General features: G+C 36.7%; 8 protein-coding genes across 11 annotated transcripts; 1 reads left to right on the top strand and 7 right to left on the bottom strand.

Annotated features, from left to right (window-relative positions):
- Window positions 1–20,343: 20,343 nt before the first annotated feature.
- LOC115920655 (leucine-rich repeat extensin-like protein 5) lies at window positions 20,344–21,123 on the bottom strand. Its single transcript, XM_030976980.1, has one exon. The coding sequence runs from the start codon at window positions 21,121–21,123 to the stop codon at window positions 20,344–20,346; it is 780 nt and encodes a 259-aa protein (XP_030832840.1).
- A 17,131-nt stretch (window positions 21,124–38,254) lies between these two features.
- On the bottom strand, window positions 38,255–50,674 carry LOC754239 (UTP15, U3 small nucleolar ribonucleoprotein, homolog (S. cerevisiae)-like). 2 transcript variants are annotated; one of them, NM_001242694.1, is given in 11 exon segments: window positions 38,945–39,189; window positions 39,793–39,985; window positions 40,697–40,798; window positions 41,483–41,644; window positions 42,327–42,411; window positions 43,373–43,508; window positions 44,091–44,216; window positions 45,177–45,352; window positions 48,284–48,468; window positions 48,721–48,813; window positions 50,543–50,629. In NM_001242694.1, coding segments are annotated over 11 exon segments (1,590 nt in total).
- A 3,322-nt stretch (window positions 50,675–53,996) lies between these two features.
- Window positions 53,997–97,866, top strand: LOC574878 (furin). The gene is made up of 13 exons (XM_775280.5): window positions 53,997–54,776; window positions 56,071–56,172; window positions 59,026–59,142; window positions 59,710–59,838; window positions 60,830–60,906; window positions 76,933–77,021; window positions 83,306–83,478; window positions 88,802–89,014; window positions 90,359–90,459; window positions 91,735–91,838; window positions 92,557–92,677; window positions 93,237–93,550; window positions 93,963–97,866. Exons 1-13 carry the CDS (start codon window positions 54,600–54,602, stop codon window positions 94,484–94,486), a joined length of 2,241 nt encoding a protein of 746 aa, XP_780373.2. The 5' UTR covers window positions 53,997–54,599; the 3' UTR covers window positions 94,487–97,866.
- Window positions 97,867–98,025: 159 nt separating this feature from the next.
- LOC574811 (ras-specific guanine nucleotide-releasing factor 2) lies at window positions 98,026–175,524 on the bottom strand. 2 transcript variants are annotated; one of them, XM_011681667.2, is made up of 27 exons: window positions 174,948–175,524; window positions 173,985–174,287; window positions 149,773–149,882; window positions 147,807–147,954; window positions 146,319–146,414; window positions 145,648–145,901; window positions 142,293–142,372; window positions 138,793–138,986; window positions 119,162–119,272; window positions 118,806–118,923; window positions 118,038–118,207; window positions 117,620–117,686; window positions 116,984–117,132; window positions 116,635–116,720; window positions 113,984–114,235; window positions 113,493–113,785; window positions 112,067–112,282; window positions 110,294–110,611; window positions 108,531–108,631; window positions 108,056–108,168; window positions 107,111–107,281; window positions 106,709–106,793; window positions 106,014–106,211; window positions 105,463–105,542; window positions 104,781–104,898; window positions 104,332–104,400; window positions 98,026–103,336 (listed from the first exon to the last, which is right to left on the bottom strand). In XM_011681667.2, exons 2-27 carry the CDS (start codon window positions 174,246–174,248, stop codon window positions 103,226–103,228), a joined length of 3,972 nt encoding a protein of 1,323 aa, XP_011679969.2. In that variant the 5' UTR covers window positions 174,249–174,287; window positions 174,948–175,524; the 3' UTR covers window positions 98,026–103,225. The 2 variants fall into 2 exon arrangements, with proteins under 2 accessions (XP_011679969.2, XP_030832435.1); XM_030976575.1 differs by having other exon boundaries at window positions 110,354–110,611.
- Window positions 175,525–178,426: 2,902 nt separating this feature from the next.
- On the bottom strand, window positions 178,427–183,991 carry LOC574750 (dehydrogenase/reductase SDR family member 11). Its single transcript, XM_775134.5, has 8 exons — window positions 183,872–183,991; window positions 183,291–183,445; window positions 182,458–182,664; window positions 181,969–182,063; window positions 181,356–181,488; window positions 180,450–180,542; window positions 179,977–180,042; window positions 178,427–179,210 (listed from the first exon to the last, which is right to left on the bottom strand). Exons 2-8 carry the CDS (start codon window positions 183,420–183,422, stop codon window positions 179,169–179,171), a joined length of 768 nt encoding a protein of 255 aa, XP_780227.1. The 5' UTR covers window positions 183,423–183,445; window positions 183,872–183,991; the 3' UTR covers window positions 178,427–179,168.
- A 3,719-nt stretch (window positions 183,992–187,710) lies between these two features.
- On the bottom strand, window positions 187,711–194,116 carry LOC574686. The gene is made up of 5 exons (XM_011681665.2): window positions 193,771–194,116; window positions 192,745–193,056; window positions 190,931–190,976; window positions 189,521–189,731; window positions 187,711–189,030 (listed from the first exon to the last, which is right to left on the bottom strand). Exons 1-4 carry the CDS (start codon window positions 193,916–193,918, stop codon window positions 189,521–189,523), a joined length of 717 nt encoding a protein of 238 aa, XP_011679967.1. The 5' UTR covers window positions 193,919–194,116; the 3' UTR covers window positions 187,711–189,030.
- Window positions 194,117–196,332: 2,216 nt separating this feature from the next.
- On the bottom strand, window positions 196,333–204,378 carry LOC574625 (dehydrogenase/reductase SDR family member 11). 2 transcript variants are annotated; one of them, XM_774975.5, is made up of 8 exons: window positions 204,291–204,378; window positions 202,368–202,511; window positions 201,458–201,667; window positions 201,001–201,095; window positions 200,486–200,606; window positions 199,676–199,765; window positions 199,161–199,226; window positions 196,333–197,583 (listed from the first exon to the last, which is right to left on the bottom strand). In XM_774975.5, exons 2-8 carry the CDS (start codon window positions 202,497–202,499, stop codon window positions 197,542–197,544), a joined length of 756 nt encoding a protein of 251 aa, XP_780068.3. In that variant the 5' UTR covers window positions 202,500–202,511; window positions 204,291–204,378; the 3' UTR covers window positions 196,333–197,541. The 2 variants fall into 2 exon arrangements, with proteins under 2 accessions (XP_780068.3, XP_011679965.1); XM_011681663.2 differs by having other exon boundaries at window positions 202,368–202,503.
- Window positions 204,379–215,318: 10,940 nt separating this feature from the next.
- On the bottom strand, window positions 215,319–238,879 carry LOC574825 (dehydrogenase/reductase SDR family member 11). The gene is made up of 8 exons (XM_775221.5): window positions 238,817–238,879; window positions 228,332–228,473; window positions 224,296–224,505; window positions 223,579–223,673; window positions 221,893–222,013; window positions 221,334–221,423; window positions 218,631–218,696; window positions 215,319–217,095 (listed from the first exon to the last, which is right to left on the bottom strand). Exons 2-8 carry the CDS (start codon window positions 228,461–228,463, stop codon window positions 217,054–217,056), a joined length of 756 nt encoding a protein of 251 aa, XP_780314.3. The 5' UTR covers window positions 228,464–228,473; window positions 238,817–238,879; the 3' UTR covers window positions 215,319–217,053.
- Between the last annotated feature and the right edge of the window lie 4,689 nt (window positions 238,880–243,568).

Below are 243,568 nucleotides of genomic sequence, written 5' to 3'. Positions count from 1 at the left end.
TATGTGGGCATGCCTTGACCCATAATGCATTGCCCTACATAAGAATTTGTAATGTTGGGGACCGGGGGAAAATGAAATGAATTATTGATAATTTATTGCATTTTCTTAGTTTTTTTGTATTTGTGGGGGCGGCGACGTACCCTAGCCCCCGATGCGCACTGTCATGACTCAGTGGCTAAGCAATGGCCTCGTTACTGTGAGCCCCCAGGATCTAAACCGTGTCGATATGCTTTATTATTGCCCTTTTGTGAGGCATTATTCCTCATTACTGTTAAGACGTAGGTCCCCTAGTAGATTAGCATAGTAGCACATGCTTTAGCAGTCAAGCAGAACACACACTCACAAATTATTATTCAATAAAATCTGACAATGTATACTATTATCTAGATCTAGTAGGAATAAATCATTGTTGAAATCTTTCCATAAATCGGGGTAAAAAAATTATTCCACCATTATGACCAACAGTGTATATCATCTGACCTTCGCTTTCACTGGCTGTTACATCATTGGAGGATTGTTATGCAGCACATCATAGCAGTACAACAAGCAGAGAATGGTTTTCTTCTCGTCTCCGCTTATTATTCCTAGCGCACTCATTTTCTATTTCATCTTCGGTGAGGCGTGATCGAGCTTCTTCAGATTATAGCTCATTTACATCATTTGCATTCTTTTAAAGGGAAAATTGCCATCACGTCATTGTCAACGACCACTTCTGTATAAGCTGTAGTTAAAATCGTTGGTTTGTTTTCGAAATGTTAGATTTAGAAATATCTGCACGATTATATTAATGATTGTTGTTGGATTGTTACTGACTCGTAATTCCCGTTTGGAAGGCAAGGAACCAACTTCCTACAACACTCATAGCCACTAGGATTGAATCACAGTCAATTGATGATCATGGAGTTGAACACTATCATATCATTTGTCATCGAGTTCATCATTACATTCATCAGTATCCCAGGCAACATCCTGATCATCGTCGTGTATAGTCGTAAGAAGAAACGGACATCGTACTCAGTCTTAGCAATAGGACTCGGCATCACCGACCTCCTCATTTCATTTACGAGCCCAGTACGCTTATACAATTATCTCCACTTCGGGAAACATACCAGCAGTGCATTCTGTATAGCATGTGGTGGTATATTTTATCTTGGCCTAAATTCTTCTATTTTCATGGCGGCTCTTATATCATTTAATCGCTATTTGGCGATTTGTAAGCCGTATAATTATAGGTTATCTCCTCGAGCTTCTGCATTATCGGTCCTTGTGTGCTCTGGACTGTCCGGTTTGGCCAGTGCACCACTGAGCTTAATGTTCGGTCTTATTTCCTACCCTAATGGCTACTTCAATTGCTCCATACCTCCTAGGCATCGTCTCAAAGCTTCGCTTTATGTTTACATTCTAACAGCCATACATTTCCTGACGATAATCGTTACACTTACCATGTATGCCTTTGTTTTAAGGCGAGTTCGAGAGTTAGGAAAAGTTGGTTCAAATGTATCTACCGTGAGTGCTACTAGATCTTTAAAACGGTGCGGGGAGATTGAATCTGTGTTACATGATGGCCAACCAAGGCCAACCGAGGGAAAACTAGACCTCCCCAATATCCCATGTTCGTCTGTTGCAGACACCACATCTATTGCAGTTACCAATCTTGACAAAAGCTACCCGAGTAGACATACGTCCAACGCGACCATCGTGTCCATTGTTCATGTGCCCAATCTCGACAACAGTCAGCAAGCTGGCCCATCTACGTCTGATGGTGCTGTCATCGCTCCTAGTCCTCGATTAACAACCGAAGAAGCCCGAAAGACTTTTCAACCAGGAGACGGCCGTCCTGGACCCAACGGACATTCCCCGACAGGAGAAGCTACCAGAAGACATCTAACCATCATCATGCTGCTGTATCTTACAATGTGGCTACCTAATCTATTTGTTCTGATTTTTGGCTACAAACCAGAACTCCGAGACACAAATTATACCGCATACACAGTTCTCATGATCGTTTCCAGGTTTCCCGGTCTTAACAGAATTTACCATTTTGTCATATCCTTTATCTCTTGTAAATTGTTCAGACGAGATTGTCTAAAGTTGCTAATCGACATGAAGAACACGTTGTTTCGAAACTTTTGATTAAACTTATCCGTCGCTGTCTTGAGAGATCCCTGATCGAGGTAATGACAATTCATTTAGTTCTGAAGGAAAACCACATTTGTTTGGGTCATGCCTACATTATTATAAACTCGGCACCATCAATTGGAAAGTTGTAATATGAAAGTAGATTGACCGATATAGCTGAAACTGTTGCAATATACAGATGACACTTTATTTCATGTAGGCTATCTGATATAAATTCTTTTGAAAATATTTTAAAAGAATTAGAGTTGTTTGAGGAAGTTGCAAGACCGAAGTTAAATAAAGGATTGGATTGAAAAGTCCTGTCAACGATGGTCATTATCTTATATAGATTTAGATTGGACAGATGAGCCCGTAAAATATATCATATCGCACCTGATCTGCAGTGTGCTTTAAAGACCGATTAGAAAAATATATCAGAGAAAATGCAAAAACTGCTGGATAACTGGAAAAAAGAAACCTGATTTTGTTTGGTAGATTGACTATTATTAAATCACTTGCAATAAGCCAAGTTATACATTTAATGATTGTTGATACAATAACGTCTACTTTTTGATAAAACTTAATAGCTTGATATTTAAATTTCTTTGGATTAAATGTAAACTATAAAAGGTTAAACGATATATTTTCACTCACGATTATTGTAAAGGAGGAATAAGAATGATCGATGTTAAAAGGCAAATGTTCAGTTTTAGGCTGAAGTGGCTTGGAATGATTTTAAACAATACAAACGGAATTTGGAAAGATATGAGCCAACATTGGTTTGACTGTTTTGGAGGCCTGCATCTACTGATGAATTGCATTTATACTAATGATGCCTTATATCTCTTAAAACTTAGAAATGTGCCACATTTTTACATTAAAATATTACGTGCATGGTACCTCATAAAAAATACACATCAGTTGAATGTCAGGCACGGAACAGTGTTGACGAAAATATATTATGGTATAATCAAAATATTGTTTTGAAAAGAAAATGTTATTTTGTGTAGACTGGTATAAAAGTGGTAAAAGGATTATATCTTTGAAAATATAACTGTTTTTTAATCAAATGAATTATATATCCGACTAAAAACTAGACGAAGTAAACAACTTTAAATTTTTGACTATACAAAGCTATAAAAAGCAATTCCAAAAATTTTGGTGAATGATAAGCATAGAATACATTTAGGATTCAAAGATCATAACATCATTATCCCCCACGTTGTATTTGGGAAAGCATGTAAGCCTGTTAGCCTTTTGACTAGTAAACTGTGAATGTGATAAGTTTTAAACAAATTAAAAATAAATACATGTTGTTTGTATTGGGAAAATGTCTTGCAGAAGGACGTTAACTGATCCCCTGTTTTTAACAGAAATTTGATTGGGATTAAAGAATTTCGTCTACGTGAATTTAATTTCAAGCTTTTATATGATATTCTAACAGTTCGGAAAAATCTGTTCAAGTGGGGTCTTCTAAACGATGACCTCTGTTTAAAGTGCAAAGAAACTGAAGATGTTGTTCATGCTTTTATTTCATGTAACGCAAACAAACTTATTTTGAGTATTTTACATGTTTTTTTAATCTTGAAATAGAGATAGATATTATTTTCTTACTCAAAATGAATTCACAAACCGAAATCGATTTGATTATAACGATTACATTTTGGTCTAGTAATAAAACAATTATTTTTCGCAATAAGTATGTGGGTATGATAATAGGGATTCGAATTTGATATATTATTTTATTTAAGAGAAAAATGACTCACAGACTAAAAATGAATGAACATTTGAAAGTACAAAATATGAACTTTCCTGCAAATTTGCTTAGTTATATTTGAAAAGAATATGTGTATTATTGATGTTCCATTGTTTTTGCTAAAGGGTTTGTGGAATTATGTTATTGTTGAATATTTAATAAACACCTCATTAGAGGCAAAGAGGAAAAAAATCGTTAATTTGCAACAATCATAATTAAGTATTACGCGCATGGTGTCTTACCACTCTCGCAGTGTTTTTCTGTTCTTAATAACTCTATCCTCTTTTCTGTCACAATCTCCCCCTTGCTCGCGTCACTCTCTTTACTTGTTTGATCATCTATAGTAATTATCCTCCCTGAAATAATGGTGGTATCTAACCCAGAACATCAACTGAGCGCAGGATGTGAAGGGGGTCATGTTCGACATCTTCCTTCACATTGCCCCCTCTCCCTTTATTAAATCCTCATCTTTCTCTCTCTCTCTCTCTCTCTCTCTCTCTCTCTCACATACAGCCCCCCCCCGTATCTCCCTTTGAACACACCCTCGTGCCCACATTCCTTGACCTCTATATAGCTACAACAATGAAGACACTGTTTATAGCTTCTCGCGGGACGCTATAGTATCATCATCGCTGGGCTCTCATGATGCCTGATAAAATATGAAATATTCATGGTCGAGAGCGTTATGAGGAAAAATATTTTCTCTATGGTTTACTTGGTTTATTCTTAAGATGGTGTAAAAGACAGTATTCATAGTCGACTTGGACATTAACAGGAATTAATCATTCGTTATTAGTGATTCCGTACTCATTACAATTTCCAGTCAAACACGTTACTGAAATAGCCACAACAGTAAACACACCCACCGCCTCATAGGAAGCGAAGTAAGTTTTAAAAAAAAAATCAACTAAAGTATACAAACGACGGAAGTATTGGAAGCACGGCAGTTTGACGTTTTTTGGGAGTGTTTTTTTTTGTTGCATGCTAATGATTTGACATTTAATGAACCAAGAAATTTTACAATTATGCAAATTACCCTCAGTCGCTTTCTCGGCAACAAAGCTGAATTTGTTTGCGGTGACAACAAAGGATCTCTAATCCAAGAAAAAAAAGACTGCAACGGAAAGAATTATTCCAGGTTCACTATTCGCTAAATAAACAGGCCTGTAAATTGACTATAGTGTATATATCTATAGAAAATGATGGAAAATAGAGAGGAGGCGGGGGGGGGGGGGCAGGTGGAGCCCACTGCCCCCACATTTTCAAGTACCCTAAACATCCCCCTTTGAACATTTATTAGAATTGAAAAGAGGCACATCTCTGATGAGTGCCCCTTTTCACCTCTAATAACTGCCCCTTTTATTTTTTACCCGTGCCTCTTTTCATTTCTAATAAATGTTCACTTTCGTTCTTATAAGTACCCCTTCCACTTTTCATAATTACCCCCTTTCATCCCCGATTATAGTGTCCCATTTATTTTAACATGTGTTGATAAGAGCCACATACCCCTTTTCATAAAAGCCACTTTCACCTCCGATAAATGCCCCTATTAAAATATGATCACTCCACGTTTTCAGTCTTTTAACGAATGCCCATCATCTTTTACCTCTTTCACCTCTGATAATTTCCCTTTAAACAATGATACGTGCCCCTTTTCATTTCTAATAAGGAACCTATCCCCTTTTCATAAATGCAACTTTTCACCTCTTATAAATACCCCTATCAAAATCTGAAAAAAAAATGAAAAGGTTAAATTCCAACGGCATTTGAAAGATAATACTAATTTAGAACTTCCCTCAAAACTGGGGGCTTGAAAATGTCTTTGAGTGGGAAAATAAAGACTATTAGTTGTCAAATCGACTTAGGAGCTTTAGAGCCAATAAGTAATAGTCTTGATTTTCAGACCATTGTTACCGAATGGTCATACGTTTTATGCTGCGCAAAGATTCAATCAGTTTATTTTTGGCCATTACAAGATGTGGGTTATTGTTGTAGACAAATGCTCATGTACCATTTACAGCTCATTAATGTATGTTATTACCAACAACAAAAAAGCCAGTCAGTCACTCAATAGTGTCTGACAGTGAAGTTTAGCAAGTAAACTAGTTTCCTTGCATAATTTGAATATTAGGACACTGCTAACGTTTAATTTTCACAGATAGGACATACATGACATCAGGCGCGTACGCAGGGGGTGGTTTTGGGGTTACCCCCCCCCCCTCGAGTTTTTTTAATGTGTATGTTTTATGTATGTTTTTTAGGAAAACCCTCCTTTTGATTTTAACCCCCCCCCCCCTTGAAAAAAATCCTGCGTACGCCACTGCATGACATATATTCATAATTCCTGCAAAGTTCTACATAATTTAAAGTTGGCTGCAAAAGGGACATAAAGTATCTTTAAGTTTTTATTTAAAAGTAGTTCAGTAACGATTGTAATTTCCTAATTGGTACCGTTATGTTTTTGGCCCGTGCGCATCATCATGCAAAATAATGCCCGATATTATTGTGTTTAATATGTGATGGGGTTTGCAATAATATCTACGAAGCTACGCAGCTTGTGTTTTATCATTAAATAAGTTTTCTACACTAGAACTATAGGGGCTTGACCGATAAGCCCTTTATAGCTAGACAAGCAACAACATCTTGAATGATATTCTTTGGCGCATTAGTAGCTAGTGCAGATCTCTCGAAAGATCCGTGAGTATTTGGAGCAACCGCATTTCAGTCTTGCACAAGTGTTTAGGGCCCGCTGCAGTCGTTCTTTGGGAGTCACGGAGTTCATACACATCAACCTTTTTTTCAAATTGCGAAAGAGTAAAATAATAAAGCATACTTACATGAAAAACGGGGACCCTAGATCCAAAGTATTGCCTAAAGCGAACATTTTCCTTGGAGTTATACAGGGGTCATAGTTTGCAATCTATAACCACTCTGTACACAAAGATAATCGGTAAACTTTGATCTTCATTATCTAAGGCATATTTGTCACTTTTATTATTACACAGCTAGTAGTATATAAGAGGCTTGGGAGTAGTTTTTTGTATTTCTCTCTCTCTGAAGTACAAAAAGACTCTAGACTTTTGTCAATTTCTTTTCTCTCTCCTAATTTCCCCAAAGCGTTTACTTTTTTTTGTTATGGGGGGGGGGGGGTGGTTAAGTTCGACAACTATACCAAAATGTCTCATAAATCTTATTGAAAAACCACCCAAATAACTTAAATCCTATGCAACTAAAACATGAATAATGTTTTGACTATATTATATCTCCAACAAAAGAACCTATACACTCTTATTTCCACGGCGTCAAATTTCACTCTAAATGGCGTCAGCTGAGAGTCAACTCTATTCCTAGTTAAAGTGACACGGATTCCGAATCAATTTGACTCGGATTGTGTGGCATCAGCTGAGAATTGACTCAATTCAGAGTCAAGATGACTTCTTTTCCGTGTCACTTTAACTAGGAATAGAGGTGACTCCCAGCTGACGCCATTTAGAGTGAAATTTGACGCTGTGGAAAAAAGAGTGTAACTTGAATATTATGGCGCCTTAATGCTGTATACGCGATACAGTGCGATGTACACGTACATGTAGTTCGCACAGTAAGATCAGATCGTATTATATATGCGTCTATTCGTATCATCAATAAGGCTGCTGTATTAACCAACGCCATGGGATAGTGAAATAACAATTTAATAGCCTTATCTAGGCCCACGGGGCCATGCACGCTTACGCCTTGCCATTGGGAACTATGAATAAACTGATTGTCAGGCCATTCATTATGTTATTTTTTAGTTTTAGAATGAAATTGCATCCACTGATAATCCTGCACATCAGGATATAAATGCCAATATCATAAAAATAAAAAAAGTTTCATTTGGTGAGAACAGCAATTAGGTAAATTACAAATACATCCCTAGGCTCCCCCGGCCGCTATCCTTGTTTGTCTCGGATTTTCAAACATTGTTTAGTAATTTTCCCAGACCTGCTTAATCCCACCGTAAAAAAAACTCTAGATCTCATTCATTTTGTGACATCATCTGTCATTAGTGAGCTTATACAAGAGACAGTAGCTCCACCAGAGCTGACCAATTGTTTACAATAGACCATACAAAACCAGATTATGTCAGTTGCAATGTCAGTCGTGCTGTAGCATCACCAGGAAAGAAAGGTAATGTGGAGGTATTGTATGGAAATGGCATGAAAGAATGTAATTCTTTTGTGAGCATGTGCTGAGCTGATGGGAAATTGCATAGCACTGTCTCTTGATAGCTCACTAAGTAGGTCTTAGAAAATTACTTTAACAAATATTTAAAAGTCTATAAAATAATTATATTTTGATGTTTGAACAACAAAATACGAGTTGTATGCAGCCCTGCATATCAGCAGGAATCTATTTGGATGTGCCCCGACCTTTAATGCATATTTATTTTCATTCTTAATGACAATCAACATGCAATATAGGCCCCGAGGAAAAGAAGGACTCCAAATGAATCACACTTTTTTAATACAACTGATTAATTTTACTGTTACGAAAGCATGATGATCTAGGTAAAATTGATTGGAACAATGTAAGTGGTTGTACAAAATTAAATGAGTCGTACTCTGTATTTTACGACTTGTTTACGCAAGTCTGTGACAAGCATGCACCAATTATATCATCAACTTCGAAGAACCTAAAAAAAGGGGAAAATGCTGGGAGAAAACCATGGATGACTAATGCTATTTTAAAATCAGTCAAGAAGAAGCACAAGTTGTATTCTAAACTAAAGGCATCAAATTTCCAACAGAAAGACGAGGAAGAATACAAGAGGTATAGAAATGTTCTAACTACAGTTCTACGAAATGCAAAGAGACAATATTATAGTAACCTCTTCTTCATTAATAAGAATGATAGTCGTAAAACGTGGAGAACAATTAACGAGTTGTAGAGTGGTGAAAATGTCAAAAATAAAGTGACCAATGTAGAGAAATTATTAAGCTCAGGTGGTGGAGAAAATAGAGTGATAACTTCTGACAATGAAATAGCTAACGAATTTAACAATTTTTTTGTAAACATAGGTCCAAAGCTGGCAAAGGAAATACCACCAGTGAATTCTGACTTTACAGAATATTTAGGATATAGAACAGAAAAATCACTATTTTTAAAACCAATAACAGAGAATGAATTGAAATGCCACTTACAGACTTTAGATACAAAAAAAAGCATGTGGCTATGATAATTTGCCGGCAAGATTGTTGAGGGATGCTGCCCTATACATTTCAAGCTCATTAACATATATTTTCAATCTTTCCATAGAAAGAGGTAAATTTCCAGACGCACTGAAAGTAGCAAAAGTGACACCTATTTATAAAAAGGGGCGAAAAGATCTAGCTGGTAATTACAGACCTATTTCAGTTTTATCTATACTGGGTAAAATCTTTGAGAAAATAATAAATAATCGTGTAATTGACTATTTGGAAGCAAACAATATCTTGTTTCAACACCAGTATGGTTTCCGTAAGAAACATAGCACTAAGTTATCTTTGATTAATCTTGCAAATACACTATTGAAATACTTTGATGAGGGTAGAACAACAGTTGGCATCTTTATTGACTTTCAAAAGGCATTTGATACTATAAACCACAGCATTCTCCTCAAAAAATGTCACACTATGGAATAAGTGGGTTAGCCTTGCAATGGTTTGAAGATTATTTGTGTAAACGATCAGAGTTTATACAATATAAAGACAAAATGTCTTTAAAATTGAATATAACATGTGGTGTCCCTCAAGGCTCCGTTCTTGGACCAACATTATTTTTACTATATATAAATGACTTACCTAACTCCACAAACTTTTACAATTTCAGATTATTTGCTGATGACTCAAATCTTTTTCATACTTTTAATCCTAGACAAAAAGAAATTGATTTAGAAATTGTAAGTGAAAATTTAATGAAGGTGCAGGAATGGTGTAATGCAAATGAAGTCACAATTAACCTACAGAAAACAAACTGTATGATTATGAAATCCAAAGGTAGATCAATAGACAAAAAGGGATCTGTGAGAATATCAAGATCAGATATTAAAGAGGTATCTGTTGCATCATTTGTAGGAATTGAAATTGATTGTCACCTTTCATGGAAAGAACATATTCAGACAATAAACAAATGCATAAGAAAGAAAGTAGGTATTCTGTTTAAACTGAGACATTTTGTTCCCAAGAATATACTTGTGTTATTATATAAGGCTTTTATACAGCCTCACCTCTCTTATGGAGTAGAAGTATGGGGGAGCACTAACAAAAGTAATCTAAATTGTATATATTTAAGTCAAAAAATGGCAATGAGAGCAATTACATTCAGTCCACTTAGAACAGACTCCAAAGCTCTTTTTCAAAGTCTAAACATTTTAAATATTTTTCAACTTCATGAACTTCTTGTATCAACATTTATGTATGATTTGGTAAAAGGTTTTTTACCACACTCTTTAGTGGATTATTGTCAGATGATACAGCACAGATATGCAACTAGGAGAAAAGAAAGTGGCTTACTTTATCAACCAAAATGTAAGACAACACAAGGGCAATTTTGTATTTCGTTTGTAGGAACAAAGCTGTGGAATGATCTGCCAGATGAAATTAGATTAAAAACATCAAGGCTATCTTTTCGGAGACATCTTTCCACCTACCTTCTATGTAAATGACGTGGGTCCAATCCCATCCCCTTCGTTTTTCCTTTTATATTACTTGTCTTCCTTTTATATAAGTATACACTTCCTTGTTAACGATTATAGCGGCCTTAAGCTTTTACAGGATTTGTGCATGTACAAACATGTGTATGATTATTTTTATTAATACATCCTTTTCATTTTTATGAACACATTGATGATTGTATTCTTTCAAAGATTTGTCTTCTTTCATTTTAATGCTTTAACGCTTAAGCTTTTTTATTTATATTTTTTCATTTTAGTAAAGAAAAAAGTTACATGATATTGTATTATTTTGTTGTATATATGTAAAAACAAAACAAACAAGTTTTACATTCATATGTAAAAACAAATTAACAGAAAAAAATCTTGCCAAAGAATGGAACTAGGCTCGACTAGCACTTGTGCTAACTTCTAGTTTCCATTAACAACTTCACCTAAACATAGTAATATACATATTTACGTATATATCTTTTGTACATTTAATAGTATGCAGATGTATGTCTAAAAAATATCGTTTTAAAACCATTACTGTTCAATCGACATTACTCTTGTGTTATGTATACATGTATCAGTATTATTCTTTGCATTGTATGATTGTTCATATGTACTGTCATTATTGTGATGTGTTGTTGTTAATAAATTCAAATTCAAATTCAAATGTATTTGAGCAAATCTATGCAATATCCCTTACGAAAACAAGTCTTCTACACTGTTGGTCTTAATGGTGGAATAATTATTTTTACCCCAGTTTAGGGAAGGATTTTAAAAAATTATTTATTTCTAATAGATCTAGATAAAGGCATACATTCTCAGATTTTATTGAATATTGATTTGCGAGTGTTTCTTTTGCGTGACTGCTAAATCATATGTGTGCTAATATGCTAATCAGCTAGGGAACCTACGTCCTTAAATCATAATTGACAGTAATGAGGATTAATGCCTCACAAAAGGGCACTTATATAGCTGATCGACACGATTTTTATCCTGGGGCCTCACAGTAACGAGGCCATTGCTTAGCCCCTGAATCATGACTGTACGCAGTGCTTGCTAGGGTACGCGGCCGCCCCCACAAATCCCCCAAAATGAAGAAAATGCAATAAATTGTCAAAAATTCCTTGCAATTTCCCCCCGCCCCCAACAGGAAAAATTTCTCTGTGTGGCCATGCCTTGAACCATAATGCATGCCCCTTGACCCCCGCCGGGTCTTTGCCCCTAGATCACCACGCCAATTTATGCTACGCTCTACCCGATCGTTAATACTTTAGCCTCCCCCCGCCCACTTTGAAAAATGTTCAGCGGGGCCTACATGTAAGAGTGGTGGTGATGCGGATTTTGTTTTCTGCCCCACCCCCCCCCCTCCCCCAACGTTTTTGCTCATTATTTGGCTCGCATGACCTCAAATTTGCCCCCCCCCTAAGAATTCTGGATCTGCGCCTGTTTCATCTTGTCATTAATATATTTATTTACATGGTCCCTGCAGGGGTATTAGGGAAGGTGATGTTTAGTACCTTCTCATGCATTAGTTTGTGGCTTCAACCTGACAGCTTGAAATGACACGTATTTCCTTCAGAGTTAGCATTCACATGCAGCAGTGAAAAGGACGCTGCTCTCCTGTTAAACCACGATTATTTCTGTCTGCATAATTAATTATTAGCAACGATTATGTGCAATCACCTGCAACTCTTCTCACTTCAACCCCCTTTCTCTCTCTCTCTCTCTCTCTCTCCCAGTCACTTTTCAGTCTCTACCTATCACTCTTCTCTTCTCTTTGCTGTACTTTTGCATCACCAGGAACCCCATGTATTTTGATTGTAATTTATTGGCAGGGCTAACAAGGCATCAAGCTTCGCTTATGTTGGAGCCCTTACCATAGTTCTGTTTTAAAATAAGTTTATATTTCTCCACGTTTTAATGTATACTGATTTTATTACGTATTCAGAACTGAAATTTAAATGAAGTGATATAAACGTATCCTTCATCGATTGGTATAAAAGCAACGAACAACGGCATTCCAATAGTCGTAGCCAGTTAATTGCTTTGAAGGAAAACAGACACAAAGTCATGATAATCTGTTGAAAGTTTGAGTAAAATAGAAAAAACAACATTTTAACGCTAAGAAAGTTGTGACCTTTGGACACGTATTTATGCACATCTATTAAAGACTAAAAAGCAAAACAAAATAATAGAAGCTAAGCAGAACAAATGATATTCTAAGATAATCTAAATTGTATGCACATCTATTAAAGATTTAAAAGCAAAAGCAAAACAAAATCAAGACAAATTGGTGATAAATGAATGACAAACGTCATGGCAATGTAGTTCAAATGAGAACGAAAATACCAATTATTATCAAAAGACTAAAAATTCAACATTGCGACAAAGAAGACAATAATTACTATTCATTCGTATCCGGACAACTACCCTCGAAAAACTACCCCCCCCCCCCCCCAAGACAACTACCCATAGGATATATAGTTTTCCTGGGGGTAGTTGATAAAAAGTGATATGTTTGTAATTGCAATATGTACAGCGCCATGAGCGTCAGAGCCTGGCGGATACCGGCGCTATATAAATATTCATAATATTAGAGGATGGATGTCGTAGGGGGTAGTTGTCGTAGGGGGCAGTTGTCGGGGGTAGTTATCCTAGGGGGTAGTTGTTCTAGAGGTGGTTATCCGGGGGTGGTTATCTGGAGGTGGTTATCTGGAGGTGGTTATCTGGAGGTGGTTATCTGGAGGTGGTTATCCGGGGGTGGTTATCTGGAGGTGGTTATCTGGAGGTGGTTATCTGGAGGTGGTTATCCGGGGGTGGTTATCTGGGGGTGGTTATCTGGAGGTGGTTATCTGGAGGTGGTAATCTGGAGGTGGTTATCTGGAGGTGGTTATCTGGAAGTGGTTATCTGGAGGTGGTTATCTGGAGGTGGTTATCTGGAGGTGGTTATCTGGAGGTTTTTATCTGGAGGTTTTTATCTGGAGGTGGTTATCTGGAGGTGGTTATCTGGAGGTGGTTATCTGGAGGTGGTTATCTGGAGGTGGTTATCTGGAGATGGTTATCTGGAGGTGGTTATCTGGAGGTGGTTATCTGGAGGTGGTTATCTGGAGGTGGTTATCCGGGGGTGGTTATCTGGAGGTGGTTATCTGGAGGTGGTTATCTGGAGGTGGTTATCTGGAGATGGTTATCTAGAGGTGGTTATCTGGAGGTGGTTATCTGGAGGTGGTTATCTGGAGGTGGTTATCTGGAGGTGGTTATCTGGAGGTGGTTATCCGGAGGTGGTTATCTGGAGATGGTTATCTGGAGGTGGTTATCTGGAGGTGGTTATCTGGAGGTGGTTATCTGGAGGTGGTTATCTGGAGGTGGTTATCTGGAGGTGGTTATCCGGAGGTGGTTATACGGAGGTGGTTATCCAGGGGTGGTTACCTGGAGGTGGTTATCTGGAGGTGGTTATCTGGGGGTGGTTATCCGGAGGTGGTTATCCGGAGGTGGTTATCCGGAGGTGGTTATCCGGAGATGGTTATCCGGAGATGGTTATCCGGAGGTGGTTATCTGGAGGTGGTTATCTGGAGGTGGTTATCTGGAGGTGGTTATCTGGAGGTGGTTATCTGGAGGTGGTTATCTGGGGGTGGTTATCCGGGGGTGGTTATCCGGAGGTGGTTATCCGGAGGTGGTTATCCGGAGGTGGTTATCCGGGGTGGTTATCCGGGGGTGGTTATCCGGGGTGGTTATCCGGGGGTGGTTATCCGGGGGTGGTTATCCGGGGGTGGTTATCTGGAGGTGGTTATCTGGAGGTGGTTATCCGGAGGTGGTTATCCGGGGGTGGTTATCTGGAGGTGGTTATCCGGGGGTGGTTATACGGGGGTGGTTATCTGGAGGTGGTTATCTGGAGGTGGTTATCTGGATGTGGTTATCTGGAGGTGGTTATCCGGGGGCTAGGTGCCCTAGAACCCTATTCCGGACTTAGAATCAGGGCCGTCGGTATGATGTTTAGATATCAAATTATATCAGTTAATAATGATGAAATAGTTATAACTATAATAATTCACAATTTTTTTGTACAACGTCGCTGACGCCCGACAAATAAACGAGTTTGCATGCCACACAAAAATATTTATCAAAATTGACAATAATGCATTATATAGTCTTTACCCCCCCCCCCTCCCCCTCTCTCTCTCTCTATAATAGAGAGGAAAAGAGAGAGATAGAGAGAGAGAGTATAAATATAAATTTGTAAATATACATCGCATTTTAAACAAAAAATTGTACCCAACTTTCGTAGCTTTTTAGTAAGATATTACATTCTTGGTGACCATGACATAATATCCATGATAAAGAGTAACTCATATCTTATCCAATGATACCCTATTCATGTAATTCCTAACACGGATACAATAATAGAGCACTGGTGTTTTTGAGGGAAAAAAATCACCTTGTATCAAGTTTGTACTGAGAGAGGGGTGGGGGTAGAGAAGGAGAGAGAGAGAGAGAGAGAGAGTGAGGGAGAGAAAGAGAGAGAGAGATATCAGTGCGGCATGCATGCTGATATGATGAATGGGTCATTGAAAACAAAATAACTAAAATATTTTGAATGATTCATAGGTTCAAGTAAACGAATGCATCATTACTATAGCCCAAATCAAATGCATCAGCCAAAACTTTGTACAAGGTGATTATGACAAATCTTTTTGAATACCCTGGTGCTCAGTCAACAGTGGCATAAAATAAAGTTTCATTGGATAGGATACTCTTTATTATATTATTTCATGACCACAAATTTTAACTTTTGTATGCTTTTGTAACTTTTTATATGGAGCTACCAAAGTTGGGTACACTTTTTTGTTTTTAATACGCCCTGTATAGAGGGAGGGTCCTCTCTCTCTCTCTCTCTCTCTCTCCCTCTCTCTAAAAGACGGAATACAAATAATAATAATATATATATATATATATATATATAAGCAAGTTTAGTGACCAAGAAGATTCCGCACTCCAGCAGCGCAGAGGTATTCAACGAAGCGATATCGAAACCGGAGTATGAAAAAGCACTCCGTGATGCCGGCCACAACACCAACTTAACCTACACACCCAAGACCAGTGACATCAACAACAAAGAGCACCACAAACGAAAACGCAATATAACCTGGTTCAACCCCCCATATAGCAAGCACGCGAAGACGAATATTGGCAGAAGGTTCCTCGCTCTCGTAGACCAGCACTTCCCAAAGGAACACCAACTACACAAAATCTGCAATAGGAACACACTGAAGATCAGCTACAGCTGCATGGATAACATAGCAACCATAACCAAGGCCCACAACAATAGAATCATCAACCACAACCCCAACCGAGACCCAGAAACCTGCAACTGCAGAAAGAAAGACGACTGCCCCCTCCCAGGAAAATGCACAACCAAAAATATCGTCTATGAAGCCAAGGTTGTGACCCCCAACGATGAGAAACTCTACATTGGACTCACATCCACAGTGGCGGATCCAGGGGGGGGGGGGGGGGGGCCGGGGGGCCCGGCCCCCCCCCCTTGAGAAAAAAATCATGTAAAATCACATGATTTTTACCTTTTTTGGGTGTTGGGCCCCCCACCCCCTGGCGCTCAAGGGGGGGGGGGGGGCGGTGTAAATTGAAATTTTTTTGAGGATCAAAAAAAAAAATGTGCTCACTAATTCCACTATTGTATTATTGCGTTCGCCCTTACTTGGGTATTATTTGTGTCTCTTTTGTATTCTTGCCTGACTGCACATGAGTGTTTTTAACTTTGCCATGATTGTATTATGTATTTAGTTACTGATGAGCCTTCTGGCGAAACAGTCTGTATAACTCGTACCAATAAAGTGTAACCTTCCAACTCCTATATCTATATATATATATATATATATATATATATATATAAGCAAGTTTAGTGAAACTGCAATTTATATATATATTATTATTTTATTTATTTGGATATATATATATATATATATATATATATATATATATATATATATTTAAAACTGGTTCTAATTCCCACAAGCAAAAAAAAAGGGGGGGGGGATCATACATTGAGTCTATCCTAAATCATGCAGCATGGATATATGGCACGCCACTGGAATTTGTAATTTGTAAAGTCGCGCGAAGGTATCGGAATGAACGAAATCTCTTCAGCCTCCGCGTCTATTCTTACCAGATGTAATTTATTGTATTGTATTTGTATTGTATTTATTTTCCGTCATTTAAAAAATACATCAACATACATATATATATATATATATATATATTTACAATCATAAAGACACAGTTATAAAAAAGAAGGACGGAGGGATGGCCCTACTCAGCGTTGTTAGCATAACAATGCTGGTTTACAGAGGGGTCCCTATAGACATAAATTGTATTGTATTGTATTGTATTTATTCAGACAAGCATGTCTAGGGATGCAGAAAAGGGTTTGAAAAACCCGTACAAGTCTGCATCCCTGATAAAAAGCAAAGTTCACAAATATTATTATTGCATAACATAGTTACAACAAAAAAATGATATCAAACACGATAATACATCAAATAATTATATACACAATGTAGTTTAGAGCGAAAATAAATACATAAAATATTATTGATTGCAAAACAGCATTATTGAATATACAAATGATTGGGTATTTCAGGGATCAAAATGCTATATAAAATTTTTTGCAGCATGATCTAAGGTAAAAATTAAAATATAGTTGATATTGCGCGAATTTGGATGTAATTGTATAAAAATGTAAAGACAAATTGTTATTGCGGAGTTTAAAAAGTTAAATATGTAAGCAACTTTTTAATGATATTTTGAAAGTTGAAAGAGATGGACTATTAATAACATTACTTGGGAGCATGTTCCACTCATTGGCAGTTCTTATATAAAAAGAGTTTTTGAAATAATCTGTTTTTGCAAATGGTACGTACATTTTCATATTATGATCATTACGCCCAATTCTGTGAGCACGTATAATTTTTTCAATCGGACCAACATTTACCATATTATTTATTATTTTATAAAACATGACTAATCTGTGGTACTTGCGTCTTTCTTCTAATTTTGCAAAACTTGATTTTTCTAATAGTTCATGGTAACTTGTTTCCCAGTCTCTAAATATCATTCTTAAATATCGTTTTTGGACACGTTCAATAATATTTATATGTGAAACTCTATAGGGGTCCCATGCAATACAACAATATTCTAGACATGGACGTATAAGAGAGTCATATAAGGTTTTAAACACAGAACGTGGGCAATTAATAAAATTTCTTTTGATTATAGCTACAATCTTACTACACTTTGCGTATGTTTCGTTACAATGATAATTAAAATTAAGGGTATCATTTATAGTAATGCCCAAATACTTTTCTGACTTAGTGTTAATTAATTTATGTCCACCCAATTTATATTCATACTGTGGTTTAGAGGACTTTCTTGACATTTGCATTATCTTACATTTGTTTACATTGAAATCAAGTAGCCATGAATTTGCCCACTTATCTAAATTTTCTAAATCCTTTTGTAAAAGTTTGCAATCTTCAATAGAGTGGATAGGCCTATATAAAATACAATCATCTGCGTAAAGTCTTATAGTTGAATCAATATTATAGGAAATGTCGTTTATGAAACATAAAAATATGATTGGACCTAAAATTGTCCCTTGTGGTACACCTGATTTTACGTCTACCCAATTAGAGTATTCACCATTGAGGACGACTCGTTGTGAACGATTTTTCAAAAAATTCATGATCCATTTTAAATTTGAATTTTGAATACCATACATTTTTAACTTTCGTTCTAATAAATTGTGCGACACGCTATCGAACGCTTTAGCGAAGTCTAAATATGCTATGTCAACACTATAGCCGGAGTTCATCCAACTACTCCAGTCGTGAATAGCTTCAATCAATTGAGTCTCGCATGACCGCTTTTCGCGAAAACCATGCTGGTTATCACATAAGACATTGTGTAGATTAAAATGATCAACAAGATGTTTACAAACAAGTTTTTCGAGTAGTTTACAAGTAATTGAAGTAAGTGATATTGGGCGATAATTACCCGGGTCTTCTTTGTTACCTTTCTTAAGAAGGGGAGACACGTTTGCTCTTCGCCAGTCAATTGGTAACTCTCCTTTAGAAAGTGACATATTGAACAATTGACAAAGCGAGGGTGCAAGCTGCTCCGCCCCTTCTTTCAATACACGGGGAGATAATCCATCAGGACCTTGAGCCTTATTAACGTCAATGCTTTTGAGCAACTTACATACGTCAGCGACACAACAATGAATATCACTCATGGCAGGAACATCATTTCTTTCTTCACATGGTGGAAAAGGACCATCATTAGTGTCTTTAAATACAGACTCAAATTGTTTGTTTAGAGTATCTACTTTTTCTTTATCGTCAGTAAAAGTAATTCCATTTACCTTCAGGCACGGAATCGGGTTTTGCACTTTTTTCTTTGATTTAACAAAATTCCAAAATCTTTTGGGGTTACTTTTGATGTCCTCACAGAGGTTGTTTTGCAAATAATCTTTATATTTTAGCTTAATAAGTCTTTTGGTGTCTCGTCTTATTTTACGAAATTTATTCCAGTCGGATTGTAAATTCGATTTTTTAGCTTTTTCGAAAAATTTCCTTCGTTTCCGAAACAGTCTCTTAACGTCTTTATCTATCCACGGAACGTGATATTTTCTTGTTACTTTTCTATGAGGTACGTTCTTATCTACAACATTAAGTATAATATTTTTCCAAGATTGCCATGATGATTCTAAGTCCTCTTTTACAAGTGATTCCGTTAATGGTGCGTTTTCTAAATCATTTCTAAATTTGTTAAAATCTGCTTTTGAATAAGAATAAGTCATTCTGGGTTTGCAACCTTTTCCCTTTAATGTACAATTAATAATAAAAACAATAGCCTCATGGTCGCTTATACCGGGAATAATATTCACATTACTAACAATGGATGGATCAGATGTAAATAAAAGATCTAATATGCTACTGGTGGTATCAGTGATCCTTGTAGTTTGCGATATGTGTTGATATAAAAAATTGTTCGTAAGTATATTTTGTGTTAAATCAGTATTATCTATTTCTACAATATGTCCGTCTTGCCACTTTAATTTAGGAAGATTGAAATCACCGGTTAGAATAACATTTCTAGCCTTCTTACCATGATTTGATAATATCGACATAGATTTATTAAGCTCTTTAATCACATCTAAACTACTGCTCGGTGGTCTATAAAACACACCTACAAACAAAGATTTATTATCGTGACATATTACTTCACACCAAAGGATCCCACAATCTGTTTCCAGGTCTGGTCTAGGTGTCACAGACAAATGGGTTTTGTAGGCAATAAGAAGGCCACCGCCATGCCGATTTCTATCTTTTCTTATAACGATATACGTTTGTGGAAATATTTCATTAGATAAAATATCCTTACTTAAATGCGTCTCCGTACATACAAAAATATCAGGATTTTCGATTTTGATAATTGTTTGAATTTCTTCAATCTTATTAACAACACTTCTTGCATTTAAGGAGATACATTTCAAACTTTTCAAACTTTTAGGTGTGTGAGAACTGTTTTGCGTGTGATATATTACGTCACTTTCATTCAATTTAGGTTTACGTAATATATCCCCTTTGTTTTGATTCACAGTACATGAAACAGTGTATGAATTTATGAGTTTACAATTGTCTACATAAGGCAGTTCTTCAATAGGTGAGTGACATGCTCCAGTACAATCTATCTGGGCACTCTCTTCTTGGCCTGTGTGCTAATAGTAGAACGGACATATTTTTGCCTTGTGACCGTATTGCATGCAGTAACGGCATTGGAGTTGCATTCCGTGTCGACATGCTCGGGCTCTGTGGTTCTCTTCTCCACAATTTTCACATCCTAACATGTATAAATCGTCGTATAGAGAGGATGTGGGAGGGTTCACTAGAGCAGATGCGTAGGAGGCTCTTTGGCGCGAATTGAATAGAGCACGTTGTTGGTCATAAATGTAGTCTCTTGGAGGTTCCTGGTTCAACATACTGTGTGATAGTTGCTGTGAATTGATGGGAGGGTACTGGTTTCGGTATTGTTGGTTGAAAGGAGTGGATGGGGGCTGGGAATGGGCATTTCGGTAGAAAGGGAAGTTGGGGAAGTTGCGGCGGTGCTGATCGGGTGGTGGGGCAGTTGTCTGCTGGTAACGTTGCTGAGTGAGTGGTGGGCCTGACGGGTTCGGTAGCGAGGCCGGATGTTGACGGTTTCGTGCTTGCATGGGTTGGAAGTTCTGGTAGGGGGCTGGAGGAGGTTGTCGAGGTGCTCGAGTGGTATCTGATGCTACCGGTGTTGGGAGTGAGGGATGCTGACGGCTGCGTGGTTGGGGGTTCTGGTCGACTGGCCGTGTTCGGGTGGTTCCAGGTGGTGTGGGTTGGTCAGATCGGCTGCTTGACGAGGTTGATTGAGATGTTTTCAATGTAGCTGTGTTCTTCTGCTGAGGTGATGGGTGTGACGGCGGAGTGTCTAACAAAGCATCGATCACATGCTGCACTTTCTTTAACTCCATGGATAATTGGTCTAATCTAAGTGGCATGCACTTACATTTCATGCAGATTGTCTCGCTGTCGTGACATTTTAAATCACATATTTGACATTGGCTTGCATCTCTATTGTCATTATGTGGAGCCCCACAGAATGCCCCCCCCTATTTTTTTGTATATCTTTGACTATATGTATGACACAAGTATATTTCTAGCCCCCATATAGTCCCTCCTCTTAGTTAATTAGGTACCCCCTCCTGCGAGAGTGGCCTCACCCACAACCAATCTAAACACACCAGCTGGGATACCAGGAGTGGCTTCTCACTTTGTTTTGCCATGCATCCTAGTCAACACTTTTCTTATTTTGTCTTCCTTTAATAGGTAAGAAAGAATCTTATATTATTCAATTGTGTTATATTCTTGTTCCTCATAATATGTGTATTTCTAAACTATTATAACTTCACTATTCATGTAATCTTGTATTACTGTATAAAAAGAGATATTAATGGTCTTTGGCTATATGAGATGTTGGATTATATGACATGTGGACTATGGGTGGAAATATAAGAGATGCCATGTGGGAAGAGATAATGTCATTGATGTACATAGTAATTACTTGTAGTAATGATAGGAAACTATTACTGTGTGTATGTGAGATTGATGATTATGTTGTTTGACTTAGACAACATTCTAAGTAAGTTTTGAGAAGAGAATATACTTTATTACGCTCAGTATATTTGTCTTTTGCTTACATATTCATGTGTATATATTATATTCTTAGCCAAGGACATGTACCATTTACTATGCATTATGCCAAAGCACATTGTTATATATTCTAGTTTGGTTAGATACAGTTTTAATAGCGAAATGGGTTGTTCAAGTCCAGATTATCTTTAACTTTCAGTATTATGGTATGAGTGAGTGTGGACGCACCATGTGTACAATACGAGTGTGTTATTGGGAAATGGCAGTGCAGGCAGTGTAAACACAACTTCTTATCAAAGTTCTTAATCCCCTCCCCCAAGCTTTGTTTGCTTTTTGACCCATGCTTGAAAATGGTATCGGCGGGAATGAAAGTTTGGTAGAGTCAGCAAGATTGCTAAATGAGAAGACAAAGGATTTATGTTGGGGAATACACTTGTTGAGAAACACATGGTCACACTGTTTAATAGTTAGCTAGAGTTGGATTGTTTGATGGAATATTGTAGCTGAAGACTTGCATAATCACAGTGTTAAATTCATTGTAATATATTGTTAGGAATGATAATTCAGGTTAAATGTTATTGGGAATTACTCTCTCTCTCTCTCTCTCCCCCCTTCTCTCTCTCTCTCTCTCCCCTTCTCTCTCTCTCTCTCTCTCTATTGTTTATCCTTTCTCTTTCACTCCCACATTACTTTTTATGTATTGCCATGAAATGAATATGTATTCAGTAAACTATTGTTTGATGATTAGAATTAGAATATGAACTGTATGTGAAGATGAGATTATACAGTAAGAGGAAATCGTAATATGGGTTGTAAGTTTGCTAGAGCTATATAATTAGTGCAGACTGCAGACTAAGACTATTTGCCAGTTCTGTGAATATTGTAAGGAGTTTAGGATATAAGTTGTTGAAGATGTATCTTTTCAAGTTCAGTAATCTCGCTGAAAAAGATAGTATTAGATCAAAGTGATGCAGATGACTATTGGAAAATACATGAGCTATAGTTAAGGAAGAGTTATAAGTTTATTCAGTATTAATGTGAAGTCCTGAGACAAGAAGTAACTTGTGAATTTAGGGATTAGTGAAGGCTGAGAGTAGAATTACATTCTAAGGGTCTATGTGCACAAGGGATCCTCAGTCTTGGAGCGTAAAGAGTAGGAAGCTTATTAGACAGTACTATAGGGATGATTATGCCAACATTCTTGTATTAGGTCTATATATGTGATTTCTTGAAAGAGACGCTAAGTGAAGAGTTATATGATTAGAAGCTAAAGTAGATTGACTGATACCGCAATGTTATAGACATTTGATAAGGGTTAAGTTATTTATTAGTAGCCGAGTTATGATTATGAGATCGATGAAGAGTTGCACTTTTAAATAAAGCATGGAAGTAAGGATAGTTTCGTTTAGAGATAGTAAAGTAATGAAACTTTCCCAGATGATGTTCCTAGTGATATAGTAAGAGAACACTGAGAGCTAATGAATTCAATGTATGCGAACAGGTAGATTTATTTGTGTTTAATACTTGAAGAGTATTGTTATGTCATTTGATCGTATATATGTTATTGTAAGAAAAGACTGTTATTGTAGAAGATTAAGTAATAAAGACTTTGTTTTGCCATGCATCCTAGTCAACATCTATTCTATTTTGTCTTCCTTTCAAAGGTATGCCCCCCTCCTCGGGACGGGCGCTACAATTAGATGAGGGCACTTGACTGACAATAGATTCGTCCTCTTTGTCTGTCTCACTCGGTACTTCTACGTTCCGGGTCAGAACAAAATGGCTGCATATGAACGGGTTTAGGAGCGGATATATGCGGATGAGATTGTCTTTTATATGTTCATTATCTAAGTCTACGTCTGAATGAAGGAGATGAGATGAACATATTATCTGTACAGCGTGACGGATGCTGCTAACGGTTATCCCTTTCGGTAATTTATAGGAAAAATTGTCCATTCCAGGGGTTCCCTTGTATCTGTTTGTTCTCACCGACGACATTCTGAGTTAAAATTTGTTCAAAGATCATGCAACACTCAACGGTCAGTAACTCTGTATAATGTTCAAATATGAAGCATACAATAAATCACCATGTGTATACAACACAAATCACGTATGACGAAAGTTATATAACTGCAAATGTCAAGTTAACGAATGACGAAAGTTGTGATAGTGTATAATGCGTAATAATAAGTTACCGTATAAGTTCACGTATATATAAAAAGCAGCATCGATGAAATGAGTAATAAACGTCCAAAAGTTCGCAGATCACGTTAAAAACATAAACGAGTATCCAATATGATCATTCAATGATATAATTATAATGTTCTCAGGTGATGATGCACAACAGAAAAGGTGATTTTCGACGATTTTCTGGTGGGATATATCCTGGTATTTAAAATGAGTCTGCACCGCAATAGCGCCCTCTATCTGAAATATCTATAAATATGAAAATAGATATTACAAAAGTAAGGAAAACCAGTATAGCAAAATAAGAACTTACAGTAATGATACGAGCAAATTCGAGTAAAACAAGGAACAGGAGAGAAATATTTACGATATATATACAAGAGAGAAAGCTAGACAAGTAAATTATTTATTTAAAAAAAAAAAAAAAAAAAAAAAAAAAAAAAGAGATACAGCTACAAGAAGTCTGGAATAGTATTGTTTAAATGCTTTTTAAATGTGTAAACAGTTTGAAGTAATTTAGTGGTAGGAGGAAGAGTATTATATTGAATTGAGCTTCTGTATTGGGTAGTTCTGCGACAATATTCAGTTCTAGGTTTAGGGAGAACAAAGTTACCGGAATTGCGGAGGGAATAAATATGAGAAGGGGGTTGAAACATTTCATTCATACTGGGAGATAACATATTATGGACTGATTTATAGACAAATACATTTACATTTTTCTTACGTCTGGATTCGAGAGATGACCATTTTAAAAGTGAATGAATTTGTGCGTTAGAGATGTGTTCATATGGATTAACTTTCATTATTATTCTGCCCGCGCGATTTTGGAGAGTTTGTAATTTATTTGTTATCACATGAATCGATTAAAATGTCTGCATAGTCAAAAGGGGTAAAATAATTGCTTTATAGATCAAGTTCAAATTCGTCTCATTAATAAAATAACGTAGTCTAGCCAAATATTTTACTAGGTTCCCAACCCTCTTACATAATTTATCTATATGGACATCCCACTTAAGTTTGCTGTCGATAATGAACCCGAGATATTTTACACTGTCAGTCTGTTGTATTGCAATATTATTTATATATACATTTACTTTATTACATTTACTTAACATATGTCTAGAGCCTATGAGTAAGGATACAGTCTTATCAAAATTCAGTGTTAAATTATTATTGCACATCCATTTATAAATATATGACAAGTCATGATTTAGTTTATTTTGAACACTTTCCACATTAAAATCTGAAAAATAAAGAACAGTATCGTCAGCGTAAAGTTGAATGGAACAATAATGTGTATATTGAGTTAAATCGTTAACGAAAATAATGAAAAGCAAAGGCCCCAAAATGGAACCCTGCGGTACACCAAAAGAAATGGGCAAATGAGATGAAAGAGTTGAACCAAAATAAGTGGAAATAAACCTGTTATGTAAATAATCATTAGACCATGGCAAACATTCTTCAGCTATACCAATATTACGTAGCTTTTCGAGGAGCAAGTCAGGATCAACGCAATCGAAAGCTTTTTTTAGATCAATAAATACTGCTCCTGTATATTTTCCCTGATCAACAGCGTTCATCCATCTATCTGTAATTTTAACCAAAGACGTTATTGTTGAGTGTTTACTTCTAAAGCCAAATTGTTCTGCTGATAAAAGTTTGTTTTCTTCTAAAAAAGATACTAATTGCCGCTGAACAAATCTTTCCAGCAATTTTGATACCGTAGGTAGAATTGAGATAGGACGAAAGTTATTTGGGGAATTTTTGTTGCCAGATTTATGAATGGGAATGACTTTTGACCTCTTCCATTGATTTGGAAACTTATACTCGAGGAATGATCTATTAATTATGTGAGTAAGATATGGAACAATAACAGGAGCACACATTTTCAAATTTGGGAAGAAATCCCATCTAAACCCACAGAAGTATTTTTCTTTCAATTTCATTAGTTCTTTTCGAACATCATTTTCAGTGACTAAATGAAACGTAAACTTAGCATCATTCTTAACACGAACTTCATCATCATTTATTGAATGTGGAGGATCATGAAAATTAGAGGCTAACTCTGCACCGATAGAAGAAAAAAATAGATTAAACTCATTATCTCTACCAAACGAACACGAAATCGGCGCCATATTATCACGGCACTGATTTTTTTGTGCGATGGCGCTGATTAGGATGATGTTAATCGATGCTGGTGCCGATTTTAATTATGTAGGTTAACATTACTCAAGGAAATGTGCACGTTTTCCTTCATGAATTGTCATTACCTCGATCAGCGATCTCACAAGGTTAGTGACGGATAATTAATATTATCAAGAGTTTCGAAACAGCGTGTTCTTCATGTCGATTAGTAATTTTAGACAATCTCTTCTGAACGATTTACGAGAGATGAAGGATATAACAAAATGGTAAATTCTGTTAATAGCGGGAAACCTGCAAACGACCATGAGAACTGAGTATGCGGCATAATTTTTGTCTCGGAGTTCTGGTTTGTAGCCATATATCAAAACAACTAGATTAGGTAGCCACATTGTTAGATAGAGCAGAATGATGATTAGGTGTCTTCTGGTAGCTTCTCCTGTCAGGGAATGTTCGTTGCGTCCAGGAGGGTCTCCAGGGTGAGAAGTCTTTCGGGCTTCAACATCAGATGTTGATCGAGGACTATGAGCGATGACAGCACCACCAGCTTTTCTGTTTGACCATGCAGCTTTCTGGTATGACCTACCTTTTGGCATACCAGACGTAGATGGGCCAGCTTGCTGACAGTCACGGTCGATTCTAGGCACATGAATAATAGACATGATGGTAGCGTTGGACGTAGGTCTACTCGAGCTAGGGTACCTGTGAACTGCAATAAATGTGGTGTCTGCAACAGGCGAATATGGGATATTGGGGAGGTCTTCTTTTCCCTCTGTTGGCCTTGGTGTGCCATCATGTAACACAGATTCGTTCATTTCAATCTCACCGCGCTGTTTTAAAGATCTAGTAGCACTCGCGGTAGATCCATTGACTGAAGCAACTTTTCCTAACTCTCGAACTCGCCTTAAAACAAAGGCATACATGGTTAGTGTTATGGTTATCGTCAAGAATGTATGGCTGTTAGAATGTAAACATAATACGCAGCTTTAAGATGATGCCTAGGAGGTATGGAGCAATCAAAGTAGTTATTAGGATAGGAAACCAGACTGAACATTAAGCTCAGTGGTACAGTGGCCAAAATGGAGAGTCCAGAGCAAACAGCCACCGACAATGCAGAAGCTCGAGGAGATAACCTGTAATTATACGGCTTACAAATCGCGATATAGCGATTAAACGATATAGGAGCCGCCATGAAAATAGACGAATTTAGGCCATGATAAAATATACCTCCAACAGCTTTACAGAACGCACTGCTGGTATGCTTCCCGAAGTGGACAAAGTTGTACAATCGTACTGGGCTCGTAAAGGAAATAAGGAGGTCAGTGATTCCGAGTCCTATTGCTAAGACTGAGTACGATGTCCGTTTTCTTACGACTGTACACGAGGATGATCAGGATGTTGCCTGGGATACTGATGAATGTAATGATGAACTCAATGACAAACGATATGATAGTGTTCAACTCCATGATCATCAATTGACTGTGATTCAATCCTAGTGGCTATGAGTGCTGTAGGAAGTTGGTTCCTTGCCTTCAAAACGGGAATTACGAGTCAGTATAACAATCCAACAACAATCATTAATGTATATGAGACAAATCGTGTAGATCTTTCTAAATCTAACATTTCGAAAACAAACCAACGATTCTAACTACAGCTAATAACAGCCATTAATAGGTGGTCGTTGAAAATGGCGTGATGACAATTTTACCATTACAGTAATACAAATGCAAATGATATAAATGAGCTATAATCTGAAGAAGCTCGATCATGCCTCACCGAAGACGAAATAGAAAATGAGAACGCTCAGATAAGCGGAGACGAGAAGACAAGACCTCTGCTTCTTGCGCTGCATATTAACAATCCACCAATGACATAACAACCGGTGAAGGCAGAAGTTAGATGACATACAAGTAGGTGTTTTCATGTATAGGCTATACTCATCACAATCTTCTTCCTAATTCCCTTTCTAAATTGCTTATATTAAACTGTAATATTATAGTGGCGTACGCAGGATTTTTTTCAAGGGGGGGGGGGTTAACATTTTGAAATCGGGCAAAACATTTCGCAACGACTTAGCCAGCCGCTGAATTAGCGGGGGGGGGGGGGGGGGGGCGGAGGCGGGCGGGGGAAGAGGAAATTTTGTTTTGGTCCCAAAAATTCGCAAACATACACATACAAAAAACTATATGGGGGGGGGGGGTTAACTTTAACGCAAATTTCACCTTAAAAAAAAAAAAAAAAAAAGCGGGCCCCCTGACCCCCCCCCCAAAAAAAATATATATATTTTCAAAATTTTGCCCCCCTCCCCCATTTTTTTTTATTCGTCCTCCTCTCCAGGATCCCCCGCCCCCCCCCCCCCCCCCGCTTATTCACCGGCCGGCTGAGTCGGCGCAAAAATCTCCTCAATAATCTGGACCCCCCCCCCCCCCCCCCAAAAAAAAAAAAAAAAAAAAAAAAAAAAAAAAAATATATATATATATATATATATATGTGCTCTTACCCCCTATGTGAATTTCCAAATTAGCAGTTTGGTCCCTGGATTGTGACATAGTCGCAAAGAACTCTCCCATTTGTCGTGTAAAATAAAATAAAATAAATTTCTCGTTTCATTATTAAGTGCCCGCTTCCTTGGGGCACTACTCAAAATATATTGTAAGACCCAATATTACAATCCCTTCATTCCCTTAATAACACAACACCCTTTAAACAGTATTCTTAGAAGTGTAAATAAATGCAAGATAAGCACATTCCATTAGAGTATGTCATCCCACTTTCTACTTAGAAATAACCACTGACCACTTATAAATCAATTGTTCTTAAAAGTTTTAATTTTTTTTTTTGAAATTTGGGGACGGTTTAGATTTAGCTCCTTTCTCTGCTTCTCTCGATTCGGTCTCGCGACCCGTCGTCAAGGTTTCGGGACGCGGCAGACTTTTCATTCCTCTCCAAGTCGTCTAGGGCTTCCGCGGAGGTGTGTGCTCGTCTCGGTCCTCGTCACGACGTATAGTACGTAATCAGCGATTTTCTTCTCAATTAAGAATCAATTAATCACCCGTCTCCTTCGTCCAGCACTTTTCGAGGACGAAGCTTTAATAACAAAAGCTGAGGGCTCTCCAAACGTCCATGGTGACGAGAATAAGATTAGAGAAGAGGCAGAGGGGATGGCAAATGCTTGGGTGTCAGGGATGTAAGTGCTAAAGGGCAGGGAGAATTGGGTCTTTTTATACTAAATTAGCAAACCGTCCAGCTGCCTAGCTCGCACCTCGGACCAACAAATTTCTTACTATTTTCCCTTATTTTTCCATCGCATAATAATTCGTCCTTGTTTTCACGAAGTGACGGTAGTGAGGAAAATCGTAACGCAAAGTGAATGCAATTTTTTTTCACTACCGTCACTTCGTGAAAACAGCGACGAATTGTTGTCACCTGATCCACACCCACTGTCGACTTCATGATGGACAGGGCAAAAACTGTTTTCATTGGTCAAACATGTCTAGTCCAAAACCCTAAACATCTCATTGATTATTTTTACTTTCTGATTGGTCAGATAAAGGGGCTGTCCTTATACCATTCAGCGTGGGTATGCTGGATTCACTCGTTGGGATATTCTCGAGAAACCAGTGACAGTTCAGGCTCTAGAGTATCAATTAACCAGGTATACAACGACACTTGCTATTATTCACCATTTTAACAAATAAAAACTAAATTCTGTCAAAAATAAATACGTTGTCCAGGGTATTTTTTTTACCATTCTTAACCCCGCTCGACCGATCACTCTACTCTTTTTTCCCCTGGTCCCTCCAACTACACAGCCTATCTCAAAGCCATTTGTTTATCTGGGCGCGTTCATGCTTGATTTTGAAGGCAGAATGAGCGATTTGTAACGCTCATCGTAAACGCTCATCGTAATCGCAGTTCCACGGTGCACTGTTCATGCTCACTTCTCCAGGCAATTCTCCTTGGGTGGCCTTCAGCTGGATTCGCAAACCTGTGTGTGCATGCTACGTAGACCCACTAGAGGTCAGTGCGTTGACCCCATTTAAACGCGTTTACAAATTGTAAACGCATCTTTTTGTGAGTTTACGATCGGCGATCGTGATCGCCGTTTTTCGGTGATTCTACAAAAGTGAGCACGAACGCAATCGTGTTTTAAACTAAACGCGTAACAGATGCCTGATTCTGGCCGTCAAAATCAAGCATGAACGCGCCCTCAGTCAACTATCGCTTATATGACTCTTTCAAATTGGCTAATTTTAAATTCAAGCACTACTCTCGTGTTCACACTCGTCTTTAATCCCCATTAATCCACTATGCTACATAATGACTGTGTTCCCAGTTGCGGTGTTCACACTCGTCTTTAATCCCACCATGCTACAATGACTGTGTTCCCCGGTTGCGGTGTTCACACCCGTCTTTAATCCCACCATGCTGCATAATGACTGTGTTCCCAGTTGCGGTGTTCACACTCGTCTTTAATCCCACCATGCTACAATGACCGTGTTCCCCGGTTGCGGTGTTCACACTCGTCTTTAATCCCACCATGCTACACAATGACTGTGTTCTCGATTGCGGTGTTCATATGCAGCAACACATGGGTGGCAAATGCAGATCAATAGGGACTTTTAAATTGAGTGGACGAGAACACGACGAACGCCGACTGATCATGCGTGTCACGTACTTAAGACTACAATTAGAAATCTGTTAGATTGCACTCGACGATATACATGCATGCAGGAAGTAACACTATGATATCACGGACAAAGAAAGAGGACAAAATATACAGTTCCTCATTCTACCCTCAACAAAGATCCCTTCACTGCTATTATGTAAAAATGTGTAGAACAGGTGAATATGCATGTGACACCTGTTCTACACATGTTTACATAATAGCAGGGAAGGAATGTTCCTTTTTGCTACCTGAGGAACTGTATATTTTATGCGCACGCGGCATACTAGTACCTTGAGCATGTAAAGGCGCTATATAAATATGTATGTATGTACTAGATTTAGGAAAATCAAGGTTGACGCATTCTCGATCGCCGACTGAGACGACGTAACGCATGCGCAGTGCCTTAAAATGATGTCACACGTTGCAGTCAAAGCTGTCGACGTGCAAATCTGAAAGTCCCCAATGTCTTGTCAAAGAGCACTACTGTCGCACCGAGGTTCGATCGAACCATAATTTCGTATGTCCAGTCCAGTCAACTACGATACCTATATATACTTATATTTTTCATTCCAGATCAAGAATATCACATTGTACATAAAGCGCATACACTATGCAAAGAATTATATGCCACTGCGCTGCAAGAGCTCCTGATTTGCTTAAAGTACACTATAACATAAAGTTAAATGAAAGATGTGCTTTAATTTTTTATTTAAAAGTACTTAAACGATGGAGCTTTCCAAATTTCTAACATTATGTTTTTGGCCTGCGCATGCAAAATAGTGCTCGATATCCTTATTCTGCAATATGTGATAGTATAAAGAAATAATCTTGGAAGCTACACAATTTGTGTTATATCATTAAATTTTCTACACTAGAACTAGGGGCTTGACCGATTAGCGCTTTATAGACATCAACAGCATCTTGATTGAATGATATTCTTTGTCGCACTGGTAGCCATTATGTGCAGACCTCTCAAACTTGAAAGAGGGGTGATCCGTGAGCATTCGGAACAACCTGTCTTGCACTGCTGCGGTCGTTCTATTTAGGAATCAGCCGCGGAGTCCATACACAACAACCTTTTTCCAAATTGCGAAAGAGTAAAACAATAATCATGTAAGGCATACTTACATAAAAAACAGGGACAATAGATCCAAAGTTTTGCCTATACTTTGAAGTTATGCAGTGGTTATAGTTTTCAAACTATAACCATTCTGTACAAAAAGAGATAAACGAGTCGGTAAACTTTGATCTCCATTATCTAAAGCGTAGATAAGTGAGATGGGCCATTCCATGAGAAGAAGGACATGACATCAAAAAAAGAAATGTACCTCTTATGTTAATTCTTTGATTTATCACTAACCTTATGCCATGGATGTTCATAAAACATTAGGGCCTTTCAAATTCAGTACAATTTTTTTCTTCATTTTTGTTGATTTCCTAAGATCTCAAACTATCATCAAAAACGTACATGTGGGACTGTAGCTGAAAAAAAACAATTTATTGCAGATTACACAGGATTCTTGTAATTTTTTTTCCTGAAAATTTCGCTAAATGGAAAAAGATGAATATATTTCCATATTCTAAGGGGTCCTGTGATATTCAATCTATTACAAAGGGGTGAAAATGGCCTCCGGACAAAATGTAACGCGAGTTACCGTAACGTGAGTTACCGACATATTTGCTTCCTGCATTTTACTAGTCCATTGTTTCTTATCTTTAATATTGTGATCTTATACTAGTAAGTCACAAGCTACTATCAAATTAAAATAGGAAAGATTTTGTCAAGATTGTCTAGTTTGAGGAGAAAAGAGGGTCTCGTAGAATTGACCATGTCCTTTTTTTGTAACGCGAGTTACCGAAATTCAATATATAATCCAAGAATCTAAAAATGTTTGTTCTACAATTTTCTTTTTTGTTTCATTCAGTTGTTCTATATCTACCCTGTCCATGTTTGAAAAAAGTATCTTGTAGATCCTAGCAGTTCTAAAGATATAGGCACATTATCGTGTCAATGTACCCATTAAGTGTAACGCGAGTTACCATGGAATGGCCCAGATACAGAACCTTATACACTGTATATAAAGGCAGCATTATATTTGTCACTACACAGCCTTATAAGAGGCTTGGGAGTAGTTTTATTTTATTTTATTTCTCTCTCTCTCTCTCTCTTTCTCTCAAGTAAAAAAAAAAGACCCTAGACTTTTGTCAATTTCTTTTCTCTCTCCTCAGTTCCCTAACATGTTTACTTTTTTATGGGGGGGGGGGGGTTAAAATACCCAATTCTTCGACAACTATAGTATACAAAAATGTCTCATAAATCTTATTGACAAACGACCCAAATAACTTAAATCAAGCCTATATGCAAATAACACATAAGTAATGTTTTGACTTTACCACCCACAAAATAATCAAAATATTATGGCGCCTGAATGTATGCGATACAGTGCGATATATTCGCACTGTATCAGATCGTACTACTCTCAATTAGTTACACTTGTATATATAGTGAGACAATAATTATGCGTCTATTCGTATCATCAATAAGGCTGCTGTATTAACCAATGCCATGGGGATGTGAAATAACAAATAGTCTTATCCAGGCCTAGTACGCCTAGTCGTCGTCTTTGTCATTGGGAACTATGAATAAGCTGAATGTCAGGCAATTCATTATGTATTTTTTGTTTAAAAAATAAAAATCATTTGGTGAGAATAGCAATCAGTTAATTATGTCCCTATATAGGCTCCCCGGCCGCTCTCCTTGTTTGTCTTTGTTTCATCCATTGCATTAATAATAATATCAATAATTTTATGTGCGGGGATGCGGGTGCAAGTTCTGATTCCAACCTTCAATTCTCTATTTTTAGAGGATGATACCAGTCACTGATTTGAATCCATGCCTATTATTATCTTACACTCAGCTGGTCAATCAATCTATTATACAAACTAAATAATTGGGGTCAACATTTTGAGGCGAGGGGGGGGGGGGGGGGGGGGGGGGGGGGGGGGGGGGGGGGGGGGGGGGGGGGGTGGGGGGGGGGGGGGAGGCTGGGGGGGGTGGGGGGGGGGGGGGAGGGTGGGAGGGGGGGGGGGGGTAGGGGGGATGGTGGGGGGGGGGGTTGTAGAAAGACATTGAAAACATTTTCCATGCAATTTTTACCATTAGATTTTTAATGTATTGTGAAATATTGTAAAATACTGGACCAATTTGTTTGATTGCAATGTACTTTATGAATATTGCTTTGCACAAATTGCTCTTATTTTTTGTTCTAGGAGACGGGGGAGGGGGCTCAAGTATTAACCCTACCTCCATTATCTTCATGCTTCAGACTGAAAATCATGACTATCACCTGGATCCAGAACTCATTTTATGTATCACTATCTTGTCCGATAGCCTGCATCATTTCTGAACACACATCATGTCCTATACAACAACATGCCCCCATCTCTAAATCTTCTCTTGATTTTAAATGAGACCCGGGGGGGGGGGCATATAAAAGGAGGGAGGGGTAGGGTAAAGTTCTGAACCACACCATGCACTTTGAACATGCTTCTGACTGCAAATCATGTCCGTCACTTAAATTCAGGATTTGTTTTTATGTACTATTCGACCGATGTATAGGCTAATTTGGTTTCTGGAAACACATTATTTTGGTTGATAGGCATATTATTACCATACAACGGGAACTAATATATATATATCATTAACATATAATGAAACTGCATCATCTGACATCGCTTCCTATTAAAGTAGTCGTCTGCTTGGCGACAGCATCTACTCGCGATATATTCTATTTTTCACGTCACTATACTACCATTGATAAGGAAAAGACAGCCCTTAGCAAACAAAATTGCTTTTTTTTTGGCTCATATGAAGTGTCAACTTTAAAGCGCTATAACTTTTTTGTTAGAAAAGCAATGAACTTTGAATTTGAATATGATATTGACAATGTTCCTGGACAATTTTTCAAAATGTTCCAAGTTAGTAGTCATACAAATTATATAAAATATGGAGAAATAGGTATTTTAGCGGAATTCATGTTTTGGGGTAAAATGGTAAAAAATAACAGTTTTGGCTCAAATTGTCATGCAATGACTCTCGAATCTATAATATGTGGTATAAATTATAGGGAATTTAATTTTCTTTCATGAAACCTCATACATGCAGGGACGTCGCTAGACCTTTTTCAGTGGGTGGGGGGGGGTGGTGTAGGGGGCCAAATCACCGAAAAACTAGCCACCATTTACCGACAATTATTACAGAAAACAGATGATTCGTTGAACTATTCACAACTCTTAATCTTTGTCTAAAGTCAGTTTTTCCCACTCCAACGCGAAGCGCAGAAGCTTTGAAGTTTCATTAAATTAAAGAAAAATAAGACGATTAGTTGTACCGTTTTCGTCTCTTAATCCTTGTCTGAATGCAGTTTCTCACCTCCCGCGCGAAGCACGGAAGTTTTGACGTTTTCCTAAATTATTAGATAAAGAAGACGATTCGTTGTACGTTCTCGACTCTTAACCCTTGTCTGAATTCGGTTTCCCCCGAAGAATTTTAAACCATTGATTTCTTATGCTGATAATTTTAGGAAGATGAAACAGCGGATAACAAGCCCAGTTCGTATGGAGAAAAAAAAATTGCCGGCCGACCGACATTATAAATCTCACCGACTTCAAACATCTGCATTGATATAGTACACGAGGATCGAGCACGAATACCGACACAGCAACCTATCTATGCGTATCTTTCTTGCTCCTCGATGAGACGACTCCACCCAACAACCCCCCCCCCTCTCTCTTTTAATCCCACCCTCCTCTTTCAGGCTCTTACCCCTTCTCTCTCTCTATTTTCATCCCCCAATTATTTTGTTTCCCTTTCTCTTTTTCGTGATTTCCTTTCTCCCTTTCTTTCTTTTTTTTCTTTTTCTTCCTGTCCTTCCTCTTTTTCTTTTTTCTCTTCCTCCTTCTCTTTTTTCTTTTTTTCCTTTCTTTTCTTTCTTTCTTTTCCTTCTCTCCTTTCTTTTTCTTTCTTTCCTTTCTTTCCTGTACCTTTTTTCTTGTTTCCCTTTCCCTCTCATTTTTCCCGACGGCAGCGCAATTTTACCGACAAGATCCTGACAGGTGGGGAGGGGGTGTCGCACCTCCACACCCCTTTAGCGACGCCCCCAACATACATGGTGAAATGATGCGTTGTTAAAAAGAAATCTCCAAAATGTTCAACAGTAGTTATACACGGCGGCCATTTTGAAACTATATATTGCCAAGGTAGTCCACCTAGAAATTGTGCGGGGAGGTTCGATCCCTGAACACGTTGATACGTACCAAACTACCTTTACAACATTACTGGGTATCTAGCGTTTTTAGAGAGGAAATTAAACTTTTGAAATTTCGCATTACTTAATTCAGAAACTTTCAACGGTTGGGGGTAATCACAACGAGAAGCTTGAGGCTTCTACAAAGCTTACAATTTAGTACTTAAATGTTTCTGAAACCACAATTTAAATGCATATTTTATTTTATTCTTAATGACAATCAACGTACAAGAAGCACTACAAAAACGTCCACGATTTAGTTATACAACTGATTAATTTTACTGTTACGAAAGCATGCATGTGAGCAAACTATGAACTATCTCTTACAGAACAATTCATCTATCCATTATGTTACTTAATCAGCAATGAAAACAATTCATGATAGAACCATATCATTTCGATATTTGTACTATGTAAATGAAATAAATAAATAAACACTCATGCTGTTCATGACACATTTACAGAATTACAAATGCTGGTGAGTAGTAACCAAGTGATCTACAGCTAATTGAGTCATATCAGAGGGACTGGTGATCGAGGATTGATAAGTTATCATTCCTCAGAAAAGTTATCATTCCTGAATTTCCATTACCTACACATCAGATCTAAAAAATAAAAATTATGATATTGAGGATTGAGGATTTATATTTGTAGGTGATTGGTGGCTATAGTTTTGTCGGTAATCGGTGGCCTCTACACCCCCCCCCCCCCCCCCCACTGAAAAGGTCTAGCGACATTCCTGCTTATCTTCTCTTTCCCTTTATACACTACGCCTCTCTTCTTCATATCATCTACATCTTCTCTTTCCCCTTTATACACTAGGTTCCTCTTCTTCATATCACCTACATCTTCTCTTTCCCCTTTATACACTACGCCCCTCTTCTTCATATCACCTACATCTTCTCTTTCCCCTTTATACACTACGCCCCTCTTCTTCATATCACCTACATCTTCTCTTTCTCTGTATACACTACGCCCCTCTTCTTCATATCACCTACATCTTCTCTTTCTCTTTATACACTATGTCTCTCTTCTTCATATCACCTACATCTTCTCTTTCCCCTTTATACACTATGTCTCTCTTCATATCACCTACATCTTCTCTTTCCCCTTTATACACTACGCCCCTCTTCTTCATGTCACCTACATCTTCTCTTTCTCTTTATACACTACGTCTCTCTTCTTCATATCACCTACATCTTCTCTTTCCCTTTATACACTACGCCCCTCTTCTTCATATCATCTACATCTTCTCTTTCCCTTTATACACTACGTCTCTCTTCTTCATATCACCTACATCTTCTCTTTCCCCTTTATACACTACGTCTCTCTTCTTCATATCACCTACATCTTCTCTTTCTCTTTATACACTACGTCTCTCTTCTTCATATCACCTACATCTTCTCTTTCTCTTTATACACTACGTCTCTCTTCTTCATATCACCTACATCTTCTCTTTCTCTTTATACACTACGTCTCTCTTCTTCATATCACCTACATCTTCTCTTTCCCCTTTATACACTACGCCCCTCTTCTTCATATCACCTACATCTTCTCTTTCCCCTTTATACACTACGTCTCTCTTCTTCATATCACCTACATCTTCTCTTTCTCTTTATACACTACGTCCCTCTTCTTCATATCACCTACATCTTCTCTTTCTCTTTATACACTACGCCCCTCTTCTTCATGTCACCTACATCTTCTCTCTTCCCCTTTATACACTACGTCTCTCTTCTTCATATCACCTACATCTTCTCTCTCCCTTTATACACTACGTCTCTCTTCTTCATATCACCTACATCTTCTCTTGTGTCCAATCAAATTTACAAAAATGATAGAACAATGATGATAGTAGTAATAATATATTTAAAATTAGCGATGATAATGATAATAATAATAACAACAATAATTATAATAATAACAATAATATAATTATAATTATCATTTTTCTTATTACTATAATTACTTTTTTTGTCATTATCATTATCATTAGTAGTGGTAGTAGTCGCAGTAGTATAATTAATATTATTTATTATGATTATCATCATGAACATCACAGATAAATCTTGTGTTTGATAGGTTTTCATGCTATCTTTGGTGCAAGTAAAGGGTAAGGGCTTCAACGCAAGGCGGTGATTCTCAAGGATATTTTATAAGTGAGGATGCCTCTTAAATCTAATAATATAATCAGACTCAATTTCCCCTCAGACCAACATATTTCAATTCTTCTAATTTCATGATTTAAAAATATGTAAAAGAAAAAAAAAAAAAAAAAAAATGTCCTTGATCTGCATTTTCTTCCCATCCATTTTAAGGAACACAAACAATAAGAAAGAATCCTTTTCATATTTTTGTAACTCCTTTGAGCCCAAAGTTCCTTGCTCAATACAGTGTATAGTTAACAGATGAGCAGGAACACTTGAAACAAATGTATCTGGAAAAGAATAATCATCATTGAACCTGTTCTTTGGCCCTTCTAGTCCATCATGTAGTCTATGCCCTACATATAAGGAGTTGGCACAATTTTTTTTAATGAAAAAAAAAAAAAAATCAATTTCAAAGTATGAAGGCCTTACTGAAACTCGTGAAGCAGATTGGATATTTCCATATCATAAAATGTAGATTCTAACAGATCATAAGGTTGGAAATGCATACAGAAGAGAGGTCTGCTAGTCCCATTCCGTCCGTCCTCTTGAAAACTCTTTCAAGATCTTCTTCACCATCATCAAGTCATTCAGAATTTTAGAAATAGACAATTCGATGAGGCTTTCACATGAGGTTTAATGTTCATCTAGAGTCCCAATTGAATAGTGAGGTGAAATGTCTTCAACACTGTCATGTTGCCCCCACCTCAAAACCATTAGAGTCTATCCTGTCATCACTTCTTATCTCTGTATCATCTGAGATGATGTTGATGGTATCCTTGGTAATGGTATGTGATGCAGCTAGGATGGTATCCAGCATCCCTCGGATCTCCTCTAGAGTGGTATGGTAACGAAGCTCCTGCTGGAGACCAACCTGTAAGGCCTGGAACCGCTTCAAAACATCCTCACTCTCACCCATCACAGGACCATAGATATCTGCAATACGCAACAATAGTAATAACACCTACATTTACTATGAGCTCCAATCCATCCAACACCATGCTATAAGTACCTACAAACTACTATTATGGTTTTAGTATAGCTGCCCTAGAGCAGTGCAAAATGAGTGAAGAGTTCTTCATGATTTAATACCAAGATGTAGTTAATAATCCCTGTATCCCCCCCCCCCCCCCCAGCTACTGATCACATGTCTTGTCAATCTATTCAACATATCAAGAGTTTAATTTCAAAAGGAGCTAAATCCATTTCTGTAACTTCAGAGAAAAAAGAAATTGTTTACCAGACTTTGTACAGGCGTCTATGGAAAAGTGATATTAGAAGGTGCATTTTGTCATAATTGCTCCCAAAATTTAGGTAAATCATTTTGTTGAAAGACGGGTTGTTCACTCTTCAGTGAACAAATGTTCTGATATCATTAACCAAATTTTCATTAAAAGTGGATTTAGCTCCTTCGGGAATTAAGCTCTTCAATTATATCAACTATGCAGGATCTAATAAATGACCTCAAGTTGTGATTGGGTACAAGTTCACAATCCAGAACTCTGTTACTATTTTCATCACATTATATACTAGCCATACCTAAGATAATGTTGGAGATATCCACTGCAATAGGAGTGAAGTTTGTGTCTGATATATGCTTCTTCAAGAAGGTTAAGATGATGCAGAGCCAACGATCATCCCTGCCAGAGAGAGCACTCTTCACCACACCACGTCTGATCAACTCTTGAAGCAAGCTGAACGTCACGTGAGGCGTTCTCAATCTTACGTTTGGCTAGAGGCAGAGGAGAAAATGAGTGGAGATTCATTATATCCAAGAATTATCAGTTTGATTTATCCTTTCTTATGCTTACATCCCTCACTATTGTCAGCCCAAAGATAAGCGATAATACGTAAAGAATTTAAGAGACTTCGAGTCATTCACTTTGAATCAATATTCCCCTATTGCTCAAATAAACATTACAAAATGAGAACTCAGTACTTAATAAGCGAGTTCGTAAATAGCTCTGGACTGCTTTACCCCAAAATATCCACAGATCTTTTACACGATGGATACTTCCCACGTGTGCATTTTAGAATGATCACTGCCGAGGTGATGGAGGTGCTTCATGAATACCTTTTGTTTGCCTCTTGAGAAGAATACTTCCACCTGTGTACCAGATAAATGTACTGTTGGTGCATAAATGAATACTGATTACATAACTTTTATGAGCACGATCCGAGTATTCGTCTCAATGGTTTTACAATTTGGGTCCGAATGACCTTGATCTGCCCATGCGCAAATCCTAATTACTAACTCGCTTATTCAAATACCATAAATATATTTGTTGCATCATTCATACTGATTCAGTTGGTATACATCACATATTTCTGAATAATGAAAGAATAAAGGAAAAATACAGCTGGTGCAAATTTGAGGAGGTAAAGCCAATTAATTGATTTTTGGTAAAATGTTGTACATCTGTAGTTTAATATAAATCCTCACATGTAGGGCTGCATCTAAGGCCTTGGAATGTTCAAACTTTTTCAGCATCCTATCATACTTCTCGAGATGATCTTTGTTGATATGGGTTACAACCATGTCATCCTGGATAGAAAGAAATGAAGATGAGTTGGATTAACAAAAAATACATTTCACGTAGAGGTGTCGTGGTTGAGTGGATACGTCACCGGACTGTGGATCACAAGGTTTGTGGTTTGAGTCCCGACGCGGCACTAATGTCCTTTGGCAAGACATTGATCTACATTTGCCACACTCAACCCAGTTGATGTAAATGGGTACCTGGTAGGAATTAATTCCTTGAAATGCTAGAGTGCCGTAATGGCAGCCATGGTAATAATCAGGAGTGTCAAGTCTGAAAGATATGATCGCTATACGAGAACCCAATATTATTATGTAATGTAATAACCACAAAAGTGTTACATCTACACAATCAATTTAGTCCTTAGATTCAATACTTGCTCCAGGATTTGTTTTTAGGTAGAGTATGAAATTGAATTGTGATTATTTTCATATAGGGTAAGGATATTACAGAGTTGGATTAACATTTGGGTGCAGTGTTGAATCAATAGTTAAAGTTTACAATTTTCATTGTCAGAAGCTGCCCATGGAGCGATTGTCAACAAAGTATCGATTGTTCTACTCCCTCATCAAGATCCTCTCTATGTTTGGACATGAGCATATCATATGGAGTATATTGCGCCTTTTTAAATGCTGTGAATCATCATCATCATCATCATCGTATCACCCCCAATGAGCTTAGTATCTCACCTCCTTTGGTGTGAAGACCTTTCCATGGACGTAGTATCTACTGTTAGCTCCTGCACTGCGCTGTCTATGAGGCTTGGATGTCTCTAGCTCATCAGCTGCTTTGGGATGTTTGATGGATAAGAGTCCTGATGTTGCACCAACCACCACTGTCTTATCATCAGGCTGATATTACGATGAGAGAGAGAGAAAGAGGGAGAGAGGGAGAGAGATAAAAACTTGTGGTTTACCATTCTGTATAGAAGCCTACAATAGGCCTGTTCAAATGAAATGGTGCAAACCAGCTTTCACAGAATGACTTGCATTTAACAATTGATAAATGCAAGATTTGTTAACATGTACATGGCTCAAGACAGTAAGTCCTATCGAGACTTAAAATTCTACTGACGACTCTTCACACAATTGAATGGATTTAACCAGTTAGCTACTGAATTCTCTATTTCCGATAGGCTTAAACACTGAATTAGCAGGTTCACATAGGTAATGGGTTAACATGCGATATCTCTGATCAAAACTAAAATTTGATTTATCAAAAACTGCACGGTTGAAGGAGAATTGAAAGGTATAAATATTGTAAATCAGGTTATACACATTTGGCATCCAATGCTTTTATTCTTGGACCTTTCATTTTAAGTATCTGAAGATAAAACGAGGGTGAAAGGGGGGGGGGGCGGATTTGGTCCAATGGCACTTAGTCCACTACCCAGCTTGTTCAACTTTATCAACTGATTATCGGATGCCTTGTTGATATGGATGAACTGATGTTAAACATATTAAATATGCCATATGGCCATTAAATATGGTTAATGTAATTATATTACATCATTACATAGGTAGAGAAACTTACTGAGATTCCAAGAGAGAGAATGGGTGCAGGGTAATCCATGCTAGCGACCAGTTGATATGTGCTCACATCATACACCTTCACATGTCTGTAAACAAGAATTTTAAAATCAATTCATTTTAAGATTGTATATATATGTTTCAATCAAAACATATAGGCCCGAATTCACAAAGGAGGTTTGTCGACAAACCTAGGTTTCGCGTCTTGACGCGCTTAAACCTAGGTTTGTCAACAAACCCCCTTTGTGAATTTGGGCCATTGTGGCTCATTCCTGATTTAATTTTGCAACAACATACTGCCCTGGAAAATCATGTCAGCGATTAGCTAGATTTCCTCAACTTTGTTTCATCATTTCTCCCCTATAATATATTCTTTATTATATCCCGCATACTAAGAATCTTGCAATCTGATTGGTCTAAACGAGGTCACATGATCAATGATAGATAAGTACTATCTCCCTTCGATAGGACTTTTGTACCCTAATTTTTGCCGATGTGGGATATAAAACAAATATTGACCTTCTTTACTCGTGCAATGTATACAAACTATCATTGCCTCTGTGATCTCGGGGCTACCATCATGATAGTAGCTCCGAGATCACCTCGGCGATGATAGTTTGTACCATTACCCTCATAGTGGATTAATATTTGCTTACTATCTCCATTAGCCAGACACCACTTACTTATATTTCTAAATATTCAGGGGGTAATTGACATTGAATTGAATTTTGTAAATCCCAGTGAAGCAAGGTCAACTAAAATCACTTCAGAATTGCCTTCCAGAGGCAGACATTACAGGGAATGCTCTAAAATGACTTACTTAGATCAAACAGAGAAACACTCTGATTTAGGATCACAGAAGCTTTCTTTGATCATGAGAGAGTGGATTCAAGTACAAGTACCATTCAACCTTAAAGTCGCAATACCAATCATGAGTGGATTCAAGTACAAGTACCATTCAACCTTAAAGTCGCAATACCAACACTCAAGTTAAATTCAAATTCTTTTGTCCAGTACCAACAGGCAAGAGAGGTTGATAGATGAACAAACCTGTCTAAAGATGCCGTAAGAAGTCTGGAGTTATTTCCGTTGAAGCACATAGCTGTTATGGTCTTGTGATGATTGCTGACTGTTGCTAGGAGACGACCCCCAGCGAGGGCATCCCATACCTTCACATAGTTTCCACCTGAAAAGCAGATGAGGATCAAAATATCATACAAATACTTTTAACCCAGGCACGTTTTTATTAGATTTGTGTCTCAGGCAGACTCTTAACCCATTGCTTACTGAAACCTGGTGGTCCCTGTGTTAAGTCTATGGGAATTAGATAATTCAGTAGTCAACAGGTTAAAATATGACCAAAGGATTTATGTTTTAATCATAAGAGGGTAATGGTGCAGGTTGGTACACCATAAATTTCTCAAAACAGTCACTCTAGAAAACTCATTTCATCTAGAAAATCCATGGAGACATTGTTTAAATGTGCTACGTGATATAATAACAGCAACAATAAATATTTTAAAAAGCAGTGGGCCCTATTTAACAAAGAATAGTATTTCTACGGCAAAATTGCTTCAATTTGTACACTTACTTTGACATAAGTAAAAATTACTTTGATAGAGTTTGTTTATATATTAATGCACTACTGCATTTTCTTGCTCCCTGAAGTAACAATGATTTATTATTACTAACCATGATTTTGACAGTCTAAAATCTCTCTTTTCTTTTGTACGAATGCTATGACATGATGTCCCTACATTCTTCATACCTGCAGATAAGAAGACTCCTCCAGCAGGAAACATGAGAACCCTTTCTACTGGTTGACCATGGTCTACACTCATGATACTCGTCCCTGTCCGCAAATCATACATCTTTACAGAATGGTCGTACGATCCTGTATCATATCATAAAAATGTCAAAATAAAATGTAAACATTTTCAGCTACCACTTTACCTCGCAATGCGACCAAACAAGGTAAAACAGCAAAGCGAGAGTCCTTTGTTAAAGTCAATTTAGAATGCTTGTGCCCTTGGATTGGCATTAATCTTTATCAACCCAGTCATTTGGATAGGGCTGGGCACTGCAGGTCTCTTTGTTGCCCAACTATAAATGCATACCCCTGGTATGCTCATCTTCAATCTAAATTCATTCTGCACTGTTTTACAGTGTGTCAAAGGAATTTCAATAGAAATCAAATACAGTCAAACCTGTCTATTAACTCATAGCATGCCATGAGGCTGCATGCCATGAGGCTGCATGCACGCTACTGTTATAGTGCTTTGTACATGCAAGCTAACCATTCATTCACTGCCATGTGAGTGCAAGGGCGCATTCGTAATAGCAGTTAGTGTTCATGCTTATTGGACTGTGTTGTGTGTTTTGCACTCGCTATTCATAAATCCATCGCATACTCAGATTATCACCAAAACAACCTGGCACGGGGGGATTTGGGGCTTGGATTAGCCCTGTGGCATGATAAGAGTTAAGGCCACCATTGGAAACACAAAAATTGGTCACTGCAGACAGGTTGGCCTCTATAAAGAGGTTCTTCAACACGTTCCCTTCCAAAGAGAGGTGGTACAGGTGCCCACTATAGACAGGTGGCCTTTATATAGAGGTGGTTGAAAAGACAGGTTTGACTGTATAAGGGAAATAAGATGTACATCTTTCATACATTAACAAAAAACTAGTTGTTCTTTGGCAATTCAGTAACGATGCAATTGATATGAAATATACAGTCACCAGTTATGAAATTTCATTAACACACTAAATTCACAATAAAAGATGGTATGGATGTTACAATAAAAAAATAGATGAAAATGGTAATAAAATGGAGCTCTATGATGCCACTCACCAGTCAGCCAGATGTCTTTACTACTAGGACTAATGACCCCTGACCTGATGTAATCACTATGATCTGAGAAACGGATGACTTCATCCTCACTGGGTATGTCCCAACAACGCACAGTCTTATCATCTGAGCAGGACATCACCTGATTGTTAGCTGCAAACTTGGCAACATGGACAGGCCTGGTATGAAATGACAAATTGAAAGAATAATAGAAGCCTTTCAAATTGTATGCAAGGTAGAAGTAGTCGATTCATTTCATATCAAGAGGAATATATGAAAAGTGAGAATCGTTCAGTTAAAGATAAAGGTGAGTTCTGGTAATGCGATTGCATTGTGAAAGAAAAGGTGTGGAATGGATCAGAAACTGTTGATCATGTAGCATGTAAGTATTGGTGTGCACTGCAAGGTTCTGGAGTCATCAAATTAAATAAAAATTAAATATTATTATTATTATTATCAAAATCATAATAAATTTGGCCGAGTTTTGGTAAAGTAACAAGCACTGTACACAGAAAGCTATGTATGGGACAACCAGGCAAAAAATTAAGTTTTTCATTTCGGGGGCTCCATTTCAAATTTTGGGGAAATTTTCTGGGGCTACTTTTTCAACTATCGGGGGGCTCTTTTTTCCATTTCGGGGGCTCTTTTTTCTGGGGCTACTTTTTCATTAATTCATAAAAGGATAGGCTTACAGTTTGTTGAGATTTGTTTAGTAGGCTAAGGTTTCGGGCTTCCTGCTTCATAATTGCCTATTAAAAAAGAAACCCCTTTTTCTAGTTCAATAACTAAGTTTTCATGCATTGATTTGATGCAAGAACTGTAACATAATAGACCCTAGATTGTGATTATTGCTGGCCATGAATTTCGATAATCTTTTTTCAAAGTAAAATTTTCACAAGAAAATCAGACAGTCGTTTAAAAACGTAGACATTTGTAATACTTTTACTAATTCTAAGCTCAGGTTTCGTACATCTATTCACGAAACTATATTGAAATCGCGGCAATAATGATGAAAACCAACATATGACAATTTCAAAGTGTCAAATCTCTTTGACTCGAGCTCAGCTAGCTCAGCTCAGCTCAACTCACACACACTGCAGCATAACTCCAGAAAGCTCCAACACTGGCGCCGGACAACTGCGGTGTCGGTGTTGGAGCTTCCTGGAGTTAACTGCAGCGCAGCATTACTGCACTGTATTGTATGCGTGTCAGTCACGGTGATTTTGTCTGATTTTCTTTACTTTGAAGAAATGATTATCAAAATTACGTAAACATGGCGAGAATAATCACATAATAGGCTTTAATTTCATACCTCTACTTATGGAATTTTTATAAAATTGCGGCAATCGTGAATTCGTGATGGAAATTGATAGCAGTTTCGCAATGTTTAGGTCTAGGTTCAGCTAATATGATCTACCAAAACAAAATTGACCGCTAAAAACTCGACCCCTACGCTCTGTCTCGATCTCGCAACTGCAAAAATGTACGTGTTTTGGCGTACTTGCGTGCGACATGGTAAGCCAGGTAAGGTATGGAATATGGTTAGAGTTTTTTTAGGACCAATTTTAGTGTATACAATTTTACAGAGAGATTCAGCGCGCGGACCAAGAAATGCACACAATGAATACGAAGCTAGTGGTGAGCGCGTGGCCGCTCGTAATCGTTACGGAGGCGATTTGAGATCATTTCACTTTAAGATGTCGCCCCCGAAATCGGATTTCGGGGGCTGTTTATGGTGTTTCCGGGGCAAATCCGCCCTCCGCCCCCGTGTATTTTTTTGGCTGGGGATAACACACATGGTGTCGGGGCTAATACTACCTTGATTTCCTTGTCTTTCTATGCTCATTACTCAGCCAGTATACATTTTTTTCCAAAATTGTTTGGCACATGTCATTTATTTGTAATCTTGAACATTCAGTGTAAGTTTCGTTTGATTCTGTGAGAATTAATTTTCTTTTTTTTTTACCAGAACTGGAGTTTATCTTTAAAATGTTAATACTTGGTATGAAGGTGTGCAAATGTTATTAAAGGCATCGTTTAGCAATGTTAAATCTAAAATGCACGGCCCTAAGAGTTATCAGTGTCTATTATATGGTGAAATATCGAAGCCCTAAGAAAAAATTGTGCTTAAAAATGATCAAGAAGTGCCTCAAAAAAGTAAAAATCTTTGAGTGACCGATTTTACCATATTCGTTTTCCCCAATAGACTGTAGAGTTAAGATAACTGTTAGGAAAACCCAAAATTTGGTTTTGATTACCAATCATAACTATATTGATAATCAGACAGGCGATCAGCTTGTAAAATTCATGGGGTTCCTGACTGACCTAAAGGTTTATAATTATCATTGCAGCATGAGCTAAATCCAGGATTTTGTTTCAGAATCTGAGACAAAGTTACCGGATCCCTATAAACCATTTCAAACATACACCTGACATAGATTCAATACTTCTTCATTCTGTAATGAGATTAATAATTTGTGAATATTTTCACTTTTTTTAACTGCATAAGTTGAATGAATCAAGAAAGAGTAGTGATAGAATATTATTATTCTAGCTGGTTTTCATAGAATTTTCAGATCAAGTTCGATGCACACGACCCAATTGCACAAATAATTGTATGTATACCAAACACCTCATTGTAGTTGCATGGTGCAAGCCTTTCAATAGAGATCTAGAGCATTAGGTAGATTGCATGGTGCAAGCATACCTGCCAACATTTGAAAATGAGAATTAAGAATATTTAGCACGGCATGTCTTCGAAAATAAGAAATCTGTACCCTTAACAGGCGTTCGCACATGCAGCGGCAGTGTAACTGGCAATACGCGGTAAATCAAAAAAGTGAATACAAATTCACTGCTCAATCACGCGGCATATGATAAAACAAGCTTATAAGCAACACAAAAAAAAAAAAAAAAAAAAAACTAAATTTTGAAAATCCGGGATATCCCGCATTTTGGGGTCATAAAAATCCAGAAAAATGGGATATTCTGGATTATTCGGGAGGGTCGGCAGGTATGTGCAAGCCTTTCAATAGAGATAAAGAGCATTAGATAGATTGCATGGTGCAAGCCTTTCAATAGAGATTTAGAGCATTAGATAGAGGTCTTACCCTTGATGTCCTTTGAAGATTCTGAGGACAGCGCGACCCGAGAGGTCAAAGAGACGAACGAAGGCTTCATCACCTCCTGCCACCATGAGTTTACCATCTTGACGGTAGCTAGCCCCATAAGCAACACCCTTAAACCGGGATAAAGATCTCTCTATCTGGTTTGTTAAGGGATTGTAGATTTGTACCTGTCATATGAAAATAACATATGAAAACAATTATTAAACTCCAAAAAATCTTCTGTAAGAAATATTTGTTTTGTTTGTCAATGACAAATCTGTACAAAAATAGGTTTGCATTCCTCAATAAAGATTGTTTCATCATCATCATAATTTCTTAAAGTCAACATTTTCCGTCTTACGAGGGGTCACTGGCTTTCACGCAATGATGACAATCCCTCCCTCTACTTCTTGTCTCAAGCATCCTCTAATTTTACTCACCCTTGTAGAGCTGGAGACAGCAAAGTTATATGGTTCAAGAGGGGAAAAGTCAATGTCAGTAACTGCACCATATTCCTTGACTGTAACTGGAAACTGAAATAGAAAACAGAAAAAAGTTATTGAATTCTATATGCAACAATATTTGTTTTTCTAAAGTTTTGCTTGAATGTTCAGATATTCCAACTAAGCGATTTCTAGCAGGAAGAAGCAAAAGCTTGTTATCCTCAGAGGAGCAATACTATACATTCCTATCCATATTTTATTTAGAAAAAGTTTGCTGGATTAGTTAGCGACTGTAATTTCAGATCCTCATTAAATTCAGGCAGACGCATGCGCCTGCCCAAAACCCACCGTCGGTATGCACTTGTACTTGTATTGTGCAGCGGTTTGCTGTGAAACCTGTGAGAAAGTGTTTACTTTATGTCTTCCTTTATAGGAAATAAATACTACCAAAAAGATAAGAAAACTAACACGAAACAGGCAAGAAAGAAAACAACTTTAAAATCAAGACCGTTATTTTAACAATTGTGGAAGATACATATGATTTTTGGTGTGTTATAGTAATGCCGGGGTTACAGGTCCAAAGTATGGTCACAGTTGTGAACAAGCGCCGCCCTCACTTTCTTTTAAATTCTTCACTGTTTTTCTTTTTTAATTTCACAATTCTATTTCTTCTTGGTCCTTTTAGGATTTAGGAAAGTATTGCCAGGCCTGCTATCATCTATGCCTGGAGGGTAGCCATAAACAAGAATACATGTGCATAATCAAAACAAGTTCAGCTCAAACCCATTCAACAACAAAAAAAATATTTAATTGTAACAATATCGGACAAATTTTACAATGAAAATAATGAAATAAATAATATAGTATGGTATTTATTTATTGAGGAAAAATAGGGATTTTATGTTTTTCCTATTGAACATAAAAACTTATAAAAAACAGTAATCGACGAGCCTGAGTCGCTATTTAAGATGGCAGCTTTCATGACTCTAACATTAGACAACAACCGTCTCAGAAAAACTTTAAAATATTATTTATTGACAAATTGAAAACATGATTCTTTTAAAATTGCAAATAAAACACGATTCAAGACGGAAAATATGAATGTAAGTAGTAATTTTCTTCACGTATAATTACGTTTAGAGCAGTTTTTTAATGTGAAATTCGTGCTGGTCAGAAGCAGCTAGCAGTGTTTTTCATCGGGAGTGAGCAGAAGTCTTGGTGCTGGTCGGGACTGACTGTCCGCCCAGTGCCGACCGCCGTGGCTATAACGCTGCTTGCTATTATATTACCGAACCAAGTTCAGGTGAAAAATTGCTGAACTCTGCCGAACCGAACGGAACACGAACATAGCGTCTGACTTACACGTTACAGCACCACTCTCTTCTCTTCCCCCGGCCCCGACCCCCGACTCTCTCTCTCTCTCTCTATCTATCAAGTATTTTGACTCAACTTTGTTTGAGCTATCATCACCATTATAGACCCTAAAATATAAATATAATAATAAATAAATAAAGAATAAATAAATGGATAACATCTATGACTAAAATTTTAGTTCAATCATAAAAAAGGTATATTATAACCAAATAAAATGAATGAGCAGGTTACAATGCCGACAACATTCGCGCACTCTAACGGTATCGGCATTGCTATTTCTTTGTACACTGTTACTTGCACCATCCATACATAGTCTACTAACACTTGATATTAGATCTTTGCATTTGTGGACATCGAGGAGAATGTTGTCCTTTCTAGATTTTTCCCCTTAAAGTCGCATTCAGATAAAAAATAAAAAATAAAAAGTCTTCAAATATATACTCACTTCAAAATTTTTCCAGAATAGCGCTTCTTTGCTTGGTTGCCCCTTGGCACGTGGAAGTCTTTTCACGGCAGTCGCTTTATACGACATTTTTACTTCTATAGCTAGCGCTAGTCTCCTTACAAGCAACATTTATGCTGCATAAATTAAGATCTTTATTCCGAAGAAACTGGGAAAGGGGGTGGGGGGGGGGGGGGGGGGTAGTGAGCATGGATATTGTTAATAAAACACTGACATTAATTTTATATTCCAATGCCGTCGGGAAAAAGGAGAAAAGGGGGAGGGAAAAAAGAGAGGGAAAGGGAAAGAAAAGAAAAAAAGATAAGGAAAAGAGAGGAAAGAAAGGAAAGAAAAAAAAGAAAGGAAAAGAAAGGAAAAAAGGGAAAAGAAAGGAAAGAGAAGAGAAAAAGGGGAAGGAGAGGAAAGAAAGGAAAAGAAAGGAAAAAAAAAAGAAAAGGAGAAAAGGAAGGAAAACATAGAGAAAAGGAAACAAGGGGAGATAAGAGCCTATATAAGAGCCTGAGTGGAGGGGTGGGATATCATAGGGTCGTTGACGGTGGAGTCGTCTCGTCGAATGAGCAAGAAAGACACGCATAAATATGTTGCTGTGTCGGTATTTTTGCTCGATCCTCGTGTACTATATAAATGCAGAAGTTTGAAGTCGGTGAGATGTATAATGTCTGTTGGCCGACAAGTTTTTTCCCCCTACGAACTGTGACTTTTAATCCGCTGTGACCCCCCCCCCCCCCCCCCCCACTCTGGGGTCGGAATGACCGCATGCGTGTTACCAAAATCAAATGTGGTGACACGACATTTGCTCCTGCGACAATTGCTCCGGGCTTTATTTCGTCTAAGATGTAGGGTTAGGGTTAGGGTTTCAATAGAGTTTTATGTTAGGTTTAGGGTTAGGTTTAGGGTAGGGTATAGTGTTGAATCCAGGGTTGAAGTTAGCCATTCGATTAGTGTATGAAATTTACAGCGGAGCAATTGTCGCCGGAGCAAATGTCATGGAATTAATCAAAATGTCCGGTAATGGGGTATTTTTCACGCACCAAAGTCTGGTTCGTACAAACACAAAATTGACTTTACACACCGGACTTAGGGGGTGTTTTCAAAAGGAGGGAACACGCGTACCCTAAATAACACTGAGTGGGGGGGGGGGGGGCGGCGGGCGCTGTGACAACTTTGAGAGAGACTACAACTAGTTTCACTTTCCAATAATATCAGCTAAAGAAATCAGAGGTTTAAGGTTTTCGGGTAAACTAAATTCAAACAAGGATTAAGAGTTAAGAACGGTATACAAGGGGGAAACTGAATTAAGACAATTAGGGTTAAGAGTCAATTAAGAACGGTACAACGAATCCTCTTCTTTTCCCTAATATTTTAATGAAACGTCTAAGCTTCGCGCGGGAGGCCATTAACCCACCCCCTAGGGAGCACGCTTCGCGCGCTCTTGAAGTGATTTGCTTCTCACTATACCGCGCCTCCCTAAAATATTGATCCTAGCTACGCGCCTGCATTTATAGATATGATATTGACCAAGTTGACGAAATAATTCGTATGTTTATGTCGTCGAGAAAATGACCATTTGCGCATACGCAATTAGTACTATAGATAGTTCATAGTAAAAAACAATTTAGCCTTCGGCCCCGGGTTTATAGGGTTAAATTTGTAGACATTGGGACATTAAATTTTGTCTGTAATTGGTAGCTAGTTTTGTCGGTAATCGGTGGCCTCTACACCCCCCACTGAAAAAGGTCTAGCGACGCCCCTGCCCCCACCCTGAAAATTATTCCCGTGGACAATTACCTCCACCCCCAAGGACACGAGGGCAACCACAGTCGAGGACAATTACCCCCCCCCCCCGGAAATTACCCCCCCCCGTTCATTGAAGGGATATAGTCCGCCCCGATAATTTTTTTTTTTTTTTTTTTTTTTTTTTTTTTTTTTGGGGGGGGGGGTATTGTTGGGGGAGGGGAGGGAGGGAGGGTAATTGTCCAAGGTAAGATTGTTTTAAAAGTCAGCAATGAACGAAAGGTTATCATACATGTTTTGAAAGATTGTTATATCCCGAATCGTTTGGTATTATTTTTGTGTGGTATATGTTCACGCTTGGATGAAAAGGAGTGCAAACATCGATTTCCGAATTGAATGTATAGGGTTATATCGAATGAGATGCATTGTTTATGCTTTTTGCAGAATCAAAGGCACACACTTTTTGTTTATAGTAATTTTGTTTCATTCCTCCAAATGTATAATACAAAAAAAAACATACAATTGAATAAAATAGATTAAAATAAAAATAAAACATACACACACACACGCACGCACACACGCACACCCATACATTCACAAACACACAATATAAATATATATATTAACGCTTTTAAAATTACATCTAATATGCTGCTTTTGATGAAATATATCTGTTATTTTGTATTTCTACTGCACAATCTTCATCATCTTAATCCATGACAAGAAATCAAAGGTATTGTTTATAGATGTTGGACAAAGATAACCAAAATTAACTTAAAGAATTTCGATCCCGATCCGTGCCACCTTTTCTCAGTCAAATGCAACATGAAACATAAAACATTTAATGGGTCACGTGGTCTTAATGATTGAACAATAAATTGTTATCAAGATGAACCGAACATGATAGATTGATATTTATTCGACAAGCTTCCAACATACAATAATGTACAATAATAACAGATCAAAAATAAGTCAGCTTGAACAGGATAACCCACGAAAGCTCGAGAGCATAATGAAAGAGTAGACGGCTCTTCCTTCCAGGGGGCGTTTCACAAAGCCTTTTTTCAATGACAAATAATAATAATAATAATAGAGTGCTCAAGGCGCGTGTAAACAGGAAAAACGATCAAGACTTGAAAAGGAATGTTTTGAGATGAGTTTTGAAAGAATCAGAAGATAAACATTTTTTGATGTCTTCAGGAAGGCCATTCCATAATTTAGGACTAGAGTATGCAAATGACAAAAATCAGTGACAAATCTGCTGATAACCAATCAGAAGCAAGGATTTCACTAGCTTATATATATATATATATATAATAACGTTTTATTTACCCAGGGTAGCCACTTTAGTTATGAAACTGTGGAATAACCATAGTCTTATTAAGTATAGACTGTCAGTCTCTTTCAAAGAAATTATATTAAGTCCCTAAATAATTATTGTCACAAATGATCTAACCTACTAGACCTATATGCCCTACACAGTATAGTGCCGCCCTGTTCCATCAAAAGTAAAAGTTTTTGTCAAAGAGAGGGGGAGAGAGAGAGAGAGAGAGAGAGACTACGAGAGGGAGAGATATGAAAGGGGGTGTCTATTTTGGGATTGGGGTAGTAATTTAAGCAATTCAGTTATTTCCCCTCTCACTTTTCTTCTTGAACACTTTCTTTCTTTATTTCTATAGTCATTCCATCATTGCATGTAACGTAAATAATCATTTTTCCATATTTTTCCCAATCATTTCCAAGTAAAGAGAGAGGGCAGCCGGAATTATGAGGTCACTAGTAGTAGTGACGTCATAATGCAACAACAAGTTCTCGGTGCGGTACGTATCGTACGCGCAAGCTGTAATACAGCTACAGTGCGGAAGTTATCGTGATTTCGTTCGCTAGAGCCGCATTTAGAGGAGTCAATTTTTGTTATTTACACTAAATAATTTGACAATATTTATTGACTGTGATAGCAAGAAGCCATCAATTATTATTTTGTGTCTATCAATACCAATGACCAAGATTATTGAACAATTATAAATCAGGAACAAGCAGCTACACATTTGATGTGGTCAGTTGTTGTACCCGACCTCTTCTTTCGTCGTGAAGCGGACACGAGCCAGCGAGTACACCGGTTGTGCCCCGGTCGATTCATCTTTCGAGTACCCTGCTTCACTTCAGCTCCCTTACACAAGCGGCATGCAAATCTTGTTTAGTTCCTGCGGTTTGAGGAAATTACTTTGATTTTGAACTGGATTTAAACTCTGGCCTGTCATTTTTAAGATAAAATACATTCCCTTTAATCACTTGTGTCGCCATAATGGAGTTTGGAACAATCTTCTCAGTCTTATTTTGTCTTGTTTTGTGTGAACGTTGTCGTCTGTCTTCATCAGAAAATGGAGGTGTTTACACCAACACTTATGCAGTTCACATTGAAGGGGGACCCGCAGAAGCAGCAATAGTAGCAAAAGCTCATAACTTTGTATATTTAGGAGAAGTAAGTGCACTGCTATGTAATATACTTTGGGGTAATAGCTAGAACTATTCCTCTTTTTCACAAGAACGAAGAATTAAGCTCTAGTCTAGATGTTGCATGATGAACTGATGAGTGATGTGAATAACATGATTAACATAACAAATTAACAATAACAGGCAATGATTTGAAAGAAGACAATTTGATTTGTCACATCACTTGATTGGAGTGGATGGCAAGTATGTGATCCCTAGTCTCTCTTGTATCCTTCCTCCGCTCAGGTCGGAGATCGTCGGCACTGTGAGTCTGCCGAAGTTACATAAATGGCTTTCTATAGGTCGTTAAGTAGATTTTGACGGGTTGTGTGAAGGTTGCGTATAAAATAAAGGATAAGGGTATGCAGCTGTGTTTTGGCACTACTGCTGATGTGCCCAGCAGGGAGAAATAGCACTGACTCCAAGAACAGCGCAGGCGCAGACTCGAAATATTGAGCAAACTGCTTTGTGTTGAGGTTATCCTTAATACGATTAATAAGGTCTTGACGCACAGATGATAGGGCTGGGCAAGTTGCAACAAGGTGCTCAACATCCTCTCGCTCTAGTAGTAGTAGTAGTAAGTAGTAGGGCCCTAGGCCTACAATGTACATGTATATATGACAATCCTACAATCATTAGGCCTAGATCATTTAAATGTACATGTACATGCTGTAGGATGTTCAGTCAGCTCATTTGTTATCTCTCTCTGTTGTTGTCCCTCCGCTTTTCGGAGATCAGCGAGTATATCGCATTCGAAGTAGTAGGCTGCTGTAAATATGTTATAAAATCCTTAGTTGGAGGGTATGGAGTGCAGGCGATGGGCATGAATTTTGTAAAGATAGTGAAGTGTCATCTTTAAAATAGAATCATTGACAGTGGAGGGAAGGTATGGATCATATGGCAAGAGAATAGCGCAAGTCACTTTAGTCGGTTGCATGCTGGAATTTGAGCATTTACTAAAAATAGGAAGATAATATATTTGCTTTTTTGTATTCTTTATTTGTTTTCTGGACTCTCACTCTGTCTCTTCAGAGATGATTTTTAATGCGCTATGAAATAAAAAGAGAATTTCTTGTTTTAGGCTAAAGAACTCGACATGGCTCTACGTTTTAAACTTTTATAGAGCCTCAAGGCTCAACTCAAATTAAATTGTTTTTCCCACCGTCGGTTTCAGAAAATCGTAGACAAGATCCACAAACATATTTTGTACATACTAAGAATTCATGTTAAAATTTACTTTCTCCCCTCCTTTACTCACGCCCTCTCTCTCCGATTTCTCCTAGATTCTTCAAGATCATTACCACCTCTTAGATGAGCATCACACTGTGAAACGCTCAACATCTCACAGTCAAGTCAGACATGGACATTTATCAGAGGAACCAAAGGTCAGTAACATATCTTGTCACATAATATAGCATAGTCTGTATCTGTAATATCTAGAAACTCAATAATCATTTAATATTGATCACTGCATGGAATTTGCCAATTTTGACGACTTGCAAAATTTACTACAAGTTTCGCAATCAAAAGTTCTGGTTTTACAGTTGCATAATTGCAATTGAGATGAGTTTGGATGGTGTATCCAGAAAGTGTTGAAGGGAAATAGGGTGTAATATAAAGTTAAATTATTTGGGTCAGATCATTTAGATGGTCGTACTATACTTTTTTTTAAATCTGATGATGTTACTGTTAGTAGGTCTAAGCCTGTTCATCGATCTAGGATTCTTCCATGTTTTAATACTGTAGAGCATAAGCCATCCTTTTTCATTCAAACTTGAAAAGGATCTCTTTATGATACCCAACTTGATGTTGGCTCTTCTTGCTACATCTGCCACATGATCTGAGAATGATAGTGCAGAGTCAAAAGTTACTCCAAGGTCCTTCTCACAGTCGGATATAGGTATGTTGCTAACTTCTCCAGCATTTGCTATGGTGTAGTTTCATTTCGGGTTACGCCTCCCATAATGAATGACCTTGCATTTCGAGACATTGAATTTCTTGGCCCATCTAGAAACAGCTTGAATATCCGTCTCTCTGGAACTTTCGTCATGGCAAAAACTCTGCTGCAAAGACTCACCAGGATTCGCATGTTTGTTTACCTTCTCTGCTCTGACTTTGTTGGTTTCAAGATTTGCATCACCATTGCCTGTTGTAGTACTTTTTACCTGCACTATCCGCCCATTACGAATAACCAAGTTCTGCTCCCCATTCTCGCTTCTGGCCTTCAGATCACTCCTAAGCTTCTTGTAGGCATCACATTCCGATCTTGTACAGTCCTTAGTCACAACTATCAGTCTATCACCTTCCCCCACCTTCGATTTGAACTTCCGAAGGACTTCATTTCTTGATGACCCTGACTCTAAGACAACCTTAAGCGGCCGACAGGCATCAGTATTTTTCCCCAAACGATATAATGCCCTAAGCTCTGCAGGTCGCGATGATCCAAGAGAGTTATGGACTAGTGATTTGACTTTTTGGAAGTCATCTTCCTTCCTGTCTTCAGGGTTACTACTTTTTGGCTCTGGAATGCCGAAAAATATCAAGTTAGGCTTCCTTCTTTCCTTCTCATCCATCTCTACAAACTTGTCAGATATAAGTTTTTCAACTTTGTCAACTGTGTCTTGTTCAAACCCAGATGCAACTCCTTTTCCCACATCGTTAATATCCGCCAACTTTCTGTTCACTGTCTTCTAGGTTTCTCTACACTCCTCTCTATATCCATTGACATCTCTCTTCAACTCTTTAAACTCCTGCCGGAGGTTGTCGTGTTGGTTCTGAAGTTGGGTCATAGTTTGGAGCATACTCCTTGCATGGCCATTGCAAATATTACAGTACCAGTGAATAGTGTCAGGCTCCTCACCCAGTAATTCGTAAAGTTTAGTTGAAACTTGCTGGCAATAACAATGGAACCAGATCTGGCCCAACTCACACTCAATGGCAGGATCATTCTCATGAACAGATTTGTGACAATAGCCGCAACTACTTGCGAAGTCACTTGAAGAAATTGGATCTCTAGTACTCCTTACTTGCCTCGGTGATCCATGTCGACGTTTAGAATCCTCATTTACACTAGTAACACTTCCTCTGGTAGGTCTTTTGTTAAAAGTACCCTTTTCTACACCACTACCTCTGCGACTTGCCATTATGATCAGATAAACTAGTAGCTTAGTCACAACTTACAGCAATCAAAGTATTCAAATCAAGTACACAGATCATGCACACTCAGGCAGTAAGTGTATGAATTGGATCTGATAAATTTGGTTCAAAAATTTGCAAGTGAACTCAGAACCAAACGTACTCCAAAATGTAGCAAAATCTGCTCCAAAGTAGAGAATCAAGCTATAATAAGTGTAGCTAAGACAATATAATCAGGCATCAATGAAAAAGTGTACTTATCAATCTCCAATGCTTAGCTAGAATGGTGACCACTTGGCTGGACTCATATGCTCTGCACACAAAAGTTGATACACATGGGACTGAGTGAATGCACATAACAGTCAAGTGTGTTGACCTAAAAACAAGTCCAAAATACTGGTTCCAAAATACTACCAAATGCAAAAATATTCCTTTAAGTCATCAGAAGACACCTCCAGAAGTAAGATTCAGCAGACTAAAACCTCTAAAATAGTAATTTTAGTAATGGATTGAATGGATTTCTCCCGAGATATCACAGCACAACTACCCCCCTACAGTACAGTAATATTACAGTTTACGGTACCACTAAATACAAAATCCAGAATTTAAAATGCCTGAAGTTAACATCCTTTGGCCAGTCTAAGATTCTCAAAACCCTTTACCAGGCATGTTGAGTTGATAGGGGCTAGGGGTGTTGTAGTATAATAGATGAGGGCACCATAAAGGCACCGTATCCAAAGCAGGTGTGAAGATGTAGGGCTTGTAGGCAAAGAATATAGCAATTATCTGCCAGATACAATATTAGATAATGGCATTTTCTTTATATCTGATCTTGTATTAAAGGATGCACATGCATGTGTTAAACATACACATGTTGTTGTTGTCTAAGTAATTCTTTTTTTTTCATTGAGATCTGTTGGTTTGATAGCTAGATCATTATGTATCAAAAGTTTATTCAATCCATTTACTGAAATTTAATGGGCTCTTGTATTTTCAGTACATGTTCAGTTGATTTTGTAATGTGTGATTTTATATTTAGGTAAAGTTGCAAATTCAAAATGTGAATGATACTGACATGTCATCCATTTTTTTTCTCTCTTTAGGTACTATGGTTTGAGCAACAGATAGCTAGAAGCAGACAAAAGAGAGATTTAGTAGATTTAGGAACAAAGCCTTTTAATCCTCATCTTAATGATCCAAAATGGCCTATTTGGTATCTGGTAAGTTTAAGGTATATTTAATTTTACAAAAAAAGGTGATATTTATCCTGTCAGTGTGCCTCCTCTAGGTGAAAAGTATTAGGGGGATTTAATTTGTATTTCAAGTTTTGTAACGTTGAGATTTTGGGTGGACTGGGTAAACAAATTAAGAAGGTGAAAAGGTTTACACCATGTACATGTATGTAGGTGAACAAAAAGTGATTTGTTTTCACTAGTTCTTGTTACTTAAGAATCAATCTGAATACATGATAAAACAATATGTACAAGTTAATGAAATACTTTTGTACACAGATTCTTTTTGATTAGTCAGGTATAATACATGTACATGTAGGTACATGTAGATGAGTCTTGGTTTAAAGTAAATTGAGCCTCTGCGACTTGTTTTGGATGAATTCAGTGTAATATTCCTTGAAGCAATGGCAATGTGCATAAGTTGCCTTCAAATATACATCAGGCCAACAATGCTTTGTAAAAAATGAGTGTGGTGTCTTGCAAAACCTGAATTTAAAAGTTAAACTGACTTTTATCTATCTTCCCAATTTTTTTTTTAATCACATTTTTTAACAGGCTAGAGGGCCAGGTATAGACATGAATATACTACCTGCATGGGAGGCAGGCTATACAGGAAAGGGTGTCGTGGTCTCTATACTGGATGATGGAATCGAGAGAGATCATCCAGATCTTATGAAAAACTATGTGAGTATCTGCAATTATCAATTTATATTGGTTTCATCAAATGCATGTTTTTTCGTGTTTGTTACATTGTTTGTGTATAGTTAAGTGTACAATATTTCTGTTACTTTTGCGATTTCTATTTTAATGAGTTTGTTTTTCTATCACATGTTGAGAGGCAGGAGAGCCTTTACACTCTTGTGTTAAAACTCTTCTGGCTCTCTGCATATAATAGTCTGATTTATAAATAGTACATTACATACATGTACAACCTGTACTACAATTGTGTACAATAAAATGCATGCTTTTCTTTGCCACAAGTGTGCTTTTACAGGGAATAATTTTCCTGGTATCGCATCGCAATTTGCTATGCATTTTTGCATGACTGCTATACAAAATATCTTTTGTGTAGCAGTTTTCTTCCATAGAAATGTACAGAATTTCATTTTAAATATTCATCCATCGGCTGAAATTGCTAATCAAAAAATTTGAGGAAAATTATTCCCTGTTTTAATATTAGATGTTGCCAATGAGTATATTGTATGTTGTAAGCTGTAACTTTAATTTTCTTGTGTATTTCTTGAGGATAGCAGACATTTTACAAAGTGTTTTATGTCATATTAGTAACAGACTTTTGAAATACTCAGTAGTCAAAATTGGATTTATTTGGAGGCATAAGAAACTACTTTTATCTTCATGTTTTTTTTACCAGTGAATAAAATCAAGTACGAGCATGGAAACAAGTTTATATTCCTGTTTCCTACCTATGTTCTAGGTGTCTTGATTAAAAAAAAAAAACAATCACTTGATTATGACCACTCAAGACCACAAAATAGTTACCGGTAAATGGAAAAGAAAAAATATTTTAAATGTTGACATGAAACTTTTTAGAGTAAATCTCACCTGTCGGCTTGCATGTCCTTGGTAATGTTATTTTATTTTCCTTTACTTGACATTAGTATTTGAATGTTCTTTGTCTATATGTGTGCTTTGTGTATATATTTGCTATGTGCAGAGGAAGAATGCAAGTTATGATGTCAATGGTAAAGATGATGACCCTGAACCAAGATACAACTTCAGCAACGAAAACAGGTGCTTATCTTTCTTCTTTATTATTTTTCTCCAAAAAGTCTATTTCTTTTTTATACTTAACTCTCACATATTTTAAACTTCTTTAGAGTGAGAGAAAGAGATAGAAAAAGATAGAGAGAGAGAGAGAGAGAGAGGGGGGGGGGGTTGATTTGAAGAAATTAGAAAAAACATTGACAACATTGAATAAAGGTAGGCCATAATAGAAAAAACAAAACAAATAATTAATATGAAGCAGGAATGATAAGATTCTACTTTATCTATCGTTATTTCACTAACTCATTGAACATACATGCTTACTCATCATATCACCACTGACTTTTAACATCATGAAGTGTATGGGCTTGTTCTTGCACATGTTGTTGCATGTTTTTTTAATTTTTTATAGAAAACACACTTTCTCTGTGTACTAACATGTAAACAGTATGTAATGTTTAATTTCTTTGGTTATGCTGAAATGTGCTGTTATTTACTGTGTTACATTAATGTCTGTAACAGTACAGCATCTGCTGCATGTATTGGCATGTCGAACTGGGATGTCTTGAAAATGGGCCAGAAAGTATAATATTGGACTCTTGCACTGGTTTTTAAGGTTTCATTTGAACAAGGGGTAAGATACTAATATTACAAGCCATTCATGTGAACTAAATCTCAAGTTTGGTTGTGATTTTTCTATGTTTTAAATTAGTGCTAGGGTGTCACAGATTGATTATACTTTCACAATGTCGGATGATTTACATGATTTAATATGAGAAGACATCTTGGCATATTTTGTCATGCCTAAATAGCAATCTTTTAGAAAAAAGTTTCAAAAAAGAAAAGAAAAGGTTGTTATTGTCCAGCATGAGGATACATGTTTTTCACTAACTTTGCGACAATAATTAGCCATACTCTGTAGTTGTTAAAAATATTACTGAAGGAAATCATAACCTTCTATAAGTTGGTGAGACACATCTTATACATGTATGTAATTTCCCTCATGTTGGGCTTTCTTATTGCACAATTAAAATAGTTTGTAACAGTGAAGAGTTTGTACAGAATTAATTTATTACCAGTTGAAGAGACATTTTATTTCAGGATTCTACAATATACCAGGATATGATTCATTATTGTGCTGTTGACATAGAAAATAGATGTATTTAGATAGTTTGATGAAACTCAGATTAACTAATTAATCAAGTTTCATTTTAATTGTCAATGCATCTAAGTATAACTACAAATCCCCTTTTATTTTTATTAAACAAAACATTTCCTTCCTTAATTGTTTGTACATGATGCATCTCTGTGTATATTATCATGTCTCATTATACATGTATGGTACATAGAAATTGAATGTAAATCATATTGTCTATGAAAAAATGGCTATCGCTTTGTTATCCTAATTTTAGTAATTAAGAAGTAATGATACATATATGATCAAGAGAAAATGGATTTATATTTATGTGACATAGTTTTCATTAACTTCCATGCACCCACTCTGCATACTAACCTTCTTCCTCTCTCTTTGACTCACACCTGCAATCTAATGGAACATTTCATTGGTTAGAGGGGAGGAGCTAGTGTTGATTTGAATGACCATGACTCCACCCAATCTGCATACTAACCCTCTCTCTTTGACTCACACCTGCAATCTAATGGAACATTTCATTGGTTAGAGGGGAGGAGCTAGTGTTGATTTGAATGACCATGACTCCACCCAATCTGCATACTAACCCTCTCTCTTTGACTCACACCTGCAATCTAATGGAACATTTCATTGGTTAGAGGGGTGGAGCTAGTGTTGATTTGAATGACCATGACTCCACCCACTCTGCATACTAACCCTCTCTCTCTCTTTGACTCACACCTGCAATCTAATGGAACATTTCATTGGTTAGAGGGGAGGAGCTAGTGTTGATTTGAATGACCATGACTCCACCCACTCTGCATACTAACCCTCTCTCTCTCTCTCTCTTTGACTCACACCTGCAATCTAATGGAACATTTCATTGGTTAGAGGGGAGGAGCTAGTGTTGATTTGAATGACCATGACTCCACCCACTCTGCATACTAAACCCTCTCTCTCTCTCTTTGACTCACACCTGCAATCTAATGGAACAATTCATTGGTTAGAGGGGAGGAGCTAGTGTTGATTTGAATGACCATGACTCCACCCACTCTGCATACTAACCCTCTCTCTCTCTTTGACTCACACCTGCAATCTAATGGAACATTTCATTGGTTAGAGGGGAGGAGCTAGTGTTGATTTGAATGACCATGACTCAGATCCAATGCCTCGATACGACAAAAAGAGCATTAACAGGTTGGATGTCAATATCAATGTTGTGAAATGTGAACAGCATGTACTAAATATGCACCCTGATACTGCCTGCGTGTATCATACTTTTGTGTAGATGTTCGCTTTTAAATCTTTGTATTCATCATTTTGTAACAACTAATACAGAATCGATGGCTTTTATTACATGCATCTTTTTTGTTGTGTTGCTTCCAGTTGTATTTTTAGAAAAAGTGCTAATAGTTATACAGTGTAGGTCATATTATCCTGTTGCCTTTTACTTTCATGCAAATTATATTCAGACATTTAAAATTAGTATTTTTTGCATTTTTATATACAGTTTTATTTATATATTAGAATTGTCATATAAATTACGGTGATAAACTTTTTGTCAACAAGCTGTTTATTGCACATTATACATGTATGTACACAAAAGCAATCCAAAATAAGCAATATGTACTCCATGGTGAAATACTTTCTGTACAAAAATATATGTGTTGACATAAACAAAAAATACAGAGAAAAACAAAGCAATCAATCTTGCCTTATAAATTGCTTTTAAAATGCACAGTTCAACAATCGTCATTTTAACCCTAGAATACTATTATTGAAAATGCAATGAATCATTTAATATTTTAATTAAAAAAAAATATTCCCAAACCATTTATTGAGCTATAGCTGTTGTAAAGCATGCTGTTTTGCTGTTGCCAACTTTTATTATTGTGTCTCATATACATGTACAGTACAGTACCAGGTAAAATCAGTTCTCATTTTTTATGGCAAACTATATTCATGATTATTTGTAGAATGATTATGAATCATATCCCCCCCCCCAGAAAATTGAAGGCTGTATATTTCAGTGTCCATGATTCCATGAAGTTGAATATTGGATATATATACAAGCAGATATTGCCTTTTAATCCGTCTGGTTATTTGTTATTTTATACTCCCCCTCTCTCTTTTGGCTAGCACTTTAATTACATGTACTTGAAAACTAGTAACAGTTGGAACAAAGCCATACACATTGTACTGATATACTAGGATATTGTAGCTTCTGTTTACATGTTCATGTATTTCGTGACTGCTACATACACATACATGTATATATATATTTTTTGTTGTTGAATTTTTGTTTATTTAAATGAAATATACAGTCACTATAAACATGACATACAAAGAAAGCAGACAAAATATACAGTTCCTCAGGTAGACAAAGGAACATCCCTTCACTGCTATTCTGTAAATAGGTGAATATGCATGTGACACCTGTTCTACACATGTTTACATAATAGCAGTGAAGGAATGTTACTTTATCTACCTGAGGAACTGTATATTTTGTCCGCTTTCTTTGTCAGTCATGTTCATAGTGAGTGCAGTAGTCTAAAGATTAATAATGCAAAATATTTACAACAAAATGGACATCAGAAATATCATATTGATAAAAATTAGTAAAAAAATTACAAAAAATACAAAATTCAAAATAGATCTATTCATGTACATCTACATGTATTCTAAAAGAAGTATTGGTAATAACAAAGTGGGAAAACAGAAAAGCTTGGAATTCAAATGTTTTAATGCTCATGTTGTTGAAAGATCATGGTTTATAACTCCAAGGTTTTGCAAACTTATAGTTTAAAGGCAGGCTTTACTACTTCAGCCAGAAGGGATTAGACCACACAGCGAGCCAGCGAGGTCACTGTGACAGGTGGCTATCTCATTAACTCAGCTCTCATTTAACATAAGAAAAAGAAGATCATGGGGGACCAATAGGCACCGATTGGGGAAGTTTTCTATATAGAGGGAGCAAGTAGCTACAAGTAGGACAATGTGCCTTTAAAAGTCTGATGATCCTATGTGAACATACATGTGTAGCTGTAGTTTCAAATTTCAAAAGAGTTTACTGGTACATGTAGGTGGCATTACCAAACAAATACATACTTGATCTCCAGATAGTAATCATGACATTTTATTTGTCTTAGAAATATCTACTCTTCATAAATTTGTATAACGTGCTGGATTCATTTTGATACTGCAGAAACTTTCCAGTCCATTAAGATGTAAGAAAAAATCATACAGGAAATGAAAGTAGCTTATTAACCACTTTCTTTAAGTAGGACAATGCTTCCATATGAATTTGTCATTGTACATGTTTCCATATGAATTTGTAATTTGTCATTGTACATTTGCTACTGTATATTATCTATTCGCGTATATTATTTCTATTGTATATTGTTCATGTGCCTATGTAACGCCAACAAATGAATTTCCAAATGGACCAATAAAATTAATCTGAATCTGAATCTGAATCTGAATTTAAATCATAAGGATTTTACCTCCTAATTTCCCAGACATTGCACATGTTGCTATATTTAGGATGCCAATAAGGATTACTTTCATGTAACATGGGGAACAGGTTTCAACACCTGAGTCTGTTGTTATTCCATGAAGTAAATGTATGTACATGGATATGGTTTTAGGACCATGTAAACATGTTTCTAGCAAATTAGAAGATTTAAGGATTGAGAATGCAACCATTTTTAATCCTGTGTGTTGATAATTCCATCAAAGATCATACATGTAGCTACTGATGAATAAATAAATTGTGGGTTTTTTTAGAGAGTATATCTGTTCAATAATTTTCAGCTAATAACATCTGCTGTGTAGTTTTCTGAGCAAATACAAAACAGTATTAAATTGTCATCAGCTTCACCTCATGTTTGTTTTTCACCAATCGATGACCGAATACTGTAACTTGTCTTTGATTGCTTTATATTATGGAAGAAAGGAAAGGATGATTGGTTATTTTGTACATGGAATGTATCTTGACAAATTTGAAACAGGCTTTATCCCCACATTTCCAACTAAAAACTGATCCATGTCTTGAAGAATGTACAGCCATGTATGATTGATCACCCAAACATGTCCAGAATCCACTAAAGTTCACATTTTATCATAACCTCTTGAACTCCCCCCACTGTGTAAAGGGTGGTGGTGATATTTCCCATGCAAATACATAATATTGAAGTTGTAGATTAAGAAGTCTGGAAAATGTTTTTGCCAAAATTATTTCTAATCTCCATGGCACCATAAAGCAGGTGTCATCATTGATATGCCAAAAGGTTTGGCATCCAACATATAGACTAAGGGGTGTGGTAAAACCATGTAAACCATGCATGCAGAACTTCAGTTGAATAGACATACATGTATATTGCATGTTGTTGAGCCAGCCAGAAGGCTTAGAGTAATTAGCACCCTTCTGGCTCTCAGCAGATACATTGATGAGTTCACAATTTAGTTTAGACACGTAAGGCCTGTCTTCATCAACTCCAGTTTTCCAAAATAACCAACTATTGGATATTATCCTGAAGCTCAAAATTGCGTCTTCACCAGACCAATTTCGCGCAGACTCGCGCAAATTAGCCCGCTATTTCCCAAATAGAGGGATATTTTGGAATCAAGACCAAGATTTCTCTGGATATTTTCTCGACCAAATATCCCGCTGATTGCAACTGCGAGCCAATGAAGACGCAAATGAACTGGCTAATTTGAGATCGGGATAGTTAAAATAGCGGGTTACCGTATTTGGCAAACTTGAGCTGACGAAGACAGGCCTTTGGTGTATACTGTTTTTGTTTTTTTAATTATACCTTGACCACATAATATCATGTTTATATCTCATATTACATAACAATAGGATGTGCAAATTACATATCAAGTATATCATGACAGTTTACCACTTGTATCCTTTCTTTTCGTGATATATTTTTTGATTTGGATGGCCTTTTAATACCGAGTTGCCCTTACCTAAAAGAGAGAAGAAAAAAACAGAAATTTATCATCATTATAATCATTATTTTTATTTGGCAAAGAGAATATCAAGGAGCAGTGAGTACAAAAGGACACTAAGATTTTAAATGAGTCACATGGATGCCAGGGAAAATAAAAAGATTAACTAAATAACTATAACCGGAAGGTTTTCTTTTCCAATCCATGTGACTCTATTACATGAATACATGTAGCACAGAAACAATATAGATTTAAATTGATATCAAATATAATACACCTAAGAATCAACTCCTAAATAGAAATAAATGTTAAAAAACTAGTTTACTTAATGTAGATCATCATTCATGAGAGATTATGCATTCTTCCCACTATAAACAAAAATATGAAAGAATTGATGAAATCAGTCCTACCTGCAACATATAAAACTATACTGGTAGTCTGATTTGACCTGCAAATAATTTGCAGTGAGTGAAGTGCTATCTTGTATGAAACAAAACCACTAATTCCTTTCATATAAACCAAAATAAAGTGCTGATTTCAGTTCAGCAATGAGTGGGTATGGACATAAAGTAAACAATTAAATTTATTTCCTGTTTACTTGAGTTCAATGCACATGCTATGCTTTGTATTAATTGGGCCATCCACGTACACAAGTCATATTGCTTCTATACGATCTGTGTGTAAGTCACTGATTAAATCATTCAGGATATGGCTCCATTAAACACTGCCAAGTTTGATCATAAAGATATGCCATACAGTTCTGCTGAGTTTTGTAATGAAATTCAACATCCCAATTTTATAAGTTTCCATATTATCTCTCTCCTGTATTATTTTGATGATGAAGAACCAAAAGAAAAAATTGAAATAAAATGTTATCAAAGTAATTCCATATATACTAGAGACATGGACATGTTACAGTGGAAATGGAACTACATGCACATTTCAAACAGAAAAAAGAAAGATTTACTTTGGAGTGCAGTAATCATATTCTAAACATGTGTACAAAAAAAAGTTAATTGAGTGTTTCTATGGAACAGAACTTCAGAAGAAGTTATGAGGTTATGCGTCTCGTTAGTGGAAAAAGATTAAGAAATTAATATAGATTTAAAATAATACTCTCTTACATTATACAGTGCATCCCAGAAAAAACGAAACCGAGAAGTATCGATGTTTTATCATAACTTAATCACAACCATAATTAATGAATGATACATATTTGGAAAGCTTAGAGTCTCCTCTTTCAGTTGATGCTACTCACGTGATGCATATTTCACGCATGAGTGATTAAAAGCAATTTGAAGGAAGGGAACCAAAAAGTAATTTGGCGGGCGGTATCTGAATTTCAATCGCCCGCCAAATGTCTTTTTGGTTTCCTTCCTTCAAATTGCTTTTAATCACTCATGCGTGAAATATGCATTATCTGAGTAGCATCACATGAAAGAGGAGACTCTAAGCTTTCCAAATATGTATCATTCATTAATTATAGTTGTGATTAAGTTATGATAGAACATCGATACTTCTCGGTTTCGTTTTTTCTGGGACGCACTGTATAGCAGAGTTGTTATTGTGTGACTATACATTGTTTGGTAAGTTACTCGTTAATACACTTGCCGTAAAGTATATCACTCAATGTCAATTTGAGCAGTTATGGAGGAGGCATATTTCGTGCTCACAAGACAGGGGAAAATCGTTTAAAAATAAAGCAATAATAATATTGGGGTAGTTAGCCATAACCAGATTTATCCATTAATGATTACCACCATTTGCCTGCTCTCATTTATGAAATGTTTACAAACTTTTTTTTGTTCATACACTTCTAGCACTCAATCAAAAGTGCATTGAACTATTACATGAACCATATATTTTTTTAATAGATTCATTGTAAAAATTATGAATATTTTGTAGCTTTGATTTATGAGATACGTAGTGGATCATTGAAAATAGACAGCTTCATTAATTTTGCACATTAAATGTACGATGTATATTGTTGTGGCTTCTAAGTTAAATGCTGCTCTCTTTAGAAACAGTAAATTTGGCAATGACTTAATACTAGCTCTGCAGGAAGCATGTTCATTTCTCTTTAAAAAAAGAAAACTACAATTAAGTAAAGTAAAGGATTAGACCTCAGACAAAACCAGACCACATACTGCCCATTCTTAAGATTATGATTATTTTGTGATTATTATGAATTTGTTCCACATGGAAGTGAAGATTACAGTGCAGTGATCTCAGTGCTTTATTAATGAAATGAGATTGATTGATGAGTGTGGTTGATACAGTACATGTACTGTACAATGTACTAATGCAAGGATAAGAGCTGAAATAGGAGTTTAAAAAAATACTGCCCCGAGATTGGTAGCCTCTTCAGGATTACTACTTCTCTTCCTGAGGCCCCTGCAATTATCTTTATCCCTGCATTGCTAAGGACCTATTTAATGCACCTGGGCCGAGATTGAGGGGTAATGAGGGTGAAACGCCTCGTCCAAGGATGTTAGCTAGGATCAAACCTGAAACCTCTCATACATTTATGAGATGCAAGAACATTCACCAATAGTCAACCTGATAGTCAACCTGTTTGAAACATCGAGCCACTCATCCTCTCCAAGCGCTATAGTTCTCCGTAGAACTATATGCTAAGAAAGATAACAAACAGTCCTTTTCAGGACTACCACACCCCCAAGAAAGAATACTGAGTCAGAGTCCTTTTCAGGACTCCTCAATCCTCTCTCTCTCTCTCTCTCTCACATGGTGCACCCGCAAACCTACTGTATATCTACATCACCATGCAAGCCGACACTTACAAGCAGCATCTAATTCACCAATATGTATTTTTTTTTTTTTTTTAATCTGGTTACTGGTATTATTTCAACAGGGTAACCCCATCAGTAGTTGAAATATACATAATTGTATACCACTATACCACACAGCTTCTAGCCTACACTGAAACGAGGGCATCATGTACATGTAACCATCTCAATCAATGTTACATTGAAGAGAAATGAAAATGTTACCAAAGAAATAAGGCTAGAGTCTAGAGGTACATGTATAGTGGTAATCAAGAAGTGATATGAAAGTGTGCTTTAGAGCAGGTGCAATGGCTTAATTTGAAAATGCTCAATTAAAGTCTGTCCTTCATGATAGATACATTTCTCTTCATATACCTAGATTTCTAGCTCGAAGCCTGCTCTACAACATTGCCATTTAATAAGGGGCCCCATTTCATGCTCCAGTTTGTAGACAGCCCTTGCAAAGATGTAATTGTAAAATTCACACACATCCATGAATGGAGACTTGGAATACCTAGTTATGTTATGTAAGATGTGCCCCCTGGGGATTCTCTACGATTCTAGAAATGTGATTTCATTTTAATTGAAATCAAGAGAGATCAAAGGCATCTTCTGTGAATGGATGATAATTGGTATGTTTACATGTGCTTGGGTATACAGATGAGATATGAGGATATCAGTATATAGAGATGCTATGGATTTTGGCTCAGTGTTCATATAACCTTGGACTTGAAATTTGTTATATACCATTACCAAATCACACAAATAACATAAATGTTCCAATTATATCATAGCATTGCCGATTTAATGACAACGTTAATTTACCTGAAAAGTTGTTACCCATTTTTTATTCAATGTAGTTTTTTTTTTAAAAGACAAAAAATTACTTGTAGACATACACAGTGGCATATGTTAGATGTTGTCCAGTTTGTCAGAATGAATCCCTTTCAGTGTAATACAGTATATTCCATTAAAATAAGAGATTTAAAAAAATGATGTGACAATGATTTTATGGCTAAGACCCCTGTTACACATACGTCTGAAAGTGGACTGAGGCCGGCCCCGGAGTCGGCTCGACGTATGTGTAACACCAACTTTTTTCGAAAAGCCGGACTGAGGCCAGGTGGACTCAGTCCACCTCGGGATGTGGTTTGAGGCCGGCCTCAGTCCCGCAATCGGTATGTGTAACACCAAAAGTGGACTCGGGCCGGCTTATAAGCGGAAGTGACGTAACCTGTATTCTTTGTTTTTATCATTCTATCACTCTCTCTTTCTGTCTTTCCTTATGTTATTCTTTGTTTTTATCATTCTATCACTTTCTCTTTCTGTCTTTCCTTATGTGAAATGTTTTTATCATTCTATCCTTTTTTCTTTCTGTCTTTCCTTATGTTATTCTTTGTTTTTATCATTCTATCGCTTTCTCTTTCTGTCTTTCCTTATGTTATTCTTTGTTTCTTCCTTCTATAACCTTCTCTTTCTGTCTTTCCTTATGTTATTCTTTGTGTTTATCATTCTATCACTTTCTCTTTCTGTCTTTCCTTATTTTATTCTTTGTTTCTTCCTTCTTTCATCTTCTCTTATGTTATTCTTTGTTTTTATCATTCTATCATTCTCTTTTTCTGTCTTTCCTTATCTTATTCTTTGTTTTTATCATTCTATCACTTTCTCTTTCTGTCTTTCCTTATGTTATTCTTTGTTTCTCCCTTCTATTACCTTCTCTTATGTTATTCTTTGTTTTTATCATTCTATCACTTTCTCTTTCTGTCTTTCTGGAGTCCGCCCCAACATCAGCTCGTGAGGCCGGCCTATGTGTAGACGCAAAATTGCGGGCCCGAGATCATGTGTAACAGGGGTTTGATGATCTCGAGGCGGCTTCAAATTGCCGGTGTGAGGCCGCCTCCGGGGCCCGCTTTAAAAGCCGACGCATGTGTAACAGGGGTCTAAGAGGTGGGCATGGGAAGAAGATTAGTTGTGTACATGTACATGTACACTAAACTAGGAACCCCATCGACCTTCAGTACCATTCTGTACAGGTACTCATAGTATGTTGTACAATATTATTTACAATCCACTCTGTCAAGATAGGTGACATTCATTGTACCTTTTTCCATGAGCATTTAATATGCAAACAATACTTGTATACCAATGAAAGTCAATTATACATGCAACAATATAAAACACACACTAATATGGGTGTAATATTGATTTATTTTCACCAATGTAAATATTATTGCATCAGGCAGTGAGCTGTAAAAATGCTTTGCCGTCCATTCTGGTTAGTCACCAGATACATATCTGTATTGGCTTTGTCGACATGTGCAATTGTGTGTATTGATTTTAATTATTATCCAATAGACACACCAATTTATATGTGCAAAATCAAATAAAGGTGGATGAATTGACACAGACAAGTACATTAATACCAGGCTTATATCCAGGTACATGCATCCTCTCATTCTTCTGGTCAATTGCCAAAGGAAATATGAAAGGAAAAGGGAGGGGAGGAAGAGAGACATATAAAAACATACCATTATTGTTACAAGGTGTATTTAATTTATTTCACCTGTTTCAACAGAGCTTCTATTGTTTACGGTATGTGTATGATTAGAGAGAATTCTCCCTATCAGATAGCCACTTTCTACATCTGGATCAAGTCAAGAGAACAAGTTTATACAAACCTTACATGTAGTTCCTTGAGTTCCTTTTAGATATGCTATAGTTCACAATACAATTGTAAGAACTTATTATTTAAGTAATATTGACTGCCTTCTGGGCAATACGACATATATCGCCCGAACCGAAGGTGAGGGTGATATATGACAAGTCGTATTGCCCTGAATTAGGCAGTCAATATTACTATTATTAACCACATCAGACATCTAGAGCAAACAAGAAACTCTTACTATCTTATACTCTTAAATTATGTAGGCTACACAGGGTTTCCTAGCATTAGAAGTTGCAAAAACATTGTCAAACCAGCACTGTTCATCCAGTGTTTGATAGATTTTCGATACACTGCAAACAGTTTGCCTAGGGTGTGATTGTTACGTCACAATGAGAGTTCGCGCAAAGTGCGCATTTTCTTATACACGATGCGCGATGTAAATTACAATAGCTGATGCGCGATGTAAATTACAATAGCTGATGCGCGATGTAAATTACAACTGGCACTATATTATTGCTCACTAGTTTAACACGCATTTTGCCATTGACTTTTCAGAGCGGGCTAAAATATTTGTCCATTGACTTACTGTAGAACCTATATTGCCCGCCAAATTACACACAAATCCCATTGACTGTTCTGAGCGGGCTAAAATATTTGCGCATTGGTTTACTGTATAACCTATATTGCCCGCCAAATTACACACAAAATCCCATTGACTTTTCTGAGCGGACTAACTTATTGTAATTTTGTTGACTTATACATCAAACCTTGAGGGCAATAACATTTAAAAATTGCCCTGCTCAGATGTCTGATACGGTTAATAATCATAAATATCTGGTGAACAAATGAAGAGATTGATTAAGCTAAAAAATTTGTATTTCTCAAAACAGGTAGTCCTGATCCTAAAAATACATGTTTGAAGTAAGAAAACACAATTTCATTTTGGACCCTTTTGGGGACACATTTGGTATGTTTAAAAAAAACAGTGCCATGTATTGTCTTATCATATTGGCTAATGCCGCTAATATGCTGTGAGCAGGAATATTGATCTTACAGCTGTATATTAAAAAGTCTTTGACTTGGCGCAGTCCTTGGGAATACGTAAAGCAGTGAGAAAATCAATAAATGCAACATTTAGGACAGCTCTCATGATCATGATCATGTGCGCACATAAAGCTATAAAAGCACTTCCCTACAAAAATGCTGAAGGTACTGTTCAATGTCTGAAGTCTATCACGCAGTTAGAAAATCACTTGGTTAGCAGATCTATCTAAAATGACTTTGGAATGTACATGTCTCAAAGAATATAAATACTGGTACTAAATGTACACAGATACATTGTACACGTGTAGGTCATTTATTTATTAAATTTTCAAATGCCCTCCGGCTCTCAACAGATGAAATATTATATCAATTATTATATTAGTGAGGTTTTGATTTCACAGTTGTAATAAACCTATGTAATTTTATAGGAAAATAAGTTTAATTACCCCGGTACCTTCTTACAAAATAAAGTACTTGAAAGAAGATTAATGATAAAACCCTTAATATTGCATCATGAAAGGACTGCGTGTGCACGACAGCAGAGTGAAAATATTAATAGTACTTTTCAGAAAAGAACAGGTCTCTGCACTGAATGCACTCTCGGTTTAAATGTTGTATCAATGTAAGCATAAAATGAAAATGGGAAATTTTGAACTTGGCAATCATTTATTTTTCTGTCGTGTAGTGGGTTTTATTGCTGGAAAAATAATTAACAATCTAATGGATTCAAGGATTAACAATTTGATGAAAGATAAGCTGTGTAACCACAACAACCAGACCCATACGTCATGATTAATCTCTTATGTGGCTAATATGGTTTGAGATTCAACTTGATTGAAATCTGCTCAAATTTTTCATTTGAGATCGTGTTTCTTACATGTAGGATGGGAAGAGAGAGAGAGAGAGAGAGAGACAGGAAGGGGAAAAAAAGGGGGGGGGGGGTGAGGATTTATGCTAACTAGCAGTCATGATATTTTTCTCTTTGTGGTAAACCACTGAAAGTTTCATAAAATCCTTATGGCATTTATAAACAATGATTTTGTGTGTTATTTGCTTTGAATCTATGCCAAATTCCTGAACTTCAAGGTATATTTGTTATCTAGACCCCGTTCTCACTCACTTTGAAAGTGGTCTTAGTTAGACCGCTCCAGACCGCTCCAGAGGAACGGGTCTTGAGGAACGGTTTGCGAGCGTTCACACTCCGAGCAGTTTTTATGGCTCAAACCGCTCCACGAGTCAAAGTGGTCTTGTTGCTATGGCAGCTCAGGTAGGCGGGTCAATTTTTTCGCGCGCGGAATCCAAACCTTAGTCACCTGATGTCCCGTTCGCGACGCGTCCCGTATACATGTATATGTGTAGTGCCTGTCCGATCGCTCATCGCGCGGAACGTCACTTCCGTTCAAAGTACGCTTTCCGTTCACATTGCACGTTAGAGCGCTCTGGAGCGCTCTTAATAAGACCCGCTCCTCAAGACCACCTCGGAAGGTGGACTTCTGAGCTTATCTTTCATCAAATTGTTAATCCTTGAATCCATTAGATTGTTAATTATTTTTCCAGCAATAAAACCCACTGCACGACAGAAGGTGGACCACTTTGAGCGTTCTCACTCACCTACATGTAAGAACCGCTCCTGAGGAGCGGGTCTTAGTTAGAGCGCTCCAGAGCGCTCCAACGAAGTGAGTGAGAACAGGGTCCTAGACAAGGCTGGATGGTTTGAGCAGTAATTAAAGTGATTGATTGATCACATTGTTACAGACCTCAGGCTATATTAAAAATGCAATGCATAATTGTGAATTCTAGTATTAGTTTTCTTGAACCACAACAATGATCATGAACCCATCGGAGATGATTTGGTTTCTTTCAGCCTGAATTTCCAATTGATTTTATCTCAAGGCATCTCAGGCTTAGTATTAGAAGGGAAATTCAACCTTGATGGCAAACAAGTCTAAAAGTCTCTGCAGATAAATCGGAGAAACAGACTGGTGAAAGTTGGAATGAAATCAGATCAAAAAAAGAAGAAAGTTATGAATATTTAAAAGTTGTAATCACTATAATGTAAAGGAACTTTAAATTGACTGAATCAGTATTGTCACTGTGATTTAGTGCCGGACAACTTTGAACTTTCCATTTGTTCCAACACACAAAATGACTGGAAAGAAGTGTACTTCAATTGAAATTTAATGATGGCTGTAATTCTCTTTCTGGAAATCATGTAGTAGTATTACACACCATTATAATATTAGTCAATGCTATTTATGAGTATCCGGTATGTCATTATAATCTCTGATGATGTATGATAGAAATGATACCTTTCTTTGCAATTTGAAATATCAGAAGGTTTTGCCTTTATTCTCCTGTTTATATCTGAAAGTATGTAGTTAGCAAGTTCAGTATAAGTAGATTGCAGGATATTGCAGCAATCCATGTCAACTTGAGTTGAATTGATATATTGTTTGTTCACCTACATGTACTTTAGATATAGTGAGACTAGAAATCCTGAGCTCCCTGTAAATCAATACATATTTATTACTTCCGAGAGTAATTCCTTAGCATAGCTACAGTACAGGTTTAGATCTCTTTACCATTCATTACACACATGTACATTTGTAAACAAGTTATTCATTTTTTTTTTGGTGTTTCTAGGAAGTATTTCCGTAGTCAGTCTCGATCTCTCTGTATCTTTATGAAAATAAAAAAGCCCATGGAAAATGTTCAACTCTCATTCAGTAGATTCCCTTTCTTCTAATATATCCAGACTCTGTCTCTTTAAGTGCTTCTACATGTTTGTTGTAATTTTTTTTTTTTTTTTTTTTTAATTTATGGATCGTATTATTTTATTCCTTGTTAGGGAAAGTCATGCTATGATATTGATTTGTTTTCTATTTTCTTATCTATATTAAATACTAAAATGTTTTGTGAGGTGTTTTTGCAAGGAGTATGATATTCTATGATGTGTGAAGTATCCTAGATTCTAAATTGCATTAACAACTATGTGTGAGTGACTTTGATATTACTAAATTCACCCAACAACTAATCCTCTATATCTAATGTCTTTGCATTTGTCAAGTCTTGCATGTAAATGTCTGTGGAGCAAACAGCTTTCTTTATTTGTTAATAAATAGGCTATGTTAGGTTTACATTATATGAAAATTGATTTTGATATGTGTAATGAGTGTAGAGTGAAAGTCATGATATTGAAACGTGACTGATTGGTGATATATTGGTCTTCTTAAACCTTTTGATAGTGTATGCTCTCTTTGTGCTCTATATTTCTTTTATCCTAAATTATATGCTTTTCATTCTTCTTTCAGATAATGTATGATAATGCCCGAATATAATTGCACTAAGTCAGATCTGTTTGTCATGATTGTTTTGTTTTGTGTGGAACAGTTCAATATAAAGGTGCAAAGCATATGAATTTTAATGATTTTTTAGATGACATAACTGATAACATGACACTGTTCTGCCTACAGACACGGAACCAGGTGTGCAGGAGAAGTAGCAGCTCAAGCAAACAACAGCATCTGCAGTGTGGGGGTGGCATATAATGCTGGTATTGGAGGTAAGTCAATCAATGGTGGAGAACTACTTCACAGAGACCTCCATGGTTCTTTCTCTCCCTCATCATTCCTTTGAACCCAAAGCCCCCAAACAAGCTTAAGCCCCCCTCCCCCTTCCTATTGAGATTGGTTATTCGTTGATAATAGGAAGAGACCAGTGAAAGACCAGTGAAAGAAAAAAGTTGGTGTGAGCAATTCACCTCTGGAAAGCTTCAATGAATGAATTGGAAGACTGAATATGAGTTCTGTTAAAAAAGGTGCGATGTGTCATTCATGAAAGAAAATGAAACATTAGAATAAAGGTGGAAATAGAGAAGAACATGAAGTTAAACATTAAGCTTGATTAAGAAAACAAAAAAAAAAACGGTTGAAAAAGGAAGACAAATAAGAGGGAATAATAATAATAATAATAATAACAGTATTTATAAAGCGCAACAATAACAAATAATAATTATAATTTCATCAACAGGAAATACAAAGAGATGATTTCATTAGGTGGTGTCACACAGAAAAATCCCGACCCATCTTGAATAAACCAGATTTTAGATATCTAGTTTTTTCATTTGAGTCGGTGACAGACAGGCTACGAATAATCCGGATAACTAAAATCCGGATATTTGATGGGCCATTGCGCATGCGCCGTTTAGGTAGATACGCATTGTGACATTACACGTTCAATCGAAAGTATGCACCGTTTAGGTAGATAAGCATTGTGACATCACACGTTTAAATGCGCGCATTTAAACGTGTGATGTCACAATGCTTATTAAAAGGGATTATTTCAACATTGGTGTCAGACAAAAAAATCCCTTCAAAAAACCCTTGAAAAATTCTTTCAAGAGAGAATTATCTTGCTTCATATGAGGTTTTTAGAAGGGATTTTTGAAGGGATTTTTGAAGGGATAATTGATGTCAGACAGCCAAAAAGAGGATAATTAAAAACCGGATAACTAAAATCCGGATTTTTGGCCTCTGTGTGACACCGCCTATTGAGTCATACAATAACCATATCCTGCTCCAATTCTAAGAAAACTCACTGTATATACATGTCTGTATGTATATAATGTGGTCAGTTTATTTTTGTGGGAAGAAATTCCAAAGAAATATGTAGGGTTACAGATTAGAAGGAAGAAGACAAAGGAGATTTAGTATGGCTCTTGAGATAGGTGTCATGGTATTTCAGGATGTTAGAATATGTCTTACACATACATGTTTGTCTCTCGAGGAAGTCTGAGAACTACATTGGTCACACTAGAAATCGTGATAGATATGGTACATACATGTACACGTAGATTGTCGTTTTTATAGAGAAATGATTAAAAATGATGATCATAGATATTGTACTTGTACAATGAACAATGAGATATATGATTGAAAGCCAGCTGGCAGATATAAGGATATTTAATATTTACTGTTTGTCTCACCAATCCCAATCCACTAGCAGTAATATTGATTTGTCTGGTAATGATTTAGGACCATCTGAGGTTCTGACCACTCTACCTATCCATATTGTTTTGAGCAAGAACTGGCACAATTTTTGATACTTAATTACTTAATTATATTCAGATTGTGGAAATTCTGGAAACTTTGGATTTATAAGTTAGTTGACGGATTGCTGTCCTAACGATGTACCATTAAAACAAATTTGTAGCACATGTGACCGTGCACCACAAAACTACCATTAAGTTTAGTTAAGGGTTGATTACGAAAGTGAAGATTCTCAGCCTTAAACTGATTTATTTCTCATCACTATTGGAAGTCCCAAACTCAAATAAAACAAAGAGAAGAATGTCCAGTCACATGGAATGTTTTTGGAAAAAATGGTCTGTAGTCTAAGTACTCTGGCTCCTTGTGCAAGGTGAAAAAAGAAGGATTAAAACTCTATTGAAATTTCTGTGAAGTGATAATCAGATTCTCCTAAAACTTGGCACACTAATTCAGCACATCTTGTTCTCTATTTCTTCAAGGATCAAATGTAAAAGCTTATTCTGTTTTAAAGTAATTGGATATGTAAATAAATAAAATCTGCTACAAAAAAAGTCAAAATACTTTAAAAATACCACTTTTGAATTGTTTTGTGCTTCCAAATTTTGAAATTACTCTTTCAGGAAATGCTTAAGACTTAAATGTTACCATCCTGATCAAATACATGTATCGTTCCTTAGTTCTGTCAATTTTAGTAGATAATGTTATGTATCACTTCCTTACATTATATACTCCCTAAGGCTAGAAGTTAACACTTCTGAAGTCTTACGTCATCTAACAAAACTGACGTCTAACGTCTCCTAACGCCTACACACGTTAGATATATAAGTAACGTATTGCAAACGTTACAATCGTTAGGGGGTTAGTTTGTTTTGACTCGTACTGTACACTTTTATTGAGCTCAAATTGAGAACAACACTACAGGTATGCGACTTTTGGGTGTTTTTTTGTTGCGGGGTCACATGTATTGCCTGTTATGTTTTACCAGTAGGCCATGAATTTTTACTAATTACATTTAATGACTCTGGCTATCAGGAGGTGATTATAAATTCCCTTTATTTATAAAACACATGTCGAGTGAGAGTAACCTTCATTGTATTATAAAGGTATATTTCTCTGTAATGATGCATCATTGATTGTACAGTAATGATAACTAATAGTACCTACAGTACATGTATGGTATATGAGTTGGAGTGTTCTCTTTTTCAAACCATGACGTACATCTGTCTCAAGAACATTGAAAACATAGATCATGTGAACGAGAATGAATTTATGATGAACTACATGTAGGTAGAAGCATCAATCTGTAACCCCTACCCTAACCCATTTGTCAGATGTCAAACCCTGATAGCTCCTGATAGCTCGTGATAGCTCCTTAAAGAGATAATCAGGATGAGAAGACACAATGAATAATTCAGTCATTAAGAGTGAGTGGCCTTCTAGGGTCCCATAATAAATTGCCTATCTGCTGGGAGTGCTAGTGATCATTTAGGCCCACATCGTAGCTTAAACTACAAATCTATCACAAGCCAATTAATATACATGTTTAAAATGAAACAGGTTTCTTTTCCTGCATATTTGTCAATTTGCCTTGCCTTTTACCCTTTTCAGTACAACATGTGTGCTTAGTTAGTGGTAGGCCTTTTCATATACTCTGTTTGGGTATAGACAGTATATTTAATAAATTGCAGCCATGCTGTAGGCTAGTATTATCTTTCTCATACCATATCGTCCTTGTTTTCACGAAGTGACGGTAGTGAGGAAAATCGTAACGCAAAGTGAATGCAATTTTTTTTCACTACCGTCACTTCGTGAAAACAGCGACGATATGTCCCCCTTCTGATGTGAGTGTATACCTGTACATTTACATTTCTTATATATGTTGCTTCTGCATGTAGCCAATTGCCCTTCATAACTAGGGAAACCATGTTCCTGGAGTGCTTGAAAGCATCTTCAATTTCCTACACTTGACATTAGTCCATACTGTTTTATTTGCTTACTTTGTTTTTATTTCCTCACATAAAGACTTTAATACGCTCCTACATAAGACTAACGAAGAGTTAGGCAAAGTTGACTGGTTTGATTCCAATAAGTTAGTAATTAATCATGACAAAACATGTATTTTGTATTACTCTAAACCTAATATTAAGTTTCCTCCTCATACAATCAAAGTGAAAATTAATGATATATACTTGAATGTTTCTGACTCCGTGAAATTCCTTGGAGTTTTATTGGACAATCAACTTACTTTTCAAAACCATCGTATGTACATACTAAAAAAGATCTCTAAAAATATCGGAATTATCTGTAAATTGCGTTCTATTCTACCCAAAAAACATTTATTCATGCTATATAATTCACTTATACTTCCTTTTATACATTATTGTAACATTACCTGGGCCAACGTTGGGAAAAGCAAATTAGAACCATTTCATAAACTGCAGAAAAAAGCCTTACGCATTTGTACAAAGTCACCTTATTTAGCACCATCTCGCCCCCTCTTTTTTGAATTAAAAACACTTAACATTTATCATATATATGAATTTAAAGTCGCAGTACTGATGTATTATGTCAAACATAAAATGGCCCCAGCCAATATAATTAATTTGTTTAACTTTAATAATGATTTTCATCAGTATTACACATGTTCAGCTTCCCAATTTCACCTTCCATTAACTTCTAATAAGCAAATGTATTATTCTTTTAAACATGTAGGACCAAAGATTTTTAATAATTTAAATATAATCATTCGTCCATGTTCAACAGCCTCCTCCTTCAAACCCAAAAAACATTTATTCATGCTATATAATTCACTTATACTTCCTTTTATACATTATTGTAACATTACCTGGGCCAACGTTGGGAAAAGCAAAAGTCACTTTATTCGTAAATATACTTCTTGATTTCCATATATCTTTTTCATAAGTTTACCTCATATATGTACACTGTACATGTAATCCCTCTTTCTCCTTCCCTTCTCTTGGGTGAGTATGTGTGTGTGCGTGTGTGTGTGTGTGTGTGTTGGATGTGTCCGCTTTTTTTTATTTATTTATTTATTTGTTTTATTTAGACAGGGTAACTCTCTCAGTATAAATACTGTTTTTCTGAGAGGCCCTGTACACAAAAAATGGTTACAAATACATGAAATAACAAACAGTGTTAAAAGACGTCTACATGATTTTATATATATCAGGGTTATTTGTTTGTTTTGTTTATAAATATATAACCCGATAATATACAACAAAGCAATATTTGTCCAGCTGATACAATATGAGTTTATGCTTATCCTATCAAATAGATCAACAATAATATAAGCATATACACATCAGGAATAAACTTTTACATACAAGGGAAAGGACAAATTTTCATGAGAGTGGAATACATTAATAGGAGCCAGTCTCACTAATTTTTGACACTTAGTACCAAAAAATGAAATAAAAATAATCACAAACGCAATGTTCTCCAATATAGATTTGCAATTGAATGTTTTGATTGGGCCTGTCTAACACAAAAAGGGAGTTGGTTCCACAATGCTGCGCCTTCATGAGAAAAAGCTAGTTTACCCATCTTTGTTCGTGACAGAGGTAATGCTAGTCCAAAATTGGTTGCATTCCGGGTGTTGTGATTGTGGAGAGTCTGGGATCTTATAAGTATGTTCGACAGGTAAGAAGAGCCAAAGTTATTCAGTAGATGATACATCATTTTGCATTTATGAAACGTCCACCTCTTTTCTACCGATACCCAGTGAAGTCGACGGAAGACTTGAACAGTGGGTGTGAGTTGATGTGCCCCAAGAATAATTCTGGCCATCCTTTTGTGTTGGTTTATGAATATGACTTTTGTATTGTGTGGACAGTTTGACCAAGCAGTGGAGCAGTAATCAAACAGAGGCATTACCAATGAGTTTGCAAGTAGCTCCAAACTGTCTAGAGGCGATCTTTTAGCGCGACTTAGAAGTGCAATCCTTGATGCAATCTTCTTGCTTGTATGTCTTACATGTTCTTTCCAACTTAAAGTTGGGTCTAACCAGACACCCAAATATTTGTAGGTGTCTACTTGAGAAAGTAGTTCATTGTCTAAAAATAATTTGATTGGTTGTGAGAGAGTAGCTAGTTTATGTGATGATCCAAAGAGCATGAACTGTGTTTTAACCGGATTTATAGCTAAATTGTTTGTCTGCACTCAGGCTTGTATCTTCTTGAGTTCTGAGTTTAGGATACTCTCAATTTCTAGCGGGCTTCTGCTACTGTAGAAATAATTGCATCATCGGCATAAAGCATGATTTGAGATTTAGTCATAACATGTGGGAGATCGTTGACCATGATAGTAAAAAGAAGGGGGCCTAAGATAGATCCTTGAGGGACCCCTGATTTTACTTGGCCCCATTCAGATTTATTTTCCCCTATGACAGTTCTTTGCCTTTGATTCATCAGATAATCCTCAAATCAAGCCAGTTAAACATTTTTTACACCATAGTATTTTAATTTGCCAAGCAATATTTTATGATTTACAGAGTCAAACGCTTTGCGAAAATCTATAAAGATCACACCGGCAAGGCATCCTCCATGCCAAATAAAATTGATTCCCAGTCTTGTCTGGATCTTTTGAAAATAAGGAGGAGCTTATTTTTTAGTTGGTATCTGATATTTCTCCTTGCACATACTGAATTGATATTGTTCACTTATATAACAATATAAATCTATGATTTAATTGATCAGTGAATGAATGTAGATTTTTTTCAAAGTTACTGTCCAGATTAACATTCTCTTCTACTTTTTGTTTTTTGTTTCTATTCTGTCAGGTGTTCGTATGTTAGATGGTGATGTGACGGATGCTGTTGAAGCACAGTCTTTGAGTCTGAATCCTCAGATCATTGATATCTACAGTGCTTCTTGGGGTCCTGATGATGATGGGCAGACTGTCGATGGTCCGGGAAAACTGGCTAAGATTGCTTTCCTTAATGGAACAACACTGGTAGGTATACACGGGTTGATGTTTGGCTGCTCAAAGCCAGGAGAGCATGCACTTGTATCCTCTATTAACCCACTCAATACAATTTAATTTGGGTGCAATACACTCTTATTTAAACATTCTGTGGGTTGAAACAAACTTTGTGCTCTCAAAAGACTGTATATCCTTGATGCCAACAGCCAACTTACAATTTTTCTTGTTGCCCCTGTTGAAATGTCAAAAAATGATATTAACTTCTCTGAGAACTAAGTTTGGGAGTTTATTTTTGGGCCTGCAGGGTTTATTTTAGTTATTGTATGACCTGCAGCTTGAATTCCTACTTCAGAATTCATGAAATTGAAGCCAAACTTCTTGGCACTAGGATGCAGGCTTGCTCTCAAACCGGGACTTTCCCTTTCCAGGACCAATGCTTGATCTAATGACCTTCTGAGAAACCTTTTGATTTATGATTGCAGAGTTTCAAGGTTTGTTGATCTCTGCTTTGTTCCTGCTACAGGAACTTGGCTACGTAAATGTAGTTAAAAATGAACTTTGGATGTTTGAAGGAAGTCACTCCAGTTGGCCTCCTTTCCCTCCCTCTCATCCTGTAATCCAATGGATAGGTTAAATCTATTTGATCTTTAACCCTTTGAGAGCGAGCCCACGCACGGCAATTGCTTCCCCTGTGACGGAGCGATTTCGGTTACATTGCCAGTAATGGGAAATTTGGCGGTGCTTTCTACTTTCATTGCTCATTGCGCCTCATTCAGTCATTTTCGTGAGTTTTAGTGAATGTAAAAATGAAAGATCAGACTTTTTCCTTTCTAAAAATATAAGTTTTGTTTCTCAATACGAAAAATAAGGTCCGTTATTTTTTAAGGGAAATTGCCGTCTTATTTTGCTAAAGCTTCACGTCTTTCCTTTTCAATACACTCACAATACAAATTGCGTAAGCACCGCCGCACGCGCAGATCGGTCGATACCTCCATTCATTTCCCCATTGTCAATGATTGTCGTCTGCTAAAGCTCGGTCGATTATCAACCGAGCCGTTAGGCCTAAGCCTTCGTTTTACATGGGTTTTCGACACATTTTGTAACTATATTCTGACCAACATTATGCCATGATCAACACTGAATACCCTTTCCTTTAAATGTGCAAATAAAATATAGGACTATTTGGGAAATAGATTTTGAGTTGAACATTGTTTTATCCTCGAAAAAGAAAACAATATTTACTTTGAATGCTTTCGACTTCGTTTCTCATAATTTGAAATATTCATTTTGTTTTAGTTTTTGCCTCCCGCTTAATTTTGTTAATTTTTTCCAAATCTATACATCTCTTAGAACCCTATTTTGAGATGAGGTTGCTTTATCAATAAAATATTAATTTAATTTGTGTACGCATACTTGATTTTTTTTGTTTGTAATGGAAAGAGCTAAATCAATGACAGAGATTAGAACAAAATCATAATTCATCACAACCATATCTCTCTCTCTCTCTCTCTTTCTATCTATTTATCTATTTGTCTCTATAGAGACAAGACAAGAGTGATATTCCATGGGGAGAGAGAGGAAAAGTTAGGGGCCGTTTTTCAGAACATAACATTTGAACATTTCATATGCCCGCTCAAACCAAAACCGGCTTTAGGTTGATCAAGATATTTTACTCAAACCTGCTCTAAAATGGTTACATGCCCTCGTAAAGGTATAAAGTTAGAGTGGTTGTTTGTATTGTCATGTAGATTGACCTATTGACCTACGTTTAGGCCTACATCCTCTTCTTTCAAAACGGCAATCTTCCAGAGTAGTTACTTCTTTATATTCTTTTGTTCCTCTTAGAGAGAGGGATAAGCCTTTCATAAAAGAGGTCCATACATGAATGATTCGCTAAATTGGTCAAGTTTATGAAATGAAAAGCGTATTGTCATGTAAATACACTATATCGATAAGGCTTAGATTAGTATATGATGAAAAAATGCCACACCGGTAGGTAGATAAATATAAATAAGTAATCAGGGTTGAAATCGAACTGATAATACGACCCGTAATAAGAATATGGGTGCATGGAACTTGGAAGTAGCGTCAAGCAAGAATCCTGGCAAGAATATAGAACGGACGTGCGCGTACGTGTCCGTCTCCAGCTGTACGGGTATTTCGGGGCCTTTTTTCGATCCGAACACTAATTTAGAGTAAAGTTGAATTGATATCACTTTTTCTCGATTTTTTTCTACGTAACTATATTATTTTTTTAATAGATGAGATGAATGAAAATATATAGATAATACTTAAAAGAACTTTAGCACATAATAGCTAATAATAAGCTGGAAAACTTTGTCAACATAGTAGGGATATATCTCGGCTTCTGTAGAAGCCCGTCGTCTCCAAAGTGTTAAAAGGGATTATACTCTCCCTCTCCCTCTTCCTCAAATAATAAATCACTTACCGTATTTGCCGGCGATAAATCCGCAGTATTTTTGGAAGAAAAAATATCAAAAAGTCGGGGTGCGGCCTGTACGTTACAACAACAAAATTCAGCGGTCAAAACATCACGTCCATTTGCACATATGGGACTATGAACGGTAGGATGGCTAGACAACGGTACAGGACAATTCTAGAATAACTCCACACAACTTACTGACAATTTTATATTGCATAGTTGACATTTTTAAATAAAATCTGCCGATAGATCTAGATTTAAGTCCGTACCATTGCATCGCCAAAAAGTTTAAAAAAAGGACAGGCCGTTACTAACAGAGCTAGCTGCCGTGCAACGCAACTGCGCAGGTCGAAAAACGCTTTTCCGGATTACACCTCACATCGAGATAGGGGTATTGTAGGATACCAAATCTGTGTGCGATACTGTACTAGCTTAAAAGTCGATAAAGATCTGCTCTTTTTTTTCCCTTTTTTTCTTCATTTTTTTTTTTCCTCTATGAAATGTCAAAGTTGGGGGTGCGGCCTATGCGGCACTGCGGCCTTATTGCCGGCAAATACGGTATGTTTTGCATCCTTTTTAATTAGATTATGTACAATAATACAAAGCCTATGAAATAACCAACAATTTTGAATTTTTGTCCTCAGCATTAAATGTACTTCTTTATTTAACCAAAATACAATTTTAGTGTGGTAGTCAAGAAGGTAAAAAGGACCACTGATACTCAATAGAAATCCCCTTTGCCAGAAAGGATGTTTATAAATACTCATTTTCCCAGAGAACTGGACGAGCATGGAACGCCCTCGACCAGCAGTCTGTAATAGCCACATCTGTTGAGAACTTTAGAAACACACTTTAACATGCATCACCTGCCATACAAGTTAGGGACATGTGGAATACTGCCCTGCTGACTCCAAATTCAGAAGGTTCAGAAGGATCTTTTGTATGCAGCTATTTTTATTTTCAAATGGATGAATGGATTGCTTGTGGACCATGAAGATACATCTAGGAGAAAATAATTGACCAAACATAATAACTTGACTGCATTGTCTGTAAAAAGCTATGTTGAATACAGGTCTGGAATTAGTTGCCCAAATTTTCATGATTTCCTTTTTTCAAACTATGAAATGCATGTACATATGTGGAGTCTCTGCCTTGATTTGAATGCATTGTGTATTACTCTGTGCTTCAAAATGTAAAAAAGAGGTAAAAAACAAACAAAAAAACAAACACACATGAAAAATAAAATAATTAAAAGCTTCATATGTGTACATGTACATGTAGCCATTAAATAGAAGTCCAGATTTTGAGCACTCAATGTTTGAGCATACCAGCAGATTGGTCGTAAGGTTAACGTAATCATAATGTAAATCCATTTATCAAATCTACCACTATACATATGGATATATGCATTAATCAAAGCTAAAGGCTACCATCATTTTGAATTCATATTCTTATTTTCAGTTACGTGGGAATATTACTTTCAACTTGAAATGCATAATCAGAATTGCCTATAGTAAAACAAACTTCCCGTAGATTAGGTTATTTCTGTATACAATTATGTGTGCACATTTCTCATTGAGAGTATTGATGCATAATCAGTGAATAGAGCATTAGGTTTTGACAGATTGTGAACATTTATTCAATCTAAAATCATTGATTTCCCATTAGCTTACTTTTAATATTCATATAAGAATAAAAGTAAAGTCATTAATGGTAGAAGGTATAAATCACATTTTGCTTGAGCTGTGAAGGAAGGAATTATTTGAAATTATACTTTTTGAGGCGTTCTAGTTTTGAAATGGATTGAAATAGATTCTTTGCCTTATCAGCACTGCCATTACTCATGTATATGCATATATACATGTTCCTTTTTTGTTGAGATCTTCAAATTTGTGAAACTTCAACATAAAGGACAATGAGAGGCATAACATTTGTGTGACGGTGTGAACTTTTACTTGACTGTACAGCTGTATACAGTTTAGGCCAGTTAAAGTAATGTCCTTATCCATATAGACTGCAGTATATTACATAGTATACATACTAAGTTACTCAATTCATATCGGATGGGCAGGGTATATTGATTATCTAGGGTGTCACATACACATACATAAAGTAAACTTGCCAAATAAAGATGTGTTGCAATATTAGTACATTCTACAGTCATGGATGCCAATGCTGTGATAGTTAAAAACTCAATTTCTGTAGTACAAGTTATTGAAGTTAATGCTTAGTATTTCAGGTTAGGGCGGTGACTGTGATGCTCCATATTTTTGCTACCATGCACTTATACTAATCAAAAGATGAACTTGAAATTGAATTACACATGAAGTGATTACTTCCCTAACTGGGTCATTCTATAATGTTGGGGCAGAAAATATGACGGTGTCCATGTAACGTACATGTACATGTAAGTGAGATCTTCTATTACAAATGGAAGGTGACAGTATTTGTTGAAGATTTGTATGCAATGAATATATATGGTAGTAGTGCTCAGCCAGAATCGTTCCTGTTTCAGTTGCTTCTGTTGCTTTTCTTCAAAGTCTTTGGGTAATACACATTTCTCTTTTTACCATCGTTACATGGACACCATATTCATACAACATTACCTAAATAATATTGATTCACTATGAAGCTTGAGTACTTCTGAAGATAGTTGGGTATGCTTTTTATGCAAAACTCAATTTGAACAAAAATAGTTACAGTTGATAGGAGACATAGATTCTCACTTCTGATATGTCATAAAAATGGCCCCAACTTTCTGGACGGACCCAACTACAGTTTAGTATTAAATCAAATGTATACAACTGTTCCTGTTCAGCATAATTAAACATTATAATTGATTGTCTTTGTTGATTTTGGATTTAAAAGTTCCTTTTTCTTTTTCTCACCTTTTTGTGGTTTGTTTTGCAGGGTCGGGATGGTCTTGGCTCTATCTTTGTGTGGGCATCTGGAAATGGTGGTCGCTCTGACGACAGCTGTGGTTGTGATGGCTACACCAACTCCATCTTCACCATCTCAGTGAGCAGTGCTAGTGAGAATGGGGGTGTGCCTTGGTACTCAGAGAACTGTGCTTCTACCCTGGCTACCACCTATAGCAGCGGGAGTGGCACTGAGAAACAAGTGGTAAGTTACCCCCCCCCCTTCACCCTGGCTACCACCTATAGCAGGGGGAGTGGCACTGAGAAACAAGTGGTAAGTTACCCCTTTCCCCCCCCCCCCCTTCACCCTGGCTACCACCTATAGCAGGGGGAGTGGCACTGAGAAACAAGTGGTAAGTTACCCCCTTCCCCTCCCCTTCACCCTGGCTACCATCTATAGCAGGGGGAATGGCACTGAGAAACAAGTGGTAAGTTACCCCCTCCCTCCCCCCCCCCCTTCACCCTGGCTACCACCTATAGCAGCGGGAGTTGCACTGAGAAACAAGTGATAAGTTACCCACTTCCCCCCTCCCCCCTAGTTCTTATATTGTTACCTAGTTCTTATATTGTTACCTTACCTTGTTATCTTATGTTTCATAATTTCACTTCATATTTGTTTTCTTGTCATTACTCTGTTTAGTTTTAATTGTATCAATATTGTAAAGCGCTTTGATATAAATGTCTTATGAAAAGCGCTATATAAGTAAAAGTTATTATTATTATTATTATTAATGTATACTGGTTAGAGGTGGGGTTGTAACTCGGTTTATGGTTTGGGAATGGTAAGGGTTCGATGTAGTGTTGGTTCCAAGGTTGAGGTTAGGAACTCCAGTTAAGTATAACATTTATTCATCTGAACCTACAGTGTCATACATGTATATTCGCTGTTGTGTAGATGTGGGCTAGGGAGTAATGGAAAACAGTCTGCCCCTCAGATAGGATCATAGAGCTCCCATGTAAAGGAAACATGCTGCACTCATTGTTTATAAAGAACCCACTGTGTTCTTTGTAAAGAGTAGGGTTAACCCCAGGGTAGAGGTATACACCTGCACATCCAAATCAATTATACTGGCAGAAGAAATCTAAGGGCCATAAATATTCATTCACTTATATTCACTCTTTTCTGTGTAGGCACAGGTGATGCCAAACATTGTATGCAAAAAGCTTCCTATGTATGTACATGTAACATCAATAATTCATGAAATTCAGAATTCAGCAAATACAGGAGAGTATTGAAGAAAAACAAAGTTATTTGGGGAAAGTAGAGAAAAAATGTACCTGTGCAAAGTCCATCACATAATATATAAATGGATTGGCGGCACAACTGGCTTATACTTGTAGTGTGCTCCTTGTATAAAATCATTCTCAATGGAAAAAAAACAGTATGACAATAAGAATTTGAGGCTTACCGGTACATGTATTTCAACTGCTATAGAATTAGAAATAAAAAATGGTTGGCAGATTCACTTTGTTCTTTGCTGTGACACATCCTGAATGATACTTGCACATTGCACTACTAATAATGTCTCCCCATCTTCTCCTCTTATAGGTGACCACAGACTTGAGAAAGAAGTGCACAGACAGTCACAGTGGAACCTCTGCCTCAGCCCCTCTCGCTGCTGGTATATGTGCCTTAGCTCTTGAAGCAAAGTAAGATATTATATTCTAACTCTATCTTATAGAATTAATGATAAAGATGTTATACCAGACCTTATCCTACTTCCAGTCTTATATTATTGTAATAAGGTGATAACTTAATTAAATTTTCATTAAGAGTGAAAGTGATTTGATTGTGCCTTTACTAACTTTTAAAGGTGTAAAAAAGAATTTTGAAAAATCTTGATTGTTTTTGTGTTTAAAGAGCAATTTGCCTCATCTGTGTTTCTATGCAAAAAGCTTAACCCTATTTTAACTGGGCTATTTCAGACCAGGTTTTTACTGGGGGGGGGGGGGGGGGGGTCAATTTGACGCCCCTGTTACACCCACAAATGTAATAATGCCCACAAATGTAATAACGCCCACAAATGTAATAACACTTTACCCACAAATGTAATAACACCCACAAATGTAATAACACTTTGCCCACAAATGTAATAACACCCACAAATGTAATAACACTTTGCCCACAAATGTAATAACACCCACAAATGTAATAACACTTTGCCCACAAATGCAATAATTTCACCCACAAATGTAATAACACTTTGCCCACAAATGCAATAATTTCACCCACAAATGTAATAACCATTTTACCCACAAACGTAATAATTTTGAATCACCCATAAATGTAATAATGACTTTACCCACAAATGTAATAAATTTGGGGATATTTTGTCGAATTTGTTCAAAACTAAAACCCTGTAATATAGCATGGGTATAGCGCGCAGTCTTTACTCCAGACCCGGTTATTAGTGTCTTGGAGGTAGTGTTTTGGGGGGCAGGGTAGTCGTCATACATGAAATGACATGTAGAAGGCTGCTTACATGAATGTGCTATAGCATTATACCTGTTATAAGATCATGAAGTGGATCGTAATCAATTGATTGGTTGAAAGCGTACACGTGACTAGGCACTTATTTTGCCCGTCGCATAATTTGGATAATGACCGGTCATTAGTAAAATCATGTTATAAAACATCATTTTATAAACAAATAAAACATAATCTTATAAAACAAATAATACACATTATTTTGTTCGGGCATTAGTACCTCGGTACCTTCAAAACAGTCCAAACGCCCTCGGTTATCGTCTCAGGCGTGTAAGACTGTTTCAAAGGTACCTTGTGTGAGTAATTCTTACTAATGCCCTCACTGCTGTGTATTATTTGTATACCAATCACAAAATGAAATAATGTATCTCAAGTGTTGATGTAATGTGTTGATGTAATGTGGTGATGTAATGTAATGCTTCTGAATCTGCTTTCAGCCCTCAGTTGAATTGGCGTGACCTTCAGCATATCATAGTGATGACCTCGCGACCTGATAACATACACACATCTGATTGGACGGTCAATGGAGTGGGACGGAGTGGTAAGTTCAATTATCATTATGCAAGATTGAATGGGTATATCATAGACATGCTTTGAATTATGTATATGTACATTGCTGATATGAAATAGATGATTTTAGATTTATTTGTACTACAGTACATTTAGATATATTCTAACTGTTTTTCTTGGCCCCTATAGTTGTGACCAATCAGAGGCGTATAATCTTGATATACTTTAATTGTTCTGGAATATTATTTTCTTGGCAAGATACCATCACGAATTGTAAAACTTTAGTGATGTGTCAAATGTGATTCAATTATTTTTCGGCTTGAAATTTTCTGCAAACCTGAAACAAGCGCAACATTCGCAAGCACGTTATGCAAGTGAAAGATTGTTGGTTTACTGAACTGTATGTTATGTAATGACTGTCTGCCTTGGTCTGGCTTTCTATTCCCTTTCTAGTGAATCATGATTATCTTTCTATTCCCTTTCTAGCGAGTCATGATTATCTTTCTATTCCCTTTCTAGTGAGTCATGATTATCTTTCTATTCCCTTTCTAGTGAGTCATGATTATCTTTCTATTCCCTTTCTAGTGAGTCATGATTATCTTTCTATTCCTTTCTAGTGAGTCATGATTATCTTTCTATTCCCTTTCTAGTGAGTCATGATTATCTTTCTATTCCCTTTCTAGTGAGTCATGGTTATCTTTCTATTCCCTTTCTAGTGAGTTATGATTATCTTTCTATTCCCTTTCTAGTGAGTCATGATTATGGTTATGGCCTAATGGATGCAGGCGCTATGGTAATGCTAGCAAAGAATTGGACCCACGTTCCTGAGCAACGCCTTTGTACTATCAACTCCCTGAATGGAAATAGCCAGTAAGTACATGGATGGGCATAATAAGAGGGCTACATAGCGACTTAAGGGGTGATAATAATTCATGGGATTAAATCTGTATTCTTTATGATAAATTATCCCCACACCTGGTTACGATATGAGACACTGTATTGAAATAAAAACAGGTCTGATTGCCATTACCATTGGGATAAAGTTCACAAAATTTGCATTAACGAGTGAGAGGAAACAGAACCTCCTAATTAAACACTATTCGACTCATATCACCCTTACATAAAAGTGAGTGTAGCACTACTTCATGAGATGTAAACTACACCCCGGCCATGTGATTGATATGATTTGCACTCTTTATCGGAAGGAGAATTCTCCCAATCCATCTTATACGATTCTCACTCTTTGATGATCAATAATAAAACAATTTTCAAGTACTTTATTGTAATATCAGAAAAAGAGTGGTGAAAATAGCAGTAAAATATTTGAAGGAGAATTGAGAAGATTTAATCATCCATGTATATTTGCACTTTGCACGCAGGTTTTGTTTTCAATTGTTAGTATAATCACTGCTGTTTTTTAATTGAATAGGAAAATCAATGGACATAGTGGACTGGTCGTCCATGCTCAGACTACAGGCTGTCAGGAGACACCAGATACTCATGTGCGCTTCCTGGAGCATGCTGTCTCTCGTATCTCACTAGACTTCCCGATCCGAGGTGATTTGTCCATCGCCTTGATCTCACCTTCAGGTACCAGGTCCTCCTTGCTTCCTCGTAGACCCCATGATAGGAATAAGAAAGGATTCAAATCTTGGGAGTTTATGACGACTCATACATGGGGTGAGAATCCTCAAGGTGAATGGACACTGGAGATTCAAAATCATGGTGCTGCCGGTATGTCAGGTAAGAATCTAATAACTCAAGCTTGAATGTATCAACACCTAGTTAAGACTCCTGACTTACATATACCATCATTTTGAAGACACACTAATTTGTTTCATCACTTTGTGCCTTAGAATTTACAATTGCATTACAAGTGAAATCACATGAGACAGGCCTTTGCTTTTTTTATATTAGTTATTGATTATATCTTTGTTTGTTATCACCTGGACCCTTTTGATATGGCTTGATGAGAATTTCATGTCCATATGATTTTTATTTTTTCCTTGTCAAATTGGATGCATCTTCAAAGGAATGACTTGTAGACTTTGTTTTAGATGATTGTACATGTTGTATCTCATCGTATCATATCAGAAGTAATAAAACAGATGTCTGTGTTTGATTCCTGCAAACTCTTTTTGCACACCCTCTACAGGTGTTCTTCATGACTGGACGCTCCTTCTGTACGGTACCCAACCCCATCCAGTCAAGACCCATGAAGGTCCGATACACTGTGAAGAGGGTCAGTTCCTGGTCTCAAACATCACTGCAGATACGGTCATCCATGAATGCCAGACCTGTCATAATGCCTGTCTGACCTGCTATGGAGCTGACAACGGTCAGTGTGTCCATTGCTCACCAGACCTTGAGAAGGATGGCAGTTATTGCTTGAAAGCATCAGCCAGCTCCTCTCCTCACTTCCATACCAGCTCCTGGTTGGTCATTGGTGGTTGCATCATTATCCTCAGCCTTGCCTTCTTTCTTCTGTTCTGCATCATCTTTGGTTCGCTTCAGGCTGCTGAGCATGGTTACTGTGTGTGTAGTGGTAAAGACTGGATCAGTAGTAGTGACAGTGATGACTTCAACTATAGGCAGCTCATGAAGCTTGAAGATCAGGATGAAGAGGAAGAGGAGACACTACTGTCCGTTCAGAAGAACGCCAAACTGCCACCTTTATGAAGCAAGACATTTCTTTAACAATTTCTCTCCCCTTTGTATAATTTTCAATCCATTTCCATAAGTTACTATTATACTATTGAAATTGAAGATATATTTTCTTATAATGAGAATTACATGTAGTGACATCTGTGTGAATGTTAGTTATTTCATATGTATGGATAGATCTTTACTTTGATGAATACCCCAGCCACATCCCTGGACCAACTCCTAACCAACTGATAAACTATGAAATATCTGCCTTTTGGGGTAATAAGATTTAATGTAAATCTGTTGTCTGCATGGTGTTTGACTTGTTGATGTGATTGGGGTATAATGCTCAAGCATGAATCTTTTGTACTATTTGTGTATCTTTATAAACCTGAATGTATAATCCGCATATTGATTGGAGAGAAGATTTCCTCTAATTTTGTTCTTCTTTGTCACTTGTTCCTATCCTTTTTCTTGAATGCCAGTTGTACTGAGCTTGTAAACTGCAGTTGAAATGTATGTTTTACCAGGAGTGTCTTACTTTGTATTGGTATAACACATCATTAATGAATGTCTTTAATTAATCTTCGTAGTCAGACATAAGTTTTGTTCAGTTCTGTGGGAGATTTTATATCAACATTGTTGCTTCCTTCTGTAAATCTTTTATTAAACATGGAATGTGTTACAATTTGCTCATTCAAGCATCATTATACAACAACGAAACAAATTAGTTCTTAAAACGTGAAACAGCAAATAAACCTGCCGAGGTTCATCATCACCTCAAAACCACCGCAAAGTCATCCCAATTTAGTTTGTATTTTTGTGTATCTTCTGAAAGCAAAGATCTCAAGATGGCATAGATAGATTCACACTTGTATCACCCAACATAGATGGCATGCTACATGCATCCAATGATCTATCAATGATCAATCAATGAGAAAAGAGCTTCATTCTTCATTTGTTTCTTGTTAGAACTGTGACTAAATGGTAATTTGATGCTGTCGGGTCACTTTGTTGGAACACAAATGTAAGCTTGATGCAAAGCCGGGCATGATAGGAAAGTGGTCAGCTTCTGACAAAACCATCATAAGTCTAAGTTAGCCTTAGATATGTTTTCATATGATGTCACCATGTTTGGAGTCTCTTAATGATTTTAAGAGATGTTACCATGTTGCAAGCTCTCCTACAGCTTGTTTATGTCCAGGTATATATATATGTATATAGTAGTATGTTATGATGAAGAAACTGCCTGCCTCAAAACCAATGGATGCTCTCTAAAAAGAGATTTGCTCATGGTGACACCAAATCTGTTTTGCATTTCCATATCTTATTGAAATAAGTAGGAATGTAAAGATCTTGGTATGTTAACATCAAGAGACTGATGTGGAGAGGAATGAATTTATGCAAATTAATATGAAGTCAGAGAGGAATTGAATAGAAAGAATGTCTAATTTAGAAAAATCCTCTTTATGTACATGTTGTTAAAGCATTATAGAATGATTTACAATTTGCTTATTTTGATTGATTGATTGAAAAGTATTTTTCATGTTATATAGCTAGAGATATATTATTTATCCTTTCTGCCTGTGATTTGATATTTCTGAACTGCTATTAAAGAAGTGGTTGATGTAATGAGAGGAAGAGAAATCATGAGGCAAAGAAAAATGAGTAAATTCTTATCAATTCTACAAGTATGTCCTGTGAAACTAGATTTGGGACAAGAATTTGAAGGAAGAAAAAAGAAGATTTGAATATATAGAATGATTTTTAGATAAACGTTCTTATGTAAAGTATACTTCATCAAAAGAGTAGTGTTTGGAGAAAAAAAAGGGGGTTGGGGAGTTTCAAGAAGACACCATTTTTGGTTTGTAAATATTAGAGGTTTACGCAGATGAATAAATATCAAATTTATTTTAGTTACTTTCAATTTTACTTAAACCTCCTAGTGGAGCAGTTTAATTTACAAAAAATAAGTTGTTTATCATATTTTGCATGTACTTATGGAAACTGCTTCCCTCTCTAATTTATTGATGATAAATGAAAAGAAAACAAATAAACACATTCAACTGTAATTAATAAACATCTGTACAGCCATCAGGAAAGAAAGGAATACTTATTAGTAGAAATGGTTTGGCTTATTTTCATTTTAGCATGCTTGTATCAACATGTACCATGGAAACCAGTACTTATTATTAAAAGGATAGTTGGGTTCTTGTTTATAGCTGCAAATGCCTTCAAAGTGCATGTTTATTGCTCTTATACTTATTTATGACATTTCTAGTGCCCTTTTAGGACTTAAAACTGCTATGAAGGCAATTTTAGACCCCAACATGTGTGAAATTCAGATTGAATACATTCCAATTTACTGAGCTCCACTTTACAAATATACGGTGACAGTTAATTTATTCATTCATTCATTAACGATAACAATACATGGGGCCAGCTGCTTGTGCATATTATAACCAACATGAAAAGGCCAACATTGGCCATGGCTTGAATAAAACGTATTAGGTGCTTTCTCGTTTTTTCAAAGGCTAGCTCAAAATTATAGAAAATTTGTGGGGCTCCTCAAATATTAGAAATGGTTATATTTATGGATATTTCAGCCATCTCTGAACCAATTTTGATCAAAGAAAGATAATTTTGTCATTCAAATTGTATGTTCTTTCAAATTTGACACTCAGTTTTTCATTATCTCACCAAAAAAAAAAATGTCATGTAACGCCCTCTGCAGCAAAACTCAACTATCCCTTTAAGTTATTTTTCTACATGTGCGTGTTCTACACTAGATCATCTAAATACTGTATAATGAAACAATGTAAAGATATTCCTTGGTGGAAATGAAAGCATTTCTGTTTTTAAAAAAATCTAAAAACTATCAAGATATATATTTTTGTTTGTTGTTTAAATGGGGGCTGTGTTTGGGCAGTAATTTGAAATTTTTCCCTTGGATGCTATAGAGATTACAAAAGGGCTTCAGATCTCACAATTACTCAAACATAAGCAGTCACAGGCTTGATATATGTGGATCCTTTTATATTATCTATATCTAAGAAAGCATTTTTAGTTTTGGAATCATTTGTTGTTTTACTAATTACGCCTTAACCTGTATATCTCATATTATATGTGTCCATTGCATCCATGCATTGTACATGTAAAAAGAGCTTTTGACAAGGTGTCATGTTTTAGTATTGCTCTGCATATCTGATGTAGCAGTCCATTGATACAAACCTATGGTCAGTGTGACCAGTCAAAGGCCCATACATTAATGTGTGTTAATTGAAAGATACTGAAGAACAACTGTTGTGAAAGTACACATAGAGCAGAACATTTTGTTAGTAGATATTAAAGCCTACTTTGATTTATTAATTTTCATTTGATTTATCCAATTAAAGTATCAATGATTTTTAATATATTGGTGTATTTCAATTGTTTTCACTGTGGCATATGAAAAAAATTGAAGCATGTAGAATATGGCCTGTTTCATAGAGAAATTCAAAATCAAAGTCATAATGAAATTAAATAATTTTCTGAATAAAGCAAAGTCAAACAAAACACACAAACACCAATTATTGAAGAGCAACAAGATTTAAAGAAAGACCATGCCTCATTTATTTTGATACAATAGCAGTGCAGCGTCAATCAATTAAATATTTGTCAATCTTACTTTACCATAAATAAATACTAACCTTGACCAAGAACTAGATATAATCAGACCTTACACATCCATGTGATATCATAAAAACAATATATACAGAGATAGAGTTCTTGTTCATAATCTAAATTTTTCGTAAAAATTATCATAAACATGTTGAACAAAATGCATGCAATACACATTGGAATGGAATGAGAAAGGAATGTTCAAAAGTCCTTAATTTTCTTATGAATGACAAAACTTTGTTATCAACCTTTCACATGTTCCAGGTCTGTACATAAAAAATGATTATAACAAACACCACTCTCATTTACAAAACTGTGATTTGAAGTTCTGCCTGCCAAGCACTTTATCTATCAAGACTTTATACAAATGTTCGATGGCACATACAAGTCAACAGCACAATTGCCTTAACATTGTATTAATTTAAAAATTGAAACCCATGTATGCACAAAACAAAATTGAATCCACATTATGATTTTTCAGTTATTTTGATTATTTGATCAAATATTTGTTACATTTTTACTTTCTGTACATAAGGTAGGATTTGTAAATGTATCTTACGAAGCTTAGATGGAACATGCAAACGGTTCTAATTTCAGCCTCCTATGATAAAAAGCTAAATATAAGCACACAAATCTGAGTAAAAAAATGGCTACTTACATTTATTGTGTACATATATTGATTGCTACTCTACTATCCTGTACATGTAGCACTGAGACTTCAAACAATTTGTACATAATTGATTATAAACCTACAACATACAAATTAAATACATCATTATCTTTTATATTCTTCTTGAAATAGGTACAATATACACAAAGATTGCACTTGTAAATGAACTTAATTATAAATATTGTGAATTTCATCAAACATCTAACATAATATGAAATTCTTTAAAACATTCTTTCAAATATATAATGCATCACAATTAAGTGCAGCACACCTCGTAGTATAAGAAATGTCAAAGGTCGTTTTCAAATAACAGGTTTTGTATTTATATATTTGTATATATATAATTATATTCATATATATATTTCATTCAGTAGATTTCCTTTTCTTTTTGGTAGGCACACATTTGATGACCCTCATTGCAATAAAACATGTGTAAGTAAATTACAAATGTAAAGTAAAATCTTGGATAAAATAGTATCTTTACACAATATACATGAACACATGTAGGGATGTCTAATGCAATACACTGTGTTAGATTAAGACAAATTTCATGATACAATTAAATAAAAATGTACTCACAAGAATCATAACATGGATAAATGACTAATCAAATTTACGATGCTTATCCCCCTCTCCAGCAAGAAAAAAACAGACATGTAAAACAATAAGAAGTAAATTGCCTGAGAGGGTAGAACTATCTCACACATAGTGTAATGCTGTACAGAGAGGGTAGAACTATCTCACACATAGTGTAATGCTGTACAGAAAATTGCTATAAAAAGATGTAATTGGTGATGGAGTAATTCAGACCAATTTGAGAAAGAGGTATTGGGTTTCTAATTAAGAACTCTGAATTCAACATGATACAAAGTGATGAGAAACAGAAGATTTTTTTAATAATTACGAACTAGGTAAGATAAAATCATTAAATGGATGTTTACATGTAAAGCTGGATCAACTTTGAATGAAATTAAAAGTCACAAACACAAGTTATTTTTATCATGTTGGTAAGCTAGTGTTCACCTTTAAAGACAAACAAAAATAACAACAAATATAGATTAAAAATGTATTTAAGTCTTTAAATGCAGTGTAACTGTGATGGTCTTCTTCAATATAACACATGTATCTACATGTATCTACAAAAGATTATTATGAAACTTGCATATAGATTTATTTGATTAAATTATAAACCAATGAAATTAAACACATTTCAGCAATCTGCACTAAGTTTTCAATTATTCCATTACTCTGGCATGATGAACACCTCTATACATTATTTACATTATTTTGCTTGAGTGTTAATACAGATTGACAATTGATCTTTGCATTACCAACTTTGTAAGGTGAAGGCAAAATTTGATCAATAAACGAAAATAAAACTTAAAGAACATTGAACAGAAAACATAAAAAACATCTAAAGTGGAAGAAGAATGATAAACAAATAACTGAAATGTTTAGGAGACGTGGAGGTATAATTGAGCAATGGAAGGTGAATGGCAAAGGAACAAATATTCCGTAGATAATATTTCAATTCAACTCCTCTATATACAGAACCTATATCAACAAAGGTAGTTCAAAGCTACACCATGATCTAAACTAATAATTTACTATGGGACCTAGCTGTACAGGACCAAAAGAAAGAAAAAAAGGGGGATTTCTTCTTATATTTGGAAATGTACTTGCTAAGCAAACAAGAAAATACACAAAAAAGTGATGTCCTCTGTTTCAGCTCTATAGTGACAATTATTTAATTTTTAAAACCAATTTTCATCAATTTAGCTGCCCATATGTTCATTTGAATTGAATTGAATTGAATATAAATCAGTTGTTTAGAAAACAGTTTACATTTAAACCGTCTTTGTAATCTCAGGAAAGTTGGTATACATAATTTTTCATGTTCCAGGAAGAAAAGGAAATAAGTATCAAATGAATTATTCTCACAACTTATAAAAAAAAAAAAAAAAACAGACAGCATGAAAATGAGAGTAACTCTAATTACACATAATATCTAAAGGTATCAAAATCAAATACTGACAGAAGAATACTGACTGCAAATTATTTACCAGTAGATAAGTACTTTTTTTTGTTTTTTTAGAGAAGAGCTTTAAAAGATAGTTAGCACACAATGCTTGTACATTTCCTATCATACATGTATAACTTTTTGATGAGCTCCTACTTCACGTAATGGCAAATGAAATATGGACATTTCTTGCAGTATCATCTCTTAATTGGACTGAACATTTATAGGTTGATGAATGATAGTGGTGGTGGTTATTTTACCTGACAGCTAAGAAAGCAATAGATGCTTGTTAGTAAAGCAACCAGAAGACCGACGTCTTAAGGTCCTCTCCGAAGGACCTGGTAATGAGGATTAATGCCTTACCAAGGTTATCCTTTTAGATATATGTAAGCGGACCAAGCAAAACATTGGTAACCTCACATCTCATGATCCAACTATGACTATAGATTTTGAAAGAAATAACTGTAGATACTTGTACTGAGAAGTTGTGTTGTTGAGATTAGACAACACCATACAATAAGAGTTATATTAAACCAAAGCAGGTGTAACAATAGGCCTATTGTCTTTTTTACTCCTCCTACATTTCAGCCTGACATTCAAATAGAAGTCACTTGATTTTATTTCAGTTTATCATTATCATTATTATTAATACCACATGAAAAAAGCTGACATATAAATAAAGGCTTAATTGATCAAGTAATCATTTGTAAAACGGCTTTATGTTTTTGAAAGAATGAAATTTGTTTAATGTAATTTGTAATTCACATTTCTTGCATCTCATTAACAGCAGGGTATACAGACATGCAAATATAGCTTTCATAATTTTATCATATTACAAATATATATTTTTTCAAACATAATGTTAAGTGCTGAAACTTCTCTTTCATAATTGTTTTTAATGCATTGTTTGATCATCACTATATTTGAATAATGATCACATGATTTTGTGCAAAGAAGGCTGTAAACAATAATAATACAGTAGATATTTTCATTTAATTCATACAGCTTTTCTCATCTAAGTGGTATATTTAAGATAAATATAATTATCTTGCAATCATGATGCAATTATTTAATTTTTTGAAATATACTGTCCAAAGAGTTTGCAGTATTTATTGAACCATCATTTCGCTCTTGCATGATTTTCCAATTTTAGGTTTCATTACTATCTTAGTAATACGCCAATCAATCCATCCACTGGCTCCACATGGGAATCTAAAGCACTCGTTTGTAAAAATGGACCTAAACAATGACGAAACGTAATGTTACTCTTCAGCTTCCAAATTGATCCTTATTATCCTTGTTCTGCAAATCTTTTATTAGTTCAGGATTGGTTATTAGAATGTTTAATTAGTGAAATCACTACCCCCTTATCCTAATTGCTTAAGTCTGAATCCAACACTACACCTCTTTCCTCCCCCCAGACAGTTTGGGTGAATGTTTTAATGAAAATTCAACCATTGTTGCAACTCGATCTACCTCAGTATTTCTCACCCTTGCTAAACTGTACACAGAATTTTCTGCAAGCTAATTCCTCTTTAAATTCAGCGACTGTACACAAATCTATCTCAACATTTTCTTCCCTGCAGTCAAACCTCACAATATAACTGGTGTTAGCTAGTGAATTCCTCTGAGATTCCAAACTATTGTATACAATGCTGTTCCACCCTGTTCCACCCTACATGTAAACCTCTGACTTTATGCTCCTTTCTTTCTCTGCATGTACCATCAATGCAGCTAAATCCATTCTTCCACAGTCAATTGATTTGGATCTAAATCTATTCTCTCACAGCGTTCTGACACGATTGCAGTTCTAGTTTGGATGTAGATCTATTCTCTCACAGTCAATTGATTTGGATCAAGATCTATTCTCTCACAGTCAATTGATTTGGATCTAGATCTATTCTCTCACAGTCAATTGATTTGGATCTAAATCCATTCTCTCACAGTCAATTGATTTGGATCTAGATCTATTCTCCCACAGTCAATTGATTTGGATCTAGATCTATTCTCCCATAGTCAATTGATTTGGATCTAAATCTATTCTCTCACAATCAATTGACTTGGATCTAAATCTATTCTCTCACAGTGAAGTGATTTGGATCTAAATCTATTCTCTCACAGTCAATTGATTTGGATCTAAATCTATTCTCTCACAGTCAATTGATTTGGATCTAGATCTATTCTCTCACAGTCAATTGATTTGGATCTAGATCTATTCTCCCACAGTCAATTGATTTGGATATAAATCTATTCTCTCACATCGTTCTGACACGATCGCAGTTCTAGTTTGGATCTTGATCTATGCTCTCACAGTCAATTGATTTGGATCTAGATCTATTCTCTTGATCACAGTCAATTGATTTGGATGTTGTTGAAGGTGAGCTCTCATATGCTTTTAGCCATCGTTGTAGACTGTCGTGGTTCATATGCTTTTAGCCATCCTTGTAGACTGTCGTGGTTCAAGTTCCAGAGACAAGGCATACATCTCGTCATCATCCATGATCAAAGACGTGTCCAAGAGGTAGCTTATCACCTAGGAAACATGATGGAATCGTAATATAAATTTATCATCACTCTCTAACAGGATCAGGTTGGGCCAAGATTATGTGCAGTCAAACTTTACTTTAAAACTTAAATCTCTCTGAACTGATTTGCCAGCAACAGATGTTTCTAGGAGAAATTATAAGGAACTAAATAAGGCCGGGTGGAGGATTTTATAATATCTAGTTGCATCAAAGCTGCAATGAGAAAATCTTTGGGTCAAACATAACCATTATGGTATTAATAATCATCATATTAGATGTCACTGGACTCTTAAACAACTTATTATTAAAATATGAATAGGCATTTATACTGTAATGATCTGTTAGATAGTAATGTAAAGATTATCATAGATTATCATATATTGCTACTACCTAAGGCAATAACAGCAAATGAACTAAACCAAGAACAATATCTCAAGAGCAAATAAAATCAATATGACTACAAGAGACATAGACTAAGACAGAAGTTACATTACAATGGCCATTATTACCTTATAAAAGAAAAGTTGGAGCATCAGAAAAAACAAGATCAACAACACTTTCCAACCACGCAAAATATATATTAACAGTATTAACATCCTCACACCTGAACAACCACTTTAAAATAAAGAAGCAGCAATAACAACACAGTACGTGATTGATATCTAAGGTAGATAGAAACATATAACCTACCGCTATGAATTCAACAGTCAAAACAATCTAAATCAAAATAGTCATCTTTCCAACATTAGGAACATTATCAGAGGTAGAATGAACAGCCATAACATTCAAACAACCTAGCCTAATGGTCATGTATACTCCACTGATCACCTTGTTGTATGGACCTTCTGAGAAGCAACAAGACTACTTCTACCACTACTGAGCTAGGCCAATCATGACATGTTCATGAATCTCAACCATCATCAAAATCATAGTAATAGCATGCAGGAACATCCCAAGACCCTCATCCTTTCTGACTGTGTGCAGTGGAAGTTATATAACTTACCCTTTTGTCTGGTTCTATGTTGTAGTTGGTATGCTGGAAATGCCTGATTTCTCGAACCACATGAGCAATCTAAAAATAGAGAAGAACTAAGTGATCAATAATTGTATTCAATATTAATTTATTATGGGATGTAGCTAAACAATGCTATTGCAATGTTTGTTTTTAAGAGATTTTTTAATAAAAATTCTTCTGAATAAAGCTTCACTATCCAGTTATATGTACATTTATCTATAACTTTCTAATAATATATAGTAACTTTATAGCCCACCTTTACAAATATTGAGAAATATTTTTGACATCCACGTTGACCAGTATAAACAATGATTTTTACAGTGGATACACAAGTCATTTTGTGATACATGTATGATATCTACTGTCATAATATTATCTGTTTATAGCTTAAATTAAGGTAAGTGTTTAATAAGCCGAATGGCTCAAAGTTGACTAACCATTCTCATCTTGGAGAAGTTGATCAGTCTATCATCAGTGATGTTTGGAGTGCCATCCTCTATGAAGGCGAGGTCAGTCAGGTAGAAACCAAGGTAGGGCACACAAGGAGGATCAATTCTGAAAGAAACAATCACAAACATTGCATAATGAATAGCAATGTTGACACTTCTTTTGATGGATATCTATAAGAAAGTAAAAGATCAAGATGATTTAACCTTATTGTCTACCTCTAGTTTGAACTTGTATCTAAAAATGTAATAAAATCAACTCATATTTTCTTCATTTTGTTCCAGTTTCTAACCAACTGTTACTTCCAGGATTCTACCTGCCATCTTTCCTAACTGATTCTTTCCTAACTGATTCTTTATTCATAAGTATCTCTATACATGGAACAAATTATGAAGCCTAATACTGGGCTACATTTAACTTCAATCAGAGTACTGATTAATGTGCATTTGCCCTTACAAGTGTTAGTATGTGAAGACATATAGTATGCGCAACAATCCATTTCAACAACAGATTTATTATAAAGATGAATTCCTCTGTCCATTTATCATTTCTTTTTCATTTTTTAAGTATTCATCATTTTGGAACAAAGGTGAAATTCTTTCTCAGCAAACAAATTAATCAAATCCATTAACTTGAACCACATGTGGTAGAACACAGCATGCATGTATTTACCTATGTAAGGCATCTCTCATGTTCTTGAACCTGCCATCTGAAGATACTAACACCTGAAGTTTGTCTAGAAGAGTCTTCGTCTAATGGAAGAGAATAATATATACAATAAGAATGATTTAAATATAATCTAAATGATATTCCCTTTTGATCATTGTTATATTTTCATGGAACCTCTTTCAAATAATAAAAAGTAGGATGCAGCTTATGATTATAACATATTTACAATCAATTTGCATTTTTAGATAATTAAAACATTTTAAATCTAAACTTCTTCTGTTCTTATTCTATACCACGAATTGAGCTCTACATTGATCTAACTACAATTTAGAATAATCATCATCAACTGGCACTGACAATATTTCATAGAGAGAAAGAGAGGGTGAGAAGTGAGAGAAGATATAGAGAAAGAGAGTGATAGAGTTGTAAGGAAGAGGGGATAAAAACAGATAGAAAAAATAAAAAGGAAACACAGAGATCAGGGCAGGTTTATATTCATGTAAATGTATTATACTGACAGAACATCATGTAGTGATGTGATACAACAGACTTACTTGCTTAGGAACCTTTTCCCAGACTTTCTTGAGTCTGTAGACTGAGCTGTTCATGAGGGCTGAAGTGATCTCTAGTACACTGTTGAAGTTATGCATACACCTGCAGATATCAGCAACACCAGCCCATCTCTCTATGGCTAACGCTCTGGCTGCTACAGACTTCTGACGTAAGATTTCAGATGATACCAACTTGCTAACCTAAATAACAAAAGTAAGCACGGACATAATAAACACATTCTTTGACCATCCAGCAATGTACACTATATAGCAGAAATTAGATACAGAAAAGATATGGCCTTATGTCTTTATATTTTATATATAGAGAAAGTTGGTAAAAATTACATTGCATAGGCCTTTAAGCTGTACCTAATGTGCGTTACTGGATCCAATAAAAAGAAACATTACTCTAAAGGCTCTCGACGACTCCACCTAACAACCCCCCCCCCCTCCTCCCTCTCTCCTTCAGTCCCACCACTCCTCTCTCGTGCTCTTAGGGTTAAAAGCCTTTGTGATTGACTTCATCAGATACCCTTACAGTGACCATATGGTAGGAATATTCCCCAGGGTGTAGTAACTATTGTGTGTTCACATTCATGGATCTGATAATAACACCTAGTATGGAAGTCCTATATGAATCCTCATCATAGTTTTGGAATGTTTTTATAATAAAATGTTATCAATAATATTGTTTTTACCTCATTGAATCTCCTAGTGACTGCAAGGATATTTGGCGCCCTCGTTGCTTTACCCTGCTTCATCCAAGCCTGATTAAGAAATTCCCTACAAATCAGAAAAAGTCATTATTACAAAAAAATACATGAATCAATTCACATTATAATCTTGCTTTGAAAATTGCACATTCCAAATTTGGATATTATTAAACACATTATAGCACTTTTGAATTAGATGTGAGTTAAAGGTTGATATCAAAATCCATATATGATGCCATCCTTAAGACTGCTTTTAGGATAGCTCTGTTGCAACATAGCAACAAGTCTTGAGTAAAACATGTATTGTAGTTTATGTTCACTTCATTCATTTATCAAGCCATTATCCTCAGTTAAAAATATATAGTTGGAGTTCCCTAGAGTGTTTACCAATATGGGATAGCCCTGAGTAGTTTATGTTCTAGGTAGCTGAGTTGTTCTGCCAGCTCCAATGCTGACATCCTGTCAAAGGTGTCCTCAGGCAACGGCTGTTCAGGAACCAAGGAGGCGAACTCTGCTTCACCATGTAAACTGATGTTTGCATGATCCTGCATAATTTGCCTGATATAAAGATAATAAAAAATAATCACTGTAAAAGACATAACAGGGATATGAAGAAAAGAACAGAGTGACTTATCTCGTTTTCAGAGTAGAGTTTGCTACAAGAATATTCTATGAATTCTATAAGGGGTTTGAATGACTTATTTACAATTAGTGTAGAGCATATCTTATGCAAAGACATCTTTATTATGATGGCAGCGGTGGGATCGAAAGACCACATAATGGAGGTATAGGACAGATGATCATACGAAAATGACTGAATCAAGAAGTACTTGTGATGATGTTGTAATCCACTTCTGTGCACTCTCGTTATATACTCAATTAACCCATTATTGAAGTATCATAAACTACCTAAATCATTTCTCATGTTGTAGCAGCAACATTATGGTCTCTTGCTATCTTGCACATGGGAATTCTGTCTTGGAAGCAGGGTGTCCATATTCTCGTTATCTGTAGTAGATATACATTATTGAACCTTCAACCAATCTCTTAAGTCTACATAGATGTACCTTGTGAAAGTAGAAGGGAACTGCGTGGAATGAATGCAGATGTACATGAAATAGAATCACCAAATACACAAATTGATACTCTGCAGGTTGATTCTTACTGACTTTTATTATATTTTATTATATATATGTATAAATTCAGGGACATGTCAAGAATCACTTACAATAGTGTGCATACAGTTTCAAGCATAACCGTTATTTCATAGCTGTTGCACATTAGGATGATTGGCATATTGCACTATTTGATCCAATCTGCTGTAATATCTACCTCTGAATGGTGCTAGCTGCTCTGTGTTCTGATGGGAGAAGGTTGGGATTGGTTGCTACTTCTTCCAAGAATTCTAAAACCCGATTGCGTAGGCCTTCATTGATTTCAAAATTCTGGCAGGAAAAAAAATTGTTTGTGGGAAAGATTAATGAATACATTATTTTCACCAAATCGTGTTTATCCTGATAATACAATGCATTACTTTTTGATGACGAAGTGGTGATATACAGATTTGTCCAACAATATATCAAGTTTTAGGAGGTCGACAGGTTGTAGGGCATAAATGATAGATGTATTTTTAATTCCACAGAGAAAGTTTATTTCAATTCAAAGTTCTACATGCGCACGGAATGAATAACAGTTTGATATTTTCAAATTAGCATCAGAAAAAAATAAACGAGGACTAATACCATGAAGTTCAGATCAATATCTAGAGAAATGCATTATATACCAGTAGTTTCTCTATGATACATACCTTAGAGAACTTAGAGACCCAATGTCTGATGACATTGATAACTCTGACGGTAGCAGCTGAACTGATGACTTCTTTACTCAAGCAACTCTGAAGCTTACCACCTGACAATAAAGAGGGATTTAACAAATATTATGATAAAAACCATGCATGGTGTATATAATGTGACCACTGTCTAAGCTGAATCAGTGACCATTTATCTCTAAAAACTCATATTGATTTTTTTTTGTTATTATCTTGATTAGAATTCCTCATTGAAACAAAATTTGAAAGGGACCTGTCTTTTCTTGAACTACCTGTCAATGAATGATCATTTTTTTATGTTACTTTTACATATGTTTAGTATACCAACAAATTATTCTGTTGCTATTATTGGAATAATGGTTAAAGATAAAGACCAGTTAGGGTCATGCGATTGCATTGTGAAAGAAACGATGTGGAATCGATCAGAAATGGTTGATTGGTATTGGTGTGTACTGCAAGGTTCTGAAATCATCAAAATGATAAGAAATTTGGCTCAGTCTTGGAATTACTTCATCAAGGTCATTTTTTTTCTATTGTTCAGTACTGTTTTTTCCCAATATTTCTTATCAACTAAATTTTGTTCTACATAATACTGAATTTACTTTGTTTATATTATATTTGACTGTATTATATTATGTCTGTTTATATTTTGTTTGTTTTGAAACGGAAATAAAATCTGAATCTGAATCTGAAGTTACAAGCACTGTACACAGAAAGATGTATATGGGACTACGCACACGTGCACGACATGTGCGTTTATCTCTCACATGCCAATAGATAAACTAATTTACCAAATATATCAATAAGTAGGCAGTTCCCCGGCAAAAATTTTATCATCATGTATTAGTCAAAATATATTCTTTCACATGATTGGTAATAAGAGCTTCAATTTCATTTTTTGAAATTGGGGCGTTTCCAATACTGGTCTGTACCTTTAACCACACTTGGCCGTAGAAACATAAAACTTAATTTAGTTAAACATAATGAACTCATAAAAGCCATAGCCTCAATATATTAATCCGTTGCCTGCAATGACTCTTGGTTCTTGTACAGAGCCCATGGTAATGAGAACATTCAGTATTTGAAGGTTAATTACAAAATTTAATGCACAATGCAAGGGGTTATGTTACGCTATTGTGTGTGTGTGTGTGTATCATGTGCTGTCAAGTGATACACATCATTCGCCAGTAATGATCAGTGCATTAACTTTTCTTTAAAACAGGATGGCTGATCATTTGAATAACATTGGTGAACAGTGAATTCATTAGTATTACTCTATTGCTAATCTATGCATTTACCACAGATGACAACCACTTGTTATGAATTCTCTACAAGGGGGGCAAGGAGGTTAACTAAAGAAACAAATAGTCCAGGGATTGGAACTAATTCTTAGCTATGCAGGATCAGTCTACAGGTGGACAAATGAACACGGAAGGGGACAAACAGATGGTAAAATACATTACAGAAATAAAAAGATGATTTTTTTTTTTATCATTTCTTCAGGGAATCATTCCAAATTTGAAATATTACTTTGTTCCCTAAATCACATTCACATTGAATGCACACTTTTTCTAAATAAGCAATACAATTCAACTGAAATCAACTAGGACAATGGATGATGAATAAAAGAATAAGTGTTAGATACTTTACACACTCCATGTAATGCAGCAGGTTAGTAGGGAATGAAGACATTCTAGCTAGCCACCAAGATGTTGGGTTACATTTAGATATCAAAACTTAACTGTTTGACCTTGTTTCATCAAATGTAAATTCCATATCGTAAAGAAATATTCCCAGCTTACGTCCGTAGCTTTTCTTTGCCCTCTTCCGACTCAGCATGTTGTTGGGCCCACCAAATTCCTTTGCATTGGTGGCGCCGGCCGTTGCAGCGGCAAACGCCACTGCAGCGGAAGAGCAGCTTGACCTGCGGGTAGACATACGGGAGGAGGTGACCACTACACCGGCTGAGACAGTGGTGTTAGGGGGAGAACTGCTAAACTGGAAGAAGTTATTGCCAGCAGGTGATCGGTGGGGTGATGTTGGAGGAATGGGGATGGGATCTAAGTAGAAAAGGTGAAGGTAAAATAAAGAGGACTAGCTGTGGGTGGGTACTTGTATCACTGCAATCATCTAACATTCATTTAACATTCATGTTTTGCTTCTACTATTAAGCTCAGTTCACTTGGCCATATCATACTAAATATCTGGTGCTGTGTTACCACTGGGTGATTGGAAGTAAAGTGTTAGATAAATGTGTTAGTGTGAATAAAAAAGCTGTATTTAATCCTAAAGTGAAAAAATAGTGTTGGTAAGGTTAGCAATCATGACATAAAATCCATATGTGGTGCAAACTGTTCTTTTACTAATATCTATAAAAAAAAAACAGTGACATCATTTTGATTCTAATAACAATTTAGACGCACTTGCAAGATATTTCTACTTTTTTAAAAGTTTATATCACCAAGGAAAAGCTATGGACCTAATCAAGTAACATATCAAAGTGTCCAATGGCACAGAACATCCTCATTATTCAAATTTAGAATTCATGCATACCTTCATCAATTCATGTTGTTAAAGTTTAGAATGCACATCATGCTTATCAAAATTGTTATGTTGCATTACACTCCACTCAATAATCTCATGGATTTTGCAGAACACCAAGTCCTTGTATTTTGTTATAAAGTTAATCTCTTACTTTCAGAGTATGTGAGGGTCAAAAACTTGTCTTGCTTCAGAATAGATGAAATCACTTTGGAGAATACAAATTTTGACTGGAGTTAACATTGAGGATACAGATAAGTTTGGCTGGCCTTGTAGGGGATATCAAAATAGTGTCTGAGCTAAATAGAATATTTGTTTGTCTTGCCCTTGGAAGTGACATGGTTCGCTCTAAGAAATTATGTTCAACATCCCCAAAGGAAGAGCCAGTAAGGTTATTATCAATATTTTGTTGTTGTTGTTTTGGGTTATAGGTGTTAATCATTGAGAAGTGAATATTTACCCTCATTTAAAGCATAGTCTTGACAAACTGTTAATATACTGTGAGGCAACAACACTCTCCAAGTGGAAGGAGATTCATATATCACATCACCAGCTCTCAGTTGTGAGATAGAGACAAACATCACTCAATATTTCTTGCTATTGAGATAGAGACAAACATCACTCAATATTGCTTGCTATTGAGATAGAGACAAACATCACTCAATATTGCTTGCTATTGAGATAGAGACAAACATCACTTAATATTGCTTGCTATTAGAGCAATTTTGTCTTTCAGAAGAATAACAAGAAAAGCTGACATATCACAAATATTGCCTGTACAAAAAAGGCCATGTTAGTGTGCGTAGGGCTACAGATAAGAAAAGAGAAAAAGTTTTAGTTTCATAGTATAATGCCAAATATAGTCACTTAAGCGTCTTTTCTTCAATAAATGCATACACCCTATAACTCAATGTGCATCTATTTGCTTCAACCAATGTTGATGTGAGTGAAAGTCATAAAGTGTTGATTTTTACCTGGTTTAGCTGCCTTGACTAGAGCAGCAATGTTTGGAGCTGAATGACTCATAGATAGCATTCTCTTAGGATGTAGACGAAGGGTCTCTAGCTGATTAGGGCTAGCAGGAGGTGTAAGGGTATGAAAATAAGGCGGAGAGTCCGGAGGAGAGACATGAGGATCTGCTATGCTCATTACCACTGAACTATCCGTCTTGCTTTGAGTGTCATCAGCCACTGGGAGAAAGAGTGAAGAATTGAAAAGATTATTGTGCACATAAAAAGTAACTCATTTAATTTAAAAGATGACTAATTTAGAGAAGTATTCAATCTTTAATCAGTTAATCACACACTCTTGTATGTATGCTAACAATAGAAAAAGGGATTATTCTTCAGGAAACGTCACATAAAAACTGCATTACGATACAGGAGATTCTGATATCATATGTGATTTTAAATTGAAAATTAATGATTTTCTTCTGTTTGTCAGCTTTTCCTCAAACTTGATTAATACGCGATTTTAGATTATATGGTTATACTCGCGCAAGATTCAGTAAAGTGTTGTTTCCCTTTAAATGTCTTTTTAAAGGTGTTATCAGCAGTAGATGTCGAGTTGGTCTTGAGTTTCAAAATGACCAGCTGCCCCAAGGAGTGGTCAAACTACAAAATGACCAGCTGCCCCAAGGAGTGGTCAAACTACACAATGACCAGCTGCCTCAAGGAGTGGTCAAACTACAAAATGATCAGCTGCCCCAAGGAGTGGTCAAACTACATAATGACCAGCTGCCCCAAGGAGTGGTCAAACTACACAATGACCAGCTGCCCCAAGGAGTGGTCAAACTACAAAATGACCAGCTGCCCCAAGGAGTGGTCAAACTACACAATGACCAGCTGCCCCAAGGAGTGGTCAAACTACACAATGACCAGCTGCCCCAAGGAGTGGTCAAACTACAAAATGACCAGCTGCCCCAAGGAGTGGTCAAACTACACAATGACCAGCTGCCCCAAGGAGTGGTCAAACTACAAAATGACCAGCTGCCCCAAGGAGTGGTCAAACTACCCAATGACCAGCTGCCCCAAGGAGTGGTCAAACTACAAAATGACCAGCTGCCCCAAGGAGTGGTCAAACTACAAAATGACCAGCTGCCCCAAGGAGTGGTCAAACTACAAAATGACCAGCTGCCCCAAGGAGTGGTCAAACTACAAAATGACCAGCTGCCCCAAGGAGTGGTCAAACTACAAAATGACCAGCTGCCCCAAGGAGTGGTCAAACAAATACAGATGCAAACATTGCCTTAATTTCTATAGGAAATAAGAAATGAAATTGATTTAGTAAAGCAATGCATCTAAGTGCAATTTTTAAGTACCGTAATCAATTTATCTACTTGAGTACATAAACAGTGAAAGCCTATACACTTCTATAACAGGGTGTTACACAATGAGATACCTTTCTTGAAGCTTCTCCTGAATGGATGTGCTCTGAGAGTTGTATTAGCCTCAAAGACTCTCCCTCCACTACCACCACTACTTCCTCCATCAGTCTCCATCTCCTCATGATATGGTTTGGTCATTGTCACCTTGATGTTAGCTCCTGCTCCAGGGTGGTTGCTGGTACTGGGTCGACGATTGATGAATCCTCTGGAAGGACTAGCCGGAGGAGGGCTGTTCTCATACTGATTACCATGGGAGTGATGTGGGTCACCATGGTGACTAGGGGATGGAGGAGGATGTGGATGTACACTACATTGAAAATGGGAGACGGAGAAGAAAGAATGTATTTTTTTTTTAAAGTACAATATTTATGCACATTTTATGAATTAAACCTCAAATGGAAAAGCTTAACTCGACAGTAGTTAATTCTATCTTATATTTCAATAATGTTCTGGAAGAATTTTAAAGTGTAAACAAATTAGATTCCCTCTCATGTTGCCCACTTACTTCAACTGACCCTCCACTGTATCTGGATTCCTGTAGACCCTCTCCAGTGTAGAGACTATGGTCTCCCAGTCTGTGAATACCCTGAATGTTAGTAAGAAGGTATTGAGAAAGTCTATACTGAGGAAGCGAAGGTCTGTCAACCGCTCCAGAAGTCTCTCTAGGCTGGCATAACGGATCTGAGGTACCTTGCAGGAGTTGAGAATCTTACTGAACCGAATGTCATGGTCATCCTTGAAGAGACGAGTGTCCGATCTATCAAAAGAAGATAAGATCCCAACAGTTATTAAACAGACATGGTGGTCATTAAGCAATGCCTGCATATGGTCATATACTTTCCTCTAAATTAGTATATTCATGTACTTTTACAATTATTTTTACAATAATTATTCCCTTAGACTGTATGCTGCTAGACAAATACAAATTTATTTTACACTTATGACATTTTCTAACTGATTGTTCTTGTCATTCTCAACTATTTTCTATTAAAAAACATTCTTCTATGTTTAATCAATTATGCAAGGAGAAACTAGCTGAGGATCACAGTAACAAATATTAATTCCCTTTTTCCCTCTAACTCTTCCTCTTCTCTGTATTTTTAAATATAGACTTTAAGAATCATTATTTTAACATGCAGGTATACTTTAATCAAGGAAATCACCAGCTTCTATTCATACAACACGTTTTACTACAATTCTTTTTCCTGTAAACTTGAAATGTGTAAAGATTGGGAAAGATTGTAACATTGCAACTTCTCAATTTTGTTCTATTTATTGGCAAAATATAGACAATCCTTCAATTTTTATTTCTGTTATTAATTTAATTTTCATATCCATCTAAATATTGATTGATATAAGTCACTCCATGCAGGTTTTGCGGTGATAATCACATGTTAAATGTATACATCAAAATGCTAAATGTTATACAGAGGTAGTGAATATAATATGCACACATAATAAAGATAAAAATATATTACTTTACTGACATGATTAAAAACCTATTTCAGAGATCAGCAATAAATTCCTTTCCTCTCTTTATACTCTACTGGTTAGTGATATGATTATTACGTTATTATACATAAATATATTTCTATTTTTCTTCATAAAAGATATAAAAGATATATGTAATTTTAATCATGCCAGTATACAAATAAACCTGTACACATTTTTTTTTTATAGAATACTATACACATGTATTGTATATACATATAAATTACATGCAATAGCTCCCTATAAATGCTACTAATACAGATAATACCCCTGGAGAAAAGTAATAAATACAGCCTATTTACTAGTCACCCAAAAAGAGAAAGAATTAATTCCACAAAAAATACTACAGCATGCATGCAATTTAGTTTGCTTTCTATAAGAAATAGAACATTGGAATTACAATAAAATATAATCTTGTAATATATTCCTTTCAATTGTAATCTTGATCAAGGCAGATTAAAATAAACAAGTAAGTCACTATGTTAACTAGTATTATCTCTCTCTTCAAAATTATTGTAATGATGTGTATATCAATTAAAATCACAATTATTTTGAATGTTCTTAACTATTCCTTGCATTACTATTATTTAATTCATTTCTTGAAATTAAATGATCACTTAATATCTTTAACTAAAATACAAAGTAAAAATGAGCATTTCTTGACCATCCAAAGAAATAAACTCCTGATACATTATAAAAAGATTAGTAGTATTGACCATAGAGGTAAGAATTATATGATATTTGATATATAATATAGTTCTTATGTTCTGAAGTAATTGTTTCCATCTTTGCTGTTTCATATACATAGGCCAACTTATTTCTTTACTTTAAAATATTCCCTTAGAAGCTTGAATAAATGAAAGAAACCACCAAACACCTAAAACCAAAACCTTTAGTGAAAAGAAGCCTTTATCTACAACCGAAAGAGCTACTACATCCCCTACATATACACCATATAAAGAATAGTATGATTTTAATAGCTGGGAGTTGGAATACCTATATGGTGTAGCGCATAAACAGCTAACCATGCTTGAACATACTTTCCACATACTGCCATGTCAGGTAGCAGAAAAAAGGCCAAAAATAATTCAAACCATTAAGATATTGTAAATACATCATTCTGAAATCATAATCAGCACATTTATTACAAATTAATCTTTACTCAGATTCTCCTTTCAAAGAAAAACAATTTATTTTGCTGAAGCCTAACATCCATTGAAGACAAAGAAGGGGGAAAATAGAAATCTACATATAATGTCACTGCCTGGATAATGCTATAAATGTTACAATTATTAGACATTGTTATGAAGTTCTGCTTGTTGATAAATCATTTAGAAAAAATATTCTTAAGAATTAGAACGGATGGAAAACATGAGACCCAGATTATACATGTATATGTATCTAAAAAAATTGAGCTTCTATATACATAATATTTAACAATCTAGATTTTAATCTTGATCTTAACAGGAGATTGTTACCCCCAAATCCCCTTTAATTTTCTCTGTATTCGGATAAATATATACTGAATTGAGTACCGAGAATTAGTTTGTCTCCATGACAGTCATTTGTCCAAATAAAACTTTGTTGAATATAGAACAGATCTAGAGATTAATTTTAAGGTAAATATAATTTAGAATGATGTTGTGTTGCTATGTCAGGACTTACTTGATACACTGAGGGAGATGAACTGAAGATCCACTATCCTCTAATGAGCTGTCGAGCAGACCATTGTAATGTAAGTTGTCAATGCACTGTATCAAAGGAACCAAAAAGGTCTGAATTATAAATCACAATCTCTACCTGCTTTAGCTGGCTAATGAAAATAACGGTGGACTGACATGACCTTTGTTACACTTGGAGTCTTTATGTACATCTACATCATACTGGTAAAATAATGTTATAATCCAGGGTTGCAATCCATACTGAAATAAAGAGTTTATACAGAGAAACAAAAAAATATTCCCTAAGTGATAGAGAGTGATACATAATATGGGAAAGAGGCTTAAGTTATCACCTGACTGATATCACTAGTCCAAGCAGCTTTCTCCTGTGGTGTAGATGCTACCAATGTGATGACGAGGGGTGGTCCACTCTTTGAGTCAACTATGAGCTTGAAGTCTAGGTTATCATGATCACTACTCTGATTAGAGGGTGATGGTACACCTACACGATAAAAACAAACGTCACATCAAAGCCATCTCACTCATATCTTATATTTGTTCATGTACAAATTTGAAATTGTTTGATATATTTTAACACCTGACAAACGTTGTGATCTTTTGATCCCTTGTTCCCCATACATTGCGAGACGAGCGAATGTCACTAGCAATATTATTTTCGATACTATATCCGCAATGAGTAATATATTTAGCATTAATAATTATTTCTTTGACAAAACAGGAATTCTATGGATCTGCATCATGATTCAAACTGGACTGAAAAAATAGGAATTTAATTTGACCACACTGTGTACTGCATCTATAGGCAGGAGCGTTTACAGAGATTAATGCAAGCTGAATAAGGTTTACTTGTTACATCTTTGCACATTACATTATTTCATAACTGACATTCATTTAATGTTAACATACATATTTGCATATATTTACACCTCAAAATATAGTATTTCATATTGAGTTTTATCCATACTCACCATCATCATCAAAGGGATCAAAGTCTTCAACAATAGTTGAATCAATCAGAGGAATCTTGCCTCCAACCTTAACACATCAAATAAAATAAAAGAGAATTAATTTGCATTAAAAAATATAAAAATACTTTTTTGACAACAGTTAGTTCCATTATTGTCTTTCATACCTGTCAATCTCCTTAAATATTCATGATTAAAGTAAATATACAATGAATACAATAGATTTATAAACCAATTTTTAACAAATCATTCTTATTTTCATGGGAGTGATTACTTTTGTTTGTACTGGCCAAATACCAGACCAAATACAGTCACATTTTGTTTTAAAAAAGACCCTTTTGAGGCAGTATAGATGGACAAACCATGTAAAGGGGTTATGACTGGTTTGTGGTTTACCCCAGGGTTACATGTTTGTACCCACCTTGGCCAGATGTAGCTTTCCACCTGATGTCCTAGAGGTAATAAGTAGATGTTTAGTGAAGAGGAAACACTGCCTGACACCCTCTTTCCGACTCTCCACCTTGCCTCCTAGGGACCCCAATCTGCTTCTACTCTGTCTTGATCTCTCATGGGTTACCTGGATTAAGTTACCTGCATGCATAAAAATACTCATCAATCCTACTACCTTTAGAATTTGGTGTATCAATGCTGACTTTAGTTTACAAACTAATTTCCTTTCATGCTTTTCATTGTCGCTCTATCAACAGAAAGAATAAAAATATTGATCTGGCATATTTACTGTCTGCTGAGTGCCTAAGTGTTAGCTCTGGGTTAAAAGACAATGGCCTTCAGACTCAGCAGTATAAATCGATAAACTCATAATAAATGGAAAGTAACCATGACCCTGGTAAGAAACTTGTTTATAATAGCTGACTGATATGAAAGGGCATGTCAAATGACTAAAAGTGGTAAAAGTGCACAAATGCAAATCATCTGCTTTGTGAGAAAATGATTTTATGGCACTCATCAGATGAAATGGGAAGTTGAGGAAAGGATAAAATACCAAAGTCATAAGCATTTAAATAAGTGTTTCAAGTTTCTCATATATTGATAGATAACAGCAATTGTCAATTTTGTCTTCATCATTTCTGATTAAAGAAAGATAAACATATGAACATATACATATATGTATGTAGAAGAGGAATCATAACAAGTTTAATATTTCACTCCTTTTGAAATGCTGTATCACCTTGTCTAACAAACATCTGCTGGACATCAAGAAGAAGATCACATCCTTCTACTATCATCCTCTCAATCGACAGGTTCCGTCGGATGCTCTCTGTCTCAGATACCTCATCATGCATTACCTAGGCAACCAAACAGGAGAATAGATACAGCATAAGTCTTATGATTCTACAATGATGCCCCATTTGCTACTAATAACACATATACTTACAAAAGACCTCAAAATATATATTTTTAATGATCTGTAAGCATAACATTTAAGAGACAGAAAAAAAGTTATACTCTTCTAATTTGGACATTTATTCATGAAACAAACTGGTTTCCACAACAACAAAGTGAGGTTTAGGAGTGTTTTCTTACCCTAGATAACTCTTCCAGTTTAAGTTTGGCATACTCCAAGCTCTTCCTCTCCACATGGTCATGAGGTGTGTGTGCTAGCAGCTCATGTAGTGAGATAATGTACCTGGGCACCTACACCAAAATACAAGATAGATATAGTATGAGATGTGTGTCATCATGGTCAATTTCTAAATAATATGAAAAATAGGCTCAAAAGACCTCATCATTGGAGTCTTTGTATTCTGGTAATGCTTCATATTTTCTTCCCGCTCTTATTCTCTTTCCCTCTATAATACAGGTGATTATTTTCTTTTCAGCCCAGACTTTAACAAAGTCTCATTTGAATTATAAATGATATTCAAGTGAAATAACAGTATGTCAGAATAGCCATACCAGCTTGCATTCTGATTGGTCACTGTTTCATGCATCATGCACCTGCTCCCTGCCATATGGTTGGCCCGCTACGAGCTGGTATGTTTTGGAAATAATTCTTTAGACATGATTTTGTTTCAGTTAAATTATATGTTTTCATATATAACTTAGTAAGACTAGAAAGATAATTGTTTGAGCTTTAAAATGATACAGAAACAGTGATAATTGGTCCCCAAATGTGATCAACTTAACCCAGTCATGCTTTGGACCTAAGTTGAAAAAAAGCAAGCGTAGATATCACAGGCACAACAGGTTAATCCTGGGTCCAGACGTATTGATAACTACATGTGCAACACTAAAACCTTTCAGTATCTCTTAATAGTGGAGATACCAAGTTCAAGTCTGTTGCATTAATTAAAAAGGCTGGTTGACATATGTCTCAAGGCCTACTGTCTTTGCAGCTCCACTCCTAGTATACTAGTGCACAAACTGCCTCACCAAATTAAAATATGGTATTGTAATTGCATGTGAACTCTAATTCCCTGTGAGTCTACATACTACAAAATGCTTTTAAACAGGAGTTTTGGATGGAGCGCATGTTCCCAGCTAAAGTAGATCATTGGCAAACATCAGCCGGAGTCTGAGCAAACACAGCTCTACTGCTGGCTGGCTGGCTGGCTGGCTGGCTGGCTGGCAGTCATCAGGACCCGGCCAGGCAAGAGGTGAATTATTACACCGTGTTCTGTGTGCGGTTGCCATGACAATTTGTGTCCCTGTGAACCAATCATTATCATACGCCATCGGTCTTCTTGTCACTCGGCTACTCAAGACTAAAGTTCAAAGCAGGAATTGAATGACCCCAAAGTGAACTTAAACTGGCTCTGATGCCTGGTCAATCTGAAGTAGGACCCTTTAAGTGAATTAGAAGGGGCTGTGATATATGTATACAAGTAGAAATAAGGAACCATTAAGCGGATTGAAATTGTTATGATGTTCAATTAAAAGTAGGAATAAGAACCTGAAGTGGTTCTGCATGATTTTAAATTTACTTTAGGAATAAGATTGCTCAGTGGTTTTGAAGTGGATGTGAATTGTGATTCTAAGGAGGAACAAGGACCCACTAAGTGAATACTTAGTGGATGATTTTTTATTTGTTATACAATCACTGGATATATACAACGCATAACATTTTAGTTTTTTAAATATAATTGAATATTAAAAAATATAGATTTACATCTTCAGCTGTCTATATCACCTGATGTAAAAGCTCCAACATATATAACTATACTTTACTTGTATTATGCAATAAACTGGCAATATCTTAATGGTGCAGAGTATGAGTATTAAACTGAATGAGTTGTCTGTTTCTAAAGGCCACTTCTTCCTTGTTTGCTGTATGATATTGTCAGCCCCCTTGATTATAAATGCCAAGGAATCTGTACGCCCATGCTTTATCTGTATGATGCTGATTACTTTTGGCACTCACAATAACCATCAAAGCCAAGACAAAGTGTTTCCTTCCATCTCTTCATTGAACATGTTTCATCAACTGCCTTAATTAATCATCCTAGCTACTTCAATATCTAAATTACCAACTCACAGGAAGAGATAGAAACTGGTTTGACTTTGATTAAATACAATACAATATGCTCTAGATTTGGATAGTTCTAATAAACTCTGTTAGTATATACAAAGCTACAGGGAATGATAATTGACTTGGTTCAAAGCTAATAAATTGATAGTAAATCTTTCTAAAACAAACTTTTGTATATTTCACAATAAGAGTAAAAATGTTTCCAATGTACTAGATAAGGTAACTTTAAATATTGATACTACATCTATATCAAAATTAAATGTTGTAAATTTCCTTGGAGTATTCGTAGATAACAACCTTCGTTGGGATTCCCACATCGATAATGTTATAAGCAAGGTATCAAAATCTATTGGTGTTTTATATAAATTAAAATTTCATGTACCATTTCCCATTTTATGCACTTTGTACAACTCACTTATATTACCTTATCTTACATATTGTATAAGTATTTGGGGAAATTCGTGTCATGGAAAAATTAATACCCTCTTCAAATTACAAAAGAAGGCTCTACGTATTTGTACAGGTAGTGATTATTATGCCCACTCTGCTCCGTTATTTCTTCGTTTAAAAACCCTAAATGTTTTTGATTTGTTCAAATACCATATTGCACTAATTGGTTTTTATTTTTTTCAAAATATACTTCCAAAAAGAATATCCTCCATATTTTCGATCAATAACCAAATTCATACTCACAATACTCGGCTTTGTAACACGTTTCATTTATGGAAAGTAAAAAGTTCATTTTCTAAAAAATCAGTAAGAAATACTTTGCCAAACATATGGAACACTCTTCCTCAAGTCCTCCGCTTTTATAAAAACAGTTCAATATTTAAAACAAAAATGAAACAGACCTTTTATTCTGAGTACCGTTAAATTTACCTTCCAAACCTTTTTGCCCCCCCCCCCCCGCCTCCAATTTTAGATTATTTCATACATATGTTTGTAGTTTTTTGTCTTTATATTGTATTTATTGCTGTATTTTGTGTTTATCGCTATATTTTGTGATATCTCGAACTCATATATGCTCAATAATATAAATAATATAAATTATAATATTCGGGGAACTTTTTATACAAAGCCACCATGGGCCTTTCCTATGTTCTCCAATTTCATTTTAAACTATTGTAATAACTGACCATTCCTTGTATGTATTTATACTTGTATGTTTATTTGCATTTGCTGTGTTTTTTATGGAAATGAAATAAATAAACGAACTTGAACTTGAACTTGAACTATTGGGGGGGGGGGGGGCTAACATGACATAATTATATGAGGTTCATTATGGATATTTTGAGAAATAAAATCAATAACTGGCTTGTACTTTTTAATTTTATGTGCTCTGTGTTTGCCAATTTTGCCATTCTTGTTCTCTTATTTTTCTTCTTTCATTCAAATTACATTGGGTTGGATTGCTCCTTCACATTAATGTACAATAATAAACACTAATAGCCAGACAAAACAAGATTTTATCCAATATTCTGAAATATGATGTCCATAGCATACATGTAATGGAGATACTTGTAGACTAAATTATTAAAAACCTGATAGTGCTAAAACAGATCAACTGGAGAGAATGCAGCCACCCTATAAGAGGGGATATGTGAGAAGTTCATACTCTTCATCAATTCACCACTTTTAGGTGACTACATCTGCCTGCGGATCAGAAAGGTGTTACTTGTTCATCCCTTTACTGATACTGAATACTAAATAATACTGATATCAACCAATTATAATAGTAATTACTGTTTTTGGAGCATGGGAGAATAAGATTTGGAACATGGTACAAACCCTATACACACAAACTAACTTTTAAATTGACATATGTGATTGTGATTAGGTACCACAGCTAGACAGTACTATAGTCTAGTTCTGACCAGGGCAATTCAAAAGCTGTACCGAATGCTAAACTCTTCCACAGTCATAGCCAATTGTAATTTTAGCTAAAGTGATTTAAGGTTTCCAAATTAACCCTGCAAACTCATGATGAAAAACTGCATAATCATATTTTCATATGAGTCTACGCATTTTGATATTCAATATCTTCCCAGAAATTTGCTACAAAATATTGTTTTAATCATATCCTAAAGTGGTTTTTAACTTGTACTTTTCACCTGTCTTCACTGTGTACACACATACACACAGGCTGATTGAAGCACTCACTCTCACACACATGCATACATACACCATCCGATCTGCAGAGAGATTTAGTAGGGATAGGGGAAGGGCCGGATTCTATAGGTATCCTTCACTTGTCGTATGACTTCCACTCTTGACGATTCATGCGCTAGGTTATTAATCACAGCGACACTTGGTTAGCCATATCGGGTAAGACAGATATACGACCAGCCACCTGCACAACTGCATTTATAAAGCCCAGTTCAGAAAGGATGCAGTAATCCGCTTAGAAAACCAGCATCGACGATGTAATTAGATGCAAATAGTAGAGTGCCCTGCAAATATCTTAGAAGACACTTTCAGTGCAAATGCATGAGGGTATTGCTGCCGACAGCCATCTTTTACCTCTCCCAAATAAGTAAAATAAAATAATGAAAAATTAAAAATAGTGCTTCTTGCCAGGTTTTGCCCATGGCATTTCCTTTTTTGGCAGTTTCTTTGAGCCACTTTGAGGTGGTTCAATGCATCATATCTGGATAGGGTTCAAGGGTCGGAGAAAGCTATTTTGATGACACTCATTTCGAGTGTGTCATTATCATCTTTCTATCCAACTGACAGGAATAAATATATTTGCTCACCAATGAAGAGAATATCTGGGATTATACATTTTGTTCTTCAATTGATGTAACTACTCTTTTCTTAAATATTCAGAAAAAGTTGTGATTATAGGCATTAATATTCAGCTATAATTTAAATAATTGTATTAACTTTGTAAATGGTATTTGGTACCATACCAACATCTCATTTATCATTCCAGTAATTGTATTGTATCTAAAATCGTTTGAATATTAACTTGTTTAAATTGGATATTGTAAATATTATAATTGCAATCACTTCTCTATGGAATAAGGACAATTTTAGAGTTTGTTTATGATAATATATTTGATAATTTGATGAATAGATGTAAACAACCCTATGTTGTCATCAGGAAGTAAATGATATAGCTGATTAAAGTTATGATAAAGGGATTGGAACTGGTAATATAAATTCTAGGGATGCTTTGATGACCCACATTCTGGGATCCAGTATCTTAATATCTTCATAGGAAAGCAGTTGTCTATCTCTGCATACATTTCATGCATACATCAACCATATCTGCTCTTTCATAATCTAACTTAACATTTTCATTTATTTTTTCTGTGTTACTTATCCCTTGTCTGTTTTTATACAAATCTTAATTTTCGTAGAATAGCTCTTGCACTCATTTAAAGGTATTTAAAGGTATGTAGTTATTAGTATTAGGATAAAGTAACAATTCAACAGAATTTTACAGAGTATCTGATATTTGACCCAAGATTTCAGATGATGGTAAAATGTCATCTGTTTGAAGCCGAAAGGCAGTTAAATTGGTTACATTGTTACAATGAAAGTGACTCTAACAATTCCCCTTTTAAAATATAAATTCTTTTACTGTGATTGTCATTGTTTGTTCTCTCTATCTTTCAAGACTATAGACATCATAAAATTGAATACACTTTGGGGCCTACAACTCACAAGCATAACCTTTGCCATAGGCCCCTCCATATTTCACTCTTCTTTTTAGGTTAAACTTTTAAGACAATGCATTCAAATGCATTCAAATTGACATGAGGTACTCACTTTCAGGTTTTTTGTCACCGTTAATAGAATCAAGTATATTTTAACCATTTAATTAATTGTGTTATCATTGCAAAACGTTTTATAGTATGTGAAATATGAAACAATAAACTGAAACTGAAGTCATATACTTTTACACTGCTTACTTCGAATCATGGGGTCATTGCGTCCGGCTGGGTGGTCGCGTTACACGACCTTTTGTGAGAAGAAAGTGGAAGATCATGTGAAGATGCACCTTTAATTAGGACGCGACCCTTCATAGATTTGCCGCAGGGTTTTCACAAAGTGTCAGATAAATTAGACCAGAACATTTGTAGATAAGAGGGGTTTACTTCACAAATGTTACGGCTGACGATTCGTGAATAAAGAGGCATGTTTTCACAAAGGGTTGTGTAATATGACCACCCAATGCGATATGACCCAATGATTTGAAGTAAGCCCTTCAACACATAGTTAATGCCTATCTGTCTTTGAATAGCCAATATGTTCCTTTTCTCTTGGCTTTACCATCTACCCAAGGCTTACATGAGACTGTAAGATCATATGACAAGCCATTTCCTGTTATTTTGTGAGGTCTCACCATGTTCTTCATCAGTTTTCAATGTCAGCATCGCTGGACCATAGCAAAGCCATCTGTAACGACACGCCTCTTGAATCAAAATGAGCTTATTTTAGGATTGCACAGTTGAATCACAGACAAGATATGAGTTTGACCCTTTCTTGACATTATAACACTACCACCCGGCAAGAATTTAGGCAAACTGTAAGATTTATATTAGCTAGATCTTTGTCTAGTATAAGACCCATTCTCCACCTCTAATTATAAATAAATCAAATCTCAACATTAATTGAATCTCAAATTTCGACCACCGTCCTTACCCATGACGAAAACAGTCCATTTAAACTTCACCCCACTTTGGACCCGAAAGTGGGGTGCATTTTGGTGGTAAGCTCACCACAGAGCAAGAGAGAGTTAGAGTCCCTAATCTGCAGTATAAACAAACTTTGCCAGGACATCGCCAGCCCAACCTTGATAAGTACTGCTTGGAACTCCTCCATGATGTTCTAGTCTTATTCGCAGTCTTATATAGGTTCGGATTATGTCCATTCTCATAGCTACCGGTATACATGGGAGATGCCAGTTTCATCTTCCTTGCTTCACTTTATAAGCATAGTTATATCAGGAACTTCCTGGTTATAATTATGTTCCTTTCAAGTTTCATCATAATTGTCTAGTTCGATATAGTACATGGACACAATTAAATATGATATTGTCTAAAATTGTCAAAAATATCTTAACATCGAAATGATTTCTGGTCATGTTTAACTATTTTAATTGAAGCCTTTTTACTTGATCTAATACTTTTATGAGAATGACATAGTCCGCAATAAACTTGACAAACATTATCATCCATACTATATGTCGTAGTTTATAACAATAATTACTCATGAACCTCACACTACAAGGACCACATTCATCCAGATTCTGAGATTGCTCATTCTCACGAAGCTTGGTGTACGCGAAGATATCGGGAAAGAAAGCGGTCTGTAATACCAGACACGCAAGTGGGGTATTTCGGTCCCCGTTCACCGAAAAGTGAGATTCTCCATTTGAAAGTCGGGTAAGGTCGACAAATATAGCCTCTGTTAAAGGAGTTACTCCGCCACCAAATTTATTCGCATAGACGAAATAAACTCGAACGGGTTTAGAAAAATGGTGTAGGCCTAGGCCTATAAGGAAAGGCCGGGAAAACATACATTTTGTTGGTTTGACCGTTAAATATTTTTGAGGGCCTTTAGAAAGATAATAATTAGCTGAGTAATTAGGGCATTACAAGACATCGAAGGACTTAATCTATTTTACAATAGTTGATGCAACCATAATGGAACATTATGCTTCTCGATACTGAGGATGTGAAATTTCAGCACAAGTGTATTTGGTTTCAAAATTTTATAGCAGTTCGTTAAAAAAAACATTTCGATGCTCACTTGTATAATAAATCTCTATGACAAGCTCATTTTTATCACGACAGTTAAACCTTTTCACTTTTTGATACTAAAGATTGTTGAAGAATTGCCTAATTGACTGCTCGGATGTTTTTTACCTTTCTCCGAAACCTCTTGGTTTTTTGCTCATGATTATAGCGCATTATTCTTTTTGTCACTGTATGTATTAATAAGCAAATACATATCTGCACAACGAACGTCTTTATGATTATGATGTCCTCGTTTCGTTGTATGTTATAAATTCAATATCATGACGAGAAGTGCGTCAAAAATATCTTAACATCGAAATGATTTCTGGTCATGTTTAACTATTTTAATTGAAGCCTTTTTACTTGATCTAATACTTTTATGAGGATGACATAGTCCGCAATAAACTTGACAAACATTATCATCCATACTATATGTCGTAGTTTATAACAATAATTACTCATGAACCTCACACTACAAGGACCACATTCATCCAGATTCTGAGATTGCTCATTCTCACGAAGCTTGGTGTACGCGAAGATATCGGGAAAGAAAGCGGTCTGTAATACCAGACACGCAAGTGGGGTATTTCGGTCCCCGTTCACCGAAAAGTGAGATTCTCCATTTGAAAGTCGGGTAAGGTCGACAAATATAGCCTCTGTTAAAGGCGTTACTCCGCCACCAAATTTATTCGCATAGACGAAATAAACTCGAACGCGTTTAGAACTAGATGGAACTTCGACTGCGCGCAGTCGAAAATGATGCCTCCGTCATAGAGCAATTTTACAAACCAAAACAGAAGAAATTTTTCAAATTCAAGTTCAATTGTAATCCATTAAGAGGTTCTCAGAATATCGTGATTACAAGCAATTTCTCATATACATATATGACCCTTTGATCTTTGACCTGATGACCCTAAAATCTACTCAGTTCATTGGCTCTGCAAGATGTCCTGAGTTAAATAGTAATCCATCTGTCAGTTCTAATGAGAATGCGTTCACAAGTTATTTTTGGATACATAATGAGCCCATGACCTTTGACCTCATGACCCATGAATCTACTCAGTTCATTGGCTCTGCAAGATACATACATGATCGAAATTTGGCAGGAATCCATCAATCTGTTCTAATGAGAATGCGATCACAAGCTATTTTTGCATACATAATGAGCCCTGTGACCTTTGACCTTTGACCTCGTGACCCCAAAATCTATTCAGTTCATCGGCTCTGCAAGATACATACATGACCAAAGTTTGGCAGGAATCCATCGATCGGTTCTTGAGATAATGCGATCACAAGCTCTTTTTGCATACCTAATGAGCCCTGTGACCTGTGACCTTTGACCTTGTGACCCCAAAATCTAATCAGTTCATCGGCTCTGCAAGATACATACAAGACCAAAGTTTGGCAGGAATCCATCAATCGGTTCTTCAGATAATGCGATCACGAGCTGTTTTTGCATACATAATGAGCCCTGTGACCTTTGACCTTTGACCTCGTGACCCCAAAATCTAATCAGTTCATCGGCTCTGCAAGTTACATACATGACCAAAGTTTGGCAGGAATCCATCAATCGGTTCTTCAGATAACGCGATCACGAGAACGGGACGTACGGACGGACGGACGGACGTACGGACGTACGGACGTACGGACGGACGGACGGACGGACAACCCGAAAACATAATGCCTCCGGCTACTTCGTAACGGAGGCATAAAAATGGTGTAGGCCTATAGGCCTATAAGGAAAGGCCGGGAAAACATACATTTTGTTGGTTTGACCGTTAAATATTTTTGAGGGCCTTTAGAAAGATAATAATTAGCCGAGTAATTAGGGCATTACAAGACATCGAAGGACTTAATCTATTTTACAATAGTTGATGCAACCATAATGGAACATTATGCTTCTCGATACTGAGGATATGAAATTTCAGCACAAGTGTATTTAGTTTCAAAATTTTATAGCAGTTCGTTAAAGAAACATTTCGATGCTCACTTGTATAATAAATCTCTATGACAAGCTCATTTTTATCACGACAATAAAACCTTTTCACTTTTTGATACTAAAGATTGTTGAAGAATTGCCTAATTGACTGCTCGGATGTTTTTTACCTTTCTCCGAAACCTCTTGGTTTTTTGCTCATGATTATAGCGCATTATTCTTTTTGTCACTGTATGTATTAATAAGCAAATACATATCTGCACAACGAACGTCTTTATGATTATGATGTCCTCGTTTCGTTGTATGTTATAAATTCAATATCATGACGAGAAGTGCGTCAAAAATATCTTAACATCGAAATGATTTCTGGTCATGTTTAACTATTTTAGTTGAAGCCTTTTTACTTGATCTAATACTTTTATGAGAATGACATAGTCCGCAATAAACTTGACAAACATTATCATCCATACTATATGTCGTAGTTTATAACAATAATTACTCATGAACCTCACACTACAAGGACCACATTCATCCAGATTCTGAGATTGCTCATTCTCACGAAGCTTGGTGTACGCGAAGATATCGGGAAAGAAAGCGGTCTGTAATACCAGACACGCAAGTGGGGTATTTCGGTCCCCGTTCACCGAAAAGTGAGATTCTCCATTTGAAAGTCGGGTAAGGTCGACAAATATAGCCTCTGTTAAAGGCGTTACTCCGCCACCAAATTTATTCGCATAGACGAAATAAACTCGAACGCGTTTAGAAAAATGGTGTAGGCCTAGGCCTATAAGGAAAGGCCGGGAAAACATACATTTTGTTGGTTTGACCGTTAAATATTTTTGAGGGCCTTTAGAGAGATAATAATTAGCTGAGTAATTAGGGCATTACAAGACATCGAAGGACTTAAAGGTAATACAAAGTTTTGGTATGGGGTAATGAATTTGGTTCAAATAAACATATTGGAAGCATATGCAATCCTACAATATTCATTGATCGTTGTCGCTGTTGAAATCGAGTCTAAAGTGATGAAATTGTAAATAATAAACTATTTATGTTGTATAGCGCCCTCTCAAGGTCAACATATTAATTTAGCTATAAAACAATGTGATTTGAATAAAATCGACCGATTTGCTATTACTGTTTGGAATATATATATCAGATCTGCATATTCTGAGATTTTTATGGTCGCAGCTACCATCGTCTGGCCGTAGGCGCTATTTCAAATTTATCAACATTTACCGGGAGCACCGGTAAATGTTTATATTCAATTTTTCTCGAAAGCAGAAGAGTTTTAGTGGCTTAAATTTTTAGTGCGTATAATACATCCATAGGGGCATCCAAATATATAAATTTTGTAAAGAATCACTATCCAGCCAATTTTCAAAATTTACCAAAACTTTGTAATACCTTTAATCTATTTTACAATAGTTGATGCAACCATAATGGAACATTATGCTTCTCGATACTGAGGATGTGAAATTTCAGCACAAGTGTATTTGGTTTCAAAATTTTATAGCAGTTCGTTAAAGAAACATTTCGATGCTCACTTGTATAATAAATCTCTATGACAAGCTCATTTTTATCACGACAGTTAAACCTTTTTACTTTTTGATACTAAAGATTGTTGAAGAATTGCCTAATTGACTGCTCGGATGTTTTTTACCTTTCTCCGAAACCTCTTGGTTTTTTGCTCATGATTATAGCGCATTATTCTATTTGTCACTGTATGTATTAATAAGCAAATACATATCTGCACAACGAACGTCTTTATGATTATGATGTCCTCGTTTCGTTGTATGTTATAAATTCAATATCATGACGAGAAGTGCGTCAAAAATATCTTAACATCGAAATGATTTCTGGTCATGTTTAACTATTTTAATTGAAGCCTTTTTACTTGATCTAATACTTTTATGAGAATGACATAGTCCGCAATAAACTTGACAAACATTATCATCCATACTATATGTCGTAGTTTATAACAATAATTACTCATGAACCTCACACTACAAGGACCACATTCATCCAGATTCTGAGATTGCTCATTCTCACGAAGCTTGGTGTACGCGAAGATATCGGGAAAGAAAGCGGTCTGTAATACCAGACACGCAAGTGGGGTATTTCGGTCCCCGTTCACCGAAAAGTGAGATTCTCCATTTGAAAGTCGGGTAAGGTCGACAAATATAGCCTCTGTTAAAGGAGTTACTCCGCCACCAAATTTATTCGCATAGACGAAATAAACTCGAACGCGTTTAGAAAAATGGTGTAGGCCTAGGCCTATAAGGAAAGGCCGGGAAAACATACATTTTGTTGGTTTGACCGTTAAATATTTTTGAGGGCCTTTAGAAAGATAATAATTAGCTGAGTAATTAGGGCATTACAAGACATCGAAGGACTTAATCTATTTTACAATAGTTGATGCAACCATAATGGAACATTATGCTTCTCGATACTGAGGATGTGAAATTTCAGCACAAGTGTATTTGGTTTCAAAATTTTATAGCAGTTCGTTAAAGAAACATTTCGATGCTCACTTGTATAATAAATCTCTATGACAAGCTCATTTTTATCACGACAATAAAACCTTTTCACTTTTTGATACTAAAGATTGTTGAAGAATTGCCTAATTGACTGCTCGGATGTTTTTTACCTTTCTCCGAAACCTCTTGGTTTTTTGCTCATGATTATAGCGCATTATTCTATTTGTCACTGTATGTATTAATAAGCAAATACATATCTGCACAACGAACGTCTTTATGATTATGATGTCCTCGTTTCGTTGTATGTTATAAATTCAATATCATGACGAGAAGTGCGTCAAAAATATCTTAACATCGAAATGGTTTCTGGTCATGTTTAACTATTTTAATTGAAGCCTTTTTACTTGATCTAATACTTTTATGAGAATGACATAGTCCGCAATAAACTTGACAAACATTATCATCCATACTATATGTCGTAGTTTATAACAATAATTACTCATGAACCTCACACTACAAGGACCACATTCATCCAGATTCTGAGATTGCTCATTCTCACGAAGCTTGGTGTACGCGAAGATATCGGGAAAGAAAGCGGTCTGTAATACCAGACACGCAAGTGGGGTATTTCGGTCCCCGTTCACCGAAAAGTGAGATTCTCCATTTGAAAGTCGGGTAAGGTCGACAAATATAGCCTCTGTTAAAGGCGTTACTCCACCACCCAATTCGGAACAGCTTGCCACATGCAGTATCGTGAATGCGCCCGGCACTCTGAGCGGCCGTTTTTCAGTGTATTTTCTTTTAGTGTTCATAAAAATTCGCCGTGTCGTTTGATCAAAGAGGTACTGGGCAAGCTTGCCTATTAATGATTTTGGTTCAATACATAAGCCATCTAACCTTTATGTTTTAAGGTAATGATTATATTTATGCAGAAAAACTAAAATACTTGTGACAGTGCGATTATTTCAAGTCGCCCTTTTTAGGTTATTATGCAGCAGCATGACCAATCAAAGTTTGGTCCAGTTAACGCTTGTTGGTTGGTGGTTTTTTTAAAGTTTATTTGTCCAATTAACTTCTTTATCTTCTCAATGTTTCCTTTCCATCTTTCCTTTCCATCTTTCCTCATGTTTTTCACTATTATCACCTTTGTTCTATATACCTTTCGGCTGATATTATTCTTTATTTTTCTCCTTCTTTCAACATCTCTTTTCTAATTTTCATTATATATTTCTTTATTTTCTCCTAATTTTATCTTCTTTAGCCATCTTTCCTTATGCCCTTCTTTATTTTCTCCGTCTTTCTAATTTTCATCTTTCCTTATGTACTCCTCTATTTTCACCTTGTTTTATTCTCTCTGTCTTTTCTCATGTATTTCTTTATGTCTAACCTTCATTATCTTCTGTTTCCATCTTTCCTTATGTTATTCTTTATTTTCTCCTAATTTTATCTTTTTCATCTTTCCTTATGTATTCCTCTATTTTCACCTTGTTTTATTCTCTCTATCTTTTCTCATGTATTTCTTTTTTTCTAACCTTCTTTATCTTCTGTTTCCATCTTTCCTTATGCTATTCTTTATTTTCTCTTCCTTCTTTCCCTCCATTTCCATCTTTCCTTATTATCACCCGTCTTTCCCTATTTTATCCTCCCTTTATATTTTCCTTCTGCATTTTTCCATTGCCAAGCACATCAATGTTCTCTTCTATACGTAAAAGAAACTTAAATAGCTAGTACTTGCTAAAAAAAACAATATGAAGTGAGACTTTAGACACACTGAATCCAGGCCTATTATAAATATAGGTGTAGGGTCTGCGATGAGAAGACTATGAATCTGGACTGGATATCAGATACCAGCTGGTAATCCCTTTATCAGTAACTAGGCTATGATTGACCGCTGTCTCTCTCCCCATGGACCCTACTGGTAATCCCTTTATCAGTGGTCAGTGCTCCTATCAGATTATGGTAGCTCCAGGAAAAGTGGTGAACTGGTGAGCAGAGCTCAAATGAGATGTTTTCCTAATGCCATACCCTATGAACCTTACCTTATAGACACAATCTCAACCCAGGTCCTAAATCTTCTAAAACAAAGTCTAAAGAACATGTTCCAGGGCAACGTCAGATCACTCTTGTGCTAATTATAAATGTGTATAATCTTTTTTTTTTGTATTATATGCCAACCATTGCTGGATTTTCTTATTCTTCTTCTGTTAATATTCAAAGGACTATGCAGCTTACCACAAAGATCTCTAGAAAGATACAGTTGTGTATGCAGGTACACTAAACACTGGGCTAACACCCAACTCTTTGGGAAAAGTGTAGCGTATTAACGTTCATAGGGTGTGGCTCTCCTACACATGGGGCCTCCACTTAACACTCTATCGAGGAACAGAGTGTTCCTCCCGAGTACCCAAGCCTGCTTCGTGAACAAAGGGGAGGGGCATGCATCACATACAACACAATAACAATTGTTTTTGCATTTTTTGGTCTGCTCAGCATGGGAATCAAACCCAATTAAGCTCGGCATGACAAAGGGCATGAGAGTCAGGTGATGATCCTATATTGCACCAAACTACCTCAAATGTCATCCGTTTCTAATAACACCCTCTAAATACATGCATCAATACACTCAATCAATGCCAACATTCAGATTCAGATTCACATCTTTCAAATGTCTCTGTAGAGACTACCAGCAATATTCATGTTTTCAGTCAAGTTTGAGTTAAAGTTACACAATCCACATGACAGTTTAATGCTATGAATTACTCTCAAATATTTTGACAACTACAGCTATATGTAATCTGGAGGTGCTAAACGACCTGCTGGTTCCTTCTTAGCCATTGTGTGGAATATCATGGTATGTCAGATTTATATTGTGAGACAACTCATATTCCGGCATTCAGTGTCCTTTTCATGCAGAGATCCCTTCTAAAGTTTCTCATTACTCAGAAGAAGGGTAGCATATTTCTAAATGTAGACACTGCCATATCCTCATTTTATTATTATTCTCAAGTACCTAATGCAGATCATTACAAGGCAAAAACATCCATGCCCACTCTGACTCTGTCATCTTTCTATATCTGTGGGCTCTTCTTACAAAATAATGAGACGTACCCAACCCAAGAATAATAAAACTTGAGTTCGCCCATGAGACTAAAGTGCTTGTTATAACACTGTCATCTTCTTTAATTCAAAGCATAATAATTATATATTAGTTTAAAATCAATCCTAGTACCTCATACAATTTTGATGTGATTCACAACACCCGGAATGCAACCAATTTTGGACTAGCATTATGTCACGAACAAAGATGGGTAAACTAGCTTTTTCTAATGAAGGCGCAGCATTGTGGAACCAACTCCCTTTTTGTGTTAGACTTAGACAGGCCCAATCAAAACATTCATTTGCAAATCTATCTTGGAGAACATTGCGTTTGTGATTATTTTTATTTCATTTTTTGGTACTAAGTGTCAAAAATTAGTGAGAGTGGCTCCTATTAATGTATTCCACTCTCATGAAAATTTGTCCTTTCCCTTGTATGTAAAAGTTTATTCCTGATGTGTATATGCCTATATTATTATTGATCCATTTGATAGGGTAAGCATAAAGTCATATTGTATTAGCTGGACAAATATTGCTTTGTTGTATATTATCGGGTTATATAATAACTATAAACAAAACAAACAAATAACCCTGATATATATAAAATCATGTAGACGTCTTTTAACTCTGTTTGTTATTTCATGTATTTGTAACTATTTTTTGTCTACAGGGCCTCTCAGAAAGACAGTATTTATACTGAGAGAGTTACCCTGTCTAAATAAAACAAATAAATAAATTTTTAAAAAATCTGTAATCATGGGAAAAACAGATTGAAGATGTTTTGATACAGTGTATAACCTTTACATAAAACATTGACAAGCAATCCTGCATAAGGAAAACAAATAATATTCTGGAATGGTTCAATTTCTTGATCATAAATATCTTCACAGCTGAGCAGAAATATCACGCAAGAACCTCTAAAACATTTTCTGTTGCTAAAGCTTTCATACGTTTGACAAGATCCATGTCGAAGCTATACACTACAGCTCATTTAGCTTTTATAGTAATACAGTCTTAAAGATTATCATCACCATCTTTATTATTAACCTCATAATAATCATCATCATAATTACTGACAATAAAAGACCAGTGACTTCCTGTATGAAACTCTCTGATTAGTTCTACTCCAAAATAAACTGCAAGTCATAAATACATGATGCTGATGAAGTCAATCTTGACTTTGATATTTGTGGTCATGCAGTGTCTACAAAAAGTCCAGTATTCAGTATTGCATCAATTCACTTCTTTTTCTAACATCTTTGCAGTTCAATATAGTTGTTTCAATAGTATCACTGTCTTTGCCTGGTACAGCACAAAAATGGCTTGTATCTACATTGCCTATGATAACTATCTGAATAAAGATGTCACAGTAGACAGATGCAATGCATGCATGCATGCACAGGCAGCTGTAGATACATTTTCTTGAAGACATGCTTGACATGGGGAAACACAGACTATACAAATCTCTATAGGTCATCATCAATTCACTTCAGTCAATTCACTTCAAGCTAGAACGAAATATCTAGAGCGTTCAGTGACCCCTGGCCGAGTTTATATGTAATCTGATATAGACTGAGGGCAAAGATAGCCTCAATCGAGAGGGAAATAGAGAAATAGAGAGAGAGAGAGAGAGAGAGAGAGAGGGAGAGGAAGAGAGAGAGAGAGAGAGAGAGAGAGAGTGGGAGAGAGAGAGAGAGTGGGAGAAAGAGAGAGAGAGAGAGAGAGAGAGATTTTGCTCTGCAGGAATCTGATCACTGATGGGTTATAAGATACCCTCAATCATTTGCACACATATAGTTGCATGCACTGGAAAGATTAATTGACATATCATTTTGGAGACAAGATATGCTAAGCTCCTGAAATTCTCAAAGCTAAACAACTTTCATGGCCACAAATAACACTTCAATTCCATTTCCTCTCTTACAAGTCAGTATACAGAGCATCCAGAGGAGCATATACTAGCTGATTTGGGTATTTAATTTCTGCATACAAACAATGATAGAAATGCAGGGTTTCAATTAGATTTGCTTATCTTAATATGATTTTGTTTGTACCCTGGTTTTACCCTGGTTTTAGCCATGCTGCTCCAAGGCACTTGAACTTTATGCTACAAATATGCTACGAATATGCATATACAAATATATACTACATGTAGTACAAACATCAAAACTATCTAAACAAATATAACAAACAGTGCAGTATAAGATTTTAAATATTGTATTGTATCATCACTCTAAAATGTTGATAGATGCTGTTGGAGCTTACAGCAGATGTTCAAATATGCCAGTGCTCATACTAACATAAAGACAAAAGACCGCCTTTGTAGGTAAAGTTTTAGGGTTTGGCCTACATGTTGACTAACATGGGAAATAATGAAACCCGCCTCACAATAGATCCACCTGCTGGTCAATTAATATTTGTTTGGGTGTAAACACAAGTAATTATGAAACCATTCAAGTTACATGCAAACATATTAGTTTCTGTTCGGAAGGGATAACAATATGGAACTGAATAGTGTATTTACTATGACCCCATTAAATAAATACATCTTTATGAACAATACTGCAAGGTAGCTGATTCTGCCACTGGATAAGAAATTTGCAGTACAAAATATAGGCTCATATGCAATTATCTAGTATATAACCTACATCTATGAAGAAAGATTTTGTCTATATCTGTATTTATTTAAATAAGAAAATATAAGACTACCAGCAATATGCATGTACATATATTCTGGAAATTATTTTGATGCAAACAATTTAATGGATAATTGATGTATTCATGAAACAGATATCTATTTTCAAGGTGAATATATATTTCACAGAGCCTTGATTAGCTGAAGAAAAATGGGTACTTAGTATACTTAGCACAAATATCATAATAGTTGATTGACACTTCAACATAGGCAATTGAATTCTCAGAACAGCTAATAACATATCCTTTCCTGATTCTATAATAACCCAGTGTTGAAAGTGAATAATCCCTGCATGGTGCATGCTTAAATGGACTTATCGTAACTAAGAGTTGTAACTGTGAATTCAGTATCAAGTTAACCACCCATTACATGCACTGCTTGTAGTTTTCATATGCTTGGATAAGTGCAGCTGCAATTCATTGTGAATAGTCAACTTCACATATATTTACGAGGAAGAGATGAGACAAGAAAAGGTTTCATAATACAAGGTGTCTCTTGGACTCTCAATAAAGTGCATATATACACTAATCTTGGTGCCTTCATCTAACTCATTTCTTTGACATTTACTCCAGTTGTACAGTAAAACGCTGAATAACTTTATTTCATATCCTTCTTAACTTAAGTTGGTTGTACATACTCAAATATTTGAACACATTGTCACATTGCTGTAAATGTTCTGGAATTTCTTTACCAAAGATATGCCTTCTAAAAATGTAAGGTTATATTTTCATTCAATTTTAATCAAGAGACATTACAATGTATCTATCTGTTAAGTGAAGCTGTGACAAGTATTACACAATGCAATATAAAAAATAGCCATACAGTGTGGAGGAATATTTAATTTATAATTCAATATATGTTGCAAGCTCATTTTCCTTTTGACATGTTCTTTTCAAGGAACTGCATCATTATTAAAAATGCATTAAAATTAGTGTTAGTTTTTCAGTTCTTTCAGCAAATACATTTGTATAATTCATTTTTATATTCATTATGCAAAAATCCATTTGTATGTGTAAGAAATAATGCCTCAAAAACATAGTACCAAAGAACACTGATTGAGTAAAGAAAAGAAAAAAGTTTTTGGAGTATGTTTGTAGTCCCAAATACCCATATCTTGATGGTTTGTTTTTACTTTAGTGCTAAGAAAGCATGTGAATACTAGTAAGTAAGCAACCAGGGAACTGATGCAAATACATAAAGTCCTCTCTGAGGGACTCAGTATTGAGGATTCATGCCTTAAATAGGAACAGTAGCACATCAACTTACTACTGAACCAAGGACCTCCTGTTATGAGACCACTGCTCTACCACTGAGCCACTTTTCTCTCACTGTAAATGATTTCCCACAAGGTTGGGCTAATTTGTTACCATTTTGATGACTTCAAAATAACACAATATGCCATCATTCATATTAATAATAATAATAATAATAATAATACATGAGATTTATATAGCGCCATTATCCATTTTAATTAAATGCTCAAGGCGCTTCAAAATATTAGGGAACACATTACATCATGACAAAGAATTGTGTACATTTACACAAGAAAGAAAATGCAAAAATGAAAGAATGAATGTCTGTCTTTAAAACGCAAAATTAAACAAATGGGATTTAAGGTTCCTCTTAAAAGATGTTGAAGAGTCGGAGACTATTCTCAATAACTTCCATACAGATTCTTACATGATTCAATCACCTCACAATAGCTCAAATGTTAAGAGAGTTTTGATCTTACCTGATGCATAGGGTAGGTCAGGAATGTCTCCAGAGACCTTGATTCACAAACTGGTTTAGTCTCATATTGTTTGAGTAGCATATTAAAGGCAGGATTCTGCTTGCATTCAGCTAACACCTGTAGACTGTAATGATGATTCCTCACATACTCATTGTAGATACTCAGCATAGGAAGCAGCATATCAAACAAATCACCTGATGGGAGTCAGAGACAATAATATCATCAGCTTCATAACATTAAATGTGTGTGATACGGGAAAGAAAAAAAAAAGAGACTGCATGATCATAAGATCTAAAAATTACTTTAATTTTTTCCTGATAAATAACAGCTCAGAGAGTGTCACTTTTAGTGTTAAGTAAATTAAACCAATGGCTGTAAATCATATCTATGATATTTTCAACTGTTTTTAAACAGTTTTCAAAAAATCATGGATTTGCATGCAAAAAAGATGCTTACAATTGTGAATATACTTTCACTTTTGTCAACAATTATTTATATGTAAATATATTTGATCACATACACCAGGCACTCTTTCCTCATATTTTATACATGTGATTCATTACTGGTATTGTATATACCTATCGGATGTGCCAAAGGACCAATACTGCTTTATACAACAATGAATTTATAAATGTACTTTAAAAACACATGAATGGGTATGATTTAGTTGTTTAATTCATGAGGAATTAAATAAGAATGAATGCCCAATCTGTAGGATTCTTTCCAGAGCTTTCTTACATGTCTAAACCATGGTTTATTACTACCACAACAAGATAAGAGGTTTAATTTTAATCTTCATATAACAAAACATACAGGCAATTGTCCATCTGTAAATATTCACAAATATCTAAATAAAAAGAGGAGGGATTTATATTGAAGGTTTGAAAAACTATGTGGCTAGATAATACATCTGAATACAATGCATTGAGAGTTGATATTATTTGCGAGAAAAAATAAAATCAGACAGTTCAATTTGGATATTAAAAATAAGAACTGACAAAGTACATAAACCTGACAGAGATAGAGACTATGACATATCCTACGTGGCTTGCTAATTATCTTGAAACGCATTCGTCTGCAAGTGTTTCAGAAGAAGCGCGGGAGAGTGTTTGAAGACAAGCAAGACTACATAATGGGCATTCTATGCATCCAGGGTTCATGGAGCGCTGCCTGGCTGCCTGGCTGGCTGGCTGGCTGGCCCATTTATCATAGCTATGCATGCAACATGAGATGTACTACGTCCTTTAGATGACCCCCTAGCATACTCAACGTGTATGGACCTATCTGATCTGGTGGTAGCTACATTATATTACACTAGGCACAGTCTTACACCCAATGCAGATGGTCATGGATGTTTTACCCTCCAATTATTACAACAATTTAAAAATAAAGTATACTCATTTATGCTGAATAAAAATCTGTGCACATTGTAGTGAATTCATGTTACATTCAGTTCATAGGCGTGCTGTCTTAGGGCACGCATTGGAGAAGACAAACTTCATTATCAATGAAACGTCTTATCTTTTTTGTGTTGAAATTTTTCACTTCTGGTAAATCTGATATGCATATTTTCTTCTCTATCAGAGATGTGTGGAAAAATATTGCGATTAACCCCCTAGCTGGGAGAATATACCTTTATTTATAGATATTTTCTTAATGTAATAATGCATGTACCAGGAGAAAAAAAAATTGTTTCAACATCTTGTTTTAAACCACTTTTACCAGAAAGGGGTGTTATATACTTTCATCACTCCCGTACTTTAATCAGCACTCCATTGTTTACCCTATTGTATTAAATAACGCATAATAAGTGGGGTTTTAAATTTCAAAGATATTTCATCCTGATCTATTATTAGATCTATTAATACGGAGCATAAACGTACAGTAATAAGTTACCATTTTAGAAAGATCAATGGACTTTCTTGCAAGCTCACAGGTACATGTACTACATAGTATCTAGAGTAAATGGTTGCTATAGACAAGTTGCCTTGACAAAGAGATGCCCTAATAGGTTTGACTGATGTAAAATCAATAGCTTCATCAGAGAAATATAATACATATGTGTACACAGGTTCTAGGGTAAGTGGCTGCTGCAGATAAATGGTCTTTAGAGAGAGGTAATCACTGAAACAAATTTGAATTACAGTTTTTACATCACAGAAAATACACGTAATTACAAAAACCTGTCATATTCTATAATAAAGCAAACATATGGTCATTATAGACAGGTTTTCTTCCCCCAGAGATAACTAGTTAGAACAATAATTTAGCTCAAGATTATAACAATTTGGTCTTTCTCTGGATTCTAGCTTAAGAACATTATTATATCTAGGAAAATATTGGCCACTCTAAAAAGCTTAACTTGGCTATAACTGGTAAGGCGAGGCGTCAAAAATATCGATACCAGCAGGCTGCCGCCTCACGTATTGGCGCATCGAGGCTGCAATTACGGCCGAAGCCTGGCTGGGGCAATTATTTTTCACTTATTAGCCCAGCCGGCTTGCGCCAGGCTGGGATCTGAGGCTCGGTTTCCATTCGAAAGGCGGCAGCCGGCGCATGCTTTTGTTCGGAGACCATTATGATGACATCATGAGTTAATTGAGGGTCCTACCGCCAGCGGTAGCCGGCTGAGCTAATTTAAAAAATGCAGCCAGGACGCACAAGTGCAGTTAGCTGCCGCTGGCTGGTATATTTATTTTTGACGCCTCGCCTAAAAAGGGTTGTTTTACATCAGAGGAAGAAAAGATGGGTGGCCTTTCTAGAAAGGTTCTAGTTAACAAATATTTGCTTTTTGGTAATAGTAGCCATTAGAGACAGGTAGTCTTCAGCATATGAGGGGAAGATTAGAAAGTTTCAATCTGTGAAATGTATTAATCTTGGTGTAAACAAGTAACAACGGTATGGTCTTCATAGACAGATGATTCTTATTACAAAACAAGAGGAGTTAGAACAATAGATTTACTTCTAAGAAGGCAAGACAGTTGACCTTTCTAGACAGGCTTAGCCATGATAAATACCACTTTTGGGAGAAATGGTATGTCCACTATAGACAGGATGTCTTGGTAGAGATGTAACATGTTCAATAGTTGTTAGAAAAATAGTTTCACATCTGGGGAAGATAGTATAGGTAACCTTTCTAAAGAGGTTCTATATTAACTATCTAATATGTAATGACTGTGAATCAGTACACGTGACCACTATAGACAGGTCCTCTCCATAGATGTGTAACATGTTTGCTAGTAGTTAAATGTAGATCAACAGTTCCACATCAGGGGAAGATAAAAGATATGCCCTTTCTACACAGTTTATGGCTACTTTTAGAAAATCTGAACAAGTAGCCACTATAGAAAGCTGGCGTTAATAAAGATATGGCTATGATTTCATGTTTGACTGCAGTTACAAACAACAGTTTCACATAAGACGAAGATTGCATGGTCACAAAATAATGACAACCTATCTTTTTCAATCTGAAATATTTTTGATATCATGTTTTGACTCACCAAGGACCAATTTGGGCCAGTGTTCCATCCTGGCGCTTAGTCCCTTGTAGAAGATTTGATGCAAGAAGAATATTGTTTCACTGTGATAGATAAACAAAACAAAGAATACAGAGATGATGTTGGTATACTGTTTATCTAGGAGAAAAAGCTTATGATGATTTGTAATTACTATTTGTGAGGTCTAGTTGTCCCATGCTATTCCATTTTGCAGCAATTAAAAAAGGCACTATGAGAATTACCATTAAGCCTAAGATCCAGACTTCAGTAACATTAATTGATACAATATTATAATTTAGAAGTGCAAGGACATGTTTAACATAATTTTGTACTAGTCTCTGATATTCAACACTTTCATTACATCTTGATTATGAGTACAAATCATGATTAATTTCTTCATTAGAAGCTGCTTTTTGTTACTCATGCAACATATAGATTGTTGATTACCAAGAAATTTAAGATGTATTCAAGAATTTTTGAGGAATTGTATAAGGGGAAAAGGGATGCATGGAATTATATTTCACAAATGAATATATTGAAATAGATTCATGTAGAGGCCTTTGCACACTGTAACTGGACTATAATAATCTGACTCACTTTCATGAAACAGTGTAACACCAGAAACAAGGCAGAACAAAACTAGGACAAAAATTCCTTAGACTTTAAAAATCAAGAAAAAAAGAAAAAAAAAAGATCTTCCATAATGCCTCTTACTTATTATATAAAATGAATGAAATGAAACATGGCAATATAACTGTATACAGAAAAAAAAGGACCTAATACTGTGAACCTGGAATAGTACACATTGAGCAGTATACATGTAATACAAGTTATCAATCATGTCATGCAGATCAGCGTAACCTAGTTTACAACAGATGTGGGTATGCAATTCAACACAAAGTACACAATAGCATAATATGTGAAGGCAACCTGATCAGTATAATCTTGTTGATATAGTACAAGTAATCATGTTTCCTTGAGATATTAATTATGATATACCGGAATATTCTTATACTTTTAATAGTATTAGTTATGCTTGTACATGTTAGAACTCGAAAATAGATTTAGAATACCTTTTTTCCCAAAGGAGCACCACACAAAATTGTATCTAAAAACTTACAGGAGAATCAAAAGAAATTTGCCCATCAGTAAATTACTGATATGGAAATTTGGAATTTCACATGATGCAAATCACCCAAGAGAAAAGAGAGAGATATTAAGAAAGATACCATGATAGAAATAGAAAGGCAAAAAGAGAAGGAGAAGAAAAAAAAGCATAGTGCGATTGACAGCAGGGATAGATGCAAGAAGAGAGAGAGAGAGAGAGAGGGAGAGAGAAGGGGGGAGGGGTGGTGGAAATAAATGACAGCAAAAGCAGAAAAAAGGAAGGCAATGATAGGGATAATAATGGACAGAAAGCCAAGCAAGATATAATGACTGACTAAAATAAAGAGAGAGGTAGATAAAGAGGTAGATAGAGAGATAGAGATAGATAGAGACAGTGAGAGAGACGGAGAGAAAGACAGACAGAGAGAGAGATAGATAGATAGAGACAGTGAGAGAGACGGAGAGAAAGACAGAGAGAGAGATAGATAGCGAGATAGAGATAGATAGAGACAGTGAGAGAGACAGAGAGAAAGACAGAGAGAGAGAGATAAATAGAGAGATAGATAGATAGAGATAGATAGAGTGAGAGAGACAGACAGAGATATATATATATAGAGAGAGAGGGGGGGGGGGGGGTGGACATAAATTACAGCAAAAGCAAAAAAAGGAAGACAATGACAGGGATAGTAATGGACAGAAAGCCAAGCAAGATATAATGACTGACTAAAATAAAGAGATAGAGATAGATAGAGAGAGTGAAAGAGACGGAGAGAAAGACAGAGAGAGAGAGAGAGATAGAGATAGAGAAAGAGTGAGAGAGATGGAGAAAGAGAGACAGACAGACAGAGAGAGCCAGGGAGGAAAGGGAAAACAATTCCCAAACCTGTTATCTTATGGCTACTCCAGCAAGAATGATATCAAAGGGGGAACCGTTTACTACATCTAGCAGACGGTTGCAAGCTGATTTCCTCTTTTCTTGATGGGAAATTTATGCATTACCCATAAATTTTAATATTTGCTAGCATGCCCCGGGTACCAGGCAAGCTAATTCGCTTCTTCTCTTTTTCGAAGTTGCTCCTACACACATGAGTTATGTATGAGAGGAAATATTCACGGTATTACAACGATACAGGTTTTATATACACTGCCTTTACTCTGTTCCTCTACTCTTTTTCTCTTTTTCATAAATTCTCTTATCCTGCCACCTTTATGAAGTTGGAATATTCATAAATCTCTCCCAGGATCAACTCGCAGGAAGTGCCTACTCCCGATGGGAATGGATATCTCTCCTTTTCTCTCTCTTCCAAGGAAAGAGATGTTCTAAATGTGCTGTATTTAATGTTTCTTGCATTTCATCCGTGCCTAAAGGAGACACGAGTCTACCCATATCTTGATATAGAAAATTGTGTCCATGAGAACAAATCAACATATCCCTAGGGTTCTTTTTTTGCCGTCCTTGATTTTTAAATCCGGAAGCATCAGCTTTCTCCTGTGTTTACAATGTCTTGCGTCCGGAAATTGCATGCAGAATTATCTACAATTTTCTAGCATACATCTTATTTTTGTAACCCAGCTACGATTATTTTGATTTCAAACTTTTCTATCAATCATTTAGAGATGTTTCAACTTCCTTTGTGCATTTTTGCATTAAAAATATCCTCAAGTTTCATCATCATGAATATGTTTGTATAAAGGTCCCATCCAATTGGAAAGATATTTACTGGGAATTAAACAAGAAATTTAGGGGAGGTTTTGAGACACAAAACTTTAAAAAATTGTAAATAACAGCCATTTTACATCAGGAAACCTTCAAATACAAACATTCAACTTTGTATGAGTTGTGGTTCAAGCCATGGGCGTCAATCCTTACGTAATACCTATTGTTCAGGGGGGGGATGAATGAATAGATCACCCCCCCCCTGAACAATAGGTATCAATTACAGATTTACGGCCATGGTTCAAGCAAACATCTAGGTCTATAAGTTATAGCTTTTATGCATCTGATCTTCTTCATACACAAATAAGGTCAATGATGCCTTTTAGGTACCAACATGCTAATCACATAAACCTTTGAAATGATCAAATCAGAAGTTTGCCAAGAATAGCTTGACCTTGAATACAAGAACAAGTTCGAATAATTCATATAATTTACTGTAATACAGCATCGGATTGACTGTGATTAAAGGTGCTCGGTTTTGGCACTTGTTATTATTAATATCACATTCAATAAAATAGAAACTCTGATTCTTACCTGTTGAGAAAGATTGAGTTGACGTCCTCATGGGAAATGAGTGGTTTCTTGGCACTGGCAGCCATCTTGAGAGGGCGCAGAAAGCACGAGACAAGCGTGGAAAGTTGCTCAACATACTCTCGTTCACCTTCTATCATACCGAAGACAATACTGTTGCGCTTGCGCATGCTCTCTGCATGTGGAGATCTAATGTAGTCCTGAACGATGGCCTTCCAGCGGCGTCGGCACAGCCAGCCTCGTATGAAGCTTTGCACCTTTCATTGAAAAAATGGCACATAATGAAATGGTAAACCCAAAGAAATTTTACATCTATGATTTCTATATCAAATTGAGCGGTAGAGGTATAGGAACCGGCCAAAGTTATTCCATCTTTACTATGCATGAATTATTGAAGGAAGAGAAAAACCAAACATAAGACAAAGGCTTCTAAAGATAGAAAAACTATAATTACTAGTTTGAAAGTTGCTGTATTAGCTGAAATTAATGTAAAATCAAAGCCAGTATTAATGGAGGTACAAACTTTTATTAAAAGAAAGCGATTTGAAGAATAAAAGGTTTAAATTCAAAATCATCATATCTTCCAATTACCCCAACCCCAGCCCTCTTACTTTTATGCTGCATGATAAAGCATCAGTTGTCCATCCCAAAGGAAGATGATAGGAGAGACTTACTCTCTTGATCTTTTTGATATCCTCAGCCTCATCATCTTCCGGAGCTCCTTTTATTGAACCAGACATCTTCCTTTCTCTCCTTTGCAACAGGTTTAGCTGATATAGCAACATACAATATGGTATAGTGACATTTCAATTCACTGTTGTTGTTAGTGTGAGGGTACAGTTATAAATCTGTAGCTTTAGCACAGAGTATTATACTGATAATATATTTATCACATGCTTAGAGCCAATAGATCACAAAGTCATAATGAAACAAGTGGTTTTAGTGCTTTTTAAAGTGACAAAGAATTCATCATTCATATACCTGTTGCTTTGAATCTAATGAATATAAATATGATATGACATGTAAAATTACATTTTATTTTTAACTAGAAAGTTTTCTCTTCTCATGTACATGTATTCATTTTGTCACTTTCATCCCTAGAAGATAAAGTACAGTATAATGCGAAACCATCTCGCAATATATTGTTGCTCAGTACAATGTTTAAAAACTCGTACATCAATTTATTATATAAATCAAAAGTAAAACCTGACTGAAACCATGCTTCATATATTCTTTGGGTAGCTAAAGTGGTTTAGGCCAAAAATCTTTAGTGATTTTGTGAATTCAAAGTTCATATTTTGACATATCTATCAAAAAATAATATGAAAGGTGCCTTGTGCTAGTAAATATGCCACTGTACTGTAGATCACATTTGCATTTGCCACTCTCCACCCACATCTAGTGAATGGTTACCTGGCAGCAATATAAAACATTACATGTACAAAAAGACACATAGCAATGACAGAGAAGGTGGTATATAATTATTGTTCTTAGATTCTAACTTAGCTTTCTTGAATTTTGTAGCCTTGAACAAAACAGGCAGCATAATAATAGAACTGCTCCATCTATCTCCTTCTATTTCTTGCTCTTGCCACCCCCTCTAGCTCTCTGCCCTCTCTCTCTTCCTCCCCCTCTCTCTCTCTCTCTCTCTCTCTCTCTCTCTTTCTCCCCATCTCTCTCTCTCTCTCTCTTTCTCCTACCTCTGGCTATCCTTGTCTAATTCTCTTTCTGGTTTCTTTCTGCTCCTCGCTTGCTTACTCTCCCTATATATCTGTACTCCCCTCCCTCTCTTTTCACATACACATACCCCCCACTCTCTCTCTCTCTCTCTCTCTCTCTATATATATATATCTCTCTTCCTCCCCATCTCACCCTCTCTCTCTCTCTCTCTCTCTCTCTCCTACCTCTGGCTGTCCTTGTCTATTTCTCTTTCTGGTTTCTTTCTCCTCCTCTCGTGCTTACTCTCCCTATATCTCTGTACTCCCCCTCTCTCTCTCTCTCCTCCAATCATTATCATCCCTTTCCCCTGCATCTTTTTCCCAATACAAGCAACACTTATAAAAAAGCCACTTTAAAATAATGATGATCATGATTATTAATCTATACTTTAGGGCCTTTTCCAATAAAATTGAATGAATAAGATCAATGAAAAAATGTCTTACTTCTGTTTTGAGTTTGGCCACTTCTGCTGTGAGTTCCTGGCATTGCTGACGAAGACCAAACTTTGCTATCTTCTCACTATCATGGATCTGTAGAAGATGAAGATACTTCTGCTCCAGTTCCTCCTTTTGGAGCAGAATGGCATTGAAGCTGTGGAGATTAACATTGGATCAGGGAGAAGGGTGGGGACGGGTTAAATGGAAAATACAAAAAGAGGGATTAAAAATGATAGGAAGATGAATCGAGAGAGAATGAGAGAAAGAGAAAGAGGGACAAAGAGAAAGAGATATTGAGAGAGAGAGAGAGAGGAGATATTTAGAGAGTGAGAGGGAGAGAGAGAGAGAGAGAGAAAGAGAGAGTGAGTGAGAGAGAGAGAGGGGGATAGGGGTGGATAAATGGAAGGAAAGTAGTCAAAATAAATAAACATATACATATATATGTAGAGGTACAATGGTACAATAAAACAATATTTAATAAACAATTAAAACTTATATTGACTCTCTCTTTCTCCCCCTCTTTTACTCTCTCTTTTCCTAAATCTTTTATCTGACCCCTCGTATCACTCTAGGTCTGTTTTGTTCATTGTTTGTTCTATTCTCCAATTCGTACAGCAAACAGGAGTTAGAAAATGAATTAAGGTAAAATAAAAAGGCCAGCAGAGTTTCAGAAGATAGAAAGAACCAAAGTAATAGATATGCACAGAATATACACATGGAGGAATAGATAATGATAGAATTACAGAAACGTACACAAAGAGACAAATATTGATAAAGAAGAGAAAATCTATCCAGTTTTCCCATTATGTGCTGCATCGGAATGGACTAGAAAAGGAAGTAGAAATGAAAATGCCTGTTGAGTTCCAGAAAAGCATTGACTTGTAGCACTATTCATAGATTGTATTAGTGAGATGAATAGAAAGCAGTCTTACAAGATAAAGGAATGGAGAAACTTACAAGGAATCACAACTATATAGGAGTGCATTGAGAAGGTAATGAAGCAGTGTAAGCCATGGGAATGAGATGCACAAAAGATGGCCAAAACCTTACATGCATACAATACTCAGAGTAGAGATGAGTGAGGAGAGCTAGGAGAGGAAGAGCTAGGGAAGTCTCTTTAAATATCACATTGCATCTTGATGGAGGGGCTCCCATGAGAAGCATGGCAGTATTACTTCGTTGGTTATCAAGGGGTCCTAGCTCACAACGTACATACATGCATGCAGCCAAGGATCGAGAGAATCAAATGCCACTTGCTACATTGTATTTGATGGAGATTGTAAATAGGGAATCAAGCAGTCTGCCTGCCTGCCTGCCTGCACTAGACGGGTGCTGAGGAAAACCAGGACGGGTCATCAGGAAACCTAAACTATGAACAGAGTGCCAAGCTTAGGTTATGGCTCTCCTTCTTCATCATTTTTCCTTTCCATATGTAGCTGTGTTTGTCTGTTTTTCTGTCCGTCTGTAAATCTCGCGATCTCTTTTTACCTCCTGACTTAGTCTCTTCTATCTCTTTTGCCTTTAATTTTTTCTCCTAATTCTTTTCCCTTGGCTTAATCTCTTTTTAAAACCTCTTTTCATCACATTAACACAACGCTTGTTGAACATTGTACATGGTTACAACCTGCAAATTGATTTGACCTATGAACAAGTTTATACAAATACAAGAACGCCCAACTTTGAGAAAGATTGAAAAAATGAATCACCAAAATGGCAAATGAAATTTATTGTAAATGACATTGTATCTCCTCTTTTTAGCACTTTTGAGTCATGTGTAATAGTTTAAGAAGGTGTGGTCAGATTTTCCCTCATATAAATGAAGAACACACGGTAAACCAGTCTCTACTGATTCTGATTCTGATTCTGATGGACAAATAAGCGAAGCTTCCAGTCTCTACACCCAAGTATACAAGACTCAACATATGCTTCGAGGGATTATGGTAGTTGAGAGTGTTTTGATCTCATGACTTACTTGCAGTGTTTGATAGCATCAACCCATGCATTGACTTCACCCTCTGTATCACAGCGTAGATCATACTGCCTCTGACTATCATGACGGTAGTGAATAGAAAAGTACCAGAACTGAAAGAAATAGAATACAGCCATCATTAACAAAAATAAAAACATTATTGAATACTCTTCCATGTATTTCTCTGATTTTGAAGAATGTTATGACAGAGTTCAAGCAGGAAGTAAGCATTGGAGAATATTTCAATTTGCCTTGACTTTATCTGTCAGTGGATTATTTCACCTAACATTTCAATATATTTGACATGAAAAATTAACTTCACTTTAAAGAGTTCTATATATTAACAATTTCCTACATATTTTATAATAATTAACTTGTGCAAGTGTTATATTTGTTTTAATAGTTTCTGTGGAACTGAAACTGTTAATTGTATTCTGGTTTCAATTTACTGATAAATGTGTTACATTGCACGCGAAACTAATTAACTGCTTAATTTATGCAAGCTGATAGCAGAGGCACTTAGAATTCATTAGGGATGCAATTAACTACATGTAGCACCTTAATAGGGAAGAATTAATTGAGCACTCTGCTCTATATCTTGCTGGTGTATGAGGTTTATGCAATTAATCAGTAAATCATCCTGATACCTCATCATTTGTCTAACTTCCTTTCCTAATATTTAGGTATACATGTAGTTTGAAAAGAGATCAATCATTTTGTAATGATGTAAAAATGTTTGGAGAAGATGTTATTGAAGAAATATAATAAATAATATAGAACTTCTAGGGAATGCTTGTAATCTATGATTGGGCAAGCTTTACACAGCAAGTGCTGAGCCATAATTTGACATGATATTCCAAATTTAAGCATTCCAAATTTAAGCATTCTGAAAACATAGACTTATTCAGAGCAAAAAGTAGAATTGAATTTGTTTAAATTTGTATCAAGATATCCATCAACATGTAATGAAAATACATAGGAACATGGTACTTGTTAGGAATGACACTAAGTGAAGAGGAGGGAGTAGGGTGAATTTTTCAGGCTCATTCTTTCAGCACTACATTTCACACACAGTTGTTATTTTCACTGAATTACGCAAAATTGCATTTTTGTTTACATGAAAGACTTGTATCTTATAAGAGGCCTAATATTTCATGAAAATGCAAGAATACAGGAGCTGGGATATGATAAATGACCAAGGTTTTTGATAACCATTTGTTCTTGAGATTATAATCATGGTAACATGATATTACTTTCTTTGTCTTCAAATGCAAATGCCATCATGAGTGACATTTAAAACAGTGATGGTAGGCCAGAGCAAGGTAAGTTTACTCTAGCAATGATGTAATGGCATTGCTTGGTCAATGCTCATGTGTACAGACCAAACAAAACGGAAAGCAACAATTGGTGGATGCAAGAGGAAATGAGATAGATATAGAGATAGAGAGAGAGAGAAAGAAAAAGGGACAGACAAACAGACAGAGAGAGGAGGTCAATAACTAGAGAGAGAGAGAGAGAGAGAGAGAGTGAGGAGGTATAAGAGGTGGAGAGCTAGAGAGAGAAGAGAAAGAGATTGAAAGGGAGAATGTGAGAAGAGAAACATTGAGAAATAAACAGGTAGTGGGAGTGGAGAGAGACAATATAGTACTAGAAAAAAGACAAAGAGATTAAAAGTATTGTGGTAAGGAGTAACAGATTTTTATCATTATTGAGAGAATATTGAGCAAAAATGGAAGGGTGGAAGAGAGAGGGAGGGAGGGAGAATGAAAGATGCAAAGAAAGGGAGAAGGAAAACAGAGAGACAGATATGAAGAAAGAGTGACAGAAGAACTGAAAGAGGAGCAAAAGAGAATGTTTGGAAAAGAATATGTATAGTTTAGAGAGAGTAAGAGAGAGAGAGAGAGGAGGGAGGAGAGAGAGAGGGGGAGGAGAGAGAGAGAGGGGGAGGAGAGAGAGAGAGAGAGAGAGAGCGAGAGAAAGAGGGGGAGAGGGGGAGGAGAGAGAGAGATAGAGATAGAGAGAGAGAGAAAGAAAGAGAGAGGAAAGAACATGATAGTGTCAGAAGGATAATAAACATTGCTTAAATCACGCATGAATCACTAGAACAGAAGTAAATGTACATTTACCAACATTCACTATGAAACATATCCTTCCTATTCAAAATGTCCCAAAAAGGAATCAGGTGACAATCATTTAAGAGAAAAACATCCCCCTTTTTTTTTTTACTCCACATACAGGTCAGCACAACAAGGCCTCATGCCTTAAGCTCTTGTCTATGTGCCTTTTATGTATATATGCATCCTGTCTAGGGAATTGTGTGTTAAGGGAAAAACGGAATACTACATGTTCACCAAAGTTTAAAATGTAAAATCTGTTACATAAAAATACAGGAAAATAATACATATGATCTACCCACACACTGGTCATGGAGAGAGGAAAGAGGTGACTTTACCTTTAAACAGGAAGTATGGAATGAAGATCTGTTCTTAAAATTTCAACATTGAGCACCGAATACTAAATTCTAATACTTCCACATCTTCATAAGATTAAGTTCTCACAAAATTATTTTCTTCAATATTCTTGAAATTTTTCATCACAAATGAAAAAAGATTATCTTTCCCATCCAATATATTTAATGTGACGAGCAAGTATCTCAAGAAAATTGATGCGGTTTTCATGAATTGTTCCTTTGCCAGTTTATAAAGATAAAGATGATTGAACTCAGTTGAAAAGAAAAATAACAATAAAAATAAGTGATGCAAGTTTTAGAATTCTTAAATTTGATGGCTTAAAAACATACTCTTTCAAAAATCCCATATTGGGTTTCAAGAAAATAATTTGTAAAATGACAACCATCCTGACACAATAACATATTAAATTATAACTACAAAAATTAACAAATATAAATGAAAATTCAAGAATCCCACAATGAATAAAAAGCACTATGTAAAATATGATAATGGGACATTATTTCATGTTCTCTCCCTCTCTTTTCAGCTCTATAGTAGTACCAGTTTTTCAAATTGATTCTTCATATTCCTTAAAACATAGTTTCCTTGCCTTGGTCTGATCTTCTACATAGTAGTCGTTGTCGGGGCAGGCTAAGAGGCTCAATACTATCCCCGGGAGGGGTACTGCAGCAGCCAGCGCTAGCAACAGCCAGCTTAAATGCAAGGGGCCCTTGTAACCGGAAGCCGTCAGCAAATGCATGCATTGGTCTTCCCTTGAGCACTCATCTATATGCACATATTAAGCAGATCTAGCTGAATACAGAAGGAGTCAGCCCGGGTCACAGAGGTCACTCTGGGCACCATAAGGGATCAACAAGGAGCAAGGATGATCAAGGGACAGACAGACAGACAGAGAGAGAGAGACAGACAGACAAACAGACAGAGGGAGGGAGGGAGAGAGAGGGAGAGAGACAGACAGACAGACAGAGAGAGAGAGAGAGAGAGAGAGAGAGAGAGGAATGGGGAGAAGAGATGTCCCAGATATTTTTTCCTCTTTACCCTGGTAATGTATTTTAATCAGATTGTTGCCGGATGTGCCAATTACATTTTAACTCGCTTTTAGGTTGCAGGTAATGGAAACGACTGTGCTGTATAAAATCCAGGCAAGAGAACTGACTATCTATCTCTCTCTTTTATTTCTCTTGTTGTGATTTCTTCTGGCATTATTTATGAGCAATATGCATTGCTCCAGTTGGCAAGAAAATGCATATTACACACATGGTATGGCAATTGTGATATGGTGTACACTTCGTACAAGGCTGGTGGTATTTAATACTATCCTAAATGGCCATTGCCGGTCTATTGTGTATAATACCATTTGTGACAAAATTAGACCTTATCTTTGGGGACAAGAAAAATATATTAAAATGTCTCTAACTTGTATTCATTCAACATGTAATATTGTTTTTACATCACCTTTAGCCATCATCAAAGAAGTATCAAAATGCTAAAAATCCACAAAGGCACTAACTCAATGTTTACATTTTAGAGCATGGGTTTGTTTCCTTCTGGTCATCAACATACAAAATAAGGATTACCATATCATATAACATCATCATCATATTCCTTTTAGGGATTTTTTATTTAAAATAAAAAGGAATTCACCCCCCCCCCCCCCCCCCCCCCTTCAAATGAATTTACTGAGATGAAAATAAAAACATTGTTTATCAGATTTATCAGACCACATCCGTAAGGAATTTTGCCTTGAAAGAATGATCAAAATAAGAATAAATATTTTATATCCTTATAAATTCTCTCTTTATCAATGTTTCTAATGCACCATGCATTTTGCCTACAATTTTATCTGCTTACAGTTTGACCAGAAAATTATAATTTCCTCATGTATAATCATTACCCATTTGAATAAATAGAGCAAATGAATTAATTTCTGTTCTGATAAGTATGTATTGGTATTAATAAACAAACATTGTTTCATGTACAATCACGTTCGAGTCCTCCCAGGCCCCCTTTCTCTCTCCGTTGAATATTGATCTCGTGTGAGTGCTAAACCCAGGAGGTTTTCTGATTGCTGACAAATTTAGATCAATTTATGGAAGCAATGGCACAGAATTAGAAAACGAGGAGTCAGAAATAGAAAATAAATGCAAGGCAAATCAAATCAGGGGTGCTGCCAGAGCGCCTGGACGGAAATGACGCTGATAGAGGAACCAAGGGCATGAGAGCTAGCTAGTGTGTTATCATACTGAATGAATTCTTAAAGGCCCATTGGACTGAGTTTTAAATGGTTTCCATTGTGGAATGTCTGTGGTCAAACTCTAATTGCTCATGTATAACTCACATCATTCAGGACATTTTCTTTAAAGACCTCACAAGGTACAACAAAATTTAACGGGGAAAACAGGAATCAATTTTTTCCTAGCTGCATTTTTTATAGTATGTATATGTATATAGTTATGACTTGGTTCAAATAACAAGACTTACTTATTTTGGATTTTTAGTTCCCTTGATTTTTTATTGTATCTTCATCTATGGTGATGGAAATAAACAGTATTCAAGGAACAAACTTGGGATGAATCTAGTTGGGATGAATCTAGTTGGGATGAATCTAGTTGGGATAAATCTAGTTGGGATGAATCTAGTTGGGATAAATCTAATTGGGATGAATCTAGTTGGGATAAATCTAATTGGGATGAATCTAGTTGGGATGAATTTAGCTGTACATGAATATATAACATTGATATTATTCATCAATATCCCTGAAAGTGTTTTTCCTGTGGACTAAAATCTAAAATAATATCTCAGTTGCATATTTGGAGGTGACTCTCATACGTTTTCTCATTGTTATAAACTTTAGAAACTCATCATAGATATGCTGATGTTGATAAAAGCAACTTGCTCAGCATGTATTATTTTTAAATTTGTGATTTTAGACAATATGCAACTCTGTATGTTGTACGTATGAAGTGAATTATGATAATTAATTGGCCGATTGTAGATTCTGATTAACTGGAATAATTTGATCATGACTGCTGATTAATAAAGAATACCTGTTTATATATTTCTTACAAGGCAAGCTGGCTTGATTAAAGCGTCTGCCTGACGAACCAAAGATCATGGTTTGATGACTGAAGCCAGTGTTGCGTATCAACGTGCAACACTAAGTCCCTTAGATAGGATATTAACTGCTGAACTAGCTTCTATCACAACTTGAAACTTACTTGTTTCTTGTAAACCTACATGTTCTATCTGAGAGTGGCGCGATCTTCACTTATGATATCTTGCTATCTCTCCCTCTCTCTCTCTTCCCCTCTCTTCCCCCTTAGTAGCTACCCCCACCTCTCTTTCTCTTCCTCTCTCTACCCCCTTACTCTCTTCTCTCCCTCTCTCTCTCTCTCTCCTTAATACTCTCCTTCAATCTTTCTTCTCTACCCCTATACAAATTTCAGTACGCTAACACGCGAGCTCGTCAGCGTGCTCGCCCACGAGTTCGTCGACGAACTCGCCAGCGAGCTCGTTTCGTTCCAAATATGCAAATTAGCTACGAGCATGCACGCGAGCTCGTTGGCGAGCTCGTTGGCGTGCTCCAAATATGCAGCTCGTCACTGGCCGATAAGCTCGTTGGCGAGCTCGTTGGCGTGCTCGTTGGCGAGTTCGTACGAGCTCGTACGAGTTCGTCGACAAGCTCGTCAACGAGTTCGTACGAGTTCGTCAAAGAGTTCGTCAACGAGTTCGTACGAGTTCGTTGACAAGCTCGTCAACGAGTTCGTCGACAATCTTGTGGAGAAAAAAATGGCTGCGAGCTTAATGGCGTGCTCAACAGCATGTTGGCATTAGGGACTTTTAGATTTGCGTGGACTGAAACCTGTGACGTCCATTGAAGGCAGTGCATAAAAAGGACGTCGACCGTAGCAATCCACATTGTCTTCGTGCAAATCTAAAAGTCCCTATTGAGAACTAATTTGTGTCTACATATAGAGGTGAACTTGATGATCCTGTTGAGCTATTGGTATGCATATATATTTATCTAACTTATCAACCTTCCAATATCCTGTTAACATCTGCAGGCTGGCTGTGCAGGGACAATTCAGTTGGCAAGCTGGTGAAGAATACAGTGATCCTCTTTAGAATAAGGGAAAGTTAAAAGCTCATTACTTCTGGGATATCAATCAATGAAAACACTAATATATCAAAGTACAGAAAGAAAAGATATAACATAAAATATAACTTAAAACAAGTATCTTTTTATTAGAGTCAATACAAACCCTGTAAAATACATGTTACCTGTATGCAGTGTTCACAACTTCACACAACGATATGAATGAATAAATGATTTCCAAATTATATAATTACATTGTATAATGAAATTAAATATGTGAGTAATTACACTGTATAATACTCTGCCTTTGAAGAAATATTATTATCCATTTTGGTAATTATTCCATCATTCTAATCACTCATAATATTACAAAGATCCAAATTAATAAAGCGGTATTCATACAATAACTGTATAGCATCCCCCTTCTTGTCAGTGTATTCACCAACCCAGGGTACCAAGTAATGATACATGTACATATACTATAGGATCTCTAGAACAATCCCTTCTTTATATCCGCTAGCAAACTAGTTTTCAGTATTCAGACAAAATGCATTAATGTGCTCTCATGTTGCCTAAATGATAGGGTTTGTCAGTCAAGATACAGGAATATTTACATGAATATAACCTTATCACATAGATTATATCTAATGTTACTTTAATGAAGTGAATATACTATGTGCTATATAGATAGAGAAACAAACTTCCCAATATATGAAAAGATATCTCACTAGAAAGAGAATAAATACTTTATCTCATTAATCATTACTCTACACTTCTCTTTCATAAATGTATAAGAGAGGTAGGCCTAACTGTTGGCCTATAAATACACAAGTAGAACATTTAGTTATAAGGTGTGAGGAATTAGTTTTTCTCTTACCTAAAACAAAGGAGCTGCAATACCATTCAAAACCCATGTCTGCTCTCTACAAAAGCAAGATGGAGAAAGACTTGCCCAAAGTGGCCTATAACTAACACATCAATTCATTCTTATCAGGAATGCTACCAGTGGTAATTCCACAAGAGAGAGTAAACAAGAAAGTGAGAGTGGGGAAAAGAGAGGAATAGAGATTTGTGTCTTAGCAGTGGGGAATCCTATGTACATAAGGAGAGAGCAAGTTAGAAACAGGGAGTTGACCTCGAATCAAGGTCTGGGTGTGTGCTCTTATGTAATACCTGATAGTGACATTTCAAGGTGTTAAATATATGATACAGTCAGAATAAATGGCAACCCCCCCCCCCTTCCCAATCTGGTATGCTGCAAATAAATGTTTCAAAGTTTCAAAAGAATTTAATTAAATTTACAAGTAATTTGACAGGTTACTTCAGCATGAAAAAGCTATTGTTTCAATTTCAACACAAATTTTCTGAACTTTCAATGTAATTGCATATACAATTTACGTTCTAACAAAGAGGCTCAAAAATGTATCAAAATAATAAAGTATGCATTTGTTTACCTTAATTATTTCAGGTGAGAGATATCTTCAGATCAATATTTTTTATTTAAAAAAAAATTACATAAAAAGGATGCTGATGGAGACAAGAAACTAGGAAGTAGGAACTCATTTTCCTTGGCCCAAGACATTTTAAAAATACATGTACATATATTAATAGAATAAATAAAAGAAATTGGCATCCTGAAGGGAACTTTAAAATACATATACATGTATACTGTGTGAGTCCAAAAAAAGTTTACAACTAGAAAAATGCTAATTATTCTAAAAATCATCTATGAACAGTAAATTATTATACATCTTATGAAAGAGTGTTTTATTCCAAATCGTTTGGTATCACTTTTGTGTGGTATGTGTTCACGCTTGGATGAACAGGAGGCATTGTTTGTGAAAGTGCAAAAATTGACTTGCGCCAAAGTGATGCCTACAGTATGTATTATGTTGGGATCAGCGGAGTGAGAGAATGAATTGAATGTATCAAATGAAATGCATTGCATATGTTTTTTGCAGAAGCAAAGTCACAAGCAAACACACTAACAATGTTCGTTGATATTTTATATTCAATTTTTGATATGTGTGGCATGATTAATTTTGTTTGGGATGTTATGTTGATCTGTAATGACTGAAATAATACCCATATCGCAATTGTTTTATTCAAACATCACATTAGCAACTTTGGCGCAAGTCGATTTTTGCACTCTCGCATACAATGCCTCCTCTTCATCCAAACATACCACACAAAAATGATACTAAATGATTCAAGATAAAACACTCTTTCATAGAATGTAAAATAATTTACTGTTCACAGATAATTTTTAAAATAATTAGCAATTTTCTAGGTGTAAATTTTTTTGGGACTCACACTGTATACCTAACTGTTTTCCTGGGAGCTGTTTAACCTCAGTTTAACCCCGAGCTCACCACGAACTCCACCTTTTACCCACGAGCTCGCCACGAGCTCCCCCTTTTACCCACGAGCTCCCCACGAGCTCCCGAGTTTACCCCCGAGCTCGCCACGAGCTCCCCAGTTTAACCCCGAGCTCGCCACGAACTCCCCCTTTTACCCACGAGCTCGCCACGAGCTCCCCCTTTTACCCACGAGCTCCCCACGAGCTCCCGAGTTTACCCCCGAGCTCGCCACGAGCTCCCCAGTTTAACCCCGAGCTCGCCACGAACTCCCCCTTTTACCCACGAGCTCGCCACGAGCTCCCCAGTTTACCCCCGAGCTCGCCCACGAGCTCCCAAGTTTACGCCCGAGCTCGCCACGAGCTCCCCCTTTTACCCACGAGCTCGCCACGAGCTCCCCCTTTTACCAACGAGCTCGCCACGAGCTCCCTCTTTTATCCACGAGCTCGCCATGAGCTCCCCAGTTTACCCGCGAGTTCGCCACGAGCTCGTGGCGAACTCGTGCACGAGCTCGCCAAGTTTTTGTAAGATCGTTACAAGCGTCCTGGGAGCGTGTTACGAGCTTAAAGCCTAAAAAACGATCTTATTAAGCTTACCACGAGCATAATACGAGTTCGCGACGAACTTAAATTTGTATAGGGGTAGCTCCACTGTGTCCGTGCTGTACACGCGATCGGATCCGTCCTGACAGTCGTATCATGCACTCTGTTACACTCAATAATCCATGCCACACTGCATATGCAGTAATGCCCACAGAATATGCACAGCGTCAATAGACAAAATTGGAATAAATAGCCAGAATGCATTATAGGCACAACTCACAATGCATCATGTATAACGTGTACATATACATAACTGGCATTATCACTAGCTGTACAGCTATCCTGCTAAAGGTCAAACAACAGACAGTCCCATGCTTTTATTCATCACATTATTTTGGGAGCTTTCTTCCTTTCTCTACATCTTCAAAATAATATAACCCATTCTCCTTTACATCTTTTCTTAATGAGTTTCTAAAATTCAATCTTGGGGTAAAATATACTTTTCAATATTTGTTGTAATGATTCATATAAAGATGATCTTAAATCAAACACAATCAATCAATTATTTCCTAAACATTTGACATGGTACAGAAAGATGTTATTTTCCACACAGACTCAACATTTGTAGTTGTATCATCAAGTTGAATATTTGTAATTAATAATTCATTCATTTTTAAGATGGATTTATATATCAATCAATATATTACTTGTGTGAATGATATCTCAAGTTGTATCCTTGAGCAGATAATGATATATATATTTTTTGTTTACCACTTTACATATATATATATATATATATATATATATATATATATATATATATATATATATATCAAGTAAGAATTGCTTTTTTATAATTGAAAAAGGAAAAATCAGAGAAAGTATGAAATTAGAAATTTTGAAAATCAGGATAATCAACAACAAGAGAAATATCTTACTTGCAATTACATGCATACAGACAATATGTATCTGAAGTAAACTAGTCAAGTTCTTAGAGAAATCTAGGGGCTGGTATGGCTTGATTCTTGTTTACACATGGAGAAGCACAACACATACAAATTTGCCTTTCTTTGTTATAAAATATCTGTGTCACATCCGGAGATACTTAGACCAGAAAAACATTGAAAGCATTGTCCATGCATTTATTAGTAGTAAGCTTATTATTGTAGTGGATTATTGTTTGGCTTGCCAGAGTCACACACGATGCAGTTGTAGCAGTGTCCCTGCATGGGCCACATTTATCATGGAATAGATATATACCAATACCACAAGGGTTGTCACGAAACTAGTCAAGGCCGGAAATGGGCAATTTTGCAAAGCCCTTGTATTGCTTATAATATTTGGAGCATATTACTTTGAGCAACCATGCATATAGACGCAAAGAGCAAGCAAAGTGTTAATTTTGAGGATGAGACCAAAAAAGAAGAAAACAATATGTAAAGACATTTTACCCTAAATTATAGTAGAAAAAAGTATGTTCCATCATTACAATTGAAATAAAGAGATATATTTGAATATCTTTGTGTACAAGAGCAAGGAGGTTATCCCAACCAAACAGCAAGTATAATAATCTCTTTGCGGATCCGAAATGATGAGTTTTTACCATCGAAAATTCATACATTTTCATATTAATACCAATTATTTCTCGAAACTTTTAGAGTTAATATTTATGTGATTTCTAAGGTCATAAAACTATCAGCTTTTTTAATGATTACTTCTAAAGCCAATATCAAAATGATCAGGGAAATGTATTTCATTTACTTCATATGTTCAAAACAGAAATTTGGAACATAGTTTTCCCCTTTGGATTTTTTTGGATTACATTCACAAATTTACTATTGTAAATTAGTATATAGAAGATGCAAAACACAGGACAGATTTTCTAAATTATCATGTTTGGACACTATTGTTTGCAAACTGACTCAAAAATACAAGGTTTAATTCTTAAAATACAGACTCAACTGCTACATTAACAATCAATCACACCTATTGCATGCATGGTTAGTCACCTGCAAGTGACTTTAGTAGGAAAATAGCAGCTTCATTTCAGTTCCTTCCTTGCATGCTGCTCTCTCTCTCTCTCTCTCTCTCTCTCTCTCTCTCTTCCTCCATATTGTTCTCCTCCATCCCTCCTTTTACTCCCTCCTTCTCTTGCTGTCCTTTTACTCCCTCCTTCTCTTGCTGTCCTTGTACTCCCTCCTTCTCTTGCTGTCCTTTACTCCCTCCTTCTCTTGCTGTCCTTGTACTCCCTCCTTCTCTTGCTGTCCTTTTACTCCCTCCTTCTCTTGCTGTCCTTTTACTCCCTCCTTCTCTCTCTCCTTTCACTCCCTCCTTCTCTCTCTCCTTTTACTCCCTCCTTCTCTTGCTGTCCTTTTACTCCCTCCTTCTCTTGCTGTCCTTTTACTCCCTCCTTCGCTCTCTCCTTGTACTCCCTCCTTCTCTTGCTGTCCTTTTACTCCCTCCTTCTCTTGCTGTCCTTTTACTCCCTCCTTCTCTTGCTGTCCTTTTACTCCCTCCTTCTCTCTCTCCTTTTACTCCCTCCTTCTCTCTCTCCTTTTACTCCCTCCTTCTCTTGCTGTCCTTTTACTCCCTCCTTCTCTTGCTGTCCTTTTACTCCCTCCTTCTCTTGCTGTCCTTTTACTCCCTCCTTCGCTCTCTCCTTGTACTCCCTCCTTCTCTTGCTGTCCTTTTACTCCCTCCTTCTCTTGCTGTCCTTGTACTCCCTCCTTCTCTTGCTGTCCTTGTACTCCCTCCTTCTCTTGCTGTCCTTGTACTCCCTCCTTCTCTTGCTGTCCTTTTACTCCCTCCTTCTCTTGCTGTCCTATTACTCCCTCCTTCTCTTGCTGTCCTTTTACTCCCTCCTTCTCTCTCTCCTTTTACTCCCTCCTTCTCTTGCTGTCCTTTTACTCCCTCCTTCTCTCTCTCCTTTTACTCCCTCCTTCTCTTGCTGTCCTTTTACTCCCTCCTTTTCTTGCTGTCCTTTTACTCCCTCCTTCTCTTGCTGTCCTTTTACTCCCTCCTTCTCTTGCTGTCCTTTTACTCCCTCCTTCTCTTGCTGTCCTTGTACTCCCTCCTTCTCTTGCTGTCCTTTTACTCCCTCCTTCTCTTGCTGTCCTTTTACTCCCTCCTTCTCTCTCTCCTTTTACTCCCTCCTTCTCTTGCTGTCTTTTTACTCCCTCCTTCTCTTGCTCTCCTTTTACTCCCTCCTTCTCTTGCTGTCCTTTTACTCCCTCCTTCTCTTGCTGTCCTTTTACTCCCTCCTTCTCTTGCTGTCCTTGTACTCCCTCCTTCTCTTGCTGTCTTTTTACTCCCTCCTTCTCTTGCTGTCCTTTTACTCCCTCCTTCTCTTGCTGTCCTTTTACTCCCTCCTTCTCTTGCTGTCCTTTTACTCCCTCCTTCTCTTGCTGTCCTTTTACTCCCTCCTTCTCTTGCTGTCCTTGTACTCCCTCCTTCTCTTGCTGTCCTTGTACTACCTCCTTCTCTTGCTGTCCTTTTACTCCCTCCTTCTCTTGCTGTCCTTGTACTCCCTCCTTCTCTCTCTCCTTGTACTCCCTCCTTCTCTCTCTCTCCTTGTACTCCCTCCTTCTCTTGCTGTCCTTGTAATCCCTCCTTCTCTTGCTGTCCTTTTACTCCCTCCTTCTCTCTCTCCTTTTACTCCCTCCTTCTCTTGCTGTCTCTTCTATATGTAAGGTATATCTTTATGTGATCTGCTTGCTCTGTGTATTAAGAGTTTGAATTTTTCTTAGTGGAAATTTAATATTGTCATCAGTTGTGGTTCGCCGATTTATTAATAACTGCAATATAATTATGAATTATACTTAGGCCCTACTTATAAATTACTATATCACTGTTATTCCCCAAAATCATTGCTTGTATTTTGAGGCAAGTAGGTCAGGGTGTATCTATATTTATGCAGCAAATATAGCTTATACATTACTTATTTGTGTTTTTTTTCATAGTGATAACAGCTTTCCAATGGAATCAGAATGAAATAGTCTCAGGATCAAGACATCAGTGTACATATTTGTTATAGTCTGTAACAGGGAGTACAAAGGGGACCTGGGAAAATGCTCAAATCTATTTTTATTGAATTTGTCATAACGAGGTCCTACAGTGACCATATGGTAGGAACACACTGGAGACAATGGATCACATGTTGTTTATGAATCTGATGCATGATGTAATGATGTAGACAAAGAGAGCTGTAGTCATAGACATCATATATATCTACAGAAACTCTATTGTGAATAATTATCATAGTTTTGATAAGTGAAGCCCGAACAACTGCAGCTGATCTTTATGTTCATGCATGGTTACCACTATATGAGGTGTTGTTTTGTTTAGTGTCTATTCCATATGATAACCCTTAAAAATTATCTCATTTTACAAAACCTCTCACCCTCCCCCTCATGTGCCCTATCTCCCTCTATTCAGATTCAGATGCAGAAGGTTGTTGACTCACATTACACAGACTTAACATCTTTCTGGCTCTCAACAGATCATAGAATAGTTATCATATGGGATAGTTCAGTGCAGTATGATGGGTTGATGTTTTGGGAGGAGGAAGTTGTTGTCAGCTAATTTCATTTTGGTCTCGGGAATATGTTCGTCTCCCAGAATAATGACAATAATATATTATACAGACTTTGATGTCTAAGCAACATGGATTGTTCTGGGCACACTGAAGCTATACGATGTGGCAAGACTGCTGGTCTACAGTATTTCAGCCCCGATAATACTGTGAATCTGGAATATATGATAAGGTTTAGAAGTGAGTCACACTCTTGAATTTTAATCCAGATATTCCTCTTTTACTCAGGCCACATATTGAGACCCTTGGACAGCGACACAAGGGGTATATTCTGTACAATAATAAGATTGTTCATAAGATATGTTATTGTGAGATTACTGAAGTCTAAATAATATGGATGAAACTACTAAGCATACGCTGTATACTATAAACTTGCCAGACAGTCTTTGCTGCACCATTGATCCTATAAAATATTGATGAACAAAATGGCTTTAGGCCTTGCAGTGAGGTGCAGCCTTGAATGTTAAACTAGATAGTTCCCTCGCAGCCATGTCAAACACATTCACTGCCATAAAGCATTGCTAGATCGATGCCTTGTATGATTCATGAAATGAACAATGCAAACCTAATTACTTTGCTCCTGATCATCAGGTATACACATGAAATTGGTGGTTTTGACGATACCAGGAAAGACATCCTGTACAAATCTTAGTGTAAAAAGAATACTATTTCTGTTGTTTTCAACTAGCTAGCCTGTATGTAGTAAAGTAGGTAGCAGTGATATAAAACAGTCGTAAACCTGTCATAATTTATTTGATGAGGTAGCAATGTGATGTATACTAGCTGTATACCCTTTACACATGGACAGTACAGTCACCATATTGATCCGATAGCTAACGTGCTTGGGAACGGATCAATGCAATTACTATTATGGGAGCCATTTGTGCCCTCCCACCAGAGGATGAATGTTTTTATACTACCTAGATGAGGATCGGTCTGCTAGGTTCACCTCAGAACCAGTGCACAGACATGCAAAGGTCACTTATAAGATCCCGCCACATTGCACATGGGTGCATGTCTCATCACCTGTGCGTCTACACATATGTTCCTGCCAGGAAAGACAACCATATCCCGAAGAACAACATACAAGCTGGTATAATATATAGTTTTCAGCAATCCAACCCATGTATTGCTGTATAATGAAAAATTAAAATCCTTTACCATAGGAACCTGCTAACCATATGTGTACATATCTATATAATTATGTTACCCTATCATTATACAATTAAAGTAGTATAGGGTTTAATATGTTTGGACCAGGAGGGTGTTTCACAAAGATCCTAAGTTGAACTTATCTCTAAGTTGGACTTAAAAATTATGGAAAGCCGTTAGCATCTTTGAAATTATTTTGTAAAAGCTTTTTTAAGAGGCATAAAATGTTGATTCAAATCATTCATAATTTTCTATTATCAAGGAGAATTCATGTTCTTGATGTGGAATTTATAAGAAGTCTAAAATACTTGAATTTTCGCTTTGAACATATTTTATTTTAAGGCTACAAATGGCTCTCCATAATATTTAAGTCCAACTTAGAGTTAAGTTTGATTTAGGATCTTTGTGAAACACCCCCCTGGTCACTTATCTGGATCTGATTGAATTTCAATGGTTGATACTATGAAGCTATTTAAGAATAAATGGAAAATAAAATCATGCTTTAACAACTTATCAATGAACCTGTATGACCAATGTTTGCAACTCAGTGACATATAACTTCATTAGATAAATTTTAAACATAGTGGTTCTAAGAACTCAAGATCTATTATTCAACCTACCACACACTGACCATTACTATGGTACTCTCTTATACATATCTTCTCCCACCTTTCATACCACGTGAAATCATGTTATTAGTTGCTTGTTGTCTGTGTAGTATAGATATCTAAGTTAGATGTTACCAGAGGATTTGTCTCAGAACAGCACACATACATTGTATGTGTCTTGACTCTGCATGATTAACAATTATTCTATGACAACCCACTGAACATTCACTACCCCTTGTACAATTACCACCTATGACAACTAACCCACCCTAGACACCCCTCCTCCTCCAGGAAGCTAATCCTGGACGACTATTCTCTAGAAAACACCATGAGGACCCACCCAGAAGTTGGCTGAGAGCACCTAGCTAGCTGGGATAAGCCTTTTAGGGGGAGGGAGTAGTTTTTTTTTTTTTTTTTTTTTTTGGGGGGGGGGGGTCAATGTTTGTCTTGCCTTGGCTTTTATTTGTTTGCCTCTTTTTACAGCATGTAGTATTTAAACAATTTTTCTAATAAATAGGCACCCATTTTCTATACCATAGTTAAAACAGAGGAATGTGGATTAAGGCTTTTGCATTGAGAAGGAACCTAGAATTTAATGCACAATCATGTGATATATAGATAAGGATAGAAAAGACCATTTCAGAGGATACTGTCACTAAACATATCAATAAGTGCGATGAATTCCAATGTTTCTTAATAATTTCCATTAATTGTTAAACATTTCATGTAAATACATTCATGTTGAGGATCAGGGTATCTCATATTAAAATCTTTCTCTATTTATGATTAGTTTTCCTTTTTTTAGTATTAAAAAGAATAGATTCACATTTATAATATTACAAACTTACAGAGTAATTTTTTCCGAACTCAACCTTAATTCAAATATGATTGAAAGTATTATAAAAAATATATTGTTTCTAATGATAAGAAAATATAGCTCAGTTCGAGACCTTGGTATAAGAAATATCTCTAAACCATTATGTGTTCATGGACTTGCCAAACACACTCTAATGATCCTAATTCAAGAGAGTGCAAGGCAATAGAACAATCACACACAAATACACACTCATACACCACTACATAGATCCATTAGTGACACCTGTTTATGAATAATTGATGATTGTTTAATATTTCATGGCTGTAGGATGCCTGGTATGTTTATTAATAATGTCTTGAACACTGCACACTGAACATGTGTAGAGTCGATTGGTAGAATTGAGAGCTTAAATTCAAGGTTATTGGCTTATTAGTGCGAATGAGTTGAGAATTACAAGTCCACATCTTGATGAGTGTACCTGCTGTGTGCGCTAGGCTTAAAGCCACCACCATGCATACTGCAATAGGCTTAGTTACATGTATGTTGAACTTATTTTGTAAAAAAGGGATACTCTGTCTGTAATATGCAATAATGATATACATACTCTTCATTACAGACATTCATAATTACATTAGGTAGTGAATTTGCACAGATTTGGAAGAGGGTCGATTCAAATGATTATCTACAAAATAATTTAGAAGTGTTTGTTTTATTGGAAATGAATGAAGATTTATACATGAAACCAGGTAAATAATCAACCCTCTTAACAGTTCCAATCCTTTTCTGACTTTTCATTCTGTAAGTCATAAAATGGCATTGATTGGCCTATCTCTAGGGCTGGAGAGAATTTACATTACAAAAGCGATTGAATACAATCCCTTTTGTGCAAGAACAAGATAAACACAACATATACAATTCAAATACTACTACAAGAAAAGACAATCTTGATTTCATCCTAAATGCAACCCTGGTATGCTTCCTAATGTATTTCCCCTGACAATCTCTTTATGTGATGGAGATTGAGAAGAAAAGAATACAAAATATATATCCTGTAATATTCTGTGCATTGATCTGAGACACACGGCTGATGAGTGCATGCAGATCAACTGTGACTGACCTGGAAGGAGCCAGGGAGAGAGAGAGAGGGAGAGAGGGAGAGAGGGAGAGAGGGAGAGAGAGAGAGATAGAGAGGTTCCAGCACCCCTCATGAGAGAGAGAGAGGGAGGGAGAGAGAGAGAGAGAGAGAGGTTCCAGCACCCCTAATGAAGATAGAGAGAGAGGTTCCAGCACCCCTCATGAGAGAGAGAGAGGGAGAGAGAGAGAGAGAGAGAGAGAGAGAGAGAGGTTCCAGCACCCCTCATGAAGATAGAGAGAGAGAGAGAGGTTCCAGCACCCTTGATGCAAGCTCACACCTTGCCTACCCACCCAGTCTAGCTACCTCACACTCATTCACATGTAAATGAAGAAATATTGACACAGTTGCACATGTGTTTCCTTGGTGGACTTTTGTTGTGAGCTAAAATCTCTCACCTCATAAAAATGCTGTCTATGTAGATTAAAGGATAACAATCTCTGGCAATTTTTAATTTATATATGGAGGTACATGACAGTATCCTGTGTTTAAATTATCAGCTTATACTACTGCAATTAAAACATCCATTAACCGATCATTGTTTTAGTCCATATGTGTGGGATTACATGCTACTATATTATGTTTCAAATACAGGTTTGAATACTGAAGTAAAGAGATACTGCTTTTGATCATGGCACTGTGCTTGAAAGTGTGAGACAGTCGCAACTTGCAAGTAGACTTGTTCATACACTTGTTTGAAACTTAGTATACAAAAACATTGTCTGTATCTAGGGGAGGGGGTTAAATTGGATTTAGAGAACTACCATTCAGAAGTATTTGCTCTATAGTAAAACAAAGATATGCAGTATGTCAGAGACAGGAAGAGTATTAAGAATTCACAGTTTGTAATGTATCAAAAATTATTGATCTTAAGAACTGATTCTAATAACAATGGGTTATTACACAAAAAATGAACAATCCTTTTATCTTCCAATCATGAGTTATGATGTACACATTTTTCAAATTGTATTTATCTTTTACAATCTTTTAACTCTAACAGTGTAACCAAATTTACAAACTTCTATCACAGACAAGACATTATGAGACATCTACTCTTATATGAAAGGGTGTTAATAAGACCATTGAAAAAAAGAATTAAGAATGATTTTTACTTAACGCATTCATTGCTCTTGACAGGTCTTTTATTTACACATTATTAATACCCTTCTCAAATGGTAAACTCAAATGCTATGAAGCAAACTAGTTTTGATTATGATCTTCTCATTATGCACATCTCTTGCTGATGTTTATCAACTACATGCTAGCTCAATACATGGTAATTGACCACATGATCTATGAAGAGATATTAATCATAATCTTTTCTAGACATCTCTTATGTCAATGACAGAGGAAGAGAAATAAAATTGAGTTTGAACTCTTCTCTGCTGTTTTTTGTGCTTAAATAGTACTACAAGCACACCGTCTACCTAGTTACAGAGGCCGCCTTTTGATAGAGACCATACCGTATGCTTCTTATGAGGACACAAATCCTTATACTAGAAAGGCCACCTGTCTACAGTAGACTATTTTAACTGTATACCTTTTGGTGGCCTTAACACACAGATTTGACTATACAGAAACTGAGGGAATCTGTAGAAAAGGGTAACATATTTACATGTAGGGCAAGGTAGCTTAGGGTTACGTAGTGGCACATAACGATGCGCAGAACGAATATGGCAAAACAAAATGTGAAAAACGCAAAACGTTGAAAATCATAATTGATTACACAGAGGTAGAACCACATCATCAGGATATGAGTCTGGTAAAAACATGTACTGTCTCTATTAGTTTTCCTTCATTCACATATGTAAAGAAAAAGAATTAACAAACAATTCTAACTATTATGCCTTTTGCATTCTGAATGTATGTTTCCGCGCCACTAAGGTTAAACTTAATATTGTCATAAACTAAACTACTAGAATGCGAGCAGATAATATTGGCTTGCAAAACAAACAATTAATCTTGCAACTGTTACAAGTTATATTTGTTATGAATTGTTGTTGGTTAAAGATATATCTGAGCAAACCTGGAGGATATGCATCTAATTTACACATTATGAAAAGGACAATGCAGCAGCGGATAGAGCCATCTTGAATGGCACTTGAGAATAACACCTCAAGCTCATATCAGCTATGCACCATGTACAATACTTGATTGCCGTAGGTATTCATCCTCCAATTATAACTCTGCAAGAGCTTCCTCACCATAAAAGCACAGAGACATAGAGAAAGAGAGAGAGAGAGAAAGAGAGGGATAGAGAGAGAGAGAGAGATGGAGAGAGAAGGAGAGAGAGAGAGAGCTAAGAGAGAGAGAGAGGGCTAAGAGAGAGCTAGGAGAGAGAAAGAGAAATAGAGAGATAGAGAGGGAGATAGAAAGGAGAGAAAGATCAAGAGAGAGAGAGAGAGAGCTAGCAGAGAGACAGGAGGGAGAGAGAGATAGAGATAGATAGAGAGAGAGAGAGATAGAGATAGAGAGAGCTAGGAGAGAGTGAGAGAGAGAGCTAGGAGAGAGAGAGAGAGAGAGAGAGATAGAGAGAGAGAGAGAGAGAGAGAGCTAGGGGGAGAGAGAGAGATAGAGATAGAGATAGAGAGAGATAGAGAGCTAGGAGAGAGAGTGAGAGAGAGAGAGATGACATGGTAAATTGCATGTCTTTTGAAGGAGTGGATGATTGGATACGAAGGTATGCTTATTGGAAAATTGGTGGAGCAGCACATATACAGTCCAGTGGCTGGCTATTATATTGGCAATCTCTCATATTGTATGGTTCATCTGTGTGCGCTGCAATACCCTGGTAAAGCTTGCAGGAGTATAAAAGCTATCATATATATGCCTTTGTTGGTTTACGAGCATAACATATATATTCATTTCCTCTGTCTTTCTGCGAATGCTGTCAAGGAGAGTTCATGCTATGATTGATTTCCTGGCAAGAAAGGCTTGGCAACAAAGCAGATAATTACAATGGTATTACCAACATAATATGGTGTTTATGGTTAATTGCTTTATTTGCTGGTATTGAATGTGAGAGCTTTAACAAATCTTTATGGATCTGAAATCATTTCAGAACCAGGCATTCACAAAAAGCACTCAAATCACTCATTAATGAATAACTTATCAAACTATTTCAAATAAAAGGATATTTTGTGACAACAATCTGTTTTAAGACCAGCGTTTTTTTCCTTCCTTTCTTGTAATGATGAAAAATTAAAAAAATAATCACTATTTCTTTTATCACTACTCTATTAAGCTTCATTGTGTATAAAGTACTATATCCAATTTAATTAATGATTAATCACAAATACAATTATTTTTAACAGGCAATTGCAAATTGAGACTTGATAATTTTCTACATTAAATGATATTAACAATATTACGACATACATGTCTACAGGCCTTTTTTAAAAGGGGAATTCCACTATGATATCGCAAGACATGACACAAGACATGGCACAAAGTTGCCAATTTTTGCAAGAATGATCGCACCTTCAAAAATGTATAACTATCCTTTTTAAAATCAGATTTTGCTTTAACTTTCACCGACATTTTTCTCTCATTTTCTTGCTTCTAGTTAACCAACTTAATATCAGGGTGAACTTCTCCTTTACAAGATCATACATGTCACTTGCACTTTTAGGGTCACTGATCGCAATATGTATTGGAGGTAGGTGACCCGATATAAGCCTAACGATGGAATTAACAGTGTGTCCTATATGCTTCCAATTAATAAGGAGTTTACAGATACAATCTGCGCATGGGCAGATAAAGGTCATTTGTACCAAAAAGGTAAAACCCACAGAGATGAATACTGAATATGCGTTGATGAAAGTTATGTAACATTATTCATTTATGCACCAACAGTACATTCTATGATACGCAGGGGGAAGTATTCTTTTCAAGAGGGCAAACAAAAGGTATTCATGAAGCACATCTAGGACTTTGGCAGTTATTATTCTAAGATGCTCAAAGTGGAACTTCTCCATGTGTAAAAGATCTGTGGATTTGGGGTCACTTGTACCATGTGCTATCTGTAAACTCCCTTATAGGTTTCCCATCCAGAAAACAGATCACTGCTAATGCACTTTATTCTATGGTCACATTTGTGAAAAGTGAAATTTCTAATATATAATATTACATCATGAAATTTGTGCATGAAACACACATTTTGTTTGCTGCATGTTAATTCTTCACTCATACCACCCTGGTCTTTGAGAAAGATTATGAATATACCATGGATGGATTCTTCACTCATACCACCCTGGTCTTTGATAAAGATTATGAATATACCATGGATGGATTCTTCACTCATACCACCCTGGTCTTTGAGAAAGATTATGAATATATCATTGATGGATTCTTCACTCATACCACCCTGGTCTTTGAGAAAGATTATGAATATATCATTGATGGATTCTTCACTCATACCACCCTGGTCTTTGAGAAAGATTATGAATATACCATGGATGGATTCTTCACTCATACCACCCTGGTCTTTGAGAAAGATTATGAATATATCATGGATGGATTCTTCACTCATACCACCCTGGTCTTTGAGAAAGATTATGAATATATCATGGATGGATTCTTCACTCATACCACCCTGGTCTTTGAGAAAGATTATGAATATATCATGGATGGATTCTTCACTCATACCACCCTGGTCTTTGAGAAAGATTATGAATATATCATGGATGGATTCTTCACTCATACCACCCTGGTCTTTGAGAAAGATTATGAATATATCATGGATGGAGGAAATGACATAGCATTCAGAAGAGCGAGAGTAAAACCATCACTCATCATCACAACAAGAAAGAGGCAAATCCAAATTGTTTTGAGACAAATACAACAGTAACAGGGAAGATTGCTGGGAAGAAAAGCAGGGAAATGCAACGTCTTACATATTTGTAAAGCCTGAATAAATGAGCAACCAAAATTGAAATCAGCAATACCAGCTTTTAGTAGCAGCTAATGGATAGAAACTGGAAGGCAATGATTGCTGATATCTGTAAAAGACCTGGCACTATCGATGATTTCCAGGAGTTATAAAAATATGAAAATACCATAATCACTATTACAGTTCAATTAAATTCTGTGTAAATTAATTTTTGAAATCTATTTATATGTAGGGAACTAGCTAGTCATGGCTAAATATATGAGCATTTAGTTATTTCCAAATTGCAACCATTATGAATCCCATCTCACAAAGCAAGAAATTACACTGAATTGATCTGCATGTATATAATGAAGTACTGGACTGTCAAAACAAGGTGCATTATCAAAATACTCATGACCCATTCACAGAAAGCAATAGCGCATTTATAATTTGTTGTTTTCTCAGTCATCTGTACGTAAGTTTTCCTCTGAATATGATGGCAAGACAAAACTTGCACAATGTTTTTCTCCTGAAGCTGTTGATTACACCTAATGACAATACCGTAAATCTCCGTGTATAAGGCGCACTTTTTTGCCGCCGAAAAAATTTGAAAGTCGGGGGTGCGTCTTATACACAGGTACAGAAAAAAAAAAAAAAAAATTTTTTTTTTAAATTTTTTTTTTTAAGTTTTTAGTTTTGATTTATGGCGCTATGCCTGGCAATGTCTCCTAGCTCAGTAATCAGTGTGGTGACTCACCACTCGTAAACTACAACAACACTCAAATTTGTCTGTCATCCTGGTTTGAAAGTAATCTTTTTAATAGATCTCAATATGTAGTTTATAATAATAATTCCTCAATTTTTTTTTCTATAACAAATGGTGTACCACAAGGTTCTATCCTAGGTACTCCATTGTCGGAAATTTAGGGGATGCTATTCATATCATGCATGACTATTGATGTTTGCTTCTGCTAGGTGATGTGAGGAGGCAGGTGTGGGACACTTGGTATCATGAAGCCTTAGACTGTTGTTACTATTATTTTTGACAAGTTCACAACTTCAACTGCACCTCGATGTAAAATGAAGGTCCTTCCCCGCGTGGGTTTTCGGCAACAAAACAACAACAACAACAAAATAAAAAACGATTTTTTTTTTTTTTTTTTTTTTTTTTTTTTTTTTTTTTTTTTTTTTTTTTTTTTTTGCCCCCGAAATAGGGATGCGCCTTATACACAGGTGCGCCTTATACACGGAGATTTACGGTACTGAAGTATAAGAAAGTATCATTTCAATTTAGCAAGTATCCAGCCACATCATATTTAAAAAAAAAAAAATCTTTATATTGCAAATGTGATCCGAAATCTTGGCATATGTGCTCCAAATCTTCATATGGAGTTATGTCATTTTAAGCCGATTGGCAGAAGCTGTATAAATTAAACAAATTTATGCCTTAATACTAATTTCAAACTATTGCTGAAAATTAAGTCTTTAGATCATTATTATTATTATGTGGATGATCATTTGTATTATGTTCATGCTAATTATGATGATTTCAATTGTTTAAATGTAAATTTGTACTGACCTGTTTCTCATCTTTGACACTGCTTCTTGGGGTCACAATATGTTCCGAGTAGCACCCCTCCACAAAGATGAGCCCCAAGGGTCGACTGGTCGTCTCATTCTCAAAGTAGAAGAGCAGGTTTTCATAGAGAGCACACCAGCGCTGTTTCCACTTGCCTGTATCAGAACTCTTCTTCTGTAGATTGCCTGCGATGGTGAAGTCAGTCTTAGCACGACCAGCTAGCATCAGAAGCTGAGAGTCATCGAGACGGATTGCTTTCTGCATGGCTCTCTCTCTCTCTCCTATTCACCCTTTGGAAGATTTCTGGAAGATGAAAATTATGGTTTTGTGAAGAGAAGATTGCAGAGAGGAAAATATTGTATAGGCTTCTAATGATACAAGTTTCATTTCAGTGATAGTACGTGATACATGCCACATGAACGATTATTTAAAACATGTTGAATAGTTGTGATTTTATGGCTCTAAGTCTAAGCTGACAAACCATCAAACATAAAGAGTCAAATATCATTATCAGTCAACACACACACACACACCCACTCACCCACATTACTAGCCATACACACTCAACAAATACATATCCACTGCTCATTAGAATGATCTCTACCCCCCCCCCTTTTTTTTTTACTCTCTGTACTGCAAAAAGGAAATAGACAATCATTCTCTTTGCATGGTAGGCGTACTGTACACATCTAATCAAGATATGAAAATACTTTCGTTTTTACCTCATTAACTCATTTTTTCCACTAAGTAAAATTGTGGTGTTTATAAGAGGTTTTCATTCAAATTTTGAGTATGGTATATTTCTCAATACCACTAAAGCCTGCAAAATATATATTAGGCCTTATTGCATTGTGACATAATATGAATAAATTAGTAACTTTATTGATATCTAATCCAAAATGGATTTGTTCAATGTTATGTTGTTCTAGCTTTATTCTAGCTATATCACCAACTCACACTAACCTGCTTTGGCATTGCTGAATATTCCAGAATGTATACGAAATGGTGTAGTCCAATAATACACGCCCTTGGCAACCGGCAAGGTCAAACAGCATAACCACGAAACCAATAACGGTGGTAAATCGGCTAGATTAGCCGGGTGCGTCGGCCTCGTGATCCACAGACTCACAGTTAAATCAGCTGGATAAAGCACAGCCTTGAGCACCAACTCCTATCGATCCCCTCCTTCCAAAGCGATTGAAGGTCCACGATCTTTTCCTTATCCAGCAAGGTCAAAATGGAAAAAAGCAAACTTAATTCCCACGGTTTGTTTTGCATGGGGATCTAGTCTCCTTTTTCACGTCATTGTCATGTTGCTCGGATTTTTCTTCCCGGATGTTTCGTTTCAAAGTCTTCTGACGAAGAATTTGTGCGCTATGGTAACGTTATTAACGTATGCCGTCTGCTGTTAAATTGCGATCTAATTTATGTAGTGTGTGTATGGTATGGACAAGCTCGACGAACAGGTGCATTCATACACCATTTCAGGTGCTTCTCTCACTCTCCTTGCTAATACACACCAGTGATATTCACACAAGAGCACGCTAAAACAATGTGCTGGCGCTATTGATAGACAGTAACAGCAGCAGTCGATTGCGTCGAAAGACTTGCATATATCATCAATCTCAATGGAAGAGACGTGGTTATTAGGATAACGGCGGACATTTTACGACTGATTGATAACTATGATGAAACATTTCACTCCAAAATATAAAATCATCGGTAATGAAATATATTCATCCGTTCATAGATCATTATACATATTAATTAAACCATAATTTGGTTGAAGAGTGAAGTGATGTAATTGAAACACACGAGAGCATAACATGATGTCTTTTTCAACCGAAGGCTTTATTTAGAATTATCAAACAGGAAGATGATTTAAAGAAATGCAGAAACTGCTATACTTTATTCAGATCATTCATTCTTCACTATTTATGAACTTCAGGGTTGCGAACTAAAGGTAGGTCTTACACTGCATGTTCATAATACTATTCAAATACATTCGCTGTACACACTTAAGATAAATGTCAATATGTAGGCCTTTGTCCTATCCATACAATAATGTAAATGTATTTTCATGAAAAGTGTTAAAACGTGTTACTGATGATAACAAGATCGGAACCTATAAAATTCAGCTCAATATAACGTTCATTGACGACAAATTGAGATTCAAGAAAAAGTTGTTGAAATTTTAGTTACAACCTACAAGAAGCGAATATAACCAATCACGGAATACATGTACATATTCAAATACATATCAAACACAGTTTATCTTTTGAAAGCGAGGAGACTGACGCCTTTTGTCCCCCAACTATGTGCGCGAGAAAGATATATATAGCGACACCTTATTTAGTAAAAAAATATGATATTGTCATATAAATCTAAAAGGATTTAGGAATTTAAAATAGACTTTATGCCCCTCTGTCCGAATATGAGGTTATGGTTGCCAAAATATGTAATGATGATTGCTTGAATATTGCGATTTATAAAATTCGGGGGTGGGGGCAGGCGCGGATCCAGGATTTCTTAGGGGGGGAGGCCCAAATTTGAAATTATGCAAGCCAAATATTGGTACGTAATGGTAACCAGCAGTGACGTAATGCGGGGGGGGGGTGGGTGCAGAGAGGGGCGAGTTTCCCCTCCCTCCTCCGCAAAACGCGGAAACTTTTAAGTTTCATTAAATCATTAGAGAAACAAGACGATTCGTTGTACAGTTCTCGACTCTTAATCCTCGTCTGAATTTAAGTTTCATTGAATCATTAGAGAAATAAGACGATTTGTTGTACAGTTCTCGATTCTTTAAATAATCCTCGATTGAATTAAGTTTTCCTCCTCCCGTGCGAAACGCGGATGCTTTTACGATTCATTAAATCATTAGAGAAAGAAGACGATTCGTTGTACAGTTCTCGACTCTTAATCCTCGTCTGAATTCAGGATCTCCCCATTCTCCATCTCCATTCAGGATGCTTAAACGTTTCATTAAATCATTAGAAAAACAAGACGATTCGCTGTACAGTTCTCGACGCTTTAAATAATCCTCGTCTGAATTCAGTTTTCCTCCTCCCGCGCGAAGCGCGGAAGCTTTTACGATTCATTAAATCATTAAAGAAAGAAGACGATTCGTTGTACCGTTCTCGAAAATAATCCTCATATGAATTTAGTTTTTACCCCTCCGCTTTTACGTTTCATTAAATCATTAGAGAAACAAGACGATTCGCTGTTCAGTTCTCTACTCTTAATCGTCGTGTGAATTCAGGTCCCCCTCCCCTCCCCGAAGCGCGAAAACTTTTAAGTTTCATTAAATCATTAGAGAAATAAGACGATTTGTTGTACATCTCTCGACTTTTTAAATAATCCTCGTCTGAATTCATTTTTCCTCCTCCCGCGCGAAACGCGGATGCTTTTACGATTCATTAAATCATTAGAGAAAGAAGACGATTCGTTGTACAGTTATCGACTCTTAATCCTCGTCTGAATTCAGGTTCACCCCTCCTGCTCTTACAAATCATTAGATTATTAGAGAAAGAAGACGATGCGTTGTACCGTTTTCTACTCTTGATCCTTGTCTGAATTTCAAAGATGACTTTCGTCAGCTCCTTTTCTTCCTACGTCCTCTTTCTTCTTTTTTTTTCTTTTTTTGGCCTGCGATTTTAGGGGAACCTGGCTGTAAATTTAGGAATTCGTCATTTTACAACAAACACATACAAAAGTGTAATTTACTAAAAAGTCAGGAAATGGTGTCATTTTAGCATTATTTGTAATCCACCGTTATGGAATTAGAAATAAACCACGTTTGAACTTGATTCTCCCAAGCCCCCCCCCCCTATCAGTACGCCAGTATCTCCTTTTTTCCTTTTTTCTTTCCCTTTCCTTCCTTCTCTCTTATTTTATTTGGTTGGGGGGGGGGGGGGTCGACAGCCTGGAAGGCAAGGCCCTTTCGGCCCCCGATCTCCTTCTTCCCCCTTTTCTTTTCTTCTTCCTCTTCTTTCTTTCCCTTTCTCTCCTCTTTCACTTTCCCTTCTTTTCCTTTCTTCTCTCTTTTTTTTTGCGGGGGGGGGGGGGGCAAGGCCCGCTTGGCCCCCCTGGATCCGTGCCTGGGTGGGGGGGGGGGGGTGATGGGGCTGTTTATCATGTGCGCCTAAACACATAAGATTTTGAGCGAACAGTCATTAAAACCATCCATTACTTCATGACCCACGTCGTTAAAAATGGTCAAATAAAACCTCTTGATTTTGTCTGATGATTTTGATCGACGTTTAGCGAAAGGTATGTTCTTAAACTTTTATAAGATGATTTTCATGCTAACCGTCTCATATATAGGGATATATCCCCATCTTTACCAGGTACTCAAAATGAATCATACAGGGTGTCCCTGAAAAAAAGAAACTCAACTTTAATGGGAAAATAACTCAATAATATCAAAATAATCCTTAGTAATGTTAATATGATTGGAAAGCTTATTATTCCTCTTTCACATGACATCAAAGTCATAAGGTTCATAAGCTTCATATTTATTGTCCATTTAACAATGGAAATTCGTTGTGTTACATGGTATTGCGATACACATAATTATATATAACATAATACACTTATACAAAAATCAATAAAATAATTGTTGAGTTGACATAACACAGTAACAAACAATTAACAATCAAAACAAAGATATAGTCATGCATCAAAAATGCTATACACTATCAAGACAGTCCACAGTGCAGTGCCATTATGGTTTAAACAAAGTATAGTAGACGATGTTTAATTGGTAATTGTTGAAAATACACATCATTAAAAAGCTCACGTAGTCCTCTTTTGTATGAGACCAAAGAAAATAAGCTTTCTGATGATTTACAAATTATTAAAAATAATATTTTAGAATTCTTGAGTTATTTACCATTAAACTTGGGTTTTCTTTTTCAGGGGCACCCTGCATAAGCATTAACAACAAATATATCGAGAAATAGATAGGAAGATTGAGGTAGATAGATAGATAAATAGACAAAGAGACAGAGAGAGAGAGAGAGAGAGAGAGAGCGAGATGTACATATATTACTAACTTGATGCTCCACCCTAACTTAACATGTTAAATGCTGAACAATATGGTCACGGGTTTCATACCCGGGTTCAAACCGATGTAATCTTCATTATCATTTTGGTTAGGCATACTGCACGGTGAAAACTATAACTTTATTTAACCTGGTCCGTGTCTCTCACAAGTATGTCATGGATCTGAAAAGAAGAAAGAAACAGATTTTTCAAAGTGGAACTATATCTCTTGACATCTAAGGAAAGGGCCAATAGTATGAGTTTCTACACAATCATATGAATGAAACGCAACGCATGTCATTTGCTCACAAAAAATTACAATTATAATGATAACACTTTAACTCATGGGTTATCTTGTATAATATTATAATTTGGTGTTTGGGAAGTTCTTTGTTTTGACGATATCTTTTAAGTATCAAACCCCAAACTCCTACGCCAAATACAAATACAAAGACAATGAATTTTTTTAATCCAATTTAATTTATAAACTACCCGTTACCTATGAGAAACAATGTCTAGTACAGGCGCGTACGCAGGGGGGGGGGGGGGGGGGTTGAACCCCCCCTTTTGTATTTTTTATGTGTGTATTTTGGAGGAACCCCCCCCCGTGTTTTTGTTTGTTTTTGTTAATCAAAAAAAAATTAAAAATTATTAAAAAAATTATACCAATGACTGACCTAAAAAAGTTGCCCTTCCCCCCCCCCCCAACGGAACAAAATGTCAAATTTTCAACAACAAAAAAAGTGTCCTCTTCCCCCCCCCCCCCCCCGCTTATTCAGCGGCTGGCTGAGTCGTTGCGAAATCTTCGGCCCGATTAAAAAAAAGGTTTAAACCCCCCCCCCCCCCTTGAACAAATCCTGAGTACGCGCCTGCACTAGTACATGTGCTGCAGATTCTCAAATCTTTAATCTATAAAGTACTTTGTATCAAATACGGAATGCGATCATACCTGTACATTTGGTGGTTGTTGCATAACCATTACGACAAGTTCGGCGACATCTTCTCTCTTAAGACACTGAAGAAGATTAATGATGAAAAAACAAAACATTTCACTTAGATAAGTCTTTTAAGACTTTTAGGCGAATAAGTTTCTCTATAACATGTTGTTTAATCCGCGTCGTCAATGGTGAAAATGTAACCGAGAATTAAAAAAAAGGCTTATTTTATGAATACAAATATTCCAAATGGTGTTATAATATACTCCATGAAAATCAATAAAGAGTAAGGGTACTGAATGCATACTAAATGTCAATTCTGGCTAAGAAGTCAAAAATCCATACCCTGTTCTTAAATTTATTGAAATTTGCATCCAATGTTATCTTTCATTTTACCTTAAGCAATTGAGCATTACTTTATGTATTGCTTTCATTTAGATAGATCTGTAGATAAAAATCCCCTTTTGATCTTTTTCAATTATCTTACCGGTGTAGTTTGAAGCACTTTTCTGCCCTTGTCGGGATCATCGCCAAACAGACGGACCACGAACTCACTTTCTACTAATCCCGGTGAGAGAGCCTATATAACAATATAATGAACTATAATTACTGCATGCCAGTGAAATCATTATTATAATCATCGGTATAAACAGTTTACCATGAAGTTTGGATGAGATTATCTGAAGCTTTAGATTAAGCTACATGATTTAATTGTATATAGTGAATATACGTTCCTTGAAAGATATGAAAATAAATTTGCGTATAACGATTGCGTGATTGCATTCAATGTGAAATAATTTAATATGGGCTTTGTTAATTCCTGTTCCCGAATAATATGTTTGCACGTTGTCTTTACTATAAATGAATGTTACTTTTAGTGATTTGGTAAAAAAAATTCAAATTCAAACTCAAAACTCAAACTCAATTATATCGCAGTAGTAAGAGCAGGAAACACATTTTCAGCAGTGGTGTGAGTGTAAATAAATAAGTTTCAGATATTATAATCATGTAACTCATAGGGTTACACGTATACATGCGTACCTTCTTAACATAGATTTGGTCTAATATCCTTTTCTGTGAACATATACTTTCCCTTCAGGGGTGATATTGAATTGCTTTTGTTTTAAGACGAGTACCTTAATATTGAATGGTTGTCCGACGAAACCTAACATGAAAGGGTTAATTAGAATTCTTAACTTTATATTCATCATTCACATTAACAGAAGAAAAAAACATCATTGATCTCAATTAACTATTTTACAGATTGACCACCTTTATTCGTTGGTCTGTTTGTTTCTTATTGACAATATAGGTATGAATTATATTATGTTTGCTTTGGGCTAATCAACCAAAGGGGCTCTCCGACCGCAATCAAAGATGTATATGTAATTACCGAGACTCTGATCTTAGAATTCTTCTGTCTCAACTCGTCCCTGTAGCCTTCTGTCAATGCTTTCACCATATGTTTCGTACCAGCGTAGAAGTGCAAATAATTGCTACCTTGTATCAAACGATGTCCTCCCATACTGAAAACACGATTAAAAGAAAGAAAGATAAGTAGATTGACATACAATTAAAATCACATTATTTCAACTGACATTCGTTGGAAGCTTTCTCACGTTCTTTATCTTGTTTTTACATTTTGAGTTTGTCCATTTTGATTGATACTGATTTAAACAGTTTTGGTTTGTATATCATGCGGTAAGTGCATGGATATGCTACATGCAGGGAGACGGCTGGGCTCCCCGCCTTCCCCCCCCCCCCCCACGGCCCCACCGGCCCCACCTCCGCCCCCGCCCCCGCCCCGCCCCCTCATCGAATAGACCAAAGGAGATATGGATAGGGATTAGACTTTCTCTTCCTTTCATTGTTGGAGCAATATTTGCACCAGAATTGTACACATTTTCAAAAATTATTTCCTCACTATAGGGGGCCACGACCTCTGAAGCCCATCTTTTGATTCACCCGTTCATTGTTAAAAATACAACACCAATTAAAATTCAAACCTGTTTAGTAGAATGATGTGCCCATCGTCAACTCCTCTCTCTTTCATTTGTTGGACAGACAGTTTGGTGCATAGACACAGAGCAATCACATTTAACTGACCAAAAAACAAAAAACAATCACGTATTAGATGTCAAACATGAATGTAAAATAAGTTTTAAAGTTAATTTTCATATTAGCCTACATTGCATGAAAAAACCAAAAAAAAACACATCCTTTTACGGGCAATTCATGCTGAAATTATTTTGTCACAAGATGATTTTTACAATCTCCAATTAGACAAAACAGGACTAAATTAAGTTGGACGAAATATTGCCTTTCCTTTTTGATTTGCTAAATAAAGGTGGCACTTTGTATCCAAAATCACACATATTTTTTCTATAGCGACTGTCGGGGGTAGTCATTATAAATTGTGTGTTGAATCAAGTGTTAAAAACGTTGTCCCTTCTTGTTTGACCTACACGCTTACACTCTTAATAAGATAAACTTACATCTAATGATTTCTGCCATTCCTCGGGTGTGCCGTCCAGCAATGAAGAGGGATAAGCCATCCCTGCGTTGTTAATACAAACATCTACACCACCATGATGAGTTTTGATCTTCTCAAACATAGCGTAGATCTGATCTCTCTGAGTAAGATCACACTGGATTGGGAAGAAAGAGCCCCCTTCTTCTTTCTTCAACTCACCATCTATTGCCTAGAAATAAGATATTCAAGAGTGAAATATACGGGATTATGGGCAGAAATCGAGGAAGCGGGATGGAGGAGAAAAAATGAAAGGCTACAAATAAAACGAGCAAAGCGACCAGCAAGAAGAGTGAGTATACGAGATAAAAACAAAATGATAACAAGGAAAGATATCCACATTATTTTCAGTAGATGATACAATATATTTTGTTATCTCTTAAACCTTCTCCGACTCTTCAAATCGTGATGTTATAGCTGAAACACTGATATTAATAATGTTAATACTGTTCCGTTCTTGTATAGCGCATAGTATAATATGTTATGACGTTTCTACAAGCTTCCAAAGGACTTTGGACATTACCATACCACTCAGAGCAATCAAGGAGTAAATCAACAATGTTTTGTTGATTTCAGTGCCTATGATTTAAACCCTCATATGTAGCATTTATTTATTTATTTATTAAGTTTTATTTCAGATGAATAAAATGAGTACTTCATTTCCTAACGACGCCATGGAAGCTTAATCATGACATTTATTCGGATATGCAATGCTGAGCACTGAATACACTAATGTATGAGAATGGACAGCCAATAATCAGCATACAAATACATAGGTGGGATCATTATTGGACTGACCTTTAACTTGTCCAGGTTTCGTGCACATCCTACCACCTTCATATCATGTTTGACCAGAAGACGTGAGATGGCCTCTCCTATTCCTTCTGATGCACCCGTTACCAAGGCAACTCTTCCACTCCAACGATGCATCTTTAGATTTATTTTCAATATATCTGATGAAGATAAAACACACACACTATTTAAAAAGACATCAAACTCATGAAAAAGTCCTTCATATGATAGGTTAGGATACAAAACACCCCTTTCAAATTTGATAGTGGAGGGCTATTCAGACATGAAAATTACGATAAAAATACTTTTTGACACAAATTGCAACAGAATGTCTTGACATTATCATATACTCAGCTTTACAGAACACAAATCCGTACCGTATCGGAACATAAACTTTTGAGTCTTACGGCATAATAATCATCTTAACCTTCTTTTCAATACCCAGTTATTGTATAGACATCAACAAATAAATCCGTTTACCCTTCTTGTAACGTATGTTTAGTAGGTCTAATGAAATAAAGCCTTTCCTGTATTACATGCATCTTGATATTACATCACTCAATATAAAACTTGAAACAGAACTATACCTTCCTTAAAAATTGGTAGATTCGGTGATCACCGGTCCTCAATCTCAATTAAAGTGCATCCTGAAAGGCGGGGGTTTGAATTAAACGCGAGAGAATTATCGTGCTGCAACCATGTACACGTTCAAAATGACCTTTACTCCTGTAGGATAATCATCCTACAGAACGCAAATAAACATAAACAAAAAAAGAAGATAAAACAACCGACCTTTAATCTGCCAATTGGGTACAGTAAAGAAGTCGCAAAACGAATTAGAAATTCAATTATACTGGTGAAATAGAAGGGACATAGTTCTACAACGCAGTACTATATGGTTGAATGGCATAATCAGTGACTTAAAGACACGGAGGCTAAATGGAGGGGGGGGGGAGGACTGATGAAGGCATAGGTACCTGGAACCGTTTGAGTGTATGTGTGTGTATGTGTGTGAGGGAGGGGGTGCTCGTCCATGTTCAACCTTTTCAGGCCAATTTTCTGCAATATGATGCAAAAATTGTGTGGACAAGTTTTGATTTCATTTATTTATCTTAATTTATAAATTGATATAATATCATATTTTGATACTGTAAAATAACCCGAAGACTCAAACTGTAAAAATCGCCGACATACTTCCCATAAATCTAAACACATATTCAATACTGCTTCGTTTAATAAATACTGGAAGCCATCATGAAAACTAGAGAGACGGACAGACAGAAAAAGAGGGAGAGAGAGGGGGGGGGGCCAGGATAGGGAAGGGGAGCAGATGCTAGGACCCCTCCCACATTCTCCCCCAATGGCCTTGTAATTTGCATTTATTCATCGTTTAGACCTGGTGGTGTTTCACGAAGATCCTAAGTTGAACTTAACTCTAAGTTAGACTTAAACATTATGGAAAGCCATTTTGTAGTAGCCTTAAAATAAATATATTCAAAAGCGAAAATTCAAGTATTTTAGACTTTTCGCAAATTCCACATCAAGAACATGAAATCTCCTTGATAAAAGAAAATAGGAATGATTTGAATCAATATTTTATGCCTTTAAAATAACTTTTACAAAATATTTCCATAGATGCCAACGGCTTTCCATAACTGTTAAGTCCAACTTAGAGATAAGTTCAACTTAGGATCTTTGTGAAACACTCCCCTGGCCGTGATACTGGTGCTCCCCTTAAAGTCTGGACCCATGCTTTGCCCTTGATATCTATGATATGTTCAATGATTATTATTTTCTTCTCCCTCATGAGGCAGAAAAACTACTAAAGTTAATACAAAGTTCTGGTATGGGTTCATGAATTTAGTTCAAATGAACATATTGGAAACATATGCGATCCTATAATATTCAGTGATCGTTGTCGTGATTGAAATCTATTCTGAAATTATGAAATTGTAAATAATAAACTCTTTATGTTGTATAGCTTCCTCTCAAGGTCAAGATATTAATTAAGCTATAAAAAATGTTTCTTGACTAAAATCGACCGATTAGCTATTCTCGTTTGGAAATTATATATCACAACTACTGCTACATGTTCTGAGATTTTCATGGTCTCTGCTAACCATTGTCCGGCCGTAGGTGCTATTTGAAATTTATAAAAACATTTACCGGGAGCACCGGTAAATTTGTGTTTTAGGGGCTAATATTTCTAGTGCTTATAAAACATCCACAGGGGCAGGGGCGTAAATCCCGGGGGGATGGGGGGGGGGGGCTGCATCCCCCTGGCTTGAAGTAGGGGGATGGCCTGTACAAACACCCCCCCCCTGATATTACAAAAAAAAATAGAGGGAAAAAAAGGATGAAGAAGAAGAAAAAAAAATGTGATTGTTTCAATTTCAGCATAATGCATGAAAAATGAGTTATTTTTTAAATGTATGTATAACTGTATAGCCTACACGTATACAGTATGTCACGATAAGGAAACGTCAAGGCTTCCGCGCTTCGCGCGAGAGGGGGAAACTGAATTCAGATAAATAGGGCTTATTAAAAGTCGAAAACGGTGCAACGAATCGTCTTCTTCCTATAATAATTAAATCAAACGTCTAAGCTTTTCGCGCTTCGCGCGGGAAAGAGAAACTGAATTCAGACGGGAATTAAGAGTCGAGAACGGTTCACCCAATCGTCTGCTTTCTCTAATAATTTAAGGAAACGTTAAGGCTTCCGCGCTTCGCGCGAGAGGGGGAAACTGAATTCAGATAAATAGGGCTTATTAAGAGTCGAAAACGGTACAACGAATCGTCTGCTTTCTCTAATAATTTAATGAAACGTCAAAACTTTCGCGCTTTGTGCAGGAGAGAGAGAGGGAGAAACTGAATTCATACAAGGATTAAGAGTCGAGCACGGTTCAACGAATCGTCTACTTTCTCTAATAATTTAATGAAACGTCAAAACTTTCGCGCTTTCGCGCTTTGCGCGGGAGGGGTAAACCGAATTCAGACAAAGATTAAGAGTCGAGCACGGTTTAACAAGTCGTCTACTTTCTCTAATAATTTAATGAAATTTCAAAGCTTCCGCGCTTTGTGCAGGAGAGAGAGAGGGAGAAACTGAATTCATACAAGGATTAAGAGTCGAGCACGGTTCAACGAATCGTCTACTTTCTCTAATAATTTAATGAAACGCCAAAACTTCCGCGCGGAAGGGGGGGGGGGCCGGGGGGGCCGGGGGGAACTGAATTCAGAGAAGGATTTACAGTCGAGAACGGTACAGCAAATCGTCTTCTTTTTATTATAATTTAATGAAACGCCAAAGCTTTCGCGTTTCGCGCGGGGGGGGGGGGACTCATTTAGACAAGGGTTAACAGTAGAGAACGATACAATAAATCGTCTTCTTTTACTAATAATTTAAGAAAACGTCTAAGCTTCCGCGATTCGCGCGGTAGGCCTATCACCCACACACCCCTAATGAGCGAGCGTGTGTGTGTGTATGTGTGTGTGTGTGCGTTGTGTGTTTGTGCGTGCGCTATCGCGCGCGCTTGCGTAAATTAGTGTGGGCGTGTGCTCGTGCTAGTATATGATGGCTATCGCCGATCATCTCCCCCACTCCTCGGTACGGATTTACGCCCCTGCACAGGGGCATCCAAATATATCAAAATTGTAAAGAATCAGTATCCACCCAATTTTCAAAATTTCCCAAAACTTTGTATTACTTTTAAGGAAAATCAATGTTGAATATTACAAGATCTCTACTTGTTACACCGATTGTTGATGAAACCTTTGATTAAAAATTCCGACACACACAAATGTAGCATTATTTGGAACATAATGCTCGAACAGTTATGTGATCCATTATGATGTTGATTTAAAGAACGAAAGGCAATTAAAGAGAAAAAAATGAAGAAGGAAAAATAAGAAGAGGATGGAGGTGGAGAAACTAAAAAAGAATAAGAAATAAACCGAGAATTGTATTTTGTTCATTAAACGAATACTCCTTAACACCCAACGCCTCTTGATGGCGGCATTGATATGGTGAATATTGTATTACCAAGTTCAGTTGCTAATATCACGTTGATGGTTACGTGGCAAAATATGCAGGATGTCACATGATGCCCATTGCATACATTGTAATAATCTGCCTATCAACACTCCTTTTCTCTCTTTTCTCTCTCTGTAATAGCTTTGTCTTTTTTTCCTTGTAGGATATAGTGACGGTCTTATCCCTTCTACACCTCTCTATCACTTCCCTTATTTCTCTTACCTTTCCGCAGCTTTAACTCTTATACATTCTGTTCACTGTTTTGGTCTGTCCCTTACCCACACAACAGTCATGTACCTCCAATCATCAAATATTCACCGACAATCACAATCTCTCGCTATAGCCCATTCATATAGCCCATTCATTTGCCCAAAGAAATGAATTCGTAACCTTTTGGTTATTTATTTATCTTTGTTTATTACAAGAATGTATCATCTAATCAGAGGCCTGAATAAACCCTCTACACTGAATCATAATCTCATGGTCACCTATGGTGAGATTCATCAGGCCGTGACGGGCGGGTAAAGAGTGAAGGCGTAAGAACTATGGAAATTAACAAATTATTGGTTCAAAGAATAGTAAAAGACATACATATGAAACAGACTGATGGGCGCCAACAAAAATTGCTAACCCTTCCAAAGAGTCTAAAATTGCCCTACTGGTTCGTTATGATATAATATTTACAAAGTTGTAAAAAGTAAGCCTATAGCCCTTTATTTTCAGCCTTAACATGACGTTCACAATTGAATTGAGAGATGAGCATATAAAGAAACTACTTCGTGGAAAAGACTATGAGATGTCTGTGACTTTAAAGCATTACATCCATGTAGAAGTTCTACATATCACACATAATGACATAATCATAAAAAATGATGCATATGTTATCTTACTTAAAGGCCTATTAGGCATATAAAAAAGTTTACAGGCATTGCAAATATAAACGGAATTCATTATTTCATCCCGCATTGATTACATTGTTTTAAACTTTGATTAAAAAACCGATCTCTAATCATGTAAAAAAAAAATTGTTTTTCTTCTTCAAATGGATATACCACTTTTTATTCAAATAACAATTTTTAAACCAGATATACAAAACGCTGCCCATTGACACAATCTTAATTATGTATCCTCATGTCTTTAGTCTGGGTAAATAATCACAAAACAAAAACGTTTTACACTGAAGAGCGAAATATGACATCACCAACAATATATACAATTATACAAATTGTCTTCCTGACCAAGCACTTGTTTTGATATAAACTTAATAATTAACGCAACTTTGATTTCGTCCTTTCAAAAGTTTGTAAAAATGTTTCAAGCAATTGCTTATTTTTAAAAGTTGACGACATTACAAAGTAAAAGGTACCTATTCTTGCCAACAACAATATGAGATACCTGTACTGTATAATTCCCGACACCCAATTTTAATCCGCGTTCCATTAAACGAGCAATATCCCTTTTTCAGTCTACAGAAAGAGAAGTGCCAATGTTATTTATTATATTTCAGACTACATCTAAAACAGTGTTCATCATATTTGGGTGAAATTGGTGAACTTTGATAATTAGTAAAATAAGAATAATTATTTTGTTAGGTTAGAATGACAGTGTTTTTCAGTGTTTGCTGGACGTGTATTACTCACTATCAGACTACAGCATTATTCAAATTGTGTCCTAGTAGAGTGGGGAAGACAACGCTAGATCAGTCAAAATGCTTTACCTGAAATAGTGACAGATATATAAAGATGGGTATAAAATTGTTAACGAACGTATGCATAAAAACAAAGGGAGAAAGAGACAGAAAAAGAGAATATATCTCTATTAAGATATAACAGAAGTTTTTGTCTACACGCCAACATGCACATTCCCTATTAAATGTAATGTCATTATACATCATTATTATAGGCAAGGTCACTTTTACAACAATATGGTTTAGTATTTGGTGTCTGTTTGGTATTTTCTCATACACATATGGATACATGTCATTCATAGCCTTTATCAAAATGTTTTTGTCACCAAGCAATAAGTTATACTGATAGATTAATACAAAACTGGGAAGCGCTTGGAGACAATAAAATGATTCTGCTTATCACGGTGTCTTCGCGTGCAACCTAATGTGGTTCTAAATCTAGTAATGTTTTTACAGAACAATTTTTGTTTAATGACAGAGTCTCATTTGAGAGTACATATACGGAGGAATGATACTAAACCTATTTGGCTTGAGTGTTTGGTGTAGTCCCGGTGCTTAGAATAGTCCCCTCTCGGGGAACGTTGATGTTACTGTCATCAAAGCGTTCGTATGGTGGTGGTCCTCCGGACAAGATCGAACGTCCAGTCGGCACGGTAGATGACGGAGGAATGACGATCGTGGTACGGGAAACACATCGTCGCTGAGTAGACCTAGACCTGACACTTCTTCGTCTGTTGGAAATAATAATACCTTATCGTCACTTTTTTTTTTAATTGAGGGGGGGGGGGCGTAACCCCCAAAACACCCCCTGCGTAGGCCTATAATAGAGAAAAGCGGTCGGGCATTGAAGCTCTTAGAGGCAGATGAGGGATTCTTTTTCCTTTTCACTCTGATATTTCAATATAATCTGATAATATTGCCTTAACGAAGACTTGTGGTGAAGCATGACGTTGTTTTACTATGTACAATGCAATCCCAGAATTATTTTATTTTTGTTGGAAATGGAAATAAACGAGAAAAAAGGGGAATAAAGGTTATTATAGTTTTCTCCGACACATATTATCTGAATGTGATGTATTTTACCCCAAAACTAGCTTTCATTATGTTATCCACGAACAGTCTCTTTCACAAGTCAACAATATCTGAACAAACAGTTCCTCACGAATATTGTATGAATTTTCCAACAAGAGTTCCCTGTTCCTGTATTGATTGTGGTTTGCAGTGCCTACAACAAAACCTCAATCGTCATACTAGGACACAAAAGAGGCAGTCGGGTGTGGCTTTAGACAGCTAATATTTGAATGGGTGTACTTTGCTCCTATTCCATTCCGCTTACAAAAATGATATTTGGTTAACGATCACCATACAATTTATGAATACCCGATCTTTTGGCCCTTCTTTAGAATTTACACAATACAGTTTCGTTTTCGCAGACAAATAAAAGAACATCGATCACTAAACTGAGGCGCTGCTTAAAGTACCCAGCATGCAGACAATAATTTCTCTATAACTAGATGATGAATTATACCTATTTCCCTTCCACCAATTTCTGTATCATATATCCCACATTTCCACGTACAGAATTAATGGTCATGATGAAAGTAAATGTTGTATCAAAGTAGGAAACTATCATCAGTAAGTTTAGACCTGTATATCTATCTTAAATCTAGTTATAATCACATCTATTTTTCTAGGATTGAAATGTTTAATAAATCGTAAAAGGAAATATTATGTACTCATTGAAACTAGAAATAGAATAAAAGATGTTAATTTAGACAAAAACGCATAAGTTGAATATTTTTTATAAAACAGTACGGCAGTAAGCCTTTCAAAATTATTCAAATGTAATACATTTAAGTTGATATTTAACAAGACAAGGGATAAATGGATTCTTCTAGAGTCAGAAAGCATATTAACCGATGATATTTACCGTATCATGGCGGAAATGATGCTCACCACAAGAACCACTGGGACAACTGTTGGAAAGACAAAATGAACAATTAAGAAATCTCTTTTATCATGACTAGTTTATGCGTTATACAGTCAAACCTGCTTTAGTGATCACCTGTCTACAAAGGCCACATTTGTTGTTTCCCTTGAAAATGGTTTCTCATTGAATCATGTACTAAAGGATCCTGTCTACAAAGACCACCTGTCTACAAAGGCCACTTTTTGTGTTTCCCTTGGGTGGTCGCTGTAGACAGGTTTGACTGTACATCATTACAGTATTCTCGTTGTATTGACTTGTTTACGTTAGAGAGGGGTTCCATTAGATATCACCATCTTGCTAAACGTATCATCTGTGCAACGATGTCATGCTGGAAAATGATTGTTACCCGTCAGAACATTATCAGACTTTACATGTATCGTCACCGGAGAGAATGTTCATGGCATATAATTATCGTCAATAATTATTGCACGAGCAGAAAATATAGGGTGTTCGGCCAGAGTTAAGGCGAGTGCTAGGTGTTAAATGTTAAAGTAGATATTCATTGATTTTAAAAACTAACTTTATTTTCATTATTGCAAAGTTGAAACTTTGATTCGACAAGGTTATCAAAATTCAATGCTGGGAAACATTCGAAGTAATGATTATTATAAATTACAAAACGCTTAAATACATCCCCGGCATAGCACCTGAAGAGCTCTCCGAACGCTGCTGAGATGTGTGAGATCACAATTTGGACATGACTTGCACAAGCAGACGATGTCCCATGATATCTCACACATTTTCAGTGCCTGTGTATTAATCTTCTCTTGAGTTCGTTCTCTTACTTCACTACCGTCAGGCTAATGTATAATTTATTGCCTTACTCTAAACCCCGCGTATGGTTTTATTTTGTTGACAAATGCAGCGATACAAAAATAAAGGAATCTGCCGCTTGTAAACAAAATAAGACGCCATTGTATATTCAGCTGCACACACCGGGGTATGTTCGGCGTTTCAAGAGGGAACAAATGCTTTCAATTTGAAAGTCTGGTTTTATAAGGGTTTGATTTATGGTTGGGAATAGGGTATTGATAAATCTCTTAACAAGGTCTAGGATAGACTTGTATGTAATGTCAAGTTCTTGACAGGCCTTAAATATCACGTAACATCAACAGCAATCAACATTGAAATCTGTACAAACCAATTATCAATCTGTATTTACAAAAATAAATAAATAAGTTCTCAAAAGTATTGCTGGGGCCACACAACAGTAAACGGTTGTACTTTATTTCAGTAGCGTATGAATTAAGTTTGCTCCCCCCATCCTTGCATGGCAATCTATTCCTCACTTTATTGCGTGTATAAGAACTTCATGATCGAATATATATATAATGGCACATTATCAACAATAGGCGGTTAGTTTACTGTAACAAATCATCTTTGTTCGTGTATTAATTCATTCTATAGACTTTGACTTTGAACGTAAATTCCAGCGCCATTCATATCGTGACCATTAATTTAAGTGAACTACAATTCTAGCGCGTTGTTGAGGAGAAAAGATTCTTTTTGCGTACTTGATTGATTCTTACAAATTAAGTGTTCCTTGCACATCGAACATCGCGCCTCGGTTCACGAGACATTCTAGTCAAATAACACAAATATGTAGAGAGTTTTCTCCCTTAAATAAAATATAATCATAGTGTGTAATCAGAGATAAAGATAAATGATTTATGTGGAATCGAATTAAAATCTAGTGGGGGAAGGAAAGAAAGTTTCAAAGTTTTCCAGAAAAAGTAAATTGCTGTGTTCCATACCTATACAGATAATTAAATATCCCGAGAATTGTTCGGTAACACAAGTAGGGATGTCTCCTTCCCACTTGTATACACCTGTCGCCTCATTCTCCACACACTCAAGATCAACATTGCCCTTGACTTCGTAGCCTTCGTTGCAGTAGAACTTTGGTTGACACATCAGAAAGTTGGATTGGCCTCCGTAATTATTACAGGAGTTATCATAAATATCGTCAAAGTCAGTAATAGGGAAGAGCTTTATGCCTCCATGAGCTATTGGCATGCTGGGTTCCCCGCATTGACCATATGGGTCGGAATCCTGGTTGATATTAACTGTTAAAATCAAGAGTAGTATTATATGAATATTGACAAGTCAGCGAGAACAGACAGCGAACAGACAGAGAACAGGCAGAGGAAGAGAGAGAGAGAGAGAGAGGGTGAGAAGGAGAGAGAGAGAGGGGGGGGGGGGGGAGAAGGAATGGGAAAGAAAATTAAAGGAGGGATAACACAGACTAAACAACACGCTTAAAAGAGATAAACCTGATATAATCTACCAAAACAGAGAGTGAAATCTCCTAAACAGAAATTGAAACAATTTAACATATTGAAAGAATATAAAGTGTCATAACATTTTATTACATAACTCGATCCGCAATGCCGATTGGCAGGGGAGAAGATTCCGACACGGAAACATACAATTAAGACCCCCTGACATAATGCCCCTCCAGAGATGGAAAATAAAAAGAGTTTGAAATCTAACGGTGTAAAAACTGTGTAAAAACTTTCTTCTGCCTCATGTAGACATGTGCCATGTACAATATTTTATATTGAAGCTGTTTTAAATTATTTCACTCTATTAGGAAGGTTGATAAATGTCAGTTTTATCAAAGAATTTCCCATACCAGACGGTTATTGCCGCCTATCATACATACAGCCGATCAGCCAGTATATTGTTCTACTAATTGGAATAATGTTCAAAATTACAATGCTGCACTACACAAGGATAATACGGATAACTAAAAGATGTAGAGTTTAATATAATCTTACACTGTCTCTTGATCCTCCCCGCGGGCCCTCCTGACGCGCGGCCGCCGCGGCGGCCGGGCGGCCAGATAATTCCCCTGGGCTGCGGCAGGCCTGCCACACTAGTTGCTAGACAAACAACCAAAACCAGATTAGAAATATTTTCCAGCATGATTCGCACTATATTGACTTCCTCTATACGAAAAGTAACCAAAACGAGTCTCCTTAACGTAAGTAAATTCCAGAATGACAGAAATCAAACAAAATGGAGGTTTCGAAAACTGCGTGCACCAAATATACCAGTTATTATGACGAAACTAGTTTAATGGAACGCGAACACGCCAATACCAAGGGTACCGAACAATTACTTTTGTCGACTGACAAACATCGCAATGTGATTGGCTGATTCGCAATGACCTAACGGGACTTTCCCTCTAAAACACCATCAAAACAATTAAAAGCGTTCATGCAAATAAAAGAATGACTGATTCAGAAGAAGCTATCTCAAAATAATGGTGTCCGAGTCAAAATGAAACTGCGCCCCCGCCTGAACTTATCTAAGCTTCTTTACAAGCGAGAGAGCTGAATATTTTTTGCGTTCTGACCCTTAAAAAATGCGATTGACGTTCACTTTAAAAAAGAAAATTTGCAAGGATGCACTGCAATCAAGTACATGTCATTTCGAATTTTCGAGCAGATTTCTTTTTCACCTCTCGCTCAAATGGGGAGCGAAATTAATGAAAACCCAGGAGATATTGTGTCGAGGAATAAATGTTAAGATTTCTTTCAAGAACTGAACCTTGCAAATGCTATTGTTATACAAGTACCCTAATAATTATTCGGGTGCAATATTATTCAACTATTATTTTATTCTATTTATTTCATATATATATTCCCCATTTTTTCCATAGAAAAACAGTTTATATATATATAGGCCTATATATATATATATATATATGTATATATTTTTTTTATACAGGCGTATATTATTATAAGAGTAGATTTCACACAAGAAAAAGAAGAACAAATTTAAAGATTTCAAATCGAATATAATATACGGAAAATAAGTACGAAATTTCGAAATAATGTAGAAAGAAGATTGTAAAATGTGTGGAGCCTAAATAAAAAGCTTAGCTTGTATGTGAATAGGCTCCCGTACTGAGTAACACAATATAGTAGGTCTGAGGAGGCGAAAACGGAGTAGTATGATATTCTAGAGACGTACAAGGAGAGTGAATTTGAGAAGAAAAGAAAAATAGAAACAAAGAGTAAAGAGCATAATATAATAATGATAAGTAGGAGAAGGTGAAGAAAGGAAGAAAGAGGAAGAAGAGGAAGAAAAAGAACTATAGGCTGTTCCAATTTGTATAACAGGGAGCAAGGCAACGAGAACCTAATTAATCGATATCCCTTTTATATGCCGAATTCAAACAAAAATCTACCAAGATTGGGGAAAAAAATCACGGAAAATCTGAGAAACTGTCCGTTTATCACCGCCTGAAAAATGACTGAAATTTCGATTAGTTGGAAATTGCAGACAAAAAGCACTGTATATAGTGTGCGCGCTCGCTCAAAGAACATTTTAACACGTAAACCAACGGTATCGCAGCAAAATTTTATTATTTTTCCGGTAACCGGAATTTTGAGGGATCTCATTCTTGGACTATTCATCGGTTTTGGCATTTTTCGTTTCTTTATGGGGATGGCTAAAATCACGACTCCAATTTCGACCAATCAGATGGCTGGATTTCTTAAGTGAGGAATATCAAGCAAAATATTACGAGATCTTGAAGCAACAATGATTGAACGAGAGAGCGAAGCCACGGATCTTAAGAAAATGTTCACATTTTAAACGCGCAATAAAATCATTTCTAATTTTAATTTACAAAGTATAGTGGGGCACATGTAGTGTAATCATTCTTCCTTATCTAACTTTCTCTTTTCTTTTTCTTAGCGTTTTTGCGCCATTTTTTTGTGTGCCCCTGCCCCCTATTAAAGATACACCACTGTCAAGAGCGCCGCTAGAAGGGAGGGGTTATGACAACACAACGACGTTTTTGTAGGTAAATTGCAAAATTAATTTTGCAATGTTAGGCTAATTCTGTCCGACAACTCTATTTAAAATGGTTCACTGAATAGCGACGTCCCTGGTCGTATAAACAGGAACAAATTCAAAAATCATTTTGCGCAACGTTCCAGAATTCTTGTGCTGTGCAAATAGCTCGTTTATTGTCAAACTATAATAACACAGGTGCAATTAGATCAATTTAAGGGTACGTAAATAAATCAGTTTATGACGGCAATAAAGTCATTGTGAATAAAAGCAAAAAAACATATCATCCATACATAAAACATCGGGTAATTTTATAAAAAATTATTACTTCCTTCAACTTCCATCATTCTTTGTCTTCTAATGAAGGCAAGCAGTACTTTTAGCGCAATACTGTAAGTGAAAATTGTCGTCAGAATGGATATCAGTACATATATGAATAAATTGCATTGAATAGAAAATGCTTCTTTAAAAAAAGCAGCCCAATTATAAAGAAAAGAAAAAAAAAAGCGAAGGATCGAGTACTTGAAGATGTTCCTTCAATTTTGTTTTATAACCATACAATACATTTACAAACAATCTAGTCTTGTTATGATTACATAATTGTTACATGGGGATACATGTATGTATTTTAAAATAATTCAGCCAAAATGAAAACGGTTACAATTCTGTAAAACTATTTACATAATTTATAGTTCGTCATCAATTTATGAATGTTTCATATTTGACTATTTAATTGCAATGAAATAGTAAATGTATGATTGATTTGAACCTCATGGCATTTTTTAATTCAATACAAATTCCCTCAAAGAAGGCGTATCAGAAGAAGAGTTGTAATATTTTTTTTGTATAAGTCTCATAAAAATTCTTTAATAATAATAGTTCGTTCTTCAGTCTATAGCGCATTTTAGGATCGAAGGTCCTCTCAAAGCGCTTTACAATGTTTAATGTACGTTTACATAATAATTAATCGAAGCATTCATCAAAAAGGTGAGTTTTTAGCGCTCTCTTAAGTAGTTAATTTGATTAAAAAATTACATATTACACAAATGTTTGGATAACAAACATTTTGCAAGTAAAAATTGAAATATATTAAGTATTGTAATCAATAAGAAACATTTGCCTCCTTTTATTACTGAAACAAAAATGTAGTATTAATAATTTCTATTGCTATTTCCAAATTGTACATACACTGTAGAATATCAAAAGAATGATGTTTGTATTTGTCTTTATTGGACATAACTATAAGTTTCCGCATCTTAGTGCGATGCTTATACAGAGTGAATACAATGTTAATAGAATTCTAGCAACTACATGTACATGTACGTTAATAAAATGTGTCATTAAACAGCTTCGGTCATACAAAATGTATTAATGGTAGTTGTCATTTAAATAGACATTGTAGTTTGCACGGACCTTAAGTATTCCAAATAAATTTACCTTGTTTTTCATATTAGATAAAGGAAACAATGGTAGCATACAATTTTGTTCAATTTACACAGGTTCTACATATTCATCACGTTGTGTTATTTTCATGTACATGTATGTAAGTACCTTAACCAGCTGGAGATGATTGCATTTCGCTTTAACATAAATTTCTTTTAGGTTTACTTCCATATCTTGTCCTTGATTAGTATTCATAGCTCAATCTCTAATTACTACAAGACCCCAGCAATAAATCTCATCTCACACACAATAATAAACCAAATTAGTGGGCTCTCAATAGTGCCTGAAATTGAATCCTCTTACAACACCTGTTCAGTAGCTCGCATCAAAATGTCATGAAGCTGTGTAAATGAGAGAGAGAGAGAGATAGAGAGAGAGATGAAAAAACTGAAGGAATTAAAGAGGTTGATTTCCATAAGAGACCGTGCAGAGTCAATCTATTAGGAGATTAAAGCCATTTTAACCCAAAGTTATAAAAACAAGATGAACATTCATGAGTCATATCTTGGTGCTATGAGAGAATCAGTAAATGACCTCTAGAGATAGCACATAGAGCACACAAACAGGTCTGTGTCAAGCTACACCTGTTGCTCATACTAATGGGTGTTTAACATCTTATTCTGGTCTGGTGCTTTCTTTCAAAGTCATAGGCCCGAATTCACAAAGAGGTTTGTCGACAAATCTCCTTTGTGAATTTGGGCCAAGGCCAAAAATAAAAAAAAAATCCTTTGGTTGTCCTCGACCGCCCGCTCGTCATTTTATTTATTTTATCATTATTATTTTTTAAATTCAATTTGTTTTATTTTTTTTATTCACAATTTTTTATTTTTTTAAATTATTTTTATTTTATTTTATTTTATTATTATTATTATTATTATTTTTTTTTTTTTTGGGGGGGGGGGAGCAATCTTAGATGCCAAACATGCCATTTCATGCATTTGCAAGGATCGAAATGCGTCCCGTTGTCAGTTTGGTCTTTTCAGTGCGCAATTCTGTATTTATTAAACATGCCATTTTAATTTTTTTATGTCAACATGCCGTTCAGGTTCTGAGCATTCTTAAACTCATTTTAAAGCCCATCTGTACTAGTTTACAGGAGGTATTAGACCACCCTGTAAGGTCACTGGACAGGTGGTTATCTCATCAAATCAGCTCTCAGTTAACATAAGATAAAGAGGATCATGGGGGACCAATGGTCACCGATTAGGCATTGTTTCTATATAGAGGGCGCAAGTAGCTATAAGTAGTACGATAGAGATTTAAAAGGTGCTGTATTTCAAAGCCCAAAATACTTTCTGCGTTGGTCTTGATATTCATTGTACATTAAACTAGTCTTTTACCATATTAAAGTGTTTTGTAGACTTTGTTTGTTGAAATGCTTGACATCCCAATGATTTTTTTTTATGGAAAAAAAATATTACAAAAAAAAAATCCCCCAAAATGGGGAGGGGGGGGGGGAATAAAAAAAAGACACAAAAAATGAAGTAAAAAAAAAAAAAAAAAAAAAAAAAGTAAAAAACGCCCACCCGCCCCTACTCCAGAAAAGCAATCGAGGACAACCAAATGATTTTTGTTGGTCCTAGGGTTGGGGCTTGTGTATGGATTAAGGTCCAGAATTGAAGATAGAAAGTTGGTTAGTTTAATAAATTGCATGCTGAGCAATTGTTAATGGAGCAAGTTATATAAGGATGTAACCATACAATATGGAATGTGACTGAAATTTTACTACATGCATCTTGTATCATTTACAACTTCACAGCTTTGGGACATTTTCATAATGCCCATGCACAACCCTTAGCAGCAATTTCTGTGTGTCTGATGCTCTTTGTGTCTTGTCTTTGAAAATGAAACTATTTACAAGTTACACTGGTACACAATATGATCATACCCATAAATTACTGACATGTGAATACTATACCTGGACATGAGCAGGCTGCTGAAGAATGTGAATGACTTGATTCGCAACATCTTCTGCTTTCAGACCCTTTACAGAAAAAATAAGTTCAGAGTAAATCAAAGAATCTTGACAGAACTCTCAAGCCTTGTTCAGATATGGTAAACCATTGCAGATGTAAAGTGTAGTATACTTCACATTTCTGCACTGTATTACACAGATCTAAGTGAATACGTGTAAGAAATTCTTTCTTCACAGTTGCCATTCATTTTTAACAAGTTTTACAAATAGCTGTGTTTTTTTCTTGCGCCGATTTACCATGTCATATCTGAACTAGCCTTTAAGCTGCTGAAGTAAAATGATGTAGGTGTATCTTGTTAACACCTCTTTCTTCATAAATGTATGAGTATGAAACAAATGGCAGAAACATAAACAAAATACCTGTTTACCTTCAGTTAAAGATTGGGGAAAATCAGTAAAAAAATAAAATAATAAGCTCAGCAAAATATCATAGTATATTAATACATGTATATACTCACAGGATTTTCTTGGTAAAATGTGCATTCGGCGGGATCTTGATGTAACTTCCTGAACGCAAATTCAGTCTCGACAATACCTGGTGAAATACCCTGGGATGTAAAAATACAGTTACAAGATTAAGATCATCACTACAGTAGTATCTTATTATGGAATGCGCTTCCTTTATTCATCAAGTCAAGTGCATCAATCTTCCACAGGGATCAGGAAACTTTCTTCAAGAAGAAAGTCTACAATTGATGAATGTTTTAAACAACGCTAAAATGATCTCAGTGACGATGCATATATCTCTTTTTTTTCTTCATCTTTCTGATTTTATCATCAGTGAATTACCATTGTTGTAATTGTGTATGTGTTTATTAATTCTTGTATTACCTTGTAATTTCTTGATTTGTGTGCGCCTTGGGTGCCATTATAGGCAGATATATGCATGTGCACTATACACATCTAAAATTCTAATTCTAATACACAGCAAAACAACTGCAGATTCTTTAAACAGTTTTTCTTTAGCTCATAGTAATTTAAGATTATGAAATGTTACTCAATGCAGAAATTTTAAAATAAATTAAATCAATTAATACATCTATTATGAATATGAACCATCTTTGTCAATTTCAAAATTAAATATAGTTAACTTGTAAACAATGTATTGGTTATATTAGTGGTTACATACTAATAAGCTTTCCATATTGATTTATAGTATACAGTATCTAAAGACTGTTCTTTTGGCTAAGACTTTACTTTCACTATATGTGACCTCTGTTTATTCCACAAAAATAGATGTCGGACTGAATAACTTCACTGAAACTTACACAAACTCTGATGTTGGTCTTCATTGCCCTCAGCTCATTCCTTAAACCTTCTGTCAAAGCTGTCACCATGTACTTAGTTCCACAGTAAAAACTTTCTCCTACCACTCTGTGACCAGACATACTGTGAAAAGAGATAAATATCATACTGTAAGTAAATAAAATGGAAATTATTATGTTTTGTAGTAAAAGGTACTCTCCAGTGATCATCTCTGGATGCAAATAAAGACATGCATATATAGTTAGTGATCCATACTTAGTGGCAAAAACAATGCATGGAAAGAAACCAAATCAAGACGTTCCTTTTTTATGTGACTGAGCCTACGCAATATTAAAATGGCAGATTGGTGAAATATAGTGTCTCATCTCTTGACAAATCTTGTTAGAGGAGAGAGAAAGAGAGAAAGAGAGAGAGAGAGAGGGGGGGGGGGGGGGGGAGAGAGAGGGGGAGAGGGAGAGGGAGAGGGAGAGAGAGAGAGTATGAGAGGGGGTTGTAGAGTGAAAGATGAATTACTCACCTATTGAGATGTATAATCTGTCCATCATTCACTTTGTTTTCCAGCATCAATTTTATTGATTCTTGTGTGCAAATACACAGAGCCATGATATTTACCTACAATATAATAGAGCAGGGATGATTGAAAACATAACAATCTTTATATGTAAGATACATATTAATTGTAAGATGGCTGATCATATGCATCTATAGGAATTTATTAAAAAAATAAACATAACAATTAATCAGTTGTCAGGTTTAAAAATTCTAGTACTTCACATATGGTGTTAAAACTGAAATCATGCAGTAGCTGATTTTGTTCTCCTGTTAGTAAAGTGCTTTCTACACCATTGCTTGACGTAGAAATCCATTGATTCTTTACCAACATCATTCAACCCCTTGTCTAATGTATACATTGGGGATATCTGATCTAGTCCCAATCGATCAGGTCAATAACCTGGGACCTTTACTGTACTCACATCTAACACCATCTGCCAATCTTCTGGGTTGCTTTTGATGAGACCAGCTTCAAAGCTAATACCTGCGTTGTTGATACAAACATGGACTACTTTATACTCCTTCTTGATCTCTTTAAACATGGCAGCTATCTGATCTTTCTGAGTAAGATCACATTGGATAGGATGAAGCTTTCCGCACGCAGACTCGGCTTCAAGCTCTAACTTCATTGCCTAAGTGATACAATGTAAAACAGAAGATAACTCAACTATCCATGAACAATTTCAAATAATCATTCCAAGAGAATAACTAAAAGTAAAACTGCCACTGAACATTACTGATTACTTCTGCAGTCAAAGGGGAAAATGCTGCATGGGAGAGCCTTAGGGATTTTCTTTTGTAAATGTGAGATTATTTTAAAACAATTTAACATGTATTAGAGTTTTCTCTTTACCAGAGCTTTACCCCCTAAGCACCTTTACAAATTCTTTTAAAGAATGTGAAGAAAAAAAAAAAAAAAAAACTAGCACAAAATTTCCATAAAACAGTGGCATGAACAACTAAAATGATAAAATAGCTCCCATTTTGACATATCTTATTCCTATTAAAATGTTGACAAATTTGTTGAGGGGTATTTTTGTACAACTACAATAGACCAGATTATATCAGATTCTATGCATGCTGAAAGTTTAGGACTTAAATTCTAAAAACACAAGAATAAAGTTTATTAATATGACTGTCTATGTCTTGTCATTGGTTTTGAGAAGAGTCTCATTGAAATATATGATCACATCTGAGTGTTGTTTGTAGGAAGTATTTAAGCTTTGAATAAAAGCAGATGGTGGGAAAGGGGATGTGGTGGCCATATCGTCATCACATGCCCCCGGCAATAAAACAAATCTTCTGAAACAATTCCATGAATATTAAATAAACCTGTATTTTGTCCACTCCACGAGCACAGGCAACGACTATCATTCCATGCCTCACAAGGGATCTAGTTATTGCTTCTCCAATACCAACAGATGCACCAGTTACCAGGGCAACTCTTCCAACCCATCTCTCCATTGCACTAAAGAACTGAATGAAAATACACAGAGACAGAAAGTGAGCAAGAGAGACAGAGAGAGAGAGGGGGAAGGGAGCGGGGGAGGGGAGAGAGAGAGAGAGATAGAGAGAGAGAGGGGAGGGGAGGGGAGGGGATGGAGAGAGAGAGAGAGAGAGACAGTGATGATAGTGGATGAGGACTCATATCAGATCAGATTTGCAACACACAAGGGGTACTGAGATTTGGTTTGGACGGGGGTGTGCCACATAAGCCTCAAAACCCCTACTCATTTTAAAGGGCATTTGGGGGGATTGTAATGGAAGTAAAGCCTATTTTTCACAATTTTCAGTGACAATGGCCATGCAAACACCCGATAATATTGGAAATTTTGAAAAAACGGATCCACGTTTAGGGATGTTTTTGTTGAAATTGGACCTGTGTTTAGGGTTTTTTGTTAGAAAAAGTGACCCATTAGAGCGGCACAACCCCGTATGTCTTAACCCTAATAAGGCCGGGGGGGGGGCATTATGGCCCCCCCTCCACAATTTTTCTGATTGTTCGAGAACGCATATGGATGGCGCCTCGCCGCTCGCTGACATTTTTCTTAAGAGTCTTGTGCATCTTTAAAAAAAAAAAAAAAAAAAAATCGGACCTATAGTTACAAGGTCATGTGACCTTTTGTCTTTGCATGTCAGCCCGAAAATCGCTCATTTTTGTGATTTGTGTACAAAACATATGGGAATGTCATTTTTCCTAAAAATAGATCAAACATTGGTTATTGGGTCTTGTTTAAAGTTTAGGTGGTTGTTTTGGGAGTCAAAATAGTTGAATTGTAGGAAGAAATTAAAAAAAAAAAAAACAATGACATAAATAAGTTAAAAAAACAATGAAATACATAAGAAATTATCAAAACAAGAAATAACATAAGGAATAAGCTGGCTCTTCCAAATTTTGTTGTCGTATTATTGTTCCAAATGGTGTAATGAATATATGTAGTGAAAAAGAATGCTTAAATATGAATAATATATGATTTATGGGTAAAAATGTGATTTTATGACGTTATTTGCATAAATTACCATAAATATGCAAATGAGTGATTTTTTTCAAAAAATTGAAATTATCATATTGTTCTGTACACTTCACTTGACATGCGTGCAAATTTTCGCGGAGATCGGCCCTTTCACGGCCGAGATCTTAGGGGGGGGGGGCCATAATGGCCCCCCCGGCCGTAGTAAGACTTCAAATAGCCCGGCCTTATTAGGGTTTATATGTGAGTACCCCTCCCCTCCCCCGGGCCTAAGCCCAGTGAAGTTTTAAAATAAAATAAAAATTGAACTTATGAATAAAGTATTTGGTCTAGTTACATTAGGTGGCTGACCTACATTGTTTCACTATTAGTTTTAGAGCATGAACAAATATCAGGTGGGCGTATATTATTTGCATAGGTCTTATCCGTTGACCTTCACTTTTCATTCTACAATAAAAGATATTCGCGTCCCGCAACCGGCAATCTCCCTAATAAAGCTGCTACGACCCCTGAAATACACAAATGTATACTCTCGTCACGCCAAGTTATACTTCAAGTTATAGTTCCTAGCGGGTCGACCCTTCGGAAGAGATGAACACAAGGTACAAGGTACAAGGTAGTCTACTCTCTGGCAATCAATACAATGACCGGTGCGGTGTGAGTGCAATTTCGCCATGTCCCATCGAAGTTGAGCGAACAAGCAAATTATAAGTAAACAACAAAAATCAGTTCTGTCAATTGTCAAAATAATCATTAAAATATCACCTTTCGAATAAAGACTTACTTTTACCCCTTTATTAATCGGAAGCAAGATCACTAGGTGTTGTGGCGTGCGCCTGTAATCCAGCTAACAGTGGAAGTTACAAACTGATTCAGCCGAGGACGCAGGTTCGAAACTGAGTCACGTCTTTCGGATGGTGACGTTAAAGGTCGGTCCCCAGACGTAAATAATCATATCTGATTGATACACGTCTGTAAAACCAAATACACACACACACACACACACGAAAAGCTGCAGTGCAGTGCAGTGGCGTGCAGTGGCACACCTTATGGTGTATCAACAAAGCAAAAATAAACAGAAATACACGTAGTTGCATGGGTGTCGATCCCGGGGGGGGGGGGGGAATGGGGGATATATCTCCCCCCCCCCGATATTTCAGGTGGGGGGGGGGGGGGATGGCCTGTACAATCATCCCCCCCCCCCAATTATTCACCCTAAAAAAAAAAATAATAAGAGAAAAATTAATGATGAGAGCCTAATGAGATTAGTTAATGATGAATTAAATGAAAATTAAATGAAACGTCAAAGTACACGATACAACGTATCATCTTCTCTTTCTAATAACTTAATGAAACGTGAAAGCTTCCGCGCTACGCGCGGGATGGGTGAAAATGATCCCGGGGGGGGGGGACGGGGGATATATCTCCCCCCCCCGATATTTCAGGTGGGGGGGGGGGGGATGGCCTGTACAATCATCCCCCCCCCAATTATTCACCCTAAAAAAAAAAAAAATAAGAGAAAAATTAATGATGAGAGCCTAATGAGAGTAGTTAATGGTTATTACTCGCAAGATGACCATCAATATACACATTTTGCTATCTCATTTTCATAATACATACATATATGAAGTAAATGAGACATCCGTATATGAGACAAGAATAAATTGAATTCTCGATCATACGGCTTCATCAGGAATTGATGAATTAATTCAATTTGTTTAATCGACAGCATCATAGGAATGCAGTGCGCCAAATGCAAAGACGCAGCGTTAAAAAGCAACGAGCTAAATGTTAAGCGCGAAGCGCAAAAGTAGCAATCTGCAACATCAGACCATCCTGGACAATGTAAACATAACTAAACTCTGTGACGAATTGGTGATGAGATCGGAGACAAGGAGAAAGATTTTCGGACATTAGTATGACTTATAAGATAGTTCACTAGTTGTTATGTTGTTTCCGTTCACCCTTTTTAAAATTCACGTCATTGTATCTTTATTTTTATTTTATTTCCTGATATTTCCTAAAACATATTTCATTTTTGGAGAAAGATTATTATGTCACAACTTATTTTTGTTTTATTGAAAAGCTGATGTAGGCCTATGTCACTGGCGTACTGGTTGGTTCAACCGACCAGTAAAATCCAACCATGAATTATTTTTAATTTCATACAAGTGATTAATAAATGTTCGTGATATAACATGATTTTCAACAAAATTCGCGTTTCTCCATCTTTATTGCAAACTGACACATTCCCAAATAGCCAGGAAGAGCATATATTTTGTATAGTCACTAATGGGCCAAATTAGTGGCCGTTAACACTAACAGTAGTATACAATTCCTTTCCAGAAGCTATTGCGACAAGCACTGCCGGGAGATGCTACCCACCACTGTCTTGGGCTGTGCATGCAAATATGTGCGAACGAACGTTCCATACGTACATCATGTGAGGAAACTGATTTTAAACAAGGATTAATATAGAGAACAGTACAACGAATCGTCTTCTTTCTCTAATAATTTAGTGAAACGGCAAAGATTCCGCGCTTTGCGCGGAAGGGGGTCAACTGAATTCAAACTAGGATTAAGAGTTATAATTAAATGAAACGTCAAAGTACACGATACAACGTATCATCTTCTCTTTCTAATAACTTAATGAAACGTGAAAGCTTCCGCGCTACGCGCGGGATGGGTGAAAATGATTTCGGACGAAGATTAAGAGTAATAATCAAATGAAACTTCAAAGCTTCCGCGCTTCGCACGGGAGGGGAAGACTGAATTCAGACAAGGACACGATACAAGAAATCGTCTTCATTCTCTAATAATTTAATGAAACGGTAAAGCTTCCGCGTGGCGCTGGATAGGCGAAAATGAATACAGAAAAGGATTAAGAGTAATAATTCATTGAAACCTCAAGGCTTCCGCGCTTCGCGCGGGAGGGCGGGGGCGAATTGCACTCAGACAAGGACACGATACAACGAATCGTCTTCTTTCTCTAATAATTGAATGAAACGTCAAAGCTTCCGCGCTTCGCGCGAGAGGGGGAAACTGCATTCAGACAAGGATTAAGAGTCGAGAATGGCACATCGAATCGTCTTCTTTCTTTAATAATCGATTGAAACGTCAGAGCTTCCGCGCTACGCGCGGAGGAAGGGGAACTACCAATATAGTTCTAACTAAGTAAAGTGTTTTTAGCTTATTTCCTATATATTGTCGTGTTATGGTTGTGAATTTGTCAGTATTATATTACTTTTGTTTATATGCCATGATTATGTTGTTTTTTATCGACACGGCCCTGATTGAAACCAGTCTGCGAACTGTTTCGGGCTTTTACCGTGTATAAATAAAATAAACTCAACTCAACTCAACTTGATTCAAACAAGGATTAAGAGTCGAGAACGGTCCAACAAATCGTTTTCTTTCTCCAATAATTTAATGAAACGTCAAAGCTTCCGCGCTTCGCGGAGGAGGGGGAACTCCCCCCCCCCCTCCCTGCACCCAACCCACTAGGGAGGGTGCTTCGGTTGCTTACTACCACCCCCTAAAGTTAAATCCTGGCTACGCGCTTGGGGAGGGGTGCAACCTGCCACACGCTTCTACCTCTTGGTTGCTTTGATCCATTGCCGAAAATATTTTGGCAACCATCATCCCCCCAACCACGGATACAAATCGACACCCTTGCGTAGTTGCTTGTGGAGTTTCTGAGGAGAAGGGGTTCCATGTTATACAATACTTAATCAGAATCGAGACAATGAGATAACAAATAATTTGATGTCCCCGTAATCCTCACAGCGGCGTCGCTAGACCTTCTTACAGTGGGGGGGGGGGGGGGGGGGTTAGAGGCCACCGATTACCGACAAAACCAGCCACCAAGTACCGACAAATATATTAATCCCAATGTCTAAAATTCTAAACCCAAAAACCCGGAGCCAGGAGCTAAATTATTTGCCAGTTTTCCCCCTCGCGGAAACTTTGACATTTCATTAAATTATTAGAGAAAGAAGACGATTTGTCGTACTGTTTTCGACTTTTATTCCCACCCCCTCCCGCGCGGAGCGCGAAAGCTTTGCCGTTTCATTAAATTATTGCTATTAATCCTTGTCTGAATTCAGTTTTCCCCTCACGCATGAAGTGAGGAAGCTTGGACATTTCATTAAATTATTATATTAGAGAAAGAAGACGATTAGTCGTACTGTTTTCTACTTTTAATCCTTGTCTGAATTCATTCCCCACCCCCTCCCGCGCGGAGCGCGAAAGCTTCGCCGTTTCATTAAATTATTGCTCTTAATCCCTGTCTGAATTCAGTTTTCCCCTCACGCATGAAGCGCGGAAGTTTTGACGTTTTATTAAATTATAAGAGAAAGAAGACGATTCGTTGTACGGTTTTCGACTCTTAATCCTTTTCCGAATTCAGGTTCCGCGGAAACTTTGACAATTCATTAAATTATTAGAGAAAGAAGCAATTCGTTGGACTGTTTTCGACTCTTAATCATTGTCTGATTTCAGTTTCCCCCTCCCGCGCAAAGCACGGAAGCTTTGACGTTTCATTAAATTATTAGAGAAAGAAGACGATTCGTTGTATCATCTATTAATCATTGTCTGAATTTTTGAAAATGTTTTATTGTCCGATAAAAATTCACAGTTCGTAGGGAGAAAAAAAATTTGCCGGCCGGCCGACCGACATAATAAATCTCACCGAATTCAAACTTTTGCATTGATATATAGTACACGAGGATCGAGCAAGAATACCGACACAGTGGACCGAACACAGTTACATAATAATCTATGCGTATCTTTCTTGGTCCATCGAAGTGGCGACTCCACCCAACATCCCCCTCTCTCTCTTACTCCCATCCCTCTTCTCTTATACTACCCCCTCTCTCTCCTCTCTTTCATCCACGTTACTTTTGTCATTTCTTTTTTTCTCTCTTTTTTTCCTTTTTTCCCCTCCTTTTCTTTCTTCTCCTTTCTGTTCTATCCTTCCTGTTTTTCTTTTTTTTCCTTTTTTCTTCTCTTCTTTTTCCTCTCAATCCTTTCTTTTCCTTTTCTTGCCCTTTTCTCATTTTCCCAATAGCAGCGCAACAGTTTACCGACAATATCGTGACAGGTGGGGGTGTCGCAACCCCACACCCCCCCCCCCCTCTTTAGCGACGCCCCTGAATCTTTATATATTTCATTTCAGAACAAAAAGTATCAAATAACAAAATATAAGTACGGCGGGTCCAAAGAAAAAGGAAGGAGAAGAGGACGATCGAGGAACCAAATTCATTAAAGGCATCGTATAAATGTTGAATCTTAGATGATAGCCCTACGTCAGTGGCGGATCCAGGAATTTCTTACTGGGGGGGGGGGGGGCACAAAATCGCATGGGTGAAATATATATGAAAAACGATGGAGCGAAACGACAGAGCGAGGCGTCAGCGGCGAGGGAGCGGATCGACCAAGCAGCGGTTGGTCGTATTTGGTAGGCATTGGTAGAAAACATTTGCAATTTTAGAACCACATTAGGCGCATTTTTAGGCACTTCCTGGAGTAATATGACGTAAAATAGCTTTCTCCTACCCCTTTAAGAGTAGGGATCTTTTGCAAATTGAGAACCATATTAGACGCATTAATGTCCACCGGCACTTAAAACGAGGCCTTCTGATTGGTTCGAACTTAGAGAAAAGTGATCTGTCATGTCGCCAGACGTTGTATATGCTTCGTTGCTGCACAATGCACAAAGACGGTGGTCTGGTACTTCACCACGTAGTACTTGCAAATATTATCTCGAGTGTCTAAACTGTGTTGTTATCATGGGCGTCGCTAGATCTTTTTCAGTGTGGGGGGGGGGGGGAGGGGGTGTAGAGGCCACCGATTACCGACAAAACTAGCCACAAATTACCGAAAAATATATTAATGCCATTATGCAAATCTCCCAATGTCTACATATTTAACCCTATAAACCCGGGGCCAGGAAATAAGTTATTTTTCAGTTCCCCCCTCCCGCGCGAAGCGCGGAGGCTGAGACACTTCATTTCAATTATTAAAGAAAGAAAACGATTTGTTGTACCGTTCTCGACTCTTAATCCTTGTCTGAATTTAGCATATGGAAACGTTGTATCATCCGCTCAATCTGACTTGCGTGCATAGAACAATAAGCATTTTTCCATAAAAAACTGAAGTTTTCTAAAATGTGCGTTTCTTTCCAGCATTGGGGCGCCCGGAAGTCACTCGGGTAACATTTCATAAAGTATAATATAAAAAGACCATATGCAAATTTTCTGTACTTTTGTCGGAAAAAATACATTTAGCCAGCACAATATCGTCTCTTTTTGCGTTGGAGAATAACGAATAGCGAGTTTCAATCACACTTTGGCCGCTCTCGCAAGCTCTCACTCGTTATACTGTGGTCAAGCGACTTTGGGGCAAGCGGTTAATGAAAATACTAATCGTTAGCTTTCTTCTGGTATTAAACTTGTTTTGGTTGATTGTATAATTATGTCGGAATAAAGGAAACAAAAAGGCTCGACCAATAACTTATCAGCGTCTGAATTGACCTTTTGACCTTGAATTCCCTGATGCAAGCGCACTAATGAGGTCATCTTCGCTAAATCGGTGTCTTTTATCGTAAAATGCGACACTTTCACAATGTTTATACATCTTTTTTAATTATTAGTAAGATATAACATATTTTTTCTGATATCACTGAAGTTTTGGGTTTTATTTAATGAGTAATTTTAAAATAAGAGCCATTTTGTTTTGATTTACTGGATCGTACCATTAAAGTCGCAGGGTAGAAAGATGCATTTCCAACCGCGCCAAATTTAATTTACGTTCCGACATTCTGTTAAATGGGTTCGTGATGTTAAGAATCCACTGCTTTCTGCTCCAACAAACGTTCACATGCATGCGGAGTCGTTTATCAACTAAATTATTCAAATTTATGGATGCTTCCTAGCTTCCCAGGACTGGTGTTTGTGTTGCTGTTGAAGCATTTTATTCACCTGCTATCATTCTTTGTACTCCAATTGCCAGAACGCAAATTTCATTTTGGTTTTATAGTTTCATCGGAGTCGTTTATCAACTATATGTATTCAAATTTATGAATGCTTCCTCCCCAGGTGTTTGTGATGTTTGATGCATTTCATTCACCTGTTATTATTCTTTGTACTCCAATTGTTAGAAAACAAAATGCATTTTGGTTTTATAGTTTCATGCAATAAGTAAGTCAATAAAAGAGCATGTTCTGCACAATAAAAACAGTGTGTGTCCCTATTGTACAATGTGATGTGTCCCCTCAATTTTGTAATAGTTAATTTACCCATTCACATAATGGAACTACCTGCCCGATGAAGCCAGTGGCCTGTGACCCCTGAGCACTCAACACCGTGTGGGAGTCAGTTTGTGGTCAAATTCTTTTATGAGACAAATAGAAGCAAACGTTTCCATATGTTCCCCCTCCCGCGCGAAGCGCGGAAGCTCTGACGTTTCATTAAATTATGATAGAAAGAAGATGATTCGTTGAACTATTTTCGACTCTTAATCCTTGTCTGAATTCAGTTTCCCCCTCCCGCGCGAAAGCTTTGCCGTTTCATTAAATTATTAGAGAAAGAAGACAATTCGTTATACCGTTCTCTACCCTTAATCCTTGTCTGAATTCATTTCCCCCTCCCGCGCGAAGCGCTGAAGCTTTGACGTTTCACTGAATTATTAGAGAAAGAAGACGATTCGTTGTATCTCTTAATCATTGTCTAAATTTTCAAAAATGTTTTTTGTCCGATAAAAAGTCACCGTTCGTAGGCAGAAAAAAATTTGCCGGCCGACCGGAATAATACATTTCACCGACTTTAAACGTCTGCATTGATATAGTACACGTGGATCGCGCAAGAATACCGACACAGCGGACCCATCACAGGAACATAACAATCTATGCGTATCTTTCTTGCTCCCCGAAGTGGCGAATCCACAAAACATCCCCCTCTCTCTCTTACTCCCACCCCTCTTCTCTCAGGCTCTTACCCTCACCTCTCTCCTCTCTTTCGTCCCCTATTTATTCCCTTTTCTCTCCTTTTTCCTTTTCTTTCTTTTCCTTTCTTTCTTCTCTTCTCTTTCCTTTCCCTCTCATTCCCCCTCCCCTTTTCTCATTTTTCTCGACAGCAGCGCAATTTTACCGCCAATATCCTGACAGGTTGGGGTTGTCACACCCCCACACACCCCCTTTAGCGACGCTCCTGATTGTTATCCCATTATTCTTTTAAAAGAAATGCAATTCCTCATGCTCTCGCACCTCTTCTTTTACCTTTCTCCTTTAACTCACAAAAATCCTCTCTTTCCCCCCTTTTTTCCATCTTTTTGTTGTTGTTCTTCTTCTTGTGCTTTTTTTTTTCTGGGGGGGGGGGGGGGGTGGGGGCTACACGCCTGACAAGAGGGACCCCACATTATGCACATTGCAAAATTGCGTGCCCCCCCCGCCTCTTTCCTGATAAAAAATACCTTTTTATAATATCATCCACCTTTCTTTCTTTCCCTTCTCATTATTCTCCTCGCTCTCTCTCTTCCCCTTTTTTCCTCCCTGTCCCTTTTCCCTCCATCTCCTTTACTCTCCTCCCTCTTTTCTTTTTTCTTTCTCTCTTCCCTTTTCTTTCTTTTTCCCTTCCTTTTTCTTCTTTCTATTTTTTCCCTTTCCCCTCTTCCCCCACTTTTTTTTTACCGGGGGGGGGGGGGGCACGTGCCCCCTGAATACGCCACTGTTCATGAAAATTATATATATTTTTCCCTTTGGCTTGGCTATTTAATATAATTGATTCTTTATATTTCGTATGGCCTTGAAAAACTATAGCATGTATTTTCTGTGTTTGCTTTGAATTTATCATGTCTTGAGTTAATTAAAGTTTAAAATTTCTGAACTTGCAGGCATATGTATGTTTACATTCCGTATTTTTCCTGTGTTCTGTATTTATCATTATATCCTGCCCCTTGTTGCTACGAGGGCTAGATATCCCACGGCATTTTTTAAAACTTTAATTTTGTTGCACTATATAGACCTTATCAGACCCCCTTACCCGTCCCCACCACCATTACCCTCACCCCAACAAACACAAATAGACAATAAATGTTTGGTTCATTTTCGGATTACAGTACCTCTTTGTACGCTACATGACGCGAAAACCTCCAAGGTCCGCAAGTGTTCAAGCCCCTATCCCCCAAACAAAACACAATTCTAAAGTGCCTCCCCCCCTCTCTTGGCAGTAACTAGGCTCATGATGGTCCGACCCAACCCCCCCCCCCCATATAATTTGTAGGTTTCCATAAGTCCTACTAAAAGCTACTTTCTACAAAAACATTATTGTCGTATATAAACAATCACTAGTTTCTAAAATAGCAAACTCAGTTCTTATGATAATGGGCCTGCTTGATTTAGTGGCGTAGCCTGGATAGAGTATTGGGGCAAGATTTCACACAAGGAGGACAAATTACGATAGGATTATAATTATATGTGTTATGTTTTATTTCTTATTTTCGTCACCACAGAAGCGGGGAATTTCTCTTTATAATTATCAAATATAAAAGGTAAAATATACCTACTTAAAAAAAGAGAGATATTCAGGGCCATTTGTCGCCCGTGGGGGTGTCCTCCGTCCAATATTTCCCTTTATTATTACGATTTTGTTTATTGATAATTAGGCCTATTTAAAATGTTTTGAATAACGATCGACCCTCATTCAGTATTATGAATAGCGACCTTCACTCCTTATTATGAATAGCGACCCTCATTTCGTATTATGAAAAGCGACCCCCTACCCCTATTATGAATAGCGATCCTCATTTTGTATTATAAATAGCGACCCTTTCCTCGTATTATGAATAGCGACCTTCTCCTCGTATTATGAGTAGCGACCCTCAGCTCTTATTTATGTGATTGTATGCTTGATGTAAACTTGCATTTTTAGTCTTACCTTGAAACCTTATTTGAATCTTGAATCTTGAAATAGCAACCCTCATTTCGTATTATGAATAGCAACCCTCTCCTCGTATTATGAAAAGCGACCTATATTTCGTTTGATGAATAGCGACCCTCTACTCCTATTATTAATATCCACCCTCGTTTTGTATTATGTATAAAGACCCTCTCCTCGTTTTAATGATACAACCCTCTTCTCGTATGAATAGAGACCCTCATTTCATATTATAGTGGTCCTTATGAGTAGTGACCCCCAATGTAAATTATGAATAGCGCCCCTTCTTCATCTTTATGAATGGCGACCCCGATTTCCTATTATGAATAGCGGTCCTTACGAGTAATGACCCTTTATTTGAAAGGGGGGGGGGGGGGGGGGGGTAAGCGGACACTTTTTTTTTTTTTTTTGGTATCGAAATTTGAAAATTTGACATTTTGCTCCGTTGGGGGGGGGGGTAAGGTCATCTTTTTGAGGTCGGCCATGGGAATTTTTTTTTTTTTTTTTAAATTAAAAAAAAAAAAAAAAAAAAAAAAAAAAATCCAAAAGGGGGGGGGGGGGGGGGGTTTAGGAAAATTTAGGGGGGGGGGGGGTTTACACACAAAAAATTACCAAAGGGGGGGTTTAACCCCCCAACCCCCCCCCCCCCCTGTGTACGCGCCTGTGTGTAATCGTCCATGACCTAGCATCGTTTAGCCATTCATGAATGAACCTGCATTCAATCAGCAGATGTACGAGATTAATTGTATTAATACCAACGCTCCTTCTCTCCCCTTTCCTTTTCTTCTCCGCAAGTCAGTCTTTTCTATTTGTATTTGTTATTGTTGTTGTATCTAAGTTGAGGGCTGCGGGCACGTCAAGCTACTTTGCTTATTTCTGTAGCCCTCCTGCATCTAATGTATGCTAATTATGCATTCAATATATTTGTTTAAATTCGTTTATTATCTGTATAAAGTTACATACACTTAAAATATTGTATCAAACCATATTATGTTCATGAAAATGTATGATGAAAAAAAAAAAGATGCAGAAGCCAATAAATCAAATCAAATCAAATCAAAATCAAATATCTATATGAATAGTGGCCCTCTTCTCCTATTATGAATACTGGTCCTTCAGGTATGCGAAGTTACACGTTATGAATAGTGGTCCTTATGAAAAGCGACCAGAACCCCAAAAGTTACCCCCGAATATTACCCCTAGGATAATTACCCCCCAGAAAATTACCCCCAGGACAATCATCCCACTCCTGAAAAATACTCCCTAGGACTCCCCCCCCCCCCCCCACCCCCAAATAAATTCTGGATCCATTAAAACTAACTTATTATCAGGGTGGATTTCCCCATTAATGAACAGGAGGGTAATTTCTCTTTTGGAGGGGGGGGGGGGGGGTAATTGTCCTAGGGGATTGTCCAGGGGGTAATATTTCTCTCAAATCAAGCCTGTAGTATGTGCTTGCTGTCCAAATAGATTTCTATCGCATTTGATAAATAATGAAATAAACATTAACTTGAATTAAAGTAGTAAATACTTCAGTTTATTATAGATATATTGAAAATCATGGGTCTTTAAGAAAAGACTGCTATCAACGATTGAACTGATATATTTATATTTATTTCATGTTTATTTGTTGTTGCATACACTCATGTCAAGTCTTGTTCTTGGAATGCCTGAAAGGGAGACATGGAGTTTTGTGATGAATTCTTCTACAGTTTGGTCCACGGTTGAAGTTAGCAAATTGGGTAATGTACAATTTCGACACTGAAAATGTTTTCATCAGAGCATGTGTTTACAACTAAACAAGACACTCACCAAAATATGACCTTTAACCCTATAGAAGGTGGACACTGAGAGAAGCATCACTAAAAACATCAGGCATCCATATTTGACCATGATACAATATTTTAATTTTTTTAATTATTTATTTATTGGTATATAATGATCGACCAGCAGCACAAGGCTGAAAGGGTCAATTTACAAAGGTACATTGATGTATATACATATACATGTACAATAGTATTACGAAACATAGTAAATAAATCAGTAATATATTGACAATACACCTCTGTATAAAATTTGATCAAATTCTGTCCAAAAATGTGGCCGGTATACAGTACACAGAAAAAATGTGACATGGCAGCGTTGCAGATACTACTAGTGAATAACAAACAGTGTACATAATAGTCGTTAATCTGTTTTACCCCTTAAATGGCCCATGACATCAAAATACAAGTGTATTTTTGTTGGTTTGCAGTCCTGCATACATCTCATATTTTGATTATGTAAACTTCTGAATTTTTTTCATAGATTTTTAAATATTTTTTTAAACATTGGTTTTTCAAACTTGCTAAGCTCCACCCCCAAAACCTCCAGATCTAATTCCCCTTGTGACATCATCTGTCAGTCATCAATGAGCCAACTTGAGAAAGTGGTATGTATCTTTGCCGAAGTCGACCACCTGTTACAGTACGTAATACAATAGCAACCTCTATCCTTAACCTCTTTAGTCAATACAAATTCCTGCAATTGTTTGACACAGTGAACAACTAAACATACTTTAGTCATGCAGTGAAAATGATCAATTGATTCCATGATATGATTGTCATTTCTTGTTTAGTTTCAGAATCATAGTAATTTCATGTGATGAATAGACTGACACTTGACACTTCATAAAACAGGGAAGGGGGGAGGGGGCTGCAGCTCCCCCTCACTTTTCAAGTCAACGTGTACAATACCACGGGCTGGAATAAAATGACATGCTCCTTTTCATGTTCAGGCCCCCTTTTTCAAAAATGCTCCTGGAATAAAGTACACTTTTATAAATACTGGTCAAAGACACACAAAACTAGAAAGTAATACATCAATCGATAAAAAAAAAAATGATTTAGTAATTTTATTTCTCAATAAAAATCTATATTTTTTGTATGTGTATCTTTTCTGACAGTGTAACAAAAGTGTGAGCACATAGGTGAAGGCTCTTTTTGCTCATACACAACATCCTGGCTTCATTCCTTGCCCATTACTGACATCCCTAACCGACCAAGGTAGCTACCTGGTAATGCTAGGGTTATGATAATTACAGGACCTGCAGGAGGAGCAGTGTCAATACTCATGTGGCTATCCTGGTTGAATAAGACCAAATCTTAGTAAGCAAATTAGAGCACCTTTTTCTTGATATTAAAATACTAAACATAAACATATATATCATCATGATTAATTTAATATACAAAGTATGCATATTAACCTTATTTGCCTGCTGACAAATGCCACTTGTCTAGAACTAGGTGTAAAAAAATAAACATTTGGTAATTTGATCTAATCACTCAAAACAGTTGAACAATGTCAGACTACTCTTTCACTCTTTATATATTCATGTTTTGGACTAACTTCTTGAATCATTATGTCATTAAGAAAAATATGGTAAAGGATGTTAAAGACAATTACAAAAATAGTTATGAGGAAAATAAACAGCTACATTTGATTACACTGTAAATATGGAGAAACATACTGGTTGGCTGTTAGATTATATTGCTGGTTGTAGCCAAACTGGTTTCCATCTTATAATATTATGATATTACAGTATACTGTGCTTGCTTGATGTTGTAAAGTACTGTTCTATTTTACTTGTTCGGTTGGGCGTAGCAAAATGTCATGGATCTAAAAATGGACACAAAAGAGAAAACACTCATTAGTTACTAGCATAATAGAAATGTTACATTAGAGAAATACATGGAATTAATTCAAGTACATGTATTAGCAAGGCATTCAAAGTCAGGTTATTAATTTGTTTTTTTCACTTCTTTACTGAAAATAAAAGTGGTTGAAATATAAATCTTGCAAATATCACTGTTTTAAGAGGAGAAAACTGGTAATATCATCATACCTTCCAACATTAGAAAATAGGAAATCTGTACCCTTAACCCTTACTGTACTGGGCTATTTTGAGCACCTCATGACTGGGGGGGGGGGGGGGGGGGCCTCCCAGGCCCCCCCCCCCCTATGATCTCAGCCGTTGCAAGTCCGATGAACACGAAAATGTGCATGTTTGTAGATATTTACGTAAGGAACAAGATTGTATAATTAGTTTTTTCCTAATATGCAAATTTTTGTAGTTATAGCCTAATTAATTATGCAAAATGCTAATTTTATGCATTTTACAGAAAACTCTACGTATTTGTCTGTAGACTTGTGAAGAATGTTGAAAATATATTGAATGAAGGTTTCCTTCATCTCAAATTCATGAGGTTACATTACTTTTATGATATTTGAAATGCATAGGTTAATTTTCATAAATTATGAATACGCATTCATGAATATCAAATCTGGAAATATACAGGGAACTAGAATCGTTACCAAAATTGTCAGACTCCACTTTTTGAATGTTAATTGAAACTCATTATTCAAATGAAACTTCTTTTCTAACACAAAATAGTTATTGTGATGTAATTATTAATAATAATTTATGCAAATTTGATGCGATTTTCAAATATTTATTATCTTTTATTTCTTATTATATCTATTGTTTTATTTATTCTTTTGTTCTGGAATACATATAAAAGCAATTTGATACCAATTCATATCTCCCACTTAGGAAGAAATACATCTAAACCTGTATTCACATTTCTGTTTGTACATGAATATATGCAATTATAGCATATTTTTGATGACATGCGCATACTAATTGTTATGTAACACCTTACAGGTATATCTGATTTCGACGAAAAATGGTACCAAAATGTGCGTAAGACTTGAGGGAAAAAAGTCATGAAACGACAATTCAAATTTCCAAGGGGTTGCGGCGCAATCTCAGAAAATGTCGAGGGGGGAGGGGGGGAGGGGGGCCTCCCCCCCCACCTCAGTACAGTAAGGGTTAACAGGCGATCATATGGCCTTACCATGGCCATGTATGCAGTGGCAGTGTAACTGGCAATACGCGGTAAATCTGTACGAAAAAGCGAATACAAAATTCCCTACTTGACCGTGCAGCCATTCAACACACGCAATATGTGAACTCTCAAATTGCAGCATGTGGTAAAACAAGCCAAATTTGGGTTTAACAAATCTTTGGTCATTGAGAATTTTGAAAAATCTGAATACTCCAAATTTGTAGGTCCTAAAAATTCAGAAAATCTGAATATTCTGATTAAATCGGAAAAGTTGGCAGGTAATATTGTGATATGTGAATACTATACCTGAACATGAGCAGGCTGTTGTAGAATGTGAATGACTTGATTAGCAACATCTTCTGCTTTCAGACTCTAATATAGAAGACATTAAAGAAGTAAATAAGGGAGAGAAACTCAAACAAAACCTACAAAATAACTGAATACTCATAAATATGTAAAAACTCTCAGCAAAGAGAAATACATTTGCATCACAAATAAGCAATTTCACTCGAAGTTATAACATTATTTGGTGTACGAAATGTTAAGCTGCTATAAGGAATGAGATGAATTACCCTGGAACAAGTGCTAAAATTACCCTTTTTGATTCCAACATTGGAACTTAAAGATAAACTTTAGTACTGGTAATGCGATTGCATTGTGAAAGAAAAGGTGTGGAAAGGATCAGAAACAGTTGATCATGTAGCATGTAAGTATTGGTGTGGACTGCAAGGTTCTGGATTCATCAAAATCATAATAAATTTGACCGAGTCTTGGTAAAGTAACAAGCACTTACACAGAAAGCTATATATGGGACAACACTCATGGTGTCAGGGCTGGTACTACCTTGATTTCCTTGTCTTCTTATGCTCATTACTCAGCCAGTATACATTTTCTTCCAAAAATGTTTGGCACATGTTATTTATTTGTAATCTTGAACATTCAGTGTAAGTTTCGTTTGTTTCTGTGAGAATTAATTTTCTTTTTTTTACCAGAACTCAAGTTTATCTTTAAGCTATACAGTCACGATCAGGATACACAGTATTAGGATCTATTCTAGTGATCATGTTTGACACAATGTTTATCTGGTTCAAGATTGTTAAAAAAAAGACAGTTTACTAAATCTGCTATTCAGTCTAAATTATTAGAATATACTTATACAGTAGGTTTGTGGGTGCACCATGTGAGAGAGAGAGACAGAGGGTTGAGGAGTCCTGAAAGGGACTGTGACTCAGTAATCTTTCTTGGGGGTGTGGTAGTCCTGAAAAGGACTGTTTGTTATCTTTCTTAGCATATAGTTCTAAGGAGAACTATAGCGCTTGGAGAGGATGAGTATGGCTCAACGTTTCGAACAGGTTGACTATCCGTCATCAGGAGTGGAGAATGGCTGGCATGCGTGAGCTTAAGTCACCGGGGTGCTAGAATATAGTTTGAGTACCACTCCTGGATGTACGTGTATTTGATAAATGTCCTTTTCAGGATTATGACAAAGTTTTCTTGGTTTAACCATGGAGGTCCATGGTTTAGAGATACCGGTAGGCTTGTGTCTTATCCATGTACAGGTGTCATGAAACCAACAATTTCTGTAGAACACATTGTCCCGTATTCTGAGGTCGTGTCTAACTCCTGTTTAATTAAACAGTTGTCTAAGTCCTGTCTAAGTCCCGTCTAAGTTTAGACACAAAGTCGTGTCTAACTTTTTTCGTATTCTGAAGTCGTGTTTAAATAAAGTTAAACACGAAGTCCTGTCTAAGTCCTGTTTAACTTTAGATAACTGCGAGGGGTTGTTTAAGTCCTGTTTAAGGGCGCGAGTCTGCTGCTTTTCAATGTCGACGGTACACTCTACTTGCTGACCCCAAACTTGCGGGGGAGAACAATGGTACGTGCATTCTTTAAAATTACAAATACGTTTTGCAGGATTTTTTCTCGTGTAGCCTAATTTTTTTTCCCCGATAATACTAACTATTCTTATCTACTGGTGACATCTTGGAAATTCCATAATCTATAATAAACTAACCATTCTGTTGGAGAGGTTTCTTTTCTGATTCTTCTGAGCACTGAGGCACTGATAAGTAGTGTGTTTGTTAATCTCAGTGTACAGTACGTGTGCACGTACGTACGTACACAGTACATGCAGTCTATAGTCATTACGTCACGATCACATCACCATGGTACCAGCACACGCACAGCTAGCTGTGCACGTTAATTTATTTATCGGGTGCGCGCACGCATGTGCATTGGGTCTTTCGTCAGAATTAACGCCTACTGGGCATGCGCAGAAGTCGTGACTAAAAGTTAAACACGACCTGCGCAGAACTTAAACAGTTGTTTAGTTAGACGGGACTTAGACAGGACCTCGTGTTTAAGTCATGTCTAACTAAACAGTTGTTTAACTTTAGACGTGGCTAAGTTAGACACGACTTCAGAATACAGGCCAATGAATTTAAGATACCTTTAAAGATACTATGTCCCTTTTGCAGCCAACATCAAATTCTGTAGAACTTTGCAGGAATTATTAATATGTCATGTATGTCCTATCTATGAAATTTAAATGTTAACAGTGTCCTAATATTTAAATTATGCAAGGAAACCTGTTTACTTGCTAGACTTCACTGTCAGACACTATTGAGTGACTGACTGGCTTTTTTTCTTCTTCTGTGGTAATAACATACATAAAATGAGCTGTAAAGGGTACATGAACATTTGTCTACATTAATATCCACTTCTTGTAATGGCCAAAATTAAACTGATTGAATCTTTGCGCAGCAAAAAACCGTACAACCCTTCGGTACAATGGTCTGAAAATCAGATTATAACTTACTGGCTCTATAGCTCTTAAGTCGATTTGACAACTAATAGTCCTTATTTTCCCACTTAAAGACATTTTCAAGCCCCCATTTTTTCTAAGAGAAGTTCTAAATTATTATTATCTTTCAAAAGCCGTTGAAATTTAACATTTTCATTTGTTGGGCCTGCAAATTTCATACCACATTTGAACCATGTCACACTCACCGGATTTTTCTGATAAAATGTACATTCCGCAGGATCTTGGCGTGCCTTTCTTGGTGCAAATTCAGTCTCTACAACACCTGGTGAAATACCCTGGGATAAAACCAAATAGTGCAAGTTCATTAGACCAAATAAATGATTATTAATAATACGACAACAGGGAACTTTTAAATGATTCTGATGAGATAGAGAGGTTTTGACGCAGTTGTAACAGACAGAAATTGAAAAAAAATAAAATAAAGTAAAACTGATGTATAGAGACAAGCTTTACACAATTGAGCGTGCTTCACTTTATGCAAAAAAATTGTGACTGAACAAACATATATAAACAACGGAAGGATAGACTTACCACAGTAACTTCAATTTAGAATTAATATTGAGTACCTCACTTGTTACAAATGCTTAAAGGGGTTCGAAACAGCAGAGAGCTTGCACAGGTGTTTAACATGTGAGGAAATATTTTATTAAAACGCATGAGTGCGCCATCTAACTAGATATACATTATAGTCTGTCAATTGACTAAATCACATTAACAGGATACTGTTATTTCACTGAAACTTACACAAACTCTGATGTTGGTCTTCATTGCCCTCAGCTCATTCCTTAAACCTTCTGTCAAAGCTGTCACCATGTACTTAGTTCCACAGTAAAAACCATCTCCTACAATTCTGTGACCAGACATACTGTGAAAGAAGCAAGTAAAGCAGATGTTAGATATAATCTTCCTTTTTTTAATGCAACACTAGTACAAAAGAACTACATGCAGTATAAAGTTAAATACTTCTTTATGTATAACAAAAGTAAAGTGAGTAACTCAAAAGAAGAGTATACATCTATGGTCAACAAATTGTACAAATTGAAATCAAACAAGTCAACGTAAAGCGTAGCATCCCCTCGCAGGGTACAAATGGCCTATATACATCAGAACAAGTGACCTCCATTGGACTATACTATTTTCACATGTATAATTAGGTATTTTTGCAAATTTAATGAGCTATGACCTTTCACCTTTGACCTACATACTTGGAAATTGAACTAAGTCTGTGTTTTGATACCATGTACCTTCATATCAAATTTCATTAAAATTCGTCAAATATTACTCAAGTTATCAATGGAAACCAGATTTGCATATTTAATGAGCTATGACCTTCGACCTACATACTCCAAAATCGAACTTAGGCTGTTTTTTGATACCATGAACCTTCATATCAAATTTTATTAAAATCTGTCAAACAATAAAAAAGTTATGGATCAGAAACCAGATTCGCATATTTAATGAGCTATGACCTTTGACCTACATACTCCAAAATCAAACTTAGGCTGTTTTTTTATACCATGAACCTTCATTTCAAATTTCATTAAAATACGTCAAACATTACTGAGGTTATCAATCGGAAACCAAATTTGTTACGGACGCACGCACGGATGGAAGGACGGCAGCGTTTCGATATACCCTCTGACTTTGTCGGCGAGGGGATAATTATAATTAAATCAGTATAATTAGTGATGCCTTCACTGTATCAGTACAGCTCATAAAGTAGAATTCCACGACATGATTTAACGAGGAAGAAAGAGCATGTTGTTAAAATAGTGTTATAGAGCTCCACATTTACTGAGTAATAACTGTCCAGTAATAACTGTCTTACTGATAAAAACTTACATTTACAATGTAACTTAAAAATGATTTTAATCATAGGACATAATGTCCAACATAAATAAAACAAGAAGGCTCCCAAACGCATTTATGACCCTTTTTATTGGTTGGAATTGGAGTGACAGATGCTAAGAATGTTGTCACATGAGCCTATACACCATCATCACATGAAGGTTTTACAAGTGTCTCTCTTACGCAAATGTGTTCGCTACGAGATTACCAGTTACCACAGTAATAAGTGTGATCAGTTATTTGTCACAAAAGTCTCTTGCAGGTAAAATTTAGCATATGACCTGAAAAATGTTGTTTGACTTTAGCATGTGATCCTAAACAGCACGATAACATGAATGTCCATCAAGTACATCTCTAACACAAGTTTGGTCACAATAGCTTGCCAAGTTGTTTATCCCACAAGTGTCATACGGGTTAACTTGTTATTATGGTACCAGTCGGAAAGCCAAGAAATTGAGCTGTGCCAATACATACAGAGAAAGAGAGAAAGAGAGAAAGAGAGAGAGAGAGAGAGAGAGAGAGAGAAGGGGGGGGGGGGGAGAAGGGAAGGCAACAACAATTAATCTTTTTTTTTTAGCTCACCTATTTAGATGTATAATCTGTCCATCATTCACTTTATTATCCAGCATCAGCTTTATTGAATTTTGAGTGCAAATACACAGAGCCATGACATTTATCTGATGGAAAGAGAAAGCAAAAAAACTGTTATCACATTAAATTTATGGAGAGGTGAGAGAACAAATCAAGCATCTCAAAATAACAATAAACAAAGTACTGCTCAAAGGGGAATTATGCTTCATACAAAGTTGACCAGATTGAAAGCAAAATAAAAGAAACAAGACAAATTAGACAAAGAATCTTGTTTGACCAAATACAGTGTATATAGAAAACCTCTCATTGGGGTGTGCTGTAATTTATGGATGGAATACTACTCTGTATGTTGTGTATAGAAATTTAATCCAAACATCTTTCTGCTCAATGCTGTAGATATTCTTTTTTTGACCACTGCTTAGACTTCATTTATTTATTTAAAAATATTTAAAACAGGATATCGGCCAAAGTGGTTTTTCACATTGGTCCTGTGTATTAGTAAACCCCAATTTAAAAAAGCCTTGTGGGCACATGATACAGCAAACCTTGAAGAAGAAAAAAATTAACAAAAGAGATTAACATTTTCAAAGTTTTTCTACCAACTTGTCATTAATTTTAGCATTGTGTTATTTTGCCATGATGTTTTTTCTTCTTCTAATTCAGGCAAATCATAGGTGAACAAGGCTTAAGAAAAGAGTTTGCACTCACATCTAATGTTGTTTGCCAATCTTCTGGCTTGCCTCTGACTAGATGAGCACCAAAGCTAATACCTGCGTTGTTGATACAAACATGGACTACTTTATACTCCTTCTTGATCTCTTTAAACATGGCAGCTATCTGATCTTTCTGAGTAAGATCACATTGGATAGGATGAAGCTTTCCAGAGGCAGACTCGGCTTCAAGCTCCGACTTCATTGCCTAAGTGATACAATGTAAAAACAGAAGATAACTGAAGCTTTCCAGGGGCAGACTCAACTTCAAGCTCTAACTTCATTGCCTAAGTGATACAATGTAAAAACAGAAGATAACTGAAGCTTTCCAGAGGCAGACTCAGCTACAAGCTCTAACTTCATTGCCTAAGTGACACAATGTAAAAACACAAGATAACTGAAGCTTTCCAGAGGCAGACTCATCTTCAAGCTCTAACTTCATTGCCTAAGTGATAAAATGTAAAAACAGAAGATAACTCAAGATTTACAGAGGCAGACTCAGTTTTAAGCTCTAACTTCATTGCCTAAGCGATACAATGTAAAAACACAAGATAACTGAGCTTTCCAGAGGCAGACTCAGCTACAAGCTCTAACTTCATTGCCTAAGTGATACAATTATGTAAAAACACAAGATAACTGAGCTTTCCAGAGGCAGACTCACTTTTAAGCTCTAACTTCATTGCCTAAGTGATACAATGTAAAAACAGAAGATAACTGAGGCTTTCCAGAGGCAGACTCACTTTTAAGCTCTAACTTCATTGCCTAAGTGATACAATGTAAAAACACAAGATAACTGAGGCTTTCCAGAGGCAGACTCACTTTTAAGCTCTAACTTCATTGCCTAAGTGATACAATGTAAAAACAGAAGATAACTCAAGATTTCCAGAGGCAGACTCAGTTTTAAGCTCTAACTTCATTGCCTAAGTGATACAATGTAAAAACACAAGATAACTGAGCTTTCCAGAGGCAGACTCAGTTTTAAGCTCTAACTTCATTGCCTAAGTGATACAATGTAAAAACAGAAGATAACTGAGGCTTTCCAGAGGCAGACTCACTTTTAAGCTCTAACTTCATTGCCTAAGCGATACAATGTAAAAACACAAGATAACTGAGCTTTCCAGAGGCAGACTCACTTTTAAGCTCTAACTTCATTGCCTAAGTGATACAATGTAAAAACAGAAGATAACTGAGGCTTTCCAGAGGCAGACTCAGTTTTAAGCTCTAACTTCATTGCCTAAGTGATACAATGTAAAAACACAAGATAACTGAGCTTTCCAGACGCAGACTCAACTTCAAGCTCTAACTTCATTGCCTAAGTGATACAATGTAAAAACAGAAGATAACTCAAGCTTTCCAGAGGCAGACTCAGTTTTAAGCTCTAACTTTATTGCCTAAGTGATACAATGTAAAAACACAAGATAACTGAAGCTTTCCAGAGGCAGACTCATCTTCAAGCTCTAACTTCATTGCCTAAGTGATACAATGTAAAAACACAAGATAACTGAGCTTTCCAGAGGCAGACTCAGTTTTAAGCTCTAACTTCATTGCCTAAGTGATACAATGTAAAAACAGAAGATAACTCAACTATCCATGAACAATTTCAAATAATCATTCCAAGAGAATAACTAAAAGTAAAACTGCCACCGCACATTACTGATTACTTCTCCAGTCAAAGGGGAAAATGCTGCATGTGAGATCCTTAGGGATTTTCTTTTGTGAATTTGAGATTATTTTGAAACAATTAAACATGTATTAGAGTTTGTTATATACCTCACTTACGAAATCCAGCCATCTGATTGGTCGAAATTGCAGTCAGGGTTTTAGCCATTCCCGTAAATAAACGAAAAATGCCAAGCCCATGTTATAGTTCGAGGGTAAAATTCAAATTACCGGGAATAGTTCAGTCTTGCTTAAAAACTGGTTTGAGCGATCGCGGATACCATACATGTACAGTGAACGTGTACGTGTGCGAAGAATTGGTCGCTAGGCAGGAAGAACACCAAAAGGGTATGCCCTACGTGAATGAATTGGTCTTATTATTAGCTATAGATCTAGGTCTAGAATAGATTGTGATTTTATTGCTTGTGATAACGGTGATACAGGTATTGAAGATTGTATCATGCAAGTGTTTGAATTCATTTGATGGATGAAAAGTTGAATTCTACGCCGTTTTGTGCGTCATTGCAGCGCTGAATTTGGTGTGTTTGTCGCTAATTTCTGACAAATTTAGATAACTTTCCTGATGGTATTTCATGCAAAATTTCTGTTATATTGATAAGCACTGATTCTTGTCCTTACCTTTGACTTGTTTCTTGTCTGTTATAGTCATTTAATAGATGAATTGCTTGAATTCTGAGCACATTTCAGTAACACAAAAAAATCCAGCCCATTCATAGTCCCACACACGTATTTGTATGTACCTTGTGCCTTATGCAAGGAGTCCACTGGGCCAGCGCCAGTTGGTGCCAGTTCACGCCAACGATAATGTGATTGGCTCGTAGTGGCTCGCTGTGGCGCCGAATTAATGTTAGCTCAGCAGGTGTTGCCAAGTGGAATAAACTGGGTGCCATATGGCGTGCGCCAAATGCCACCCGGCTTGCTCCAAAATGTTGCGCCAGTTTGCGCCAGTTCGCGCCATTACACGGCCATTTGATTCCAAAATTCACCGTTGGCGCCATTCACGCCAATAGACGGCTACTTTGCGCCACTTGGTGATTAGTTTGTGCGAAAGGTCACCAAATTGGTTTGAACTTGCCGCCGCTTGGCGCTACTTGCCGACTATATAAATACCGGCCATCGGCTACCTGGTTCAGACCCTCCTCAGCTGCTGTATGAACAACATCTCTACTAAATATTTACAATTTTGATAGGCGGCAAGTGGCGCCGAATGGCGGGCAACCAGGTGGCATTTGGCGCGAAGTAGTCACCAATCGGGTGCCGTTTCGCTCGCGCCACTGCACATTTGGCGCGCCACTTGGCGCCAAGTGGCGCCACGTTGCGCAAAATCTCATTGGCGCAACTTGGTGCGCGCCATTACATTCCAGTGGATTCCAATATGCGGATTGTTTGCGCCAAATGGCGATATGTTCACGCCATTTGGTGCCACTTGGCGGACACATGGTGCTGATTGCTTGATGCAAGTGGCGCAACGAAAATTTCAAACATTTTGAAATTTTCTGGCCGCCACATTCAAATTTTGAGCCGTTACGGGCCACCACGAGCCAGTTGGGAGGCAGTTTGAGCCACTACACGCCACTAGGCACCTTATTGGTGACACTAGGCGCCACAGTAAATTGCATTGGCGCAAACTGGCACCAACTGGCGCTGGCCCAGTGGACTCCTAGCATTACACTGCTTAGTCAGTTCGATAGCATAAACAAACTTGATTATCATGATTGGTAAGTCGCACATGTATTCCATGACCCTTTTCGGTATATAAAAGTATTAATGACTGCTTTAATTTTCGAGACATAGTTGTTTTTCAAAGCAGTCATTAATACTATACTCTTTACCAGAGCTAAAAAATAAAATTACTCATTGCTCTCAAGCCTTCTAACCCCCCCCCCCCCCCCCCCCCCTGTGCAACATGTTTAGTCTTAGCAACAACAAAAAAATTCATTGTAGTACAAGATGTCCCCCTTTGAGACAGTGGCATGAACAACTAGAATGATAAAGTAGCTTCCATTTTGACATATCTTATTCCTATTAAATTGTTGACAAATATGTTGAGGGGTATTTTTTACAACTACAATCAATGGACCAGATTATATCAGATTCTATGCATGCTGAAAGTTTAGGACTTAAATTCTAAAAACACAAGAATAAAGTTTATTAATATGACTGTCTATGTCTTGTCATTGGTTTTGAGAAGAATCTCATTGAAATATATGATCACATCTGTGTGTTGTTTGTAGGAAGTATTCAAGCTTTAAATAAAAGCAGATTTGGGAAAAGGGGGGATACCGTTGCCACATGCCGGGGCAATATAACAAATCTTCCAAAACAATTCTATGAATATCATATATACACTGTACCTGTATTTTGTCCACTCCACGAGCACAGGCAACGACTATCATTCCATGCCTCACAAGGGATCTAGTTATTGCTTCTCCAATACCAGCAGATGCACCAGTTACCAGGGCAACTCTTCCAACCCATCTCTCCATTCTATTGGAACTGAATGAAAATACACAGAGACAGAAAGTTAGAGAGAGAGAGAGAGAGAGAGAGAGAGAGGGTCATGATAGATCATAATCAGATTAGATTAGTTTTACAAAAAGAAAATAGAAGAGTCTAGGCTTGGTCTCTTGTTTCACTTAAACTTTAAAGCTGCAATACACAAGGTTTTATATGGACATTCAGCACTCACGGTGGCCAAGAAAGATACTCAATCATTCAATGGACCGATTGGCCACAACTGTCACTAAATTACGGATTTGAATTTTGGAATTCCACCAGGGAGTTGAATTATTTGTATAATATGGACTGGCCTTGAGGGAGATACCAATATATGTGGTATCTCCTGAAAGTTAAGCCAGTCAATATTGTTATTATTATCTAAATCAGACATCTAGAGCAAATAATACATGACAATCTCATAGAACTGAACAAACTTTGTCAAACCAGCACTGATACCACAAAGCATCCAGCTGCTTGACAACATTTTTGATACACTGCAAACAGTGTACCCAATTTGGTGTGATTATTACGTCACAATAGAGTGCGCGCAAAGTGCACAGGTTCTCGTACGCATATTAGATGTGCAATGAAAATTACAAAATACGGCGCGGTGAATATGGTCTTATATTTCATTCTTTTTTAACACGTAAAGTCCAGAGGCTTTTTCATGAAAGATAAATATGGTCTCATATTCCCCGATTAGCCCTTAATACAAAACGAGTGTAGAGTCTACATGGTCTAGATCTATTCTTCTTCTTCTTCTTCTTCTTCGCTATAAGTACAGGCCACTGTCGGGTGTATACTCGTACTGATTGTAGGTGCTGTGCAGGTGTATATATACATGTAGTGTCTCAGCAAAAGGTCTACAATGAGCTATGTGCAGTTAAAAAGACATCCGTAGCTTAACGGAGCTGGATCTTGAGTACCTCTCTCTTAAAGCTTAGCAGAGAGGTACAGGTGACGGCGGTCTGCGGTAGTGAGTTCCAGAGCCTGGTGGCATCTGGAAAGAAGCTCCTTTGAAGAACTTGTGTCCGAGCATATGGCCCTTGGAGTTTCTGGTCGTGGCCTCTTTTAGCAAAGCAGGTAGTGATGGAGTCAGAACTGTCTGGGGGATGGATATCAGCGAGTTCTTGATACAGAACATCATCGCTACCTTCGCTTGGGCTCTCCTTTCTTGCAGAGATGACCAGTGTAGTTGGTCGAGCATGGCTGTGACACTGCTTGTTCTGCGATGGTCATTGCAAACAAAGCGTGCATATCTTCTCTGTATCATCTCTAGCTTCCTGGTATTGGCTTGGGTAAAGGGATCCCAGATGATGCTTCCATATTCTATGACTGGTCTAAGTAGGGTGAGGTAGCAGAGTACTTTGACTTTTTGTGGGCATGATCTGATGTTCCTCTGGAGGAAGGCTCGGGTGGAGTTAGCCTTCCTTGTTACTTGGTCCATGTGGTAGTTCCAACTCAGCTTCTTGTGCAGATGAATTCCAAGATATTTCGCTGTATCTGCATGCTCCAGAGTTTGTCCATGAATGATGTAGGGTTTGATGATAGGCTTGCGTTTGTTTGACACATGGAGGACCTGGCATTTCTTTGGGTTGAACTCCATTAGCCAGTCGGCTTCCCATTGCTCCAGTGAATTGATGTCTTCCTGGAGTTGTGCACTGTCAGCTTCTGACGCGATGCTGCGATAAACTAGGCAGTCATCTGCAAAGAGTCTAACAGTGGTGTCAGGAGACAGGTACTCTGGTAGGTCATTAATGAACAGCAGGAATAACATTGGGCCGACGACGCTACCCTGCGGAACTCCAGATGTCACTTGGGTCTTGGTAGAGACATTTCCTTCAAGGTTTACCTGCTGCATACGATCACAAAGAAAGTCAGCTATCCATGCATGGGTACAATTACGTATGCCGTAGAAGTTCAGTTTGTGAAGAAGTTTTCCATGTGGCACCTTGTCAAAAGCCTTGGCAAAATCTAGGAGGATGACATCAAGTTGTTCCCTGTTATCTATGCCCTTGGCAAGATCCTGGATGGCAAGAGTAAGTTGCGAGACACAAGATCGCTTTTTACGGAATCCGTGTTGGGCGTCAAAGAGTATGTCATGGTCTTCAAGATGGTCCATGATGTTACTGTGGACTATGTGTTCCAAGACTTTACATGCTATTGTTGTTAGCGAGATTGGTCGGTAGTTTTCTGGTCTGCACCGTTCGCCCTTCTTGAAGACAGGAGCAACGTTTGCATTCTTCCAGTCATCTGGGACCTCTCCTTGATCAAGGGATGCTTGAAAGAAGACTGTCAGAACAGGTGTGAGCTCCTTTGCTAAGCTCCTCAATAGCCTTGAAGGGAGTTCATCAGGCCCAGTGGCTTTGTGGACTTGTAGCTCTGACAGGATCTTTAGCACACCAGCTGGTTGGATGGTGATGGCTTCCATAGATGGATAAGGACTTCTACCCATGTCTTTCATGTTGGTCATGTCTTCATTTCTTGTGAAAACAGACAAGAATTGTCTGTTTAGTATGTTAGATTTGGACGCATTATCTGAATATGTCAGGTCATCGGTAGATTTCAGTGAGGCTACATCAGATGAGTCACATTGTTTGCTGTTGATGAAACTCCAAAACCTCTTTGGATTGGTGGTTGAATCAGGGCTGACAATATCTTCAACATATTTGTAATATGCATTTTTATATGCTTTCCTCGTCTGTTTCATTACAGCCAAGTACTTTTCGTAATCCTCAGGGCTGTTGCTGGCCTTAGCTCTGTCACAGCTGCGTTTCTTCCTGTGGGTCAGCTGCTTCAGCGAACGACTGATCCAAGGCTGGTTGAACCTTGTTGAGGTCATCTTAGATGGTACATGCTTTTGCATCAGATGTAAGAGAGTGGTCTTGATGTTGTCCCACATGGCTTGTACTGGACTCGACCTGTCAAATTGTTCTGTGAAGGCTTGTTGAAAGGCAAGACAGTCTTCTCTAAGATTCTCCATGTTGGCATGTTTCCACAGAAAGACTTTCCTCTTCACTGGTCTGTTCCTACTTGCTACAACAGAGGATTCTACTAGCAAGATATCATGGTCACTTATACCTGGAAGCGCAACACACTTGCTAAGAAGTGTGGGTCTGCTCGACAGGAAGAGATCAAGGCAGTTGTTAATTCTTGTAGGGAAGGATACCATCTGTTGTAAGTTACAGTTTTGAAGCATCTCCAGGAACCATTGCTTGATTGGCATAGGATACTGGTTACCTGATGAGGACTGTGTTTCCCAATCAATGTCAGGTAGATTCAAGTCACCACCTATCCAGATGATGGCATTGCGGTATTGACTGTGAAGGTTTTCTACAGACTGACAGAGATCCTCCATGTACTTTTGGGTGCTAGAAGGAGGTCTGTACAAGGCACCTACAATAAGGAAGTTCTTCTTAGGGAGGCTGATTTTGATGAAGGTTGCTTCCACATCAAAGTCAGGAGCGCTTGGCAGTTGCTCAAAGATGATATCCTTTTTGAGCGATATATAAGAATACCACCGTATCCATAAGTTGGTCCTTTCGTATCACTTCATAGCTTGGAGGGAACAATTCAGCGCTGTGGATGTTGCTATTGAGCCATGTCTCTGTGCCTAGGATAATATCAGGATCAGAAGTAGACAGAAATAGCCGTCTGATATGGGTCATTTCTTTAATAAAACTGACATTTGTTGACATTCCCCATATACAGGCGGTACTACAGAGGTCTCGCACCGAGGAGGTAATCTGGCCAATCCAGCTGCCACTTATGGTGATAGAGCTTTCTCCCCCGATTTTCACTATTTAGATCTAATTTTCTGATTTATAAATCAGATGTAAATTAAGAATATGTATTGTACTCCTATTTACACTAAATAATAATAATTAACCTATTATACAAATGTGAAATTAATGGACTTATATGATTTATCCAATTTTTATCTCCGAACCGTGAAACGTACCGTTCATCCATTCAAAGTAGTAGTAATCTATGACATCACCCAGCCGATATATTTCCGGGTCAACCTACCAAACATAGCGAATGGCCAATCAGAGCACTCGTTTCGTATTGGGTTTATGAATATTCATATATCACTGGGTTGACTCGTACGTAGCTATTGGATGTTTGAAAAGAAAAAATGAATATTTATTAATTAAAAGCAAGATGGAGACAAGACTACGAGACTTTCTCGGATTAATCATTAATTTAGGATCTCAATGAGCAAGCTATCGTAAGTCAAACCCATATTTGTTTGTTATTTTTTATATTTTTATTAGCCTATTGTAATATTGCAGCAAAAGTGCATTTATGAGGATGTAAAGAGTGAAAATCTCGTTGCATATCTCATTCATCGCGGCCCTGCCGAACCGAACCATTTGTTCCACTAGTACGGCATAGGCCGTACTTCAGTCTGGTTCTCTGGTTCTGGATTATACTCCAACAAAGCGGGATCCCGCATCACGTCAGAGGGCTGACCTCGACCTGGGGGTTGACCTGGTGGAGTTATTTCCAATTGGTGTTTGTGAAAAAATCGCAGAGCCTTTTCTATGTATAGAGGCGGTCAGTGGAGCCAGATGCAATCTCAGTGGAACCACCGTCGATATCAGAGACCGAAGCTTTCGACCTAGATCAGAAGAATCTATCAGGTTATTTATCTCTTCCTGTTTATTTCTTGCACTCTGGAAGTTTACAATATTCTAATATGATTTTGTAAAACCACTGCTCAGATGTCTGATACGGGTAATAATGAATTTTATTAACATAGTTTGTTGGTTATTGAAATTGAATTGCCGATTTTTAGTGATTTTGAATTGCAACCGGCAGCCTCCTCCCTAATTCTAATATTAATAAAGCTATGACCAACTACACTGGCCATCTCTGCAAGAAAGGAGAGCCCAAGCGAAGGTAGCGATGATGTTCTGTATCAAGAACTCGCTGATATCCATCCCCCAGACAGTTCTGACTCCATCACTACCTGCTTTGCTAAGAGGTCACGACCAGAAACTCCAAGTGCCATATGCTCGGACACAAGTTCTTCAAAGGAGCTTCTTTCCAGATGCCACCAGGCTCTGGAACTCACTACCGCAGGCCGCCGTCACCTGTACCTCTCTGCTAAGCTTTAAGAGAGAGGTACTCAAGATCCAGCTCCGTTAAGCTACTGATGTCTTTTTAACTGCACATCGCTCATTGTAGACCTTTTATTGAGACACCACATGTATACACCCAGGCGGGTACGCAGGGGGGTGGTTTTGGGGTTAAACCCCCCCCCTCAAGTTTTGTTTATGTGTATGTTTTTTGTATGTTATTTTGGAAAACCCTCCTCTTTTGAATTTTTATTTTTTTAAATTTTTTTAAATAAATTAAAAAAATTAAAAAATTAATAAAAACAAATAAAAAATTGCCAAAAGGTGACCTTAAAAAGGTGACCTTACCCCCCCCCCCCACTGGACAAAATGTCAATTTTTCAAATTTCGAGACCCCCCCCCCCCAAAAAAAAAAGTGTCCTCTTACCCCACCCCCGCTTATTCAGCGGCTGGCTGAGTTGATGCGAAATTTTGGGCCCGATTTGAAAACCCTCCCCTTGAAAAAATCCTGCGTACGCCACTGTGTATACACCTGCACAGCACCTAAAATCAGTACGAGAATACACCCGACGGTGGCCTGTACGCGCATATTTTTTTTACACAACTGTTTAGCCACTTCAGTCAAATATACTGTGCAAACGACTAGAAACAGAGTCTAGCATTACCCTTGGCAGTTTTGTTGGATTGCTGGAGCTGTACATGTGTACTCGTTATTTGTTTCGGGTTAAATCTAATCCTCTCTTCTCTTCCATTATGTATTAGTTGTTCTCTTTTATTCTAGCCTCTTCTCTTTTGTTTTATGTATTTCTTTGTTTCTCCTTCAATCTATCCTTTTCTCCTTCGTCATCTATTTCTTTAATTGTTTTAATCTGATAGATTCCCTAATTTCTCGATCTTTATGGCACTGGTTTTTTTAACTTATACCAAATGTGTCCACAAATGGGTCCAAAATGAAATTATGTTTACTCACTTCAAACTTGTATTTTTAGGATCAGGACTAATCATATTTTTGAGAAATGCAAATTCTGGACCTTAATCTATCTCCTTATTTATTCACCAGATATGAATACTTTGAGTTTTTACAATTTTATTGTGAACTATAGCATATCTAATAACTGTGATATAAAACTCATTTGCTATTAACTACACCTTAAAATATGTTGGGTCTTTAAGAATGTGTTTCAGAGATTATTCATGCAAATTGTTGAGTTTTTATCTTGAAAAATACAGATTTTGTATCACTTGAAAGTGAAAAATAGCTCTAAATTAGGGTTTTGACGATAACAAGTTTTTATTTCAATAGGTAAAATGCTTTTTTCTTAGGTCAAACGTATTTTATTATAACAACTGATGATATAAGGTAAATACATGCCAAAAAAATGGGAACCAGTGCATTGCCTAATAATTTTCATATGACACACCACTGATGTTTCGGACGTTACACACTGTTAACATTATAACTTTATTCAAGTTAATTGCTTTTCTTTAGGTATTATTGACCTCGGTTACATTAATTGTTAGCAGAAAAATACTTCTGTAACATTTATGAAAAAAATTGTGCAGTTTTAATTAGTTTAGCACATACATGTATACCAAGTTTGTCTTCATCGACCACTCCATTTATGTAAGGTATATTATTCATTTCAAGAACGGGTACCGGTAGTTAAAAATGCTTATGTGATCTAACAGAGTGAAATATGAAGCTAATAGCAATTGTAGTCATCCAAACTCCTTAGAAAATTCACTTAGAAACTTACTCTATATTGCATGTTATGAACAACAGTGTGAAATGTATACTATGGTTTGTTTCGGATGTTACACGATGTTAACATTTCAATGAGATCATCAATTTCTACAAACTCTACAATATAGATGTTTAATCAGCTTGCTAATGTTCTTTGCCTTCAACTCTATAGTGTGTCATTCAATAATATCACTCATACATGTATGTAAGCAAAACATTGACAAATCTTTTAAAAAATAAAACTATAAAAAAGTACCCCCAGTCATGTAAGTACGGTAATAAGAAATAAGTGAATCCTAATTTATGTACATCTCGAGAGTGAGACATTTTATATGTATTTTAAAATTGTGTATGTGTTAGGTTATAATACTACTGTAGTAACAATCATCCTTTACCACTTTTTGTATTAGGAGGCTGTTTCAAACGACACAATTTGTTAATGCTCTTAAATAAGTATTTATTTAATTGATGACCGATTGATGAATGGATGGATTGATTGGTTGGTTGGTCGATAGATCTTAACTCTTGTTGTGCCTATATCACGGGTGACAAACAATATACAGTGTAGGTTAAACATGTACCGTATTTGCCGGCGATAAGGCCGCAGCGCCGCACCCCCAACTTTGACATTTCGTAGAGGAAAACAAAAAAAACGGACAGCCCATTTATATTTCACACTAGTGTAGGGTTGCGGTTCTAACAGATAATTTCTAGCACTCTTAACACAGAGGCAGCCCAGCAGACATGTTGTAGGATTGATAACTACTGGCTAACTGACCAGGTTTTAATGTGTAAAAGCATTACAGCATTCTATGTAGCATTCCACATACATTCCATGCAAAGTAGAATAAATCAATACATATTCATATAGTCCCATACAAGTATAAATCAACATCACAAAGTATTCTTGAATATTCAAACATAAACAAAGGGTATATATTGAATATTCATAGTATATGTAAATTATACTATCAGCTTGACTGCATGAGGTGAAAATTGAAACCAATGAGAGAGAGAGAGATAGACAGATGAAAGGATGGTGGATGAAAAGGGTTAGTGTGAATGCGGGATGACCTATTAATATGAAAGGGATGAATCATGGATATGAAGGGGAGTTTCAGAAGTTCAAAATAAGCCCCTACACTAGCTTATACATTTTGTATGTATGCATACATTTGAGGAAGATACTACATGTATATGTTTAGGATCATTAAATAAGGTATTACTGTTAATTCCCTTTTCTTTCATACATGTATGTACTTTCTACACAGATTAGTTACGTGTACTGAGTGCCCTTTTTAAAAGGTATTTTCAAATGAAAATCCATATTTCCCATACATTTTTAGAAAAACATTTTAATTTGCTTGATTTTATCAACTTTATATACCTGTATCATACCCGTGTTTGCTTAAGTGGGTGATTTTGAGCTTTTGTAACCTACCAAATAGTTTAGGTTGACCATACAATCTTTGGTTATGTGACATAATTTGGAACAACCTCTGTAAAAATGAAAACGTGATGATTTGCAAACACACAGCAATGTAAATAGCAAGACGAGAGGTTGAACAATTTAAATTTGCTATTCTCACATCTATCTTTGCCCCTCATTTGAACTAGTTAAAGTATGAACATGTCTGTTAACACTTTAATGTAACATCCGAAACGTGCTAACAGCATACCAGAAAGTGCTGTTAAAATGGCTGAATAATTTTTATGAGTCACTTTTATTGAGATTTTTTTCTGATAAATTACAATTAAGGATATACTAAAGCAGCCAGCAATGCCTTGCACCACAAAGTGTGGCTACAATATTTATGTTTTATAAGTCAATTTTGCAGAAATTTTAGATATTTTATGGAAAATTTGATTTTTTTCATCATATTTCTTCATATTTTTATATTTAGATCTCAATGAAATTATCAAAATAGTGTTTTTAACAGGAGTGTGCATTGTGAAATCGTAACTTGCACATATGATCGAAAATTAGTTGATATTTGCAAACTATGTGTTAACAATCAAATAGTGTAACGTCCGAAACACCCTTCTTGAGTTTACACAAAATTATTGGATTTGAAAGACCTGATTTGTGTTTTGACTTGTGTTAAGACTTATAATAACCTATTTCATAATGATTTATTCACTCCAGATACCCTCAAATATGGATTATCATCATTTATTTGGTATTTTTTGTTTCGGACGTTACAACTGTTAACGGAAAATTGGTTTTAACTATAAAATAGTATTGCAATGATGTATTGCAAATTTCTTTTTTTTGGTGGGTAGCCGCCATGAAATGTTTAAAAAATGTTACGAAAGATAGGTCCTGCAGTTCATATATTTTTTGCTACTTCAAATTGAAAGTTGTTTCGGACGTTACAAAATTGTTTACGGAAAATGAGACACCTTTTTAAAATTTTGAATATATTTCTAATATAAGCGCTACTACAATTAAATTATATTTTCTTTTAATTTAATGACTTGGAGTAACTAATAAGCTCATTCAAACCATAAACAATCTCATTAAATGATCGTTCTAGTGGGTTAAATGAGGGCCTACATTGTTTACGGAAAATGTAACGTCCGAAACACCATTTTCAATTGCACTGTTCCATCAAAATACAGGAGTTAATTCAGATTACTGTTAACTTTCTTTAAGATCCACTCATGCTAATTAATCATCAATAGAAAAAAAACGTATTGCTTGTGGGTATATATTTTTTTCGGCTCCAACCAAAAAGGTATGTCAATTTTGTTACAAAATTCCGTAAACATTGGCTGTTCAGGGATACCTCATGCACATAAAGCAACGCTGAAAATTTTTCGTTGAGCTATGGGAGGTTAACCTAGGTCCATGCTACAAGAAAAAGTTGTAACTGATTTATAATTCTTTATCTTTGTAAAGTTTCAGGGTGTCAAAGGGTCATTAAGCTATTTGGTCATAGTTAAAAAAACCAGTGCCTTATGTAAGTTCCCTGTTTTTCCTTAGTCTAGATCTATGATCCTCTTAGCTCTTCAATTATGTATTTCTATGCTCGTCCTTTGACTTATCCTCTTCTCTTTCCTAATGTAGAGTCTAGATCTATTTCCTTGTTTTTCCTTCTCCACTCCATCCTTGTTTTCCCCTTTCTATCAATGTCTTCCCTTCCCTGCATGGGTGGGCATGCTAGTGCTCTGACGACTTAGACTCTTTCACCAGAGCACTTCTTGGAATTTTTTCGCGAAAATGGCTAAACAGTTGTGTAAAAAAAATATGCGCGGCCTGTACTTATCTCCTATAGCGAAGAAGAAGAAGAAGAAGATGCCGAGCCCATATACCAGCGCAATCGAGTCCGACGCGGCGGCCAGGCCCGGCGGCGCGGCTCCGAGTCCTTTTGCTCTTCTGCATTCCGCGCAATGAGTGACAGGTGCGGTGTGAGTGCAATTTCGCCATGTCCCATCGAAGTTGAGCGAACAAGCAAAAAACAAAAAGCCAAAATCATCATTAAATTATCAACTTTCGAATAAAGACTTACTTCCACCCCGTTATTAATCGGAATCAAGATCACGAAAATCTGCAGTGCAGTACAGTGCAGCGTACAGTGCAGCGTTGTTGTTGTTGTTGTTGTGTTTTGAGTTATTGGCGATTAGTCAGTGATTTGACTATTGTCGCCACATTATATGGTGTCTCAACAGAGCAAACATAAACAGAAAAACATGTAGGGGTCTAGGCGTCTATTAAACAGTATACTTGTGATACGTAGTTTCTTGTGGATTTTCTGAGGAGAAGGGGTTCCATGTTAATTATACAATACTTATTCAGAATCTAGACAATGAGATAACAAATAATCTGATGTCCTCAGAATCCTTATACAGAACAAAAAGTATCAAATAAAAAAAATAAATTACGGCTGGTCCAAAAGAAGGGAAGCAGAAGAGGACGAGGAACCAGGAATCACTATCTTTTAGGACGTATCGCTTTTATTCATTTATTTAAAGTTTTGAGAAAGCTGCAACTGATGGGGCAGTAACTGCAGTGAATGGTAGTCGCATCTGGAATCAACTACCATTCACTGCAGTTACTGCCCCATCAGTTGCTGCTTTCCAGATGACCGCCCTCCCTGTCATCAGAGGGTTGGAACCTCCTGTAGGTTCCAGAATGCTGTAAACCATATAGCAGCATGATTATTTTTACTTGCACGTCACTATTTTACTGTATAAAGCAATTGAACACCCTTTTGATGTCTGCACCTTCACCTGCTGTCACAACACATCCCATCCCAGTATAGCTTGGAAAAGCTGCTTCAGGGATTACCACATCAAGTATCAAGTATCAAGAGGAACACAGGCGCGTACGCAGGGGGGGGGGGGGGGGTTAACCCCCCCTTGAGTTTTTTTTATTTATATGTTTTGTGTATGTTTTTTGTGTGAAAACCACCCCCTCCCCGTTTGATTTTTTTTTTTTTTAGGTCAGCCATTATACCAATGGCTGACCTAAAAAAAAGGTGACCTTACCCCCCCCCCCCCCAACGGAACAAAATGTCAAATTTTCAAATTTCGAGAACAAAAAAAAAAAAAAAAATGGGTCCTTCAAAGTTGGGAGGGGGGCACCAACAGCATACTAAGGAAAATCTCAAAGCGAAAATATACCATTTCAGACATTGGTATATACCAATATATTACGTAAGCATCATACTGTACAAGTTTGCAGCTGGGTGTGGTGGTCTGAATATTCATTTGCGAGTGAGTAAAGTGAGCGAGTAAAATAATTTAAGATATGCAAGGAGGCATTGCAACCAATCACATCTTATAAAAAGGGAACAAAATCCTGATGGGGTTTAAAGCACATCAACATGACAGAATAGAAAGACCGTGATTAAGTTACATAATGAGCTTAGGATATAGTACAGAAAAAAAAGAAGTTGTTCTTAGTCGCTTTAAATAAGGGGAACATGTTATGGAGAAAGAAATAAGGTTCAATTCTCAGAAAAGAAAATGTCACTTATTAGAGGAGAAAGATTGGGGGAGTAGTTGACCAAGCTGGGATGGGATATACCCCTCAGTGGTGGATCCAGGGGGGGCCCCCCCTTGAGAAAAAAATCATGTAAAATCACGTGATTTTTACCTTTTTGGGGGTTGGGCCCCCCCCCCCCTGGCGCTCAAGGGGGGGGGGGTGCAAATTGAAATTTTTTGAGGATCAAAAAAAAAAATGTGCTCACTACCCCCCCCTCCCCCCTCCCCCCCCCAAAAAAAAAAATTTGCTCACTACCCCCCCCCCTCCCCCCCCCCCCCCCCCCCCTCCCCCCCCCCCCCCCCCCCCCCCCCCCCACTGAGCGAATTTTTGGCCGGCGCGTTTTTCAAATTTTCGGGAGCAAAAAAAAAAAAAGTTGGGCCCCCTCCCCTAAGAAATCCTGGATCCGCGCCTGATACCCCTTGCCCCTTTAGAGTTAGTCCAGATTCAGTCCGTTCGTTCTTTTTATCCCCCACACACAGCACGGTCTCTCCACTGATCGCGCAATCCCCAAATTTCCGTCGAGGTCCAGATTTAGAGGAATGGCTAGGTATACTTTCAACGTTGAGGGTGTGTTATTTTATCAGCTGATTGGGTGCGCTAAACGAAAACGGTACAGAGGCTGGACTACTTTAGAGTGGGAAAATGTTTGCATTTTTAAGTGAAACGGACAGAAATACAATACTCTCTGTCTGTTTTCTCGTATGTCTTCTACAGTATCTTTCACTCACTGATATCCATTCTTTTTCTTCTCTGCTGTATATACGTCAAGGACGCAGATCCGAAAGCATTTTCCGATAATCATTTACTGCACCTCTTACCACCTGCCTCTTACAGCAGATCGGATAATCATTTACTGCACATCTTACCATCTGCCTCTTACAGCAGATCGGATAATCATTTACTGCACCTCTTACCATGTGCCTCTTACAGCAGATCGGATAATCATTTACTGCACATCTTACCATCTGCCTCTTACAGCAGATCGGATAATCATTTACTGCACATCTTACCATCTGCCTCTTACAGCAGATCGGATAATCATTTACTGCACCTCTTACCATCTGCCTCTTACAGCAGATCGGATAATCATTTACTGCACCTCTTACCATCTGCCTCTTACAGCAGATCGGATAATCATTTACTGCACATCTTACCATCTGCCTCTTACAGCAGATCGGATAATCATTTACTGCACCTCTTACCATCTGCCTCTTACAGCAGATCGGATAATCATTTACTGCACACCATCTGCCTCTTACAGCAGATCGGATAATCATTTACTGCACCTCTTACCATCTGCCTCTTAAAGCAGATCGGATAAAGAAGTATCACGATATTGTGTATTATACCTGTAAACAAAACCTGATTATTGGTGTGTTTTTTTTGTTCGTAAAAATCCCTGTTACAATATGGCTATCTCGTAATCTTTACCATATTCATATTATTCAACAAGGTAAAACACCAGTGTTGATAATTGTGGGAGAAAAGACACTCGATTATTCTTCTTAAATAGGATCAGTAGTATACATAGGGGCCTAGGCATATATGAATAGAGCATCTCTATGAAAATTAATATGACACTTAGATTATAAAAAAAAAAAAAAACTCCCAGACCTGCGTCCTATAGCTTGTAGGTATCTTCCAAACCTCTATTTATAGTTTTGTTGGTGGAAATGAAACACCATTTCGTAATTTTTTTTTCAATTTCTTAATTGTCTCGTTATATCACCTCACATTATTTATCCTGTTCTCACTTTTCTGTTCTCTCCTCGCTCTAACCTTTTATGATTTGTGCCATTCGATTGGAGGAGAGGGGAGGGGGCACGTGCCCCTCGTGCCCCCTCCCCATAGCTACGCCACTTTTCGCATGAACCATATACAATACAATAGGCTATGTCATATGTGTAGATTCGTAGTCAAAATTTGCATTGTGTTTACAAAATCTAGAATGCTAATTCCCATGAGGGCCGATACAAAACGTAGAGTCAGCGATACAAAGAGGAGCTGTAGGAGGCGCACATCTTCCTTGTAGAGTGTCCCCCAAAACGCAGAAAATCAAAGCATTTTCTAAATAATAATGCAGCATTGTTTTAGTTCACCATCGATCTTACACTATTCTGAGGCGCAGAGGGATTATTGCTTTTAATTTATCCCCAGTAATAAAACCAGAAAAGGGGTCGATATGAAGATTTGCCGGTGTTGTGTTATCAAGCAGGCGCGCCGGAAGGAGTTTGGGACTGGGGGGGGGGGGGGGGGGGGTAAACATTCCAGGGGGCTCAAATTCCAGGGGCAGTGACGTAATGATAAAAAAAAGTTCGGTAGGGGGGGGGGCAGACGAAAAATATGCATCACCACCAGTCGAGCGTAAATTGGCGTGTGGTCCAGGGCATGAGCCTCGGCAGGGGGTCAAGGGGCTGAGCCCCCGGAAGCTCAGGGGTTTTAGGTATTTAATTACGGTTAGATGAGCATCCAGGGGCCCTCTGTAAGGCAATTGACATGTTCCAAGGGAGGGGGGGGGGAGAGCCCCCAGAAGCTCAGAGGTTTTAATATTTAACTACGGTCAGATGAGCATCCAGAAGCCGTCTTAGGGCCCTTGGTGTGGTCCAGGGGGCAGAGCCCCCTGAAGCTCAGGGGTTTTAGGTATTTAATTACGGTCAGATGAGCATCCAGGGGCCTGCCTTAGGGCCCTTGGTGGGGTCCAGGGGGCAGAGCCTCCGGAAGCTCAGGGGTTTTAGGTATTTAATTACGGTCAGATGAGCATCCAGGGGCCTGCCTTAGGGCCCTTGGTGGGGTCCAGGGGGTAGAGCCCCCGGAAGCTCAGGGGTTTTAGGTATTTAATTAAGGTCAGATCAGTATCCAGGGGGCTGCCTTAGGGCCCTTGGTGGGGTCCAGGGGGCAAAGCCCCGGAAGCTCAGGGGTTTAAGGTATTAAATAACGATCAGATGAGCATCCAGGGGGCCGCCTTAGGGCCCTTGGTGGGGTCCATGGGGCAAAGCCCAGGAAGCTCAGGGGTTTGAGGTATTTAATAACGGTCAGATGAGCTTCCAGGTGTCCGCCTTAGGGCCCTTGTTGGGGTCCAGGGGGCAGAGCCCCGGAAGCTCAGGGGTTTTAGGTATTCAATTACGGTCAGATGAGCATTCAGGGGCCCGCTTTAGAGCCCTCGTTGGGGTTCCAGGGGGCGTTATTTTTTTATGCGGCACAGATTGGGGCTTTTTTTTAAAAGGGGTCTTGATTTACAGACTAATACTGGTCGTGTGCGTACTAGACAGTATAG

This window comes from Strongylocentrotus purpuratus, unplaced genomic scaffold (genome assembly GCF_000002235.5).
Source record: "Strongylocentrotus purpuratus isolate Spur 01 unplaced genomic scaffold, Spur_5.0 spur5_scaffold_9, whole genome shotgun sequence".
Classification (NCBI taxonomy): Eukaryota; Metazoa; Echinodermata; class Echinoidea; order Camarodonta; family Strongylocentrotidae; genus Strongylocentrotus; species Strongylocentrotus purpuratus.
This window is presented reverse-complemented; position numbering and strand designations above follow the sequence as displayed.

Bases quoted from the DNA above. Each gene is read 5' to 3' on its own strand.
- LOC754239 (XM_030976272.1), bottom strand. From the start codon at position 50,671: ATGTTGCTTGTAAGGAGACTAGCGCTAGCTATAGAAGTAAAAATGTCG. The intron at 48,814-50,542 runs GTGAGTATATAT...TTTCTATTTCAG, and splicing joins TATTCTGGAAAAATTTTGAA to TTTCCAGTTACAGTCAAGGA. The intron at 45,353-48,283 runs GTAAGACCTCTA...ATTTCATACCAG, and splicing joins ATCTTCAAAGGACATCAAGG to GCCTGTCCATGTTGCCAAGT.
- LOC574686 (XM_011681665.2), bottom strand. From the start codon at position 193,918: ATGCTGGAAAATATTTCTAATCTGGTTTTGGTTGTTTGTCTAGCAACT. The intron at 193,057-193,770 runs GTAAGATTATAT...TGATTTTAACAG, and splicing joins GGGGAGGATCAAGAGACAGT to TTAATATCAACCAGGATTCC. The intron at 190,977-192,744 runs GTATGGAACACA...TCTTTCCAACAG, and splicing joins ATATTTAATTATCTGTATAG to TTGTCCCAGTGGTTCTTGTG.
- LOC115920655 (XM_030976980.1), bottom strand. From the start codon at position 21,123: ATGGAGTTAAAGAAAGTGCAGCATGTGATCGATGCTTTGTTAGACACT.
- LOC574750 (XM_775134.5), bottom strand. From the start codon at position 183,422: ATGCATCGTTGGAGTGGAAGAGTTGCCTTGGTAACGGGTGCATCAGAA. The intron at 182,665-183,290 runs GTCAGTCCAATA...TCTTATTTCTAG, and splicing joins GAAACCTGGACAAGTTAAAG to GCAATAGATGGTGAGTTGAA. The intron at 182,064-182,457 runs GTAAGTTTATCT...TTTTTTGGTCAG, and splicing joins AATGGCAGAAATCATTAGAT to TTAAATGTGATTGCTCTGTG.
- LOC574878 (XM_775280.5), top strand. From the start codon at position 54,600: ATGGAGTTTGGAACAATCTTCTCAGTCTTATTTTGTCTTGTTTTGTGT. The intron at 90,460-91,734 runs GTAAGATATTAT...ATCTGCTTTCAG, and splicing joins GCCTTAGCTCTTGAAGCAAA to CCCTCAGTTGAATTGGCGTG. The intron at 93,551-93,962 runs GTAAGAATCTAA...CACCCTCTACAG, and splicing joins TGGTGCTGCCGGTATGTCAG to GTGTTCTTCATGACTGGACG.
- LOC574625 (XM_774975.5), bottom strand. From the start codon at position 202,499: ATGGAGAGATGGGTTGGAAGAGTTGCCCTGGTAACTGGTGCATCTGTT. The intron at 201,668-202,367 runs GTTTATTTAATA...TGTATCACTTAG, and splicing joins GTGGAGTGGACAAAATACAG to GCAATGAAGTTAGAGCTTGA. The intron at 199,766-200,485 runs GTAAGTTTCAGT...TTTACATCCCAG, and splicing joins AGACCAACATCAGAGTTTGT to GGTATTTCACCAGGTATTGT.
- LOC574811 (XM_011681667.2), bottom strand. From the start codon at position 174,248: ATGCAGAAAGCAATCCGTCTCGATGACTCTCAGCTTCTGATGCTAGCT. The intron at 116,721-116,983 runs GTGATAACTTAA...CCTTTGATACAG, and splicing joins GGACTAGTGATATCAGTCAG to TGCATTGACAACTTACATTA. The intron at 114,236-116,634 runs GTAAGTCCTGAC...TTCTTTTGATAG, and splicing joins CATCTCCCTCAGTGTATCAA to ATCGGACACTCGTCTCTTCA.
- LOC574825 (XM_775221.5), bottom strand. From the start codon at position 228,463: ATGGAGAGATGGGTTGGAAGAGTTGCCCTGGTAACTGGTGCATCTGCT. The intron at 224,506-228,331 runs GTACAGTGTATA...TGTATCACTTAG, and splicing joins GTGGAGTGGACAAAATACAG to GCAATGAAGTCGGAGCTTGA. The intron at 222,014-223,578 runs GTGAGCTAAAAA...CTTCTTTCACAG, and splicing joins CAGATTATACATCTAAATAG to TATGTCTGGTCACAGAATTG.